This window comes from Hypanus sabinus, chromosome 12, assembly GCF_030144855.1.
Source record: "Hypanus sabinus isolate sHypSab1 chromosome 12, sHypSab1.hap1, whole genome shotgun sequence".
NCBI lineage: Eukaryota > Metazoa > Chordata > Chondrichthyes > Myliobatiformes > Dasyatidae > Hypanus > Hypanus sabinus.
Window position 1 is genome coordinate 31,010,570 of NC_082717.1, and position 207,839 is coordinate 31,218,408.

At 38.8% G+C, this 207,839-nt stretch overlaps 1 protein-coding gene across 2 annotated transcripts; it reads right to left on the minus strand.

Moving 5' to 3' along the window:
• Window positions 1–1,472: 1,472 nt before the first annotated feature.
• lrpprc (leucine-rich pentatricopeptide repeat containing) lies at window positions 1,473–137,079 on the minus strand. Of its 2 annotated transcripts, none has more exons than XM_059985716.1 (38): window positions 136,920–137,078; window positions 128,634–128,845; window positions 126,284–126,406; window positions 121,786–121,907; window positions 121,346–121,404; window positions 120,217–120,303; window positions 106,874–107,000; window positions 105,909–106,053; window positions 104,982–105,136; window positions 101,928–102,033; window positions 100,975–101,082; window positions 82,213–82,331; window positions 81,162–81,255; window positions 76,026–76,095; window positions 73,823–73,850; window positions 73,241–73,298; window positions 72,622–72,728; window positions 72,425–72,502; window positions 70,002–70,058; window positions 69,019–69,132; window positions 63,040–63,170; window positions 62,698–62,783; window positions 61,454–61,661; window positions 48,973–49,097; window positions 47,659–47,765; window positions 39,199–39,267; window positions 38,874–38,964; window positions 31,863–32,005; window positions 28,513–28,648; window positions 22,489–22,615; window positions 17,983–18,071; window positions 16,188–16,392; window positions 14,325–14,461; window positions 11,500–11,615; window positions 5,566–5,640; window positions 4,533–4,617; window positions 4,275–4,417; window positions 1,473–1,671 (listed from the first exon to the last, which is right to left on the minus strand). In XM_059985716.1, the coding sequence occupies exons 1-38, from the start codon at window positions 137,054–137,056 to the stop codon at window positions 1,606–1,608; spliced, it is 4,245 nt and encodes a 1,414-aa protein (XP_059841699.1). In that variant the 5' UTR covers window positions 137,057–137,078; the 3' UTR covers window positions 1,473–1,605. The 2 variants fall into 2 exon arrangements, with proteins under 2 accessions (XP_059841699.1, XP_059841700.1); XM_059985717.1 differs by lacking the exon at window positions 1,473–1,671 and adding an exon at window positions 3,983–4,022 and having other exon boundaries at window positions 136,920–137,079.
• Between the last annotated feature and the right edge of the window lie 70,760 nt (window positions 137,080–207,839).

Sequence of the window (207,839 nt, forward strand, 5' to 3'; positions counted from 1 at the left end):
CAACGATTCCCCAAAAAAACAGAAAGCCAAAGTATCTTTTTTTTTATAAATAGTGAGAGATTGCAAGGTAGCGTTCAGGGGAATCCGAGGGTCCCTTGTGCATGAATCACTAAGCTTAAAAGGCAAATTCAGCAAGCAATGAAAAATACAAACAGCATGCTGGCAAAAGGATTTCAGCACACGAGTTGAGACATGTTGTGCCATTCAAAGAGCAACAGTGAGTCTGGAATATTGTGTTCAGAATTGGTCCAGAATTCAGGGGATGCAGCTGAAACCCAGGCTGCAGTTGGAAATATTCAGACTCAGCTGGAATTTAGGAAGGGAAGTAATCTCACTGAAATGAGGAAAATTGTTACAAGGCTTGTCAAGGAAGACTACACTGCATGCAAAGTTAACACATCCCTTGCTGGAGTGTCTATAACCAGAAAGCAAAACCAAGTTGACTGTTCAGGACAGGATTGGCTCAGAAATGGGCCTTTCTGTCCACCTTGTCCATTCTGACTGAGACACCTTTTTATTAGGCTGCGCCTGGCCCTCATCGCTCTCTTCCTTTCCAATTGAAGTACCTGTACAAACACATTTTAAGTGTGTTAGTATCCGCCTTCATTACCTCCACAGACAGTTCACTCAAGATATTCACCACCTTCTGTAGGGAAAAACACAACCCTCAGGTCTCCTTTAAATGTCTCTTCCATCACCTTAAACCAGTAGCTTCCAGTTCTAGACTAGTCTTCTAAACCCTTCTGTGCAAACAGAATTCAGCAGAACTTTCAGAACCTCAATTTTGTACACAGGCGGCAAACTAGAATAACTGATCTTTGATTTTAAGTTGCTCTTTGTGGTTAGGGAAGTGTCGGTGTTGCATAAAGAGTAAGATGCTAGCCGGTGAGTCCCTGGCAGTTCACCTTGTTACAGCTGTAAAGTCCATGGTTACAAACACTGAAGTAGTTTCCTCTATGGGAATTAGCCTGAAAAAGCCTCCCTCATTACCCAGTACACCATATTTAAATATGTGATTGCATTGTAACAGAGTAATTTTTTCGTTATTGTGACTGCTGTCCTGAGGGAGGAAACCCATGGGGTCGCAGGACTACATTAAAACTCCATACTTGCAGCACTGGAATTGTGAAGCAGCTACAAGCCGTGCCACTTTGTCATGTACAGAGCTGTTCGGGTCAGACCGAACACGAGCAGTCAGGCTCCAGAAAAAGTGAGCTCACCTTCCTGTGCACAGAGACTCACAGGCCCCTGCTCCTGCAACAATGCAGCACACGGTCAGCGCTGCACTGACGTTAGCCTGGATGAAATGCTTCACAAATTCTATCACTGAACCATAGCCAACATGGGAATTACAGTAATTTCAATGTTTTCATAAATTGCTGAAGCAGAAATTATAACCTAATGAATAAAACGGCAGCAATTATAAACACCAACTGAGAAAGAGAAAGAATAGATCGCATAAGAAAAAAGGGTTGGCTCCTCCAATTTTTTATTTGTCACATTAAATATCCTGTACAGTTAAACAAGTCACCACATTTCAGAACTACACACAATCATTTTGGTTCTTCAACAGTATAAAAGTGTCTCATCATTTCAATTTTCATTTTAGTTTTCATCAGGTGTTTCTGCTTTTTCTTGCTTCAACTTTTCTGCATAAAATGCAAAACTCTCCTGTTTCAAAAAGAAAAATAAAATATGACTAAACAATGACATCATGCTGCCGTGGACTTTGCTGACTGTGATGTTTATCTACATTAATTCCATTTACCCACATGAGACCCGCATCCCTCTATGCCTTTCAATCCACACTGATGTACTGCTGAAATACAGTTACCATTAGACAACAGGAGTTGGAACAGGAATGCACACAGAAAGCTCCCACAATATATTAATTACGGGCCAGGCTGTGAGGATAACTTTCTGCTTTTAAAAAGAGCACCATGAAATCTTTCGCATCTATCTGATGGGGCAGAGGAACATTTTATTTAAATCTTATCGAGAAACGACGTCAGCAATAATCAGCACTCCTTCTGCATTGGACTGCTTGCATAGATTTTTGAGTTCAAGTCTCTGGAGTGGGACTTGAACTCACACCCACTGAGAGGTGACAGTCTTAATAGCTAAGCCATAGCTGACATAGTTTAATGCATGGACTGAAGAGATAACTTTCAGTTCAACAGACAATTCCCTGAATAACATTATGTTCTGAAAGGCAAAGTATGACTAAACTCCGACATGTCTCATCTGAGCCTTATATGTAAATATGCTGACCTTTTCAACAGTGATGGAATTAAGCCTTATTATAATGCAGTGCAACCTGAATGAACACTGGGATGCATTCTCCCTCTGAAAATAAATGACTGAACAGAGGCAAATGGGTCAAAACCAAAGAAATAAACACTTGCTTTCAATATTCACTTTTCAGATTTGACATTTAAAAGTTTCACCGTTTTAAGCCCTCTCTCTGAAATTCTGGATTCAAAATTTTCCACAGACCATCGGAGTGCCTTTCCTGTCAATGAGGTTCTTCATAGTGTGGAAATAAGAAACCCTATTTCTGTCTGGGGAAAGGAAGGCCAACTGGAGCTGAATTAAGGGAAATCTCACAATTTTATCTCCTAATGTCGGGGTCATCACATAGTGAAGGCAGTGTTTTATTGCACGTTCTTGTGTTTGATGCTCTCAGTGCATAATTGAGATATGGAGCACAAAATGGAGGCTCCACTTTGTAAATGCCAAAGCCGAGCATTTACCACTTTGAACCTGACCAGCCATTTAGAATCAGAAGCAGATTTAATATCACAGACATATGTTGCAAAATTTGTTGTTTTGCAACAGCAGTACTGCATAAATTACAAATTAGCATAAGAGATAGACAGACAGACACACTTTATTGATCCCGAGGGAAATAGGGTTTCGTTACAGCCACACCAACCAAGAATAGTGAAGAAATATAGCAATATAAAATCATAAGTAATTATATAATAATAAGTTAATTATGCCAAGTGGAAATAAGTCCAGGACCAGCCTATTGGCTCAGGGTGTCTGACACTCCGAGGGAGGAGTTGTAAAGTTTGATGGCCACAGGCAGGAATGACTTCCTATGACGCTCAGTGTTGCATCTCGGTGGAATGAGTCTGGCTGAATGTACTCCTGTGCCTAACCAGTATGTTATGGAGTGGATGGGAGTCATTGTCCAGATGGCATGCAACTTGGACAGATTGATATATGTGCAGAGAGAGAGAGAGAGAGACACACTCACACACACACACACACACGCACACACAGGTAGTGCAAAAAGAGAACAAAATTAGTGAAGTAGTTCGTGGGTTGGTTCATAGTCTATCAAAAATCTGATTCAAATGAGATAACAGACTGACATCTGAACTTCACTTATCCAGCACCATTATAGTGGGACTAAAGGGCTTGAGGAAAAGAAACATTAGATCAAAAGCAAAACAATGGGACACGTACATTTCCACAACGTACCTTTGTTACTTCCTTTCTGAGCAAAGCAGATATAAGATGAATGAAGGTGGGTTTGGCTGGGTGAAGGAATATGGCAGGGGAAGCCAGCATTCACCTCCTATGACACTGAGTTGCAAGTCTCAGGAAGATAAATTTTTGGGCTGTAGGTATGGACTTTCCACTGGACAACTTAGATAGGAGCAGTGTTCTTAACTACAGAAAATAAAGGTTTTCATAATTTGTCACAACTAGATAAAAGCCATGTTCCAGAGATGACATTAGAAGATTTAACCCTACAGGGGTGATTGGGTATTCCATACATTTGGGATATGTACACACTTGCAAATTCCTCAGTTGCTTTCTGCACTCAGGATTTCTCCCTATTTATTCTTACAATCCACTTGTTTGAAAAATAACTCTTCACATCTGATTTCTCTTTAGTTGCCTTTCCTGGGGCAAAAAATAACAGATGATATCACTTTAATCTTACCTCCTGGGGGCAGTCAATGAACTTCCACTATGACACTGAAGTTAGAACTTCATTGTGTGGGAATCTATGAACAAAAGCTGTATTCTACTAATTTGTAGCAAACAAGGGTTGTATAGTCACACTGCACTCACTTTACACACCGAAAATGAAATACTGAGTGCATTTTTGTGGAACCTATGCTGAATCATAAGCTTACATGGTGTGCGTTGCCATGCAGAGTGCTTTGCTCTAGTGCAGAGGTTGCATAATCCTTAAATTTACCACAATAACAGATCAGCGGCTGAAACAATGGATGATCAGAGAAGGCAATACTCACAGGTGGCTCAGTGAAGAAGACAGGTTCTCCTGCATTCTTCAAAATTACAGCCAGGCGCTTCAGGAACAGCTCATCTGGTACTATTTTCTCTTCTTTAATCTTTTCGTACAAAGCCTTTGCAGAAACCACATCATTGTCTAATGCTAAAGAGAGAAAACACAGGTACTTGAATAGCCTTGTGATTGTTGTCATACAAAGCTGATTATTGTTCCAAAATAGCTAATCTCATTCAGATAAGCTTTATATTAAACAGCTTACCGTAACATTTCATAAGGTATCCATATGCAGTTTCTTTATCTGGAAATTCTTGGATCAGATCAAGCAGCGCAAGAATTTTGTAAGCCTGAGGAAGCAAACTCACACAAGTTAACCAGATGGTAAAGTGTTCCACAAGAAGCACTTTCAGGCAATCTGAAGTTATCAAAGGCACTGTATAAATAAATGCTGTTTTCCCCACAAGCCCATTAGGAGAGTCTACAGGTGCATCAGATGACTACTGGAATGAAATAAAATGTATATAGTTTTCATCTATGCAAAAAGGAAAGCAAGCTTCTTAGGTACATTGCCTCATATCATATCTTCTTAGAAAACAAGTTCATTCAGTCCACCTAGTCTACGCCAGCTCTCAGAGACTTTTTAGTTTCCTTTCCATACTTAGCTCCTTGCAACCTATTCTCTCTCATTATCCATCAACGTCACCCAATTCTCATGCCAACCACTGCACTGAGGGTAATGTACAGTAGACAATTAACCCATCTGCAAGTCTTTGGGATTTTGGAGGAAATCAAAAAAAGTGTAAAACTCCACACAGCACCTCAAGTCAGGATCAATCTTCTATTGTCACGATTTATTTTACTGTCTTCAGTTATTCAACTGAAGATTTCCAATGAGTTTATACTACAACATACTTCAAATTACTTTAAAAATGTCTTAGAAAGTTGGTTTTCCCCTATCCCACCCTCCACTTGGATGATATTTATAACCTTAGATTGTTGATTCTGAATGGGGGGGGGGTGTTTGTGTGTGTGGGGGGTGGGAGATGGGGTTTGAAACTGCTTGTTAACAATGAGGGATAAAACAAAGATGAATTTACCCTAACCATGTGATCAGCCTTCAACAGATAGTGAAGAATGTCAGTGTTACTCATAGTAGATTAACGGAAACCCAAGTTCTTGGCTAATAAAGAGCACAAGTCTGAAAATGCGTAGGAGGATCTCTTTTTTTAAAAAGAAAGCTTAATCCTAACACTGCATGCAAAATAGTCACAGCACTAAGTCTTCAGTATACGTACCTGGCCAGCTTTCTGTGCAGACCTAGTAATGAATGAAATCAAATTCCTTCTCTGTTCTGCAATTGCAGGGCATCTCTGGACAAAAAAAAAAATCAAATGCCCAAAATGTTAATTATTAAAATGCAACTAATATGTTGAATGGGTAACTCTTAAAGCAAATGTGCTTGACTGTTCAGTACCTTTAAATATATGACATTTAAAATACTTAAATGAAACCCAAGTTCCCATTCTATTTAAACAATCATATTGGAAAATAATTCACACACTATGTGCATTACGAATTATAGGTGAGGACATTAACGAGCATGTTGTTATACTTGCATTTCAATATAAAGCAACACAGTTCAATATCAATAATGAGCAAAGTTCCTCTATTTTGTCAACAAAATCTTCTGGAAAAAAACCTGCCTTATTCTGTCTGTTAACTGGGTAAAAAGTACAATGTTGCTGCTGCTTGCTGTATTTCCCTAGAGCTGATGCACAGTGCAGACAATGTATGAATTGGAATGTGAATGTATGACCGAGATTCCTCTTTGACAAGTTTTTGAAGTTCATTTGAGCTTCTTTTCCTTTTGGCTTATGATTTTTTTTGACTTCTTGTTGGTCCGGGATGGAGGCCGGACTGCACCACTTGTGTCACCCATGCTGTCAATAGGAACAAGTGAGCTCTCCTCTGTTCTCGGCACCAACTGGGATGGGCCTTTAGGTCACAGATGCCTTGGTGGTATTGAAGAACCAGCACTTCAGTTAGCAACAAGTTGCTGGAACTCTGCATTCTTTCCACCAAATTTCCGTAGGGCCACGGGTTTTTTGTTGGACCTCAGCTTTCAAGTACTTGTAAAGTGGCTTAATTTTCTCATTCTCATCAGACCAGTGCTTATAAGTCTAGTCTCTTTATCAGTTCTAATAATGGTGGGACTTCAGGGTAGCCCAGACACTGCGCACACACTGAAGCTCCTTTCCACTAGGGTTGTCATGGTGTGTGAGAAATACTGCCTACGAAGGGCTATCTTCACAAGATCTCTGAAATCCTCAACAAGTATTTTTTGATGCAACATTTCTGTTGCCACCAGTGTTTTGGAAAGAGGCTGATGGAGGCAAGAGAAATGAATGCTTTTACTGTTCTTCTCTCCAGTTCGAAATCTCTGCCTAAAGTAGTGTGTCTGCCTTTCGAGGCTGGTTTTGGGCAAGCAACACCAAACGGCTTATCAAAACCAAATGGATGTGACTAGGGCCTCAATGCTAAGGATGTTAGCATGACAGAGGATTCACTTGCCTAGCAGTGAATTTAGAGCATTTTGCTGAGATCCCAGTAGTGGTATTGTTTTAGTGTTTCAAGGTATCTGCTTCCTCAATGAACAAGAGGCTAGGGAAAAAGCCAGTGGACCTTGAACAATTTTTTTGCCAGGCTTAAAGTGTCACTTGACCTTCAAATGGGGCCTTTATAAAAAACATTTTGGTGATGCACAGAAAAGCACACACCCAAATAATTAATATTCTGGTGGGGATCAAAAAATAGACCTGTTTGTTTCCAATTTCCACCAGCTCCCTTGTAAATTTCCAGTACTATTCACTTGTATCCTTAAGACTCCATTTTGGTTACCTGGAGAATTCTATGGATATAATTTGATAGCAATGCAATTGTTTGAATTTATCATAAAACTCAAAAAGATTTTTCCTCATTGTTGTTGCCAGAATTTAACTGCAATCGTGCATTTGGGTAGATGGTAAGATTGATCTATTAAAGTGACTGCTGTGTTAAATTTTACATATACACCACACAGAGTACAGAGGAGAAAAGTCATTAATGAAGTTCAAATATAGAGTTGGCAGAAGTATGCATCTAGTCAGCTCCATCTTGGGCGCTAGCCTACGAAGTACCCAGGACATCTTTAGGGAGTGGTGTCTCAGAAAGGCAGCATCCATTATTAAAGACCTCCAGCACCAGGGCGTGTCCTTTTCTCACTGTTACCATCACGTAGGAGGAACAGAAGCCTGAAGGCACACACTCAGTGATTCAGGAACAGCTTCTTCCCCTCTGCCATCCAATTCCCAAATGGATATGGAAGCTTTGGACACTACCTTACTTTTTTAATATACAGTATTACTGTTTTTACACATTTCTAATAGTCTATTCAATATACGTAATTGATTTACTTGTTTATGTTTTATTTTATTTATTATTTATTCTCTGCTAGATTATGTATAGCATTGAACTGCTGCTGCTAAGTTAACAAATTTCACGTCACATGCCAGTGATAATAAATCTGATCCTGACAAGCATTTTTATTCCCAAAATCCTGAATCTTGGAAATACAGAAATTTTGACAGAATTCCACACGCATTCTGCATGTGACAAAATTTCTCCTTAAACAAAAAAAAACTTGCTTAAGATTTATGCTCTACTACTGTGTTCTTTCCCTAATTTATAGAAAGGATGACCAAGCTATATAATCTAAATCTTCAACGATATTTGTTAATTGAGTGTGAGTGATACCAGAGTGCTTTAATTTGTTGCATTTATTAGAAACATTGCACTCCAGTAAAAGCTGCCTTGTTTACTGTCAGGAGAGAAGAGTGTGCACAAGCTGACAGCGTGAGTACCCATGAACCCAGCAATCTACAAGATCACTGATTGTTTGGCTGCCACCTGCTGGGAATAGACTCATTGTCAGTGCATGTGTGTACACTGTCAATGGCAGCTTTTATTCCCCTTAGACTACTCAACATTTGCTCTGTTTTACATCATAAACCATCAGAAAGCCTCAATGCTGTTGTCTCATTCTCTGAAGATTACCACCCTGTCATTTACAGCAAACTCAGAACATGTAGTAACAGCAACCTATGAATTTATGCATTTGTGAGTTGTTGGAAAATTGCAGACAGAACATGACTGATGAAAAAGTAGCCGAATAATGCAGCACTAAATCCTCAGAATAAATGGAACAGCATAGGTAATGGCTATCCAGTCCATCGAGTCTGTGACAGGAATATTGGAAGAGTGCACTTGCTGCATACACAGATTCACTTCCAAGGCCAAGCAAAATATAAAAATTTTAATCAATTTTGTGTCCTTTACTAGAAAAAAAATTGATTACAACATACAATAATACCTATTCCAAACATAACAGAAGTCCATTGGATGTAAACATATTTAAGCATTTAAAACATAATCTTCATTTCATATGGCAAAATAGCATTCATAATTAAACAGTTCTATTTTTATTGTACTGCTTGGTACTTACAGAATACAGATAACTAGTTTCTGGGATAATCAGAGGAAATGTTTATATTCTGACTTTATATTTTGAAGCAAGTCCATTGCACAATGAATATACCTACCAATTTTTCTAAAACAAGAAAAAAAATCTTGGCACATGGGTATTGCTGGGAAGGTGAACATTGCTAACTACCCAGCAGAAGGTGGTGGTGAGTCATCGACTTGAGTTGATAGAGTGGTAGTTGTGAAAGTGGAATCAGGTACAATGTAGGTAATTAACAGCTATAATGACAGTTGGTTGACAATAGGCAAACCAAGGCTACATCCACACTAGACCGGATAATTTTGAAAACGCTGGTTTCGCATAAAAACAATAGGCGTCCACACTATGCATTTTTAAAAATATCTCTGTCCACATTGAAATGGATATTTCGGCGAATCTCCTCCTATTGAGCATGCACAGGACCCATCTACCGAAAACAAGCGACATGTTTGGTGTCGAATCTCGATGTGAAAGTGCGCATTTGTGCAGTTACCGACTAGAAAAGCTTAAACGACGGGCAGCTGTTGGCTCTTGCACAGAAGGACTTAAAAGTTAAAAAAAACAAATACTGGAGTGTATGGAGGCAACCGACAGGGAGTTCACGGATGGTATGACCGACCCAGCTGACGACGAATACTGAAAAACTGACTAACTCTGTTGCATTAATAAAGCACCTTGCTAAATGTGTAAAGCATGTCTGCATCAGTATTATCTTGTGTTTCCATACAATGTTACATTAGGCTGTTACACATCTATTGTCAGAGAAGTACTTGCATAAATAGGTAAACCACCTTCATACTAGCAAGTACAGAGAACAGGGCAAAGTGAGTATACTTATTTATTCAGTAAGTTATGGGTCAAAGTATTTGGTGAGTACATTTCTAACTCTTCTGGCTTCAGTCTTGTTGCCGTCTGTTCTGAAATTGTTCAGTTGTGTTCAGGAAAACAATGAAATGGTACGCTCCCATCTGACAGCATTTTCTGATTTCTCCGATTACCCCGTCCACACTGATCTGCCCAAGCGGTGTTTTCAAAATTACACATCCTGGAAAGCACTTCTGAAAAGCTTTGGTTTCGAGGGACAAAAACGCCATTTTAGTGTGGGCGGAGGGTAAAAACGAAGAGAAAAAGCTTCAGTTACGGATTTATCCGGTGTAGTGTGGACGTAGCCCAAGATGGTATGCACATTGAAACTAGAAGGTGCCGACAAAGTTCCCCATAGACTTGCTGTCTTTGTCCACTCTTCTGGGTTAAGGGTTTGTGTAATGCTTTCAAAAACGATGTGAGTTGTTCTAGTCCACTGCATTTTGTAGCTGGCATACAGCACATCATAGTACATTGGTGGGGAAGAGTTAAGGTGTAAGGTGACAAATAAGATAGATTTTTGGCCTTTGGTAAAAAGGATTTCGAGAACCGGGAAGGAAAATGGGACTGAGGTACAAGATCAGCTATGAACTTATTAAAGAGCATAGTCAGCTTAAAGCACCATGGCCAATATCTATCTTTATGTCCTTCTGTCAGCTGCTTTGCCCAGTAAAGTTGGACCTTCTTGAATGCTGTTAGAGCTACCTTCACTAAGTGAAGAATATTTAGCATACTTCTGAGATGGATTATAGATGGTGGAGTTCTAGCCATTTGGTAGTGATGATTGTTGTGGCTGAAGTGCTTTTAAGTGTAAAGGGAAACATACAAATGAAGTTTCTCCAGTAGACAAAATCTTAAAAAAGGAAATAATTATTGGATAATTACACAGCATAGAAGCTTCAGTCCAACTCATCCATGCTGACCAAACTGCCTATTTGAGTGAGTCCCACTTACCTTCATTTGGCCCAGTTCCCTCTAAACCAGAGGTTCCAACCCTGGGATCCCCAGCTCTAAACCTCTCCTATCCATGTACAGGACCGTGCAACAATCTTTGGCACATATATAGCTAGGGTGCCTGAGATTTTTGTACAGTACTGCATCTGTCAACCTGGAGTGCCGCAGGATGCGCATGGGACAAGTGGCAGAGAAAGAATGCCTGGGCGAGGGTCTGTAATGGGTGAAGTCACACCCAGCCTTGAGACACCAGACAAGGTCACTTGATTCTAAACAACTAGTTTAATGATCATTACAGAATGTGTCTCTGGTGCTTCCCACTCCCTCCCATCTCCATGCTCTTTTTCCCCCAAACATGATTCCCCTCTCCCTGCTCCTTCCCACTCTCAGACCACAACAGAGACCCATGTAGGAATCAGGTTTATCATCACTTACATGTGCCATGAAATTGGCTTCTTCTTTTATTTTTTTTTTTAAAAAGCATCAGTACAGTGATTACACATAATTGCTACAGTATTGTGCAAAAGACTTAGGCATCCTGGTTATGTATGTGCCTAAGAATTTTTGCACAGTACTGTACCTGTACATATCTTTTAAATGTTACGAGTTACAACACATCTTTTATTTCCATTTTAAGAATAAATTTGCTTCACTAATCAATGGAACTGAGCTCAACACTGAGGAAATATATTTGAACATGTGGCTTAAATTTCACAAGGGGGTGTGGAATAACTCCCCATCAATGCAATAGATAACAACTGTTTAGTTATTTATTAAAATATACAGGATACCAAAAATGCCAGAAATTGTTATTTTTAAAATATTAAACCAATACATAATTCTTAATGCATACCTGTAAAAGAAATTTGGCATCCTCTGTTCTGTCATGACTTACATACTGCAGAAAGAGATCCATCACTGGTGTGTACACCGCAAAATGGTTAGCTAACCGTTCAGCCATGGCACTCACTGGAAGACAAAAGACAAATTGCTATGCAGTTCTAACCATGTTTTAAAATGTGGTACCAGAATTCATACATTGCAATTTTTTGTCATTCCTGTCAATTGGATTTTCAGTACCACAAATGCTACTGGATGGAAGAAGGGAAAAACAGATGGGAAACAGGTTAATGAATTTGATAACTGTTGATATTGCTGCTTGGTGTCCTATTCACGGACGTTGAGGTGTATAATAACTATTTGTGGGGGAGGAAGTCAAAAGAAAGGAATTTTTAATTTGATAGTTATTTCTTCTTAGATCATTTCATGTGTTTACTGGAAAAGCCGCAAGTCATCTTCATTGGCCACAAAGTAAAAGTCATTCTTTGTCTGAGCAGCAGGTTATTCGTATCAGTTAGACTGGCTTCTTGTTGCTGATCAACAGCCCTACTCTATCCTTCATAAATACAGAAAACACCAAAAAACATCATTTATAGCTACTTTCAATGGTGAAAAGTTACCTTCCCAAAGGATTTTTACACTTCTGCAGCTTTACAGCAAAGCACTCAAGTTTAAATCATATTATGCAGTGTGTAGAGACAATTAAACATCTTTGTGGAGCTTCACTTCCATTTAGATGTCATTAAGGTATGTCAAGACACGACACCGGAGTCATTTAGATGTCCACTTCCATGACAAGGCTCTTTATTAGAATACTATTAAATAGAAAATATCAGTAAAAACATCAGAAAAAGAGTCAAGTTTAAAGGAGTTTCATAGGAGCAAAGTGAGATATAGATGGAAGGAAAAAATTAAGGGGAAATTCTGGAGTGGAGGAGAAGGCATGGTTGAGAAAGGAGAGCAAAGAAGTGTCTTAGAGAGCTAAAAGGACTGGGAATTAAAGAGATTGGGAGAGGCAAGACCACGAAGAAAATTGAAGATAATTATGGAACTCTTACAATTAAGACTGTTTACAATGAGTCAACATAGGCCTGCAAGCAAAGGGGTATGATGTGGAAAAGACTTGGTTTGAGTTTGGTACGTTTCATGGCAATTGAGCTTCAGTTGAACTCATATCTAATCAAGACTAGAACTAATGGAAGCCTAGGTAAGGGTTTCAATGGCAGGTGAGCTAGGGCAGTGGAGATATTCTGGAGGTAGAAAAGGAAGCTTTAGTAATAACATAGATACTGTTTGTGTTTGAATCTCACTCTAGAGTGAAATATGCCCTCAAAGTTGGAGAGAGTCATGCTTAGTTTCAGTTTACAGCAGAACTGTGTTCCAGTTATCCAGGGATGCAGGTATTGCTAACAAGGTCACGTTTAACTGCCTGAAAATTGAGATCACACATTCAACGCTTAAGAAGGTGGACAATCATGGGAACAAAAAGTGAGTTGGGAGGCAGCAGGAGAGAAGCTAGAGAAAAAAGCGTTCAGTGCCATAGCTGGCTGAATCATCAGGTTTGTCAACGTCAACGTGAGAGAAACTAGGGGAAAAGCAAGAGGTAGAAACCCAGGTAGGTCACTGAGACAGTCATAAAGAGGTCTTTACTGAAGGTGCATACTGAAAGAGCCTTTAATGGAACGTCCACAGAAGAAAACAAGTTTCAGATTGATCTAGCCTGATCCATCCATGAATGGGTAAACTACTTTGTCACAACCTTCCAAGTCCTTTTTATCCCTTGGATGCAAGGAAACAGAGTTGAGGTCTGGCCTGGGGAGTGGCCATGATGAAAAAGAGCAACAACTTCTGCCAGTGTCAAATGTCAAGACAAGGGCTTGATTAAACAAGGGTGACATGATAGTGCAGAAGTTAGCACAACGCTTTACAGTACCAGCGACCGGTTTCAATCCCTGCTGTTGCCTGTAAGGGGTTTGTACATTCTCCCCGTGAACGTGTGGGTTTCCTGCTGGTGGTCCAGTTTCGTTCCACAGACCAAAAAATTACCAGTTGGTATGTTAATTGGTCTTTGTAAATTGTCCCATGATAACGTGAGGATTAAACTTGGGTGGCCAGCTCGCGGGGCGAGAAGAGCCTACTCCGGGCCGCAACTCAGTGAATAGATTAGTAGCAGCAAATCATTGTACAAATCCAGGCACAAAATTTGGACAGTGGAGACTTGAGCAAAAAGATTATGCTTTACTTGTATGATCTCACTGATGCTTTACCAATGCTCTGCCACCTTCAAAACCTACCCAACCCCCAGCATAAGAACTGCCAGTTGGTATGTGGCTCAGGCTGCAATACTGTTATGTTACTTACTACTCTCCAAAGCAGAGAAGACAGAGAAAGTATAATCACTGTGACATTAAGCATTAATTGAACCTACACACTCACAAAATGGAAAGTGGAATATTGGCTTTCAAAAGAAATCTCATGCAGTAACGAGCTGAACCAAGGCCGTGGCTTGCAACTAACTGGCTTCTGCACTCACTTTTGGAAACTTAGTTCTGAATGTTATTTGCTTTCTTTCATCAATTGCACACTATTTTTTAAATCTCTGCACATTGGGCGTCAGATGGTCTTCTTTTGTTATAATGGGTTCTATTGGGTTTCTCTGATTTGTGGCTATCTGCAAGGAGATGAATCTCAAGATTGGATAAAGTATAGATACTTATGAAATTTTTAACATTTTCAGTATAGCCTGCCCTATACTCCTCTTACATCTCTTTATCCACGTACATAAAATATCCTTTAGCTGACACACAGCAATCAGCATTGACAGCTAGATAAACTTACATTTATCTACTGCTTCTTCACATTTTTCTTCCAAAACCTTACGGAACACATAGGACATGCTTGTTAGTTGCTGCTGAGAATTTTCTCCTGGAATGTATAAAGGCTCAACATATTGCACAGCTGCATCAACATTCCCTCTGAAAGAATAACATAATTTATTATATTATAGCTGAATTTTTAAAAAAACATAGCCATTAAACAAAGAGGTAGAAAGAATTGTTTCATCTTATTTTTCCATAAATACTAAAAAATGACTTCTTTTGTGCAGCTGCTGCTGCAGTGAAGCAGAAAATATGAAACCAGAAAAAGAATTCACAGCTGAATGGACACAATCAACAGTAATCAGATGCATTACTGTAATGAACTATGACCTTGAAAAGTCTAAATCATCATGATGTGCTCTAAAAAAATTATATTAAGTGACATTGACTGTTGCATGGCTACCTGTACAGTATACAAAGTGCATTGAATTCTTAAATATGCAAATATTGCACTAAAGGAATTGCCTCTAAATAATGCAAACTGAAATGTCAAATAATCTTGATCATTCAATCAAATATTTATTAACACAGATACACCTATCCTTCCACAGACCACGCATTTTGCTAGATGGATGTAGGAATTAACTTTTATTTGAAAGACACATTTTGAAATGAGGCAAACAAACAGCTACATAAATAGCCTAATCTTTAATTAAGGTAATACAGAAAGTTGCAATGCCCTCCACAAGGTAAAAACTATGGTGCATAAGTCATTAATAAACTTTGAACATGTATTTGGCAGAGGCACAGCTATACATACTCTATTCCCAAAATCCTGAATCTTAGAAATACAGAAAAATTAGCTTAGTGCTTATTGTCACTTCTTCCAAAGCCAAAGAAATAAAGATCCCTGCACTGTGTCCCACTTTCTTAAACTCCATTGCAACAAAATACTGCATGCAACATCCGAACAGGAAATCTTCCCATTTTACAGTCTGTTTCGTATCAGAGAATAGACATGTAGGAACTTAAACTATGCAAACATTCAAACACATTTGGAATATTCACAATGGCACAGACTGCATTTCAGATGTATGCATCCGCTCCAACTGATACTATTTTTTTTATGAAGAAGCCACAAAATACAATTAATATTCCACCTGTACTTCAACTACAACTAGCTATCAAGTCTATTTGCAGTGGTCCTGGAAACCATCTTGCAAAGGTTCAGAGTCCTCCACAGTGACAGGAAATAAATGGTTCAAATTATTTGACATTGTTTGGGAACTCAATTAAATTAATTTCTAATTTTTAAGATCATTTAAGAGTTTATATCAAACATTTTTAATAACATGGCTAAGTATACCCTATTGTGATAAGTCAAAATGGAATCTCAAAAGAAAGTATATGATTGTGTATTTCCCATTCCACATTTAAAACAAAATGCCTTATTTCAGATTAGAAACACAAAATTCCTGTTTAACCATGATCAGTCTTCATAGAGACAATCATTGCAGTTCTGAATGTACAAAGGATAATAATGTGCTATTACTTTTCAGAAAATGAATGTAGTGAGGCAATAAAGACAGAAGGAACAAGAGTAACAAAATAAAGCCTTAGCTTTTAGTAATGCAAAATAATTCGCATTAATTATGTATACACAAGTACTTTTGTGGGTTAAAATTAAAACAGTATCAGGCTTCTTGATTATAATACTTGACTTTTTTTTCAAATTTTTAATCAAACAATAGCAAATGCTTTAAAACAGAACAAATGTTTTTAACAAATATACACATTGAAAGCTTAAGTTCTGTAATGATCAGAATTAATAACTTGCATTCACAATACACCTCAATACAATTTCTGATCAAGGTTTACTTACCTCCTTATGTGAGCCAAGACTAAGTTATTGATAAACAGCATTCTGGACAAATTGATAGATTGAGGCAGGTTTCCTATTAACTGCTGCACAGTCTGAATTTGCTCCACATCTCCCTTCGAACCCAAAGCTTGAATTAGTCGTGAAATAGCAAGCTGACTGGGTACTTGATTAGTTTGCATCATTGTCTTCAGAGTTGCCACACCATCTACAAGGAAATATTTAAATAACAACAAAAAAGAAAATAAAACAAAATTATATCAAAGAAATTTAACATTTCAAAATAAACTAACTAATCTTTGTATTGTGCCTTACTTGTTGTTAACGTCTATAAAAATAGTTCCTTGATTTATAGGTAGATCTGTGCACTCATCCCCACCACCCTTCTTTGCCATTTGGATTTACTTTTCCATCAGAAAGTAAATCTGGGAATGAATAGTTTTATAGATTTAGTGTCAATATCTGTAAAATATAGTGGTTTTAAATTCAATTAACTGGAGAGGGTTAATTTTGGGATGGGCATTTTTCAGGGCACATCAAAAGAGGCAATTTGCGAGACAATGATTTACATTTCCTCACTTGAGGAAAATTTACTTTCACAGGGAAAAAGATAACCAATTTCCTTTACAGGGCTTCAAGTACAGTACAAGCCATTTTTTCCACAGCACACATAATGAATAATATAAATAAAAATATTCATAATATTTTCAAAAATCTTAAGATCTTAATTGCAGAACAACAAAAAACTTCTGTTTCTGTGGGAAATAATATTTAATGGATTCATGGATGTAGCAGTAAATACTGACTAAAAATAATTGCTGCATAATATCTGAAAAGTACTGTATTATATAAAAAATGAAAGCGTTGGATTACCTTAAACAAGTATAACATAAACATTTGATTGTGTGCTGCAAGTGTTTGAGTATTATCCAAAATGCCATGTTACAGCTACACATGCTGGGGAATTTCAAATGCGTTTTGAGAGCAATTAAACTTCATGTTTACTATCTGCTGTAATTACATTAAAGCACAAAAGTCTATTGATAAAGTCTTTAGAAGCTAACAGTTTCAAAAAGGAATATTAAATAATGCAGGATATCAATGGCAACGTGATATCATCATGAATACCATTTTGCGTGTTTCACTTTTTGTTTAAGACATATTACAAAAACAAAGCAAAAGTTTCAGTTTGTACATTCCATTGTGTTTACAAAAATATGCACAATTATGAATAATATCAGCCTTGTTTGGCAAGATGTCTCAGAATGTAACTTAAGATAAATTTATTAACATCAATGGAAATATTAATCTTTATGTGAATCTTTTCTTAGTCGCCCTCAAGTTTATGTAATACCTCCGTTTTCAGAATATTTTATTAACATTGCTTTACTGCAAGCTTTTCTTTGATTCTGTAACTAACTAAAGGTGAATTTGTTCATCCATGCAGTTACAAAATTCTTGAAAGCTTGTAGTTTAATTCCCCCCGAGCACCCCCCACCTCACCAGCACTGCCCCACCTCCATACAACTACAGCCCACTGGTTTAGCTAAGACAAAACCATCCTCTGTTAAATGGAATGGAAACTGGACTAAGTGGCCAAATGACAAGTACATTCATATTCAGCTTCAGTTGTATTATAGATGCATATATAGTAATTTATGTCTCTCAGCTATTACAAAAGACTCTTGATAAGCAGGTAATTTGCTAAATGGACTCCTTTATCACAGCATACGAAAGGCGTTACATGAAAATCTGCAGAGGCATTAACATGATGTAAAGGTCATAATGTGTGACATACCTTTCAGATTATCCCGCCTAACTTGCGTTATGATGAGTAGGCTGTTGGCAGCGTCGTTCAGTGTAAAGCCCTTGATGCGGGTCTCAACTCTAAAGAAGCAGACATTTAGAAAGGAATTACTGACATGCTTCTGATATGATAATAAATGGTTGAGACGGAGGTGAAATTACAAAAACTACCATTCCAATGTTAAAAATTTTGCCACAAATGTCGACCTGTAGACAGCTTTTATGTTAGAACGTCAAATACTGAAAAAGTGATTTTTCTTTCCCTTTCTTTTTTTTTTAGTTCTGACAGCTGCCATAAGTGGTATCCTAGGCAGCAGAGAGAGAATAATGCTTAGGCAAGTGGTCTAGCTGCCAGAATATTATCTCTCAAACATGGAGATATTAGACATTGAAAAAGTCACAGATCAGAGTTTCAGAATGCAGGTATTTTTTTTTATTGGGAGTGGGAAGGTGGATAGACAGCTATAACATTGATGGCTGCTGGCAGAGAATCATGCCTTGCTGTGAAATCAGAACCACATACAATATCCACCGGTGGCAATAAGCAAAAAAAGCTATTTACTACTAACACATGTTGCCAATATGTAATTCGTCTCAGAACCTATATAATCAAGCAAGAACAAATGCCTTAAAATCATATAACCCCACATGCTGTTTTAAGTGGCATCTGACATTTAACAATTATTTAAGCTATGGTGTCAATTCTCTGGCTGTGAAAATTAACAATTTAATGTACGCTACCTAACATTTAAAATCTTCCAGCTACTTTATCAACAAAATGTACAACTGCTTTATATTGCACAGATGACAGATTTAACAAATAAAATTTCACTCCTGAAAAACAGGAAGTTTGGTAGTACTTTAGGCAGAAGGCTCCAGGTTCATGATTAAAAATTAATCCAAAGGGACCTATCATAGACGGGCATGGGGGGCGGGCATCTTTCAGTTAAGATTTCATCCACTTTTTCAAATGGCACAAGTGTACACTGAAGATTTCAATGTGGTTCATCCTTAGCAACATTATCTCTGGAATGAATTCACCAGAAACAGATCAAACAGTCAGTTATTGTACTGTTGGTTTCTACAACTTCCATTTTCTTGCATAGCAGATGGAATACTCTGAAAGCACTTTGTCAGAAATAATTTATGACATACACACATATTATTAAATAGTTCACAATGTTCAATTATTAGTCATCATTTAAAATATAAATCATAAATGTAACTTGGAAATTCAAACGTGTCTTCAATATATTTTCAAATAAAGCTAGAAACACATTTGTTTCCATATCATGTCCACTTATTTTCAAACACCATCAGAAGTATAAATTAATTCACATAGGATTAACTCCTTCAATTCAGATGAAGCAATTTTATATAAAAATTAAGGAAACTGGAATACAGAGATCAAGCAGCATCTGTGGAGAGGAAAACAAACTATTAGGGAAGATTTTTTTAGGATTTAATTACATTTGGAAAAACCTGGACTTTTTAAAGTTAGTCAGCATGGCTTTCTGCAGTGTGTGGAGGAACATGTCTTGCAAACCTGAGGACTTGAGCTATAGGAAAAGGTTTAATTGGTTAGAACTTTAGTCCCTGGAGTGCAAAAGAATATTGAGTGATCCGATGGTTATGCCTCTATTTGGGGTATATATAGAGTGACTGCATACAGGCTCCCCCCCACCCCCAGGTTTGTCGAATAAGCACAAGAAGTCATAGGTTAAGAGTGAATGGTGAATTATTTAGAGAGACTGGGGGGAACCTAAAACTTCGTGTGAAGTGAGTGTAGAATAAGCTGCCAGCATTAATGATAGATGCAGTTAGATCTTGAAAGATGTTAAATTGTAACATTTAAGACAAGTTTGTGTAAGTACATGAATGAATAAGGTACGGAAAGCAATGGTCTGGGTGCAGGTACATGGAACCAGACAGAAAACTAGCTGACATATACTAGATGGGCTGAAGGGCCCATTTCTGTGCTGTAGTGCTCTAAGACTCTATGACTCTGGACCAAACCGAGCTAATGAAGATTGGTCAAGATAGGGCAGTGGATGATTATATCCACATGGACTTCAGTAAAGCATTCAACAAGGGCCCCTCATGAAAAGCTAATCAAGAATATTAAGAGGCATGGGATCCACGGAGATTTTAGATTGGATTCAAAACTGCTTCAGTCACAGAAGACTAAGGGCAGTGGGAAAAAGGAATCATTCTAATGAGCAGTCTGACCAGCAGTGTTCTGCAAGGATCAGAGCTAGGACTACCACTTTGTATGGAAGTGATTTGGACAAAAGCATAGGTGGTCTGATTAATAAGTCTACAGATGACACACTTATTGAAATTGTGAATAGTCAAAGGATGCTGCAGGAAATAGATCAGTTGGAAATTTGAGCAGAAAACTGCAAATGGAGTTTAATCTTGACAAGTATGAAGCATTGGAAGGTCAAATGCATGAGGAAAGTATACAGTAAATAGTGGACCCTTAGCTACACTGGTGTAGTCTATGTGTGCCTTTATTGATTGGAGTGCTGGGAATAAAAGTTGTACATGTTTCAGCTTTATTAGATTTTGGTAAGGCCACATTGTGTGCAATTCTGAATGCTGCATTAGAAGAATCACGTAGAGGCTTTGGAGAGGACTCAGAATAGTCCTCTGCATAGTATACTGCAGAGATTGGAGAACGTCAGTCAAAAGACTGGGCAAATTTGGATCGCTTTTGTTGAGATACGAGGACTTTAAGCTGTTCAGTAAGATGGTATGATCCTGTTTCTTGAGCTTATCTTGGGCTTTTCAGAACAGTTTTAGACTTCAAAGACAGCTAGCAGACCGGAAGTTGGATGAAAAATGCAACTTGTGCTTGAATTCTCCAATATAGAAGATCCCATATAGAGTACTAAATCCAGTACAGCTGCTTCACCTGGAAAGGAAGTTCTGGTTTCTGAAAGGTAGACAAAGACGTGAGAGGTCAAACATTACATTGTCAATGAAAGGGAATGGGAATTTGAAAGAAAACGACTGGCCTGTATTTTCATGATTTTTTTCCTGCCTTTTCCCCACAAATCTTCCCCTTATATCCAGAAACTTACTAATGTAATCAGTGATTGAGACTCCACAGCCTTTTAAGATAGAAAATTCCAATAATTCTCCTCCCTAGTGGCCTAACTCTGATCCCTAGTTCTGGAATCCTTAACTGAGGAAACCTAGTCCCTGTGCCCACCCCTGCCACACATTTTCATAACTCTCAGCTGCAGCTGCAATTACTTCTGGTCAAGTTTATTGTAATATTCACAAGTATGGTGAGGTGAAAACAACACTCACTTGCAGTCATATTAAATTCTAGCAACACACAAAACATAAATTATATCAGTGAAGAAAAAAATGAAGTCTGTACAAAAATTGACGTTAGTGCAAAAAAAGAGACAAGTCCATGATAATAGCAGAGGTGGTCCACAGTGTTCCATTTCTGATGTATTACCTAATGCTATTGTAATTTGTCTGAGCAAATAGGTACAACAAAATGGCTTACTAGCCCATTTCAAAGGGCACTTGAGGCAAACAATTAAACTGTGCATATTTCTTACTCCTTAAACTGTTAATATTCTATAAGCTCAGACTCCAAATATGGCAATGTGTACAACGTCAATAAAAAACACAATTACATCTCTCCAAACAGTTATTGGCTACCATAATAATTAATCATTCCTTCTCTCATTGATCTTCAATTTAGTCTTTGGAATAATAATCACTTTGAAATGAGATAATTTTTTGGAAAAATGTCATTTCTGATGTACAAACTCTTAGGACCAAAGCATACCTATATTAAATACCATGCCATGAGCTTTCAGTCAAATACTGTATAACAAGCTTGGAGAAATGAAAAACTTTCAATGACAAATAGACATTATCTTTAAAAGCCAGAAAGCATCAATCCATGCTTGCAAAACCTGCATAATCCACACTCTACAACCTCTCAGCGGATGAGGATTACATCACTTTTCAGAGACCCAGTTGAGCTAAACTTGAACAATTATCTCACTGCACTGAACCAAACAGCACTCCTTCACCACGTGCACATTTACCTGATTTCAAGAATTTTGAAGATCTGTTGGGAATCAGGGTCATGTGAGAATTACAGTAAATAATCCGAAGAAAATCTTTTACACAGCACAAGGTTAAAATATCCCTTAGTCACTTTCAGCCTCCACAGTTCAAATAATACAGCATCAGTCTCTGGACTTTCTTACTCTCAGGGCCAATCCTCTTAATCCCTGCCTAAGCACCCACTGTTCATCCGTGATTTCTTCCTTTTCCATCTGTCGGTCTTAAATCAACAATTCCTACATTAGACAGTATAATGCAGACAATAAAGGATTTATATCTTACTAACTTAAGATTTTTTGCCACAATTAAAAAGTTGAGCTATTAGAGCACTAATCGCCAGCAGTTACGCCTACACATTATCTCCCACTTTACTGACCCAACTCATTTTAAAACTTACTTGCTTTTCATTTCCATGGCATCCTCCAATAGCCCACGACTTATAAGTGTGGTGATGAAGCTTGAATAAGCAGCTGAGCTAAGTAGCATACCCTTATTTTCAGCCTCCTCAAAAACTTTATGGGCTTCTAGCAAAATGAAAAGAACATTCATTAAAGTTGAATTGAATAAGAGTATGGCTTTTTGCTAAAAACACTTACCAGTCCCCTAAAAGAATTAAAATTACTTTTTAACAACTTAATAGAAAGCTACCAGGCTTCTTCAGACATTAGTCACCTTCAATGCAGACAGTTTATTTGTAATTTATGAACACCATCATCATAATAATCATAAAAAATGATTATAGTTTTTAGTATTTAAAATTAGCCAGCGCTGTCATTGTTAAAAGCATGTAAAAAAATTCAAAGAGATAACACATTGATCTGAAGGCAACATTATTCCTACAAGGATGAGCTCCTCGAAAACATACAGGTGCGGAACCGTACAAAAGCGTCTTTTATTCAAGTTGTTTCCATGACACTAAAATTTCATTTCAGAACAATATCCCACTCTCAGCACCAATCTTAATACAGGTACTGGTATCCCTATTAGAGCAACAATAATTGCTGATAACTGCAATTATAAGACCCTAAGACATCGGTGCAGAATTAAGCCATTCGACCGATCAAATCTGCTCCATTTCATCATGGCTGATCCATTTCTCTCTCAGCCCCAATCTCCTGCCTTCTCCCCATATACCTTCATGACCTGACTAATCAAGAATCTATCAACCTTTGCTTTAAATAAACTCAATTACTTGGCCTCCAAAGCTGCCTGTGGCAACGAATTCCACAGATTCACCATTCTCCGGCTAAAGAAATTTCTCATCTCCATTCTAAGTGGAGATCTCTTTATTCTGAGGCTGAGTCCTCTGGTCTTAGACTCCCCCATGATAGGAAACATCCTCTCCAAATCTCTTCTATCAAAGCCTTTCAATGTTTGATAGGTTTCAATAAGGTCACCCCTCATTCTTCTGAATGCCAGTGAGTACAGGCCCAGAGACATCAAAAGCTCCTCATATGGTAAGCCGTTCAATCCCAGAATCATTTTTATGAACCTCCTTTGAATCCTCTCGAATGTCAGCACATCCCTTCTTAGATAAGCTGATCACAATACTCCAAATGAGGTCTCATCATCATCTTATAGAGCCCTAACACCACATCCTTGCACTTTCACTGTTCCATTTTAGTGTAACCACACTACATCCTCTCTCCCCATTTAATGCTCATTTAAGTATACCCCATTCCAATACAGTGGATTCCAGTTAACTGGGCCATTAGTTAATCAGAGTATCTGCTTAAAGAACAAAAATTAATCGGGAAAATAGCCAGAATTCTCTATGTTTATTTAGAACATTATGCTGCTTAATTGAGATAGGAGATTGATGCATAACAGTTTCTAACTAATGTCAGTCATGTGGATTGTGTGGCTGCCAACACTATACCATACTTAGAGGGAACAATTTTTTAAAATATCCTCAGTTGTGGGTGCTTGTGTTCAAAAAGCAGTGATATTTGCCATTGATATTTGGCAAGAAATAAGCAGCAGCACAATTCTGAACTGTTTTGCTCACTACAGTTTTAAGCACTCAGGCTTGGAGGCAACAGAAACAGCTGGGAATAAGAATGAAACAATTTGAAGGTTATCAATAATTATCTTGAATGTTACAATGAAAAAGATTTGGAGGATGTCTAAAGCATTGTACGAAGGCAGTCCAATATCTGTACTGGGTGACTACACTGATTTTGTTCATATGCATTAATCAACAGAGCATGGCAGTGGCAAATCATTCTGTCGATAACTAACAAATAAGCTTTATAGTAGTGTTTTGTATTTCATTTAAGTGTATAAATTCTTACTCAGTTTAATGTTAGTTTGCCTTATTAATACCTTTTCAACTACTTCAATGGAATTTCAGCTAACTGGGCCAAAATGCACCTGATGAGTTGCAATTAACCAGAATTTGGGCCGAGGGCGAAAAGATTCTATGTCAGAGAGAGCTGAATGAAATAAGATTTGGAATGGTGAGGTACAACACTAAGTAATGTTGGGAATTATTTGCATTCATACAGCACATTTTTGAGAACCCAGGATGTCTTGAAGTATTTCACTGACAATCAAATGCTTTTTAGGCATCAGTTTTGTAACTTAAAAGTACATGGGAGCCTTTGTACACAACAATGTCTTGCCAACAGCAGGAGATAATTAAAACATATAATTTGATGTTTTTGATGCTGAAAACACAATTGCTCTTGAATAATATCACAGGACGTTTTACATTTACCCAAGGGGGCAGGCAGTTTGATCACCTGAGAGATGACATCTGAAATACCTGTTCTGAAATATCAGCCAAGACTATCTGCTCAAATCCTTGAGTAATGTCTTCAACCATCCAATCGTCACATCCAAGTGCTCTCAGTGAGCTCAATATGATATTTATTAAGTGTACATGTATACCAAGAAAAGGCAATAAAATTCATTAAAAAGCCTTTCAAGTGAGTTGAGGCAACTGCTAAATTCTGCACTAAGTAAACATGAGGTAAAAGCCACATAAGTCTCATGAAAGGAAATAAATGCTTCAGATTTATTAATCCTAAATATACCACAACTAAAAATGGAGACTCTAGGACAATACATAATCTGTGCAGATACAAAATTTCACTGAAAATATTCTGTTGTCTAAAATATAACCAGTTCAATCCTGACTGGGAGAAAGGAAAAAGCCTTAAAAAAAACATAATAATTTCATTTTTAAAGATTTAACACAGATTTCAAACAAAAATAACTTCAGGAAAAGAAAGCTTAACTGGATTTCTCTAATTACAAGCAAACTTCTAACACTCAAGGTCTCTGCACTTGAGTAGCAGATTGCTCCATCTTGATGAGCTCTCAGAAACACTAGATGTCTCCATTTGAAAATAACATTCGTATTCTCCTCCTCAGAAATAATTTGTATCATAAAATTACATTTTGCTATCACAGAAGCCTTTCAGCTCAAGACTTTTGAAAGAGCTGCCCAATTTAATCCCACATCCCAGTTTACCCGAAAGTTTAAACTTGATGAAGAGCAACCTTTTGAAAGTTCCTATAAAAAATAGTTCCAACACTTTTGAAATAGCAAATTCTAGAATTTACAAAAGTCAGTAACAAGTGGTGTGGGAATATTTATTGATCATCCAATTAAGTATTGAAGAAAGGCTGAATTAGAGAACTAAATTATTAAGTCACAATGGCATTGCAATTATGGCCTCAGTCATAGCCAATTTCATTTTATTTAAGAACAAGAGGCCTATTAGAAAAGCAAATAAATATTAAAGGATAAGCATTAAATGCTGGAAACTGAGTGGGTCAGATAGTATTTGTAGAGAAAGAAACAGGAGTTAACGTGTCAGAGGCTAACCTGATATATTAACATATCATAACAGAAAACCGAACTAAAACAGGTTTCCCTCTTTGCTGATCCTACTCAACCTACTGAGTATTTCCTAAAATGCTCTGTCATTTCAGATTTACCAAATGCACAGAAAAAATAGAAAAATCATTTAAATTTCTAAGTACGTTTGCCAGGTGTGACCATGGAGTAATTGACACAAACAAGCAGGACAAGCAACACACACAAAAAGCTGCAGGAACTCCGTAGAACAGGCGACATCTCGGAAAAGAGTACAGTTTCAGGCTGAAACCTTTCAGCAGGACTGGGAAAAAAAGCTAAGGAGTAGATTTAAAAAGTGGGGGGGGGGGATGGAGAGAGAGAAACACAAGGTGAGAAGTGAAACCTGGAGGGGGACGGATGAAGTAAAGAGCTGGGAAAGAGATGGAAGAAAGAAAAGGGGGGGAGGAATACCAGAGGGAGTTGATGGTTGGGCAAGGAGATAAGGTGAGAGAGAGAAATTGTGAAGATGGGGACATTACCGGGTCAATGTTCATGCCATCAGGTTGGAGGCTACGCAAACAGAATACAAAGTGCTGTTTCTCCAACCTAAGTGTGGCCTCATCACAACAGTGGAGGACATGGATGGACATATTGGAACGGAAATTGGAAGTAGAATTAAAATGGGTGGCCAATGGGAGATCCCACTTTTTCTGGTGGACGGAATATAGGTGTTCAGCCAAGTGATCTCCCAATCCAAGTCAGGTCTCACTGATATACAGGTGGTCACACCAGGAGCACCAAACACAGTATATGTCCCCAACAGACTCACATATGAAATCTCTCCTCACCTGGAAGGACTGTTTAGAGCCTTGAATGGTAGTGAGGGAGGAGGTGTACAGGTAGGTGTAGCACTTGTTCCACTTGCAAGGATAAGTGCCAGGAGGGAGATCAGTTGGGAGGGACAAATGGACAAGGGAGTCGGGTAGGGAACGATCCCTGCGGAAAGCAGAAAGTGGGGGGTGGGAGGAAGATGAGCTTGGTGGTGGGATCCTGTTGGAGGTGGCGGAAGTTTTGGAGAATCACGTGCTGGACACAGCAGCTGGTGGAGTGGTCAGTGAGGACACGAGGAACCCTATCCTTGGTAACGTGACAGGAGGATGGGGTAAGAGCAGATGTGCATGAAATGGAAGAGCAGTTTAAGGGCAGTGTTGATGGTGGAGGAAGGGGAGACCCCTCCTTTGAAAAAGGAGGACATCCAATTCATTCTAAAATGAAAAGCTTCATCCTGAAAGCAAGTGCGATGAAGATGGAGGAACTGAGAGGAGGGGATGGCATTTTTACAGGATGGGATGAGGTATAATCCAGGTAGCCGTGAGAGTCCGTGGGTTTATAATAGACATCGGTAGATAAGCTGCCTTTGGTGGTAGACATCAGTGGATAAGCTGTCACAGGATGGGCTACATTTTCTCTATAATACAATTTTCTTCTTTCATGTCCTAAAGGTGGTAGAGACCAGACTTGAAGCTTGTATTCACCCATGTTGTATTCCTAATTCAATACAGGTCTACAAGTCAAAGATTTTGTTGGGCTAATAGCCAAATTCCAAGGAAAACATTACCTTCTGTAATTTAGCCAAATTTAAACATTTTCAAATTTTCTATTACAGACAGGAAACACAACCAAAAAAACAAGAATACAATGAACAGGACAAGGTAACCAGGCCCCACCACTCAGTATGATCATGGCTGATCTGTGCTGGCCTCATCACCAGTTTCTCATAGCCCTCAATTCCTCAATCTTTTAAATATTTATCTATTGCTACCTTAAATATATCTTCTGATATGCCCTCCAATATCCTTAGGAGCAGTGAATTCCAGACATTCACTACCCAAAAATTTTTTAACACACCTATTTTAAATAATCAGTCTCTTATTTTATAGCTTCGTCCCTTGTTCATGACTCTCCCACCAATGAAAACATCTCAACATGCAACCTGTCAAGTCCCTCTGGGAACTTTTACATCTGACTAATATCCCTGATTCTTCTGTTCCCTCAATACAGGCTCAAACCGTTCAGCTACACTTGGAAGGACTAACCTACCTGAGGAAAATAGGCTGGTGGAATCTTTTGGACTGCTTCCAAAGCATTTATATTTGTAGGTCAGGAGACTAAAACTATTCACAGAATTCCAGGTGCACCCTCACCAACACTCTTTACAACTATAACAAATCTAACATTTTCTTCAATTACAATCAATTTTCAAAAAAAGGCAAAACATAATTTCATAATTTTCTTTATTACTTGTTAACATTTTTGTGTTTAATGCACTAAAATACACGCTTCCCTCTGAACCTAGCCCAATTGCAGTCACTCTCCATTTGGATAATTATCCATCTTTCGGTTCCTCCAATGGAAATGCAAATCCTCACACTTTCAAACTTCATTTGCTATGTTTTCACCCAACTACTTAATCCATCAACACCCTGTTACAGAATCACAGTATCTTCATTCCGATTGCCTATGTTCATATCAGCAGTTGAAACCTTTAAATATTTGCTTCAAAATGTATTTGAAAATATCAATTTGGATTTAAAAACTTATTGCAAACTGTACCTTGAATATTATTCTTCTTGGAAAGTATGAGCAGTCTGCGTTGATAGTCACTGGCAGAGCCAGCAGGTATATCAGGAATTCTTGCATTTTGACCAACAGAAGTTGAAGTGGTTGCTGTGGCATCCTCATACCATGTCTGAGTAACAATTATAATATGTTGCATTTATTAAATACAGAAAACAGCTTCAGACACATTAATCAAAGTAAACACCACTGGCTCTCACTTTTCACTCCATTCAACAGGTACCCTCTGTTTATCTATGAATTTCATAGATAGTTTCAATCTATCTATTGCATGATTGATCGAGCCATACATTGATGAGCCCATGGTCCCATCATTGCACAGTATTAACTAAATCAACAGTTATCTTCTAACCCTTAGGGCAACAGGATTTGGAAATCAAGAACATATTAATGGTTTCCTTTTTGTGATTCATGCACTTGAACATATATATCCCTCCAAACAGCCGACAAATAGATAAGCTTATCATTCGTAAGATTAACTCATCCTTCAAGTTAGCTAATTTCTAAACAACTTTAAACCCTTAGAGATCCTGCCCATTTATGCCGGGAAGCAGAATTTAAAATTGGCATATTAAAATTGTCCGTATGCTCTAAAATATTGTAAACAATTAACAGACAACAGATTATGTAGCTTTCTTCAAGAAAATTGTTGTGAAAGTGCAGGAAACAAGCTCAAACAACATTATTCAATAAACCAAGACTGAATACAAAGAATGCAAATTTTAAATGTAATTTGAACAAAATTTAAAAATGGCTAAGCATAACCAGATAATGACAGAATTACAAAGAAAAACTAAAATAAATCCAACAAAGGAGTGTTAGTCAAACCACAAACAGCAAAAAAAAAGAGAAATAGTTAAAGGTTTTAAGTTCATGTAGCATACAACTAAAAGCAAACACTGGAACCCATGTACAGTTCTGAAGAAGGATCCCGGCCTGAAACATCAACTCTTTACTCTTTTCCATAGATGCTGAGGTCCTCCCGTATTTCATGCATTGGATTCTAAAATATCTTTTACTATTTTGGATTAAGAATCCAAACATTTAAACTACAATAATAACAGAAGACATATGGACTGGTGAGTTTTAACCTAACAAATAAAGACAGAGAAAGATATGAAATGCAAAAAAAAGTACTTAAAAATATTACACACAGAATGCTGGAGGAATTTAGCAGGTAAGGCAGCTCTATGGAGAGGAATGCATGTGCTGCATATGCAGAATCTCTTCATGTTTATTATTTAAAACATCATAAAGCATCAGCAGCTGATACCAAAACCGCATTCAGATTACGAGATAGTCATCGAGCAATTGACAAGCCCTTTCACCCATGCCAACCCAGCTAGTCCCAATTTCCTGAATTCAGCCCATATCCCTCCAAGCCCGACCCCTCCATGTACTGATCCAATTGTTTCTTGAAAGATACTATTGTACCTGCCTCAATCACTTCCTCTGGTAGCTCATTCCAAATACTTAACACTGTGTGAAAAAGCTGTGACCTTGATGCCTTTAAATCTTTCCACTTTCATCCTAATTCAATGCCTTCTACTTTTGGACTCCACGATACTGGGGAAAAGACTGTAACCTTCCAGCTTATCCATGCCTCTTGTAACGTCGGACACTTCATTGCTCATTCTCCGACATCCCAAGCAATAAAGACGTACCCTGGCTAACATCTCGCTAGAATTCAGGCCCTCTGGTCCTGGTTACATCCTCAAATTTTTCCTGCTCTTTTTCATATCATAGGGTGACCAAACAGTTTACAGTACTCCAAGTGGTGCCTCATCAAAGAATTATATAACTGCAACATAATATCCCAAAATTTATACTCCATGCCCTGACTAAGATCAGCATGCTAAAACAACTTTGTCACCACCCAATCTACCTGAAAGTGGAATTTTTAATGAGATTCCACTGTTCCAATACATTCCCTAGTGCCCTAACAATCATAGTACCAATGTTGATTTGACTTTCCAAAACACATCACCCCACAGTTATCAGTATTAAAATCTACTTGCCACTCCTCAGTCTACTTTGCTAAGTGATCAAGATCCCCCTGTTATCTACAATAACCTTTACTTCTCCCACCTGTACTTTCCCAGCTTCTTACTTCATTCCCACTCCCCCACCCACCTATCTTCCCCCTCACCTGGACTCCAATATCACCTACATCGCTTCTCTCCCACTTTCTCATTCTGGCTCCTTCCCCCTTCCTCTCGAGTCCAAAGGAAGGTTCTTAGTCCAAAGCATCAAATGTTTATTCATTCCAGAGATAGTGCCTGACTTGCCAAGTTCCTCCAGTACTGCGTGTGTGTGTTGCTCAAGATTTCCAGCGTCTGCAGAATCTCGTGTAATATTGGCTGTTTTTGTCTTCCATTACCTTTATCTGAACTGCTTCACAGTCCCGACAGCTTTTACTTTCCTTTGATGTATTTCCTTTTTCAAACTGCTAACACTGATTCCTCAACCACTTCACTTCTTCAAAAACTTATTCCCTTGGCATATCTTGACATTAACCAACAACAAACCATCCATTCGTTTCTCACCTTCTCTGTTACACAAATCTAATGTTTTCTCTCCTCACTAATCCTGACGAAGGATCTTTGATAAGAAATGTTAAATCTATTTCTCTTTCCACAGATATTGACTAAATGTTCAAGGATTTTCTATCATTAGTTTACACAAAGAATAAGGTGGATAAATTTTTGAGATTATTCCTAAATGTTGCTTCCAAAACACCCAAAACAGAAAAAAACTTAACATATGGTACAAACCCTCCTTAATCCATTATTTCAAAGAGTAAGCTACTGTATATATCTCACAGTCGACCTAATATTCAGGTATGTAGATAAGCAACCATTCAACTCTTGATCATCCTACCAGAAGTACTTCATTTTTCATTTGGAAGCTTACTTCACTTGTAGGTACTTTTCTCCCCAGAAATTAACTATTAGTACTGTCTGAAATCATGTGCAACATCATTTATGGAACGAGTGGAAAATTATGTTGATTTAGCACTTGGTAAGGAAATCAGAAGCAACACAAAGGGAAGAAAATAGAATCTGGTGGGATATGTCAAAAAGTGAGATATTCTAAAAAGTATATATACTAATGATAAAAGAGTAGAGAATTACATATCCAAGTTATTGATGCGTGGCCCTCAATGATATTTTGTGAGATTAAGCCTGGCATGAAATGAAGGGGACTAGAGGACTGTTTGGCCTTCTGCAGTTCCTGGTTGGTGCTTGAACAGTTAACAGCAAATATACATTTTGGTTAGATTTTGGCTAACATTAAAGAAAGCAACGTAAGTTTAAAATGGTTACCTCAGGAACTTCAAATGGAATTTCTTGACCGTTCCTACGGAGTATATCAGCAAGTATTCGGAGCGTTCGCTCTCGGGGGATCACATTTTCCTCTTGCATTTTGGTCCATGTTGCATCAGCTTTTCGCCAGTCATTATCATCCTCTGTTTAAAATAAAAAAACATGCTTAATGGTATAAAAGTTCAGATCTCGAGTGAATAGGTAGTGAGATGGGACAGCAACATGAAATTATAATCAAATGATTTGAAAGTATTTCATTCCACAACCTCTGAAATCAAGAATGCAGTCAACCAGTCCAAGAATCACATCATGTGCAAAAGCCAGGTAATGGTGGTTTACAGAAGCAGAGAAGACAAATTCATACTTTGAAAATACCGTAACATAGAGATTTTAAACTCCCGATGAATAGTTATTAATCAGATCAGACTACTCCTTTCACAAACAAGAGAAAATCTGCAGAAGCTAAAAATCAGAGTGTAACACCCTGTTTAATATTTCACTGTTAATGTTGCAGGGTATTTCATTTAATGCTTTTCTGTAGAAGCAGAGTGTTCTGCTGGTAGTGATTGGGTTACTGTTAAAGATAAAGGGTTGTGATGCTCAAGCTTAGGAATGTAGTGTCATTTAACCAGGATGGTAGAAATGGGAGAAGGTTCTAGAGAATGCTGAACAGAGATGTTTTGTGATGGACTTTGAGGTGGGTCGGGGTCTTTTCAGCAAGAGACAGAGAGAAGCTCAAGAAAACCGGCTGTAGGGTTCAATCCAACAGGAATGCATGATTCAATGGAGTAAAAGAGGGAAATCCCTCCTGGTGATCAGTAAATAGGTACATCAGACACATCAGCTTTTAGAAAATCTGTGCTCCAACCTGTGCACATTTGGCTGTTTTAATTAGGATGGGCCTTTGATTCCCCCCCCCACACTTTTTTTTCTTTAATAACGGTTTGGTTAAGTAAACATTAATAAGTGTACTTTCTTTATAATTGTATGCAGTTACTTCTTGCCGGACGGGCTATGGCATGGAAGCAGTAATTACACAGTATTCACACAGATCGAGGAGAGTCAGCCCAACCTCCCGAATATAGTGGGGCCCAAGTCATATCAACCCGAGACGTATGGAGTTTGAAAAAGGTGGTTTGCTCACCTCCAAGTCCAGTGGCTGTTAGCCAGGAGCTAACGAGCCACATCTCTAGAGACGTTTGGTAAAAAGGAGTTTCACAAGCAACACACACACACACAAAATGCTGGAGAAACTCAGCAGGCCATGCAGCATCTATAGAAAAGAATACGGCCGACATTTCGGGCTGAAACCCTTCATCAGGACTGGAGAAACAAAAGATGAGGATCCAGAGTTAAAAGGTGGGAGGTGGGGGGGCCGGTGGTAAAGCAAGGAGCTGGGAAGTTGATTGGTTAAAAAGATACAGGGCTGGAGAAGAGGGAATCTGATAGGCCATCAGAGGACAGAAGGCCATGGAAGAAAGAAAAGGGGAGGTGACAGGTGGGTAAAGAGGTAAGGTGAGAGGGGGAAAAGGGAATGGAGAATGGTGAAGGTGGGGGCATTACTGGAAGTTTAAGAAATCTATGTTCATGCTATCAGGTTGGAGGCTACCCAGACGGAATATAAGGTGTTGATCCTCCAACCTGAGTGTGGCCTCTTTGCAACAGTAGAGAAGGCCCTGGACTGACGTGTCAGAATGGGAATGGAATTAAAATGGGTGGCCACTGGGAGATCCCACTTTTTCCTGGTGGATGGAACGCAGGTGCTCGGTGAAACGGTCTCCCAATCTGCGTTGTGTCTCACCGATATACAGGAGGCCTCACCGGGAGCACCTGAAACAGTAGATGACCCTAACAGACTTACAGGTGAAGTGTCGCCTCACCTGGTAGGAGAGTTTGGAGCCCTGAATGGTAGTGAGGTGTAGCAGTTGTTCTACTTGCAAGTTTAAGTGCCAGGAGGAAGATCAGTGGGGAGGGATGAGTGGACGAGGGAGTCAAGTAGGGAATGATCTCTGCAGAAAGCAGAAAGAGGGGTGGGAAGAGACATGCTTGGTGGTGGAACCACATGAAGGTGGCGGAAATTTTGGAGAATTATGTGCTGGATGTGGAGGCTCGGGTAGTACGTGAGGACAAGAAGAACCCTGTCCCTGGTGGGGTGGCAAGGGAACAGGGTGAGGGCAGTGTTGACAGTGAAGTCCGTTGAAGGGTAAAAAGGAAATATCACTTATTTTGTTATGGTCAATTTTGAAAGAGAGCCATTTGAAAACATTATATCAAAACATGTTTTGATTGCCATTTTTGAGACTACTGTGCATTGATTCAATCGTGCTTCAATGTGGCATACACAGGCAGAAGCTGGGAATAAAACTGGCATCATACAGGAACTCTCCAGCAAATACATTACAGCATGTTCAGCCATCAGATTTCTGATTAACCTTTCAACAGCAAACAAAAAAAATCCGCAAAATGTTAAAGCGAAAATTCTTGCCTCCTACCTGGTCATTATTGCTCTGCTGTTTGATGCAAGTAAAGTGATTGCTGATTATCCTACATCACAACAGTGATTACACTTCAAAAGCACTTCACTAACTGTAAAGCACTTTGGTATATTCTCAAAGGAATTTAAAAACTAAGTACCTCAGTATTTGATGCTAGAATTTATTCCATAATTCACGATTTTTGTTCAGTAATGAGCTGATGCCAGCCCCAAAGACTACATTTGGAACCTTGCTTTGAAATGGCAGGAAAGGGACAGCCTTAAATTAGGAAGCGCCAAATTTCAAAAAGTTACAACTATTTTAAAAAAATTCTCCCAATTAATAAAAATAGATTAAAAGCTGGATACATAATTCACCAGAAAATAGAGTAATATAGCACAGGAACAGCTGGATCTTGCCAAGCCCATCTTTCCAATGACAACTTCCTCCAGTAGTACATTACAGACTTCTTTTCAATCTCGTCCTGCTCATTCTGTATCTGTGCCCTGTACAATATTGGACTTCCCTGGGGGGGGGAGGGGGGGGGAAGGGGAGGGGGGGGAACTATGACAGTCCATCTTATCCATACCACTCACAATTTTTCAACTTTTGTGAGGTAATCCTTCACTCTCCTGTAATCCGGGGCCATAAAGCTACAAGATATGGGAGCACAACTGGACCATTTGGCCTATCGATTCAGCTCCATCATTTCATCATGACTGATTTAATTTTCCTCTCAGCCCCAATCTCCAGCCTTCACCCTGTATCCCTTCATGCCCTGACCAATCAAGAATCATCGACCTCTGCCTTAAATATACATAGAGACTTGGCCTCCACATCTGCTTGTGGCAAGAAATTCTAAAGATTCACCACTCTCTGGCTAAAGAAATTCCCCGTCATTTCTGTTCTAAAATGACACCCCTTTATTTTGAGGTGGTGTTCTCTGGTCTTAGACTCATCCACCACAGCAAGCATCCTCTCCAGATCCACTCTATCAAGGCCTTTCACCGTTCAGTAGGTTTCAATGAGGTCACCCCTCGTTCTTCTGAATTCTAGTGAATACAGACCCACAGCCATCAAACACACTTCAAATGACAAGCCATTCAATCCTGGATCCTCTACGAACCTCCTTTGAACCTTCTTGCAGTTTCAGCTCATTCTTTTTAAGATAATGGGCCCAAAAGTGAACACAATCTCTAAGTGAGGCCTCACCAGTGCTTCATAAAGTCTCAACTTTACATCCTAGCTTCTATATTCTAGTCCTCTTGAAATGAATGCTGACATCACATTTGCTTTCCTCACCACAAACTCAACATGAAAATTAACCTTTAGGGAATCCTGCATAAAAACTCCCAAGTCCCTTTCCACCTCAGTTTTTTTGTATTCTCTATCCCTTTTGAAAACAGTAAACCCTTTCATTTCTTCTACCAAAGTGCACGACCATACATTTCCCAACACTGTATTCCATCTGCCACTTCTTTGCTCATTCTCCTAATCACTCTCAGTCCTTCTATACCTCTCTACTTCCTCAAAACTACCTGTCCCCCCCAATTATCTTTGTATTGTCTGCAAACTTCGCAACAAAATCATCAATTCCATCATCCAAATCATTAATGTATAAAGTAAAAAAATTGGTCCCAACAGAGACCCTTGAGGGACACCACAAGTCACAGCCAGCCAAGCAAAAAAGGCTCCCTTTATTCCTACTCTTTGCCTCTTGCTAATCAACTACTGCTAATCCAGTATGCTAATCCATATTAGAATCTTCCCAGTAATACCATGGGCTCATAGCTTCTTAAGCAGCCTCATGTGTGGCAACTTGTCAAAGGCCTTCTCAAAATTCAACTACACAATATCAACTTTTTGTCTATCCTGCTTGTTAGCTCTTCAAAGAATTCCAACAGATTTGTCAAGCAAGATTTTCCCTTGAGGACACCATGCTGACTACTGCCTATTTTATCATGTACTCCCAAGTACCCTGATACCTCATCCTGAATAATTGACTCCACAACATCTTCACAAACATTGACGAACTTGTCTACAATTTCCTTTCTTTTGCCTCTCTCCTTTCTTGAAAAGTGGAGTGACATTTGTAATTTTCCAGTCTTCTGGCACCAATCCAGAATCTAGTGATTCTTGAAACATCATTACTGATGCATTCACAATCTCTTCAGCCACCGCTTTCAGAACCCTGGGGTGTACACCATTCGGTCCAGATGACTTATCTATCTTCAGACATTTCAGCTTCCCAAGAACTTTTTCCCTGGTTATGGTAACTTCACACACTTCATGACCCGATACCCGGAACTTCCACCATATTGCTAGTGTCTTCCACAGTAAAGACTGATGCAAAATACATATGCAGTTCGTCTACCATTTCATTGTTCCCCATTACTACCTCTCCAGCATTGTTTTCCAGTGCTCCGATATTCACTCTCGCCTCTCCTTTGCATTTTATGTATCTGAAGAAACCTTTGGTACCCTCTTTAATACAATTGGCCAGCTTACTTTTGTATTCCATCTTTACGTTCTTAATGACTTTTTTAGTTGTATTCTTTTGGTTTTTAAAAGCTTCCCAATCCTCTATCTTCCCACTAATTTCTGTTCTATTATATGCGCCCTCTTTGGCTTTTATGTTGGCTTTGACTTCTCTTGTTAGCCACAGTCGTGTCATCTTTAGAATACTTCTTCCTCTTTGAGAGAAAGATCCAGCATGGCCAACCTCCTCCTATAACTCAGACCTTCCAGCTCAGGTATTATATATGAAGCATGTACGTCAATAGCATAAAACTTTCTTTTAAATATAGAGTGATTCTGAAGTAAATCTTTTTAAAGTTTTCTTCTGGCTCCTCAAAATAAAAGCAGAATGTTATGCTTTGTGAGGCTGCACTGGTTAAGCAACATATACAACAAGAAGAATAATAAAACTGAACTAAAAACTAATACTAAAAAAGAAAGCCAAGGTTATGGTGAAGTAGTTTCTTGGACCAGAAAGATGGTTTCACTTGTTCTCAATTGGAATAATAAGAAATGTTAACTATTAAATAATCCAGATTACTAAACTGAAGGAGTAATATTGAAACCTAATGACATAGTTCTGAGTAGGTCACTCAATAAGATGGCACTGATGTCCAAAATAGAAGAATGTGAATTAATTTAAAGTTAAATTAATGTAAATAAATCTTTAAAGGAGAATGCTTCCTAGAATAGATACCTGGAATATAAGGCAAAACAAATCAAAGAATGCGAAAGAAGTCAATGTTGCACTTTCACAGTTCTTAAGCCACAGGACACATCATAAATAAATGGAAAAAATGGAACACAAATTAGTTAATGTCAATATCATCAGAAGTAAGATTAGGCTAATAGGTTAAGTTCCTAGTTTGCTATATCCTTTCACTTGTAAACAATGGGGTCAGACTTGACTTGCTCCAATCATCAGGAACCACTGCAGAATCTATCTAGCCACCCTTAAACATAAAAGATTCTGCAGATACTGGAAATCCAGAGAAACACACATAAAAATGTTGGAAGAATTTAGCAGGTCTGATTTGCTGCTCCACTACGAAGTCTCTTAAAGATGCATATACATTTTCTGTTTATTCTCTTAATATATGTTTATCATTTCCATAGATGCTGCCTGACCTGCTGAGTTCTTCCAACTTTTAGTGTGTGTAGCCATCCCCATGTATGTTCCATAGAAGGCAGAGGCTTGTTGGAGGCCGTTGACAAATGAAGGCAACAAGCAATTAGCAAAATGCTTCAATTCAGAGATGTTCAGCTGAAAGAGCCCACTACACTGTATCAGCCTATGAAGTATAATGTAACCAATTCGGTTCTATCTATGTCAAGCTTCAAATGGACTCCAGCTCTTGGGGGCACATTAGATTTAAAGGAGGCAGCAGATGACTTATTCACCAATTCTGAACTTTGAACAGAAAGACAAATCAGCTTCAGAAATTGGTAAGTTGTTTACAGTGGATGTTCTGACCAGCACCTCCTTTCCTCTATAGCAAACAAGTAGGAAAGTGTAACAATAACTACAAATTACACAAATGTGTGGAAGTACTATTAAACTATAAACCAGCATGTAAAATCAGTAATCTCTTATAAGAATGACTCTCAAAAAGATATTTACCAGATTAAAGTTTGTAAGATGAAACATACCTGTAAACGAAGCAAACCATCCCCAGCTTTAATGTTTACTAAATTAATGATGACAAAAGTCAGAAAAAGTTCAATTCTCTTCTGGCTGATCACTTTCATTCAAGGAAGAATAAAATCAAGGTGTTAAGAGTTATAGAGGGACGAGCCAAGTGTAAGTTGTCAGAAAGTACATTATAATGAATTTTTTTGGCTATTCTGATGGAAAGCTTTAATGCTGTAGCTAGCCTCATTTACTCTTCAGAATCAGGTCAATCGTGATCAGAAATGTTGCTATGTTGTGTGCCAAGATTTCTGGGAAAAAGGTCTTTATGTACAATATTATCACCAGTGGTCCTCAAGATCAGTGACAAATTAAAGGATGTTCACTTACTGCAAAACTTCATAAGATAATAGTACATTTGATCCCTGTCACATTCAAATAGTTTCTGGGTCATTTCCACCATGTTCTCAAGGGCTTCAACCTAAAAACAAAATTGAAAATTTTGCAAATGACACTTAATTTCTAAATGGATGCATCGTTTAAGATTTCCCAAATACAATAAAGAAAGCATCTTCTTAGAAAGGGACTGGTTACTATTTGGATGATATGCATGCAAAAAAAATGTTTCATTTGGTATCTCTCAACTTCCATTTCCCCCATGCCACCTCAATTTTCAACTGAAGTTTGATTAAGTGAAACCACACAGCTGACCTACCTGATTTGAAGCCATGCATTTCTCAGCAAACCACTGAAGTCTCCCTGGGCGTGCTCTCAGGCCAGGTGTCTGCAAGAAAAGGCAATAACAGCAAATCAAATTTAATATGTGCCCTCATATGATTCGTTTATCACTTGTATGAGGTGGCAATTCTGTGCTCAGGAATGTGATTAAAGGAAACTAATGATTTTACTGACAATTAGCAGGGGGCCAATCCTAATTCAAAACATGGCTGGAGTTTAGCTGCAAATGGAGTTTTAAAAATCAGATATTTTGCTGCCATATATCACCTATGCAGCTTCAGGATATTTAGTGGAGCTTTAGATGCTTAGTATATAATTTAATAGAAATCTTATGAATTCACATCATTTGACAAACAAGCCTGGGTGGTTTACAAATTATATTTCATATACTTCATTAAAAAAATTTTCAAATTAATTTAATTGTAATATTTGCAATCAGATTGCAGAAACGAGTTTTTACCAACAAAAGCTGTCAACAACTTCAGAAGTCCTACTTTGAAGGTGATAAAGTTGTTACCAATTTTACTGCAGTATTTAAAGTAGATTTACACAAAACTCATGGCATGACACTACATATTGCATCGATGAATCTTGAAAACCAAATGGAATTTGAGGTCAAGTACAGAACAAATATACATTTGATTACAACTTTCAATATCTTTGTCCATCCAAATGACACTGATCTCAACAATACACAAATCCACAACATGTAATACATTAAATCTCCTGTGTTTAGACTTGATTGATGTGCCTGTCATTTCAAGGACAGGGAAGCAATAAATGCAGATATCCTTCAGTTTCATCTGATACTGAGAACAGTTTTCACTTACCCTAAGTCTCAATCCTCAAAAGAACATCTAGGTCAGCTTAACCAAATCTCCTAACCTCAGTGCATGTTCTACATTTACAGCTTATTGCTCAGATACTAAGTAGTGCTTTACTAGCAAGTTATCTTATGAATTACAGAAAGTAGCAGTGACCTGAAACACAAAACATCCATTTCACACAATTTTGCCGTTTAAATGAGATCTACAGAGGGAAATTGTTTGACATTCTACATTAGTTCTTATGTACATTACTGAAATATCAATATGGCCTGAATTGAGGAATTCATCATGTTACTTCCATTTCACACCTCCACCTATTCACATCTTATACTTCAAAATCAAGTAGGGATGCATAACTAAAGCTTCCAGAGAAAAGTTAGTCATCATTAACACTGAATTGGACTATTTCCTTTAAGGACTTCCATAATTATTTTCGAATACAGTATAGCAAGCTGAAGTGAAACATGCAAGTTTTGGGACAGCTGAGTTCCTCCTGCATTTTGCGTGTTGCTTTTGATTTCCAACATCTACAAAATTTCTTCTGTTGACCAAAAATAAATGTTACTAAGATCATGATTAGATTAGATCAGCTTTGTCACAAGTACATTGAAACATGCAAAGAAATGCATCATTTGTGTCGATAACCAACACAGCCCAAAGTTGTGCTTGCAGTCATTCTCAAGTGGCACCATGCTTCTGATCCCTGCAAAGCATGTCCGCAACTTACTAACCAAAACCAATACATCTTTTGCAATGTGTGAGGAAAACAGAACATCCTGTAGGAATCTATGCGGTCACAGGGAGAACAGACAAACTCTTTACAGACAACGGCAGGAAATGGGCACCTCTCTTCCTATTGTTTGCCCTTGAAACTTTCACCATAACTGCTAGGCTACCATGCAGCCCACAAAACCTGAAATACTAAACTTGAATGTCAACTGCAGTTTTACTATACATCTGTTAAAGGACATTTCTGCTTGAATTGCGCACGTTCCGCTTGTGTACTTAGGTGAACAGTTGAAATAGTGTTTCTGAGATGAGGGAAACTCCTCCTCCCCACCACAGTAGCTTTTGAATGAAACATTCTTCTCTGAGTATAGGCACTTTTCAGTGATACTACGGAGATTCGTTTGATTCATTTAATTCCATACAAATGCAACACATTAAGCCTATAATTTTCCATGAATGTTGGTTATAGATTTCTCTGTATTTCAGAATCAAATCATATGTGGACTAATATATTCAAGCTGAAGTCAACTTGCTATCACTTGCAGCTGTTCAGATTTGAGGTTCATGAGCAAGTCCTCATCAGGAAACCAGAGGTGGAGAGGGTCAGCAACTTTAAATTCCTCAGTATTATCATTTCAGTGCCTGTCCTAGGCACAACACACAAATGCAAATACAAAGAAAGCACAGCAGCACGTCTACTTCCTAAGAAGTTTGCGAAGACTTGCAATAGCACCTAAAACTTTGACAAGCTTAGATGTGCGGTAGAGAGTATATTGACTGACTGCATCACTGCCTGGTATGGAAACACCAATGCCCTTGAATGGAAAATCCTACAAAAAGTAGTGGATATGACCCAATCCACCATGGATAAAGCACTCCCAAACATTGAGCACATCTACTCAGAGCGTTGTGGCAGGAAAGCAGTAACCATCATCAGGGACCCCACCATTCTGGCCATGCTCTCTTCTCGCTGCTGCCATCAGGAAGGTGGTACTGGGGCCTCAGGACTCATGCCCCCAGGTACAGTTATTACCCCTCATCCATCAGGCTGAGAGTCAGAGGGGATAACTTCATCTGCCCCATCACTGAACTGTTCCCACAACCTATGGACTCATTTTCAGGGATTATTCATCTCATATTCTCAATATTTTTTGCTTATTTATTTGTCATTATTTTTTTCTTTGGCTCAGTTTGTTTTCTTTTGCACATTGGCCGTTTGTCCACCCTGCTCAGTGCAGTCTTTCTTTGACTCTGTTATGGTTCTTGGACTTATTGACTATGCCCACAAGAAAATGAATCTCAGAAGTGTGTATGGTGACATCCAAAACCTTTGATAATAAATTTACTTTGAACTTTATTATCTTATGAGCTTGTCTTCGTCCTTGAAAAGGATCTCCTTCTCTCTCAAACTGCATTAAACATTATGTTGCCAAAAGTATTCCCTTTGCTGGATTTCCAAAATAATGGTATCAACATGCAAAAGGTAGTCACCACATGAAATAACTGATGAAACCAAATTCTTCTAATACTACTTTGTTAGTTTCATTGGCTCTGGAGTTAATAACTAATCATGACCATAATTCACTAATTAGTCTGTTATAGGCAGAAACCTTCATAATGCCTTTCAGGTGTGCCAAACAATAAACTGACCTAGAATGATCTGAAACCTCAGAAAAGGTAGCTAAAGGCTTAATCAGAACTGTGAGTTTTACTGAGCATCTTAAAGAAACATTTACAGAGAATTCAAGAGTTAAGTGCCAAGTCACTATGGTCTAAATATAAGATTAGAGGGCTGGAGCAAACTGTAGTTCAAAATATGATGCATTCTTCACAAGAGGTCAGTGTGGTAAATAGAATGCTGATGAATAGAAAGGAATTGGCAAGAATTGGACATCGGAGCAAAACTTTGAATAAAACAAGTTTTTGTAGAATAGAAAATGAAAGGACAGCTAGGAATTAAAAGATGAATAGTCAAGTTTGGAAGTAGTAAAAACATGCTTGATGGATCAGTAGCTGGGCTGAGGAAGCGGCGGAGAGATGCAAGAAGCTTTAGTGACAGGAATTTGTAGTCAGAAGATCCTCTCCAATGCTTGGTTAAGCAATTCTAATTTGGATTCCAACAGTAGGTTCAAAAATAGAATATGGGTTGGGGAAACAAATGATTGTGCACTTCCCAATATTTTTACAACAGATTAAGAGGCAATAAAATCCTCAGATCAGGAGCTTTGTGAACCACAAATCTAAAGTGAACCATCTCTCCCCAGAACCACAGTTGTCTTATGTCTGAGATTCCTCAAACTCTTTCCCAAAGTACTATATCTTGAAATAAATCTAATTTATATTTGAAATGAATCTTATCCAGTTTTATCTCACCTCTAAGAAAACCATTAAGCATACAGATCACCTATGTTAACATGTTAGCTTAATTCGTCAAATAGACCCCATGACTTTCTCATGGCTTTGCAGGGAGAGGGGTGCTCCATGAAAAGAAAAATAAAGTAAGTATATACAACTGGAATAAGAACAAAATTAGTTCCAGCATTATTATAATGTTGAATAAAACAATAACCTAGCCATTCATGCCACTGTTACTTTATCCAGCAGTAGCAAATACTGTTCTCTAAACTGTACACAAAAAATAATGACATAGCCAACTTTTTCCATAAACTCTACTGACTCCTCTATTTCCAGGATCTTTTTTTGAAATACAAGACAATGCCCCTGTTTATTTTAACTTAAAGTTATTATGGAAATTTGCACATTTAATTTATAATTAGTATCAATATAACTCGTAAAAAAAATTGGACAAAATGGAATATTTGCATACTTATATAAAAAGGCATAAAAAATTTTATGTTTATGCAGAAATTTTAAGAGAAATTTGATAAAAATTAACCACTCAAAATAAAGAGTAACAAATGACACGGAAGATCGACAATACCAACCTATTCTGCATAAATAGGCTCAAGATTACAATGATGGCAGTGTTGTCTTCTACATTTTGACCACTCTGTTGCCTACCACTGTATTTTGCAGTATTGCTATTTAATTTACTTATTACCTTGAAGCTGAAACACTGAAACAGAGTTGGTTGCAAGATGAATAAGGAAACTCTACAATCAGAGTGCTTGTTGCTGCAGCTCCATGGTACTTTTCACACTGAATCTCCGAGGTACTCTTCACACTGAATCTCCGTGGTACTCTTCATACTGAGCATCCGTGGTACTCTTCACACTGAGTCTCCATGGTACTCTTCACACTGAGTCTCCATGGTACTCTTCACACTGAATCTCCGTGGTACTCTTCACACTGAATCTCCGTGGTACTCTTCACACTGAGTCTCCATGGTACTCTTCACACTGAATCTCCATGGTACTCTTCACACTGAATCTCCGTGGTACTCTTCACACTGAGTCTCCATGGTACTCTTCATACTGAGTCTCCGTGGTACTTTTCACACTGAATCTTCATGGTACTCTTCACACTGAGTCTCCGTGGTACTTTTCACACTGAATCTTCATGGTACTCTGCACAATGAATCTCCGTGGTACTCTTCATACTGAGTCTCCGTGGTACTCTTCACACTGAGTCTCCATGGTACTCTTCACACTGAGTCTCCATGGTACTCTTCACACTGAATCTCCGTGGTACTCTTCATACTGAGTCTCCGTGGTACTTTTCACACTGAATCTTCATGGTACTCTTCACACTGAGTCTCCGTGGTACTTTTCACACTGAATCTTCATGGTACTCTGCACAATGAATCTCCGTGGTACTCTTCACACTGAGTCTCCGTGGTACTCTTCACACTGAATCTCCGTGGTACTCTTCACACTGAGTCTCCGTGGTACTCTTCATACTGAGTCTCCGTGGTACTTTTCACACTGAATCTTCATGGTACTCTGCACAATGAATCTCCGTGGTACTCTTCACACTGTCTCCATGGTACTTTTCACACTGAATCTTCATGGTACTCTGCACAATGAATCTCCATGGTACTCTTCATACTGAGTCTCCGTGGTACTCTTCACACTGAGTCTCCGTGGTACTCTTCACACTGAATCTCCATGGTACTCTTCACACTGAATCTCCGTGGTACTCTTCACACTGAATCTCCGTGGTACTCTTCACACTGAATCTCCATGGTACTCTTCACACTGAGTCTCCGTGGTACTCTTCACACTGAGTCTCCGTGGTACTCTTCACACTGAATCTCCATGGTACTCTTCACACTGAATCTCCATGGTACTCTTCACACTGAATCTCCGTGGTACTCTTCACACTGAATCTCCGTGGTACTCTTCACACTGAGTCTCCGTGGTACTCTTCACACTGAGTCTCTGTGGTACTCTTCACACTGAGTGTCCATGGTACTTTTCACACTGAGTGTCCATGGTACTTTTCACACTGAATCTTCGTGGTACTCTGCACAATGAATCTCCGTGGTACTCTTCATACTGAGCATCCGTGGTACTCTTCACACTGAGTCTCCATGGTACTCTTCACACTGAATCTCCATGGTACTCTTCACACTGAATCTCCGTGGTACTCTTCACACTGAATCTCCGTGGTACTCTTCACACTGAGTCTCCATGGTACTCTTCATACTGAGTCTCCGTGGTACTTTTCACACTGAATCTTCATGGTACTCTTCACACTGAGTCTCCGTGGTACTTTTCACACTGAATCTTCATGGTACTCTGCACAATGAATCTCCGTGGTACTCTTCATACTGAGTCTCCGTGGTACTCCTCATACTGAGTCTCAGTGGTACTCTTCACACTGAATCTCCGTGGTACTCTTCACACTGAGTCTCCGTGGTACTCTTCATACTGAGTCTCCATGGTACTTTTCACACTGAATCTTCATGGTACTCTTCATACTGAGTCTCCATGGTACTTTTCACACTGAATCTTCATGGTACTCTTCACAATGAGTCTCCGTGGTACTTTTCACACTGAATCTCCAGAAGCCTTTGTTGAACACAGTCTGAACTATAACATGCTGACCTTGTCAAAGGTTTTGCCAGAGAGTTCTGTCTTGAGCCACATGTATACTAATAGGTGACACTGGTGCTGGCCCAACTGGAAACAACACTTGGCGATGCATTTTAATCAACAGTCATCAGTGACAACCGCACCTTTCAGATGCATGAACCTTCCTTTTCCAACTCAACTTTATTTTTTCAGACACAACCTGCCATGGAAGGAAGTGATATTCTTTTGTCTATCAACATTACCTCAATTTTTCCAATCTAGTTCACAACATTTTGTGCACAGTCTCCCATGCAAAAACCAAGTGTATTCAGCCTACATGGCAACTCAGAGTGCCATGTTGTCTGCCACATTTATTCTCCATTCCATTTTTTAAAAATTCTACCTTTTGCCTCTAGTTCTGTTACAGGCCCCCAATACAAGCTTGAGGTAGGACCCCTTCAGCCTGGAAGCATTGCACCCTTCCAGACTTGATTGTCAGTTTAGCAACTTCAGATAACTTACATTTTATCCATAATAGCAATGGCCATTTCTGAAGCTATCCAATCATCTGTGATGCAGGCTGGTTTTCGACCTCCACTGGCACAGCATGACCTGAGGAGCATGTCCCAACTTCTATATTCCTGCATGTTCTTTTTAACAGCCTTCAATTCACTTCTCTTCCTCAAACTTCCCCACATAAACATATCAACCAGGTGACCTGTCACAGATATTCCCTTTGTCCTATCTACTCAACAGTTGCCCACCCAATATTCTCTCCAGTATGAAAGCAGTTTGTTTTCCTTTCCCCATTCTGACAAGGGTGCACAGTCTTTAAATTAGAGCTGTTCTATTTTCCATACATGGGGCAATAGAAACCTTTCATCCAGAGGATTCTGGATTAACTGTAACTTCAAGACTAAGATAAATTGATTTTTGTCAGTTAAGGGTAACAAGAAATATAGAACGAAAGTGGACAAAGTGGAAGAAAAGGTACGGAGTTTTGAATCAAATCACAACTTTGAGGGGCCAAATAGCCAAAACCTATCCCTCTTTTCATAAAAATGCTACCAGGACTGTATCAATGTATTATTAAAAACAGACAATGCCTCCACATTTTATCGATTTCCACAATGATTAAAAAATTAAACAGGACAATCCTTCAGAAATTATGCACCTACAATGTCCTATTAAATCATAAAAGCTATTAATGTCATCAGTCCCAAGAAAAGCAAATGTAAGAGCTAGGGAAGATTTTTTTTTCTCCAAAATATCCCTTTATATTGCTATGAAAGATTTTAATCAAGACTAGAAACAGTATGCAAAATTTAGTTGAGTGATCAGTCACCTTTGGCTGATCATAAGCTGCTTAAGGAATTACAGGAAAGTAAAGTTGAATTTAATATGATGCTGCATCAGACTGGCTGATTATTTGCTGCTAGACATGCCCTGCAGTAAATCTGACCAGATTCACCCTCTGTCTGCAGCAAATTAAATTCCACTGCTTTTAAGCACAACAAAAGAATTGATCAGTAAAGGGGATTAAGAACTTTATACACCCAGGACTGGAGGTTTAAATTATTTTTTTCCACAATTGCAGGTTTAATATGCAAGCATAATATTTAGTAAAAAGAAGCAACTCAATCAAGTGGAGCTAGAAAAAAATATTTAAATTTGAATAACATCTAACAGAAACAATGGCTATAATTCTTTCTACAACACTATGTCGACATCAAAAAAGAAATTCTACACTTATCACCACTAATAAGGTTAACATTATTCAATTTGTAGACTAAATTGCATCAGTCAGAATTAGACTAATACTCATTTTGGGTGCAGCATATTAATTGACGTTCATTGTTCCAACTAAAATGGCTGTGTGAACAGCATAATAGGATGAAGTCCCACCTCGATAATTTTTCTGGCCTCTTTGTATTTCCCAGTATGAAGAAAAGCGAAAAAGAGGTCGTATAACATTGTCATTTCACCGCGTTCTTGGTTCACAAAATCCATAGCTGTGTGCACAGAAAAATTTAAATACTGTAACAATAGTTAAAATTAAAATTACATTTTCTCTTCAAAAATATCAGCAAGGTATCAGAATTTTCTGTTAAAATTCATGTTTCCACATTTCTGAGGAAGATGGAAATAATTAATTTACATATCATACATATAAAATAATAATAAAGATTTTTGCACAGGAGCTGGAGGCAGCTTTAAAAAATAGCTTGTCTTAACAAGCTAAGTTACTTTTGATTAATCATCTTTGCCTCCTTTGACGTAGAAAATCCAGTTACCACTGAATCCATTCATACAATTTTGCAAGACCTTCCCAGTTACCCTTTCCATGCAATCAAAACACAAGATAGCCTAAAAATGGACTACAATACATCCAAGTGTTTCAAAAAATAATCCATATTTTCAATAAATAGCGCTATATAAATGTCTCATTTACTCCCTTACTCCCTAAATTTAAAGCCTTATATTGGAGTGAAGTGCTAGAATTAATTCTCAACTTCCATCATTTTGAAAACTCCTTTCCAACACCAAATCTAACATGCTTAGATGCTCCCCAAAGTTAAGGTAATTGAAATGTGGGTTACCAAGTAAATAGTGACATACCTAGTTAATGTTATAAATGCATTTATTATGAATAGCAATGGTTTGCACCCAAAATATTAAACTTTTCCCCCAGTGTAACTGATTGCATTTCAAACTATCATAATATCAAAATCGCACAAGCTACATGCAATTAAACCACTTTTTCCTATGTTAATGATCAACAGAATGCACTTGAAACATTTTATTCCCCAAATTCTAAGAATGCTTTTACCCAAGTTCCCTGAAAAGACATAAAATACAAGTTACAATTTGCATATATTGCCTTTCAGAGGGTTAAAGTACTTAATTATCAGTACTTTAATTAGTCATTCTTAAAAAGTAACCTTGTCTATATATGATACATTATATCATGTTTTATATAACTATAATTTCACAGAATAACACTTTCACCCTATCTTCCAAATCTAACCCTCTGTAGTGAATCGAGTCATATGATCAATCAAAACCCTGTTTATCTTGGAGAGTATTGCACAGATAGATGTTAAAAAGACTGTAATTTGAGCATTGGTATTCTAAATTATTTGAGTTAGTTGGAAGAGCATTTGGTTGAAACAGAAAACATTTGCAGATAGGCCTTTACAGAATCCCTTTCTTAGTTACCTTTTTGCAAGAGATCCGTGTCACCCTGCTCAACCAATCTGCACAGAACATCATGGAGCCTTGGCATATGGTTGTACTTCTTGTAACAATCAACAACTGCATCTAGCGCTGCGGGTAAATTCCCGCTGAAAAAGAAACGAGAAAGTTTCAGTTATATCATATAGCAACATTTCTTCAAAGGCATGAATCAAAATAATAGTAATCTGGCTAAATAAGCCTACTCAAGATAAATTGCTAAGAAGGCAATCTTTCCTTAAGAAATTGCTCCCATATCTGTTACATTATTCCTCAGATTTTCCAATTCACAAATGCCCCTCTTATTACCAAGATACACTGCCAATATGCTTAAATTGACACTATCCCCTTTTTTTTGGATCAGAAAGTCTTAAAATCATCAATATTTATCATAATAATCCTCCTTCTTGTACAAGAAACCCAGCATGATTACCTCCATTGAGAGAACAAAAGGCAGAGAAGCTGTGCAATGAAAATCACTACCACTATTCTCACTGGATTGTATTCTAACTTATCTATTTTTTTTAGTGCAGACCCATCTCAGTGCCAAAAGAATCCACTGTAGGAATGGTACTACTTCACTATGTAATGTACAAGATTTTCCAGTTTTTAAATCAGCTTTTGTTTTTGCAGAGGATATTAAAAAGAGCCACGATGTAAACAAGAAGTAGTTTAAGTCTGGAATGCATTGCGGGGGGTAGTGGTAAGAGCAGAATCAACTGTAGCTTTCGGAAGGGAGCCAAAGGAAATAAACTGAAGTTATAAGAGGAAAAAGAAGTGGATCTGTCTGGATTGCTATGACAGTCTCAGTGAGTACTATGTTCCACTGAAGAACGAGTTCAGTTTTGCTCCCCCGCTACAAAGAAGATACATCTCACAAGCAATTTACAAGGTTGCTGCCAGGAACCAAAGGATTCAGTTAAAGGGAGAAGTTGGACAGGCAACAACCTTTTCCCCCATGGAGTGTGGGAGGCTGAAAGGTGATCACACAGAGCTGTATGAAATCATGATAGGGTGAATGTACTTGTCTTTCACCCCAGGGTTGAGGAATCAAGAACCACAAAGTGCAGGTTTAAAGTGAAAGGAGATAGGTTTAATAGCAACCTGTGAGACACTTATTTTTGATGGGAAGTATATTGTATAAGCTTCCAGAGTAGGTCGTGTAAGGACAGCTTGTAAAAAGACAGTTGGACAGATACATAGATAGGAAATGAATAGAAAGAATTGGGCTAACAAAGGCAAAAGGGCTTCAATGGGCATCTTGGTCAACAGGGACCCAAGGGCCTGCATTCTATGCTGTATGACGCTATGACCTTGCGTTGAATCTTCTCTGTCCATGGTTTACCAATTTGATTTTGTGGGTAGCCATGGGCCAATAGGACCTGTACAAATTGACAGAAAATGATTATTATTCCATTGACACCCCTCACAGGATCAAGAAAGACAATATACTAACAGGTCATTTTGCTATGGAACTGAGGCACTGCATGAATAAGATATTGCCCAGACTAGATTTGTTGGGGTGCCATGGTAGCGTATGATGCTATTACAACTCTGGTCGTCAGAGTTCAGAATTCAATTTCAGCGTCCTTTGAAAACATTTTGCATGTTCTTCCCGAGTGCTTATGGGTTTCCTTCCACAGTACAAAAACTGTGTGTAGGCTAACTGGTCATTCTAAATTGTCCTGATTAGGCTAGGGTTAAATCAGTGGGCTACTGGGCAGCACGGCTCGGAGGGCCGAAAGGGCCCATGTTGCATCTTTGTTTAAATAAAATCAGCACAAAATCTGACAATGAGACAAAGCACATTCTCAGGCAGCTAGAAAATCCACAAATTTTACAAACTTAATTCCTTCAAACATTGTCAGAATTGTAAATTAATAAACAATTAGACAATGCAATGATCTCAAACTATTTTTAAACCATGGAAAGGTATTGTTAAAATTACAATTATACTATTTCAACATTTACTCTCACTTCACTTCTGTTAAAATCCATTGGAAACAACTCTTGTACCTCCTCAGACATTGCACAAAATCCACAAGTCCTGTTCCTGCAGTTAAAACAAGATCCTAAATAAGAACTTGTGAAATTGTGATTTTTCTTGTACCAAAAGCAACTTAAGTTACATGTAAACCTGGAGTAAATCTACATGTAAACATTTTTTCAAACGTTATGTTTTTTAAACTCTACTGCCTAACAAAATCTCTTAAAGTCAAAGATATTGAGTGCTGAATATCAAAAAATGAATGAGTTCTAATGAAGGATTTTGACCCAAAATGTCCATTGTTCATTTTCCTTCCTAGATGCTGTCCTACTGCTGAGCTCCCCCAGAACTTCCGATGTGTTGCTGTAAGGCATGGATGATATTCTTGAAACATAAGATAACATAACAGGATACAAGTCAAATGCTTTCATTAGTTGGAGAACTTAAAAGAAGGGTGGGGAACCAGCTTTAATACTGGTGCAGTTTATACATAAAACTTAAGTATCCATACAGTTCTTCTCGCAGTTGAGTTAATCTCTGGAATTCTCTTCCCCAGAGAGTTGTGCAGGCTAATTTATTATAAGTACTTGAACTGAAGGTAGATAATTATTTTAGAGGATTGAAGGACTGAAGGCAATTTGGGATTTGGTACAGGAGAAGAATTGAGGCTGACGTTCGATCAGCCTTGACCATATTGAACATCAGAGGATGTTTGAAGAGTCAAATAGTCCACTCTGTTTCCAGTTTCTCATACAATTTTCTTAGTTTTTCCAAAAGGAATAACTTGACTACAAATAACAACCTGATAAAACATCTCAACACTCAAATAAACTATATCAATTCAAAAAAACTGAGAAATTTTGAAAGAGTAGTACAATCAAAATTGACAACTCTCCCAAAGTGCATGTAAAAGGATAGAATCAAAAGATGCGGGGAGATAAGAATGCATACTCAATGAGACAGCAGAAGTAAGACACCTCACCCCTCTAACAAGGACTGCAATCAATATCACAGCTAATATTCCCCTTGGGCTCAAGACCTCCTCTGTGCCAATTCCCTATAGCCTTCAATTTCCAAAATCTTCAAAAATGTATCTACTTTTTAAAAAAAAGTACTTCCAGGGTTCTCAACTCCATAACCCCCCAGGGGTGCAATATTCCAGAAAATTACCACTTTCTGAGAGGAAAGCTTTCTATGCACCTCAGTTCTAAACGATCATGAGCGGGGTTTATTGCCAAGTGGTGAGAGGCCAGGAAGTACATGGGAACAAGGGTTTCAATTACCAATTGTAAAACAAGAAAATGAAATATAGCAAAGAGATGGCTTTGAGCATGCAAGACTGGAAGATTTACAAGCATCAAACATTTTGGTTAAGGATCCAAAAGCAAAATAAGTTTTGTGGAGGAAATGAACCAACAGATGACACAAAAGTGGAATACAACAGTAGTAGCAGAGACACTATTCTTACACAAAGCAGAAATTGACAGTCTTAGAAGAAAGCATGTGTATAAATGAGCATAATGACAAGATTTTCATCACGGTTGGCTTACTTGAACAAGAAACGAAGAACAAGTAAATAGAATAAGTTGCAAAACTCAGTGCACAGAGTATAAGAAATAAGTTGGATGATCTTGTTACACTTTTACAGATGGCCGGGTATAATGTTGTGGCCATCACTGAATCGTGGCTGAAGGATGGTTGCAATTGGGAGCTGAATGTCCAAGGTTACATGTTGTATCAGAGGGATAGGAAGTTAGGTAGTGGAAGTGGCATGGCTCTGCTGGTCAAGAATGGCATAAAATCATTAGAAATATGTGACACAGGATCAGAAAATGTAGAATCCTTGTGCATTGAGTTTGGGAGCTGTAAGGGTAAAAGGACCCTGATGGCAATTATATACAGGCCTTCAAACAGTAGCTGGGATGTGGAATACAGACAACGGGAAAAAGAAAAGGCATATAAAAAGGGCAATATATTATGATCATCATGGGAAATTTTAACATGCAGGTTGATTGGGAAAATCAGGTTGGTAATGGACCTCAAGAGAGTGAATTTGTTGAATACCTATGAGATGGCTTTTCAGAGTAGTTTGTTGTTGAGCCTACTAGGAGATCAATTATAATGGACTGGGTATTAAGTAATGACCTAGAGGTGGTTAGGGAGCTTAAGGTAAGGAACCCTTAGGAGACAATGGTCCCAACTTGATTGAGTTCAACTTGAAATTTAATAGGGAAATAAAGTAAAATCTGATGTAGTGGTATTTCAGTGGACTAAAGGAAATTACAGTGGTATGAGAGAGAAATTGGTGAAAGTAAATGGGAAGGAGATGCTGGCAGCAATTACAACAGAGCAGCAATGGTGAGAGTTTCTAAGAAAAATGAGGAAGGGGCAGGATAGATGTAGTCCAAAAACAAAGAAATACTTAAAAGGCAAAACAGTATAACCATGGCTGACAAGGAAAGTCGAAGGTAGTGTAAAAACAAAAGAGAGGGCAAACAACAAAGCAAAATTTAGCAGGAAAGTAGAGGATTGAGAAGCTTTTAAACACCTACAGAGCAACTAAAAGAATCATTGGGGGGGGGGGGAGATTAAATATGACAGCAAGCTAGCAAACAATATCAAGCTGGATAGAAAAAAATTTTTTTTAAATATATTAAAAAAGAGATTACAGTGGATATAGGATCTCTAGAAAATGAAGCCAGAGAAATAATAACAGGGGACAAGGAGATAGCAGATGAACTAAATGAATATTTTGCATCAGTGTGGCAGACACCAGCAGGGTGCCAGGTGTTGAAAGGTGTGAAGGAATGAAAGTGAATGCAGTTAGTTACAAGGGAGAAGATGCTCAAGAAGCTGACAGGCCTAAAAGATGCACAAGTCACCCAGACCAGGTGAACTGTACCTTAGTGTTCTGAAAGAAGTAGTGGCAGAGATTGTGGAGGCATCTTTCAAGAATCATTGAATTCTGGCATGGGTTCCAGAGGACTAGAAAATTGCAAATGTCACTCCACTCTTTAAGAAAGGAGGAAGGCAGCAGAAAGGAAGTTAGAGACCTGTTAGCCTGACCTCAGATGTTAGAGTCAATTGTTAGAGATGAGGTGATTGAGTACTTGGTGACACTGGACAAGATAGTACAAAGTCAGCATGGTTTCCTTCAGGGAAAATCCTGCCTGACAAACCTGTTCGAATTCTTTGAGGAGATTACAAGCAGTATAGATAAAGGGGATGCAGTGCATGTTGTGTACTTGGATTTTGAGAAGGGCTTTGACATGATGCCACACATGAGGCTGCTTACAAAGTTAAGAGCCCAATGTATTACAGGAAAGTTACTAATATGGTTAGAGCATTAGCTGATTGGTAGGAGGCAGCAAGTGGGAATAAAATGATCCTTTTCTGGTTTTATGCCAGTGACTAGTGGTGTTCCACAAGGGTCAGTGTTGGGACCACTTCTTTTTATGCTGTATATCATGATTTAGATGATGGAATACATGGATTTACTGCCAAGTTTGCAGAAGATACAAAGATTGGTGGAGGGGCAGTTAGTGTTGAGGAAACAGAAAGACTGCAGAAGAACTTAGAGATTAAGACAATGAGCCAGCAAGAGGCAAATGAAATACAATGTTGGAGAATACATGGTGATGTACTTTGGTAAAAGAAATAAATGTGCACACTATTTTCTAAACTGAGAGAAAATCCAAATATCTGAGTTCCAAAGAGGCTCGGGAACCCTTGTGCAGAACACCCTAACAGTTAACTTGCAGGTTGAGTCAGTAGTGAGGAAGGAAACTGCAATGTCAGCAATCACTTTAAGAGGTCTAGAATATAAGATCAGAGATTTGATGCTGAGGCTTTATAAGGTACTGATGTGGCCTCACCTGGAGTAATGTGAAAAGTTTTGGCATCCTTATCTAAGAAAAGATGTGCTAGCACTGGAGAGGGTTCAGGAGGTTCACAAAGATGATTCCAGGAATGAAAAAGTTATCATATGAGGAATGCTTGATGTTTGGGCCTGTACTTGCTAGAATTTAGAAGGATGAGGGGGGATCTCATCGAAGCCTTCAGAATGTTGTAAGGCCTAGATATGGAAAAGATATTTCCCATGGTGGGGGAGACTAGGACAAAAGGCACCGCCTCAGGATAGAGGGGTGAATGCAGAGAAATTTCTTCAGGCAAAGGATGGTGAATTTGTTATCATAGGCAGCTGTGGAAGCCAGGTTGTTTGGTGTATGTAAGGCAGAGATTGATAGATTCTTGATCGGCCATGACATCAAAGGTTATGGGGAGTGGGGCTGAGGAGCGGGGGAAAGGATCAGCCATGATTGAATGGTGTTGCAGACTCAATGGGTTAAATTGCCTAATTCTGTTCCTATGTCTTATGGTTTTAAAACAATGGATTTTTTTTTAAAAAAGGTAATGTGGAGATGAATTACGTTGAATTGAAGATCTGTTAACATGATAGGGGATCTCAAAATTAAATTCATGCTGTTTTTACAAGGATAACTAATAATTGGTAATAAAAAAGGCTTGTAGGCGTTTTGTTTTAAAGAAAAAATGCATTCATTCTTCATTTCAATAAATACAAAACTTAACTTCCATACAATCCAGGTTTGAATGTTCAAGTACAATCCAGATTTGAATGTTCAGGTAAAACTCGTCAGATTACACAGTATCATCAGTCCTATTTGGTTCACTGCCTTTTAATAAAATCGCATCCCCACTTGCAGTAAGAATAGCAACTTAAAAGTACTCATGTCCTAGTCATGACGCTAGTTCCATTTGATTGAAGTATGTTTTAAAATGTTTAAAACAATCATTGAAATATGAGTCCAACCCATACCATGATAAATAGCTATTCTTAAAGCTCTAGGTCACAGTTTTCATCATTTTAAACCAACTCAAATAATTTCCACACACAACTTTCAGTCAATCTCTACCAAAGCCAAATTCCAAACCAAAATTTCCAAAGTCTGCTCTCTCTCCAATTAACTTCTCCTCATAGGTGACATGCTGTCAGTTTGATACACATTTGTAATCAGATTATACAGGTGATACATTTGGTTTAATCTCTCAAATTGAAGGGCAGAAATATGAAGAAATTACTTAATGCACTACAGCAGTTGGACAACATCGTCAGCCAAGACTTAAATAGTTTCTAAAGACCATAAAGGCATTCTGGTGGAACATTCTGCTGTTGGATATTTCTAACAAAATTGTGAATTTGCAGGCGGGTTGGGAGGGGGAACATATATGGCTTCAGTATTCCAAATCCAGATGCCTTACCTACTTTATCTAGTTGAGAATTGATTAAAAACAAAATAAAGGCAAAGCCTCTGTTGTCATTAAATGCCTGTTACGTGAATGTTAAGTGAACATACTAAATATTGCAAAAAAATTTTTTAAATGCCTCAAGTACAAAAATGAACTAAATAGGGATCATTACAATCGAACACAGTGTTTTTCTTCTGTGTAAATGGGGCTTCACATGATAGATATGTACCTTATACCCTTCTCAAGCCATGTTTACAGTACAGTGAGTGGAACCGTACTGAGACATTCAAATTTTTGTCATTTTGTATGAAGACAAAATTACAGGTTAATTTTTATCTGTGAATGGATGGTGCAACTAAATAAAAGCAACAGACGAGTCAAACAATAGAGCACTGCCGTGAAAAGCTTACAGCTGCTATTCAACTGCTTAGCCCCATTTATTCAGTGATGAAGAACTTTACAATGGAAGAGCAAGAGACAGTTCATTTTTATATAATGTAAGGAAACACTGTCGACTGTTGATTTTAATTGCCATGTGGTAACGTTAGGTTAAAAGCTTCAGTTAAGTGGCAATTCATGACAGTTTTACTGATTGAAAAGCTTGTCTTTTGAAGCTGAAAACCTCAGGGAAAGGAGCAAAATAAAATGGGGGATGGTGGAAGAGAAAGAAATTGGAGGTAAAAAGAAACACTTGTGTAACAAATCCCAATCTGCAAATCTAAATCAGATGTTAGTGTACAGGGAAATCAATTCTACATGGTACAATCAGTTTTGCACAATCATAGATTTAAAGGACTGGCTCTTTACTGAGCTAAATGTTTCGCTGTTCATTAGACATAATGAGGAATCTTCAAGGAGACTGGTGTTGCAATTACAACTAATCCTCAAAAAATTAACTGTGTTGAAGGCTTTATAATTTCCCTAGGTACAATTTAGCTGTCACTTACTTTAAAATTTACTCAAACACGCTTTCGAAATAGCTGTAACTTCACATGTCAAGTGCTTTCCAACCAATTAAGTCTAACTGGAAGTCACTGTTAAACAACTGAATGACTAGACAAGATAGCTCATTTCCCTGCTCTTTTGTTCAGAATAATATGCTGCATTTACATTATCAGCCTCAACAGGATTTTCTGACAGGGACAGAAAAAATTGCTAGCGCTGTCCATGCTAAGCACATGAAGCCTGTCATTTACCAATCATCCTTCAAAATGCAATAGCCATGAATGCAACTTAATTACAACCCAATGATCCTTGACGAAAAATCACCTTATCAGTGTCCTGTCTCTGCAAAGCAAATGAACTACTTTTGTCCTTCATTGCTGATGATGCTAAGTTCATAATTGCAAAATAAAACGAGTTTAAAAAATAAAGCAAGCTACACTGAAGTCTTCACTATCATTAGAACGCAGTTTGAAATGGGAGGGGGGGTGGAACGAACAGACGCATTCCCAACAACAAACTTTCATTTCTGTTTTGTGCCTCAGTCGGATAAATAGGAAAAAAACTTTAAGGATCAAGTATTCTCAGTTTGAAATACTTTATTCTAATAAATTGCTGCTTCTGGTCAAAATATGCAAAGTAGAGACCATGGCTGTGCCATTAAACCATTGTATATCTGTCAGACTAACAAAATATCACAAGATATTTACAATAACACTTCGTTCTTAATTAGTCGTGGCTGATAGTTGTGTTCATTTTAGAGAAACTGGTGTCCTTTTTCTCTTACCTATGCATTTACTTGTTCCCCTCCCCTCCCCCATCAAAATATTTCATTAGCATCTACTTAAATATAAAGCCCCATTCTCAAAACAATACTTTGAATGGCATGATAATTTTACTCCATATACCTCATAGAACAGAGTAAGCTCAATTGTTTACATTCTGAATTGACACTTCAATCATTCTCCTGAAGTACTGAGCTGACAAGCTTGACAATCTGAAGAGCTAATTAGGGACAGGAATGCCTCAGTTGAAGAATGGAGCACCTCTGCACTTTGTATATATGAGGCACTCCTAGAACAGAGGTGAGCAGTATTCCTGCACATTTTCTTAATACTGCCCAAGCAAAGTATCTCAAATCTCCAATTCAGTCAACACCTGCTTTTGACCCAGTACCACAATAGTTCCAAGCCTCTCCAAGCCTGGACTCTCAAAATGAATGCTCTATTCACTCCAAAATCCATTTTAAGCTCCATTTTATGCTGTGACTTGTTGCCTGTTGTAAAATTGAACAAGACGTCTAGAATAGTGGCTGGTTCAATTAAAAGTCCATTCCACGTTAGCTCTCAGTCTGGATGGCACTGTAATTCATAATGAAAAAACAACTTGGATTTTTGTGATTGATTGCTATACAATGAATTCCAGGGGAAAGTACACAATGGAGTTTAAGCTTTGCTAGAATAGTGCCTCAGATGCATTCATTTATGTTGCCCTGTTTAAGAATGCTGAGTTATGCAGAGTGCAAACAAATCACTACATCCCCATGAGGCACTGTATTAAAAGAAAGAATGAAGTGAAATATAACAAGAAAACTAAGATGTATTTAGAATATTTGTTCAGCTGATTACACAAAGAACTGTTAGCCTATTGTAAGGAATTTGAGAAAATGTGCACATTGGATGTTTCTGTCAGGGACTCCATGCTGACCATCAGTATGCAATTTGCCTCTTTCAACTGCCATTGGCAAAAAAACAGCAAATTAAACTATTAATATATTAAAATGCATACCCAAAGTGATTGTTCCACATCATACATTCCACTGAACCATGAAAACTTATCATCTGTAGCTCTCAAGAAAAATTAAGAGTGCATATTTGCATAAGGAGGATAAAAGTCAAAAGGTTGATGACGACATGAGGGAAGCCATCTTGAAGGAGTTATTAAACCCGGCCCATGAGAAGAAGCTGAATTAATGTCAGCGGATACTATCATTAATGCAGAACAGTTCAATGATCATGTCATTTCAATTGAGTATGTAAATTTGTCTGCTCCGTACTGCCAGACTTAGCAACATACATGCAAGTTCCCCCCAAAATTGACAGATGCTGTCAACCTTCAGATTAAGCAAACAGAAAATGAATGAAAATCAAAAAAATAAACATTTTTAAAATGATTGATGCCAAGACTGTTATCATCAACTCATTAGGCAAAAATTCACTTCAAATAAATAATGATTAATTATTACAGAAAATCATTTAAAATTTTCACGTTATCAAAAATGCAACAAGTTATGATGTTTCTTTTTGTTTGCAAGAGGTGCATGTAAAAGTTGAACATATTCACTCAGCTTGAAATTTAAATTATATCATATATAGTTAAAAGACAAATATTACTTTAAAATGTTCCTTTTTTAACTGTTAACTTGATTTAACTTCCAGTGAGCAAAAAATGTTCAAAACACTGAGCAGATCAGGCTGTATTTTAGTCAGAATGTTGTCCTTGAGCTCTAACATTGACACTTCCCTCTGATGCTTCCTGACCTGCTAAGTTGCCTGTGGTTTTAATTCTGCAATCCTTTTGATTTTCATTGACTGGAGATATCTCCAGATTATAAAGATATACAATTTCTACAAGACAATTTTCATAAATTGTGAACAAAAGCAAATGAAATTAAGAACAGAATTTAACAAACTAAAAATTATTAGACTACTGCCAAAGTACTTCACGTAGTTCAGAGATTTGCTTCCCATAACGAAACCCAGACAAGTACATCTATGCCAAGTCAAATGAAGGCATGTTCATTACAAAGACTGAGGGAATCAAGGAAAAGATTTAAATAAATAGTTTGAAAAACGAGGACTAAATATTTGAAGGCAAAAGGGTATTGCACAGCAAAGCAGTTAGTGGAATATTCATAGGGATATTTATGGAAATACAGTGTGGACATAAGCCACTTCAGCCTTTCAAGCCATGCAGTCATGAAGTCCTGATTTAATATGAGCCTAATTACGGGAGCACTTACAATGATCAATTCACCAACTGGCATGTCTTCGGACTGTAGGAGGAAACATCAGAGCTTACGAAAAAAAAGTCACAGGAAGGAATGTAGATTCCCTACAGATAACGTTGGAATTGAAGTCCAAACTCCAACACCCTCAGCTATAATACTGTCATGCTAACCACAACACTACATAGAGCATAATCCAAAATTTTCAGTCAAGGTTGGGGGAAATCAGGGACCATGCAGATATGCAAATGCAGGGATAGGGAATGCAAGAATAGAGAACAAGGATGTGGTAGGAACCTCTGGGATCCAACTCAAGCCAATATTCAAAGGGGACAAACAGGATGCTGAGGATGTAAATGGGACGACTGAACCACTAACAGTGCCATGGGAGAGGACGGAGTTTGCATTGAATTTGGTTTTCCCACTGATCTTCAAAACTAACTTCTTCAAGATTGCATTGAGATGACAAATTTTTTCTCTCAAAGGGTGGAGAAGCTGGGTAATTTTCCACCTCATAAGGCCATGAAGGCCAAATCTCTGAACATAATTAAGGAGATAATTAAATTTCAGGATGCAAAAAAGAGAGGATGTGCATATGCTGTTGGGATAAAAAAAATCAGCAAAGATAGTATTGAATAGCAGGTTCAGAGGGCTGAATGATCTACTCCAAATTTTCAATGTTTCTCAACAGACTGATAAGGAAGAGGATAGAGATCATAATCAGAAAAATTGGGTGTCACTGGCATCATATATAAAATAATTTCAATGTCTTTAGTGCTATTGTACTCTCAATTTTTACAGCCTAGCTGCATCATAGTGTTGTAAACTGAAGCCATTCTGACATGACACAGATAAGATATAAAAATTCAGAGTGCAATGGCACCCATGACAATGAAGTTAATTGTTTTGGAGTTCTAACTGCAAACAGAAAGGAATTAAGAGGGTTTTCTCAACCTGAAGTTTAGCCAGTACTCGCATAGCATTGCACAGTTCATGCCAGCTCTTGAAACATTGCAAAGCAAGGCTTAAAGTTCCTCACAAATCTCACTCTAAAAAATACTTAACTTTAAGACACTTCAATTCTTAACTAATAGCTAAGAAAATGGATTTTAATTTGCAATAACAATTAAGCTCCTCCAACAAAATAAAGCATTGTGAAAATAAATACCAGAACAATTCAGGGGGCAAGGATAGTTCTTCATTCAGGAGCACATTTAACTTGTTACTACCAGGTAATGTTAATTTTGGTATTTGTAACTTACTGATCGAGATAGACTGTAATGAGTGGTGAACTGAGATTAGCAGTGGCCTTGGCTAACCCCAAGTTTACAATGGATTCATGTAGCCATTGCACTGTCTCCACTTCTCCCTTCAAGGCAGCAGAATTCAGGATATGGAAGAATGAAGAAAATGCTGAGTCTCGAAGAACAATTTTTTTCTCTTTCATCTCTTTTAAGATCAAAACAGCATCTATAAGGCAAAACAGAAAAAAGTCTCCAGTTAAAATTTATTCAAGAGGAAAACAAACTCCCTTTTTTGAAAAAAAAGGCATTTTAACTAAGCAAGAATGCAAATTCTGGAGTATAATTCAGATTTCAACTTAATTATTACTTGTGTATATATCCGAGACTACAATTATACACCACAATGGCATGATTTTATCATTTCTCCGCTACTGTGACTACAAATTATAGGCAGTATCTGTGTGCCCACTCTGCACTGTATAACCCTGCACAGCCTGCCCTGTAGCTGTACAATCTCACTAAATGGATGCTTTTATCCTTCAATGATAACATCTGCTAAATCACACTATTGTTTCTCTAGCAGATGGTTTGTCACGAGGCCAGATAATTAAGATGTGTTTACACTGTATTTACATCAAGACTAATGGCTTGATACCGATACAGTCTGTTTGCAGAGCCGATACTAATTATCCAGTCTTAGAGAGGAAAAGCTTCCTAAAAGTCTACATTTAAAAACTAAGGTTTGATAATCTGAATAGACTGGGTTTGATTTTAGAACATACATAACTCATTTGCTGATTCTAACAAAATCAAACACGATGACTAATAAAGTGATTAGTCATTAAGTTCTAATATAACTTTGAAATTATCAAAAAGATTAAACCAGGTTTCTACATGTTGTGCAACATTTTATCAGTTTGATACACTATGCCAAAATCAAAAATAAAAACCGTTAATACAAGTGGAATGCCTTGTCATGTTGCTCAACCCTAAAAAGCATTAAAAAAAATAATGCTGGGCAAAACGCAAATACTAAGCTTGTCGAAACATTTGAGCTACTGTAATGGCCTATGCTGTCCACAAATGGTGCTAGTTGTTACAAGAAAATTATTATACAGTATTTTAATATAACCATTGAATGCATGACATACCCCAACCTAAAATAAAACTCTCACTTTCCAGAGATGTAGATGCAGCGGTAATTATTTCTAAGAGGTGACTTCTTACTCTCTACCCCTGTTCATCACAAGCAGATAGCTTACCTTCTAATTTACCATGCTTGGCTAGGATCCTCACGAGTGCCAAGTACTTATTTGTATCAAGGCTAACCGAAGAATCTTTACGGTCCCTTAAATTTCAGAAAGAAAAGAATTAGCTTTTCAAGAGCACTTTATCTATTACCTCCATATATTTTAGTAATGTAATGCCTAACTTCATAATATATAAAAATCAACATATAGCACCTCTCACTTTTAATTTAACCATGGCCTGGGTTCTGATTAAGATTTTATGAAGGAGGTTTAAATATTACTGCTTGTTTAAGGCAAGAAGGTCTGAATATCAGCATAAATTAATCTGACATATTTCTGCACTAGTGTACTTACATTTCTCGTTTCAGGTTCAGTGCTTCTTCTACATTATCGTGTCGACAGCAAAGATTTATTAGTGCAGCATAGCCACCGATAGCCATGTCCGATTCATATTGAGCTTTCACTTCAAGGGCTTTTTGCATATTCTAAAGAGAGAAGGAATATAAAGCTATTCTGCTGAAGGGATATTAGCTGTATAATATGAAGCTCACATTTCCTCTCATGCAAAACTCCTACAGATGTTGCTGCAGTTTTAGTTACCTGATCAGTACATTCAATTATTACACATTTAAAAATATTGCAGGCCAAACAAATCACAAGGGTAATTATTGAAAATAATTTGAGTGGGCCCAGAGAATATCTAGTACATTCCCTATGGATCAAGTATTAATTACATAAAGACACACAACTATTTTTATTCAGTTTGAAACTGATCTTGTTACAATATTTAGGTATTTCTTAACCTTTTCTCCTGAATCTGTTTATGTACAAAACTGTAAAAACAGACCATCATTCAACATGAATTATTAATTTTAGTCAGCTTAATTTCAAGCATGGTAAATTTATGGAATCTCACATATTCATGTGAAAATGTAGTTCACACATAGGAGATGGAATTTGCAGTAATCTTGGCAACATATTTGTAGGGAGTAGTTCACAGCAAATTTTAGTCTTTGCAAAACAATAACATTCAAAACATACTAGTCGGTGATAATAAAGTTGATTCTGATTCCACAATCACCAGAGAAGCTACTGGGGATACATGGGCTGATGTCTGATGAACGAGAACTTGTCCTGAACCAAACAACTATCATCTGAGAAACATTCATTCAAAGCAGTGGAGTACCTCTGTACTGAAGTATATTATGTCAGCCACAGCAGTTGTGAAAAACTATAATTGTCTTCAAGATTCTTGGGTTCAGATTGGTTTCGGGGTCCAAGCAATGATCTTGGACCTGGCAGTTATTTAACAGTCAGTGTGTGAAAATCTTGTAGAATAGGAACAAAATTTGATTTAGTAATTTTCTTCTCACCTACTTCTTTCAAGTGCCCCATCAGCACCCACTGGCAAAAATGAACGATGGCACATGGTACCACAAAGGGCTGAACTTCTGTGAATATAACATCCTAGAAATGAGGCAGCTTCTTCATTATGGATTTCTGTAAAGGCCTGGAACTTCTGGCCATTGAGGCACCTTATCCAGTTACATAATTACACTCATTCATGTAAAAGTACTTTTTTTTTTAATCTTCACAATGTACTTGCCTGGATCTAGCCACAGAAATAAAATCATGAATTTTACAGAAGACATTGAATATGGATTTTATGCTTTATGCCATGACAAAACAGCTTGTGAAAGTGCTTAAAAAGCGCGTGGGATGCTGGACTTTATTAACAGAGACACAGTTTTTTCTTTTCTGTTCAAAGACTCTTTAAGTGAGGTGGGTAATGAAGCCAACGTGGGACCCACAGATGTCTACAAGATGCTTGATAGGGCAGGTGGATAGCTCTTCTAATGGAATCCCATGTGTTCACTGCAAATGGATGTGTCCTCAATGCCAACTCAAAGCTTCTTCCCATTTTGAGCAGTCAGAGGTACAAGTCAGTGGGGATGTTCGACTTTTGCAAGTAGGCATCAAGTGCATTCTTAAATAATTTCCTGAATTAATTTGCTGAACTCTTGTTGTGACATAGTAAAGAATGTAAGCAGAGAAAAAGTACCAAAGCAAGGAATACAGTAACCACTTTGAAGACACCGGTTCAGCCATAACGTGATAAATTCTGGGCCTCAGAGTTTAGGATTGACATCAAGCCATTTGAAAGGGGGTAGGCAATATTTCCAAAAAGGAAGATTTTAGTTATGTGTAGATAGTGGAGAAGCAGTGTATATTAGTGGTTCAGTGATGATTAGACAGAGGTGTTTAAACTCATGAAGAGACAAGACAGAGCATACAATAGAAACTACTCCCAATGGAAAATTCAAGAACCAGTGAACAGTGAGAAATACTGGTTATTAAAGAATCAAAAAGCGTTATGAGAAGAAGTTTTTTTTGAACCAATCCATTAAGTACTCAGAATTGAGGGGAAATAGAGGCAGATTTGATCATGATGTTCAAAAGTCAATAGGATGATATTTGAAATTTGCAAGACTAAAGAGAAAACGCAGAGAATGAAATTGGCTAGTTTTTGCATAGTTTGCACAGACTTGATATGCTAATGGACTTCTTATATGCTGCATCTTTCTTTAATGTCTTATCACTTTAAGAACTCCCCTGCACAAATTTGACAGGAAAATGGAATGAGACATTTCTGTGATCCAAGAAACAGGGCTATTTATATTGATAGACCACCTATACACAAAAAGCAAAACAGCATTAAAATCCTATATCCAAGCATTTTTTCTTTATATTTTCTACTGCACTGAGTGCACTTGAAGGATGAAGTTTACAACATATTAATGATGATGGAATTAAAAATCCCAGGTGACTCAAGCTCATAGAAATTATACATTTTTGATTCATAGTTCTACAAATGTCTTAAGTTGTGATGGCAAAAATCTGAATAATTCCAAGATGTACTCCCCTCCATAAAAAAGAACAATTCCCTGTAATCATTTCAGTATTACCACTTCCAACATAAATAAATACATACAACATGACATGGGACAACTGCTTCAAGGTAGTCCTCATTTTACTTCAACAAACCTAGCCAAAATGCTTAGCTCTTCAGAACATTATTGTAAACATAATTGAATAGATTTGTCAGGTTATCAACAGGAAAGAAATACAATCACAAAAAAAGTGACAGCATATTACATATCATCACATAATCGTATTTCTGAACAGATTCCCAGATGCATGAAACTCACATTTTACTTTTAAAAGTATTTAGGTTTGTTTCTTTGAGATACTAAAACAGCTGCAGAGATTTGCAGCTAAAATAACCTACATCTCACTGCCTTCTCCAGCATTCTGGTGCTACCAAATAGTAGATGGGGACAACAAAATACTGGTTACCAACACAAGCAAATAAACAATGTTATAAAGTGCAATAAGAACTATGAAAATGGAAGATAGACAAAAAAGCCACAATTTGTTAAGCAAAAGCTAGAAAGGATTTATTTTACAACAGATTTCAGCATCTTCAGGTTTACTTTCTTCAATAAGAATACAATTTTCCTGAATGAGTTTCGGCTTATTTTTAGAATTTGAGTCATCAAGTTTTACCATTTTGTGAAATTAATATGCTCAAAGAAAGACAGGATTTATTTGAAATTTAAAATTGTTTAAAAATAATTTGGAGCTATTTCTCTACAATAATGGAAACATTTCAAATGAGTATCAAACAACACACATGAAGTAACTATTGTTCCTTATGTCTGATGTGAAAAATTAAAAACTTAACAGCAGCATTTTAACTCTTTATGAATAGGCACCTAATACCTGAATGAATTGCAAATCTTGACTTGGTAACTGTAGTAAAATTTGTGCACCGGTCAACACAGTGTCAATTTTATATTTAATTTCAAGTAAGAAGGTTTATGTTACTTTGGAGAAGCCACTATTTCATGGATGATCAAACAAGCACCCTCCAACATCCACTAGGTAACTAGGTGTTAGCTTTTCAGACAGCAATCACAACAGTCTCTTAAATGTCCCTTATGTCATCTGCCTCTGCTATCACCTCTAATAGCTCCTTCCCACACCTACCAATTTGCTTAAAACAAACTGACATACATTCCTCCAACCACCTTAAAATTATACCCCCTCATATTAGCTTTTTTCTGCTGAGGGGATAAAATCTCTTGTTGTTTTAATTTTTTAAATGATAGAATATCAAAGAAAGACAACAGCATATAAGGAGGTCATTTGGCATTTCAAGGTTGTGCCAGCTTTTTGCAAAAACACTGGAAGGAAAAGGAAGAGACTCCAGACAGTAGTGGGGAGTGGGGTTGGGTGGGTAGGGTGAAGCTTTTTCTCATGAAAATCTATGTGTCTATAGACAGACATTTGGATCAATAGCAGTCTAAGATTCAACAGTGGCCACAATTCCAATTGATGCTTACCAGCAGTGTTGACTGTTGAATTACCTGCATAACCTTTACTAAAAGTATTAAAGTATTACCTAGAACTGATTTACTGTTCAGCTGCTTGACAGCTTGGTTATTTTTATGGTTCTTGAAGATTTGGCCTTTGTCAGGGTACATTACCAAGAAGTAATCCTGCAAAAGAGATCAGTGCTGTCTTCCTGCAGTTTGGCTACATTTAACGCTGCAAGTCTGGTTTGCATCTTTATCCAAAGTAAACGTAATTAAGTTATTTCCATTTGGAAGGAGGCATTTTAAGTTTCATGATTTCTTGTTTTATGGAGAGAGCAAGTAATTTGTCTTTCGAAATGGGATGGGGAGGACTTTGCTTACACTCTGAATGAGAATGAATATTTAAAATGTTTTTACAAGTAGGAAAAGACCAAATATATAGTATTTGAATAAAAATATTTGGTCCATGAAACATGCTAAACATTTCAAAACATTATTTAAACAACTGGCTGGGTTTTTTTTTTGAAAGACTGGGTTAAATGAAAGTGGTAATGGATATCGAACAAAACCACTGATTAATCAGAAAGTAGACAGCAGCTAAATTTATCTCATAGCCAAGTCATTTGAAAGATTATCTCTGCCCATTTAACTGCTCACCCAGATTTGTAAAAGAAGCTTAAGATCATTTCAGGTCTTCAAGAATACAGACACAGATTAGATTTTACAGTTACTTAAATTTTGTGTTGATTGCTCAGATTCATTAGCCTATACCAGAGCCTACACCAATTTGTTCATTTCCAACTCATGAATTAAACAATCTTGTCAAAATGCCAGAGTAGCAAAGAAAATAAAAGAGAAACTGCAAAACCAAAGGAATCTGAAAGAAACTATTCATTTATCTCAGCGTCAAGAAACAAACCTGGGGAACTTCATTTATTGATTAAAAGTACTGAATGATAATAGTATTATGCTAGTAGCTGAAAAAAAAACTAGTAATCAAATACGTAGATATTAAACTTCAATGCAATTTAGGAGGGTGGATGGACAACAGCGTTAAGAGGTATCAAAACACCAAGTAATTAAGCAGGGAGATAATCAAACAGGTTATCCTTAAAACAACCTCAACACAGTGATCAACAACCTGTTAAAGGAAAGCACCCCACTATATAAAAAAAATCATAAAGTAAATTTGTACCTTTTCAAAGCCAATAATTTGAATCGTAGAGATTACCGAATTTTAAGTTGTTCAGGCTATCCTTGGGAACACTAAGTTTCAAATGGACATATTTTATACTTCTTCCAAAATGAACCAACCCAGGACAGACAGCCAAGGAGCAAGTACAAGTAGAAAGATTGGTATAGATGAGTACTCGATAGTCTGCGTTAAAGGGGAGGGCTACAGGAGCTGCTTCAGTGCTGGATGAGTCTATGACATACGAGGCAGCTATTTAGACCATCAAGACTTCTGCTGGGTCTTAGAGAAATTCCATCAACCCCATTTCTCTGTAACCTATCAACTCAATTCTGATTCTAGCAAGAGCATTAAGAGAAAATAAAAATAATCCAAAGAGCCTCTAATATTTAAAATGTAACAATGAAGAGCATTTCTGAGGTCATCCAAAAACCAAGGGCATACCTGTAATGAAATTGTTCTATTACACTGAGCTAATGTAGAAAAAACTACTAATATATGTCTAAATGTTGGACCAATGAAAGCTACAAAAATATGGTAAAATGCTGGAAGAACTCAGCAAATTGGGCACCATCTATGGAGGGATATAAACATTCAATGCTTTGAGCCAAGACCCTTCACCAGGACTCTATCAAAATATGACAGGCTGGTTTCTAAAATCTCATTTAAAATCTTGCAGATCTGGCTGCCATTCATTAAAGATCTATTTTTATGCACATATTTCCTCCATTTTTGTATTAGATTAGAAACTGCTTACATTACCTCTGTCCCACAAAGCAATAGGATCAATTGTTTCAATGTCTCTCCAATGGATTTGTTCTCCATTTTTAGCTCTGCCAATTTTGTTTCCAGGGCAACAACTTTAGCTTCAGCCCCCTGACAAACCAAAATCATGCACGTTAGAGGCTCTCCATCAATGTAATATATAACCAGTTGGAACATCATTACAGATTAAATTATTTGAATTATTAATTTAAGCAATCTTTAAATAGAAAACACATTGTATATCTGTACTTCCATGCTTTTTCCCTTATTAAGCAATTATTCACATCTTCACAAAGCAACAGCATTTATCAGCTAGCTAATGAGAAAAAAATTATTTGAAACTATCCAAAAAGCATCAGATCCTGTCACAAAAATAAGGTACACTCATGCTGAAAGATAAAACAATAGTGCATTTTCAAATCCTGGTTTTCTGCTTCAAGCCAAGCTATCCAATGTTAACTTTGTGTAACTTTCACCTGCTCAGTCATTTTGATATTTGATTGGAGGGACCTTTGCATCAATCTGACAAGAGTTTCAGCCAATTTAGCAAGCAGAGGAAGAGAATGATGACACTACACACACACAAACAGAGAATAAAACTTAGCAAACATAGGCACAAAAGGTTCAGCAGATGCTGGAAGAACTCTTTGGAATCTACGGAAATAAATAAAGAGTTGATAGTTTGAGCCTGATGAAGGATCTCGGCCTGAAATGTCGACTCTTTATTCCCTTCCATAGAATCTACTGAATTCCTCCAGCATTTTGTGTGAGTGACTAAATGCACTCATGCAAACTTAAAAATACTACCTCAGGCTTAGGGCTTAAAAATTCACTAAATGGCTTTCTAAGATAGCATACTTAACCATGATAGCCAGCCATGATCTAATTAGAGCTGATTCAACAGAGCTTTGTTTAAAAGCTCCATCTCCAACGTCAAAACAACTGATGAAGACACACCATATGCTAAAGTTTCAACTCACATTTGGGAAGTCAACTTCAGCCAGCTTGTCTTCTTTATTCACCAATATAGCAACATCCTGAAATATAGCAATTGTGAGAATTATAAACTGCGTAATTGCTGGCCTTTATTCAGTTGCCAGATTTCATTTATGTGGAATAGGGAGTCAAGTACAGCTCAAAACTTTGCTTCAAGTTTCTTAAATGATCAGACATCCTTTACTGTAAAAATAAATAACCTATGATACAATGTCAATGGAATCACACAAGGAAATGCCAGAGTTAATTTAATTTCACCAATACTATACGAGGCCCTCCTGGCAAAAGGTATGCACAAGTCACATCTTTTGTTTGTATTAACAAAGTTTTCATTTTTATTTCATTTTCTGAGCCCTCCCTTTCCAAGAGGAAACACAGCAAGAGGCCTCAGGAAGCAGCCTCTCTGTTATTCTAGAAGCAATTGAACTGAATTAAGTCAATACTGACGGATATCGGTAAAGAGCCTTTTTAAAAAACACCAACCATACTCAAAATGGATGACTGAATTTGCTAATGTGGCACAGGAGTACTCTGCACAGGTTGTGAACAAGATGCTAGGCTTAGTGCAAAGTAAGCACATTATTGTGAGGGGGGATATATTTTAAAAGATTCTTTTACCTCTCAACAAAGAAGAAAAATGTTACTTTGTCAGCCCTAATTACAAAAATGGTTCTACATATGCAACATTTTATAAATGCATACAGACTCAGGCATTACTGTAGTTCAAATAGGTTAATAACTTTCAGCTGTCAGGTTGGGTTGAACTGGAATTTAAGAGTCACTGTATGAGGCCAAATTTGTTCTGTATACAAAAGGACACTCTTGCATTATTTATACCAGCAGAGTGCTTTTCAGGGTAGACCCATGTCATTTTTCTCAACAGAACCAAAAGAAATGCAGAAGTCTACTTTGCAATGATAACACAGGCAATGATGAATAAACTACAAGATGGGGGCGGAGCTATGATGGCACTCAACAGCAACTTCTTTGAGCTCATCACAGCTTAATTTCTACCTTTAATGTCTTTCTTTTTCCTTTTTAAGGTACATCTAAACATCAGTTCTTCACAGCAATGGGACCCAATCCCAGCGCTTACTGACTGGCCATTTTCCAATATCCCAAGGATGTGGCCAAGAAGATGAGTACGTCTTCCAGGTTCTGAGGCTTTGCGGCCCTGGGGACAAGCCGATTCCATATCAGTGCCGCCAAATGAAGCGTCATGGGAAAAACATGACATTGGGAAGATCCATTAGGGACTCTGTACTCATATCGCACTCTCTCTCTCATTGATGGGGGAAAAATTTGGTGCCGATTCTTGAATTGGAGAACTGGGGCGGGGGGGGGGGGGGGGGGGTAAGAAATGCAGCAAACTTTAACACTGTAAATCAGCAAATTGATAGTCTTTGTTGACCGCCCTCCCCTTGCTGTGAAAAGGTGACACCTCTCCGCTCCCTTATTAGGGAGAGCCTGTGGTATGTCAAATTGTCAGGTGAACGAGTAGTTTTTGTTGTACTGCAGGTCATGGTCTTTCTTGGGGGCGTTGATGCAGCTTGCTTGGTGGGCGGAGGGTGCTGATGCGATTTTGCTGAGATAAGCGTTGGAGGGGAAAGGTTGCTGCTGCTTGAGCTTGGGGGAGGAGCGGGGTCTTTGGGGTTCTAATGTTTAAACTGTCACTCATCCTTTAGGGCACTCTTCTAATTCTGCGGATGTCCCCGAAGAACAAAAAGTTCAGGTTATATGTCGTATACATTCTCTGATACTAAATGGAACTATTGAACAACTCCAGATGACACAGATTTTTTTTTAAATTTCTTTCTATTTCCCTTCTGTTACCAATTTCTTTCAAAGACGATGCTTCTTCTTGGGTGAACAGATGAATAATCCATTTCAGTTCTTCCAGGAAGAACTTATATAGCAATAATATCAGGCTATTCAAACATAAGAGCCATCAGAAACTTGATGATGATGATGAACTTGCAGCCAGGAACCTCAAATAACTGGCACATTTCTGAGCTCAAAGATACCAAGAGCAACTTGTACGTCCCTGTTCGGGAGCTGACTTTATTGTCTATTTGGGGACAAGGCAGGGACTGGGTATTGATAGTGAATGATCAGCCATGATCTCAGAATGGCGGTGCAGACTCGAGGGGCCGAATGGTCTACTTCTGCACCTATTGTCTATTGAATCCAATGACAACTTAATAGGCATCTTATCAATAAAGGTTTGAAGAAGGTCATCCCCACCTACATGGCTTGCTGAAAGTTTACAGTCCCTTGATTCATTTTCCACTGAGGAGCCATTTCTGCATTCTTCACATATCTATGCATCTATGGTAGCATTTACAACCATACAATAACATGCAAAGAAAATCAGTTTAATTCAGGAAAACAATGATTTATAAAGCACCTTAATTAACTCAGGGATGTGATAGGCATCCAGTAAGTTTCGGATTCCTCTGTAGAGATTTGCGGGGATGACAATATTCTAAAAACATGAAAACAAAATGTTAAAGGCGACATGGATTTTTTTAATAGTTGAAGTTGCTTCAACTTCAAACATCTGTCAGAAGGTACATGCATTATGTAGCTAGAATAAAAAGGTACCATCTTATTCAGCTGATGGAAATACTGTCTCAAATGCTCCTCCTTGGCCTGCACCTCAGAGTCACTCATGCTGTCAATCAAGTTATAAAGAAAATAGCCAACAGCTTCTGCATAGAAAAATTGAAAACAGGATAGATCACTGTATCATCAGATTAATCTATTTTAAATCATTTGGTTTAAATCTCTGGAATGGCAATAAATACCAAATAAGCACATGAATACTGCTGATTAGATACATATTGTGCAGCTAACTCAGTCCAAAAGTTCTCAAGTAGCTCAGGAAACAAAACACAAATTGCTGTACAGCAATACATAAACCTTCATTATCCTAAGTGCAATGTCAATACTTGGCACAAACACATGTTTCACTGTAAATGCACTGATTTCTCATTTAAATTTTATGATTTATTTTATAGGGAAACAAATAAAGTACTTAAGCCATTCTATTAACAAAAATCTCACATCAAGAGACTATAAAGGTTTTTTGAAAACACACAACAAAAATTTCACTTTGAAAAAAAGCAAAAGCAATCAGTGTTACTCCTATAATCCTTCAAACCCCATCATTAGATAGTACAGATTTGTGGGCAAGTTACAATCAAATAAATTGGAGCACTACCAGTCGGTCTTGAAGAACTCTGGCAATAACGCTCATCTTTGTACAACAATTCTGTTATCTGGAAAAACAAAATAACCATATATTGTAGGTGATATTGGAACGCGAGAAGAAGCAGTATTTGAAATTGTATTCTTTAAATAACAAAGCACATTTCTATAAAGGTATTAATCAACAGCACACTGTGGCATTTCATCCGTAAAGTGCTATACCAAATGAGGTCTGCTCAATTGCATCGTTCTCTTGGGGGGGGGGGGGGGGGGCGGGGAATGATCAAAATATGACTTCTTCCAAGTTCAAGAGTTTCAATACTACAGCAAAACTTGGGTATCCTAATACTGACAATGAGAAATCCCTCAAAAGTAAACACTTAGTTATCTCTGTGATATTACCCCTTTGTTGTAATAGTGACAGAGGCTTAAAAACAAAAATTCTTCCAATGTATCACCTATTCCCTCAGTTTTAATATAAAACGCTTAAGAAAATTTACATACACAATTATGATGATTTTCCATATAATTCCACATCAGCACATTAAAATAATGTTTATACTATTATCTTTCTGAATGTCACTGGGGTACTTACCTTTGCAAGAGCATTAAAATCGTTTGACCTGCAGAGGGCAGTAGAGCATAAAGAATCAATTTATGTTTAGTGTCTGTGAAAAAGTTTCATAAAAGGCACAGAATGAAAGCTTCAAAGAAGATTAACACATTCTTCAAAACAAATAACTTCCTAATTATTGAATTAAACTACAATTTTAGATGGATTTTGTTACCAATTTTTTTTTAAAAACGTACTTAAACAAACTGAAGGATGAGTGCTGTGCATTCAGAATCAGGGTTGTACAATGTGCACTGTATCAAATGGAAGTGTTCCAAGTCAGCAATGACTATAAAGTATGTCAAAATGAAATGCTGAATAGTGAGAGGTATAGTCTGAATGAGAAGTGCCACCTTTTGCTGTAATCCTATTTTTTTTAAAAATTCAAATCCTAACTTTATTATTCCAATTGCCTCATCAAAAAATAAAAGGACTTATACACTTCATATACGGTTGCCCATCTACCAGGAAACAGTGGCACACAGTTTGGGAACCCTTATGATGTTCAAAACTTATAACATCACTAATAGCCACAACATCATTGATTTCTTTGTAAGTTATCTTTTTGTTACATTATTTATTACACTTCTATGGGTATCAGTATAATTCTACCCTCCCCCACCTCTGTCCAAATGTCAGTGGTCATACCAATCCAAATAGTCTGGGGAAAATTGGTCCAATTAAGCAGCTGCCTCAATTAGCTAACGGTTTATGGGAAAGTGCAAAGCTATATAAAATAAGCAAACTGAGTAACGGCAAATAAGTAACAAGTTATGTACTGAAATGAAATGCAGAAAAATTAGAACACGACCAATCATACTACAGTACCACAAGGCTGCCTGTATGAGTTCCGAACAGTTATCAGCAAAAGAACATGCTGCCATATTATTCTGATTGACTGAAAATTAACAAAATCAGCACAGGCACCTAGTCCAGATAATGGACTGGCCTGCCTTCATACAATGCAATCTACAATTGCAACATCCAAATTTTTGTTTTCATTTTAACATTCAAGATGATTGTTTAGAACTTCAAATTCTTCATAGTTTCCACCTTGAAATAGTGAAATCCTTTCATATTTACTCCCAGCCATTTCTAGCATCATCAAGTCCACAGTGAACAAAACAGTTCTGAACTATCTTACTGCTTATTCCTTGGCAGCTATCAGTGACAAATCACTTGAACACAAACACAAGCAATTGACACTATTTAGAACTGATTGCTCTGATCACGGTGTAGCATCTAACAGCCGCAGGACTGCATGTGAATGAAACTAGTCAGAACCTGTTCGGCAACTGTATCCTGCCCCAATTAAGCATCATAGCACCCAAAATAAATAAACGGAACCCTGGCAATCTTCTCAATCAGTTATTGTTCATTAACAGTTATCCCAATTAAGTGGCTGCCCCAATTAACCGACAGCCCAATTAACCAGAATCTAGTGTAAACAACAAGCAAAAATTTCTCTCATTATTGACATTATCTGGGAAACCTCAATGACTTTTTTTACATTCTTTTTGTGATGATATCATTAAGTGCACATGCTTAAAAACTGCAGTTTAAACCTCCTTCTTTTGCATTAATGGCACAGATGGTAGAATCTGTTAACAAATTTAATGTCATTGAATTGAACAAAAACAGAACTTAATTGTCATATTCATCTAATGTGGGTTTTTAATGCCAATTCTGCAGCCCAAGGATACTGCAAGAATGCCAACAAACACAAAAATGCAGTTGGAGTCCCAAATTCAAAGGACATTCGAAATAATGAAAGTCAAGCTAAATGAGTTGGTATATTACTGTTGAAAAGTATAGAGTGCAGTCATGCTGCGAGTTATATTTGCAATCATTTAAAATAGCTGAATGATTGACCAAATAATACTAAGATGCACGGATAATATGTTGTGCTTCATTGGAGCATAGCCTTGTATTTGCCAAGTAAACATGTAAAAATCACATTTTCAGCAGTCAATACTGATTGGGCAACAGATGGGACCTTAATAAAAACAAAATTATTTTTTCCTGTAAAGAGAACAAATTATGCAGTAATTGGTAGATCACTAATGCAAGCATTTGCACAGCCCAATGACTTAAATGTAACCTAATCAATCAAATGGATTCTCACACAGAACGAGTGGAAGTTCCTCAACTATTCTTTTTTTCTTTTAACATACAATCAACTTACCTCTTAAAACCTGCAATTAGACTCCCTCTGAAATTACTCAAATCCACTGCAGGGTTTTCAGGTGAGGACACTGTTAAGACAGAAATGTATGTGAAAGCTCAAGAAAGAAACCACAGTGAAATCAAATCATTTTTATACTGCAATAGGGGCATAAAAGAGTCTAGAATATTTCATATACTGACTTTAAGTAATTTTTTTTTGTTCCTGTCAAGGATAAAAAGAACAGAAAATGTATGGCAAGCCTTTCAGCAAATCATTCAGTAGTATTTCAGTAGTTTCAGATCTATAACAAATTTCATGAATTTTTTAAGGCATAGATTAGCTTGGATGGATTATATAATAAAATACAACAGTTTTGTTGTCGATTTTCTACATCCAGATCCTCACAAGGTTATGATCATCTGACTTATGACATATGAACAAAAGATATTCCAAAGATATTCAAGTCAAAACGAGAACTATTCTTGGGAAAAAAAATGTTCACATGTAAGCTCCTTTGCAATAATCAGGGAACATTTGCTCTTGAGATCAGAGACCGCCAGTTTCACCATGGAAGGCCACATAAGGGACAGGAGAGCAATGGTGGCATAGATGTGTTCATTCAAAACAGATCAATTGATTTCTGAAAATTATGTGGATCAAGAACTATAGTGCAGAGAAATGGTGTTATAAGGAACATTAGTCTGAATTTTGATGAATGGCAATGTTAGCTCTCAAGGTTAGGTAACCTCCACTTACTCCCTTTTGGTTATATTTATTCAACTCACACAAAATGCTGGAAGAATTCAGCAGGGTAGGTAGCATCTGTGGAAAAAGTTGCATATTTGACATTCTGGTCCAAGAACCTTCATCAGAATGAAATATCGATTACTTTCCTACACAGGTGCTGCCTGAGGTGCCAAGTTCCTCCCACATTTTGTATGATGATCCTACTTCTAGCATCAACAGTCTCTCATGTCTGTTACATTTACTCATTTCCTTTTAAATATTTACATCAGTTAAAATATCAAAGTGAAATTAAACACCAGCACTAATTTTGAGTTATAGACATGACTAATTATTGTACTTAGTGTTTACATTTCATATTTTTTAAAAAACAGCAGTGGGTCATGGCAGTGAGAAAGAGCTTTGACAAGTGACCAGTATGCGTTTGAGATTGATTAGTAAGAGCAAACTGAAGGAAGGCAGGGGCAAGCACAGCAGCCGTTGTGGGAGTAGACACAGTCACAGTGGTGATCTTGAGGCTTTAGCTCTTCAAGGCTTCAATGAAGAAAGGCTTCACTCAGAGAAAGCAAAGGAAAGAAAACATACAGATTTTTTTTTTCCTTCTCTTCTTTATATCTGTCATCTAGGGCAGTCGAGATGCCAGGCAGGATAGTGAAATGCTCTCCTTGTGAGATAAGAGAAGGCAGGAAGACCTCCAGTGTCCCTGATGACTACAACTGTCAGAAGTGCATCCAGCTGCAGTTTCTGACAAACTGTGTTAAGGAGTTGGAGCTGGAACTGGGTGAACTCTGGATCATTCGAGAGACTGACGGGGTGATATATAGAGGAGTTACACGCAAGCTGAAGGACACAGCAAACTGGGTGACAGTCAGGAAGACAAGTGGTTAAGGAGCCAATGCAGAGTACCCCTGTGCCCACCCCACCCCTCAAAAACAGGTATAACAGGTATATCACTTTGGATACTGTCGGGGGGGTAGGGAGGTTGAGCTAACAGAGGAAAGTCACAATGGTCAGTGTCTCTGGCACAGGGTTTACCACTGTGACTCAGAAGGGAAGGGGGGGGGGAGAAGAGGCACACTGTGGTAATAGGGGATTTGTAAGCTAGGGGAACGGACAGAAGGTTCTGTGAGAGAGAACAAGATTCCCGGATGGTATGTTAGCTCCCAGGTGCCAGGGTCTGGGATATCTTGGATCAAGTCCTCAGCACTAAGTAGGAGGGTGAGCAGCCAGAAGTCACGGTCCATGTAGGTACCAATGACATGGGTAGGACAAGTGAGAAGATTCGGCATACGGAGTTCAGGTAGTTAGGTGCTAAGTTAAAGGGCAGGACCTCCAGGGTTGTGAGGATTGCTACATGTGTCACATTAAACTGAGGCCAGAACTTGAAAGGTTATACAGTTTAACACTTTGCTTAGTGTAGAGGGAAGGGCATAAGATTTTTGGATCATCGGACTCTCTTCCAGAGAAGTTAGGACCTGTACAGAAGGGACAGTTTGCATGTGAACTGGAGGGGGACTAATATCTTCGCGAGAAGGTTTGTTAATGTTGCAGAGTGGGGTTTAAACTAGAATTGCAGGGGAATGGGAAACAGTGCCATAACAGTTAGCGGAGAGTTTGTGAAGGCAAGTGTTGGTAAGACTTCAGACAAAGTTGGGAAACAAAAGGTTGAGCATTGTGTCCTGAGCTGCATACATTTCATTGCAGAGTTTAATAAGAAAGACATAATAGTGCTGAAGAGGAGGTAGCTGATTTACAAACAGGGGCAATGTGTAGTGAGGAGAGGCTGTTGGTGGGGCAAAATTGTGGTCAATTAGATGAGGGGCAACATAAAAGACTGACAAAATCAAAAAGGGTGAATACACCAATGAAGGTGTTGGATTTGAATGTGCTCAGTATACAGAATAAGGTAGACGAACTTGCAGCACAGTTGCAGATGCCAATTGTAATGTTGTAAACATCACTGAATCATGGCTGAAAGATTATAGCTGGGAGCTTAATTCTCAAGGATACACAGTGTATTGAAAGGACAGGAAGGAAGGCTAAGGGGGCAGTGTTGTTCTGTCGGTTAAAAAATGAAATCAAATCATTGGAAAGAGGTGACATGGGTTCGGAAGGTGTTGAAACACTGCGGATAAAGCCAAGGAACTGCAAGGATAAAAATACCTTGATGGGATTTGTATATAGATCCCCAAACAGTTGTAAGGATGTGGTCTACAAATTACAACAGAAAATAGAAAATGCATGCCAAAAGGATAATATTACAATGGTCATGAAAGACTTCAAAATGCAGGTAGATTGGGAAAATCAGGTTGGTGCTAGATTACAGGAGGGGGGAATTCCTAGACAGCCCATGAGAGGATCAGCAATTTTGAATTGGGTGTTGTGCAATGAACCAGAATTGATGAGAGAGCTTAAGGTAAAAGAACCATTAGGGGCAGGTGATCATAAATGATCAAATTCACACTGAAATTTGAGGAGAAGCTACAATCAGATGTATCAGTATTACAGTGGAATAAAGGGAATTACAAAGGAATTTCAGAGGAATTGGCCAGAATTGATTGGAAAAGAACACTGGTAGGTATGATGGCAGAGCGGCAATGGCCGAACACACAGGATACATACATTCCCAAGAGGAAGAAGTATTCTAAAGAAAAGGCGACACAACTATGGACAACAAGAGAAGTCAAAACCAACATAAAAGCCAAAGGGAGGACATATAACAGAACAAAAATTAGTGGGAAGTTAGAGGATTGGGAAGTTGTTAAAAACAACAGAAGGCAACTAAAAAGTCATTAAGAAGGTAAAAATAGAATATGAAAGTAAGCTAGCCAATAATATTAAAGTAGTTCCAGGTGCGGGGGGCATGGTGTGTAAAGTTACTATAACTAGAGAGAAGGCTCTTGGCAAATTGAAAGGACGAAAGGTAGATACGTCACCTGGATCAGATGGTGTACACCCCAAGGTGGCTGAAGAGAGGCATCATAGAATCACTAGGTTCTGGAAAATGGTTCCGGAAGACTGGAAAATTGCAAATGTCACACCATTCTTCAAGAAGGGAGAGAAGCAGAAGAAAAGAAACTATAGGCCAATTAGTCTGACCTCAATGGTTGGCAAGATGATGGAGTCAATTATTAAGATGATGTCTCAAGGTACTTGGAGGCATATGACAAAATATGCTGCAGTCAGCACTGTTGCCTCAAGAGAAAATCTTGCCTGACAAATCTGTTGGAACTCTTAGAAGAAATAACTAGCAGAATAGACAAAGGAGAATCTGTTGATGTTGTGTATTTGGATTTTCAGAAGCCTTTGACATGATGGCACACCTGAGGCTGCTTAACAAGCTACTAGCCCATGGTATTACAGGTAAGATTTGAGCATGGAAAAAGCAGTGGTTGATTGGAAGGAGCCAAAGAATGGGAATAAAGGGAGCCTTTTCTGGTTGGCTGCCAATTATGAGTGGTGTTCACAGAGGTCTGTGTTGGGAACAATTCTTTTTACATTATATGTCAATGATCTGAATGATGGAATTGATGGTTTTGTTGCAAAGTTTGCAGATGATATGAAGATAGCTGGAGGGGCAGATAATTTTAAGGAAGTAAAGAGGCTACAGAAGGACTTAGATTAGGAGAATGGATAGAAATATGGCAGATAGAATACAGTGTCAGGAAATATATGGTATTGCACTTTGGCAGAAGAAATGAAAGGGTTGACTAGTTTCTAAATAGAAAGAAAATACAAAAAAACTGAGGTGCAAAGGGACTTGAAAGTCCTTGTGCAGGACTCCCTAAAGGTTAACTTGCAGGTTAGGCCTGCGAAGAGGAAGGCAAATGCAATACCAGCATTCATTTCAAGAATATAAAAGCAAGGATGTAATGTAGAAACTTTACAAAGCACTGGTGAGGCCTCACTTGGAGTATTGTGAGCAGGTTTGGGCCCCTTATCTTAGAAACGATGTGTTGAAACTAGAGAGGGTTCAAAGGGGGCTCATGAAAATAATTCCAGGATTGAATGGCTTGTCATATGAAGGGCAGTTGATAGCTCCGGGTACATTTGAGGAAATGTTGATTGATTTTTGACTGGTCAGTGCATGAAGGAATACGGGGAGATAGCTGGAGACTGGGGCTGAGAGAAAAACTGGATCAACCAAATGACCTAATTCTGGTCTTATGGTCTGATAAGTTTCAACATGCTGATAGCTTTCAGTTTCCTCAGATCTGCACCAACACCACTGATACAATTCCATCAAAAGTACAGAACTGGTTCAAACAGGACAGGAGTCGCATCAAGAAAATCTTTGCCTTCCTGAAAATCAAGACTTTTTGTCAAGCTCCTATAACAAACTATTTCTTAAATGTTCTCAAATAGTCAACTGAGAAACGAAGTTTGTCTGATGCATATTACAACACTTACACATAAAATAAACCTTGTCCATATGTCCATTAATAGCTTCTGTTCTGAGTTCAGAGGAATAGAATCCAACTGTGTTGACCAAACATCCATCTTCCTACAAAGACAAAACAACTGACATCTATATATTCTTACCTCTAATAATATTAATAGATTTAACTTGATCAATCAGACCTACTTTGCACAATCCAAAGGCTCATTTACCAGAATTTAACATCCTAATCTGGTTCTAAAACGAAATAGACAAATCCTCATCTTTTCTGCATTAGTATCAGCAGAGAATTTTTGTAAAGTAAAATTTGAAACCTAATAAAAAGTTATCAATGTCAGAGTCACACAGCACAAAAATGGCCCCCTTGACCCAGCACATTCATCATTCATGTCAATATTTTGCTCGTCTGCACTAATCCCATTTGCACATATTAAGACCATACCCTTCTTCACATTAGCTATTTTGGTGTCTGTCTAAAAATAGTAATTACATTGTTGAGCAAAAGTGAATGTAAATCAAAGTTATTGACAAAGTGCTCAAAACTGCGAATGAAGAAGTTAAACTTAAGTACTTGAGAAAGCCAGGACATTGTGCATAATTATTTAAGCCTCAGCAATTTATTTAGCAGGAACTAAGTAACAATGAGATTACTGAAGATAACACAAACCAGAAGGTTTTGATACATCATGCAAGGTAATGCACAAATAATCACAGAAAATGGTTTAAATGAAGAGATGATTCATTTTAAACTGTGACACTGCCTGTAAAACATACATCTTGTATGGAAGCACTGAATTAAAAGCATTCAACAAAACAAGTTTGCCTCTTGTAATGTTCAATAGATTTAAATTTTACTTAACTTCAAGAAAGCATTAAATATTCTACTTATTTTACAATCTCTCATCCTCTTGATGCAATGACACTGTTGGTCTCGTTGGGTTTTGTTCTACAGAAATTCATGAATAGAAACATCCATGATATGGATTTCCCTCAGCAAGTTTTTGTCAGTAAAGCTTCTACATAAACCTGATTTCTCTATATAGAGAAATGACTGATGCAAACCTCAAGCTGGGTGCGAGCTTGCTCCACGTTGTCAAATGTCAATTGGACATAATTTACATAGGTTTCCGCATCAGGTTCTATGCCCAGATTTTGCATGATTTTCAGTACTTCTATTGTTCCTGTAAATTAATACAAAAAATATTTATACATCTGCATTACAGTTAATTGCCAATCTTCCATTAAATACATTTCTTCTTTTTTCTAAAGAATGCTGAAATTTAGACAGTATCATATCCAACACCCCAATAGTTTTGGTGAAGTTATCCTCTTAATAGTTCAATCTGTATTAACACTTGAGACTCACTATTTACTTTGGTACTAATTCATGTGGAACAGCTGGAGTTCAAGCATGGTTGAAAAATCTGTAAAATGATTTATTTTGTCCACCTCAGAAGTGCCCCAGAAATATAGCATTAGTGCTCAGATTCATAGATTATATCCAACTGGAGGGGACCAATGAATCCAAGAAGCTATCGGGGAGTTGTAACAGTACTTTGCTCTTGGAAGTTAATAAACTCTGATAGGTGAAGCTTTAATCATGCCAACGCAAAGAATTCCAAATTTTAAAAAAAACACACCTGTAGGTGTATGGAACTAAAATTCCTTAGCACTTCGTATAAGCAAGGGGCTTTATGATTTTGGAAACTTAAACATACGCCTATTACAATGACTACAAAAATCACAAATATACATTTGTAATGGAAACTTCTCAAAATGTGCTGCTGCTTGTGTGGATCATTAATTTTGCTGATAGAGCTGAGTCATTAACATTTACCAAGCTAACTAGGTAAATGCACTTCTCAGAAATCATAAAGGGAAAAGTTTTATATTTACCAGAGGTAAGTGCAGTGTTGGTTTGATTTTACTTAAGAGTGCAGAATAGGCCTTCCTGGCCTAACAAGCTGCATTGCTGGCAATCCACCTGATCACAGGACAATTTACAATTAACCTACTAAACGGCTGGTCTTTGATTGTGGGAGGAAACCGGAGCACCCCAAGGAAACTCAAGCACTCACAAGGAGAACATACAAACTTCTTACAGACAAGTGCCATAATTTAATTCTAGAATGCTTCAAGCTGCAATAATGTCACGCTAACTGCTATGCTACCATGCCACTGATCTGAAGACATAATCAAATAAGTTACATTCAGGAGGACTTCAACAAATGGGCACTCTAAACAAATTTATACAAAACTAAATTGCAGATGCTAGAAATCTGTAAAAAATAGAAAAGACTAGAAATTCTCAGGCAGCATTTATGGAGAGAGAAAGAAGGTTAATATATCCGAAGAAGGGTCCTGAATGTGTACACCAGTACCTGACCTGCTAGGAGTTTCCAGCATTTAATTTTTACCTGGCATTTTAAGTCAATGACTATGTTAGCACATTCAAAGTAATAATGATTATATGGTCAATATACATTTAATGATTAAATTGAAGGAAATAATTTTCAAACTTTGATGTGCTTTTTCCAAGACCACCTTTGACAATTATTTCTAGTCCTTGTCTGAGAATCACAATGTCTGAAGCCATTGCACAGAAAAGCCATAGTAGGAATCTCTGGATTTTTGAGAATATTTCTTTACCTTGAAATGAAGTAAAAGAAAACACCTCAACAAACAGTATCAAATTTTCAAACATAGATCACTGCTGCAAATATACTCCTGGAAATATGAAGGTCCAATGGATTTGTTTTTCATTTAAACCTGAATTTCAAAGTTTTGTCACAGCAGGTTTCTGTGAATTCAGTGCAGTTTTAACCATGAGAAACTTATGGGTGCTACAAGGTGTCACCTGGTGGTTCTTCACTTGTTCTTTTAAGTTGATCAATATCACGTAATGATTTGGAATTTATGGTCTTGAGAAGATCAATCCTGAAAATGTAAGCCCATATGTTCAAATCACTGCTGATATCGTGATTCTGGATTTCTTCTTTGACTCACAATATCAAATTCACAGATGAAAACAACTGCACCCACTTTCATCTTATCCAGTCCACAACACACAACTTTAGGAACAGACATCTAAGGAGGGAAAATACCCTTTACCAAGCTGAACATAAATTTGGATTTTGAGTGGTGATGGGCACAATATTAAAATTTAAGATGAAGATAAAACTATTTACCCTGAAGGTAATTATTGTTGCAAGGTTGCTCAGTCAGAAATATATACTGTAAAATAGAAAATGTAAGCATTGAGATACAAAAAAAAAAGTGCCTTAAAAAGTAATTGTGCAAAATATAGACGTGCAATAAAACATTATATACTTAAGAAAGAGGGGTTTAGTCTTGCAGCCACAGGGAGAAAGGGTCTCCTGTGGCGTTCAGTGGTGCGCCTCAGTGGAATCAGTCTTAGATTACTAAAGGTGCTCCTCTCCTTGTCTAGTATGACATGGAGGGGCGATGCTACATAATGCTATGTAACTTCTATAGCATCCTCCTCTCAGACACAACCCCCAGGAATTCCAGGTCCATCCCCAGAACAGAACCAGCTTTCCTGATGAGCCTGTTGACCACCTTGGCATCAGCTGCTCTCACCTCGCTGCCCCAGCAGACTATCAGCATAGAATAGAATGCTGGCCACCACTGAGTTGCAGAACATCTGCAGCATAGTACTGCAAACATTGAATGACTGGAGCCTTCTCAAGTAGTATAGCCGGTTCTGTCCCTTCTTGTACAGAGCCCCTGTATTTTCGGTCCCCCCCCCCCTCCAGTTTATTGTACAGGTGAGTTCCTAGGTATTTGTAGTCCCAGATGACTTACACATCCGTTCCCTTGATGGAGACGGGAATGCAGGGTGTTTTCACCTTCCTGAAGACCAACACCAACTCCTCTGTCTTAGTGATGTTGAGCTGCAGGTGATTCCACTGAACAAAGTGGTACACTACTCTCCTGTACTCAACCTCTTGCCCCACAACTGCTGATTCGTCTGAAAACTTCTGCAGATGGCAGGACTCAGAGTTGTACCTGAAGTCAGAGATGTACACAATAAACAGAAAGAGGGACAGGATAGCCCCTTGAGGTGTCCCTGTGCTACTAACCGCACTATCTACACAGCTCTGCCATCTCACATACTGCGGCCGTCTGGACAGGTAGTCTGTAATCCAGGACACCAGTAGAGCATCCTCCTGCACCTCCATGAGCTTACTCGCTACTAAAGCAGGTCGTGTGGTGTTAAAAACACCGGAGAAATCAAAGAACATGATTCTCAAAGTGCTGCCTGGATCATCCAGATGGGCATATGCCCAATGAAGCAGGAAGATAATGGTGTCCTTGACTCCAATGTGGTTAGTAAGCAAACGGCAGGGTCTAATGATGGATTTAAATGGTCCGGAGGTGCATCAGGACCAGTCTTTCTTATGATTTCAAAATATGTGAAGTCAGGGCCACAGGTCTGTAGTCACTGGGCATGGTGGGAAACATCTTATTGGGTATTGGAACTAGGCATGGGGAATCTTTCCAGGCTCAGACTGAAGACATATTGAAAGACTGTGCAGTACACTTGGGCAGATGCCACCCGGGCTCACAGCTTTGCCTGGGTGAAGTCTGCTGAGCTCACTGCTTACCTGCTCAGCAGTTACAGTACATGTGTCTGTGTTGTCCTTAGAGAGAGATGGAGGGCGAGGGGTGAAAGGGGAGGAGCTAGGGGGTTGTAAACAGAAATCTCTTCAACATACCTGTTGAAAAACCCATTTAACTCATTGACCCTGTCCTGGTCCCCTTCAATCACCAGGTCTCTGGTCTTTCTGTACATTGTGATCGTTCTCATACCACTCTACACACCCTTTGTGAGTTTTTGCTATCTTTCCTCTCCAGCTTCCTCCTGTAGCACTCCTTGCCCTGGCTATCCTCTCACTCAGTTCCCTATAAACCAGCTTCATCTCCTCCTTACCTCCATCGCTGAATGCCCTCTTCTTCCTGTTCAGTATGGCTTTGATGTCTTTAGCAACGCAAGGTTTATTGTTGGGGAAATAGCGGGCAGTCCTAATCGGAACAGTGTCATCCACACAGAAGCTGACGTACCTTGTAATGCAGTCTGTCAGTCCATCAATGTCCTCTCTATATGGACAACAGAGCACTTCCCAGTCAATCACAGGCCTCCTGTGACCACTTCTTAGCAAACTTCTTGATCACTGGACCAGAGGATTGAAGATATAGGATCTGATCGGTTGGGTGCAGGGGGTGGGGTAAGAGAGCTATATGTGTCCACAAAGCAGATCCAGGTTTGACAATCCACAAACTGTATAAAAGATGGCAAAGTCGCATCTGAGTTGACGTGGTTGAAATCCCCTGATCTAGACACGAAGGATGAGAGGTGACCTGATAGAGGTATATAAGATGATGAGAGGCATTGATCATGTGGATAGTCAGAGGCTTTTTCCCAGGGCTGAAATGGTTGCCATAAGAGGACACAGGTTTAAGGTGCAGGGGAGCAGGAACAGAGGAGATGTCAGGAGTAAGTTTTTACTCAGAGTGGTGAGTGCGTGAAATGGGCTGCCAGCAACGGTGGTGGAGGCGGATACAATTGGGTCTTTTAAGAGACTTTTGGATAGGTACATGAAGCTTAGAAAAATAGAGGGCAGTAGGTAAACCTAGTAATTTCTAAGGTGGGGACATGTTCGGCACAACTTTGTGGGCTGAAGGGCCTGTATTTTGTTATAGGTGTCCTATGTTTCTAAGACATTCAGGTATAGTGACCGAGCAAATGACATCACATGCCAGCAACGCATTAACTGAGGGAGGGACATGGACCCCGAGAACAATGGTGTGGGAAAACTCTGGGCAAATAATACGGCTAAAAGTTCAGCATCTCAGCTGCATACACGCTGCTTCACCATAGTGTGCCCAGGGTTGCACCATCTGTTGTTCACAAAAGCTGCGAGACATCCTTCTTTCTTCTTGCCACCTTCGGTGCAACCCCTGACTGCCCGTACACAATGGAAGCAATCTAGGTTCACATTAGACTCTGGATTATCCCTGTGCAGCCATGTCTCAGTGTACCACATAATACAGCTCTCACGGAGCACCCTCTTGTTCTTCATCCACATTTGGACAGTTGGATTTCAATAAGTTGAGAACATTAACATCTCTGTCCAAATTAAACCATCTAAAGCAACCACTTGATAAATGCATTTGTTCCCTAGTAACTACCTTTTATACTATATTGAACTACATGCTGGAAGCACCACAAGTTCTTGCTACTGCCTGAGCTATGAATCCAGCCCACCACCCTCATTCTCCAAACCTGAGAAATTCCACCTCTAATTTTCCCATTACAAGTCGCAATAACAGAAAGAAAAAAATCTCAATGGGGAAAAAAAACATATACAACAGTTAAAGAAACTTCGAATTTCTCATGCTGCTTTCAATTTAACTCAAAAAATTTCAATAACAGAACTTTGCAGCTCACTCAAGAGCATTGCAATAATGTGCTCCTTCCTCTTAAATCACATCAAAATCAAATGCAAAAATTCTGTTATTAAGAAAGCACTTGTCAGCTGATGCAACATCTTCAAAGCAAGGCAGCATATGCTGTTCACAGCTCATCAGCTACCTCTGTCAGTTGTTTGTAAATTTAAAATTTGCTTAAAGCTCTTCTAGCCTGGAGTGACACCTTTAGAAAGTAAAGTAGCCTTCAATATTTTATGCGGTGCACTACAGCGCTGATAATCAAAAGTGATTTCCCTTTGAGCACAAATGTATATGTGGGACTGAGTCACTCCAAATTAAAGTCACACTACTTTTCCTTTTTTTGCCCTAGAACAACTTAATATCCATTTTTACACGTACACATTTCGATATATTTTTGACTGGGGGTTGAAGGGATGGCAGATATGAGCAGAGAGAAAGAAGAAAATAAAGGCTAATCTACATATTTTTTTCAGAAACGCATCTATTCCATTAAGGTTATTAATCAAACTGACCTACAATGCAAACAGAGTCTCTAATCAGATAACTATTAATCAAATGTGTAGAGATAAGATCTGTATTATGTGGGATAATGAACGTTACATAAAAGTTTTGTTTTGAAGTTGAAAAAAAACTATTCCTACATTTGTGGCTTGGTTTCTAATCTTGCACACCAATGCATGAAAATTCTTGAAAGTGCTCTCTGCAATGCTGAGAAGCTTTTATTTTTTTGAAAGAAAAACAGTTTCAGCACCAGATAAAATAAAATTCATTTTCTAAAGTTTCAATGAAAATGCATGTAAAAGTAAAGACTCAAAATGATTTTTCTGTCATAATAATTAAAAAGTTCATTTTCCATTAAGAAAGTAATCTAGTTCCTTTACATTTCAAGACAAACCTAATTTTCTGAATATTAAAAAATGTGGAGATCATTTTGATAACTGGACCTATCTTTCACTTAGATGCCACTCAGAAACTCCACAACTTCAAATTAGTGATACAGCAATACATTTGGAAATAACTTGAATGAAAAAAATCACTGCTGATTAAAACAATATTGTCAATAACAATTTTTTGTAATAATCTTGAGAACAAAAGCTATAGGGATCTGTAGGTTAAGTCACAAATGACAATTATTGAATCTCCTTTCCAAAATCCAAAGCTGCTTCAAAATACATGCCAGCTTGTAAAAGTTGTATTTGAACCATCTCAATAGAAAATTTCACACAGGTCCATAAGGAACCCAAACTTCCAGTGACAGAACAAGCAAACAAATTAGCATGACAACAAGGCCAACAGCAACAGTACCTTGCACCCAAAAACCCTTCTTTTAAACCCAAGCATCAACTCTATCTTTTGGGATAAACAACTTTTGAGTATTGTGTTGTATTAAACTTGACAAGCTAGTATTAATAATTTCACAGCAATTTTCCAGAGCTACAATTTCATTATCATTAATTTCCTCTAATTTCCAACATATGTTACCTGTTTACAGTAATAATTTGCTATTCATGAAGTTTCGCTAAGCCTTTCAACATTGCTCACTGATATCAACTCAACTCCTGGAAACATCCAAACCTACTTGCTTTGTACAGAAACTAAATGCTTCTCTGTAAAGTTTACAATTCAGGCTCCTTACTACTGATAAGCCTAAAAAAAACGTTAGCCTTTTATTGAGACACCATCTAGCATTTCTAAAATTCTTTCAAAGGATTTATTGCTTCAGTTGGTTCCTCTGAGGAGGTTGTCAGGAGCCAATTGTATTCATGTATCTGGGGTCACAAAGGTTGGATAAGGTTAGAGAACTTCCTTCCTGAAGGATACAGTACACACAATTGAAAGTTTCACAGATAATAGGTTCCAATTTTATTCCAGATTTATTTCACTACTCAAATTTAAATTTACCAGCTGGCAGAATGGAATGCGAATTCTGAACTCTGGTCAAAAGGCCAGGTCTATGGGTAGGGTCCTACAGTGATTAGCAGATAGCTCAGGACATCAGAATTTAATTTCAATGTCATCTGTAAAGAAATTTGTACATCTTGCCAATGGAAAGATGCTCCTCTTGATGCTCCAGTTTCCACCCATAATCCAAAGATGGACCAATTAGTCAGTTAACTGGTCACTGTAAATTGTCCCGTGATTAGGATTGGATTAATTGGTGGGTTGCTGGCAGTGCAGCCCAAATCAGTTGGAAAGAGAAAGGCCCGATGTTGCTATTCTGCAATGTATCTCCAATACATACCAATAAATAAATAAAATCTAATCAGATCATTTAACCCCTTTGCGACAGCAACCTTAATCAGTTATCCTATCCTCAACTTCAAACTATAACAGCTAATTCAGCATAACTGAAATTTCTGCAATGCATAAACAGTGGACAAAGAAATTTAATATAACAAACATGCATGGCAAGAAACAACAGAGTTTCACCCTTTCACATTTGGGATTTTACATGCAGAGACTGGAAAACGATACAAACAGGACAAAGGCTTATTAGTGACAATAATGAACACTGTTCAAGATACTGATTTATCATACAAGTAAAAAACTATCACATCTAGCTCAGTAAGAATACAATCAGTGGTCATTAATTAGGTACAGAAATGGAACCCAATGTGATCTTCTGCTACTGTCAACCCAGCATATCCACATTTGACGTGTTGTACGTTCAGAGATACTCTTCTGCGCACCACCATTGTAAAGTAGTACTTGAGTTATAGTTGCCTTCTATCCACTTGAACCAACTTGGCCATTCTCCTCTGAGCTCTCTCGTTAACAAAGTCAGAACTGCTGCTTACTGGACTTTTCATTTGCTCATTGCACCATTCTTGGTGAACTCCAGAGCAGGGTTTCTCTCAACCTTTTTTAATGCCATGGACCCCTCTCATTAACTGAAGGGGTCTCTGGACCCCAGGTTGGGAACCCCTGCTCTCGAGACTGCTGTGCATGAAAATTCCAGAACTTCAGTTTCTGAGATCGTCAAACCACCCTGTCTGGCACCAACAATCGTTCTATGGTCAAAGTCACTTAGATCACATTTTTTCCCCCCAATTCTGACATGTGGCCTGAAGAACTGAACCTCTTGACCATGTCTGCAAGCTCCCACACATTGTTGCTGCCACATGATTGGCTGATTAGATACTTGCAATTAATGACCAGGTGCCAGAGGTAGAATAAAGTGACCACTGAGTGTATATTGGTGTTAACTGCCTCTATAGGTCCGGTGATACAGTTTAAGAAATGAAACAGGACACAGAGACCAAATTATGGGATAATCTAGCAAATTAAAAATTTTTTTTGGAAATATGCAATGCTTCAGGCTTGGAGTAAAATTAAGTTCTGTTCTTCCTTTTTAAAAATTCTCCCCAGTTTTATCATATTGACAACTTGCCAACAGATTAAACAAAGTTGAGCTTTTCACAAATCATGCATTCTCCATGGATCTCCAAATTATCTGTAAATATATTAAAATTTTAGAAGGATCCCACAAAACAACATTGATGTACTTTTAAAACAAGCCACTAATGTTCTGATCAACAATCCTATCACTAATTACGACATATTTCCTGTGTATTGAGCCAAAAGGCAAAATATTTTCTCCTGACATAGATATATAAAGACAAGCAGTTCATTATTCAGACCACACTAATTCTGAACCACATATTCTAAAGTCTAAATAGTCCCACATCTAAACATAACTGATTAAGGCTACAATAAATCAATCTCAACTTGCTACCCTAACAATTAAGAAATCAGAGTATCACAATAATGAAACAGTCATTAGTGGCAGGCTGTGAAACAACCAGACTTGCCAAAGCAACAAGTCAATGTTTGTGATTTAAATGCTTAATTTCAAAGTGCATTGCATTGCAAAATACAGATTCTTTGTGTCAAGATGAAGAAAACATTTAACATTCACGGCTTCTAGCCATTTTATTTGAGTGACACTTCTTTCTCTGGACAAATTTTTACCCATTACAGACGATTCCATTCTTACTCCTTGTCACAAAAATCATAAAAATAAACTTTTTAAAAAGAATTTTGGCTGAACATTTGATAAATAAAAAGTAACATGAAGCAACATTTTCTGAGACTTAGTAATGTGTTTCCATTTAATATGTTGCATAATTTTGTTTTTTTTTAAAAGATCTCTAATGTTTGAGGCAAAGTGCTGCCTCTCTTTATTATACTTTATAATTTTGACAAGTATAGGAACAGATGTGCCTTCAACTAACTGTAGTGAAAAGCAGTTATTGGAAAGAAATGACAGTTAAATTAAATAACAAAGAGCTAGAAGCAACAAGCTTTCATGTTTTCTTTGCCTGATGTATAGGGTCTTTGGTGAGACATGCCATACACTTCATAATATTTACCTTAAAGATTTAAAGACTCAGAATAGACCTGAAATTTGGGTGACAAAATAAAGTCAGAATTGACAAAACTTATGAGACAAAAAAATTGAGAGATAAAGTGACATTTTTTTTAAAATTCTATGTACCTTCTGACACACAGAGGAAAAAATTTCAGTTTCACAAGAAACATCATTTACAAGTAAATAAACTTACTTGTGCACATGGACTACGTTGAATTTTCAAGTAATCAATTACATTATTCGTATCTTCTACTTTCCTTCTTGAAATATTGATCCTACTTCATATCCATAGATTCCATATCCATCACTATTTCTTGTATGCCTTTGGATATACTAACAATACTTCCCAAAACTACCAATCTTTTCTTTTATCATCATGTCACCATTGTTGTTGGCCGAATGAAAGGTGGACATGAATTGGCATATAGGAGGGAGACTGAAAATCTGGTTAAACAGTGCAATAACAATCACCTCTCACTCAACATTAGCAAAACCAAAGAGCAGCTTATTGACTACAGAAGGAAGAAACTGGAGGTCCATGAGCCAGTCCTCATTAGGGGATCAGAAGTGGAAAGAACCACTAACTTTAAATTCCTTGATGTTACCATTTCAGAGGATCTGTCCAGGGACCAGCACTCAAGTGCCATCACAAAGAAAGCACGGGAACGTCTCTACTTTCTTAGAAGTCTGCGCAGGTTTAGCATGACATCTAGAACTTTGATAAACTTCTCTAGATGCACAGAGGAGAGTATCCTGACTGGAAACAACCCTAATTTGGAAACAACCAAGAAAAGTCTACAAAAACTGATGGATACAATCCAATCCATCACAAGCAAAGCTCTCCACACATGGTGCACATCTACTTGGAGCATCTATCTGCCAAAAGAAAGGAGCACTCGTCATCAAGGACCTCCATCAGCCAGGCCATGTTCTCTTCTCGATGCTATCATTGGGCAGGACATACTTGGCCTAAGGTCCTATATCACCAGGTTCAAGGAATCTACAACTCACGTTCTCAATATTATTTACTTACTTTTTCTAAAATATTTAATACTTGCACAAGTTGTCTTCACCTGCACATTGGTTGTTTGTCAGTCTTTGTTATTTTTTTTTCATAAATTCTGTTTTCTTTTTAAAATTCCTGTAAATGCCTACAAGAAAATGAATCTCCAGGTAGTAAGCTGTTATAAATATAGAAGACAAAGAAGAATAGCCCTTAACTCAGCAGTGGAGTTATCGGGGCACGTCTTTTTGACGGTGTTTCCATAGCAACCTATTCTCGTTTTTATGAGGCCGAGTTGCTAGCTCGACGCTCAACCTCACTTGGATTCGAATTCGGGAACCTTCGCTCCGGAGTCCAGCACTGATATTATTGTGCCACCAAGCGGGAGGTTATAAATAAGTATTTTGATAAAAAATTTACTTGGAGCATCTCCCTAATCTTATCCCCAATAACACTCCCTTTTATAACACAAGATATGTTTCAGCAGATTGTGACAATGCTACTTGGCTTATTCTCACTTGTCAGTTCTCCATCTGTAGTTACGTAATGAAGATTTCAATTTTTGAAAAATATTCACTCTTCAAACCTTCTGAACTATTCGCCATATCAAAATCTTTGGCTATTTTCAACTTTGTTTTGTCAATTACTGTTTAACATCAAGAGACAGCTCTCTGGTTTTATCCCCTTTATAACACAACATTGTGATGTTATTCGGCTTATTCTCACTTCTCAGCTCTCCATCTATAGCTTCAGAATGAAGATTTCAATCTCTATTAATCTTCCAAGCAGTTTCACAAGAAACATCATTTACAAGTAAATAAACTTACTTGTGCACATGGACTACGTTGAATTTTCAAGTAATCAATTACATTATTCGTATCTTCTACTTTCCTTCTTGAAATATTGATCCTACTTCATATCCATAGATTCCATATCCATCACTATTTCTTGTATGCCTTTGGATATACTAACAATACTTCCCAAAACTACCAATCTTTTCTTTTATCATCATGTCACCATTGTTGTTGGCCGAATGAAAGGTGGACATGAATTGGCATATAGGAGGGAGACTGAAAATCTGGTTAAACAGTGCAATAACAATCACCTCTCACTCAACATTAGCAAAACCAAAGAGCAGCTTATTGACTACAGAAGGAAGAAACTGGAGGTCCATGAGCCAGTCCTCATTAGGGGATCAGAAGTGGAAAGAACCACTAACTTTAAATTCCTTGATGTTACCATTTCAGAGGATCTGTCCAGGGACCAGCACTCAAGTGCCATCACAAAGAAAGCACGGGAACGTCTCTACTTTCTTAGAAGTCTGCGCAGGTTTAGCATGACATCTAGAACTTTGATAAACTTCTCTAGATGCACAGAGGAGAGTATCCTGACTGGAAACAACCCTAATTTGGAAACAACCAAGAAAAGTCTACAAAAACTGATGGATACAATCCAATCCATCACAAGCAAAGCTCTCCACACATGGTGCACATCTACTTGGAGCATCTATCTGCCAAAAGAAAGGAGCACTCGTCATCAAGGACCTCCATCAGCCAGGCCATGTTCTCTTCTCGATGCTATCATTGGGCAGGACGTACTTGGCCTAAGGTCCTATATCACCAGGTTCAAGGAATCTACAACTCACGTTCTCAATATTATTTACTTACTTTTTCTAAAATATTTAATACTTGCACAAGTTGTCTTCACCTGCACATTGGTTGTTTGTCAGTCTTTGTTATTTTTTTTTCATAAATTCTGTTTTCTTTTTAAATTTCCTGTAAATGCCTACAAGAAAATGAATCTCCAGGTAGTAAGCTGTTATAAATATAGAAGACAAAGAAGAATAGCCCTTAACTCAGCAGTGGAGTTATCGGGGCACGTCTTTTTGACGGTGTTTCCATAGCAACCTATTCTCGTTTTTATGAGGCCGAGTTGCTAGCTCGACGCTCAACCTCACTTGGATTCGAATTCGGGAACCTTCGCTCCGGAGTCCAGCACTGATATTATTGTGCCACCAAGCGGGAGGTTATAAATAAGTATTTTGATAAAAAATTTACTTGGAGCATCTCCCTAATCTTATCCCCAATAACACTCCCTTTTATAACACAAGATATGTTTCAGCAGATTGTGACAATGCTACTTGGCTTATTCTCACTTGTCAGTTCTCCATCTGTAGTTACGTAATGAAGATTTCAATTTTTGAAAAATATTCACTCTTCAAACCTTCTGAACTATTCGCCATATCAAAATCTTTGGCTATTTTCAACTTTGTTTTGTCAATTACTGTTTAACATCAAGAGACAGCTCTCTGGTTTTATCCCCTTTATAACACAACATTGTGATGTTATTCGGCTTATTCTCACTTCTCAGCTCTCCATCTATAGCTTCAGAATGAAGATTTCAATCTCTATTAATCTTCCAAGCAGTAAGTGCCAAACCCAAATTCCTCTAATAGAGGAACAAAGAAATTCTAAATTCCAATCTCATCCAAAATGTTTCCCAAAAAACACTCCAAATTGAGAATAACATTTAATCCAAAGGCATGGATTGATGATTCAAAGACTTTAAGTTCAAATCCAATGAAATCAGCTGCAGAAATATTAAATACATTAAATATGTATTTAATAAATATCTATTCATTAGTAGCAGTTATTACCCTACAATAGAGGAAGATGTTTTGTGAAATTTTGTCTCAAGCAAGAAAATAAAAAAAAAGTATACAAAATTGTTCAGAAGAACCTGGCAATGAACTAAAATCACCCTGTCACTTCATTCAAATGAGGCTCAACTTTTTCATGATTGTACTAATTTAAAGATGTTAAGCAAATTTTAAATTTTTTTTACCATTACTATTGAGAAACAAGCTCTTTGGTCTACCAATCCTTTGTTGACCATCAACAAATCCAAAATGAATCAAATTTTTATTCTCCCCACCTCCTAGCAACCTGCATTTTCTGTAAGATGTTAGAAAACTGAAAGAAAAATTTACTTGTATTTTATTCAGAGATACAGCAGGGACAGGCCCTTCTGGTACTTTGAACTACAACATGATTTAACCCTTGCTTAATCACAATGACTTAATTTACAATGACTTATTAACCCACTCATCAGAAACCAGAGCAACTGGAAGAAACCCACGCAGAAATGGGAAGGAACTTCCAAACTTGTTTACACATGACATCGGCATTAAGCTCCAAACGCCAACACCCTGAGCCATAATAACGTCGTGGTAACCGGTACACTACCATGACACTCTATGGCATAATAACAGTCAGTGTCATACAGTATGGAAACAGGTCCCTTGGCCCAACATGTCCAGTCGAATGTGTTGCCTGGCAAGCCACTGCCACCTGCCAGCATTTGGCTCACAGCCCTTTGAACCGCTCCTATCCATGTACTTACCTGGACAGCTTTCAAATGTTGCTCATGCACTTGCTTCCACCCTGATTTTTGGCATTGTATTCCAAACACGCACTACTCTTTGCACGAAGAAGCCACCTTGATGTTTCTTTTAAATCACTTGCATTTTATCTTGTTTTTCCAGTCACAGAGAGAAAGTGCAAGCTCCACAAAAACAGCACTCGAAGTCGGGATTGCAAGGCAACAGCCCTACTTCTATTCTACAAAAATGCAGAGAAGCAGTGTGCCGAATGATATGCATCACAAAATAAAGTGGATAAAAAGATATACAACAGTATTCTCTCCGATACTGTATATTGAGTTTGCAACCAAACAATCTGTCAAAGACAATAGGGTGACATGAAACAACGAAATGATTTCATGTGTTGATAAAAGATAGGACAAAATAGAAGAAAAACAAAACTACTATTATCTTCAAAATTAAGAAACATCACCCTCCATCCTGATTACAAAGATCCCTCAAAGGCTCAGAAACTGACATGATGCTGAACTCAAGCACCCAGATAGCTCCCGAACAACATTGTGCTTCTTTTAACCAGTATAGGTCTTTGCTAATAAGCATCTGCATGAGGTTAAGCTCAGCCAACATTTCTACCACACTGCTGTGCAACATTTCAATAGGAGACTGCAATTTTCAAAAGATTCTATTTACATGCACAATGAAAATTATCAATACAAATTCCAGCACTGTTCTGCCAAATAACTATTTACCATAGAACCACAGAACATTACAGCACAGAAACAGGCCTTTTGGCCCTTCTTGCCTGTGCTGAACCATTTTTCTGCCTAGTCCCACTGATCCGCACCTGGGCCATATCCCTCCAAACCCCTCTCATCCATATACCTGTCCAAGTTCTTCTTAAATGTCAAAAGTGAGCCCAGATTCACCACTTTGTCTGGCAGCTCATTCCACACTCCCACCGCTCTCTGCGTGAAGAAGCCACCCCCCAATGTTCCCTTTAAACTTTTCCCCCTTCACCTTTAACCCATGACCTCTTTTTTTTTCTCCCCTGGCCTCAGTGAAAAAAGCCGGCTTGCATTCACTCTATCTATAACCATAATAATTTTATACACCTTTATCAAATCACCCCTCATTCTCCTATGCTCCAGGGAATAAAGTCCTAATCAATTCAACCTTTCTTTGTAATTCAGTCCCAGCAACAACCTTGTAAACCTTCTCTGTACTCTTTCAACCTTATTAATATCTTTCTTGTAATTAGATGAGTAAAACTGTACACAATACTCCAAATTCAGTCTCACCAATGTCTTATACAACTTCACCATTACATTCCAACTCTTACACTCAATACTTTGATTTATAAAGGCCAATGTACCAAAAGCTCTCTTTACAACCCTATCTACGTGTGATGCCACTTTTAGGGAATTTTGTATCTGTATTCCTAGATCCCTCTGTTCTATTGCACTCCTCAGTGCCCTACCATTTACCTTGTATGTTCTACCTTGGTTTGTCCTTCCAAAGTGCAATAGCTCACAGTTTCCACATTAAACTCCATCTGCCATTTTTCAGCCCAGTCCCCCAACTGGTCCAAATCCCTCTGCAAGCTTTGAAAACCTTCCTCACTGTCCACTACACCTCCAATCTTTGTATCATCAGTAAATTTGTTGATCCAATTTGCCACATTATCATCCAGATCATTGATATAGATGACAAATAACAATGGACCCAGCACTGATCTCTGTAGCTCACCACTAGTCACAAGCCTCCACTCAAGAGTAGCAATCCTCCACTACCACCCTCTAGCTTCTCCCATTGAGCTAATGTCTAATCCAATTTACTACCTCACCATGTATACCTAGCGACTGAATCTTCCTAACTAATCTCCCATGCGGGACCTTGTCAAAGGCCTTACTGAAGTCCATGTTTACAACATCCACTGCCTTCCTTTCATCCACTTTCCTGGTAACTTCCTCGAAAAACTCTAATAAATTGGTTAAACATGACCTACCACGCACAAAGCCATGCTGACTTTTTCTAATAAGTCCCTGTCTATCCAAATACTTGTAGATCCTATCTCTTAGTATTCCTTCCAATAATTTACCTACTATCGATGTCAAACTTAGCAGCCTATAATTTCCCAGCTTACTTTTTGAGCCTTTTTTAAACAATGGAACTATATGAGCTATCTTCCAATCCTCCGACACCTGACCTGTGGATATCGACATTTTAAATATTTCTGCCAGGGCCCTTGCAATTTCAACACTAGTCTCCTTCAAGGTCCGAGGGAATACCCTGTCAGGTTCTGGAGATTTATTTACTCTGATTTGGCTCAAGACAGCAAGCATCTCCTCCTCTTTAATCTATATAAGTTCCATGACCTCCCTACTTGTTTGCCTTGTTTCCATAGACTCCATTCCAGTTTCCTTAGTAAATACAGATGCAAAAAAACCCATTTAATATCTCTCCCATTTCTTCTGGTTCACTCTGATCACTCTGATCTTCAGGAGGACCAATTTTATCCCTTACTATCCTTTTGCTCTTAACATACTTGTAGACGCTCTCAGGATTATCCTTCACCCTGGCTGCCAAAGCAACCTCATGTCTTAGCCCTCCTGATTTCTTTCTTAAGTATTTTCTTAGTCTTTTTATACTCCTAAGCATCTTATTTCCTCACTGTTGCCTATACATGTTATACATCTCTCTTCTTTATCAGAGTTTGAATATCCCTCGAAAACCAAGGTTCCTTATTCTTATTCATTTTGCCTTTAACCTCAACAGGAACATACAAAACTCTGCACTCTCAAAATTTCTCCTTTGAAAGCCTCCCACTTACCAATCAAATCCTTGCCAGAGAACATCCTGTCCCAATCTACGCTTTTTAGATCCTTTCTCATTTCTTCAAATTTGGCCTTTTTCCAGTTTAGAACTTCAACCCGAGGACCAGATCAATCTTTATCCATGATCAAGTTGAAACTAATGACGTTATGATCACTGGAACCAAAGTGTTCCCCTACACACACTTCCGTCACCTGCCCTAACTTATTTCCTAATACGAGATCTAATATTGCATCCTCCCTAGTTGGTACATCAAAATATTGATTTAGAAAACTTTCCTGAACACATTTCACAAACTCTAGCCCATCTAGACCTTTAACAGTATGGGAGTCCCAATCAATGTATGGAAAATTAAAATCCCCTACAATCACAACTTTCTGTCTCCTGCAATTGTCTGTTATCTCTCTGCAGATTTGCTCCTCCAATTCTCGCTGACTATTGGGTGGTCTATAATACAACCCTATTAATGTGGTCATACCTTTCCTGTTTCTCAGCTCTACCCATATGGCCACAGTAGACAAGCCTTCTAATCTGTCCTGCTGAAGCACTGCTGTAATGTTTTCCCTGAATAGCAAAGCCACCCCCCCCCCCCAACCCTTCTTCCCTCTGCCTCTATCACGTCTGGAACATCGGAACCCTGGAACATTGAGCTGCCAGTCCTGCCCCTCCTGTAGCCAAGTTTCAGTAATGGCTATGATGTCATTGCTTAATCAATATTAAACAAAGCAGCACACTCTCATAGTCGGTGCAGAATATCACAATGACAACATCCATTGCCGCAAAGTTGCTACATTATTTATACCATGCACTAATTGGGAAGAGTATTGTGTAATGGACTGAGTTGCTTCTGTAAGCACAATGCTCAAATCAATTTGTCTTGAAGGAAGCAAATATCCAAAATATGCTATATACAAAAACAGCCAGTAAATTAATGTTTACATTCCATGTACAGGTGGCCCCCGTTTTTCGAACGTTCGCTTTACGACAGCTCACTGTTACGAAAGACCTACATTAGTACCTGCTTTCGCTAATCAAAGAGGATTTTCACTGTTACAAAAAAGACGCCCGCTTTATACGTGTGTTTACCTGAGAAAGACTCTGAAGCCTTGTGCAGGCAGTTGTGTGCGCATGCATGTATGTGTGTATGCGTACACATGTACATACATATACGCATACCTGTGTAGGCGTGTACGTGCTGATTTTTTTTCTCCAAATCAAATTTGGGTTGCTGTCTTCCCGATTTTGATAAGTGAAACTACACCATACATACAATATTTCTATTTTATATAGGCTATATATTAATCATATCATTCCTGCTTTTACTATATGTTTGTGTTATTTTAGGTTTTATGTGTTATTTGGTTTTAGTTGGTTATTTTTGGGTATGGGAATGCTCAAAAAATTTTCCATATAAATTAATGGTAATTGCTTCTTCGCTTTATGACATTTCGGCTTACAAACAGTTTCATAGGAACGCTCTACCTTCAAGTAGCAGGGGAAACCTGTATAATAAATGTTCATATAAACCTATACAGGGTAAATGAGCTACAAGTTGCAATGGAATCGATTTAGAATTTTAAATCGGATTTTAATTGCTGCTACAAAACTATGTGTACCTTCCATTAACTTCAGTCTCATTTACTTCCAATCCTGTTAGAGCTTTATCTATCCTTCTCAGGGCAATTACACATTCAAGAATCAAATAGCAAAGACCTTCTAGGTAAATACTCAGCAAATTAAAAGGGTTTAAATAACACAAACCTTGACTGTTCTTTTCTTTCAGGTGTTGTGCCAGCAAAGGCCAGAAGTAATGGGGTCTAATAGGAAAACCTTCATTCTGCATGATCTTCATGAGTTCAAAAACCATTCCTGGAAATGTAAATGGAAACTATTTAATAATCATGTCTGTTATCATAAACCAGAAAGATATCTGGTACAGTTAAGCTGCATGTACAATTCTGTGTCAATTATCACTTATGGAAGATTTTCTATTTATTAATTCTAATTTTACTTTCAAGTTCAGTATTGATTACTTGTTCTTTGCTAATTCTGATGTAAACAATAACACAAAGAAGGATTTTTTTTAAACAAACAAGAGGTAACTTAAATGATTTTTTTTCTTCTCCCATCTCATGGGTGCAGTGACAGGAGAAATGAATTATTATAACACGTATCCTGAAAGTTAAACTAGTTTGAATCTCCAAGTCCAAGTTTAAAATGGGCCCAGAAGGCTAATAATCTGGGCAGATGATTATTCCTTAGATATATCAAATGCAATGTTGGGGTCCACAGGGATAACAGAAGTAGCAACCTTGCAGGATCGACTCCATTATTAAATGTTAAACTCTCACTGGAGAAGATGCAATGAAATTTTTGTCAGCTGATTCAAACCTCTTTGGACATAAATGTGATGATGATTATTCCACTGCTGCATTAGAATTAGTTGTTATGATTATGGCCATGGGCAAGACATCAGCAACGTCACCCTAAATAACTGCCTTACTTAGCCTAGCATAATAAAAAGTGCTTTGAAGTTGTTAATAAATTATGCACCACATGCTCCAGGTAAGCATATTCTGAACTTCCTCACCAAAGACAAATAAAACACAATTTAATTCAGGGTTAGCATTTTAAACTATTCCACAAGATCTGAAAAGACCATGTCAGAATTTCCATAATTAAAGTTACAAACTTGAGTCTCTGTATTCTATTACCGGCTTTCTTAGCATCCAGAGCACAATACAGAGCAAACTGAAAGGGAGCTGAATGCAGATTGGCCTCAGTTAGTCCCTTACAGAACTGTTGAATCTTGTCCAATGGCTGGAACATAAAATGAAAAAAAATAGAAATCAATTTTTTTCCAAAGGAAATAATTCAATACAACAAACTGTTGAGGCTTTGTTACTAAGAATGCATGTTCATTTTCTGACAATTTAATTTGCACTTGTACAGTCATAAAACACAGAACAGGCCCTTCAGCCCAATTCATGCATGCCAGCCAAGATGAATATCCCAGCCAGTCCCCTTTGCCTACGTTTGGCCCATATTCATCTAGGCGTTCCCTATCCAGGTAATCCAGCAAATGTCTTTTAAGTACTGTAACTCTAGCTGCCTCTACAACTTCCTCTCACTCATTCCATGTACCATCCAACTTCAGCATTAGCAAGTAACTCCTTGGGTTCCTTCTAAATCTTTCTTCTTTCACCATAAATCTATTCTCTCCAGCTTTAGACTCCCCAACCCTAGGGGGTAAAAAACTTATCACCTACCTAATTAATGCCCTTCATGATTTTATGGAACTTGACATGGATATCATTCGACCTCCTCTGCTCAAAGGAAATAAATCCTACCATATCCAGCTTTGCTTTGTAACTCAAACCCTGCAGTCCAACTAACATCCTCAAGTATCTTTTCTTTACCTTTTCCAGCATAATGACATCCTTCCTATAGTAGATGATTAGAACTGCACACAGTGTCCCTTGTTAGATCTTGCTATTGACCTACAGTTGTAATATTACACCCCAACTCTAACTGCCGTCTTCTCCACTATTTACCTCTGTTGTTACTATCAAGGAACTGTGTCCCTGTACCTTCGACAACAAAAAAAATTTCTCCACTACCACCCTCTGACTCCTTCCATTAAGCCATTTTTATATGCCAAGGGGATATATCTATCTTGTCTATACCTTCTCTTCTATAATGTGGATTAGGTTTCAATATACCATTATTCACTTCCCTTAATTCCTCCAGTAAGAACAATATCCTCCTATTATCTTTCATGATAAACACAGAAGGAAAATGCTTAACACCTCATCTATTTCCTGTGACCGTGCTAGTATTTAAGAGAACCTACTCTCTCTTCAGTTATACTTCTGCTCTTAAAATACTTACACAATCTCTTGGAATTTTCCTTTCCCTTATCTGCCAAAATTATTTTACATCTTATTTTGCTCTGATTTCCCTCAGATGCACACCTACAGTTCAGGAGTTAATTTGATCCCAGGTGTCTCTTACTGACATGCATTAATTCCTTTTCCTGAACAGTGCTTCAATATCCTTCATCAGCCAGGGTTGTCTCATCATGCCAGCAATGTCCTTCAATTGCAAAGGAACATGCTGACTCTTCACTCTCCTTCCCTCAACTGTAAAAGCCTCTTACTTGCCAGACATCCCTAGATCTGCAAACAGTCTCACTTAATCAATCTTTTAAGTTCCTGTCTAATGCTTAAAGTCCTTTCTCTGTAACTATTTCAAAACCAATAGAATTATGGTCACTGGTTCCAAAATGCTCCCTCACTGACACAGAAGGTCCAGGGTTGCTCCACTTTCTGAGAAGAGCCTTTTACATATTGTTCGAGCCAACTTGCTGGACATATTTAATAAATCCACCTCATTAAAGACCTTTACACTTTTGCAGACCCAGTTAATACAAAGGAAATTGAAATTCCCTACTATAACAACAAAATTATTCTAAAAGCTATCTGCCATCTTCCTGCATATTTGTTCCTCAAATATCTGCCGACTACTGGGAGACTGAAAATAGAGATCATTATCTTGTTCGGAATTTATCTAAACTAAATAAAGACAAATGTATAAGAAAAATAACTATTGAACTTTCCAGTGCTTTGTAATTAACTGTTTGTTTGTAAAGCAACATTTTAAGGAGGCTTTTCAGGTTGAGGACAGAGATACCACGTCAGTCTGTTTCAGTGGAACCATTCAAAAGGTGTGCAAGAGAGAGCTGCAAAATATTGTATTTTCTGATTCATGTCAGCCAAGCAAGTAATTAATGGCCAAAATCTCAATGCCTAAGTTCACCATAAACTTTATGGTTATCCCAGTGTTCAAAATGAAGAGTTCATGAAAAACTGCATGCCCAATTCATAACAAATAGAACTTTCAAGGATCATGCATGAAGTTGTGTGTTAATAGCATGTAACTGGAAGGTCACAACAGCAATGAACATCATGAAGAAGCAAAATGCATACAAAGGACAGGAATGAAGAACTAAACAGCAGGTACGAGAAAGCGCGTAGAAAATTTTTACAAAGATGCTGCCAGAACTGGAGCATCTGGTACAATTTGCCTTGAAGGTGGGCAGATGACTTTACAAAGATATATAAAAATCATCAGGGCATAGAAGGTAGCCAATCAGTCTTTTGCTCAGGGTAGAGGAGTCTAAAACTACAGGCACAAGTTTCAAGTGTGAGGGGAAAGATTTAAAAGGAGTCTCAGGGAAGATTTTTCAAAAGATAGTGGATGTATAGACGAACTTTCAAAGGAAGTCATACAGGCAGGTACAATTATAATGTTTAAGAGACATTTGAACAGGCACATGAATAGGAAAAATTTAGAGGGATGTGAGTCAAATGCAGGCAAATGGGACTAGCTTAAGTTGGCATCTTGGTTGGTTTGGAAGAAGTGGGCCAAAAAGCCTGTTTCTATGTGCTTTTTGTCTATGACTCTACACTGATAGCAAAGCTTTTTTGATGCTGCCATGAGAATATTGCTGGTACTGTGCTGGCTACAAGTAGGAACAGAGCAGCGGAGTCCCAGTGTATAATGGATTCTTCACCGCTGAAATAATGGCAGCATTTCTGACAAAGGGAGAATTTTTACATAATTAGCTAAAAGTATTCCAAAAACATGAGAATGCCCATTGAATTGAGTAAAGCTGAATGTCTTGATTACTATTACCCAGATTCAAAATATACCTAGGATATTAAAAACATTAAGACAATAGGAACAAGGCAAACTTATTGTTTTACCTTCTCAAGATTGACACAGTGCCGTATGAAGAAGTTACCAAAATCCAAGACCCCACTTTGGCTCTCAGACTTTAAAGTGGGAATGGTTTTCAACACCTGGAAAGCAGTTTCTTCCAAACCCTGTGTAATCAGGTTCAAGCACAAGTTCATTGCGTCTATAATAACAAAGAAATTAGAACGTTAAGTTAAAGAAGCCTGAGGTGTAGAGAATTCTCTACCAAGGTATTAAGTTTCTGGACATTAAGCAAGAAAATCCAAAGACACCACCATGATCTTACTTAAAGGAAAAGCCAATTCAGAGGCCACATGAACTTCTTCAGTCTCCCAAAAAAATCCACATTATATGGGATAAACACAGAAAATATCCATCTCTTATATTTTTTTAAATTGTCCAAAGTTATAATTAGCCTATGATTGCCCAATAACATGTATATCTCTCACTGAATATTTAACCACCAGCTTAAAGTTGAAAATGTTACCAAATCATTTGTAATGCAAGACATAATGAATAATTAAATGTCAAAAGTATTGAGTAAAAACTGACTATCTTGCAAATAATAAAAAAGGAAAATCACACAAAATAATACAGCTTTTATTCTCTACAGTACAACTCTTGGTAATCAGCCATCCAACTATTTGTAAATCCTGATTTACCAAAGAAATCTTAAATGCAACACTATCTCGTCCAGTATTTACATTTAGACATCATCCCATCAGATTAATTGAGAGACTTCATAGGGATTTTTTGCAGGAAAAATGAAAAGAAAATAAGGATTAATTGGAATTACTAATTAATAAAATAAACTTCCTTTCATTTTTAAATTTAAAAAATAATACCTTTAACATTTTAACAAGTGAATATTTTCAACAAAGGTCTAAGGAATTACAATTGAACATCACAAATATGCAACCTAGCATGGAACTTGCCTGGTACATATCCCCTGTCATGTCTCATCCGTTCTATAATATCCTCAACATATTGTGGATAGCCAGACTTGGCCAGGCTGAAGATAATTTGCATCAAGTCTCTGTCCATCAGGCTGGCATCTGTCTTTTCAACTTTCTCCAGTGTCTATCAACAAGGGATATATTAAACATGTAAAAATAGGCTTTAGATTCAAATCACTCAAACATCTTAAGGCAGTGCTAAAAGAGATTTTTGTCCCTTCAACGCCTTTTAACCTTCTTCTCCATTATTTTTCACAATAAGCTTTATGTAAACCTGTCAACTAATGATCAGGTACCAACAAAGTACACAACCGTGTGGTTAAAATCAGACAAGAAAATTATTCTGAAGAAAGACAGTTATCACCTGCATCTTCAACATATTGTGCCATGATTTTAAAAGCTTTTAGAAAAATCTTAAACAAAACAAAGCCACAGCATTTGCAAATACAAGACTTTTACTTCCATAAGTTCGTTATTAATCTCCTTTACAATGCACCACAAGGCAATAGATTAGTTACTGTACACTCAAGGGTGAGAATAAACAGAACACAATATTACCATCACTAAGCATCTTGCACAATACAAATTCTGCATCATTTTCAGAAACCAATTTTATATTATTTGTTTTTATCAAAATACAAATATTATAGTCACTAACAAACATTTATTCAAGGCAAGGGAAGGTGTATAACTTGATCATACTGAAAATAATTTAGTACTTTGTTTCACTTCACTGAAAACAAAAGGGCTAAAACTGTCACATTGCCTGATATCAAAGCAAATTCTTGAAGCATTTATGACACATGCTTTGTGGCTGAAAGTAGTCATTAATGACTCTCTGAAATGACCATTAACTATCAATGGTTTCTCTTTACAAACTATGAATTGCTTTTTGTAGTAAAATTAAGTCCAACTTAAATCAACAGCGGCTGCCTATTTTATACCTGCTTCAGATTTTCATTATCTCCTTTTTCAGCATATGCATTCAGCAAGGCAACGTAAGTATCTGGGCCAGGCTCAATCCCAGCTCCTCTCATCACATTTAGAATGCCCTCTGCACTTTCCATGTCACTGAAATAGAAGTTTATATGTTAAACCATAAAATTAACTAAGTGGAAAATAAACCATTCCATGCACTGCATCAGTTGATTCATCTGGTAATTGTTCTATTCTGTTTAGATTGAACAATGGAAATATCAAATGGCCAAAAATGCATTCATTCATATAAGTTCAGCTTCTTTTGAAACATCAGTGCACTGGCGCAAAACATGATTAAAATCTGTTTTACCTAGTACTGCACTGTATCACGCATAAAGATGTTAAAATGCTCCAAATAACACAGTACTCCAATCGACCACGGCCCCACTTATATGTGAACAGACCAAAGATTGCAGTTCTACAGACACAAACTGTAGTGGATAATATAATTGAACCGAAGCTCCAAGAACATGCTATTCTAGTTGACATTGAACCCCAGCACCTGAAACTTTTGCAATTAGGGGCTAAATGTTTTAACTATTTTGACTTCCCTATGATCTCTTCTATCTTTGAAGACCATCATCTATTTTAATCCATTTCACTTGTTGTCAAGAAAAAGTTGAACAGATTGGATAAAAAAAAGGGCTATTCTAGACTAATGCTTCAGAAATACCTATGCTCCTAGACAAGCTATTCCATTACAGTTACAACACCAGATTTTATTCAAAACAATAGAATATTGATTGAATACATGTACAAGGGCAAATACAACCCAGCCAATTAACAAGGAGTATTCTGCTCCACCATAGACCAATCCAAACGTAGACAAGAGGTTCAGATGAGAGGGACTACACTTGAAATCAAAGAGATACTTGACTGACTGTGGTAACTAAGAAATACATTTGTCAATGGAAATCCACTGACTGCAGTAACATTATTTTCAAAGAAAGATGGTGTACGTTTGTTGGCAACAATGAATCACAATGGAGTTAATTTGGCTTTTTGACACTCATCAACAGAAAAAGGCATCTTCATGTCAAAGTGAAAACAGATCTCTACCAGGTGATCTAAATTAATTACCAATATAAAACACAAAAAAATTGGTTGTTTAAGTATTCACCACCTTCAAGTCAGTATTTAGTAGATGCACCTTTGGCAGCAATTATAGGCTTGAGTCTATGTGGATCGGTTTTGATCAGCTTTGCTCATCTGGACTCTGCAATCTTTCCCCATTCTTCTTAACAAAACAGCTCAAGCTCTGCCAGACTGCATGGGGATCATAAGTGAACAGCCCTTTTCAAGTTCAGCCACAAATTCTCAATTGGATTGAGGTCTGGACTCTGACTTGGCTATTCCAGGACATTAATGTTGTTTTTAAGCCATTCCTGTGTAGCTTTGGCTTTCTGTTTCAAGAAATTGCCTTGGTGGAAAACAACTTTTCGCCCAGGACTTTGCAGACTGAATCAAGATTTCCTCCACGATTTCCCTGTATTTTGCTGCATTCATTTTACCCTCTACATTCACAAGTCTCCCAGGGCTTCTGCAGCAAAGCACCCCCATGACATAATGCAGCCACCACCATTCTTCACGGTAGGTACGATGTGTTTTTTATGGCGTACAGTGTTTCGCTTATGGCAAGCATAGAGTTTAGCCTGAAGGCCAAAATGCTCAATTTTGGTTTCATCAGACCATAGAAACCCTCCAGCTGACTTCAGACTCTCACACATGCCTTCTGGCAAGCTCTAGCTGAGATTTCATGCCAGTTTTTTTCCCAACAGGGTCTTTTCTTTGCCACTGTCCTATAAAACAGCGACCGGTGAAGCACCCGAGCAACAGTTATATACGCAGTCTCTCTCCTCTCAGCTACTTAACTCCATCAGCGTTGTCATAGGTCTCTTGGTAGCCTCTCTCACTAGTTCCCTTCTTGCACAGTCACTCAGTTTCTGGGGACGGCCTACTCCAGGCAGATTTACAGCTGTGCCATATTCTTTTGATTTCTCAACTGTACTCCAGGGGATACTCAGTGACTTGGAAATGTTCTTGTATGCATCTCCTGACTTGTACTTCTCAATCACCTTTTTGCAGAGTTGCCTGGAGTGTTCTTTTGTCTTCATGGTGTAGTTTTTACAAGGATACTGACTCACCAGCAATTGGACCTTCCAGATACAGGTGTATTTTGACTACAATAAAACATGAAAACTTCTGGGGGGGGAGTTGGGTGAATACTTTTTATAGGCACTGTAGGACTTCATTGCAGGGGCTCCTCAAACAGAATCCCTTTGGCTCCCTGTTAGCACCCTCACCCTGTCCTAAGATAAGAAACAGGGATGTGTCCTGATGTCTGCGTAGTAACTCAATTCAATTTACAGCTCCTCAGAAAATGATCTTTAAGCACAGTATTGTGCAAGAGCCTTGGGCACATATATAGAAAGCTAGGACAGCTAAGACTTTTGCATAGTACTGTATTCCTCAAGGGGAGGGGGGAGAGAGTAAACAAACAAGTATACTGTTTTTGTGTTATTTATCTAATTGGGTTCTCTTTATCTAGTTTTAGGACTTATGTGAAGATCTGATCACATTTTAGGTCATATATACGCAGAACAGAAAATCCTACGGGATTCACAAACTTTCTAGCACCACTGTAAGTAACATTTTGAAGGTGGCAAACATAAAAACAATGCTGGGCTAATAGTGGAGGGAATGAATGATCAGGATTCTGGATGGGGTTCCAACCTGCTTTGTTATGGTGTTGAATTTGGGAACTACACTCCATACCCCATCATAATCATGACATGCTTTCTAGATGATGGAACAGCTCTGGCATGCCATGGAAGTTGCCTCTTATTTGCTTTAGAGTCACAGTATGAATGTGCTAGGCCAGCTGAAATTTTGGGCAAGTACAATCACTTTATGGTGTGCAAGATTTGACTCCAACATGTTTCTTCTAGTTTCCTTGACATGCCCAATTAAGCCTGTTTGTTAGGTCCAAATCTGAACCAAAGTTGTGATGAAGTTTGGAATTGAGGGGGACCTGGCCAAAATTGAGAACCAATGGGCAGGCAATGTGAGTAAATGTTGCTTGGTAACTGTTAAAAATACTTTCCATCACCATACAGATTGTTGAAGCATTTCTCTTCTGCACTACTTTTATTTTTTTTTCCAGAATAAAAGTCAAAATTATTGTCACTGATACAAGTTGTGAAATTAGTTGTATTAGCAGTACAGTGCTGGTGTAACAAATTAAAAGTTAAAAATAAATTAGTGTAAAGAGGAATAGCAAGGTTGTTTCATGAGTACATAGATCATTCAGCAATCTGATGGCAGATGGGAAGAAGTTGTTCCTTAAGTGTTAAGTTTGGGTCTTCAGGCTCCTGTACCACTTTGCTTTCTTTCTTTTTATTATTATTATTAATATCAACAAAATAAAATTGATACATAGATAATGGGATTACAATCATACACATTACAACTAAACATGAAAGAATACATAAGCAATAGTTACAGTATAAATGAGTATTCCCAAATCATGGACGATATAAGTAACAAATAAACAAGGCAAACCTAGGTATATCATAATATATATTAAAAAAGAAAAAGAAAAAAAATTATGCAAAAAAAACCTAATCTAATAATCTAATGAAAAAAATATGAGAAAAGAAGAAAGAAAAAGAAAAAATGGAAAAAAGGGCTGTTTATAATATCTCACAAAAGTACAAAAAAATACAAAATACAAATGAATGTCGTCAACTCCGATCCTCTCAACATATATAAAATCGAAACTGGAAAAACAAATAGGCTTGGAACAGGGTCATATTACATCATGTGAAAATATTGAATAAATGGTCTCCATATCTTTTCAAATTTAATAGAAGTATCAAATACAACACTTCTAATTTTTTCTAAATTTAAACATAACATAGTTTGAGAAAACCAATGAAATACGGTAGGAGGATTAATTTCTTTTCAATTCAACAAAATAGATCTTCCAACCATTAATTTAAGAAATGCAATCATTCGACAAGCGAAAGAGGAGAAATAGAGTGAGTCCATCATTGGTAAACCAAAAATTGCAGTAATAGGATGAGTTTGTAAATCAATGTTCAATACTGTAGAAATAATATCAAAAATGTCTTTCCAATATTTTTTCAAAAGCGGACACGACCAGAACATATGAGTTAAAGACGCTATCTCAGAATGACATCTGTCACAAATGGGATTTATATAGGAATAAAAATGAGCCAATTTATCCTTGGACATATGAGCCCTCTGCACAACCTTAAACTGTATTAATGAATGTTTAGCACATATAGATGATGTATTAACTAATTGAAGAATTTTATCCCAATTCTCAATAGGGATAGTAAGGTTAAGTTCTCTTCCCCAATCATTTTTAATCTTATAGAAGGGTTCTGAACGTATCTTCATAATTATATTGTAAAGTTTTGATATTAGCCCTTTCTGAGAAGGATTTAGTTCAAACAAATTCTCCAAAATACCTGGACACAAAATTTGGAAAAGTAGGAAGTACAGTAATTAAGAAATTCCTAATCTGTAAATATCTAAAAAAAATGAAATCTAGGCAAATTATATTTATTAGATAATTGTTCAAAAGACATAAAACAATTATCCAAAAATAAATCGGAAAATCGTAGTAATCCTTTAGTCTTCCAAGCTGAATAAGCTTGGTCTATAATAGAAGGATAAAAAAAGCAATTGGATACAATAGGAATATTTAAAACAAACTAAGTCAATCTAAAAAATTTCCGAAATTGAAACCACATACGTAAAGTATGTTTAACTATCGGATTGTCAATTTGTTTCAGCAATTTAGAAAGAGCAAAGGGAAGAGAAGACCCTAAAATAGAACCCAATGAAAATCCTTGTACAGATTTAACTTCCAGGTTCACCCAATGAGGGCTAAAAGATAAATCCCAATCCTTTCACCAACATATCAAATATCAGATATTAACTGCCCAATAATAAAATCTAAAATTAGGCAATGCCAATCCACCTTCCTTCCTTGACTTCTGTAAATATTTTTTACCTAATCTAGGATTTTTATTCTGCCATATATATGAGGAAATTTTTGAATCAACATTAGCAAAAAAAGATTTCGGAATAAAAATTGGTACCGCTTGAAATATATATAAAAACTTGGGTAAAATAACCATCTTAATAGCATTAATCCGACCTATCAGAGATAAAGATACTGGTGACCAGTTAGTAAACAAACATTTAATCTGATCGATTAGGGGTAAAAAATTAACCTTAAATAAATCCTTACAGTTTTTTGTGATTTTAATCCCTAAGTAAATAAAAGAGTCATTAACTAATTTAAAAGGTAAATTTCCATAAATTGGAACCTGTCTATTTAAAGGAAACAATTCACTCTTATTAAGATTTAATTTATACCGGGAAAAATTACTAAATTGAGCCAACAATGATATAACTGCAGGAATGGATTTCTCAGGATCAGAAATAAATAATAATAAATCATCTGCATATAATGATAGCTTATGTATATCCGTCCCACGATTAATGCCAAAAATGTTCTGTGATTCTCTGATAGCAATTGCCAAGGGTTCTAAAGCAATATCAAATAATAATGGACGAAGAGGACTGCCTTGTCTAGTACCCTGAAATAAACGAAAAAAGGGAGATCTTTGATTGTTAGTAAGCACCGAGGCTACTGGAGTATGATATATCAGTTTAATCCAGGAAATGAATGTCGGACTAAAATTAAACTTCCCAAGCACAGTAAATAAGTATGGCCATTCAACTCTATCAAATGCTTTCTCTGCATCTAATGAAATGACACATTCTGAAGTGCTATGTGAAGGAGTATAAACAATATTCAATAATCTCCTAACATTGAAAAAAGAATAGCAATTTTTAATAAAACCAGTTTGATCTTCCAAAATAATTTGGGGTAATAACTTCTCCAGCCTGGATGCCAGTAACTTGGAAAAGATCTTGGAATCTACATTCAATAAAGATATTGGTCTAAAGGATGCACAGTCAGTAGGGTCTTTATCTTTCTTCAATATTAAAGAAATGGAAGCTTCTATAAAAAGATTGTGGCAGATTACCCAATCTAATTGCTCCTTCAAAAACCCTGCATAACCAAGGAGAAAGAGTAGCGGAAAAACATTTAAAAAATTCTACTGTATAACCATCTGGACCTGGTGCTTTCACAGAATTCATAGAGGAAATAACCCCTTTAATTTCTGCATCCGTAGTAGGAGTTTCTAATATTGAAAGATAATCCGATGATAATTTTGGGAAATTCAATTTCCCAAGAAAATCACACATGGTATTATAATCATGAGGGAATTCAGAATGATACAGGGAGGTATAAAAATCTTGAAATGATTTGTTTATCTCATCATGGTTAACTGTCAGATCCCCATTCTGCTGACGAATCTTAGTAATTTGACATTTAACCAAAGCATTCTTCAATTGACTAGCTAACAGTTTACCCGATTTATCATTATGTATATAAAAATCAGATCTGGTTTTCATTAATTGATTTTCAGTCGAAGATGTAAGTAATAAACTACGTTCCATTTGAAGTTCAACCCTTTGTAAAGCTCCTTACTAGGAGTAGTCGAATATTTCTTGTCAATCTCTTTAATTTTATCAACCAATAAAAGAGTTTCCTCCTTTATGCGTTTTCTCAGACCAACGGAGTAGGAGATAATCTTGTCCACATATATATGCTTTAAAAGTGTCCCAAAGTGTTCCGCAAGAAATATCATCAGTGGAATTAGTTGAAAAGAAGAAATCGATCAGTTCCTTCATAAATTTAATAAAATCTGGATCTTGCAGTAAGGTAGAATCAAATCGCCATTGTCTAGCACTAGAAGCTATATCCGTAAATTTAATAGAAAGTTTTAATGGAGCATGGTCAGAGATGGCTATATCATAATTACAACCAATTACCGATGGAATAAAACAAGAGTCAATAAAAAAAAATAATCAATTCTTGAGTAGGAATGATAAACATGTGAGAAAAATGAAAACTCTTTGTCCTTAGAATGCCGAAATCTCCAAATATCAATGATTCCATTATCAGTCAAAAAAGAATTAATAAGAGTGACCAACTTATTAGGTAAAGTCTGAGTAGATATAGATTTGTCCAACAAAGGATTTAAACAACAATTAAAGTCACCACCCATTATTAACTTATATTCATTTAGATTCTGTAGAGAAGTAAATAAGGACTTAAAAAAAATCAGGATAATCCACATTTGGAGCATAAATATTAACCATAGCAACCTCTTTGTTAAAAAGTAAGCCAGTAATTAACAAAAATCTACCATTCGGATCCGAAAAGATATCGTGCTGGACAAATGCAATAGAGGAGTCAATAAAAATTGAAACTCCCTTTACTTTAGCATTCGAATTCGAATGGTACTGTTGACCCCTCCAAAACCTAAAAAAGCGATAATTATCCTCTTTCCTCACACGAGTTTCTTGTACAAAAATAATATGAGCATTAAGTCTTTGGAATACTTTGAAAATCTTTTTCCATTTAATCAGATGGTTTAAGCCATTAGTATTCCAAGAGACAAAATTAATGGTCTGAGCCTTATTTCTGAAATCAACCCTTTGGTATATAAAGGGCTAACCAAATTATGAGCTCATGCACCCAAAAGAGGAACAAAAATAAGGGGCGGACCCGGAAGTGATGACATTGTGGACATTTTAGTAGTTTAAAATCAGCCCAAATGAAGAATCTAAAAAAAACTGATGTAAAGAACATAAGATTTAGAAAAACACCCCCCACCCCCCACCCAAGAAGAAAAAAGAGCTCCCCAGCCAGGAAGAGGCTGGGAAAAAGGAGAAATCAAACTAAATCTACCCCCATATCAGTAGAAGGCAACTCTATATATAAAGGATAAAAAAGATCCACCCAAACTCTAAAGAAATAATAATCACTATACTAAAATCAAACTTCTTAATATAATTGGTAGTAACAAAACCAAAAAGAATATAATCACTAGTAACTTATAAATCTGGTTAAAACCCAAACAAACCAAAAAAAATTAAACTGTGATAAGAAATGCATTATAGGAAGACGATGAGAGAAAAAAAATGGTAAATCAAAAAAAAGCCAAAAATATTTTAGAGAAGAAACCGCCATCTTAGTAAAAAAAAATTCACCTTCGAAGGATTAATAAAAATGACCAAAGCTAAAGTACAGTGATTGAAGTAAGTAAAATAAAAAGATTAGTACATCAAAAAAAAACTTTAACTAGAGTATAAAATATAGAGTAAACCTACATCAATAGCCAGAAACAAAATCCGGTTTCGGAAACAAAAACTATCTTGCAACGATCAAAATCACTCATTTATTAGAGATGAGAATCCGTAGCAGTAGGGAAGTTCTCATTCAAAAGCTTCTCGCTTCAGATGTAGAAAGGAAAACACGCCGAGATGCATTGGGAGGTGATATTCTAAGCTTCGCAGGGTATAAGAGCGCAAGTTTTAGATTTTTCTCCTAACATTCGGACATCAGAGGTTTAAAAAGAAGCCCTGCCTTCATTACTTCTGGACTAAAATCTTCCACTAATCGAAAATTGAATTCTTGAAATATGACCATCCCTACACGCTGAGCCACACAAATAAGTTGCTCTTAAACATGCACATAATGAAATCGGACAATTACAACCGGTGGTTTAGCTGAAGCACTTGGTGATCGACGCATAATTCTGTGAGCGCGATCAAGTAATGGAGGACTGTCTGGGAATACAGAAGGGAACGCATTCTTTAAAAGTTGAGCAAAGTACTTCGAGGGGTCCCCTTGTTCAATACCTTCCGGGAGACCAAGTATGCGTAAGTTCTGTCTTCTGGACCGATTCTCAAAGTCGACACTCTTGGCTTTAAGTGTTTCCACCTGTTTAATCGTCAAAAGTAATTTCTGCTCCAGTTTTTCAATTATCAAGTCTCACTTCCGAGCGTCCTCTTGCAAAGTTGCGATTAGAACTTGCTGCTGGTTAACTACTGAATCCGTCTTATCCATATAATCTTGAAAAGCCTTTACATCTTGTTTGAAAATTTGTTGTTGCTCTTCAAATTTTTTCATTTAAAACCTCCAATAATATTTCATAAGTCAATTCAGTGCGCTTAGGATCAGTCTTTTTCTTCTTCCCGTTCCCGTTAGGATCTTTCCCAGGTTCTCGCCCTTTAGATCTAAGAGCCATTTCTGTATTCATTTCTTCAAAATTCACAATAAACTCTTAAAGATAAGTCCAAGAAAGTATCAAGAATCTTTTGTTATAGGTAAATGTAAGTTAAATAAGGGTGATCATAGGTTAAAAAATCATAGGTTATGGAGCGAATCTGAAACAATGCTTACTCCATGAGCTTCTCCTGCTGACCCCCCTGTACCACTTCCCTGATGGTAGTAATGAGAAGAGGGCAGGTCCTGAGTAACGGAGGTCTTTAATGAAAGATGTCGCTTTCTCGAGGCATCACCTTTTGAAGATGTCAGTGATGGAGCTGACTGAGTTTACAACCCACTGAAGCCTCTGAAGATCTTGTGCACTGGTGTCTCGGTATCAGTCAGAATGCCTCTAACAGTACATTTTAGAAATGTATTTATCGAGATACAGTGCAGAATATTATTGTTTTCTATTGCTGCTGTATAACAACAAATTTCACAACATTTGTCAGTGATACTGAACCTAATTCTGATGGACGACAGTTGCTCAGATTGGATTTGATCTGTTTTTTTCCTGCACATGACACATCTTATTGAAACGTATAAAATTCTAAAGGGATTGGACAGGCTAGATGCAGGAAGATTGTTTCTGATGTTGGGGAAGTCCAGAATGAGGGGTCCCAGTTTAAGGATAAAGGGGGAAGCCTTTTAGGACCGAGATGAGGAAAAACTTCTTCACACAGAGAGTGGTGAATCTATGGAATTTTCTGCCACAGGAAACAGTTGAGGCAGGTTAATTGGCTATATTTAAGAGAAAGTTAGATATGGCCCTTGTGGCTAAAGGGATCAGGGGGTATGGAGAGAAAGCAGGTACAGGGTTTTGAGTTGGATGATCAGCCATGATCATACTGAATGGCGGTGCAGGCTCAAAGGGCTGAATGGCCTACTCCTGCATCTATTTTCTATGTTTCTATCTGGGCATTTTTCTAGTTTTGTGCCGACACCTTTTTTATAAATGTAATGAGTTGACTTTGACCTACATTATTTCTGGAGGCCATGTCTTGATCCACATTTGATTTCGATGCCTGGTTCTAGGCACAGTGGTGAGAGGTGAGCAAATGATTGAAGAGGATTCTCAGGGGCAAGATTTACAAGCATTGGGAGAAGCATGGTCTTATTAGGGATAGCGAGAGGCTTTTCCAAGATCACAAAACAAAACAATGGATGTCGAGGGGTGGATGTAGTGTCTACAGATTTTGTTAAGGCATTTGACAAGGTTCTCTATGGTAGGCTGCATTGATTCAGAATTGGCATGCCCATAATAAGGGGTGGTGGTGAATTGAACATTTTCTGCCTGGAGGTTGGTGTCTTGGTTCTGCAGGGATCTTGGACCTCCACTCTGCAATTTTTTTAGAATTTACTTGGATGAAGTAGTAGAGGGGCGGGCTACAGATAACTTGAAAGTTGGAACTGTTGCGGATAGTGTACAAAGTTATTGCAGGTTACAAGATAAATATAGGATGCAGTGTTGGGCAGACAAGTGGCAAATGAAATTCAATCCGAAAAACTCTGGAAAACTGCACTTGAAAGCAGAGTATAAGGTTAACAGCAGCTTTCTTCGCATGTGGAGGACCAGAGGGATCTTGGGGACCAACTCCATAGATCCATTAAAAATTGCTAGACAAATTGATGGGGGGGGGGGGGGTTAAGAAATGTAATGTGTGTAGGCCTTTATTATTTCAGGGGACTGAGTTCAAGAGTTGCAAAGTAATACTGTAGTTCTATAAAACTCTGCTTCAACCACACTTAGAGAATTGTGTTCATCTCTAGTTGCTTCATTATCAGAAAGATGTGGAAGCTTTAGAGAAGGTGCAAAGGAGATCTACCAGGATGTGCCTGAATTAGAGCATGCCTACTGAGGAAAGGTTGAGAAAGCAAGGGCTGTTCACTTTGGAGCAAGAGAGGATGGGATGCAACATCAAAAGGTTCTATAGATTATGAGGCACAAATAAAGTGGACCGCCATCACTTGTTTCCCATGGTGGTGATTACCAATACCAGAGGATATCTTTGTGAGGTGAATGGAAGGAATTTTAAGGGAGATGTCAGTTAGCTCCTTCCCCTCCCTCCACAGAGAATTTTGGGTGCCTGGAACACACTGCTGAGGAGTGGGGGGGGGGGGGTGTTGAGACTGATATAATAGGGTCATTTAAAAGACTCTTAGATAAGCACATGATGTAAGAAAAATAGAGAGCAAGGGCTCTGTAGGAGGGAGGAGTTAATATTCATCACAGAGTAGGTTTATATAGGTCAGAACACCAGTGGCCATAGGCTGGTAATGTATTGTATTATGTACTATATCCTCATGAAATCTCTGCATTTTCCTCATCGCTCATATTGCCACTCTGCTTTATATTATCAGCAAAATTAGTGTTTTACACATGAGATCTCATCCAAAGAATTGATACAGATTCTGAACCTGGGGCCAGAGCATCGATCTCTATGGAACCCCACATCACAGACTTGCAATACAAACATTACCCAGTTTTCAGTTATGTATTTTCTGGCTGTTAACCAATCCATAATATTACATCAACATAATCATCTTCTAAAATTGCACTCTCGAAATTTGTTTAAGCTCTAGGACCAGAGGGCACAGAATAGAAAGACATCACTTTAGAACAGAGATGAGGAGGAATTTCTTTATCCAGAGGGCAGTGAATCTGTGGAAGTCATTGTCACAGATGGCTACAGCAGCCAAATCACTGGGTATATTTAAAGGAGAGGTTGGAAGGTTCTGAATTGGTAAGGGCACCAAAGGTTACGAGGAGAAGTTAGGATAATGGGATTGAGAGGAATGATTAATCAGCCATGATGGAACAGTTGAACAGACTCAGTGGTGTGAATGGCCTAATACCACTCCCAAGTCTTATGCTCTTGTGCTGTACTTAAAGACGCAAAGGAGAAGAAACCACGGCTAGTGATAAATTATGTATATTTGGCCGGCTCAATGCAAGACTCCATGAGGATATTGTGATGAAGAAGAGTTTCAGAAGAATTTCACAGTGAAAAGCTGTAACCATCGCCCATCGTCACATTGCGTCCTTCGAAGTTTTGTCTCTATCATTCTTGTGGGATGGCAGCCAGACCATGGGATTCAAACAGAATTTTTTGTAAAATATAACAATGGATGTGTCCCAACACAAATGATGGCCATAAAATGGGAGAAAATAGTTCAAGTTCAGAAAGAAATTAGATAGTGAGAGCTGAAAAAGTACCTGCATGACAATGACTGTAACTGTACACATGAGAAACGGTCCATGAACAAACAGTTTACTTTCCCATTCTCTGAATCTTGTAACTGGAGGCAAGCCATTAAATGGAGTTCATTCCTATTTTCTATGGGAGGTGGCTATGGGTCATTTAACACCTTTAGTGGCCTTCCTGAACACTTATAAAGACAGTTGAGCAAATGCACACAGCTATCTGACCAAAGACACGTGCAAGTCAGGAGAGTCAGGTTAGCTCTTAGTTCTTAAGAACTAAGCATCTTAAGAAAACCAGTGGCTTTGTTGACAATGCTTTACCAAGATTTTGTACATTAAAGTGACCGTTAAGACATTTATGGCAGACTCGGCTATTTAGCAAAACGAGTGCTCCGCCATTCCATCATGGCTGATTTATTATCCCTCTCAACCTCATTTGTCAGCTGTCCCTGTAACCTTTGATGCCCTGATCAATCAAGAACTTATCACGCTCCACTTTAAAAATACCCAATAGCCACCTAAGGCAATGAACTCCACAGATTTACTAACTTCTGGCTTAAGAAATTCCTTCTCATTTCTGTTCTGAAGTGATGTCCCTCTATTCTGAGGCTCTGCTCTCGGGTCCTAGACTGCCCCCCACTTCCTCTCTACGTCCATTCTATCTCGGATTTTCAATTAAGGCTCCTTCAATTGAGAGCCACAGTACACTTGAAATCAAACTCTGCTTATTTAATAACAAAACTACCATATCACCAGGCTTACATTTTAAACAAGAAAATAAAGACATGCACACAGTTCCGAAATTTTAAAATATTATATTGATTTAACACTTTTTAAAGCAATATACATTCCAAGTCATAAGTTCTCTATTTACCTACCCAGCCCGTGCATGTCCTGTAACCAAGGAATTAAACACTGCCTCAGTAATTGGCAGATCCTTATCCTTCATGAAACCAAGAATCTTACTAGAAGAGAATGAAATGATAAGTATTAATATCACATCGCTATACTTAAATACAAGTAAATGTAAATAAAGGCAAACAATTCAAATTCCTTTCCAATCAACTGATTAATTTTCCCTTATATATACAAACACACTAGTTACTTGGGCAATTACTGTCCTTTCTAGTCTCCAAAGTATATGAAATGCTAATAATAATAAGACATTCAACAGATATGAAAAGGCTACTCTTTACAAAACAACACTGTTGAAAGCAATTGAGTTGCACTGAGCAAAATCTTCAGCCACAGTATGGAGAAAATGGACGAGCTTAATGAGATGAAGAGTCACAACTGAAATGTTGATCCTCGCATTTCCCTTCATCGAGGATTGGTCCAATCTTGGATCGCTTGCCTGAAGTCTATTTTTACATATTTAGTTTGAACATGACACTCACTTGGAACTTATTTGGACATGGAGTATAATGACAAAAAATGCAAAGTCTTGGAATTTCTTCTCCAAAACTTCATTTCAAAAGGGGGAAAAAACCTTACCATCTTTGATGAAAGATACCAGGGCAGAGAGTCAAAACACAATTTGAGGCTTTCTCAACATTGTAACAACTTAAATTTAAGCAATGTGCCAGGTGACTGTGTGAAGAGCAGTGTATTTTCAATCTCCAACATTAATTTGTACTCATCTATTAAAATAAACCTGAACACACAGCAAACATGAAGGTAACACTTGTGAAAAATTGCTTTGAAACAACAAACAAGTGGCACAATTCTCATTAAAGTATCTCCACCACTGTTATCAGATAAAGCACACTGCAGGAATCCTCCAAACACCGATGTCTCTCTCATGTTAAGAAAGATATAGGCTTGTCAATGTCAAGAACTGATTACTTATTCCATAATAATTGTCATTTTGTGGTTTCCTTTTTCATAATAAAATTATTGAAAACTTACTCTAAAAATTTGGGCTTATTATGTAAATAAGGCAAAACATTTTTAGCATTCCCCAAGCACACAATCTACAGTATATTAAGAATTGTTTCAAAATCATACCTTGCACCCTCAATATCTCCATCATTACAATATGCTGTTATCAGCCTTTGGAAAGTAACCTGTATTTTGAAACAAGGAGGGGAACAAAAAAAAAAATCAATAATTTGTAACAAATTTTCCTTGACACATTATCTCTACATGCAATTTGATAAGTAATCTGAATGAACTAAAATAGTAAAATAAATATTTACTGACATTAATAAATGTTTAATTTTATAGTCAGATGAACATACACAAGATATTTTGGGAAAGTTGGTACTGCAATGAAGAGAGAGGTTTACTTTTACATCCAATAGGAGAAAAATAAAATAACTTGAGACTTGAGTACACATTTCAAGTACTTTTAACATCTATAAATATTATAGCTTTAATCAAGATAGAAACTACAAAATTGGAAGCAATTGATTTTGAAACCATACAAAACAGGACAATTAACTCACTCTATTAGGTTGTACATTTGCAGATTCCATTTTTGCCAGAAACTCAGTTGGTGAAAACTTGTGTTCATTTTGAAGGTAGACTTTCAACAATGCATTGTAGTGGCTCACGTCATAAACACCACCTAAGTATCATAGACTTTTGGTAAGAAAATAGCATATATTCATCCATAATTACTGATTAAAATTATATCTGCACAGTTTAACATATGGAACAAATCTTTGCAACAGTAATACATTTAGCTCAAAACAATGGACTGAAATCTTTCACCTCTCAACAATAAGGATTTCTACCAAACACTGTTGTAAGAAAAAGTTTGTGAACCTTTTGTAATTACCTCATTTTCTGCAATAATTACTCATAAAAATGTAGTCTGATCTTCATCTAAGTCACAATAAAAGACCAACACAATCTGCCTAAACTAATAACACACAAGCAATTGTACGAATTCTTGTCCACACTGAGTACACCAATTAAACAATCGCAGTCTAGGTTCAGGAAAGTATATGAACTTCTGGGGTAATGCCTCCTCCAAAAGCTATTTGGAGTCAGGTGTTCCAATCAATGGGATGAGACTGGAGATGTGAGCTCTAGAGGTGCCCTGCCCTATAAAAAAAGACGAAGTCAGGTCACTGACAGAGCCTGCTCTTCTCAAGAAAGATCTATTTATGTGCAGCATGCCTTGATCAAAACAACCTTCAGAGGTCCTTTGAAGAAGAATTTTAGCTGGAAAAGATTCCAAACAGCATTCCAAAAGGCCCGAGTGTTCATCAGTCCACAGTAAGAGAAATTATCTACCAAAGGAGAAAATTCAGTACTGTTGTGGCTCTCTTAGGAGTGGGCATCCTGAAAAGGTCACACAAAGAGCACAACATACAATGCTGAAGGAGATGAAAAGATCTCAAGGATAACAGCAAAAGGCCTGCAGAAATCTCCAGAACCTACTGAAGTCTCTGCTCATGTGTTCACAATAAGAAAAACACTGAACAAGATTGGTGCTCACGGAAGAACAACACGGAGAAAACCACTGCTCTCCAAAAATAAAATTGCTGCACATCTGAAGTTTCCACCTGGATTTTCTACAACACTTCTGGGACAACATTCTGTTGACAGATGAGACAAAAGTTGAACTCTTTGGCAGAAATGCACATTGCTAGGTTAAGAGGAAAAAGGGTACTGTACTCAAACACCAAAATCTTATCCCAACTGTGAAGCTGGAAGGAAGATCATGGTTTGGGGCTGCTTTGCCACCTCAGGGCCTGGACAGCTTGCTATCGCTGAGGGAACAACAAATTCAAAATTATATCATGATGTTTTACAGGGAAATATCAGGGTAGTAACCCAACAACTCAAGCCTAATAGAAATTAGACAATGCAATATGACAATGATCTAAACACACACAAGAGTAAATCAACAGCAGAATGGTTTAAAAAGAAGAAAATTTGTGTTTTGGAATGGCCAAGTCAGAGTCCAGATCTTAACCCAATTGAGATGCTGTGCTATGACATGAAGAGGGCTGTTCATGCAAGGTATCCCAGAAATATTGATGAAGCGGTTTTGTAAGGAAGAACGGTCAAAAAATCCTCCTCACCATTGTGCAAGTCTGATCAGCAGCAACAGGAAACATTAGGTGGAAGTTATTGCTGCTAAAGGAGGTTCTACCAGTTACTAAATACAAGAGTTCACAGCCTAGACTGTGAATGATTAAACAATGTGTTCAATATAGACATGAAAAGGGCAATTGCTTGTGATATTAGTTTATCATTGTGGCTTAGCTGAAGATCAGATCATATTTTATGAGTAATTAATGCAGAAAACCAGGCAATTGCAAAGGGTTCACAAACCTTTTCTTGCAATTGCACTTGAACTATCTCAACTCTTTCTGTTGGGCCTCCCTCCATATATTAAATAATTTCTGATCATAATTCTTGCTAAAATTGCTCGGGAAATAAAATTTTATGCTATTCTGGGATAATAATGAGACATTAATTCTGACAATAAAGACGTTTAATTCTATTCTTTATTTTTAAGTCCTGGAACTCTGCAAGTTCCTTTGAAAGCAATGACTGCCAGGATCCTATAAAACTGAAAGAAGTCTAAGCAGTTCCAAAGAAATTGTTAGAAACAGCTGAGATTTTGACCAGATACACAACGATTGTCAGAAGCACTCAAGCCCTCATACTTTAAATTAGATTTCCTGGTCCCAATTAAATAAAAATGTTTACACAGCTAACTTTGAGTTTGTATGGCAATTAAGCCAAGGGGTTAAATATTTATGACATTAACAGCTTCAGAAGTTCTGCGATAAACACGACTGCAACACGTAAAAGCGATTTCTTTTCAAAGCTTGACACTAAACATCCTGTTGGCAGAATAGTTCAATGAAATATATAAATTAAATTACCCATCTTTTTATTCAATTCAAATCAAGGAAACAAGATGGATTGTTAAATTATATTTCTGTGGCTTTAGAGCAATATAAATGAATTATATAATCTATCTGCCTCCCAGATTTTTCATATTTTTCCCCAGAAGTGTTTATGAATGTAGTAATTTGCCTGGAGCTACTGCCATTTTAGATGTAGTCACATAAAAGAAATGAAAGGAGTCTTTTACCTTACATGCCCATACACCGTGAAACAGGACAAATTTATAACATCAATATTTCACATTTGTGAGATAATGAATAGACTTGTGACAATGGAAAATAGAATTTGTCACAATGATGTTGAGCTGTTGCAAAAAAGATTAAATCTGTAAGACTGATTTTCACTGACCAAACTTGAAAACAAAAAAAAAGTGCATTCTGCCTAAAATATTTTGTGGCCGGAATTTTGCATTAAGATTAATAGTAAACTAACAGTAATTATTAAGGATTAAAGTTAAATGTAGGAATCTGCAAGGTATTATCTGTACGTCACCCTGTTCCTCTACAACTGCAACCCTGATTGTTGTCCCGCTGAGAAACTTGGTGTTTAAATGTACCAGTATGACAGAACCTTCATTTCAAAAAGGATTAAGCGGAGTGGTTCTACATTTTGAAGTGTTCAGAATTAATAGGTGTGTACAACATTCATATCGTGCTTGACAGCAGAGATGCAGAGTTGATGTCACCCACATCATTTCTTAAGGCAAGGATGATAGCTTCAAAATGTCCTTTCCCCCATTCAGGACAGTTGAGAAGGAATTTCTCTGAGAATGGTAAATATTTGTTTTTGATGATAAAATTGTTGAAAGACTTGTATATTAAATGAATCATGGCATTGATACAAGTGTAGTAGAGTGGGAGATAGAATTTTCTCTTTCCTCTACACTTAGATCAAAAGCATAATTTTTCTGAACAACAAAGCAGACAAAAAGGGCCAGATGCCAACTCCTGCTTCGACTTCTTAACTCATGAAATATATTAATTGCATGAAGTTGCTATTCCATTTACCCTCTAAACCTGCCAAAGAAAACTAGGTGTTACACATTCACAGGCAAGTCTTTTTTTTGTCTTTGTTAGACTAAACACATTTTAATTTCCTTTGCCAATGAGCTTGTTTCAATTTTTCAGAATTTATTTACTGGAGATTTAAATAGGAAGAAAACTTTCCTTTATTCTTACAATGTAATCATTCATTCCCTGCCCTTGTTATATTTTAAGAAAGAAATTTTAAATCAGAAGGCTACATTATACCAGCAGGTGGTGAGGCTTCTTCAATCTGATTAAAATAAACACATCATTACTTTGCCAGCTTACAGAGATCCCAAAAAGAGTAGGCCACATTGGAAATTATCCCTAAATAGGTTACAAACCAAATCCTTTAAAAAAATTAATTCAATTCAGTGGGCAGTTATGACAAAAGTACAAAGGAAACATGTCTCTCTCACCACTGACCACAAAATCCAGGTCATTCTTTGCCCGAATTCTTAAGGAAACCTTAAAAGGATAATACAATGTATAACGTTGTCCAAAACACAAATGATTATGACTGCCAGGTTTCAAGGCTATTATATTCCTTTTGAAGCTTCCTTGAAAATCTTCATAAGAAATGAACTAATGTAAAATTTCAGCAATCTGCACATCAATCTTCTTCCTAGCTGATTAGCCGCTAGATTCTTCCAAAACTCAGAACAAACTATATGTCATTTCACACCAAGGAGTAAGCTGTTTAAATCATTGGAATTCTCAACCTCAAAACTTCGGACATTGACTATAATTAAATGAACAACCCTTTCAGCAACTGAAAGATACAGTAGACCAGAAAACTAAGTGAACAAGTTAAGTGAGCTAAGACACATACTGCTAATTCCAAGTTCTTTCAGTCTTTCATCTCATCTTCCTGCTGCCTCTTGTCTTTCATTAATCTTTCAGGCAAAGAAATATAATTATACATTTTTATACTGCCCTCATTTATTTGCTGGAATCAACCATTATCTACCCCAAGCAAACACAAGCTATTTACATTACCAGCTACTTCAATGTGATGGACAAAGGAGACTTTACGTGCCCATACCCAGCTGTTGTATCTTGTCCCAGATTCTGTGAGCCAATTCTGTTCTTTCCGTCAAGTGCACTTCTGGAAGCAAGGAGCCACAGCTTCGCAAAAGGAGCAAGGCTTGATTGCCACTGGGACAGCCTGTTCAAAATAAATACATTAAAATTGCACATTAAAGAAAAATAAAACTCAGAGAATATCGTTGGGTCAGAAACAGCGAGCGTAATTTCAAATGAGTGAAAACAGATAAAAGAATTAAATTCCAATCACATGCAATTCTTAAAGATATCCATATGCTCTTTGTGAAGATAACAACCAAAGATCACTCCTCTGAAAATCAAAAATTCCTCTCACAATTGGGATCAGTTACATTTTCTGCAATACTAGTTATCATTTTACAGGTGTCACATGCTAGCTAAACAAGTCACCTGGAAGATTCATAATACATTGCCTGTTACAAACAAAAAAAACTCAATCATTTAATTTTGTGTTGCACAGCCATTTCAGTGCAAATTCAACTTAGTATTTTTGTGTGGGATAAGAGAAAGATAGTTATCAAACTAACTATATTTAAAGCAACTGCAATTCGAAAACAGACATTTATTTTCAAAATACAGAGCAAGCATTCCACATAACAAGTCCATATTGATCTAAAGTCAAACAACTTTAGGGAAAGTTTATGTACAGGAAATTGTGTACGCTTCTAATGCAGAACTGAGGTCAGCATGAACTTAACTGTGTAATTAGACTGTTGCCCCACAATCCATAGTAGTAATTCTGTTACCTACTTCTCTATTCACCTGATAAATATCATAAATTTATTTCAGCCATACCCCTCCACCAGGTTTTAAAACTTAACACACTTGGATGATCAAAAGGCAGCAAACAAACTAAACTAAAATCAGTGAATACGTTGAATAAAACCTTCGCTTTTTTCCATGATTCACTGTCATCTCCAATTAGCTATATTCTTCTTCAGCTATTTCTTCCACCCATCACCATGCAGCTTCTTACATTGTCTACCTAGCCCCTCCCAGCTTCTTTCTGCTTCTGCCGATCCCCCCCCAGCTTCTTACTTCTTCCACCTAGCCCCTCCCAGCTTCTTACTTCTTCCACCTATCCCCTCCCAGCTTCTTACTTCTTCCACCTATCCCTTCCCAGTTTTTTTTTTACTTCAACCCTCTTCACCTGGTCTCACCTATCACCTGGCAGCTCGTACTCCTTCAACTCCTTGACTCCCCCCCAACCTTATTATTTGGCTTCTGCCTCCTTTCTTTCCAGTCCTGCTGAAGGGCATCAACCCAAAATGTCGACTGTTAATTTCCCTCCATAGCTGCCTCCTGAGTTCTCCAGCATTTTGTGTGCATTGCTCAATAAAAATAAAACTTTACAACTGATTTTATCCAATGTGGAAATGATTTAGAATGCAGTTCCACTATCAGGTCCAGCTCAAAAGGAAGTACGAATGAGACACTGCAAACTAAATACAGTGAATTCCAGTTAAGTGTGCCTTTCATTAGTCAGGGCAGCCACTTATTTGGGGCAACTCTCAAAGAACAAAAACTAAAACTAGCCAAGATTCCCTTTGTTTATTCAGACACTATGCCGCTTAATTGGGACAGGAGACTGTTGCCAAGCAGTTTCTATATAGTGTTGGTCAGGTGTGTTTGTGTGACCATTGGAGAAACTGCATTGTGCTCAGAGCAAACGGTTTTTAAGTAGTGTCAGCTGCATGTGCTTGTGATATCCATTTGGACCAAAAGATGCCAATACAAAGAGCAGTGATTTTTCATAATTATGTGCCAGGAAATTTATTGTGGAATTACGACACTACTTCATGCAGGAAAGAAATGAAGGCAGTCCATTATCTGTGCTAGGTATCTGTGCTGATTTTGTTCATTAACAGTCAAACAAAAGAACACAGCAGCATACAATGATGAATTCCCCTGTCAATAATTAAGAACTAACAGTTTAATCGTACTGTGGTAATATCGGTAGTGTTTTCCTTTGTCCTATATTTCTTTCAAATACACTATTTGTTACTCAGTTAAATAGTAGTTTGTATTTTTAATACATTTTTACATATTTCCATGAAACTTCAGCTAATTAGGACAGTTGCTTACTTGGGCCAAAATATACTGGTGCCAATGTGTCCCAATTAACCAAAATCCACTGTATTTTAAATAATAAATTACAACCCATGACGTAATTTCATAGGCCTTGCCACATTTAGGACACAAAGAGAGAGAGAGTTTTTGAATCACTTTTGAAATTATTTTAAACTGTGTAGTTCAGTAATGACCAGAAAACAAAGAATTAATTTCTGAATGTTAAACGTTACAAGTGTATGTTGGAAACAAAAACAAACCTGTCCGGCAGATGTCATGAAAAATTCGAAGGAGCAAAGTTTTTGTGATGCGACCTGTTCTCCGAACAGAGGAATCCAGCTTATTCAAGGCCCAGTCAAACTGCATGGCCTGCCTAGCTCGAACTGATGTATTCAGCTCATCTTTGACAAGCTCGCTCTGCTCTGTGGCAACTCCACATGAACGCACATTGCTGTAGAGAGGTCTAGAAAGGCTAAAGAGAAAAAGCAAATTTAATCAGTTGTATACAAATACATCAGCATTAGTGACAGTAGTATGTTCTTAACCATAAAGAAACTGCTTGGTTGGGAGAACAAAAGGAGAGTATTAATTGAATGGGAAGAGATGCAGAATGCTGCTGTGGCTAGAGAGGGATGACGACATCCTTGAAAAGGAAGAATGGCTAGCATGCAGGTACATCCAATGAAAAATCAAAAGAAAGTTGCCTTCAGTGGAAAGGGAAGAGAAATAAACATAATGAAGTTTGCTGTAACATTGCAGGGTGTTGGTGCGACTGCAATGAAGCACATTTCTGGGCAGCCATACAGCCTTCTCTTTCTTTATTTAATTGCATGTGCGGCCTGAAAACATCCTTTCAATAATTATCCAAAAATATACACCATTTTGCACAATCATTTATGGCAATCATGTTGCATAAATAATGTCGCAAGTTTAAGTTCACTCAGTGAATTGGACATTAAAATCAGCATCAAAACCCCAGTGTCATGATGAAGGAATCTTTTCAGGTGATATTTCACACTAAACAACCACTAGCACTTGAGTGGATGTTAAGCACTCAAAGGACAAAAGACTTAACTAAAAATAGAAAATGATTAAAATTCTTAACAAGTCAGGCAGTATCTGCAGAAAGAGAAAACTGGAGTGAACATTTCAGGACAATAAACTTTCATCGGAACCAATGTCAAAAAAGCTTTCCAGTGTATTGGTTACGATTTAGTTCAACATCTAAAACATGGAGAAACTGCATGCATTTGAAGAAAGTTGACAAATCTGATTTTAGAAACTGCACAAGGGACTCCTTGCTGTCAATTCCAGAAAAACTTCTGCAAAAGGTCCTCCTCAGAAAGATCAAAACATATAGAGAAATGCATTGTTTGCATCAAATCAAATCAGCAAAGGTTATGCTGGGCAGCCTACAAATATTGACATGCCACCAGTGTCAACATTGCAAGCCCAAACTCTCAAACCCTGACTATGGCTTTTGAATGTGAAAGAAAACAGAACACCCAGAGGCAACCCACACGGTGAATGTCTTTTCTCACTCGCTGCATTGTTTCACAGCTTGAATGAGAAAATGTTCAACTGTCCTTACCTGCATTGTAAAATCATGCTAACTTCAAGTATTGTGCCTCTGCAAAATCCTCCAAATCCACTGTCTGGCTAAACAAATCACTAACAGTTTCCTCAGCCAGGACATCCCCAGCACTGAAGCTCTAATCATATGATTCCAATGAATTGGCTTACACACTAAACATCTGAAAGAAGCTCCATCTCACTGCACGAGACTTCGAGCAGGATATTCTCACACCTCCTTGAAAAAAAATTCTAAATTCTAAAACCTCAGCAATGGGAATCCACAGCCTCGACGCAACCAAAATGGAGAAACAGAGCAAGAGGCACCAAGAACTTTGGGTCACCTTGTCAGGAGACATTCGAGTCCAGAGAAAACAACAAAAAGCACACCACCAAAACGACACACCCTTCAAACAAATTCTGCCTTATGCATGGGCAGAGCCTACAGATCTTCAGCCACAGTCTGCACTGAAAGCAAGTTATTCTCGAGCTCAAGGAATGGTTTTAAGATTATTGTTCTCTCAAAATTACAAATAGAAAACTTATCTGATCATCACATTGCCTTTTGTGATGGAAGAGAAAAATTGCTGATGAATCCATATGAAGGCTCAGCCCAAAATGCTGACTGTCCATTTCCCTCCAGGGAGGCTGCCAAACTCACTCAGTTCCTCCAGCATTGTTTTTTGATCCAAATTTCAGCATCTTCAGTTTTGTGTCCACGTTTTGTGATTGCTTGCTATAAAGTCACTTATTTCTGCAGTACAATAGTGATTACACTAAAAAATTACTTAATGGACTTCCAATGGACTCACTTTCAAGGACTCTTTATCTCACGTTCTCAATACTAATTATTTATTTATTATTATTTCTCTTTTTTTGTATTTGTACAGTTTATCTTCTGCACTCTGGTTGAATGCCCTAGTTGAGCGGTCTTTCATCGATTCCGTTAAGGTTATTTTTCTGAAGATTTATTAGTATGCCCAAAAGAAAACGAAGCTCAGGGTTGTAGACAGATATGTACTTTGATAAAACTTACTTTGAAACTTTAATGTGTTTTAGATGTTGTTATAGATGTGAGAGATGCAATAAAAATTCAAGTGTTTCATTTCTGATACCAATGGTAAAAAAATGTTTCAATTGCTTTTCCTCAAACTTTCCTTTGCTCTCCCCAATAGCTTCAACCAAAGGCAATCTTGTTTTAAATTGTATCTTTCCTTGACAGGTGCCCCATCTCAGAACTATTGATGTATTTATCTTTTGTAAGCATTAATCTTCACTCAGAAGATGAAATAATTACAACTATAAATCAATATTTTTGGCCTTCAGGATAGCTCTTCTAAATTAATTTGTCCTTAAAAATGTTTTTGCTCATGACTGCAGCACCCAAGTTGTATTCTGAGCAACACACTCCGATATTCTTGATATATTGAAGGCATCTTATCAGATTCTTTCTCCAGGTCCTCAACTTTTCTCCTAATTTTCTCCAATTACACCTCATAGTTGCTCAGCAAATTCCCCTTGCACTTGTTCCAAGATCATGTACTTGAATCAGAAGTCTTTCCATTCCAAAATATGATGGAAACCATACAAAAATTGACTATCACGAGGAAATCTGCAGATGCTGGAAATTCAAACAACACACTCAAAGTGCTGGTGGAACACAGCAAGCCAGGCAGCATCTATAAGGAGAAGCACTGTCGACGTTTCAGGCTGAGACCCTTCGTCAGGACTAACTGAAAGGAAAGATAGTAAGAAATTTGAAAGTAGTGGGGGGAGGGGGAAATGCTAAATTATAGAAGACCGGAGGGGGTGGGATGAAGCTAAGAGCTGGAAAGGTGATTGGCGAAAGTGATACAGAGCTAGAGAAGGGAAAAGAACATGGGACAGGAGGACTCAGGAGAAAGAGGGGGGGGGGAGGGGGGGGAAATTGACTATCAATAGTTTTTCCTTCTCCTACTCCTCAGTCTCTTGTGATCAAGGATGAGACAATCTCCAACTGGAAGATACCTATGCATCTTTTAATGAGGGGTAACCATTCTGCACCAGCTATCATATGGCAAAGTCTAGAACCTGGTCTGAAAGCAAGGATGTCCAAGACAACTGGGTACCAACCTCTACTGCACATGCTCAATCTCTGTACGCACACACACACCGAGTCTGATCATCCACTCGCCACGAACACAATCTAACACAGTTTTCCTTAGCTTCTCTTGCTTTACCCCAATCTGAATCTGATCCATTCTCTCAATCTCCCCACCGCTGACTCTTTCCCAACTGCCTCCATTCGTCTCTCAGTGCCCTAGTTCCCATCCTACTCAGCTCTTTCCCCCTTCATTTGCCTTGATTCCAATGCACTGCTTTCCAGTCTTTCACAACAAAGCTGCTCACTCCCAACAGCAATTATCACCCAAGTAATTGAAGGAAGGGCAGTGGATTTTGTCTACGTTGGCTTTAGCAAAGCATTCAGCAAAATGCCTCATTGGTAGGCTGATCCCGAAGATTAAAGCACATGGGATCCATTGAGACTGGGGGATTGGATTCAAAATTGAATTAGCCATAGAGGATGTATGGAAATGGTGGAGAGATGTTACTTTTACTGGAGTCTGTGAGCAGTCTGTGTGCTTGGAATGCACTGCCAGAGTGGAGATGGAAGCAGATAACAGCAACATTTAAGAGACATGTAGACGTCTACGTGAATAGGTAGGTGTTGGAGGGATGATTATGCATATAAGATTAGTTTAAAATGGCATTATAGTCTGCAGAAACTTTACAGAATCATAGAGGTACAACACAGAAACAGGCCCTTAGACATAATTCATGCAACATTCAATCACTAAATTTACATGAATTCGAGAGTAATCACACTTTTTATTCTTTCAAATTCTCATTTACTCTGCACAGGTTTTATGACTTATCCCCCACAAGTATCAATGTATAGAGACAAGCTAACTTCCTAATACACACACTTAGGAAACTCAATGGTCAGAGAATAGGAAAACCCCCACAAACAGCACCCAAGGTCAGGAATAAAACCAGGTCTGAGATGCTCTGAGTCAGCTGTACTACTGTACCATCCATGGATTTGTTCAGGTAAAATCACACCTGTCTAATCCGTTGGCCTTGTACAAGGAATTGAATCGATGAAGAACTAGCATGTTTATGTATTTGGATTTCCAGATGTTTTTGACAAAGCCCCAGAAGGAAGGGTTGACAGGATTAGAGTACACAGAATTGGAGGTAAAGTACAGAGAAAGAATGAGTATCAGTTACAGAACATGAAGCAACCTTCCCAGGTTGGCAGGTTGCAAAGTGGCATTCCTCAGTGATTGATGCTGGGACCTAACATGTATTGTCAGACCAAACCACAGTCTGCACTGCCATCTCCATCAACCACTTTCCTCCTTCTGTTCTCCTCCTCCCTAAAACTTGAAACAATCAACCACCAGGTGCAAGGACAGCTCCTACCCCAGTTTTAAGACAATTGAATAGTTCCTTAGTACAATAAGATGGACTTCTCACAATGCACCTCATACTTTGCACCGTATTGTTTACCTACGCTGCACTTTTACAGTAGTTATTACACTTTCTTCTGCATGCTGTTTTTGCTTTACCTTGTACTAAAAATCCAAGAAGGTAAACTCTGATCTCGAGCCTCCAGAGCCTTGCAGCAATACCCATTCATGGGGAAGGCTTCAGGAATAAACCCACAGGGAAAAATCCAGAGCTGGAGTCCCGAAGGCAGTCCGACATGGAGTTCAATGCTGACTGGCAACTCCTGAGATGCAATTGATACCAAACTGTATCGGTCTCTGCCATTCCTTCTGGTTCAATCACGTGGAGGGGGGAGCTAGCTACATGGGCAACAGCTTGCTCTCCATATCGTACTGCCCAGGCTTGTGCATCTTGACAGCTAGGATACAATATCCATGGTCAACTCTGACTGAAAGAGGCCTCAGACCCCAGTACTATCTCAATGCATTGTCATGTATTGATGTCTGAACAGTGTGCAAGTCACCCTGAGGGTTAACTTGCAGGTTGACGGTGGTGAGTAAGACAAGTGCCATGTTAGCATTCATTTCAAGAGGGCTAGAATACAAGGGCAAGGATGTGATGCTGAGGCTTTATAAGGCACTGGTGAGGCCTCACATGAGTATTGTGAAGAGTTTTGGGCCACTCATTTCAGAAAAGATGTACTGACATTGGAGGGGGTCCAGAGGAGGTTCACAAGGATGATTCCAGGAATGAAAGGGCTATCATATGAGATATGTTTGATAGCTCTGGGTCTACACTTGCTGGAATTCAGAAGGATGAGGGGAGATCTCATTGAAACCTTTCGAACATTGAAAGACCTTGACAGTGTAGATGTGGAAAGGATGTTTCCCATGGTGGGAGAGTCTAGGACACAAGGGCACAGCCTCAGGATAGAGGGGCGCCCTTTCAAAACAGAGATATAGAGGAATCTCTTTGGCCAAAGGGTGGTGAACTTCTGGTCACATGCAGCTTTGGAAGCCAGGTCGTTGGGTGTATTTAAGGCAGAAACTGATAAGTTCTTGATTGGACATGGCATCAAAGAAAAAAAAAGGATCAGGCATGATTGAATGGCGGAGCAGACTCAATGGGCCAGATGGCCTTATTCTGGTCCTATGTCTCATGTTTTTTTCACTGTGCCTTGGCACATGTGACAAAAATAAACCAATTCTGATTCCTCTCAAAGCATTATATACAGTATCTGTCATTTTATCCTTTCCCTTCCCACATCCAGGGGCCCAACAGCAATTTGCTTGCATTAAGCAAGATGTTGTTCCTTAAGTTTTCGTTCAGGCACCTGCAGCCTTCCAAACTCAAGAACTTCAGGTAACTTGCTGATTGTGTTAGAACTGGTCAGTCCTTATTGGTCAACCATATAGATTCAGTTTTCTCCTCCACTGACACAGATGATCTACTGGACAATCCTGAGAACTTTTTCTGTCCTGTGTTCTTTTGCTCCAAATGCTCTCATTAACTGCTTACCACTTTGGCTTCAGTCCATGAGAAGGATTCTCTCTAACCTCACCTGCCAATCTCTATCCTCTCAGCAATGTAAAATGTTAATTTTTTCTACTACCCAGTTGAGATGAAGGGTCTTCATCTTGAAACAGTAACTGTTTACTTTTCCACTGAGTACACTGTTGAGTATTTTCAGCATCCAGAACTTAATTAATTTCTCCTTTGCTAATTGGCTCCCAGATTTTAACACAGCCCTGATCCAAACATGGATCAAAGAGCCAAGTAACAGAAGTGAGGCAAGAGTGACTGCCATGACATCAAAGCAGCAAGGCTACCAAGGTAAAACTGGAGGCATTGTGCACAAGGAGAAAGTACTTCTGTGAGTTGTATCAAAGACTGTTGTGGCTGTCACAGAACAATCAATCCCAACCCTGGTATATCACCGGGAGTTTCTCAAGGCAACACCCCAGGCCCAATCATCATCAGCAGTTGCATCAATGAACCTTGCTTTGCACATAAAGTCAAGAAGTGGGGAAGGTTTGCTGGCTTGTGGCAATGTTCAGTTGCCATCTGAAACCCTCAGCAGCCCATGTGCACAAGCAACAACAGCTAGACAACATCCAACTAACACATGTAACATTAAAGTACCAGACAATGAGAAGCTCCAATTACACATATTTAACTACCTACACTTGTCATCAAGCAGAACCATTTCTACTGACAGAAGGGGTAAAGATAAGTCGCTGGCAGCTCTTCCAAGAGGAGGAAACCTCTGCTGCCTTACAGCTATACCCACTCATGGGGGAAGCTCTGGAGCCGCAGTACCACGTTTAAGTTCAATGCTGAGTGGCAACTGCTGTGACACCACTGTTGCCGAATCAATCTACCGTTCCTTCGGATTAATTAGCTACAGGGAGGGGGGGAGCTTGCTACATGGGCAGCAGTTTGCTCTCTAGGGGCCCTATTATCAACAGACTGAAGATCGACAGAAATATAAGCATTACATCTTCAGGAGCAAGAGAGGCAGGAGGTCCTGCAATAACTGACTCATCCCAAAGAAACAGCATTCCACTATTTACAAGTTAAAAATCACAAATCAGGAGAATGGAATATTCTCCACTTGCTGGATGAGTACACTGTTGCCAACCCCACAGAAGTTCAATCCATTTAATAGAAACATAGAAAATAGGTGCAGGAGTAGGCCATTCGGCCCTTTGAGCCTGCACCGCCATTCAGTATGATCAAAGCAGCCCGCTTGATACACCCTCTATCAATTCCACCACCATCTGCATTGTCCAGGTTGCTCTAGTAACACCCATCAAATCCCTGATCTTACACTGCCAGAAGGAAAAAGGTAGAAGATAATGAGAATGCCTCTAAGTTTCCCTATTCTCCAAATATCACATTCTCCTCACTTGAATATTATCACCAAGTCTACATTAGAGAGCTTCCAAACCAACAGTGGAAGGACTGCACCAGTTCCAGGCAGCAGTTTACTATCACCTTCTCAAGGGCAAAACAGTGATGCCCAGATTCTGAAACTGAATTCATGAAATACTGGTAAATGGAGCTGTAAAACGGGAAATAAGCAGAAATGTTGAAAACATACCAACAAAGTTTCGTAAGGTAGGGGTGCAGCGTGGGAGGACGAAGGGAAGCTCCCCTGGAGTGAGTATATATCCCTTGACAGGTAATAAACAACCTGAGTCGAGGTCAATAGCCTCATGCCCAGCCCTGGATATCGGGTACTAAACCCACAGGGCCCCAAGGTCAGAGGCTACATGTGCAGCAGAAGTAACCGGGGCTCCAGGGATCAGTTAAGTAACTTACAAGAATCAAAAGGCAAAACCAAATGATGTGAGACTACCGTCGGTAACTTTTCAGCTCACTGACCAGGAACCTACAGCTGACGCCGGCCATTCGGCACATCAGTCACAACCTGACCCGCGGCCCGGTCTCCCAACCTCTCCGCCCGGATACCGACTCACCTGACCACCGGACAGCCGGCACGGCGCCCTGCAATGGCGGGCGCTCTCTGCCTGAACCCTGGGGTGAGTCCCAGGCGAAGGAAACGTGAAACTGGCAATCGCCTCACCAACCGCGCCGACCGTACCAGCGCCGCCATGTTTCTGAGAGGGGAGGGCGGTCTCGGTCACGTGGTGCGCAAAGGTCACAGCGCGAAACCAAGAGTCACCGTGGGTATATTTTCTCTCTTTCCCTTAAAGAACTTTAAACAATTCTAAGTACCAGAAACTCCCTTCGGTCCACCAAATTAACTTTTCTTTCTATGTTTTAGACATATATTGTTTGATATTCAATCCCAATACTTCGTAAAGTAGATCGATCACCCCCTTGGATTTGGTGGAGAAGCCACTGTCGGCCAACTAACTGTTTCCCCGGAGTTCGCACACACGGCCCGGCGTCCCCGAGGCTGTCTTTTAAATGCGGTCCGACCAGCGTTATTTCCGGGGACAGGTTGCAGCAAGCACCTCAGCATCTCGTCCACCATCCTATCCTGAACACCCTGCAGAGAAGGTGAACATCCTCCATGGATAAAATCCGGGACCAGTTTCAGCCACTACCCCCTGACCATCACTTTAGGAGAAGATTAGAGCAATACTGAATCAATCCCCTGAATTCACTGAATTATGCTTTCCTATATATGCACTGCCACCGTCAAACCATCCTGGGCGTATCCTTGGCCCCTCCGTTCCTCAATACAACACTTCACATTTGCCTTGATTGGAACTCAGTGGTCCTAAAGGACGTTTCCAGGTACTCAGCACACCAACTCGAGATATGTCACCAGCTTCGAACAAGCAAATCGAGTCTGGTGGAGCAGACCCATGGCTCGGTTCTACAGTCCCTAGCTAAACCCACACTCACTGCACTGCACACAAGATGCTGGTGGAACACAGCAGGCCAAGCAGCATCAATAGGGAGAAGTGCTGGCGACGTTTCTGGCCGAGACCCTTCGTCAGGACAAAGACCTCGTGTAAACTCACTGCACTGGTTCGCAGCCACCCCTGAGGCCTGCTGGTCAGAGATTGTTTTTCATCCCAGCCCATCCAACACCTACCCCAACCAGGTAGCTGTTGAACAGCGAGCCGCCTTGTGCCATTTGTGATGATTTAACTTAAATAATTTCATTGTTGTGGGAAGTCCAGCAGAAAGCTGAGCCCTCAATCACATTACAGGGCAACAACGAGGACATTATAGGAGATCTCAGAGACACAAATATAATTATGAAAAGGATAGGTAGGAAAGTTGTTTCCACTGGTGGGTGAGACTAGAAATCGGGGACGTAACCTCTTCGGGGAGTAGATTTGGAACGAAGATGAGAAGGAACTGCTTTTCCCACAGAGTGGTGAATCTGTGGAATTCTCTGTTCAATGAAGCAGAGGAGGCTACCTCAGTAAATATATTAAAATATACTTAAGACAAGATTTGATAGGTTTTTGAATTGTAGGGTAATTAAAGGGTTATGGGGAAAAGGCAGGTAGGTGGAGATGAGTCCATGGCCGTATCAGCCATGATCTTATTGAATGGCAGAGCAGGCTCGATGGGCCAGATGGCCTACTCCTGCTCCTATTTCTAATGTTCTTATGCACACAGGCTTCATCAAATTGCAGCTCTCTAAGTAATGCACTCCTCAGTATCTAATTCTAGAATGATTACATTTAGTTTTGATTCCATCGTGCTCCATGTTAAGAGAGACTCGGGTATCCTTGTACACAAATTACTGAAGTTTAACATATTGACACAGCAAGCAATTAAAATGAAAACATGATGGCCTTGAAGCAAAAAGGGTTTGAGAGAAAGAACAGAGACACCTTAATGCAGATTCAGTACTGTGCAACACACAAAATGCTGGAGGAACTCGGCTGGCCAGGCAGCATCGATGGAAAAGAGCCCTGCTGAAGGGTCTTGGCCTGAAACATCGACCGTACTCTCTTCACAGATGCTGCCTGGCCTGTTGAGTTCCTCTAGCATTTTATGCATGTTCAGATTTCCAGCAACTGCATATTTTCTCTTGTTCGTGATTACAGTACTGTGTAAAAGTCTTAGGCACATATGTATAGCTAGGGAGCCGAAGACCTTTACACAGTACTGTATTTGTCAATGTGGAGCGGAAGGCAAGTTTGTAAATCTGGTGGGAGCAAAAGGTTTCGGGAATGGCGAGGGTAGAGCGCCATGGGAGGAATGTGGAATAGGTGGCAGAGAAGGAGTGCTGGGGGTGGGGGGTGGCGTGGGTGCTGACACATGCAGCCCTAAGACACCAGGCAAGACCTTTTGGTTCCAAACAATTGGTTTATTGATCATTACAGAATGTCTCTCTGACGCTTCCCGCTCCATTCCCCTCCCCTTCCCCTTTTCCCAACCATGATTCCCCTCCCCCTGCCCGTTTCCCACTCTCAGTCCACATTAGAGACCCATATCTGATTCGTTTATCATCCCTCACATAATAGCTTCCAGTTAAGATGTTGCAACCAAACCCATGTGACAGTTCACGTGTAGTTAAAAAGTTAAGAAATTTGACTAAATTTCACTGAAAATTCCTTTTCTGAAGTAAATTGTGTTAAATTATTGCCACCGACAGTGAAGGGGTAAGCAAAGGTGAGGCGAATTCAGAGGATGAGCCAAGATGGTGCGTTGCAGAATAATTGCACGTGGAGTTCTGATGCTTCTGCACCCTGGCCTGGGTGTGAAGTTTGATCACTCTGGGCACCGTTGATTTGAAGAGCTTGACAGCAGCTTCGGAATGGGTGGCGAAATGAGTCACTAAGTGGTGTGGACTAGGCCACAAGTCCTTTGCAGAAGCCGGGTTCGAGTGTGAGGTATGATCCGCTGTTTAGACAATTTAAATGCAGGCCCAGATTGGAGGCGAGAGCCGATTTTACTCACCCTCCGTGATGTTCACTCCTCTCCTTACGGCGCCAGTGCCTTTCGTTTCTCCGTTGTTTGGTCAATTAAACATTGGTCCAAATGGTCTGAAAAGACAGGGTGTCAGGATCTCAGGCGAGAGGCATTTTGTGCTCATTCTCCACAGTTATCACTCCTCTCTCCATGGCACTGAGCTATGAAAGCTGAACACAGATCATCTCCCCGCCTCAGACAGTTTCTACTTGTGATAAAGGGAGTGCGATGAAGGCTCACTGGACTGATTCCTCATTTATCATTTGAGGAGGGATTAAGCAGTGGTGATCTACTCTCAAGGGTTTAGTAGAATGACAGGTGATCACGTGGAAACATATACATTTTTCACAAACCTTCAAACACAGAATGCTGAGTTCCTCCAGCATTTGTATGTGCTGCTCTGAATTTCCAGTATCTACAGAATCTCATGTTTAGATGCAGGTTTGATGTTTTCCCTGGCTGTGCTATCTAAAACCAGGGTCAAAGGCTTAAAATAGGGGGTGTCTAATTGTGGACAGAAATGATTTCACCTAGAATGTAGTGAACCTTCAGAGTTCTGCACTCACGAGGACTGTGGAAATCCACTGGTAAAGTATATGCCAAAAGAAAACAAGAAAGAAAAGGAAAAGCTCTGAGCAACTCACACAAAATTCCGGAGGAACTCAGCAGGCCAGGCAGCACAATCAAAATTTTGGGCTGAAGGATTTTCAGCATCTGCGGATTTTCTCTTATTTGGGAAAGGAAAAGCTCCAGATGATCAGGTTTCCCCCCACAATCCAAAGACATGTTGGTTAGTAGGGTAATTAGTCATTGTAAATTGATCTGTGATTAGGCTACGTGAGTTGCTGGGTAGTGTGGCTTGTTGGGCCAGAAGGGCCTGTTCCAAGCTATATTTCTAAATAAATCAATAAAACAGTTAATGTACTTTTAGACTTTCCCTCTCTAAATTAGGTGAAACTCAGCAAGTCTAAATGCAAATATGTCTGACATAGAGCAGAAGACAAAGGAGCAGAATTAGGCCATTCAGCCCATCAAGGCTGGTCCATTATTTCATCATGGCTGATTTATTATACCTCCCCTGCCTTCTCCCTGTAACCTTTGACATCCTTACTAACCAAGAGCCTGTCAACCTCCACAAGTGTACCTAATGACTTGGCCTCCATAGTCATTTGTGCAATGATTTCTACAGATTCACCCATCCTCTGTGTGGTGAACTAAGTGTGCCTGTCGGGACACGCCCCTTGCTGACTGCTCCTGTGGCTCCTCCCACAGGCCCCTGTATAAAGGCGATCTGAGGCCTATGCTCGGCCTCAGTCTCCAGGACGTAGTATGATGGTCACTCACTTCTGGTTCCTTCTTCCAGTCAATAAAAGCCGATATCTCGCCTTACGTCTCAGAGTGAATTATTGATGGTGCATCACTCTGGCTAAAGGAATTCCTCTCCATCTCTATTCTAAGGGTATGTTCTTCTATTCTTAGGCTGCGCTTTCTGGTTCTAGACTGCTCCGCTATTGGAAACATCCTGACAATGTCCACTCTGTCTAGGCCTTTCAGTATTCAATATGTTTCAATGAGATCACCCCTCACTCTTCTGAACTCAAGTACGAGCGGGCCCAGAGCCATCAAACACTTCTCATACCCTTCAATCTCAAATCATTTGTGTGAACCTCCTCTGAACCCTCTCCAATGCCAGCACATCCTTTCTTAGATAAGGGGTTCAAAATGGCGCACAATACTCCAAGTGCAGTCTGACCAACGCCTTTCAAAGCACAGACTCAGCCACAAAGCCATCAATCCGGTCATCCAGATCACTGGCAAAGATTGAAAAACAAACCAATCCTAAAAGATACCCCTGTGGAACATCACTAGTTACTGGCAGCCAAGCAGAAAAAGTCTCCTTTCTCCCCACTTTTTACCTCCTGCCAGTCAGCCAATCGTCTGTCAATGCCAGTTTCTTTCCTGTAATACCATGGGCTTTTATCATATTTAGCAACCTTACATGCAGTACCTTGGTAAAGGCCTTCTGTAAATTGAAGTCAACAATATCCACTGACTCTCCTTTGTCTTTCCTGCCTGTTAGTTCCTCATAGAATTCCAAAGATTTGTCAAGCAATATTTCCGCAGAAGGATACCATGGTGATTTCAGCCTACTTTTTCAAAGTTCTCCAAGTACCCCAAAACCTCAACCTTAATAATCGACCCCAACATCTTCCAATACTATTGTTACTCCATTACTATTTGTTAAGCTTAATCTTTGACTGGATATGTGATGCACCATCAATAACTCACTCTGAGACGTAAGGCGAGATATCAGCTTTTATTGACTGGAAGAAGGAACCAGCAGTGAGTGACCATCATACTACATCCTGGAGAATGAGGCAGAGAATCAGACCTCGATCGCCTTTATACAGGGGCCTGTGGGAGGAGCCACAGGAGCAGTCAGAAGGGGGCGTGTCCAGACAGGCACATAGTTCACCACAATAAGTATGAATCTATTCTGTTACTTCACCACAGAATGCAGATCTTTGTATTTCCTATTCCGAGGCCTCTGTCAGTCAGTCTCATATCTGGGTGTTGCATCCAAGCTTTCTAAAGTGCAAAACAGGGCAGTATGATACAGGGAGCAAGTTGTTGCCCATGTAGCAAGTTCCCCATCTCCATGAATCTGATGAACCCAAAGGAACGGCAAAGATCAATACAGTTTGGCACCAGTAACAGCACAGGAGTTGCCAGTCAGCATTGGATTCAAAGTAGGACTGCCATAGGGACTCCAGCTCCAGATTTTTCCTTCGGGGTTTACTCCCAAAGCCCGAAGTGGGTATAACTGCAAGGCAGCGGAGGTTTGAGATCAGAGTCTTCCTTCTCCTAGATGGGCTGCCAAGCATGGCTGATGAGCCCCATCTGTCTGACGCAACTGGTTTTAAGATGCCAGTAACCCGCCCTTGCCCCTTCTCCTGTCAGTAGAAGTGGTTCTGCTGGATTTTGTAGCTAAGCCACACATGAAGACCAGGAGCTGAACTTGGTTGCCAGAGGCTATTTGAGGCATGCGCCATTGGGAAGATTTAATGGATAGTGGGAGCTTATGCCCCATTACTAACCCTGGCTATAACAACTTTCACTGTCTTCTAATAACGGAGAATGTATTGTGATTGCTGGCCCTGTCTGTTGACAGAAAACTGCACTACCTTCCAACATGCTGATGATGGTGCTATGGCTTTAACTTTGCCTTAACTAGCAGTCCATCACAGGAACTGTAATTCGTGATTGTCTATGAAATGTCAATAACAAACCAGTTTAATCCTTTGTCCAACAGTTCTTTTAGAAGTAAATATTCCTTTGTTCATGGGTTTAAGGCTAATAAAATGGAATCAGAGGGAAATAGGACTTACACACTATAATTATATTATCATCATTCTAATAATCTATAATGTGAAATATTTGCATTTTATATAGCTTCCTTCATCACCTCAGAACATGCAAACTGATAAGTTTTCACATGTAGTTGCACAGTGCTCAATTTGTACAGATTTAACTTCCACAAGTAGCAATGTGAAAATGATCCGATAATTTGTTTTGACGACATCCTTTGGTCAGATACTGGGGAGAACTCTCAACTTAGTGTTGTCGAGTTCTTTCATATCCATTGGAGAGAACTGACAGAGCCTCTGTTTGTGCTAAAACCCAAAATGACACAACGGGGGATTGTGCATCAGCGTTGCATAAAGTACCAAACTATATCATTCCTGCCTTGCAAACTGTCTGCTTGTCCAGTTTTCACGCTGCCTGTTCTCTTGAACTTCATCTTCACTTCTCATCTTCAAAATTGTAAGCACTCTTATGATATGACAAATTGTGGCAGCTAGTTGCTGTTTATTTCATTTTTTGCACAATGGTGATGAAGAAGAGGCACTAGGACATGCATAGATCAGAGGTGCAAGGGCCAGAAGGCCAGTGATGTGGAGAATGGACAAATACTAGAGACACAAGACCACGGGAAAACTGGATGAGGAGGCCACCTGGGCCTTCAAGCCTGCTCCATTATTCAATAAGATCATCGATGACCCATGCTGGCCTCACCTTCCCTCATAATACTCAGTTCCATGATTGGTGAAGTATTTATTGTTCTCTAGCTGAAATGAATCTAAAAATTTGGCCTCCACCTCCCTCCAGGGCAGAAAATTCCAGAGATTTACTGCCGTCTGAGAAGAAAAATATCTATTCAGTTTTACATGACTGGCTGCTTGCTTTGCAGTTGCCTTGTTTGTGACACTCCCACAAGTGAAAACATTTCAACATTACCCAAACACAACAGAAGCTGTGAATGCTGGAAATCTGGATCAACCGGGAGGAATTCAGTAGGTCAAGCAGCTTCTACTTCTCTGTTCCTGGAAGCTGGGTGAGATGCACCAGAAATGATGAGTTGAGGGAGTTGAGCTGGAAGATGAAGTTTTGAGGCAAGTGTTAAAATAAACTAAATTTCTTATTGGTGCAGTCACATCACTTTGCGACTTTATCAAGTTTGTACTGCTAATGTAGCTGCTTTCTTCATGGAATAATTGTATTGGCCCTTACATTTTACTTTTACCACCAAGGTGAAGCCAAAAATCAAATTAACCATGATCTTAATCAATGTGAAGTTGGTTCCAGTATGGCCCAATCCACCAAATCCGTATCTTCTTGTAATTCTAAATGCACTCAATTTGCAATGAGCAATTGCTCTGTGAAGGAAAATGGGGAAGGAAGTTTAAACAAATAACTTTACAGTATATTTATATTTTACTGGGGCCTTTTTGTTCAATGTATCAGAGTTAGGGTAACCTTTCCTCTGCTTCCCTTTACCAGTGAACAATCCTAATGAACTCTTGCCTGATCAAAAATCTCAGAGTCAGGAAGGACTATGAATAGAAATCCATTAGCAAATGGAGCCTCAGAAGGTTTCTGGGCCCTGCTATTAGTACTACTGAGCCAAAGTCATTCATGTAAGTGGAATCGGTGAGTAAACTGACTTTTAAAACACTGACATTTGAGCCTCATGTAAGTAGGTATAAAGAGGGCTGGTGTGCTTAATTATGGTATGTGAATGCAAGACGAAGCAGGGAAAAATGTTAGGAAAGTACAAAAATACACCACATGGAGAAAATAAACACAGAAAAGTATATAGAAATCACATTAATAAATTTGCCATTGTTCCAGTTGATGAGTCCATTTTTAATTTAAATGATAACACAGGTTTTGTTTTCAGGCTGTGACTTCGGAAGGGTTTTATTTTCTGTATCCTTCCATGGATAGAACAAACTATCAAAGCTGACCACATTGGACCAGTCTTCCTCTCCCTCTTGCTAGCTGCTGCTGGAGGAATCTTGGATCCACCTTCAGGAGGAGTCCTCTGACTCCTCATCTTCCTTTCTCCAGTCCTGAAGAAAGGGGTCAGCCCAACATGTCGACTGTGCACTTTTCCATAGATGCTGCCTGGTCCACTGAGATCCTCCAGCATTTTGTGTGCGTTGCTTGGATTCCCAACATCTGCAGATTTTCTCTTATTTTGTATCCACTTTGCAAGGATCAAAGAGGCTGTGACTTTGGGGTTCGTGGTGCATGTGTTCCTGGATTCTGGATACTCTTTTTTGCTGATTTTGAGCAGTTTGGGTCAATGCTGTATGAAGCCCTGCTGTTCAACTGAGGAATGTTTTGTCAGCCAATCAGGATGTTGGGATCTGGAGAAGGTTCTAGAGAGCATGGGCGGAGAGAGATTTGTGACGGACAGTAGTCTGGCTTGGGATCTTATGGCAGGATCTGCGGAGTGGGACAGAAGGAAAGGTGCCACAGATGGGAAGGAGAGTCCCCATTGTAAGATGAATGGCTCCAAACAGGAGGACCTGTACTCCTGAGAGAGAGAGCCAGCTTGTTTGAGATGGACTTCAAGAGAAGTTCAGACTGTGGTGGGTGCTTTCACACAGACCAGGGGTTTGGTGCTGTCAGAAATGGTTATACTCTGCTTTGGAAGAGATGAGCTCCAACAGTCATGTGCACATTTAGTAAACACGAAGTACACTGCAGATGCTGTGGTCAAATCAACACATACAAACAAGCTGGATGAACTCAGTAGATCGGGCAGCATCCGTTGACTGCTCATTTCAACAGATGCTGGCTGACCTGCTGAGTTCATCCAGCTTGTTTGTACGTGTTGATGCACACATTTAGATTGGTCTTTCTTTTCTTTCTCTAACTGTTTGATAAAGCTGAAGCTGGTAAATATTCTTTCTTTATAATTTTATGTACTGTATGATCTGTTGTTTCTTGCCGACCAATAATTGTCTATGGACATTTGCTCAAATTGAGGTTACTTTAATTGAAACATCATGATGTTCCTGTTGGGTTGAACCCCAAATCATACCAGCCCTAGACTTACATGTTTATGAAAGGAGGCCTTCTCGTCACTGAGTCATGTGGCTGTTAGCAGAATTAGCTAACGATCCAAGTTTGTATATGAGCACGGTGAGAGTATTACATTTACATACTTTTATAATAAATGTACTTTGAACTTTAAACTTTTGAACGTTGAAGAATGTGAAAGTTTTGATTGTGCCTATGGTACTTAAAAAAGGGAATAATCTCCAGTGTTGTTATTACTTTGATTAATTCAGATTATTTTTTTCAACTCTTCAGTCCAAGAATGACTGAAAATCCTGAAGTTGAGAGCATTGTCAGTGTCACCTTTCTCCGAGTGACAGGACTGGCATTCTCACAGCTCTGTGAACAAATTGAATTGGAGTCAAATGACATGATTGCACTCTTGGAACCCCCAGCAAACACTATCTCCAGCACCTGCTCAATGGAACTACAGGTCTCAGAAAAAACATTTCAAATGCTTTTGTTTAAATAAACTCTTGTTTTCAAATTTCTAAGGAAACACATGATGCTTTTGCTTTCACGGAATTTTTCAAGTGTTTTAAATTATTGCCAATTCTGACCTATTGAGGAGCTCTTAAAATTGCAGTAATTTCTTAAAGGGATAATATTCAAATTGCCATTCTGGAATGAAAAATCAAAAAGAGTTTCAGTTGGTGGAAAAGCCACCAGAAGGAATTGTACTCACAAAAGTAAACTAGGTTCAAAAAACTAGATATTGATAGAGATCTAGAAGATGATAAGGCTAATAGGAAAGAGCTTAAGAATGAAATTAGGAGAGCCAGAAGGGGCCATGAGAAGGCCTTGGCGGGCAGAATTAAGGAAAACCCCAAGGCATTCTACAAGTATGTGAAGAGCAAGAGGATAAGACGTGAGAGAATAGGACCAATCAAGTGTAACAGTGGAAAAATGTGTATGGAGGAGATAGCAAAGGCACTTAATGAATACTTTGCTTCAGTATTCACTACGGAAAAAGATCTTGGTGATTGTAGGGATGACTTACAGTGGACTGAAAAGCTTGAGCATGTAGATATTAAGAAAGAGGATGTGCTAGAGCTTTTGGAAAGCATCAAGTTGGATAAGTTTCTGGGACTGGACGAGATATACCCCAGGCTACTGTGGGAGGTGAGGGAGGAGATTGCTGAGCCTCTAGAAATGATCTTTGCATCATCATTGGGGATGGGAGAGGTTCCTGAGGATTGGAGTGTTGTAGATGTTGTTCCCTTATTCAAGAAAAGGAGTAGAGATAGCCCAGGAAATTATAGACCAGTGAGACTTACTTCAGTGGTTGGTAAGTTGATGGAGAAGATCCTGAGAGGCAGGATTTATGAACATTTGGAGCAGCATAATATGATTAGGAATAGTTAACATGGCTTCGTCAAAGGTAGGTCATGCCTTACGAGCCTGATTGGACTTTTTGAGAATGTGACTAAACACTTTGATGAAGGAAGAGCAGTAGATGTAGTGTATATGGATTTCAGCAAAGCATTTGATAAGGTACCCCATGCAAAGCTTATTGAGATAGTAAGGAGGCTTGGGATCCATGGGGACCTTGCTTTGTGGATCCAGAATTGGCTTGCCCACAGAAGACAAAGAGTGGTTGTAGACAGGTCATATTCTGCATGGAGGTAGGTGACCAGTGGTGTGCCTCAGGGATCTGTTCTGGGACCCTTAATCTTTGTGATTTTTATAAATGACCTGGATGAGGAAGTGGAGGGGTGGGTTAGTAAATTTGCTGATGACACAAAGGTTGGGGGTGTTGTGGATAGTGTGGAGGGCTATCAGAGGTTACAGCAGGACATTGATAGGATGCAAAACTGGGCTGAGAAGTGGCAGTTTAACCCAGATAAGTGTGAAGTGGTTCATTTTGGTAGGTAACATATGTTGGCAGAATATAGTATTAATGGTAAGACTATTGGGAGTGTGGAGGATCAGAGGGATCTTGGGGTCCGAGTCCATAGGACACTTAAAGCTGCTGCACAGGTTGACTCTGTGATTAAGAAGGCAGATGGTGCACTGGACTTCATCAATCATGGGATTGATTTAAAGAGCCGAGAGGTAATGTTGCTGCTATATGGGATCCTGGTCAGACCCCACTTGGGAGTACTGTGCTCAGTTCTGGTGACCACACTACAGGAAAGATGTGGAAACTATAGAAAGGGTGCAGAGGAGATTTACAAGGATGTTGCCTGGATTGGTGAGCATGCCTTATGAGAACAGGTTGAGCGAACTTGGCCTTTTCTCTTTGGAGCGAAGGAGAATGAGAGGTGACCTGATAGAGGTGTATAAGATGATGAGAGGCATTGATCATGTGGATAGGCAGAGGCTTTTTCCCAGGGCTGAAAGGGCTAACACAAGAGGACACAGTTTTAAGGTGCTTGGAAATAGGTACAGAGGGTCTGGCGGGGGTAAGTTTTATCACAGAGAGTGGTGAGTGCTTGGAATGGGCTGCCGGCGATGGTGGTGGAGGCAGATACGATAGGGTCTTTTAAGAGACTCCTAGATAGGTAAATGGACCTTAGAAAAATAGACTATGGGTAACCCTAGGTAATTTCTAAACTAAGTACATGCTCAGCACAGCATTGTGGGCCAAAGGGCCTGTATTATGCTGTAGGTTTTCTATGTTCCAATGTTTCTATGTTTCTAAATAACTTCCCAACAATTTATAGGCTCAGAACAATATTATGCATGTGTGATTCTGAAGTCGAGTCCTCATCACAAAACCTAACTTGGCAACCTTATAAATATCCATGACACCATTCCCTGTTGTTGTGGCTACAAGGTAACACTGGCCCTAAAAGATTAAGCAGCATATTGTTCCAGAACATTGGTGGTCTGGATAATGCAGTTTTGAAGGAACAAACTAACTGCTGGAGGAATTCCCAAGCAAGAGAAAATTTACAGGTGCTGGAATCCAGGCAACACACACAAAATGCTGGAGGTATTGAGCAGGCCAGGCAGCCTCCAAGGAAAAGAGTAAACAGTCAATGTTTCTGGCTGAGACCCCTTCATCAGGCTCATGCAGCATCTGTTGGGAGAAAAGACTTGCCAATATTTTGAGTTGAAAGTGCATCTTGACTACACCAGATTAATACAGTTATGAATATGAAACTCACTAATCCTTGTCTTCTATAACAGTCCAGCAGCCTGTGTCGTGCTTCCACTGACACTGGTAACAAGTTTATTCTCATTGATTACAGGTATAATTTCAAGAGGTGGCACAATTCATCTTTGCTTCTTTTATTGACAATTTGTCACCTGAAGTGCAAGGTCATTCTGTTACTTGCAAATTAATTGCTGTGCTAGAAGGATGAAACCTGCCTGTGATTTCCTTTAATAACACTGGACAACAAAGATTTTGCTTCCTGAATACTTCTGGGTGTATCTTATGGTTTTTGGACTGCGGATCATGAAAATCAGCCATGAAATTTATCATTTTTGAAATCAGCTGTATTTATTTCAATTCATAATTCGACTCTGAATAGTTGATGCCAAGATTAAGGAAGACATCCACAATGAAAATTGTTAGAGTACAAGAAGAACGTCAGATAGCCAACTGAAGTCTTGTTGAAATCAAAGTCCAGATTGCAATTTATAAAAGAACCAAAAGAAACCATTTCTGATGTTTTTTATTTGTTTATTCTTTACTGTTTAGAAAGCTGACAAGAAAACCTCAGCTCTTTCATGTCAAATGTTGCAATGCTTGCCCTCTCTAGTCTTCTAAGGAGCAGAGTGCAAGGTCTAAGGTATGCTGTCTTAAAACAGCTGCAGATTATCTTTCATAAAGGCAGGATTGTAAATATTGCTGTTCCTCGTGTACCAAGGTTAGACATATTCTATGAAAATTGTTCATCTTTCATCACATTCCTTTTGAGAATGTATCATTATCAGTTTAAGCTCTTTATGGTTTTCAAGTGCTATTTTATTTGACTGCACTGCCTGCAGCAAACTCAAGCAATGATTTCTCTAGTGGCTCCTGTGAATTCCTCTGTCGTACATAAAAAATGCATTATGTCTGAGTTGGCTTGAGAGTTTCAAAAGATCTGAAGTCTTCAGAGACTAAAGATGTGGAAGCACTGTGTACGTATTGTGTTCTTTACCTATTTTTGCTAGAAATTACGAGCTGCTGACATTTTAAAGATCAGCTCAATAGGATCCACAGGGATGATGTTAATACTGGAGTGTTCAGTCTCTGAATGTTCGCCAGTCTCTCCTGCCACAACAATCTCTGTCATGTAAGTGCATCTCACATGCTTCGTGGATAAAGGGAACCGCTTTGCAATGCCATCAAGATTCATGATGGACTTCACATGCAAGCAGTGATAGTTGCTCTCAGTTGTGTTCTCATAAATCTCTAGCCACTTTGCATGCTGCCTTTTGGGATTTAATTTGACTTCTAATTGGATGAGAAAGAATTTGTTTGGCAGCAGACATTCCAGCCAGCAGTTTGATGTACAGTTTTGAAAAAGGAAACTAGAATCAGCAGTTTTCAGGCCTTTAAAAACACAGGTCATGTCCAAGGTTTAAAGTGAGTTAAATAACAGCCTATTCTTCTGGCTGATCATGTGTGAGAATTTTTTTTGTGTTCTTTTCTTGTGTTTGATAGAAGTAATAGGTTCATTTAATTAGACACATTTAACTGAACACAAAGCAGCACTGTTGATCCTACTGCATTCAGTCCTCAAGAAGAGAAAAAATTAATTGGGAAAATTACTTTTTCTAATGTCCATTAAAGTGAAGGATGGCATTATTCATGTGCACCAGTATTGTGCTGCAATGGGGACACTGAAATGTTATTTTTTATGACCCTGCTCTGCCTTTTTACCATCTGGAAAATAGCTTGGTTGCCAGGACAATGCAGAGAGTTTATCTGTTTTCAGAGGGATATTTGACCATATAACTGAACCTAAGCCGCTGGTCAAACAATGCTTTGAAAAAGATTAAATTTTCATTAGAGGTGAGAAAGTGCTAGATACCAGATCAGTATTTTTTAAGGTAAAATTGGTCATCTGGGAACTAAATGTTAGCTGATTTTTGATCTCCAGCACATTTTGTTTGAAACAAAGTTAATATTGCTAGGAAAGAATCAATTTTATTTCTTACATCCTTCACATACATGAGGATTAAAAATCTTTATGTTATGTCTCTATCTAAATGTGTGATGTGCAATCAAAGTAATTTATAATAATTTATAATAAATAGAACTGTCATTGTGACATAGAAATACACTCAAATCAGGTAAGTTAATCAGTCTGTTGGCCTGGTGGAAGAAGCTGTCCCAGAGCCTGTTGGTCCTGGCTTTTATGCTGCAGTACCATTTCCCAGGTTGTAGCAGTTGGAATAGATTGTGGTTGGGGTGACTCAGTCCCCAATGATCCTTCAGGCCCTTTTCTCACACCTGTCTTTGTAAATGTCCTGAATCATGGGAAGTTCACATATACATTTGTGCTGGGCACCACTCTCTGCAGAATCCTGCGATTAGGGGAGGTACAGTTTCCAAACCAGAGAGTGATGCAGCCAGTCAGGAGGCTCTCAATTGTGTCCCTGTAGAAAGTTCTTAGGATTTGGGGGCCCATACCAAATTTCCTCAACCGTCTGAGGTGAAAGAGGCGCTGATGTGCCTTTTTCACCACATAGCTGGTGTGTACAGAACACATGAGGTCCTCAGTGATGTGGATGCCAAGGAACTTAAAGCTGCTTAAGCTCTCAACCTCAGATCCATTGATGTCAATAGGGATTAGTCTATCTCCATTCCTCCTGTAATCCACAACCAGCTCCTGTGTTTTTGCAACATTCATGGAGAAGAAACTTTGGAAAATTTATGGAAACTTTGCTTGCTTGTGAGATATTCTTAATTTTTTTTCTGATCATATCCTCATTGTGCAAGATCTGAATTATTACTCATGGAATTAAAGTTACCTAGTAACTTGGATTGTACATTTTCCAGAAATTTTCTTTCAGTAGGTGTTAGAATGGCAGTGGTCCTGTGGTTTCAGTGAGCTAATAACTTTGTGCCTTCACACAATTGAGGGTTGCTGTAGAATCAGCCAGTAACTCCTATTTGCTTGGGTGTGGATCAGAGGATCACAGTTCAATCCACAGTCTTTACCAAGTTGAATAGGGTAAGGAACCTGGCTACAATTATTCTCAATCTCATTTGTTGAGTGAAAAAATGGTAAGTGTATAACTCTCCACTATTCACTTTCATGACTGTTGCTCAAAAATATAAATATGTGCATGAATTGGCTGTACTTTTTGCTTTAAAATGCTCTTCAGTCAAATTATCTGTCCATGTACTTCACATCTGAAATGTGACCAAATGGGCTGTGATACCCCAGCGAGGTTTCTGTGGATGAGGAAGCTGGAATAATGTGTGCCACTCTCAGTTTTTAACTTCATAGCACAAAAGCAAACTATTCTCTTCACAAAATTATAATTACTAAAAAAAAAGATATAGAAGAAATCAGACAGTGCAGTTGCACAGCTAACTGGGCTACTGCCTCCCAGTTCCAGTGAACTGGTTTCAATCCTGCCTTCCAGTGCTATCTCTGTGGAGTTTGCATGTCCTTGTTGTGATCATGGGCGTCACTCTCAGAGCTCAATCCATCAAACCCTGCTTTGGTGCTGTGTGCCTCTGTCTCCGTGTCCAGAACCAGCTTCTCTTTAGGCCAACTGGAAAAATCTTTCAGGGTGAGAGTTGCCTTCCCTGAAAACCAAAAGGTGCCCTATTTTGGTTTACAGCCTAGTTTGTAGTGAGCACACTTGAGAATATCAGACCATCAACGATTTATCATGAAATGACACAGAAATGCATATGGACTACGATCAGCACCTGAGGTGGCTAAGGGCATCTTCACTAATTGTTTTGGCATCGATGGTTAAGCCCTTATTAACACTCATTTTCTCTATTCAGGCATTAAGAATAATCATGTTAGAATGATAATAATTTCCCATTGAGTAGTGCAATATAATATGATCCAAGTTGAATTAAGATAAAGTTTGGGAGAAACATGAAATTGTGAATAATTTAATTGAATTGACTATTTCTTACATCCTTCACATACATGAGGAGTAAGAATCTTTATGTCATATCTCCATCTAAATGTGCATTGTGCATAGTATTTTGTAATAAATAGTATGTACAACAGGACAGATAATATAGCATAGAAATACAATTATGTCAGTGTGAATTAATCAGTCTGATGGCCTGGTGGAAGAAGCTGTTCTGGAGCCTGTTGGTCCTGTAGTACCGTTTCCTGGATGGTAGCACCTGGAACAGTTTGTGGTTGGGGTGACTCGAGACCCCAATGATCCTTTGGGTCCTTTTCACGCACCCTTCTTTGTAAAGGTCATGAACAGTGGGAAGTTCACATCTGAGCTGTCCGCACCACTCTCTGCAGAGTCCTGCAATTGAGGGGAGTTCCATTTCCATACCAGGCATTGATGCAACCAGTCAGGAAGCTCTCAATTGTGCCCCTGTAGAAAGTACATAGGTTGTGGGGACTCATACAATTCTTCAACCAACCAAGTGAAAGAGGTGCTGTTATACTTTTTTCACCACACAGCTGTTATGTACAGACCACGTGAGGTCTTCGGTGATGTTTATGCCGAGGAACTTAAAGCTGTTCACCCTCTCAACCCCAGATTCATTGATGTCAATAGCCCGTCTCCATTCCTCCTGTAATCCACAACCAGCTCCTTTCTTTTTGCAATATTGAGGGAGAGGTTGTTTTCTTGACACCACTTTGTTAGAGTGATGACTTCTTCTCTGTAGGCTGCTTTGTTATTATTTGAGATAAGGCCAATCAGTGTAGAATCATCAGCAAATTTAATTAGCAGATTGGAGCTGTGTGTGGTGACACAGTCATGGATATACAGAGAGTAAAGGAGGGAGCTTAGGACACAGCTCTGAGGGGCACCGGTGTTGAGGGTCAGAAGGGCAGAGGTGAGGGATCCCACTCTTACCACCTGCTGGCGATCTGGCAGGAAGTCCAGGATCCAGCTGCACAAGGCCACTGCTTAAAATTTCAACTTCCACCATTTCCCCCATGTAATCTTACCCCCATCAATTCTCTGCATGTTTTCAGTTCAAAAACACAAAAACCCTTAACTTTTCTTCCCAAATTAGTTTTCAAGCAACAAAACAGATTGATAGTTGCTGAAGATGTCAGTCTAAACCTATAAAAAAGTCCGAGGGAAATTTGTTAACGAGCATGTCTAAAAGTCTTCCTGGGTTATTACCAAAATGAACGTACGAATTTAACAGGAGAACTGTGAGTTTTGCTTTCAAATGAATAAGTGATTAAATTAAGGGCCCTTGAGATGGTGAGGCTTGGTACATTCTGTGCTCTCCATGCCCATCATGATCCAACCAAGAGTTTAATTTATTACAAAGCATCTGAAATCATTCCCCTCCCACAAATAGGCACTGAGTCTTATTGCATGTTAACTTGAGACATTTTCCTCCCAGAAAATGAGCTTTTCAGATCTATTCACTAGTTGAATGGGCTACTGTTGCTGCTGTGCACAGGAGGCACATTGATCTGCCAAGAAATAAGTCATATTTAGGTCATGTTGTCTTATTTAACCTATTTGTACATGAATTTTTGCTGGTGTGAGGGGTTTGAAAGAAAGTTTAGATTTAACCAGTGAGTTTTACTTTCACAGCATTTAGCGTAAAGCTATTATAGTGTAGGCGGTTCAGGTTCAATTCCCACTGTTGTCTCTGAGCTGTTTGTATGTTCTTCCTGTAACCATGTGGGTTTCCTCCAGCTGCTCCAGTTTCCTCCCACATTCCGAAAATGTACAGGTTAGTAGGCTAATTGGTCGCATGGGTGTAATTGGGCAGCAGGAACTCACGGGCCAGAAATAAATTTCTTTGATTTATTCATCTTCCTTTCCTCTCCCAGACATGGCGGTCTATCAGTTTAATCAGCCATGTGTGCTTGTGAGCAGATCACTGTTCTCTTTGGATAAGGAGATATCATTCATGGGCTGCCTGCAGTGGGCACAAGAGTGGCTGCCTTGATTAGTCCAGAAGCACAGGATGCCCTAGTTCAGCTGTGAGTTGTTCTGTATGGACAGAGGGATGCTGCATGCAAGATTGCTCTCCTACAGAAGCAGAGAGATGGCACGTGGGAACTTGGTTCTCTTCTGCAGCTTCTCTCCGGCAATTAGGGATAGATAGGCAATTAAATGCTGGCTCAGCCTGCAAAGCAAACATTCTTTGAATGAATAAAAGCAGGCCTATCCCTCCATTCATCATGAGCACAGCTTGGTTCAAACTGTGCAAAGATTGACTGCAGTTTGGAGAGTTAAGGTAGCAGAAACCGGGATTCAGGTACATCAGCCAGCTCTGCTTCGGATCTGGAATTGACTTCTAATGCCTTGAAGGTAACTAGTAATAGGCAAAAATGCAATATTTGTAATTGTACACATATCATTTATCTTGCTGTCCTTCGGTTTTCTGGGTTTTCTTTCTCATTGCTGATTGGCAGGTTGGTGTTCCAGTGGGTGATATGTTAGTTTTTGCGAGAGAGAGGGGTTGGGGATTCGGGGTCTGATGTTCCTGTTGGTTTTTCTGTGTGGGTTATCTGTTAGATTTTGTGTGGGAGAGAGGGGATTAGGAATTGGATGCTATTGTCGCTGTTCTTTTTTGTGAGGGAGTGGGCTGGGGTTTGATGCTGGTATTTTGTTTTTGCAAGGGAGGGGTCAGGGCATGATGTTATTTCCAATGGTTTTTTTGTGAAGGAGGGGGTTGGGCTCTTTGGGTTCGATGTTCCGGTCATCGTTTTTCATGTGGGCGACCTGTTGGATTTTGTGCGAGGGAGGGGGTGGGGTGGGGTTTTGGGTTTGCAAGTTTTGTTTCTTTTTCTTTTTCATGCAGGAAGGGGGTTGATCTGTTTTCTTTTACTGAATCAATGGTTTTTCTGTATCTCATGGCTATCTGGAGGAGACATATATCAGAGATGTATCGTACATGCATTCTTTGACAATACTGTGAATCTTTGAAATATGAATGTTTTTAAATGTATGACCATTGTGCACAGAGTGCCATTGGAAGACAAATTTATAGTTTCAGAATGTTATCACATAACCACAGCATGAACAAGCTTCATACTGGACAATATACAGCAGTAGTCATGAGCAAGAAAGACAATTGGAATTGGGATTTATTTATTTTTGTAACATGTACCAAGGTGCAGTAAAAAGCTTGACTTGCAGACTGTTTGTAAAGATTGTTACGTATCCCGTAACTGGATAACTTACCAGGAAAGACAGAGAGGTCCGTTGAAGTCTGATGTCACTATTTTCAAACGTTTTTATTTATAAAGGGACACAAAAGTAAGGTTCATACATACATTCAGATAGTGCACATCATCAACACTCAATCTAAAGCGCGGGTATAGTAATAATTGTCATTAAGAAGTGAGCTCTACGGTTGTCTAGGGGTTAATAGATTGTCCGTTGGAAATATAAAAGTCACTCAGAAGTCTGCAGGCCTCAGCCCTTTGAAAATCGCTGGGTTTCACGTGGGGCGACCGAGAGAGAGAGAGATTGGGGAGAAGAGAAAGAACTTGCCGAGTCTTGATGAGGCTTCCGTGAAATTGGGGGGGGGGAGCGTTGGTTTCCTCTCCCCAATGTTAGTTAAAAGCGGTTTTCTGTGATTCCAGCCACAAATTCCAATCCCGGAATCTAACGCACGTGGCTTCCTTCAGAATGGCTTCCCGCTGCTGCGGGAACACTCTCTCGTGTCTTCTTGGTGCATCTGAGGGGGCTGTTCCCCTGAGACTCTCCTTTATACTTCCTCACGGGGTCGCAGGTGTCAATCAGGTTGGGATGATGCAATCTCTCTCTCAACCAGCCCACCTTGCCCGAGGGCTTTTCACGTGGTCTCCATGAGACAATAGTCGCTGTCGTCTTATTCTGCATCCCGGGTGGGACGTGCAATTTGGCACATTTCTCTCTCTCTCTCTCTCTCCTACTGGGTCTACTGACCCCCCCCCCCCCCTTTCGACAGGTGCTCTTGTGATTCTCACAAAGGAGGGGGCTGGGATCATAACAAGATCAATTCATTGAAGTACTTACGACAAGGTAGTAAGCATGGAGAAAATACAGTGCAAGAAGAAAATAAAGTACAAGATCATAATAAGGTAGCTTGTGAGGTCAGTAGTTCCCTAGAAACATATTGTACTGGGGAACCATTCAATTGTCTAATAACAGAGGGGTAGAAATGATCTGTGAGCATGGTAAATGCTTTCAGGCTTCTGTATCTTCTACCCAATGGAAGAGGAGAGAAGAGAAGAGAAAATGCCCAGGTGAAGTCTTTGATTACACTGGTTGCTTTACTGAGCCATAGAGGGGTGCACAGAGAAGAGACTGGTTTCTGTGTTGAGCTGAACTTTGTTCACAACTCTCTGCAGTTTCTTGTGGTGAGCAGTTGCCATTCCAAGCCACTATGCAGTCAGAATGCTTTGTATGATGCATCAATAAAAATTGGAAGGAGTCAACAGAGACATGCCAAATTTCTTTAGCCTTCTGAGGAAGTAAGAGGCATTGGTGAATGTTTTTAGTCCTGCTGTCTACATGGTTGGATCAGTACAGGTTATTGGTGGTGTTCGCTCCTCGGAACTTGAACTTTCCAAACCTCAGTGAGATGGAGCATTTTTAAAATGATGAATGATTGAAAGGTGTTGGTCTTCAGAGGAATCAGTGTCATTAAACACAAATAAGTTAATAACTATCTGAGATATTGGGAGGGATTTTATTGTCAGAATAATAATGTTACTAAAACAATATAGACCTTGAGTATTATTTATGTCTGGTCCCCCAACCTAATTCATTCTTCTAAAATGTTTCTCTTTCTACAAATGCATACTACATCCAGGAATACTTTTATTTCAAATTTTCAGTAGTTTGTGTTCTGTTTCTCTGCAGTTTTCAGTCTCTCTTGGTCTATCACAGACTTTACTTCTGTTCCCTCTATCCCTTCCACATAACACATATTCATTTTCTACTTGTTCCTCATTCTGTTGATAGGTCATCAATAGATAAGTTATCAATATGAAACATTGAGTTGGTTTCTCCCTTATCAAGGGCTCCATTTCAGATTATTGGCCTGCAGATTGTTTGTTTTTCCAAAATCTGTTTCTTTGTCTTGGCTTTAGTCAAGTGCCTGAGAAAATTTTCCTGCTCAAAAGATGCGTAAGTGCTCACCATAATTATGCATGGAATTGTGATACTGCGTGGCTCCTTTATAGTAAATTCACATATTGATTTATATTTTTGACATCTGGATGAGATGAGCATCTTCTTCAGAAGTATGCTTGCCTGCAGTGAAACCTCTTATCATAAACTATCCAATGATTTTGTGTCAATTACCTTGAAGTGCCTGGACTATCACAGGAATGTTCTCAGACTGGTATCGCTTTGGTATCTTCTTTGGTATACCACTTTGGTATCTTCCTTGTTAATAAATGAACTTGAAGTCATTATCAGTCTAATTATAATTATGCCAAGTGACTTTTTCAAACTCGATTTTTTGTTTAATTTTATGGTCTTGCTGAGTTGAAACTACTGAAAAATGAAAACATTTGCACTTAAGATGTTCATGACTTAATTAATGAAATAGCCCACCTCTCTCTTTGGAAGCAGCTTTGGAGCATAAGCATTTTACCTTAAGAAGTGGTTTCATTCCAATGCTCCAGATTCAGCAATGATGAAGGTAAGTGGCATGTGGAGTTGTTTCATTAGATTTGATGGTGCTCCAAATATGCCCTACAACATAAACAAGTTAAATAGAATTCGGAATATCAGCATTTTCATTTCGTTGCAGAGCTGTTTCCACTTGAAAAACAATTCATTATGAACTCAGTTTATTCCACCTGGGAGCCATATTTTCACTTTATTTTGAAGGTGCCAGCAGTCATAGTGACGAATTACAGTACCTCTGGGCCACATACATTAACCACAATGAGATTTAAATGTCTGGCATAATTAGCTTGCTTTTCTGTAAACTGACAGAAGAATTAAAGGATTTTGTTTCAAGTAAAGAAGTGCAGTTTTAAAAAAATAACTAGCCACATTAATTTTTACAATACAGAATTTAGCCATTTGATCGTTTTCATTTTCTTTTATTAGGTTAGAGGTTGAGTATTGTACAGGGATTGACTTAATCCCCTAATACTCTAAATACTTTCCCTCATCTACTAGGCCAGGGATTCCCACCCTTTTGTATGCCTTAGAGCCTTATCATTAACTGAGATTGGGACCCCAGATTGGGAACCCGTGCTAGGCACGTTAAGAGTATGATGGAATACTCTATGTACACTTGACAGGATAAGTTTAGCTCCAGTAGCTCAAGAAGATCACATCTGAAGCACCGGTGGAATGATAGCTTTATAATTTTGAAAAAAAGCAGGAAATGCAGGTCAAGCAGCATTTCCGGAAAGAGAAGCAAAGTTAACTTTTCAGATTAAGGAGCCTTCACCAGAACAGGGGAATAGGGGATTGAATTAGAAGTTGCAGAGAAGACGTTGAGTCTCTGTGACAGAGTGATCCCAAAATTACCAAAGCGTCCAGTTGGTGGAATAACAGATCAGTTAGACATGGAGGAAGAGAGAAAATGAACAAAAGCTACTGAAAGAGGGCGGTCAGAGAGTAAGAATAGAAAAAAAGGTAAAAATGGCAAAACTATTAAAATGCACTGTCAGTACTGGGCTGTCACTGGGGATATTTCCTACGCCCATACAGAAATGGAAAATTTCAATTGTTTTGCTGTCAGTTTCCAAACTAAGCTCACCTTCATATGCTCCATCACTGACTTTTCCTTTTTAGCATCCTACCAATGCCATCTCAGGAGACAGGCCTGCAACAAACACCCATGACAAACCTACAGATTCATACAGCCACCTCAATTATACTTCATCCCACCCTGCTACTTTAAGGACTCTATTCTATTCTTCATGTTCCTCTTTCTCTGTCATTTCTCTTTCTATATGGGGACTTTCCACACATGGTTTTTTCTTCTTTGGCTTCCACTCTACCATTGTTCATAGAAGGGGATGACGCGAGTAGAACTGGAACAAATCGTGTTTCATGTACAAGGAACAAATAAGCAGGCTTATCATAGCATATGTGAGTTCCCGTAGCTGCATCTTCAATCTAAAGAATGTGTTGATAAACGTAAGAACAAGCTGTCAGGCAAATGAGTGTGTTGGTGGAGGAAAACTGGTTGGACCCGTGTTGAAGGAAGAAGCAAGGCACCATCAGACCATTCTGGTCTAGAGGAATTTTACAACCATGGCTAGCACGAGACATTTGGGACCAGGGGAATGGAAACCTGAAGTGGCAGATGGCACTGGAGGTGTCATCAATGTAAATGGAAAGGGAATCATCTAAGAGTAAAAAGAAAGGAATCAAGACTTCCAATAATCGTGAAAATACTGTGAGTTTATCATTATGTTTTCCCACCATGATTACAGAAAATCAAACTTTTTTATTGTATTATTCCTCATCCCAGGACATGCAATTGAATCTATGATTCACTTTAATTTTTATATTTTCACCAAAAAGCAAGAATCCCACAAGTATCCTCAATTTTCCAGCTGTGATGATGATTCCCCCTTGCATTTTTTTATTCCCTGGCATTCAAAAGATAAACGAGGATCCTATTGTGTTCTAAATTACCTGCAATTCTCATAGTCACCTGCTCCTCTCTCCTATCCAGTGGGGTGATGGTGAATCATATTAGGTTCATTCAGGAGTCTCACCATCTAAAATCCAAAACTGGAATAGGCCACGATTTTCAAATCTCTCATGAGACCAAGATGTGGGCTTTCTCTTTGCAGTGACCCTTGCATGCTGTATACATGCCCTGAGTTGCAGCTAAAACCATAAGTTAGTATAGAATCCTTTCTTCCCTTTGGTGTGTACACTAAATAATTATAGTATATGTCATTTACATTTTCATCCTCCTTTATAATCTAATGTCCAGTGATCAAATGAATGCTATCCATAATCTACTTAGGTCACTGAACCATCAAAGCTCTCTACTGATCACTCCCTGAAGGTTCAAGTAATATCAAGTTATTATATATTTGAAAATAGTGAGAAGACAGCTGCATCTACAAAAGCAAACCATAAGGCACTATTTTTGTGTGCACTTGACCTGATAAACTGACTGATATAAGTGGAATTGTCAGTAATCTCACAGCTCTCTTCTGCCTGCTTGACAGTGAGGAGCCTGAAGTTCTTACTGCTGAATCTAGTAAGAACTTCAGGCTGATCACAGTCAAGCAGGCAGAAGAGAAAATCTGAAAGAGTCCACTCTGACTTCTTGGCAATATATTTTAATGCATAATTTCTGTTTAAGAAGATGGATGTTTTCATGCACAAAAATGGAAATTTGACAAATGTAGTTGATAAGTAACACGTTGACTGTGAGGAAAATGTGTTTGGTTATTTAGCCTGCACTGCAACCATATAGTCAAAGATGATGTAGTAAATAACAATTAATTTCCAGGTATATAACAAGAAAACCAAAGTGCCCTAGAGGACAAGACTGAATCTTCAAGGTGAATGTTATTATTTTACATCAACATCTGAGCTGTATTGTTTAATAACTCATAATGAAATTAAGCACAAGTAAATACCAGGGAAAATGAACCTTTTTAATTTGTGATCCATTTGATGTATAAGACACATTTTTACCTTCCTGGTCAGTACCTCATTAGATACTCTGGTGTTGGCTCTGATGATTTAAATGTAACACTGGAATGTTCACAGTGACTTAGATTTAAATTCTTGCACAAAATTGTAAGAATTGCACTGATTGCAAAACTGGCTATACCGTTGCATTTCACAGGTCCATCTCCAACTAGAAAATTCATTGTGCCATATTGAAGTTCAAACCTTGTATCAACATTACTAACATGAAAGAATGTGGGACAAATTCAAAATTTCAATTGTATTTGAAGATTAAAGTGAATTGCCCAATTTTTACCCCTTCTAAGAATCTTTTAAAAATAAGACATTGGCTAATGCTATGGATGTCTTTGAACAACACAGAATGAACAACTTGTCTGGTTTTCAGTTGCTCTGCAATAGTATTAAAAATGAAAGGCAAGGCCTCCTGTGGTTCCCAAGATAGGGTCAAAGAGGCATCCACTCCAATTTGTGGAAAGGCTGCAAGCTTGAAGACAAAAGACAAAATCATCCATCAGATGGACTAACCATTGTAAAAAAATCTACTCAAAGGGCCTCATTGATGGGGTCATTTATACAACACCAAAGAGGATAGGACTAATGCAGCAATTACCATCAGATTTGGCATGACAAGTTGTGATATGACTGGATAGCAATGTTGAATTCAAGATTTATGTCATTGTTTAACACGTGGGCAAGGTCAAATTTTTTCAGTAGTTCAACATTTACCCATGTAGTTAACTTCATGACTCTTTCTGAACTTGGGTTCTGTACTTCAAACATGAGCAGAGATTGACCAGCTTTCACTTCAAAGTTTAGAAAAATCCTTGGTATCATCAACAAGTTCCTTGGGAGAAGCAATTTACATTATGTGCTCACATTCTCACGGGTTTTATTTGCTGGGAACATGAAGCACCAGTCAGTGGAGGACAGCTCTAGAAATGTCTTTAGAATTCTGAAAGACCAAGGCTCCCATGCGATGGCAAGTTCTTAAGAAACCAAACATTCCATTGGATGACTAGGAGAACTGCCCAATTTATAGAAAGCAGCAAAAATCCACCAAGGCTTACACCTGATCATAAGCCAGGAAGCAAAATATGCTCCAAGCTCTCACAAGTGGATCTCTGGCCACCATCAGAAAGTTTGTCACTCAAGCAGTGAGCTTGTCTCCTGCATTACCAGCTGATTTTTTTCATGCCTCTCTTCATCTGACAAGATATTGGTGAGCATTCATAAATCAAAGTATAATCAGATCTGGTGCAAACCTTTGCCTAAGGCAGACAGCAACAATGCAACTTCCTGTGATGCAATCATCCCCAGCATTGACACTGATTAGCTGATTATTCATTAAGCCAACCAGCTTGGGTCACTAGCAGTTCAGTGTTTTGACTATTATATAAATGTCCAAAATGTGGCTTTGAGATTTGCTGGAATTAGTTCTGAGGAAAGGATTGAGAATAGAGAAATGAAGCTAATGTGATTAAATACTTTCTTAACCACAGCAAATTTTAGGAAACCAAAAAAAGGCTCTTGTATAGAAAACTGCTCCATCACCAACAATACTTTTTACTGGAACAAAATACTTAATGCTATTTCATACATTAGTCTGCCATTCAAGCAGTACAAGAAAAACTTGGAGAATTTACTGAATGAATTCTAAAATAATACACTTTACAGATACATATATAGCTATTGAATTCCTTCCCTAAATCTCAAGATGAAGAGATTTAGGGAAGGAATTCAATAGCTTTGGTATTTCATAACTAGTGGACTATATCATTGGTGCACTTGAATGCCCTAGAAATAACCTTATGGGTACAGGTGGTGTATCTATTTTCTTGAGATATGCTGGGTCTCATGTCTGGTGTGGAGCCAAGAATAGATGCTCTTCTCAGAGAAGAAATGGTGAAAGGTGTTGGAGAGGTCAGTCACATTGAGTGACAAAGAGAAATTAAGGTGCTCAGGAGTGAAGCTACTCATTTCAATCCCCACAACCTCATTCTATCATCCTAAAGCAAGTAGTGGACTTAATGAATTCTCTAGATTTTGGAGAGATTCCAGAGGATTCACCAGTCACAAAAGATACAATTGATAATTTGACAAAGAATGTTTCACTGCCTGGTATTAAGTGGAAATATACACTCAGTGGCTTCTTTATTAGGTACAACTGCACACCTGCTCTTTGCTGCAAATATCTAATCAGTCAATCATGTGAGAACAACTCAATGCATAAAAGCATGCAGACATGGTCAAGAGGTTGAGTTGCTGTTCAGACTGAACATTAGAACGGGGAAGAAATGTGATCTAAAATGTGACTAGAAGGGCTGAGATGACCTGTTTCTGTGCTGTAATTATTATATGGTTAAGTAAATTTTACCATGGAGTGAATGTTGTTTTAGCTGCCTCAGAAAGGGCTGACTTCCTAGAATTTTCACACGCAACATTTTCTAGAGTTAACAGAAAATGGTGGGTAAAGCAAAAAAAAACAACAGTAAGTGGCAGGTCTGGGGGCAAAAATAACCATATAACCATATAACAATCACAGCACGGAAACAGGCCATCTCGGCCCTCCTAGTCCGTGCTGAACTCTTAATCTCACCTAGTCCCACTTACCCGCACTCAGCCCATAACCCTCCACTCCTTTCCTGTCCATATACCTATCCAATTTTACCTTAAGTGACACAACTGAACTGGCCTCTACTACTTCTACAGGAAGCTCATTCCACACAGCTATCACTCTCTGAGTAAAGAAATAGCCCCTCGTGTTTCCCTTAAACTTCTGCCCCCTAACTCTCAAATGTCTTGGTAATGAGAGAAGTCAGAGGAAAATGACCAAATTGGTTCAAGTTGACAGGAAGGTGACTGGAAGATGTGCAGAAGAGCACCTCTGAATGCACAATAATTCGAAACTTGAAGTGAATGAGCGACAGGAGTTACTTAATAAAGAGTTTACTAAATGTATTCAAAGGCTGTTTGAAGAGAGAGTTTTGGTTCAGATAAGCATCGATCTAAAAAAGCAATAACCTTATCTGAATGGGGGTTAGATATAGAGCAGATGTTGATAAGGGTAGATTAGGACAGAAAGAGCAAAGCTGTGGGAGAGTTTTCAGGCAGGTATTCGAATTGTAAGATTTGTTCTTATCAAATTTGCTCCCCATTTCCTACTTCAGCACAATGTAAAGCTCATTATAACTAGAGCAAAACATGTCACCTAAATTTACAAGCCAGCTTTCTCAGAAAATAAACAAACATTAGTTTCACCAGAAGTCCAGCTAAATAAGTATGATGGCATCGTAATAGGACTTATTCAGTCTAGAAGAGCTTCTTGGGGGATACATTTATCTCTGTTTAAAAAATAATGCTAATCCAGGTAAAGACTGCCTGAAACAAACCTATCTTGATACTGTATTTATTTTTTAATAGCCATACCCAGGAAAAGCAAGCAGCTGCAGAAATACTTAATGATTTTCAATACATCTGAAATTGCCTGCATATACTATTATATACATAGTATTATACTATACTTTTTCTCTTCAAAAACCCATTGAATCTTCACAAACTGTATATATTTATATTGCTCAATTTCTGATAATCTATTTCATCAATATTATGCACAGCAAAACACTTCCTTCCTTTAAATTTCAGATCTTGAAGTTCAGTGCATACTTTGCTCAACATCCAATGGACTCAGCTGAATACCTAAATGCAAACTGCAGTTTGCAAGATCTCACAAGTAAATGAATCTCTCATAGTAATCCAAATCCCCTTGGAAGACCATGACCAATTTTGATTTTCCCACCCTTCAAGGCAGTGAACTCCAAGTCCTAACCTTTCCTGTGCAAACAAAATCTAACATCCTATTTATAATTTCTGCTCAAAATGTTAAACCTATTTTCCTCGGGCCTTCCTGTTTACTAATGGGAGAAACTTCCCTTAGTTATCCTAACTAAACAGGTTAGGAAATCTCCAGCAAATCCCTTTACAACCTTCTTTATCGCAAGCAGAACAACCCAGCTTTTCCAACCTTGCTACTTTTGTACCCTATGGCATTGAGCAAGGGGTATTCTGCTAATTATTACGGTGGAATGCAACATCTGAATTATATATATAGTCACGACTAATATCCAGTGGCATAAAAAGATCTTGTTCAACAATTAAAATGTTTAAAGTATAATGAGAATGTGATTCTGTTCTATTAGTACAAATAATGTGAAACTGGGTTTACAAGCCACCAGAAGTATCCTGCATCCTGCTTCTATGGTTAATGGCATCTGTATGTAAATTTGGTATTCCACATTTCTGTATGAAATAGAAAGAAGCCATATAGCCATTAGGTATATGTAAACCCACAGAGCAATTCCATTTCCCTGCTAAATTTTATTACAACCTGTTACGTACCCGTGGGTATCTTGTACCTGTCACGTGACCATTATGTAATTGAGGCTATGCTGGACATGAGGTAATGGTCTTGTGATGGTGGAGTGACATCATTTTCCCACCAGTGAGAGGTCATGTGATAGTTTTTTTCAACAGGATATAAAAGGAGAACCCCGCCCTGTGACCGGGGGGGGGGGGGGGGGGGGGGGGGGGGGGGGGGGGGCAGTCATGGTTGAATTTGATAGTGACTCCATGTTGCTGCGTATTTGATGTTATGACACAGTTTTACTTTCTGCCTTAAGTCAAAGGTTATTGCCGGCAGTTTTGCTACAATACTGCCAGTTAAAGTAGTTGGAGAGTGAAGATTCGTCGAAGTTCGGGAAGCTGAAAGAGCAAGGAAAGTTGATGTCGGCTGTGAAGCAAGTTCAACCTTTATTTAATCTTCGCACAAGGAATTAGTAACCTGTGTCTGTGTTAACTCCTGCTTTGCCAAAAAAGAGCAGAAAGAGTTGGATGCAGAGTTTCGCCAAGGAAAAGCCAGTGCCTTTAAGCCATTTTATTTCCTTCAATCGTAAATCCCTCGGCAAAGCATGCTTCAGCTGGGATCAGCAGTAACGTCACAAAAGAGAATTTATTATCCCAAGGGAAGCCTCTCCTAAATGACTGTGTAAACATTTGGAATTTCGCATTACTACTTCTAAGAACTGTTTTTGCATTATCGCTTTAAGAACTGTTCAAGCTGCCGCACAGCAGCCAACTTCTGGTTAAGTTAGTCGTTTGTTTACTTTAGGGTTTTTTTTTAGCAGTGTTTAATAAATGTTTTATTTGTTATTAAAAAACCTGTCTCAATTATATATTCATTTTTGCTGGATCATAACAAACCTTCTTTCCTTGCGTTCTCATCAACTTCTCACAGGTTCTATACCTTTCCTTGTAGGCTAGAGCCAATTTAGTGTGGCCAGTTGAAGTACAGCCTGGGATATGGGTTGAAACCAGAGCACCAGGAGGAATCCACACAGTCACATGGAGAATGTGCAAAGTGCACAGTGTTAGCACCAGCATCAGGATGGACTGGGTCATGAAAATGTGAGGTAGCTCCTCTAATAGCAGTGCTACTCAGAAGACAGAATACTTCAGCTGTTTCCAAAAGAGTTCAGTGGAAGTTGGGTAAACCAGAAAAAAATTCACATTTTGCACTGAAACCAATTGTTTAATTTCTTGGAAAGTAAATATAGTATAACATTAGTTGGCAATGTAAACCTTTGTGAATGGATGTAATATTTCCACATCCAAGTTCATAAATGAAACTGCAGTAATTTGTTCTATTCAATTGCATAGATTATATATTTTGAAATGATCAACAGACTATTTCCTTTTGATCAAGCACTTTACAACATTAAATGTTATTAAATCTTTCCAATTTATTTTTGGTTGGAGGAAATACAACATTATCCATTTGTAGACTTTGAACATTTGATGTTCAAAGTGTTTGCATGATTGACCTATGATAAAGCAGGATTACAGCCCATTATGCCACTGTCTTTTAGGGCAGCAATGAAGATCCTCCATCTCTGGCAGTGTTCAGGGCTTTCTTCATCGTGCCAGTAGTTCGTTTTTCAGTCTGCAGACCCAGGAATAGTGTCACGCGCAGATGTAAAAAGTTTCGTCACTGTTGTTTCTGTAACATTTTTGTTTCATTAGTCAGAGTTGTTAGCCCTGAGCTGAACCTCCGAACTTGGATGACTGGTGGACCACTCTTAGTCTGACCTCTACCCTTTGACTTGTTTGGCATGGGTGACCCTACCAAGAGCCAAAGCATAAAGCCTTGACTCCAGCCAACATAGCTCTCTGTGTCATTGAGGCACGCAAGTCTCCAAACCACAACAAAGTTGGAGAACTTTGGAGCAGGGCTTTATAAGAATGGCTTGAATTATTTGAACAAATCTATTGAGGGGTGAATTCCATCCTGCCTTCCAAATGCAAGGTTGTCCATTTGAACACCTACCATAGAATATATAGAACAGTTTTGGGGACATCTATTTGTTTCAAGTTTTTATTGTGCTAAAGGTTTAATTGCTCCAGTCCTATTCCAAGGACATTATTGAATCACTTCCAGTCTCTGAAGTGCAGGCTTTGAGGAGATGGATGCATTATTTTCAGATGTGTGGTGCATATCATCTTCACAAGATGAGAATTCAAATGAAAATAGATCTATCCCAGTTGATGAGGACAACTTTTGGAATCTGTTTGGAAAAATACTTGGCACTGAATACCTAGGTCAAGGGTCGGCAACCCGCGGCTCCGGAGCCGCATGCAGCTCTTTGATCTCTGTGCTGCGGCTCCCCGTAGTTTGTTAGTTTTTGAAATGTAATTCGAAATTTGAAGATTATGGTGATCTTGTACAATCTAAAAATGTTGTGGAGACCCCATTTCCTGGCACATCCGAACCGGCTCACAATTAGCCACCATTCCGGCTAAGGGAGATAGCCTACGGGGGTTTGTGAGTACGTGTCTTTTGGAGCATCCGCGCCCACGGGGACAGGTTGAGGGAGGATTTAAATCAAGGTTGTTTAGTTCGAATAAAGTTACCTTTGACTGCAGTGTCTTTATTTTAGCGCTGTGTGTAGCGCTACACCGCTACAACGTGTTTTTTATCGCTATTAATATACATCACCACTGCCAATGCCTGACACCCGCCAGTGCGCGCTTTCTTTTAATTCTTTGATCCAAGGTAGGCTAACTATGGAGTAACCTTCAACCCAACGTCTTTTTTTCAGAGTTCAAAATGGTTTTGTTGCATGTAGAAATGTAATTTTGTTTTCTCTGCAGGAGTTCATCAATTTCATAAATGCAACACATTATAGTTTGTTTATACATAGCATAAAGGCAAAAAAAACCATTGTATGCAGTGTTATTTCATTTTAAATGTCAAACGGGTTTTGTGGCTCCCAGTGTTTTCTTTTCTGTTGGAAATGGGTCCATATTGGCTCTTTCAGTGGTAAACGTTGCCGACCCCTGACCTAGGTGATTGATGTGACATCAGGGCTAACTGTTTTATCTGTGTTATCTTCTCACCAATGAGACTTTTGAAGTCAGACATTGTATATGAAAATAGACCGCAATGGGTAAATGTTTGTCTCTAATGTTATCAGGTGAAATAAAGTACCAGTAAGCTTAAGTGGAACATAAATACCAGTGTAGACGTTGGTCCAAATTAAATGAAGTAAAAGGTAGACTTATTTTTCCTTGTTCCTTATGGTAGGATACTTAAAAATACAAACAGTCATAGACAATTAAGAACTACAGGGGGTGAGAAGCTAAAAGCAATCTCTAACTGTACAGAAAGTAAATGAGGCAAACTAATCCTCTGGACCTCATTCTAGATCCTAAAGCAAGTAGTGGAAGAATCAATGAATTCCCTAAATTTTAGAGAGATTCCAGAAGATTGACCAGTCAGGCCGAATGGCCTGTTTCTATGCTGTATGACTCTGACTCAATCAGATCCAAGGAGAAAGGAGCACAAAAATACAAGGAGCTAAACAAAAAGTGAATATATGGGTAATGAAACTCAAAAAACACTTTGTAAAGAACACAATTGATTTACAGAGCATCGTCATATTGGGAAGAAAATTGAGAAAAATAGGATCATGCACTCTGTCAATAATGTGCTAAGGTAATAACAAATGTAGACAGTCACATTTCAATTAAAGATAGGGAGAGGTTTTTAATCCCAGTGGTAGCTTTGCCATGAGCACAGATATAAATTATTTTTAAAGAGTTTAGAGTTAGTGTGATAGTAGTAGCAGCAGGAGATTGAACTCTTAAATAGAATGACTGAGAGAATGTAACAAAGGATTCTAAAATCAATGTTCTGAATATGTGCACTAGGGCTTTATAAGATCATTAAGGTAAATTCAGAGCGGTGGTATTGATTCAGCAATGATCTGACTTCTGATTTTTGTTTCTTTTTTAAAAAATCTGTTGTTCAATTGTTTCTTCTTTTTCAGCTGACATTCTGTTGTTGGAAGAGGGGAAGTTTGGTCTCAGACCAGTATTTGTTTTCCTTGTGTAATAATCAGTTTTTTTGTTTTGCATTCTAGCCAGTCATTTGCACATGCACCAATGACCAGAATTTATCATCAGGTCTCTGATGTGACACAAATGAGATATAAACACAAGAGAATCTGTAGATGCTGGAAATCCTGAGCAACACACATAAAAATTCAACTGAATATTCTCCTCCACAGATGTTGCCTGACCTGCTGAGTTCCTCAAATAAAATGAATGGATTTCAATACTATTTCAGGAGGTGAAGAATAAATGTTCAGTAATCAATGTGTCTTGGATCATCTGATGAGATTTTTGACCAAGTGTTAATTGGAATGGCAACAAACTGCAATGTGGTACAGTTGTGACCCATGATCTGCTACATGTTGAGCATTTGATTTATGCATGTTGGTCTGGCCCTAAAGAATGAGAGAAAAATTATAGACAATAAACAATAGGTGCAGGAGTAGGCCATTCAGCCCTTCAAGCCAGCACCACCATTCATTGTGATCATGGCTGATCATCCACAATCAGTACCCTGTTCCTGCCTTCTCCCCATAGCCCTTGACTCCACTATCTTTAAGAGCTCTATCTAAATCTTTCTTGAAAGCATCCAGAGAACTGGCCACCACTGCCTTCTGAGGCAGAGCATTCCACAGATCCCCAACTCTCTGGGTGAAAAAGTTTTTCCTCATCTCCATTCTAAATGGCCTACCTCTTATTCTTAAACTGTGGCCTTTGGACTCCCCCAACATCGGGAATATGTTTCCTGCCTCTAGCATGGCAGAGGTAAGATGTGAGGTACTCTTCAAATTTCCATCATCACCTCAGTGAATGGACTGTGCTTCGGAAGTACTTCACTGACAGTAAAGTGATTTGGAATATCCGAAAGGGGTATAAAATTAGCTTTATAAATGTAATATTTCTGTGCCATCAGCCTGCCCCAGTTAATTTAACTGATGCCTAGGATCAAACTGTTTTGGCTCTTGGACACAGATGATATGAGACAAACATGATTTTTAACAGGAAAGAAATCCTTAAATGAAGAAAAGCAGTGTGAAAAATAATTTAGCTGTCCATTAATTCAGCAAAAATAAGAATAAGTGTGGAAGTATCAGTGAGTACTTTAAGCCTTTAGCAGTATTTTGTTAACCAGTCTCAGTGCTGACATTGATCTGACTGTGGACTAATAATCTATATTTAACTATCTGAGCCATAAAGTTTGGAATGACTTTCCTCCCTCATAGGTTAAATACATTAACAACCTCCATCAGTTCAGTTGTTCTCATTATAGGCTCTCAGCACATGAGCTGTTCCAGTACATTTAACTTATCACACTTTAATATTTTAAACAAATAAATGATTAAAACTGCGGATGAGCATGAACACTGAAATCGAGTTTTATGGTACAAAGTGTATTATGAAAAACACTGCAAGAAAATGTTACCAAGAAGAAAAAGAGGTAATAAATATTTCAACGTAAATGAATTTCAATTTCATATCAGTGGGAATACATCTACAAGCTTATCCTTTCATACATGCATTTGACGTATTTACAAAGGCTTTTTATGTACAAAACTGTTGCCTCTTTCTGTTTCCATATTTTATCCTTTTTATTTCACTGTCAAAACAAGAAGGGAACAATCTAATTTCAGCAGGACAGGTATATACAGAATTACACACACGCACACAAATACAGAGTTAATACTTTAGGTCAATAATTTTTTTTTGAAATGCTGCATTTTATTCCATGGATGCAAATGCTGCTGAATCTGCTAAAGAGAATAAGACCATGAGCCATAGGAGCAATATTAGGCCATTTGGCCCATCATGTCTCATCTGCAATTTGATCATGGCCGATTTATTTCCCCCTCCCCCCCCCCCCAACCTTTTCCTCACTGGAGCCTTTGATGCCCTTACTAATCAAGAGCCAATCAATTCCTTCTTTAAATATAAAGGTTAACCTCGTTTGGACTTACTCCAATGCCAGCACATCTCTTCTTAGATAAAGTTCCCAAAACTGCTAACAGTATGTCAAATGTGATTGACCATTATATTCTTTATATTCTAGTCCTCTCGAAATGAATGCTAATATTGTATTACCTTCCTTACTACCTGCTCAAGCTACAAGGTAGTCATTAGGGAATCCTGCAGTAGTATTCCAAAGCTCCTCTAATTAGTAAATTTGTTCCCTGTTTGGAAAATAGTCTATGGCTTTATTCTTTCTACCAAAGTGAATGACCTTACACTATGTTCCATCTTCTCTCATTCTCCTAATCTGTGCAAATCCTACTGTGGACGACCTGCTACAAGTTCAAGCTTAACCTTAGTTCAGCCATACACATGAATACAGTCAAATGAAACAGCATTCCTCTGGAGCCAAGGTGCAAAACACAGAGCCAACAGTGCACAACACATATACTGGATATAATTATGATAGCAGAAGAACATACAGTTACAAAAACTATATTAAAAAATAATTATATAGCCCAGTTCCTGAGTTTCATGATTGACGGTGTGTGGAAGCCATCCTGGAGCCTCATTTCTGCAAGAACAAGCCCACAGCAGCTCCTTATATCACAAAGTGCTGCCGCAGACAACCTAATCTAGCATGTATTCCACTGAGCGAACACTAGAGAGCAGCATCAACAGGAGCAGCCAGCTCACAAGCCAGTGCTGAATCCAGTGGTACACAGCCATCTCTGTCACCTTCTTCCTTGGTGGCCACAACAGCCAACCCTGAGGCATGAACGAGACCTGGCCCGTGCCACATCTGAGTCCCTGCAGCTGTCGGTCTCGCCAATGAACCAGTGAATTGGACTCGCTGTATTCTACATTACCAATGTCCAGCAGGGCTTTGTGATCATAGCAAAAGCAGCCAAGTGAATCACCGGCACTTCTGTTGGATCGAATACTGCCAGATGTCTTCCTCCCTGCAAAATAGTGCACGAGTCCAGTTCTGTCGCTATGCAGCATCTTGCTGGTGGGGTAGTCCCACCGTATTTGATGTTCTTGATAACCATCAGTTGTCTTGCGATCATGACAGAGACGTAAAGGAAGACTACCCACTTCTTCAACACTGCTTGCCTCTCCACCTATCTTTGTACCAACTGCAAACCCGGTCACAAAACTGTTGATTCCATCATCCAGATCATTAATAATTAACACGAAAAGCAGCTGACCCGACACCAACCCTTGCAGAATATCACTGTGCTGATCAATTGGCTGGAGTGTTCACTGAGATATTTAACCTCTCACTTTGGCAGTCTGAAATACCCACCTGCTTCAAGTGGGCTTTACTTACACCGATAGCTAAGAAGAACAAGGCAACTTGCCTCAGTGACTATCATTCAATAGCACTTACGTCCACAATGACAAAGTGTTTTAAGAGGATGGTGATGAAACATATCAACTCTTGCAAGAGAAGCAACTTGGATCCACTCCACAACAGGTCCATAGCAGATGGTTCTTCACTCAACCCTGGAATATCTGGATAGCAAAAACACATACATCTTTATGTCTTCAATGACTACAGCTCAGCATCACCTCAAAGCTAATCAATAAGTTTCAAGACCCTGGCCTCAATATCTTTTTGTACAACTGGATCCTCGGTTTCCTCAATTTTAGGGTCCAGTCAATTTGGATCGGCAACAACTTCTCCTCCACAACCTCCATCAGCACAGGCAGCCCTCCTGCTCTATTCGCTTTAGACTTATGACTGTGTGGCTAAGCACAGCTCCAGTGCCATATTCAAGTTTGCTGGTGACACTGCTGTCGTAAGCCAAGTAAACAAGGTGACAAATCAGCAGAGAGGAGGGAGATTGAAACTCTGGCTGAGTGGTGCCACAACAATGACAAGACCAAGACCACGGTGTCAGCAAGGCCAAGGAACTGATTATTGATTTAAGAAAAAGGAAACCAGAAGTCCATGAGCCAATCCTCATCAGAGGAGCAGAGGTGGAAAGAATCAGCAACTTTAAATTCTTCGGTGTTACCATTTTGGAGAACCTGTCCTAGGCCCAGCATGTTTATGCAATTACTTAGAAAACTGGCAGCACCTCTACTTCCTGAGGAGTTAAAACTGTAGTCAATAAGAATCAAGGAGTAAACACTCCAATGGCTAATGTCATTCCTTCCATAAAGAAAGATGGCTGCCATTGCGGTGTACTGGGAGTAGCTCTCTCCACTGCTTCATTACTGCTCACTGATGACTGCACAATGCTCAATTCCATTCACTTCACCTCGTATAATGTAACAGCTTTTGCCTGCATGCAGCAAGGCCCAGCAACCATTCAGGCATGAACTAATTCGTGAATAGTAACATTTCCAGTCTCCCAACCTTGACATTCAGCAGTGTTATTACTATATGTCCTCAATCAACAGCATCCATAGTGTCACTACTGACTAGAAACTTCGCTGGACTAAGAGCATGGGAGATAGGGTATCCTGCAGTAAGTGACATAATACTTCACTCCCTTAAGATATCTTAACATTTCCAAGACACAGATCAGGGTCACGATGGAATTCTCTCTGTGTGCAGCTCCAATGCACAAGAAGCTTGATGTCACCCAAGAAAACACAGCTCACTTTACTTACTGGCTTTCCATGTGGAAGCCTAAATGTTCACTCATTTAACAATATTTGCTCGAGTCTTGTGTGTCTTCACACAATGATAACTCACCAAGGCTTCTTCAAAACCCATGACTTCCACCACCTAGAAAGACCAGGGTTGGAAGCAGATAGAGGTGCAGCCATTAGTGGGTTTGCCTTTGAGCCAACTGAATACTGACCTGAAAAATATTGCAGTACATTCGTCATCTAGGTTGAAATCCTGAAATTCCCCTAGAATCACTAAGGGAGTAGCTTCACTAAAAGCAAATCCTGGCATTGCGCACAAGCACCCCAAAATGAAGACAAGATTTATTATATCTTCATCTTACTGGAACTGGAAGCTTACAAAATAGAAAGGGGCCACGTGAACCCCTCTCTCTGAACTCCTCACTCATCAACTTTCTGATTGTCTTCACTTTGAATGGTTTTTTGCACTACAGGCCTCACCTTCATTTATTGAGGTCTAAACCTGTACCATCACTGTGTAGAAATCTGTTTTGTAGACTGATATGTGTACACGCCATTATAAGTTCCTTTCCCATTTTCTACCCATGTAGAGTTGCTGACTTACAAATCACCCTATGACCAGAATTCAGCCAATTAACAGGATAAACTCGAAGGCACAGCGTTTTTATGGTTGCACCTAACATTCCTCTAGTAATGAAAGACTAAAGCTTCTAAGCTGCTTATCTCATAGTTTTCCAGGGAACAAATTTATTTATGAATCACATTCTGATTCTGCTTAATGTGGCAAAACTAAAATTAACATAAATTCCTCTTGTCTTTAAAGATAATCTTTCTGTTAAGAGGGTGAACTTTACAGTGTTGCACGACTGATGCACTGTCTAATGTCAAAAGTGTCTGCTCACATTACTTCACAAAGAGTTGAGAAGATTCCACGTTATGCCTTCTGTCTGAGCCTGATTTGACAGATTCAGTCCCCACACTGGCTCATGGCACTTATCAGTTAGAGAGTGTTCCTAAGGGGAGAGAATTTCAAGTGCACCATATTCAGTTTCAAATCAAGCCCTGTCCCCTTAGGAAGCTGTGCATTGCATTATTAAAGCAGATGTCAGCAGCCAAGACCTGAAATCACAAAGCACATGCTAATGTACAGCAGGCGGTAATTAGATGCCATTTATATTAGCTAATTAACATTTCCTCCATTGAGAGTGAACAGTTTCTTTAGAATTGATTAGCCATTAACATTGAAAGTAAACAAGCAAACTTTTCTGCCTTTTTTTTTGCAATCACAGCTATGAGTAGGTGCAAATGAAGAGCAAAGGTTCATTCTGGCTTCCAATTTCTTAACATGTGTATTGCAATGAATATTGGATGGTGAGCCATATCATCATCATGACTTATTTACTTTTCTATGTGATAGGGTTTTGCACAAAAAAAAGACTGAAGCTTTGCTGTAGAGCGTAAAACTCCGCTGTAATTGAGTTCTGGAGTGGTAAAGCCACTCAAGAGGCTACAGCCCCAGAGATTTGCCTGAAACCTGCCTGTCAGCTGGAGTTAGATCACAGCTCAAACAAGGCCAGCTTTCCTGTTCCTGTTAAAGACTTCTATGGTAGGGGGAAAAAAATCGAAGCTGCTCCTCGAAGAACAGCTGCACAGTGTCAGCAGAAATAATTATCTAAAACTCACCCTTTGAGGAATGTTGGATTTGGTCATCATTGCCAAGCCTGGTATTGGTGAAATACACTTTACCTATCTAACAACTAGAGGGCTTAAGTATGAAAATAAATAAAATTTAAATAATTGAGACCAATCTATTTGTTCTGTTAACTGTTCTGGTGAAAAGTTCTCCAGTAGTTTGCCACTCCATCTTAGTGTACGTATATACCCTGATATCATTTTAACTTGGACACCTCTAATGCAAAGTGCATACGCCTCTTTTCCGCCAGCTATTCCTCCATTTTCTGTACTAAAATGCCATCTATGTACATTTGACTGGAGGTTAAATGTTCACTTGTCAAGAATCTTTTGCTTCTAAATTAACTTCATTTCTCAACTGTGACTTTTTAAAGAAAAGAATTCAAGAGCTTTAGAATATAAATTCTATTTTCAAATCAATGTAAAATCTTTTAAATACTTCAGTGCCAATCTTGTCACTATTAGTCATTAAACCAATTTTAGATGCACTATCTCTATTACCTGTTCTACCTTGCCTAAAGAACTTGTAAAATCCAGAAGCTGGTGTATCTTGGTTCAATGCCTTTGCTTATTATTTATTTGGGAGGTATATAAGCTGTTATAACATGATAGGATCTTAGATTTGCAAAAATAATTCAAGTTCAAATGAATATTATCATTCAATGATACATATGTTTACAGCTAAACAAAACGTTGTTCCTCTGAAGCCAACGTGCAAAACACAGTACACACAGTAAATACAGTACAGTTACAATCCAGTACATACAGTCACAAAATAATATTCGCACACGTCCCTGAGTGTCATGGCCTGAAGACTGACAGGTTGACACATTGTGGAGTACATGATTCCAGAACAAAGATGTTTGAGTTTTAAAAGAAATTAAAAGAACAGATATTTTAGCATTTCAGTTAGAAAGGGAAATCACTGTCAGTCATTTTGAGAAAGGTCACAACAATGTTACAGTGGATCTCTCAGCAAGCAGAAGAAACTTAAAAGACTTTATCTTGCTCACTGATCTGAGTTTGCCTCTTCTCAGCATAAAAGGGTTCAAAGATTCGTTTATTATCGAAGTATTATGCAGTGTACAACATTAAGATTTGTCTTCTCCAGATAACCATGAGACAAAGAACAAAGAAAACCATGGAAGTCATTAAAAGAAAAGTATCAACACCCCCCCCCACCCTGCACAAAAAATACTTGCAAATTGTTCCAAATTTAAATTGCAACAGCTTCAAGAACATCAAACAAATCACTGCTAAGAAGAAATGAAGAAGGCTGTTTTTGATCCCAGTCTTGAATTGATTTAAAGGAAATAAAAAATTGGGAGAGGTAAAGATATCAATTCTTACGTAGCCTTGAACCTTCAAGATGTTCCACACTGATTGTGGCCTTCCTACTGTGGATTGTGTTTCCACTCCCAGCACCTACTGAGCACTCCACCACTTTCTACAGTCTGCATTTCTCTTTCATTTTTGCAGTCAAAATGTAAATGTTCTAATCCTGGCCAGCAGCCTTCGATGTTGTGATGGCAGTGCTTCTTATATCATTCATCAGTCATTCATTGGCTGGCAGTCAGCTCAATGCAAATGCCAAAATATTTATTTTCTCTGTGAAAAGTATCGATTGGAGTTAGCAATCTTGGCTCCAGCCTTGTTCTACTGGATCCAGATTTATACAGTCTATGGTGGAGTTTGCTGATGTTACAAGAATTGTGATATTAAACTGGAAACATTCTATCCAATGTTCTTCAACGTCAATACAGTATTCACGTCCTTCCTGAATATCTTCTGACTGCATTGTTTATAGACAAATGCATTTTAATGGCTCTTTATAATTTGATTCTGCATTTTCATGTTCTTGCTCCTTTCATTTCTACTCTGCAGGATTTGCAGATCATTCCTCTTTTTCATTTATTTGTATAATATTTAGGTCTTGATTGTTGGGCTTGGGAAGATAACTGTTTAGTATGGTAGGTTTTCTGCTGAGATGAAGTTGAACATCCTCACCAGGTCTTTTTCTCTCCAACTGCTCTCAAAATTGCACTCGTATTAAGTGCATCGGCTGAGCTCTTGTTTATTGGCTATTCAAAGTTTAAAGAAAATTTATTATCAAAGTACATATATGTCACTATGTACAGCCCTGAGATTCATTTTCTTGCGGGTATACTCCACTCACAAAATAATATTCACACACGTCCCTGAGTGGCATGGCCCGAAAATTGACAGGTTGAGGAGGAAATAGCTGAGGTACTGAATGAATACTTTGCTTCAGTATTCACTTACAAAAAGGATCTTGGCGATTGTAGGGATGACTTACTGTGGATTGAAAAGCTTGAGTATATAGACATTAAGGAAGAGGATGTGCTGAAGCTTTTGGAAAGCATCAAGTTGAATAAGTCACTGGGACCAGAGGAGATGTATCCCAGGCTACTGTGGGAGGCGAGGGAGGAGATTGCTGAGACATTCCTCAGTGGTTGGTAATTGATGAAAAAGATCCTGAGAGGCAGAATTTATGAACATTTGGAGAGGCATAATATGATTAGGAATAGACAGCATGACTTTGTCAAAGGCAGGTTGAGCCTTATGAGCCTGATTTAATTTTTTGAGAATGTGATTAAACACGTTGATGAAGGAAGAGCAGTAGATGTAGTGTATATGGAGTTCAGCAAGGCACTTGATAAGGTACCCCATGCAAGGCTTATTGAGAAAGTAAGGAGGAATGGGATCCAAGGGGACATTGCTTTGTGGATCCAGAATTGGCTTGCCAACAGAAGGCAAAGAGTGGTTGTAGACGGGTCATATTCTGCATGGAGGTCAGTGTCCAGTGGTGTGGCTCAGGGATCTGTTCTGGGACCCCTTCTCTTTGTGATTTTTATAAATGACCTGGACGAGGAAGTGGAGGGATGGGTTAGTAAATTTGCTGATGCCACAAAGGTTGGAGGCATTGTGGATAGTGTGGAGGGCTGTCAGAGGTTACAGCAGGACGTTCATAGGATGCAAAATTGGGCTGAGAAGTGGCAGATGGAGTTCAACCCAGATAAGTGTGAGGTGGTTCATTTTGGTAGGTAAATTATGATGACAGAATATGGTATTAATAATAAACTCTTGGCAGTGTGGAAGATCAGAGGGATCTCGGGGTCCGAGTCCATTGGACACCGAAAGCTGCTGCAAAGGTTAACTCTGAGATTAAGAAGGTATATGGGGTATTGGCCTTCATCAACCATGGGATTGAGTTTAAGCACCAAGATGTAATGTTACAGCTATATAGGACCCTGGTCAGACCCCACTTGGAGTACTGTGCTCAGTTCTGGTGACCTCACTACAGGAAGGATGTGGGGACTATAGAAAGGGTGCAGAGGAGATTTACAAGGATGTTGCCTGGATTGGTGAGCATGCCTTATGAGAACAGGTTGAGTGAACTTGGCATTTTCTCCTTGGAGCAACGGAGGATGAGAGGTGACCTGATATAGGTTTATAAGATGATGAGAGGCATTGATTCTGTGGATAGTCAGAGGCTTTTTCCCAGGGCTGAAATGGCTATCTGAAGAAGGCATAGTTTTAAGGTGCTTGGGAGTAGGTACTGAGGAGATGTCAGGGGTAAGTTTTTTATGCAGAGAGTGGTGAGTGCGTGGAATGGGCTGCTGGTAACGCTGGTGGTGGCGGTGGATACGATAGGGTTTTTTAAGAGACTCTTGGACAGGTACATGGAGCTTAGGAAAATAGAGGACCATGGGTATCCCTAGGTACTGTAATTTGTAAAGTAAGTACGTGCTCAACACAGAATTCTGGGCTGAAGGGCCTGTATTGTGCTGTAGTTTTTCTATGTTTCTATGTTCTATGTGACTTAAAATTTATTGACTCTCCAAACCCTAAGGACTTTCTGTAGGGGCACAACTGAGAGCATCCTAACTGGATGCATCACTGCCTGGTATGGGAAATGTGCTTCTCCAAGTTGCAGGGCTCTGCAGAGAGTGATGCAGACAGCCTAGAGCATCTGTAATGGAAACTTCCCATTATTCAGGACATTTACAGAGACAGGTACGTAAAAAGGGTCTGAAGGACCATTGGGGACCTGAGTCACCCCAACCATGAACAGTTCCAGCTGCTACCAACCGGGTAACGGTACCGCAGCATTATAGCCAGGACCAACAGGCTCCAGAACAACTTCTTCCACCAGGCCATCAGACTGATTGATTCACACTGACACAGTTGTATTTCCATGTTTTATTGCCTGTCCTGTTGTACATACTATTTATTACAAATTACTATAAATTGCACATTGCACATTTAAACAGAGATGTAATGTAAAGATTTTTACTCATGTATGGGAACGATGTAAGAAATATAGCCAATTCAATTAAGCCCAATAAACAACCGGCCAACATACTTTCCATCACGCATCTATAGAAGTTTGTCAGAGTTTTAGAAGTCATGCTGAATTTTAGTAAACTTCTAAGGAAGTAGAAGTGCTGCCATGCTTTCTTCAAAATATCACAAGTGCTGTGCGCAACACAGATCCTCTGCAATAACACTGAGGAATTTAAAGTTGCTGACCCTATTCGATGGTTCCGTTTATTATCAGAGAGTGTATACAGTATGCTATGTGAAATACTTGGTCTTCGCAGACATCCATGAAAACCAGAACCCCAATAGACTGAACATCAGAAAAAAATTTGAACCCCAAAGCCCCTCTCCCCCTCCCCAGTGCAAACAGCAGCAAGCATCCACCCTCTCCCTTCCCCCCACCCACTTCAGCAAAAAATCCTCTGCACCACCACCCTCCTCGCTCCCAAAGAAAGACGATAATCTGCAGACAACAAAAACTATTGTTTACCCAACAGTTTTTACATGACACAGGCACTCCCTCACTAACAAGGGACAGAGAGATATCACCCATACCCCAGTGAAAGGGGAGACGAACAGTCGCTGTTATGATATTACAGTTTGCCATTTCACTTTTTATTCTGAGATTCTCTGACTAGAGAATCGGCAGTAAGCTCTCCCTTCCATCGAGAGAAAGAGAGAGAGCGGTCACTTGACTACAGAGGCCTCCATCCACAGCACCCGGCACTGCAAAATCCTTCTCCCGCAACTCCTCAGTTGGCGGCACTGTCCCGGAATCGGTGGTCCATGGGACTGTGCAGGGCCGCACCCGGAGAATCTTTGAAAATGGCTGGTCAGTCAGTGAACTCCAAGAATGGGAACTACCGCCATTGAAAAACCCACAGTTTTGAGTGCCATTGTAGACCAGGGACCTTGATCCCAACCACCTTGAAAAGGTAAAAAGAGACATTACAGAGAAGAATTTATGCTGTTTCTGCAGATGAGCTCAACCATGTGGCTCCATCTTAACTCCACCCCTAATAGAGCTGATGACTCACAGTTCCAGTGATCTGGTTTCAGTGTTGATCCCTGGTGCTGTCTTTATGGAATTTGTACATTTTCTCTGTGACCACATAGGTTTCCTCTGGGTGCTCTGGATTTCTCTGACCACCCCCCCCCCCCACGTGGGTGTTAGGTTAATTGGCCATTGTAAATTGTCCTTAGTTTGGTAGAAACTGGAGGGGCGTCTGAGAAGAACACAAAAAGTATGAAATGGGAAACACATAGATTAGAGAAAGTTGGTGATAGATGGTCCATATGGATGCATTTGGCAGTAGGGCTTGTTTCCATGTTGTATACAGGCATCACTTAAAATACACTGTTGTTCCAACCAATCTTCAATAAAGCATGATTTTATTAGCTTTGTGTGTGCATGTGTTTCGTAATTATATGAATAACAAAACAAAAAAAATGTATCTACGTTTTCATTCACCAATGCTTATTCATTCATTAATGCCACCACTTTCACAATTTCCCTGACAACAAATGGAATTACATATCTCTTCAAAAGGTAGGTTTGCAACAACTGCTGCAAACATTTTCCACACAATCATAAGGCTCAAATCTATCCATGACTTGACCCTGATACCTACCAATGTTGAGCACCTTTTGACTATGTCTTAAAGCAAACAACAATAAACTCAGAGTGAATCAATCATCAGCGCATTTATTTTACTTGCAGTAAAGGAAGACTAGCACAGCACAAGAGCTGGTGATAGCTTTGAAAAGAAAGAGGTAGCATAGTCAATCCTTTATACACAAGTGTTAGCTACTGCTTATTAATTCAAGAACATGGTGCATTTTGTATCTCTGTTTGCATTCTTCCAGTAATACATCTCCATGCCTTTCTTCAGTCATATATTCAAGGTCCATCAGCATAATGTTGCACAAACATTATTAGCAAAGCATTCTGGTACAATACAGGTTCTATTTTGTTGCAGACAAAAACAACATTTTGTTACTACAAGTACATTTCCACAACAGGAAAGAAGAGAATGCTGACAGACTAATACAGAATTTTTGCTGTGTCTAGCTACCAACAACAATTTATGTTGCAATTTTTTATCACCACCAGTATTTTATCAAAGTAATCATTTATGTTTCTTGAATTTACTTTTTTTTACCCAAAGCTGAATTGCAAAAATCTAGATCCATTTTTATTATTTGCATTTCAATGCTAACTTTCCTTGCACAATCTTTTGTTTAAAATATTTTGACAGGGGGATGGGAACTGGAATGATAGGACAAAAGAAGGGGCACCGTTGGTATACATGTGGATGCAGTTTGTAGTGAGACTGTCAGGAAGGACAGGCAGATGATGGGGCAAAATTGCAGTCAGTGGGATGAGCTGAAGTGTAGTATTGGGGCAAGCTCGAAAAGGGCAATGAATACAGGACTGAAGGTGTTATATTCGAATGCACGTAGTATAGGGAATAGGGCAGAAAATCTTTTAGTGCATTTGTATATTGGCAGGTTTGACACTGTGGGCACCACTTAGTCATGGTTGAAAGGAGGTCATAGTTAGGAGTTGGTGTCCAAGGACATGCATTGTATTAGGAAGGTAGGCAGAAGGTAGAAAATGAAATTAAATCCTTAAAAAGAAGTGACACAATATCAGAAAATGTAGAATCCTTCTGTGTAGAGTTAGGAAACTGCAAGTGTAAAAAGACACTGATGGCAGTTATATATGGGCCTCTGAACATAGCCAGGATGTTGGGTACAAATTACAATGGGAGGTGAGAAAAAGCATGTAAAAAGGGCACTGTTACAATAGTCTTGGGCATGTTCGATATGCAGGTAGATTGGGAGAATCAGGTTGATACAGGATCTGAAGAGATAGTGTTTGTAGAATGCTATGAGATGGCTTTTTAGGGCAGCTTACAGTTGTGTCCCCTGGTAAATCAAGGCATTTCTGGATTGGGTGATGTGTAATGAATCAGATTTGATTAGGAGCCTTTAGTGATCATAATATGACAGAATTTATCCTGCAGTTTGAGAGGGAGAAGCTGAGGTCAATATTTCAATGTAGTAAAGGGAAGACAGGATTCCTTGGAGAAGGCTCTCGTGCTCGGTAAAACAGAAGGTGAAAGAAGGAGAGGATGACAGAGGCTACGATAGATAGATAATATTACTCAGACAATGTGTATGATCTTGGGGATCATAGAGAGGCAGTTCCCAACAAGAAGGCTTGGTGTGTCGGAGTCCATGAGGTCACAAAGAGTCAGACTCGATTTAACAACTGAAAACAACAACAAAATGAATTACAGAAGCATGAGAGAGGAGCTGGCCAAAGTTGATTGGAGGGAACACTGGAAGGAACGATGGCAGAAGAGCAATGGCTCGAGTTTCTGGGAACAATTCAAAAGCAATAGAAAGGTATGTCCCAAAGATGACAAAGTATTCAAAGGGAGGATAAGAGAACCGTGGCTGACAAGGGAGATCAGAGACAGCAGAAAAGCAAAAGGGAGAGCATATAATATAGCAAAATGTATAGAGTGTTAGAAGATTAAGAAACTTTCAAAAACCAACAGAAGACAACTAAAGAAAGCCATACGAAAAGAAAAGATAAAATATGAAGGTAAGCTAACCAATAATATAAAAGATGATACTAAAAGTATTTTTTCAGATATATAAAGAGTAAAAGAGAGGTGAGATTGGATATCAGACCACCAGAATATGATGCTGCAGAGATAGTAATGGAGGAATAAAGAAACAGTTACTTAGTCTTCACTGTGGAAAGACATGAGCAGAGTACATTTACCAGAAACATGAGAGTCAGTGAGCAGAAGTGAGTTTCATTGCTACTACCAGGGAGAAGGTGGCTTGGGAAGCTGAGAAGTCTGAGGTAGATAAGTCACCTGGACCAGATGGACTTCACCCCAGGGTCCTGAAAGAAGTAGCAGAAGAGATTGTGAAGGCATTAGTAATGCTCTTTCAAGAATCATTAGATTCTGGAATGGTTCAGGAAGACTGAAACATGTAAGTGTCACTCCACTCTTTAAGGAGGGAAGGAGGCAGAAGAAAGAAAATAATGCACCAGTTAGCCTGACTTCAGTGGTTGGAAGATGGTGAAGTCCATTGTTAAGGATGTGGATTCCGGCTACTTGGGTGCACATGATAAAATAAGCCAAAGTCAGCATGGTTTCCTTAAGAGAAAATCTTGCCTGACAAATCTGTTGGAACTCTTTGAGGAAATAACAAGCAATATAACCAAAGGATAATTGGTGTATGTGTTGGACTTGGATTTTCAGAAGTTCTTTGACAAGATGCCACACATGAGGCTGCTTAACAGGGTAAGAGCCCATGGTATTACAGGTATGATGCCAGCATGAATAGAAGACTGGCTCAATGGCAGGGGCAGAGGATGGGCTTTTTCCGGCTGCCTGCAAGTGCCTAGTGGTGTTCTGCGGAGGTCAGTGTTGGGACTGCTTCTTATCTTGTTACATGTCAATGATTTGGATGATGGAGTTGAGTGGGAGGTAGGGTTGAGGAAACAAGGAGTCTGCGGAGGACTTAGACAGATTGGGAAGATGTGTGAAGTGGCAGATGGAATATAGTGTAGGGAAGTGTGTGGTCATGCACTTTGGAAGAAGGAATAAAGGCATAGACTATTTTCTAAACAGGGAGAAAATTCAAAAATTAAAGGTGCAAAGAGACTTGGGAGTCCGTGTGCGGGGTTCCCTAAGTTAAATGGCAAGTTGAGTCAGTGGTAAATAAGCCAAAAGCAATGTAAGTGCACATTTTGAAGAAGGCTGGAATATAAAAGAACGGATGTAATGCTAAGGCTTTATAAGGCATTGGTCAGACTACACTTGGAGTATCATAAAAAGATTTGCTGGCAGTGGAGAAGCACCAGAGGAGGTTCAAAGGAATAATTCTGGGAGAGCTTGATGGCTGTGGGCCTGTGCTCACTGGAGTTTAGAAGAATGTGAGTGATCTCATTAAAACTTATCAAATATTGAAAGGGCTAAATAGAGTAGATGAGGACAGAATGTTTCCTATAGAGGGGAGAGTAGAACCAGAGAGCACAGCCTCGGAGTAGAGTGACATCCATTTAAAATATAGATGAGGAGGAACTTCTTTAGCTGGAGTGTGTTGAATCTGTGGAATTCATTGCCACAGACATTTGTGGAGACCAAGTCATCAGGTATCTTTAAAGCGAAGTTTGATAGGTTCATGAATAATCAGGGTGTCAAATGTTACAGGGAGAAGACAGGAGAATGTTGTTGAGAGGGATAATAAAATCAGCCATGATGAAATGGTGGAGCAGACCCGATGGGCCATATGGCCTTATTCTGCTCCTATGTCTTATGGTCTTATTTTAAGATTTTCTTTCACCAGAATATAAAACTGGAGCACTCCTCACCACTCAATCACCAGACTTTAAAACTTCAGCCTGTCACTATTTATAAACGAACTTCATCTTCCTTCTCTATTCTGCCACTGATACCCCTTTCCGTGTTGCCGAAATGGAAGTAAATTTGCTGTTACCACTCTCTATTCCTCATATTCATTCACAAAGGAAATTTTTCATGGGATGGAATAAATTTAATGCAGTTATTATCGTTAAGTCTTAAGCACTGTAAGGAATTGCAGTATTCTTTATGGAAGAGTTGGAGCCCTAATGACTGGGGTTTCCGAGGGTCATTCCTTCGGCAAAACTAGTTTCCTCTCTCTCTCTACATTTTTAGTAATTGTTCTTTCTTATCAGTCTCATGTGTTTTAAATCCAATTCATTTCAATAATGTGGGGAAATGGTTACCAGGAGTCAGCCTGGATTAAAAGGTTGGACACACTTGGGTTGTTTTCTTGGAGTGTTGGAGGAAGAGGGAAGATAATATTATGAGAGGCAGAGATTGTCATAACCACAGATTCAGCAGCGCAGTAGATTCAAAAATTGTGCTTGTGAATTTGCACTTGTCAGCTAATTATTATTTAATTGCGACAGTATTTAACTCCATACTTGTCATAGCGCTTGTCGAGTCTTGGACAGAGTAGGGCAATGCTTTGCTTTTGTTTGCATCGGCCTTGCCTGAGAAATTGGACTGCCGAGTCAACTGACTCTGAAGTCTGGTGGCATTTGTTTAATGTTTAGATGTTTTTTTCAGCTGCAGTGTAGGCTTCATTTCCCATTTGAAAGTTTTAGTTAATGGCCCTGTTTGGCCTAGCATTTATTGTTTTAATTTCCTGTTAACACTGTTCGTATTAAAGTTTTGTGAACTCTCGACCCGCTTTAGAGTCTCTCACTTTGCACTTGGGCCATATCCAAACCTGGTGACAGAGATAGATAGCAGTGTATTTTTCCCAGTGTTGGAATATCTAATACTAGAGGGCATGCATCGAAGGTGAGGTGGGGTAAGTTCAAAGATGAAGTGTGGGACAATTTTGTTTTATGCAGAGAGTGGTGTGTGTACCGTCTAGGCTGGTGTGCAGTCAAATATGACAGAGGGGTTCAATGGGGTTTTAGGTAGGTACATGCATATGCAGAGAATGGAGGGAGATGGACACTGGGTAGGCAGAAGGGATTCGTTTAGTAGGAATGTGGTGAACTACATGTGCCTGTCTGGACACACCCCCTGCTGACTGCTTCTGTGGCTCCTCCCACAGACCCCTGTATAAAGGCGATCGAGGCCTGGGGCCGGCCTCTCAGTCTCCAGGATGTAGTATGGTGGTCACTCACTGCTGGTTCCTTCTTCCAGTCAATAAAAGCCGATATCCCGCCTTTACGTCTCAGAGTGAGTTATTGATGGTGCATCAAAGTCATCAAATTACAACTTTAGTTATTTCAGCACAACAGTGAGATCCAAAGGACACTGCTCCTGTATTGTACTATTCTGCGTTCTAAATGAAGTAACTTTGCCAATTTACAGATGTCTGTAAAAATGGAACCCATTCATTACCCAGGGATGGTCTGAACATGCGAAGTTTATATAACGACACACTTCTTGCCTTCTTTGAAAAGGGGTATTATGTGCAAAGCTGTGGCCGACCAGCAGTATAACCAAATGAATCTCCAGTAATTAACCAAAAGAACAAATAACATTACACACAGCACCATAAGCAGCAGAGTGGCAGTCGTAGCTTCTGCTGATGCAATCCTCTGTTGACCACATTGTCAGTTTCTTATCTTAGTGTGCCACTAACAAATCTTGTCATATTTTACAAAATATTTTTCTTTAATATCATTCTTTGAGGAACAAACATGAATTAGATTCAAATTATGTGTCCCTGATGAAAATGCTGCTTGCTTTCATTAACTGAGAAGAGATATTTTGGTTTTGGATGGATAGTGCAAACAGTGAAAGCAAGAGACAGTTTGGTTCGCATCTCCTGATTTTTATTTCCAGTGAATCAGAGAAACGTGATTTCTAACCAGAATTTGGAGCAATCTAAGGCTCCCCTGCAACAAAAGAACTCTGCAAAATGATTTTTAAGTTGCCAGATGAAACAGAGCAATAATTGTTTTTTTTTAAGTTGATGCAAAGCCATGACAGGCACACATCCCACAACATACCAGATACAGTGCCTCCAGCTCAAGGTACTAACTGAAGAATTCCTTCCTTTGGCTCTGCTTCAGTAAACAGCCAGATGAAGCACTCCAATACATTAGTGATTGATTGATCCTGGCAGCAGAAAGAATGACCAGGTTGAAGAGGAAATTACCTCTTTGGAGCAAATAAAGTGCTTTAAAACAGTCCTTATTTAAACTATTTTAAAAGTTTTCTTGTTTTTTTTTAATGGTAACAGAGATGAACAGCAAAGCTGAAGAAAACAGAAATATATTAAAATAAATTGTACAAGTTTTGTGTGCAAATTAGGATCATTCTTCATGCCAAATGGCTGCTTTGGAATCAAGGACAAGCCTGACACCTCTCTATCGGATAACAGGAAAAGTTGGGACATGACCTATGTTGGTGCAAAAGGTGCTATTTTCCACACAAGAAGCAGGATGATATTTATCACTCAATCACAAAATGTCAAGTTCCATGTATCTTCTCAATTGAAACAGTCACTTTTACTCACTGTTGTCAATTTACTTAACATTCCATCTGCCAAAAGATGAAGATAAAACTAGATAACAGTCATGACATTCTTCACAGCTGTATAATTCATTTTCCAGCATGGGAGATCTCTCAGCCTGGTTGTCCATTAGGTCTCTACATGTACCAACAAAGAGGAGCAGATCCATGAAATTAGTTTTAAATTTCAATACAAACAACACAGGAACACGATTTTAAAAGTTGAACAATTTCTCAATTCACATTTTTTAGTAAGGTACTTTCAAGCATAAAAGAACATTCAGTTCATTAGTTCTTATGCTATCCTGCTAAAAATTAATCCATCAGAAACCAAAAACAGCTGCATATCAGAGAAATGAACTGCATAAATTAACGGTTGTGCTTAATTCCCCGCAGTTTCCCAACCTCTCAAACTGAATTGATGTCATGGACCATTACTTGACCAGTTAAGTGACTGTTAAGCCACTTGAGAAGTACCAGAGGATCATTATTGCAGATGACTCTAAATGGCCTGATTTCTGATGGCAAGCTCATTGATCAAACTCACCCAATGGAAAATAGTAGTAATTAACATTAAAATGCTGTTAAAAGAAAAAGAAAATTACTAAATTAACATCATGGTTTCAAAAAGCAGAAAACAACCCCCTTGATCCTGATCAAAATGAGACACCCCTTTAGTATTATGGATAATGGCCCTACCCAAGAGGGTGAACAAGCAATACACAGAAAATCCCCTTAATATGCATATTTTTACGGCATAGTCTGGTTCACATTTAGAAATATGTTTCAGTACAGAACAGAATTTAAGAAGGACTGGCTTCAAGAGTAATGAACGAAGTCAACGGCTTCTATTTGTTTTTGTATTCATGATGATACGCTAAGAGCTTCTCATTCTTCTGAAGGCAATTAGTGTGAATACTTAAATATCAAAGTAGAATACTGAAAGAGTTTCTGGGTTGATAACTTTTGAATTGACTTTGATATGTTTAACATTTGAAATAATGCAAAAATGTAGCAAATAGACCAAATAGCAAAGTGAGCAAAATCACTGTGAGGCGCAGCAATGAATTCTGCAGACCACTCAGTAGGAGTAGATGCTTCACCTTTGGTTCAAAAGTCACTGAAGCTGTAACACAATATAATCCATTTTAAAGGTTCTAAGGCATGTCACAAATGTAAAGCTCTAAAAGCAATGGTTTAACAGAATGTGTGAACCAGGAAACATGAAAATCTGCAAACTAAGTCTATTTCTATCTGGTCAGCCTATTGGAAAGGACAAGATCATCAAAGCTACTTAAAAAAAAGCCTTTTATAAACTTTCATAGCCTGGCTCATGTGATTACTGAGACCTATACTCAGCTCATGATTGCAGCAATCAAGCATAAATCTGCAGAAGGTAATATAATTAAACCCGGATATTCCCAATAACTTGCTGAATGAATACAGCTCCTACTCAGTACAGGTGCTTCTATCACACAGGCTTTTAATAGAGAAACCTATTGCTGTTATTTTTTTGGGAAACCCAGTCTCCAGTGACAGCATTTCTTATTCTTTGACTCTCCAATACTTTAATTGAACATTCCACTATTTTTTCTTACCTTATCAATAAAGCTGCCTGACCTTCCCGAAATGGTTCACAATCTCATGCTGCTTCTTTTTTCATAGGCAGTCCATCTGGGCTGAGAACATGCAAGATATTGTGGTTTGGTAAAATGAGGTCATGGTCCATGGCAAGGAACATCAAACTGTAATCCACTAAATTAGTGTGTACATATTTGTGGACCCACACACATAAACAAAGTGATGCACATGATTTACATTCCTCCACTGCTTTAGAGTTCACTCCTTCCTCTTCACCACTGGTTGTATTGATAATTGGCTTTAACCTCCGTCCTCCCCTTCTGTCATTTTCCATTCCCCATTCTGGCTCCCCACTCCCTTCTCTTCTCCTCATCTTCCTTTGTTGCCCCTCCTCCTTCCCTTTCTCCCATTGTCCACTGTCCTCCCCTATCAGATTCCATCTTCTTTAGCCCAGTACCTCTTCCATCTATCACCTCCCAGCTTCTCACTTCATCCCCTTCCCCAACTGACATACCCCCCCCCCCATCGCCTAGTTTCAGATATTACTTGCCAGCTGGTATCCGCCCCTTACCCCACCTACTTATTCTGACTTCTTCCCCCTCCCTTCCATTCCTGATAAAGGGTCTCGGCCCAAAACATCGATTACTTATGTTATTCTGGATAAACTAGATAATGACTCTGTTAACTTGATTGGCTCTTTCCATTAAATGCCACCTTAGTCTGGCCTGCTCCTACTTTGACACTTCCTCCTCTTTGTACAACCCACCTACTTCTAGAAAGTTCTCATTCTTCACTGCCTACTCAAGTGCTAAAAAAGAGAGGCAAATGTGATTGGCTGGAGCCAGAACTGTTGGCTCTCAGCCATCGAATCGTCAGCCATGTCATCCCTCCAAGTGTTCACCGCCATGCAGGAGTACTGTCACAGCGCTCTGTGGCAGCTACTCATCCTTGGTGATTCCAAACTCTATCTAAATAATCTACCCTCCTGTCCTTCAATTTCCCCAACAATATTCAGCTTTGACCTTTTTCATCTTGTGTTCCCGCACTGTATCTCAATAACTGATTGGGCCAAACCAGATTACTTTCTTGTATTGTTGCCAATCCACATCCTGACCCATCTAGTCCCCTCATCAAACTCCAAGTCATCCTGTGTCTGTCTCTGGGAAAACCTCTCTTCCAATTCATTGCCTTTCCAAATCTTAAAAAGATTGTCCATTCATTTTGTTTCTGAAATAATCAATTTATTCAACTGTATCTTTGGCTCCACATTTCATGAACCTCTTCACTCTGGTACACTACCCACTTGCTCTCACAAGTGACCAAACTGCCATGACAACACATCAGCATTTGCTATACCTTTCATTTGATTATAATGCTGATGAATTCTTTAAGTAACTCCCTTTGAAATATTGGAAAGCTTTTCTGTGTAAGAGGAGATGACTGTAACTCTTATTTATATGTCTTCTGGGAGACTTTCGTTGTTAGGTCTCCAATTCAGAAAATGTTAGCCAGAGGATTTACATAATGGACATATCTCTATTTAATTATTGCTCCCTAATTCTGGTCTCAGTTGCTGATTGTGAGGCTGAAATATAAAGTTTAAAAAACAGGGAAAGCAATAGAAGGGAAAAAAACAAAAGAGAAGGTGAATAGAGAGAGAGTTTTTGAGAGAGTGTGAGCAGGTCTCTCTGAGGATTAATGGAGAACTGAAGAATGAAAAAAGCAAAGAGGGTTGGAGAATGCAAAAACCAGGATCAAACCCAGGATCATCAATGTCCAGGACCCATATTACCCAGGTACATCAGCACAATATCTCTAACCAAAAACATAAAAATTTGAAGCGGAGAAGGTAATTTGACCTAATGTGCTTGCTTTAGGAGATTATATTAGCCTGTAGCACAACTTTCCTGCAAGCTATCATATTCCTCAATTCTCTTTATATCTAAAAATCTAGTGTTCTCTGTCTTGAATACATGGGGTGACTGAGCCTCCTCTTGGGTGGAGAATTCCAAAGGTTCACCCACCTCCAGGTAAAAAGAAATCTCTTCTCTGTCCTGAATGGCTGAGTATGATCTGTGATGACAATGTTTTGTCTCTTTCCTATCTCCCAGTCTATGTGAAACATTATAGTGTATGGAATGTTTAAGATAACAATCAAGGCAACCATTATCTTCAGTCCTTTCTATTTCCAACGTCTTGAATGCGATTTATCATCTTTCAGTCCTAATAATTTCTCAAATATTGTTTTTGAACCAACAATTTTATTGATATAAAAAAAGAAAATGCTAGAAAATTCTAAAATCACTGGGAGGTGCGGACTCGATACAATAGCTATCACTAAAGAGGTTGTGCTGAGTAAACTTGTGGGTCTGCAGATAGATAATCCCCCTGGTCCTGTTGGAATGAGTCCCAGGGTACTCAAAGAAATGGGAGAGGTTATGGTTGAAGCTTTGGTGATAATTTACCAAAATTCTCTGGACTCTGGGCAGATCCTGGCAGATTGGAAGAAGGCGAATGTCATGCCACTGTTCAAAAAAGGATGTCGGCAAAAGGCAGGTCACTATAGGCCAGCTAGTTTGTCGTTGGGAAAATGCTTGAAACTATGATTAAAGAAGAAATAGCGAGGCATCTGGAAAGAAATGGATCCATCAGGCAGATGCAGCATGGATTCAGAAAAGGCAGCTCCTGGTTGACAAACTTACTGGAGTTCTTTGAGGATATAATGAGTGCAGTGGACAGAGGGGAACAGACGGACGTCATTTACTTGAATATCCAGAAGGCGTTCGATAAGGAGCTACATCAAAGACTTTTCCATAAGTAAAGATACATAGGGTTGGGGGTGATATATTAACATGGATAGAGAATTGGTTAACCAATAGAAAGCAGAGAGTTGAGATATAGATGGGTGTTTCTCTGGTTGGCATTCAGCGGTGAGTGGTGTGCCTCAGAGGTCGGTGCTGGGCCTGTAACTGTTCACGATCTGAAAGGGGGGACATAGTGTAGTGTATCTAAGTTTGCTGATGATACTAAATAGACTGGAAAAGCAAATTACGCAGAGGATACAGAGAGTCTACCGAGATATACAGGTAGGTTAAACAAATGGGCAAAGGTCTGGCAGATGGAGTACAATGTTGGTAAATGTGAGGTCATCGACTTTGGAAGGAAAAATGGAAGATCAAATTATTATTTAAATGATAGAAGATTGCAGCATGCTGCTGTGCAGAGGGTCTTGGGAATGCTTGTGCCTGAATCACAAAAGGTTGGTTTGCAGGTGCAGCAGACTATCAAGAAGGCAAATGGAACGTTGGCCTTCATTGATCGAGGGATTGAATTCAAGAGCAGGGAGGATATGCTGCAACTGTACAGGGTACTGGTGAGGCCACACCTGGAGTACTGTATGCAGTTCTGGTCTCCTTACTTGAGGAAGGATATACTGGCTTTGGAGGCAGTGCAGAGGAGGTTCACCAGGTTGATTCCAGAGGTGAGAGGGTTAGATCATGAGGAGAGATTGAGTTGCCTGGGACTGTACTCACTGGAATTCAGAAGGATGAGAGGGGATCTTATAGAAACATATAAAATTATGAAAGGGATAGATAAAATAGAGGCAGGAAAGTTGTTTTCACTGGTGGATGAGAGTAGAACTAGGGTACATAGCTTCAAGATTCAAGGGAGCAAATTTAGGGCAGAGATGAGGAAGAACTGCTTTTCCCAAAGAGTTGTTATTCTGCAGAATTCTCTGCCCAATGAAGCAGAGGAGGCTACCTCAGCAAATATACTTAAGACAAGTGGATAGATTTTTGCATTGTAGGGGAATTAAGAGTTATGAGGAAAAAGCAGGTTAGTGAGATGGGTCCATGGCCAGATCAGCCATGATCTTATTGAATGACAGAGCAGGCTCGACAGGCAAGATGGCTCTTATTTCTTAAGTTCTTATTATACGTTATGATATCGTTAAAACCGTGAAGAGGTGGCCTACAGATCTCTGCCCTCAATGAACTTGTAACTTCTCTTCCCCTTTACTGATCCCTGTGCTCCCCCTGCTCCCTCAGTCTAAACAAGTTGAAATGGCACTTCCACTAAATTAAAATCCATTGAGTACATTATAATGTTTGCCAAATATACAATGTTTGGCAGAAATTGATGATTGTGAACATATATCTGTCCTGTGGTATAAGCATACAAATGTCAGCATCATATCAAAAGCAAGGAGAAAAACTATTAGAGAAAACATTAAATATGAATTGATGGCACTATTTTTAAGAAAATGATTAGCTCTCAATTTGGTCACATTCTGTACCTTTGAGGAACTGCATATTTTCTGCATGTTTGAACCACAAAACCCTGTTTTTTTGTGTATAAGCAAAACATTTGAAACCTTGACATTTTCTTTGTATAATTACAGTGAAAAGATCCTTTGTTTTACTTCACATTCGCAAAATATTTGTTATAGCCTTTTATGCTCAGCACAAAACCTTATGAAATTGAAAAGCCTCAAACATTGAATCTGTTGTAAATATTACCAAGTGGTTCAAATGACATCAAAAACTTAGCAATCTGCAAGCTACAGGAGTGCCTGAGATGGGTGACAGAAATGATATGCTCCCATCACATCATATAAAAAATGAATGATTTCCATCAGGAAACATGATCTTATATGGCAGTAATACTACTATGATTTAAATATTTTACAGAATGTAGAGATGCCTAATGGCAAATCAACTTCTTTAATGCAAGTGGATTGCAAATAGAAATACATTTTAAAAGCAACAAGTCAGCTTGATCCTTAAGTTATTTGCTGTTCCTGCACTTAAACTTTGAATATCAGACTCAGCTTGGTAAACTCCTAAACTGTCTTTTGAGCACAGTTCCATGTCGGCAGTTGGTGTAACTGGAAAATACAACATAGGAAGCAGATTAGCACATCTATAGGATATTTAATTCTCTTTTTGTTTGTGTACAGGATGCAGATGTCACAAACAATGCCAATATTCAATGATCATCCTACCCAACCTTGAAAACCCAACATTTCTTGCACTGTTGTTAAGAAATGATCCCATGGTCTTTGATGCAGAGTTCCAGGAAAATAACCCAGCAACGATCAAGGGAAAGCCTTATCTTACGAAGTCAGCATGGTTTGTGCCTTGGAAATGACAGTGTCCTGTATAGTGCCGAGTCTTCTGAATTTTGATGCCTTTTCCTGCACCTGATCTACGTCACCTATCTGAAAGTGAAACTGAAGGATTGCTGAGTTGCTGTGGTGAAGTTGATAGTTTACATTACAACATGGTGTGCATCCATAGAACAGAGGAGAGACACTAGAATGGGTAAAAGATCAGCTGACTGTCAGGAGGCAAAGAGTGGTGATAAAGAGGACCTTTTCTGGTTGGCTTGGTGTTCTGTAGGTGTCACATTGACATCACTACTTTTATTATTGTATGTCAATAATTTGGATGAAGGAATTGATGGGTTTGTCGTCAGGTTTGTGGATGATATGAAGATAGATGGAGGGCCAGGTCGTGTTGAGGAAGCAGGGAGTCTGCAGAAGGACTTGGACAGATTAAGAGAATGGGCAAAAAAATGGCAGATAGAATAAAGTGCAGAGAAGTGTTTGGTCATGTACCTTGGTAGAACGAATAAAAGCATAGACTATTTTCTTAATGGGGAAAAAATTCTGAAGTCATTCATGCAAAGGGACTTGGGAGTACTGTGGTGAACTACGTATACCTGTCTGGACACGCCCCCCCCCCCCACTGACTGCTCCTGTGGCTCCTCCCACTGACCGTGGCTCCTCCCACGGACCCCGGTATAAAGGCGATTGGGGACTCCGCCCCAGCCTCAGTCTCCAGGATGCAGTGTGGTGGTCAATTGCTGCTTGTTCTTTCTTCCAGCCAGTAAAAGCCTATACCTCGCCTCACGTCTCCAAGAGTTATTGATGGTGCATCAAGTACCCATGCAGGATTCCCCAGCAAGTAACTTGCAGGTTGAGTCAGTGGTAAGGAAGCAAAATGCAATGTTAGTATTCATTGTGATACTGAAGCTTTACAAGACCTTAATCAGACTGTATTTGGACTATTGTGAGCAGTTGTCCTGTCTTACGGACTTCGGAGCAGAATTAGGCTATTCAGCCTATGGAGTCTGCTCTGCCATTCCATCATGGCTGATTTATTTTCCTTCCCAACCCCATTCTCCTGCCTTCTCCCCATAACCTTTACCACCCTTATTAATGAAGAGCCTATCATTGTCTACTTTAAACAGACCCAATGACTTGGCTTTCACAGTGGTCTGTGGAAATTAATTCCACATTCACACACTATAAAATATTTGGGAATCAGATTGGCTCTTGCATCCACAATAGTTATATGCATGGTTCAGCTGAGCTGCTGCTCAGAACTATCAATGGTTGTGCAGTTCATCATCAGAATGTCATTTGCTGAATGCCTTAACTCTCCACGATTGGAAATGAGTCCAACCCGACACTGAGGTCTAAAATATGAGTTGACTCACTTCAGCCCAAGCCGTAATGTGGTCTCGGCCTTTCTGCATGCAGGAACAACTTTCTTCATTTTCTGAGGAGTTGTAAACAGAATTACTTTTAAGTTACAAGGGCAGGTAGCTTGACGATGTACTTATTTATATGGCATCCAGGAAGTGGATAGTTCTGAAACAGATCCTCCTTCATCTAATAAGAAAGCTTTCCCCACTTAGTGACTGGATTTTAGCTGAATGCAGTGATCTGTTCTCTGCTTCAGTTATCCAGTGAGCTACAGTTAAAACTCACCAAGCAATAATTTGATGATAAACCAGCACTATCCAACTAAAGGAAAATCCAGTTCATGGTAATAGAAAGGAAGTGCCTCCATTTAAAAAGGGAGCTCTATTTTATTCATATCAATACAGGAATTTTAAAAGATTATAACATGAATTAAAAATAAAGAATATAATTTTCTATGATTAAGCAATTAAACCATGTGTAGAAGTCAGATGCAAAAAGAAGATGGTGCCTGGTTCATTGTAAGGTACTGACAGAAATAATTGTTCTCAAGCAACACTGAAAGGATTGCTGAGTTTCTTCCCAATCTTCTTATTGCTATTTAACTTTACAGAATCCAGCTCATATGATCTATTCCATTGCAGAAGAAAATACTAATTATTTTAAAGGGACAGTTGATAATTATTTGAAAAAGAGGAATAATGATTTAATGTAACTGAGAAAAATTAGTGTGAGCAGAGAAACATGAACATACACATGATACTTTTTTTAAAAATTTTCATAACGTCTCTCATATTTTAAATTGGCTTGGACAATTTCCTTTATCAGCCTGTGAATTAAATCCCAATATTCCTTCTTTGGCCACATGGACTTTATTCTAAATGAAAATCTATTATCAATTATAAAAGTGTTTTAAAAAACTATTTAATTTGTGTTGTTTGATGAATTAACAGATATGGCCAGTGAGGAATGCAATTTAAATGGACTTTGTTGAAGAGTGATCAGATTCTACATAATAATCCTGTAATCAGGACTGAAGACCACAGAATAAAAGGATAGGAAATTGGCTGAGTACCAGGAAGCAGAAAGTCGCAGTGGGAGCATAAAATGATGGTGATTTACAAAATAACCAAAATTGTCAAACTAAAGATGCGGAATTTCTTTTTAAGACATAATGGTGGTGTGAATTTGAATCTATCTCCATTACTCCATGCAGCCATATATTCTAAATATAACACTGAAAATGAAGCTGGTATTTGTCAAGAAAGAATATTTCAGGATGGTGGAGTGGATTAGTTGATTTTTCTTGCATAGAACCTGAATACATTCAAAGGTGTAATTGGCCCCTTCCATTCTGTAACTCTGTAAAATTCTTCTGTAAATTCACAGTAACTACTCTAGAGAATTCATTGTTAGATAAAAATCATACATTCAAGGGTTTATACTGAAGCAGAAACAGATTTCAAGTTTGGGTGACATAGTTAAATTCATTGAGCTTCATTCTTGAAATTGATATTGTCATCTCAACCACTTGATGTTATACTACTTGAGAACACCAGATAGTGAGTTGCTCGAAATTAACCACACCATTGCTCTCTGCCCCCCCTCTCTTTCTCTCTCCCTCTCTGTCTCCCCCTCTTTCACTTCGTAGCAGTTATGTAGGCTTTCTATTTCCCTGCTTCACTCCAGGATCCAAGGCTCCTCTCCGTGTGGCATCTATTGTTCTACTTCATCGAGGTTCTGTTCCTCGCTCGAATGTTACTTCGAACATTATTAATTTTGCACATGTTCAAACTGGGTGAAGTTTGAAAGCTTCCATTAATTGAGTCATTATTGAATTATTTTCCACGGGATATTTTTATATACCTAATATCTAAAATGATCGGCTTCACTTTTTCACTCACTTAAGCAAATGGAATTTAAGTGGACGTTTTATGGTGATACAATCAATAGTTACTGAACACATGTCAAATTCACTGAAGGTCATCTCTTTTAGCTGTCAGTAAAGCATTTATTTGTTAAATGATTTTCCAAATGAGTTGCATTGTCCAAGGATTGATAGATTTTGTCATGCATTAGTGAGATTACTTTGAGTCAAAGGTTATTTGGTGCTGTTATTATATTGTATGTTTCTACTGTTGTAAAATATTTTCATACATAATTCATAATGACTATCTTTCATCACCTGCGCCATTTAATGATAATGTGTAATTTAGCTGACAAGTGTGTTTCAAAAATAACAATATAACATACATATCATAACATTTCATATCCAATCCAGCTTCAGATACAAAATTATTTTGTTCCTTTTTATTCCTCTAAATAATTATTTTGTAAATGTTTAGTGACAACATCCAAAATTATCTAATTGTAATTTAAAATCTCATGAGTTAAGAACTCCGGGCAGAGACACATTAAACCAATAAAATATGAAAATGCGGAGAATCCTCAACAATTCAGGCAGCATCTGCAGAGAGAGAGAGGGAGAAAGAGAATTCAGGTCAATTGTCCTTCACACAAGGTGAAAGAGACAGATAGAAATCCCTTTGAAGAGAGGAGAGCTTCTGCAAGATGGAAACTCCTGGAAGAGAAGTAAATGAATTAAACAGTAATCAAACAACAAATACATGCAGATCACAAATAGATTGATTATCGCAGCAGTACATAAAAAATTAATGATATCGCCCTTGAAGAAGTAATCCATTTTCTCTACCTTGGGAGCATTTTCCCTTTAAGAGCAAACATTGCTTAAGAGCAACAGTGGAGCCCATGCAAGATTAAGGAACATTATTTTTGAAGACCATAACCTACAGGTCCAAACAAACTTCTTGTAGTCGTACTACATTACTGGATGGAGCGGATCATAGACCACTACAGTAGATACCCAAAAGCCCAGGAAAAATATCACCAAAGATCCTTATGAAAGATTTTGGGCACCAGCTGGAAAGACAGGCACACTAACACCAGCTTATTGGAGAAGGCCAACAAGAACAGCATCTCCACCATGATAAAGCAACACCAACTTCAATGGATAGGTCTTGTCATCCGGATGCCTAGTTCACATCTCCAGACAGATCCTTTACTCTCTGTTGAAGGAAATTCAGTGAGCGCTGGTGGGCAAAGGAGGCACTTCAAATGTAACATCAAAAATCAGCCTGAAGAAAATTAACATTACACCTACAAACTGGGAAGACATTGCACCCAATAGATTCACCTGAAGGAAATCTGTTCAAGTGGGAGCTGCACTGCAAGAACAGTCTTTGCTTTACGCAGGGAATAAGTGGCAGCTGCGGAGGGGGAGAATGAACAACCAGAAGATCCAACCACTAACGAGAACCACCTTCACTGCCTTCACTGCCTTCACTGCACAAGAATATATTGTTCAGTTACAAGAACAGTGCAAAAAGAGAGCAAAAATAGTGAGGTAGTGTTCATGTATCAATGGACTGTTCAGAAATCTCATGGCAGAAGGGAAGAAGCTGAGTGTGTCTTCAGGCTCCTGTACCTCCTCTCTGTTATCAGCAATTGGAAGAGGGCAAATCCTGGCTAGTGAGGGTCCTTGAAAATGAGTGCTGTCTTCTTTAGATGCTGCTTTTTGAAGATCTCCTGGTGGGAAGGCTAGTACCCATGAAGGAGCTAGCTGGGTCTGCGGCCCTCTGCAGCTTTTTTTTGGTTCTGTACATTGGAGCCTCCATGCCAGGCCAGACTGTGGTGCAACCAGTCAGAATGCTCTCCCCTGCACTGCATGTCTGTATAAACTTGTGAGAATCTTTGGTGGCATACCCAATCTCCTCAACATAGCTGTTGGAGTGTCTTCGTTACATTGCACCGTTCCGCCACTAACCCCTCGATAAGGACTGGTGTGTGTTCTTCCAGCCTCCCCTTCCGAAGTTCACAGGCAAATGTTGGAAATGTGATTTCAAAAAATTGTGATGAAGGGCATTCTGATGAATAGTCATTGACCAAAAAAATTAACTTTGTTGCTCCACTTCCACAGTGAATTCTCGCACATGTTGTTAAATTCTAATGCATTAAACGAAAGTTGATTTGGTGTTTTCCGACACTTAAAAGCTGTGAATATTTGCTCTTCCTTTACATTAATTTTCAGGATCAGCGTTCTATTGCAAAGCCAATATTTCTTGCTCATCCATAATTGTCTTTGAGAAGGCAATAGTGAGTCATTTTCTTGAACCACTGCAATCTTTCTGGTACAAACTGTCCCAAAACTTTAACATAGGTTCTTTTTTCTTAATAAGCATCAAATAAAAACAGAAAATAGTTGTTGAAGAAGAAAACACAAACTTTAGTGAATTTAATGAACCTTGATGTTAGACACTGACTAATATCTTATAATGTCTGGGAATCATTTATTTTTGTATCTTTAACTCTCGATGATTCACTACTACACAAAGAACAGCTCCTGAATGGATGAATCACCGGTGTTCATTTCCCGTGTAAAAGAAAAACACCCAGAAGTGCTCCAGGCATGAATGAATTATACAATGGATATTGGTACAAGGAGGAAAAACATTCCAAACAGACTACCTCCAGTCAGACTGTGTGCTTGTTCTATTGATAAACTCAGTGAAGCCTCCGAAGGCTTTTGAGGCTGTTATGTGCATTGATGACAACTGTCAACTAGAAGTTCACTCATGTGTGATCTTTTTTTGTCACTTGTGTGAATTATCACTCCACTGGGCAACAAAAATATAATTTACCCTCACAGAATTATCTTGTATAGTTTATGTCATCTAATTCACTATGTGGGGGTTCAGATAGACAGGTAGAATTGTTAAGAAAACTAAAAATAAGTTTGAATCAATGTGCAGTGAATATTTAATGTCACTCCTAATCAGTTCATGTTCCTAAGCATAACCTTAATTAAAGTGAAATAAGATATTGTTTTAATCACCCAAGTATCCATGACTGTACAATAGCATCTGTTTCTGTTCCAGCCAAGTATAAAAATTTCAAAGTATTGTATACATAGTTACCATATAATAACACTGAGAAAAATCACAAATAAATCTGAACATAAGATGTGTATATTGACTGTGCATTCAATGTCATAATGAACAAAATGTAGATCAAATATCTAAACATCATGCAGTGTCTATTAGTCATACAGGATCTACAGAGGTGCCAAGTGCTTGCCCGTTTTCCCCCCATAAAGTCAACCAAGGGAGCTAATTCTGCAGATGATGTTGCCTATGTCTTGATCCATAACCAATTTCCAAATGGAAGTAACAAAGCATTTTTGTAAAATATTTGAAATATTTAAACCTCCCTATATATTGCAGAGAGCAATACAATCAAAGATGTATCAACTGCAGCAGTCTTCCATCCTGTAGGATGATGATTTGCCTCTTGGTGGTCATCTTCAGGTTGAATGTCATCTGGTGTCACTTCAGTCTGGTTATCTTCAGGTTGAATGTCATCTGGTGTCACTTCAGTCTGGTTATCTCTGGTTCACTTGTTGCAGTTGAAGACAGTGGGCTGAGAGATGTACAATTTGCTGGCCTTTCTTTCTCTGGACCTCTTCTCGGCCAGCTAAACAATTTCTCCTTGCTTCTTCCAACGTTCTCTTGAGCTGGCAACATCCCAAAGTCCTAACCTGTGATAGCCATTCTCCTGAGTAGCTGTCAGTCCTCTTTGGATCTTGAATAGCTACTCTTGTCAGGCAAATACAGACATTCAGCAAATTAGAAACATAAGTGATTCTGCAAATGCTGGAAATCTTGAGCAACATACACAAAACACTGGAGGAACTCACCAAGTCATGCAGCATCTACGGAGGAGAATAATCAGTCGATATTTCAGACTAAAACCCTTCATCACATCCTGAACAAAACATCTTTGGGAATACAGCCACCATCCATTCAATGAATGTGGCTAATACACTACATATGTCTTTGGCTTAGGAGTACAGATATACTCAAGAGCTTGGAATTTCGTAGTACATCTAAGTTGCTGATTGAGTTATTGAAAAGTACAGCACAGAACCAGCTCCTTTGGCCCAACTAGTCTACGCTGAACCATTTAAACTGCTTACTCGCATCAACCTGCAAGAGGACCATAGCCCAACATACCCCTACCATCCACATACCCATCCAGACTTCTCTTAATCGAGCTTGCATGCACCACTTGTGCTGGAAGCTTGTTCCACATGATTGAAGAAGTTACCCCTCATGTTCCTTTTCACCTTTCACTCTTAACCCATGAGCTCTGGTTGTAGTCCCACCCAACATCAGTGGAAAAAGCCTGCTTGCATTTTCCCTATCTATACCCCTCATATACATCTATCAAAAGCTCCTTTCCACCTTCTATGTTCTAAGGAATGCAGTCTGAACTTATTCAACTTTTCCTTATAATTCAGGACCTCCAAACCCAGCAAAATCCTTTTAAATTTTCTCTCTATTCTTTCAACCTTAATTACATCTTTCCTGTAGGTAGGTGACCAAAACTTCACACAATACTCCAAATTAGGCTTCACCAATTTTTGATATGAACTTCAACATAACATCCCATTTCCTGTACTCATTAGTTTGATAGATGAAGGTCAATGTGCCAGAAGTTTTCTTTATGACTTTACCTGCCTGAGAGTCCACTTTCAATTAATTATGGACCTGTATTCCCAGATCCCTTTGTTCTATGCACTCCTCAGTGTGCTACAGTTCACTGTGTATGACCTACCCTGTCATCCTACTGAAGTGCAAGACCTTGCACTTGTCTGCATTAAATTCCATCTTCCATTTTTTAGCCCATTTGTCCAGCTGATCTAGATCCCACTGCAGACAGTGATAGTCTTCTTTGCTGTCCACTGCATCCTCAATCTTGGTGATCTTCGCTTCCATCCAGATGATAGGGGTACGTTCTGACAAAGGATGCAGGGTATAAAAGATTAACTCTGGTTCTCTTTCCACAGGTGCCACCTGGCTTACTGAGTGATTCCAGCATTTTTCATCTTTATTTAAGTATTCCCTCATACCTTCACCACATTGTACAGCCCCTGCTAATGTTGGTGGATGTACAAAGTCACAGGCCTGATAAGATTTCTGTCAAGTTCCTCTAAGCCTACATCACCTTGTTTAGCTTGGACATATGGCTGCAGATTTGAAAATGATGTGAACATCAGACCGCACATTGCTGGTGACTGTGGAGACAGATACAAGAAGCTGTTCAACTACTTACATTGACATATTGTCAGTGTAAACTGCTGGCTGAGCCCTGCACTGGCGTCAATGGTCCGTCCAGGTGCTCGAAGCTATGAGAGAACCTGTCTACCAGCTGCTGGAAGGTTCCATGTTGTCAGAATCCATTGCAACATTGTCAGCGCAAACAAATGCCTGAGGACGATATGGTGCACATGTGTCTCAACTTTCATGTACGCAGCTTTCCATCAGCTTTGTTGTGGAAAGAGATATTCTCCACCGGTAAATTGCCTAAATGAAAGCCTTAACAAGAGAACATACAATAGTCTTCTTCGGTTCTGGTGTTTCTCAGGCAGCTGCTGAACAGGGACAACCACACCCACTGTGGATCTCCTGGTTCCAAAACTATTAAGAGTTCTGGGATCTGCACACTGGCTAGGACCACATGAGCAAGTAACTTTGTAACAGACAAAAATGTGTCTGAGATGTGTCTGAAACCCTTGCTTATTCATAGTCAGCAGGTTCCATTATTAATGTATTTGAGCACAGTACAAGAGCATTCAGGAGTTGTATTTACAGTCACTGCCCAGTGGTGACACTGTACAGTTTAGTTCTGCATTTCAGGATTCTCTGCTTATTTTCTAGATGAATTTGTAGGGTTTAAGGAACATTTTAAATCCTGATTCCCTATTTATCTGTGAAATAATATTTAAACAAAGTGAAAGAAGATACAACTACAAAATAGAAGTTAAATCGCACTGCACATCTTGTTACAAGTTTTCACACAACCAACCCCACTGAACAGAGGTTCATTTAATCAGTGTTTCCTGCTGACGAGCAAGTGTGCATTTGTGCTTGCATGCTGTAAACCCTCTGAAATTGTGGTTCATGTTTTTCTTACTGAAGAAAATACTAACATTCTTCCAAACAACAAACAGATGGATAATCAAGACTCCTTCAGCAAGACTGGAGAAGTGAGGAATATCTTTAAGCTTTATAAGTTGCCAAGAGGGAAGCTTGGAGAGAACGGAGGAAATATCAGTGAGGAATGCAGAGCAAATTTGACAATTATATTCGATTCAGGCTTAGGCGAGATCAGGCTTGGGTGAGGTAATGCATCTGGTAAGTTTCTCTCTTTCTGTTCTTTGTTCATTCCTCACCTGTCAGGACAGAGTAGATTAGTGACAATGTTCCAGGGGCAGTGTTTTCTACTCTGCGTGGGATGTAGGAGGTCTGGGAGACCTCCAACCTCCCAGATAAACATATCTGAACCAGGTGCACCGAGTTGCAGCTCGATGACCTTCGACTCATACTGGAGAATGAAGTGACAGATGGGAGCTACAGGGAGGTAGTCATCCCTAGATTGCAGAAGAGAGGTAACTGGGTGACAGTCAGGAAAAGGAGCAAAATGCTCAGCCAGTGCAGAGAACCCCTTGGCCGTTCACCTCAATAATAAGCATACAACTTCAGATTGTGTTGAGAGGGATGACTTACCAGGGAGGAGCCACAGTGACCGGGTCTCTGGCACTGAGTCTGGTGCTGTGGCTCAGAAGAGAAGAGAGGTGAAGAGGACTGCAGTGTTGATTGGAGATTCAATAGTCAGAGGAACAGAGACGAGATTCTGTGGGCACGACAGAGACATTTGGATAGTATGTTGCCTCCCTGGTGCCAGGATCAGGGATGTCTTGGATCAGGTCCATGATATTCTCAAGAGTGAGGGTGAGCAGCCCTCACTCATATTGGCACCAATGGCTTAGGTAAACAAAGTGAGGAGGTCCTGAAGAGAGATTTTAGGGAGCTAGGTGGAAAGCTGAAAAGTAGGATCTGCAGGGTAGTAATCTCTGGATCACTGCCTGTGCCATGCACCAGTGAGGGTAAGAACAGGATGATTTGGCAGGTGAATGCCTGGCTGAGGATCTGGTGCAGGGATCAAGAGTTCAGATTTCTGGATCATTAGGATCTCTTCCGAGGAAAGTACAACCTGTTCAAAAGGGAGGGGTTACAGCTGAACCCAATGGGGATCAATATCCTTGAGGGCAGTTTGGCTAGAGTTGTTCGGGAGGGTTTAAACTAATTTGGCAGGGGGATGGGAACCGGAGTGATAATGCTGAGGATGAGGTAGTTGGTTTACGAAGAAAGGCAATGTGTAATGAGACTGCTGGCAAGGAGAGGCGGATGATAGGGCAAAATTGCAGTCAACAGGATGAGTTGCAATGTAAAAGGTGGACAAAATTGAAAAGGGTGAATACAGGACTGATAGTGTTATATTTGAATGTGCGCAGTATATGGAGTAAGGTAGGTGAACTTATTGGACAGTTACAGATTAGCATACGTGATGGTCTTGGCATCACTGAATCATGGCTGAAAGAAGATTTTAGCTAGGAGCTTAACATCCGAGGATACTCATTGTATTGAAAGGATGGACAGGTAGGCAGAGGGGTAGTGTGGCTCTGTTGGTAAAAAAATGATATCAAATCATTAGGAAGAGGTGACGTAGGGTTGGAAGGTGTTGAATCATTGTGGGTAGAGCTATGGAACTGGAAGAGTAAAAAGACGCTGATGGGCATTGTATTATAATACCCAAACAGCGGTCAGAATGTGGTCCACAAGTTAAAATGGAAGATAGAAGATGCATGCCAAAAGCGATGTTACAATAGTCATGGGGGATTTCAATTTGCAAGTAGATTGGGAAAATCAGGTTGGTGCTGGATCCTAAGAGGGGGAGTTTCCAAAATGCCTACAAGACGGACTTTTTACAGTAACTTCTGGTTGAGCCCATGAGGGGATCAGCTATTCTGGAATGAGTGTTGTGCAATGAAACAGATTGATTAGAGAGCTTAAGGCAAAGGAACCTTAGGGAGCCAGTGATCATAATATGATAGATGTATTAGGATAAAAGTGGAGTAAAAGATGTAGATGTATTAATGTATCAGATGTATTAGGATTAAACTGGAGTAAAAGGAATTGCATAGGCAAGAGGGAGGAGTTGGACAAAGATGATTGAAAGGGGACACTAGCAGGGATGATGGCAGAGCAGCAATGGCTAGAGTTTCTCTGAGCAACTTGGAAGGTGCAGGATAGACACATCCCAAAGAAGAAGGCATGTTCTAAAGGCAGGATGATGCACTGTGGTTAACAAGAGAAGTCAAAGACAACTTAAGAGCCAAAGAGAGGACGTATAATAGAGCAAAAGTCAGTGGGAACTTAGAGGACTGGGAAGCTTTTAAAAACCACCAGATGGCAACTAGAAAAGCCATTAAGACAGAAAAGATGGAGTATAAAAGTAAGGAAGCCAATAATATTAAAGATGATACCAGAAGTTTCTTCAGATACATAAAGTGTAAAAGAGAGGTGAGAGTGAATATCCAACAGAGAGATAGAAAGGGGGACAAAAAAGTGGCGGATGAACTGAATAGGTATTTTACATCAGTCTTCACTGTGGAAGACACAAGCAGTATGGTGTGTTACGAACCCCGTAACTGGGTCACTTACCAGCAAAGATAGAGAGGTCCGTTGAAGTCTGATGATACTATTTTTAACAGTACTTATGGGTAAAAATAC

Coding starts and splice junctions, on each gene's coding strand:
- lrpprc (XM_059985716.1), bottom strand. CDS start 137,056: ATGGCGGCGCTGGTACGGTCGGCGCGGTTGGTGAGGCGATTGCCAGTT. Junction 126,407..128,633: donor TCATGACATCTGCCGGACAG/GTTTGTTTTTGT, acceptor TATTTTGAACAG/GCTGTCCCAGTGGCAATCAA. Junction 70,059..72,424: donor ACATCCCTGAGTTAATTAAG/GTGCTTTATAAA, acceptor GCTATATTTCAG/GATGTTGCTATATTGGTGAA.